The following is a 248,392-nucleotide window of genomic DNA, read 5'->3' as shown; positions in this document are numbered from 1 at the left end:
TCCCGTGTTTAAAAGTTATCAAAACCATCACACTGGGATAACACTCACGGCTCCAGTGATTGACAGCTATGTTGAGGAGCAACCACAAATGCATTAGGAATTCCCATATGTAAAGGTTGCCGGTTCAACCCAGTACCAGCAGGATTGAACATATGTGTAAAATATGGAATATACACTGAACAGCCATAGCATTAGCTGTCATGAAGCTTCTTCATGTTTTAAAAGCATGAACAGGAACAGGGGACAAACTGTGATAGCTAGACAACTGGGTCAGAGCATCTCCAAAACACCAGGCAAGTATTGTGGGGTGTTCCCAGTATGCAGTGGTCAGTACCTACCAAAAGTGTTCCAAGAAAGGACAACCATTGAACCAGTGACAGAATCAGGGGCGCCTGAAGCTCACTGATGCTCATGGAGGCCCTACCTCACAACTTACAGGTGCTAGATACCACAGGATGCCCTCAGAGGGCTTGTGAACTCCATGCCTTTGAATGGTCAAATGTGTTGTGGTGGACCAACTCAATATTACGCAGGTGGTGAAAATGTTATGGCTGATTTGGTGTGCAAATACTTCTGATTGATGGGTAAAAGGCATTGATGTAAAGTAAATCCATTCTAGTACAAATATGTATATGGAGCAGCAATTTTCTTCATATGTGTTTTTACAAATATATGTTTATATATCTTGATATACAACTAAAATATGTGTCCCATTTTTGAAAATGGCCAATTGCAAATAATGTGGCATATATCATATATTCAATATGTAGAAAGCAAGGAACAAAGGTTTGTATGGGATAGTGACGATATGTTGTATAAGAAGAAATGGCATATATTCTAATATATTTCATATATCTGACTTCTGTATAGGTAGCAAAAAGACACTGCAGCTGCTCTACTTCTCACAGGGTGCTGAAGCCCAGCCTTCGGTTTCAGTGTGAGGAGCTGCGTAAGACAAATTGCATGGCAGGAGAGCCGACTTTGACTGAAATTGAGGAAAGTATAAATTATTTACACGCTCACACTTTGATTAATGCAGCCTTAAACAATAAGCAGCAGCGAATTGATTTCTTCTTTTTTTTCTTTTTTTAATTATTTCTGTTTATGACCCAGAGAGCAAGAAACAATCAAAGAGCTGGCTCGGCTTTGATCTCAAAAAGTCGTACCATGATTCTCACTGGAGGATGTCTCTCTCCTAGTGATACGGTTAATTGCTCCAAAGAAAACAGATCGCAAATTTCAAATTGCGGCCCTGTTTATCTCTGACTGCAAATCATTTATATCTGCACTTAATGAGGAGGCAGATTTACTGAGAAATGCTGCCATCTTTATGTGCTTTTGGCATTGCCTTTATCTTCAGAGAAGCAGCTCAGACATCAAACCCATCAATCACCATTATTGAGCTTCCAGGGGTGTGTAATTATAGACCTGCTGTAACGCAGTTCTACATATCACAGAAGAGTGTTCTGGAAAAACATCTTAAAAAACAAAGGGCCTTATTAGTCCAAGAGACAGCTCTGGAAAAAATGAAGAGACCACCCTACATTATCAGTTTTTCTGGTTTTACTATTTATAGGTAATGTGTTTAGGAAAATGAACATCTGTGTTGTATTTCATAAACCATGGACAACATTTCTCCTAAATTCTTAAAATAAATATTGCTATTTAGAGAATTCATTTGCAGAAATAACAACTGGTCAATTCATGCAAATAAATGATTATAATAATTATAATGCAAAGACATTATTATTCAAATGTAAACAGCACAGTACTAATATTTGAACTTTGAGAGCATTCAAAAATCACTATGGTGAAATTACCTTGACTGCCAGTCACAGCTTTCATGTCTTGACAGGCTCTCCACTAGTCTTTCACATTGCTGCTAGGCGACTTTATGCCATTCATAGTCTGCAAATTCAGGTAACTCAGCTTTGTTTAATGAAATGCCTGAAATAAAGTGCATGTCATACACGTAGAGATGCAAATTTAATAAAAACTATTAAGTGGTCTCCTAATTTTTTCCAGAGCTGTATATTCAAGAAATATTCAAACTACATCTAATTTGATGGTGTTACATGAGGCATAATGCACTTTACCACAAACCTCTGGTCTAAAACTACTGAAATGAAAGGGACGTGTACTTGTTTTGGATCTGTTCTTGGAATGGATCTCTTTGAAAAGGCTGCATTACAACCCGAACAACACAGGCTGGTCTAAACAAACCAGCACAGCGGAGTGCCCAGTCCTGCTTTCCTCTGCATTTGTCCGTGCATGCGGAATCCTTGAAAGGAGCACTTAAGAGCAGGACCCAGGAAACTGAGTAAACAATTCTTAGAAGGCTGATTATTTGGAACTGTCTGCAAGCACATACAGCTTCTGTCCATGAACATGTGTTGAGCGAGAGGTCAATGTTTGCAGTAACGCATGGATTTGATATTTATTATGACGTTATCTGTTGTTTTCTGTTTAGATGTTTACTAAATTTGGACAGTAATAGTAAGCCAATTTACACAAATAATTAATACACTAGATGGACAAAAGTGTTGGGACACCTGCGCATTCGTTGTTTCTTCTAAAATCAAGGGTATTAAAAAAAAAGTTTATCCTGCGTTTGTTGGAGTAACTGTCTCTACTGTCCAGGCAAGGAGGCTTTTTACTACATTACATTCAGTTACATGAACATTAATGAGATCAGGTTGTTGGATGATCGCCACCCTACCTCATCATCCTCAACTCCCCAACTCATCCCAAAAGTAGTGGATGAAGCTCCATAACCACTATCCCAGAGAACACAGTTCCACTGCTCCACAGTTCAGTGCTGGGGGGCTTTATACCTCTCTAGCCCAGGCCTGACATTAGGCATAGTGCCATTAGCTTCATGTTTATCTGCTCCAGAGAGTCCTATTCTATTGGCTATACTTCTCTACAGGGACTAGACAAGCTGTGTGTGTATGTGTATTTGCATGTCTGTGTCTGCAATACGTGCAACTTAAGGTAGCTTATTGCATTCATTACAAAGGGAGTCCACAAACATTTGGACATAGAGTGTACTGTATCTGTAGAATTATTTCTGTAGGATATTAGTATGATTCACATTTAGGGGGTAAAATGTGGTTAAACCGGACCGAGTAGAACATGCCTTTGATTATTTTCTTATATTCTCATTGCAATATCATTCGTAAATTTTGATAATCAAGATTCACCCATGAAGACCATAAAAGTACTTGTTTTTGTACCATAAAAGTGACCTTCTGCATCCTAGGTGTAGGTAGGACTTTAAGTTGTATGTATAAGAAAGAGTGCATATCCCTGTGGAAGGTTATTTCATACACATCTTCTTCAGAAACATACAATATACACTGCTCAGCCATAACATTAGTACCAGGTTAGTGAAGTGAAAAACATTGATTTTCTTCATCTTCATCATTTCTTAAGCAGGAAAAAATGGGCAAGCATAAGAATTTGAGACGCTTTCACAAGAGCTTAATTGCGATGGCTAGACAACGGGGTCAAAGCATCTCCAAAACATCAGGCAGATCTTGTTGGGTTTTCCAGGATGCATCTGGCAATGACTGACAGAAAAAGGACAACTGGTGAACCAACGACAGGGTCATGGGCACCAAAGGCTCATTGATGTGATCCATGGAGGCCGCACTTCACAATTTACAGGACTTAAAGGATCTGCTGCTAACGTCTTGGTGCCAGATACCACAAGGACACCTTCAGAGGTCTTGTAGAGTCCATGCCTTGAATAGTCAGGTTTGTTGTAGCAGCACAACAAATCTACTTAATATTAGGCAGGTGGTGCTTATGTTATGGCTGATCATGTATGTCATACATTTAAATTTTATTTAGATGGCCTCTGTTCACTAATCATATTTATTTTGATGCAAGGATTTTTATATTTGACTTAGATTGGAAAACACAGCTGAGCCAAACAGCATACAACTCTGGCCATTTCATCTGTTACAGTTAAAGTGCCCTGCATGCTCTCCATTACCACATGTGAGTGTTACAAACCCTTAACCTATATTTCATTCCCTGATAGAAGTATAATTATCATAATTACCACTTGCACTAGCTTCTGACATTGGTGAATAATTTATAATGTGACAGTTCTTTGTTTTTTTTTTTTTTACCCAAATGAATACAAAGAACCATAGGATTTACAGAAGAAGAGCAGCACTACAATTCAATTTAGCCTCTGCATTTTGCCCATGGCAGTTAAAATACACTCTAGTCATTAGGGACAGTGAGTACACACAACCACACTTGGAGTGGTGGACAGCCCCATCAGCACCTGAAGAGCACTTGGAGGTCCCTCAGCCATGAGTGTTAAGGGCAGACTGAAGGGCAAGGTTGCTCTTAGTGATAAATCCAGTAAAGCAGGAGGAGTATGAGAAATCTAACAAAGAGGAGTTTGAACATAGTTGTGAGGAACAGGTTGCATTTAGCCACACATTCTGGAATAAAAATGATTAATAATCATAATCATAATCAATGATACTCTGTTTATCCAGAGTTGGGCAGCTTTACCCTGATCAGCCATAACATTATTGGCAGGTGAAGTGAATAACACTGATTGTGTGGTTTTAATGGAACCTGTCAAGGGGTAGGATCTACATATTGGGCAGCAAGTGAACAGTCAGTTCTTGAAGGTGATGGATGTGCTGGAATCAGAAACGCAATGCAGAAATGGTCAAGCATCAGAATCTGAGACAATTGCAAGAATGTGATGGCCAGACGACTGGGCCGGAACCGGTCTTGGGATTGGGACGGCCAGGGCCGGTCTTGTGTCTCCAGTATGTAAGAAGTGCCCTCAAGAAAGGGCAAATGGAACCAGCAACAGGATCATGGGTGCCCAAGGCTTATTGATATGATGCATGGAGGCCCCACCTCACAACTTACAGGATCTGAAGCAAAGGACATGGTGCCAGATACCACAGGATACCTTCAGAGGTCTTGAGGAGTCTGTGCCTTGAGTTATTTTGGCGGCACAAGGGGGACCTACACAATATAAATGATTGTAATGTTATGGCTGATTGGTGGATATATATCATTGTTGAACATGGGTATCCAACCTTTGGCTATGACTGCATGAGAGTTTTTCTGACTTTCCACCCTGATGTACCTTATCATTTGACTGCTAACAGCCACACAACAGGAGACCTGAGCTGGTACTTTGATTTTTGTGTTCCACCGACTCCCTCAGCATTTTGTCATTTTGATTAACACTGAGTCAGTGCTTACTTGAGAAAGCACAGATGGAGATTAAGTTTTGTATTCCATCACATATGCGCACAGGCAACAACACCCCTCGATGTCTGCAGTTCGCAAAGCACACTCTGTCATCTCGTGGTGCGTGCAGCTTGCTCTGAAATGACAACTAGAGAGATCTTGAGAAAACGGAGAGATAGATTCTTCTCCTTCATGCTTTGAGAGAAAATCCTGTAAAGCTCCCAAGAGAAATGTTGTGTCGTGAAACGCGGCTCTGGGCTACAACAAAGATTGAAGCTTCATCTCTAAATGAGTCAGACTTGTGTGACAGAGAATAGCATCAGGACTCTCCAGTGACTAGCGTTTCAGTGGCTGCGTTGGAGGAGTGTGGCAAGGAGGCTACTGACATTCTTTCTTAAATGTGCCCCCTGCCGCCAACCTCCAGCTGTCACCAGAACCCAGTCACAAACAGATAGCTTTGTTTTAAGGCCTTGGGGAACTCTTTGGTGGTGATGCAGTGTGCACAGACCAAAGACAATTTAATTCATTTACACTAGAAACACCATCTGATGATGGAACTACAGCCAGTGAAGCTCAAAGCACTGACTCATAACTTAAGATGTAGTGATAAAAATAGACGAAGAAATGACAAATCATTTTCTTTCTGTCACTGACTCAAATTCTGAAGAGGATGATGAGAATTTATGATGTAGCTCAAAGGTACAGATGGTCTGCTTTATCATTTTACTCATGGATACTAAGTTGGAGAAACTCGCATAACAACTAAACAATGCATAAATAATAAATAACTAGCAGGCGTGAAGGACTGGGAGTCCTAAAAGTCTCGAAGGATGCATGTGTTGAGCCCTTGGTTCTTTTCAGAAATGTATAATGCATTTCTTGGCTGCATTTGAAGGTCCCTACAAACAACAACAGTCTCTATAGAAAAGTATTGCTAATAGAATGGACACAATAAAGCAACTACACATGGGCCTAAATACCAGTATACAGTATAACCTGTAATAACCACCAAAACAACTCTGACCTCTGAAGGTGTCCTGTAGTATCTGGCATTAAGCAGTTAGCAGCCAATACATTAAGCCCTGTAAGTTGCAAGGTAGAGCCTCCATGGATCACATCAGTGAGCCTACCAGGTATACCAGGAACCAAGCCAGGAGCATACTGTTCATGTGCTGCCTAATATATAGATCCCACCCATTGACAGATGCCATTGTAACAAAGTACCCAGTGTAATTCACATCACCATGCAGGGGTTTTAATGTTATGGCTGATTGGTGTAAAGCCCCCCAACATTGGGCTGTGGAGCAGTGGAACTATCTCCACTGGAGAGATGGAGGATCATCAATTATCAGCATTATGAGCATTTACGATCCACAAGGTGTGGCCAAATGCAACCCGTTCCTCACAGCAATGTTCCTGTCAGATTTCTTGCATTTCTTACTGCCTTACTGCACTTGTCATTGACAACAACCTTGCCCTTTCAGTCTGAGGCATGTGCTATATTAGTGGTGTATGATGTAATGCAGGCTTGATGTCCTGGGGATGGGACATGTGATCGCTCGCCTCCATCAGCTGTGGACGTGAATGACTCAGAGACCTTCCAAAAGTTCATCCTCCGCCGGAGGCTGCAGACAGGGATCCACACACTAATTATCAGCAGAACTGGGTTAACCTTGTCCTGGTAGGATGCTGTGCTGACGCACTTTTACCTAGGCTGGCAGAGTGCCATGTTCACAAGCACCATTACCAAACTGCCTTGCAAAAGTGTGTGTGGCAATAGGAGGCGCATTCATGAGAATTCACCCTGCTTTCCAGCTTTGAGCAACTCTTTCATTGCTTCTAGCGTTCCTGAGTGGGTTTACATGGAAGCACAAAAGATGAAAGGTGCTTTTAAAAGCAATGCACCTTTGAAATCTCTAAGTTGTGAAGCCGTGAAGTTCCTCCTTATGTGCCAGGAAAGCTTGTAGATGCTGGGGAAATGCTTGTACCGGAACACAACCCTGTATCTCCTAAAGACTAACTTTTCAGGAGAAGGGAAAGAAAAAACACTCTCAACTTATAATAATGGAAGTCAATGTAGAAAGATTTGGTTCCAAGAAATTGTTGAGCATTTCTGTTGGTCTGTTGTCCAGCTTTTCAGAGCTCAAGCACTCTATTAGCTCGCCGTCTCTTGTTTCAATCAGACTGATTTCCAGTCAGAGTGAAGGGGTGGCCTGGAGTGGCTAATCAAATTTCAGAGCTGTCTATAATAACTACCCTAGGTCAATCTGCCCATGTTTTAAGGGATGATCTTCCAGTTGTGTGATAGCCCTGTATACATGCCTCGGTCAGACTGGCAATCAGTTTGGGCCCAGTTTCCCAAAAGCATTGTCTTAACTGGTAGAGAAAGTGTTCAGTCTAATGCTCGATCGGCCCTTCACGAGTCCACTTGACTCTATGATAGTTATGAGAAACACAACCCAGATTTTATGTGGGTTTGCAGAACAAATGCTGTTCATTCGCAATCTTACACCAATGTGCTGCCTGTTGGTTGACGAGTGTGTTCACACTTTGAGTGTCTTCTGTATGTATGTGGACTAGCCGTCTAAATATCCACCAGCAGGCTAGCAAACAAGATATTGTCTCTGCCTCTTTGTGAAGCAGCTGGCTAACTGCAAACATTTGAAAAGACCTACCTCACTTATTTACTGTCTTTCAGATGTCTATCCAATGCTGTTTGTCATTTTCCTTCATTCTAATAGAAGAAAAAGCTCAGTAACACCAAGGAAACTTTAGAAGAGCACAGAGGAGCATCTCTGAAACTATTCAGTGATTAAATTACACAGCCTGTGTTGATCATGTGTTGCCATTCATTAAAGGGAACCAGGGGCATTTCTATACCTCTTGTTGTACTGGGGCACATACAGAATTTAGAGGGGCACAGCTGCTTGCCCAAAAATATTACTACTACTAATAAGTTTATATTAAAAATATTTTCATAATAATGTTACTTATAATATGACTAGCTATTATTATTATGTTATGACTTTTATCTTTGCATCATGTTTAGCTAAAATGAGTAGTTTACTGTTATACCGGCGATATCACAACACTCATTTCGCAAAGCTGTGTTATCAATGCTCTGTTTACTAGCTAGCATAAATACAGCCTATACTAATGTAACTGACGCTAAAATGGTCTAATATGTATTTATGGTAGGTTATAAGGTTATAAGGGTCTATAACTAAAACATAGGTATGAGCTATCATTAGCTTGTCTGTTGCCTGGCTGACTTTCTTTAAAATATTTACAAATGTCCATGCATTCTCTGTGCAAAAAAAAAAAGAAAAAAAAAAGCTGTTACTGTTAAAAAGCTTTTGGAAAGACTCTGGGTGTTATATGTTGTGTCTGTAGTGAATTTGCATGGCCTGCCCTGTAGTTCTCCTCAGCAATCCAGGATCTTTTTGTACCGCTGTGATTTCAATGCGGCACAACACCATTTTACTGGGGCACTGGGTCTATTGACGCCCCTGAAGGGAACCCTGATTGTTAAGACTGCTAAGCATTAAAATATCACATTATCAGTAATACGCTATGCAGTGCAAGCCAGGCTTAATAACTGTGTCTTTGCTTGATGCCACTGTGGCATGTAACACCACATCTGGATCTGGATCATTTTTTTGCCCCAATCAAAGTCGCATATACTACATGGACAAAAGCATTGGGACACACCTCTTAATTATTGTTCCATTGCCACAGGTGTATAGAATCTAGCTATGAAGTCTACCTTTACACACATTAGTGAAAAAATGGGTGGTTCTGAAGAGCTCACTGAATTCCAGCGTAGTTCTGTAATAGTCTTCCCTCCTACATATTGCACCATCAACTGTCAGTGGGGTCTCCAAAGTTCTGCTGACTCAATGAACCTGCTGTTCCTAAACCTCTAAACCTGCTGTTAGAGCTGCTAAGGGGGGCAAACTCTATATTAATGCCTATGGATTTAGAATGGGATGTCATAAAAGCTCCTAAGTAGGTGTAATGTGTAAGTGTCCCAATACTATTGTCCATATAGTGTACCTTCTATATAAACATTAGAGAACAGTTATGAATACAATACTAATAAATGTATTCAATGGCATCTTTAAAAGTCAGGATTTGTTAAAGAAGGCTCATTAGGCCATGGCCACCCCACCCTAGCTGAGTGTTCCACCTTGTGCCACACCAGTCAAAATGTCCCTGAGGTGCCACTGCTGTAGTTATTTGCCTATGTTTATAAAGTAATATATGGGGCTGGTTTAAACTAAACTGCATTACCAACAGCGAATCCTCTTTGAAAACCCATTTTAGTGGAAGTTTAGATTCAATCCGGAAGTCTTGGAAAGAACCCGCAACATCACAACATCATCTGGCCTCAGAAATCTCTTAAGTGCGTATGTGCAAATGCGTTTTGAAGAGGCTGGCATGTAATGATGTCTTGCACAGTGTCTGAAGGCAGAAGACAAGGAGGTTTGCTTCAAGTGTTTCTGAAAAGAGGCTGTGCCTCCACACCTGGCTCCTGCTGAGCAGTGGAACACGAGTTATATATGGAGGGCAGAGTATTGAACATTGTGAATGGCGGGGCATGGAAGCCGCTCTGGGGTCTTAATTGGGAAGACCAGCAGAGTTCTACTTAAGCAAAGTCACGGCTGTCATTCTGCTGCAGTAGAGTGGCTCTTGTTCATCGTCATCAGAGAAAGGGCTTGGGAGGAGGCAGTACTAGAATAACAGACAAGTCACTGCAGAGCCTATTCATTACAGAAGGTCAAACTCTGAAGGGAGAAAAAGTGGCACCTGGGATATTTTCAGAATATCCAAGGTTATGAGAAGAGTAATGAAAATACTTGAGGAAGACAGGTTTCATTTTTAAGCCCAGTGATGGAGTGCTCGCAGAGGTAAGTAGGAAAGAGAATGACATCAGTGGAAACGTGTCATTGCCTTTTTATTTAAGGCCTAAATACTAGAAGCTGAGCCAGGTATGGCTGCAGAGCTTCACAAAGACACATAGTCCTGCCGCCGTCCTCCGTCCTTCATCACCGACTCGCTTCAGAGTGGAGTTAAATGTGAATGAGATTGTACACTCAGAGTCACGCGGTTTAGGGATCTTTTTTTAAATACTGAAAGAACAGGCTTTTACACCCATCAGTTAGGCCTGGCTTCTGCTATTTATCTAAGGAATGGAAAGCCTTTCATGTAGGACACGCTTGACAGAGTGCATATTCATCTTTGCAAGTTATTCAGTTATGACCATTTCTTCACCCCAGAAATAGTCGGACTGCATCAGGGTGCACTCACACACGTTTCTCAAATACTGTAGATCTGCACTTTCTATGCATTTTAATTTATACTCTCAAAGTTGCTGAAATGAGTTACAGTCACTATGCCTGCACACATTTTTTCAGGTGTTGTAATTTATTGTCATTTAGTTTTTTTTTTTTTTTTTACATTTTATAAAAAAAAAAAAAAGCTGGATACATTCAGTCCTGTTTAAATGAAACAGCAGATATTGTTTCTGCAATCAATATCAATAAGATTCAGCGGGCAGCCTTGTGTTTATTAGATAAAGGCTGCAACCAGGCATAGCGATCATTTTATGAATGAGTTCCCATATGGGAAAAAATTACATGGCTGCTGTCCAATGTAAAACATGTATCCTCATTTTTGTCAGTTTTTATTTTTCTCCATGGTTTGAACCCTGTAGCTGCTTCTGTACACTGTGTCAACAATTCTGGATGAACAGACCAACAGAAATGTTCTAAATGACAAAATAACATTTTGGCCTTCTCCTGTAAAGTGGAGGCTTGGGGAGAAGGACCACACCCTTAACCCCTCCTTCTTTATGTCTCCAACCCCTTTATATACCCACACCTCACAGTCTATAAACTTCACCGTCCACCTCCACCTCTTCTTTAGTCCTCCACTTTTTACGGGCCAAGCTTTACACACAGACCACAGAAAAGCCGACCCAGACTCCTAGCCAAAATATGCACGAGTCGGCCCTCTCGTTCCACCTCAGGGTGTGGTCTGAACTAGCAAAGTCACCATGTTGGACAGCGACGATATGGACATTGTATTTCAAATACAATGCATTTCATTCACACACTGAACTGCACTACAGAATATCTATATTTACGAATGTTTAAAAATGCATTTATATGAAAATATACAGGGAAGTATTAAATACAGATATATAGCATATCCTTGTAACAGGTGTCTCTTTCTTGTCCTTGTATTTTCTCGTCTTGCTATGTGTCTTTGTTGTGTTTTGGTTCCCCCATGTTCTCTTTAGCACATGACTCTGTTTTGTGTTGTTATCTCTGCCCCTAGCCCCGTCCATTTATTAGTGTTCCCACCTGTGTCTCCTTCCTAGCCCTGCCCTCTCGTCATGTCGTCTTATACCCAATCAAGAGTATTAAAAAACAGTATATCTTGCTTTTGTTGGAATAACTGTCTCTGCAGTCCAGAGAAAAAAGGTTTTCTAGTACATTTTGGACAAGCATTGCCATGAGGATTTGATTGCATTCAGCCACAAGAGCATTAGTGAGGCCAGGATGTTGGATGATCACCACCTCACCTCACCCCCCCAGTGCATCCCAAACGTATTAAATTGAACCAACCATCAATCCAGAGAACACAGCTCCACTGCTCCACAACTCAATGTTTGGGGGCTTCATACCCCTTTAGCTCAGGCCTGGCATTAGGCAGCATGGTGCCAATAGGTTCATGTTTATCTGCTTCAGAGAGACCTAGTCTGTTGGATATATTTTTTTCTCTACAGGGAATAGACAAGCTGTGTGTGTCAGCAGTGGGTGCAATTTAAAGTAGCTGAAAGCATTCATTAGAAGAGGTGACAGATGCCACTGTAGATGATGATAATCAACGTTTTTCACTTCAGCTGTCAGTGGTACTGATATTATGGGTCATGGATGTATATCCACCTGCTCAGCGTGCAACGGTTTAGCCCCTCTCTCTTTTTGAATGAGGCCAATAAGGCCATATGTCTTAATGGTACAGTAACAAAGTCAATGAGCTTAATTCTAAGACATAGAGGTTAGAAAATTGTCTTACAAATTGACTGTAATTGTCTGTACAAATGAACGATGACTGCTTTTGCCACATAAAAAGCGCAAAATTTGTTTGTGGACTAAATAAATGAAAACCGCATTAACCAAATGTAGAATATGGACCCTTTAACGTATTGATTAAGCTAGACTAGTAGGTACAGTGGTAATTAATATGTAAATCTTGTTTTGCTCTTTGGTTTATCTTGACACAGTTACAGCTTTACAGAAGCATATGCAGCTGTGAGGTAATTGCTTTTAAATAAGCTGGACCTCCTGCGCAATAAATGTGAACTATGAATCACAATGCAATTAAAGGTTTTCTGAGCTCCAGAATCTACAGCTGTGCTTTATATGTATTGTGACTGAACGAGTAAAAGTAAAACTTTTATTTAAGAAACTTAGTTTAGCTCCATTAATGCAGCCTGAAGCTCAGCGAACAAATAAGACATTCTATCAATCCCATTACTGATAAAAGCTCTCATTTTAAAAGTGCACTAACAGACACACATGCATTTGGCAATGTATCTGTCTAGATAAGCCAATAAACCGCCTATGATCTATTTAGTTCAAATCCATTAGAGTCCCACTCGTTACGGAGGAACTGCAAAAAGATACTTTGTGAAAACAAGCATGAAGGGGCTCCATTAGGTAAAGTTGATGGATCTATCTATCCACAGCACCGTCTCTCTGCAGAAGATGAAAGCTCTCTAGAGTTCTAAAAGTGTGCAAAGGATTCATATTCAAACCTTACAACATGATATTACTATTAATGCACTGTATTACAATATTTAAATGTGCCTCCTTATACCTCTACTGCTTTAATGCAAACATATAGCCCCTGGTTTAAAAAATCAGTTACTGTGAATAGCCAAGCAAGGAAAAAAGATGACCTGATTTCCATGTTTCTTTAATATTTTAAATACGATTACTTTTGTATCAAAATAACATAAAGGACTGAAACAAAGGTTTGGACACCCTGCATGATCAGTACTTAGTAAATCTTTATTATCGGTAAGTATCACAGCTCTTTCAGCTGTTGTGTGGATGATTTTTGCCCATTCTTCTTCTAGTTGTGTGAGATTCTCTGCACTGCCTTTTTGAGGTTTATCTACAGTTGGGGAACTTTGAAGGTTTTGGCATTTTTAAGGTGTGTTTAGGATTATTATCCTCCTCTCTAAGACATCCTCTTTTCATCTTCAGCTTCTTTACAGACAGTGTGATGTTTGCTGGTATTTAATTGAATCCATTTAGTCTTCTTCCATCTAAATGCTCCATGTGCCACTGGCTGCAACACAAGCTCAAAAATGGTTGACCCATCCTTGTAGTTGGAGAGATATTCTTTTCATGAAATGCATCCATTTCCTATTGTGCCCAAATCATTTTAACTTCATTAGTCCCTAGGAATTGCTTCCAAAATGCATCAGACTTGTTTAGATGTTTCTTTGAAAACATCTGATGCTGAACATTGTGGGGAGAATGCAGGAAATGTTTTCTTTCTTTCTAGCAATCTTACAAGTAGTTCTCTTGAAAAGCTTTCTTTTAAAGTCTACAAGATCTTTACTTAACCTCCACTATTCCTGTTGACTGGAATTCCTTAATTGCATTACAAACGGACAAAACAGCCACCTTAAAAAGATGGAAAACCGCTAACTAAAAATGTGTCAGTGCTAGAGGAGCCCATGGCTGCTGATTGTTGGCACAAGGTTTGAGGAGTCTGAGTAGTTCCAATTGCAAAATTAACATACAACGTCCTTCCGTCCTCAGGAGTTTGTACTCACAAGTCGAACTTGCCAGGTCAGTACTACTAATACTGGAGTACTTTGTATTGAGAATCCCTTAAGGTCTGAGATCTTAATAAAAGTTATCTGAGAGCTTAAAAGGACAACAAAACACAGGTCCTTGACTAATTTTCCCTAAAATGTTGAAAGAAAAGTTTGTTTTAATTTTTGGATCTTCTACGCACTTCTGACACGACTTTTGCTTGCCACTAGAGTTTACCTATCTTCAGAAAATGTTCAGATACCATAGTCTAATTGTCGAGGTGCAGTTTTCTAGCTTGCTATGCACTGAACCTGGTGTCAGCTGAATATTTCTGATGTTTATGCCTCTTGATAATGAAAACAAGGCAAATCCATCCAACAGCTGCTGTTTGCAGAGTGATTCTCACTCTTGTGGATTGAAATTCCTTTGTGAAATTGGCTCAGGTGGCTCGAAAGCCCACTCATTAATGCAGTATAGTGAGCACAGACCAGGTTAACTAGGCTGGAAACCCCACTGAACCTCAGATTTACCAGGCCCCTGACAGAGAACAGGGTCTGCTGGGTCCTACAGTCCTGTCAGGTGGGAAAATGAAAGGAGTTTACACTAATTAAACGTGCCATATGTCATCACTCTTCTCTCGCTCCCATAACAGATGCTCTGGGAAACAATTGTCCACGGACTGAAACGCATAAATATGCTCAGCGACGAGCCACTACAGGAACTGCTGGGTGTTTAGTTCAGATCATGTGTGTGCGCTTGTAGCTGGCTTCATAAGTGCCTGGGAAACGTTCAGTGGGGTGAATTGAGGAGTGAGCCGGGGCTTCATTTCTGTAAGGGTTTAATGAATCGTTGTGTGGAATATATTGTCACTGTCATAACAAAGCTCAACATTTTCGAAAAGGTTTCTTTTTACAAGAAGGAAATTGGGAATTCCACCAGTTTTTCAAATGTTCGGAGTTTGTCATGAAATGGGCTATTATAAGAAATTGTACCAAGTCAGAACTGTTCGTAATGGTGAGGATTAGAACCAAACATCTGAAGCATTTGATATGTATAAAACTCAAAAGGAAAGTTCACATGTTTTTCAATGCCTGAAACATTGTTTTACAAAAGTTTAGAGATACACTTTCTACAGTACACAGAAGCCTAACCTGAGTGCGCTGTGGAACAGCCTTATGAGCTAGAGCCGCAGGGGAGTATGAACTGGACGCTGCGTAAACGGAACTGCCTCGAGAACCAGACTTAAAGATAGCTTGACAACGTCAAGATGCCAGCTTACAGGACCACGCCACAGACACCTAGAGGTTCATTTCATTGCAACTACAAGCTGGAGCGAGGCTCCTTAAATGCTCCCAGTCCCAGGCGCAACACATAAACACGAAATGAACACAAACAAGGTGGATGTCCTTATATGGGCCTGTGGGCAACGACCCAGGATTGCCCCGGGGGAGGACGTGATAATGAGGGCATGACAGCTTGTATTAGAAACTCACAACAAGAAAACACATGACACACAATGTCACATAACACTTGCATTTGATCATGTCTCTGATTTCCCTGAAAAAAAAGCTTTTACAGATATAAATTGTACCCTAAATAAACACACACACAAGGAAAAAACACAGCGCATCAAACAAGAACAAATGCCTCATACATCTTTTATACAATGCTAAAACATGGCAGCACTCAGAATGATTTAATCATCTGGTAACAGATTTAAACCAGTAAATAAAATATCCATTCAGCCAATTTCCATTCCACTTGTGGAGACTGCCGCTAGAGGTTCTGTGGTAAGAGGCTACATTATGTGCAGAACATTAGCACTTTGTACTGTTGTTTTTTATCTGTTTTGTCATGATTTGAACCCTGTAGCTTCTCTATACACTGTGTAAATAATTCTGGATGAATGGACCATTAGAAATGCTGTAAATTACTTGTGAATTATGAATAAACTCACAATAAATTCACTTCCATTCAAAGTTATGACCATTTTTGCCATTTTTCAACATTTCTAAACATTTTGGAGACAGCAACAATATATTTGCAATGTGTTTGAGACCCCTGGTTCCTACCACCACCACTATACATTTTTATTTCACACTGAAATGACTTTCAAAAAGACACCAGATGTTCATGCTGGTGACGGAATAATGAAGTATGCAGAATTTTTATGAAAATCTATGAAAGTCCCCTTCAATGTATGTTAATGTAAGATGTTATTCCTGGTCATTCAAACTATTTTTATTAGTCTTTTCATCATGAAACTTTGCAGATGGAATTCTGAGAAATGAGATTTTGACATAACAATGACTTGCTGGCCTGTGCCTCTGCTAATAATGACTCAGAAAAGCTAGGATGAATTCATAGTCAGTGTTAATCAGCTGGGTGGACATGGCCTACATGTCATATTTCATGTTAACATCTGTCACAACAGTGCAAGGAGACACATCTTTTAATCAAATTCTTGCCAATCCCACTTGTTTTTCCCACTTATTTGTGTGAAGATATCCCTGCCAAAAACAAGGTCTCAGAGGTCTTCACTTATCTTTTACAGCGGCCTAATTAAACACCCTCCCTCAGTATCTCCACAGAACATCAGTGATGTCTTTGTTATGATCAAGCCCTCTCCCAGCACAGCGCTGGGCTTAAACCCCCTGAAGTTCTTGCTCCATTGAAGCCATGGTGCTGTGGTCGATTGTGTTCTCATGTACAAAAGCTGAGCTTCTCAGTCGATGAATCAGCCACCCCAGATCCATCAGCTGGGATTACCACTAGAAGGACTTTCAAGCCTGGGCCAGAGCACGGCCTAATTAGTAGCTGGTTTTTCTGAGGGGCAGGCTGATAGCTGAGGGTATCACAGTGGATATATTGTGTTATGGTCAGAGAAAGAACTAACTGAACTCATTCAGATGCTTTCTCTGACTTTTACACCACCATTGGTTATGAGAGCAATGCACAGTTCAGTTATCATGTGATTAAAACAATGGGCCAAAGATAAAAGGATATGTGCTGAGGACAAAATATTGCCCACAGAAAAGGAATGCAAGGCAAATAATGTAGATAATGTATTCTTATGTAAAATTGGAAAACTATTTGCCTTGGCATAGTAGAATAATGAGAGTTCGGTACATGAAAGTGCCATGCTGGGAACCTCAAACACTGTTGTATCCTATTTCAAAATCAAAACACACAACAGAGCTGAAAAACAGGCCAATTCCAGAACCCCAAAACTGTTACATAACAGTCCTGACTCTTTATAGTCACGCCCCTAAAATGTACATACACCCAGCACACTAACAAATACCTTTCAAAGCAAAATGCAACAGATACTTTAGGAGGATATGGCAATGAGGGTAAATTAGCTTATAGCGAATGCTAGTGGACCAGGTAAAGCCCCGTACTCAGGTGAGTCACATGTCTGATGGAATCTGATGGAGCCAGCTGTGTGCCAATTGTGGAGGCCGAGGCCTTGTGTGAGCAGCTTGGTAAGGGGTTGCTGGGTACTGACTGGATACAGTGTCTTCAGCTAGCTAACTGCACACCGTGCCAAGAGGACCCTGAGAGGACAGCAACACTATCCTGTAAGACTCAGGAATAAATACAAACAATTATTTGTGCCTGTTACAGTGCTAAGCTATGCTAGGCTAGGCAAGGCAAGGCTATGCAGCCTGAGCCATTACAGCGCTGTAAATAAGCCAATAAAAGCAGAGCTTTTTTCCCCACAAACCCCTGTTTCATTTTGAGACAAAATAACAGGGTTGTAAATAGGCTTGTAAATACAAAATATACTTAATATTTGCATCAAAGAGCAACATAAAATATGCAAGATATGCATTCTATGGTCTCTTTAACGTTTCTGTAACATTGGTGATATTAAGTCATATTTCTCTATTCACAAATACGGAAGCTTACGTCACTTACCAGCTCACTTCTGATATCAGTGATCTATCACTTGTTGTTGCGGTTAATGGAGCTGTAGTTGGATTGTCTGATACGTGGGCTCAGTAATCAGAGTCCTGTTCATTATCAGGCAGTAGGACAGTGATGTTCTTCGACAGCTTGACATCAGTCGCCTGCTTTTGCCTCGTAGCTCTCCGCTTTATCTGGATTGTACCAGACAAGTATCAGCCTATAAGAAACACACTTCCCAGAGGGGGATCATTCAGAGTCCATCACAACAGAGTGCTGTGATTATGTTTATGGAATTTGATTATTCTGACACAGACAGATGGACTGCTTGTTGTGGAGGAGGGTGTCGCTTATTAGCTTTACCAGTTTAGTCTGACTGAATGGCTGCTTGGACCAAGATCACACAGCTCGATCCAACAGCGAAACACACTGACCAGAGAGTCAAACCGTGAAATAGTGCTATGATTTCATTCCTGGTTGGGATTCACGCACCAAAACCTGTAACAGCAAATCTGAAGCCACTTTGAGAAGCGTGGGACAACAAAATGGGTTAGAAAGTGTGATCAGATCCATACAGAAAGCAGATTTATGGCATTACATTGTTGGCGTCGGATCAAAACCTTGTACTTCTGAAATGCCAGCTTCTTTTTACAGAAGTAAGTACAGTCAGTGTAAATATACTTAATTCCAAGTCATTTTAAAGCATTTCTATTGGTCCATTCATCATGTAAAAGGCAGTTGCGAGACTCAAATTCAGCAAAAATGGCCAAATTGAGATAAAAGCATTCATCAAAAAATGCATTCATCTACTTTAAGTTGCACCTATAGCGGACACACTGCTTTTCTGGTCCTTGCAGAGAAGTATTGCCAATAGAATAGGACGTTATGGAGTAGATAAACATGAAGCTATTGGCACCATGCCTAATCTCAGGGAAGGGCAAAAAGAGGGATGTAAAGAGCGATATAAAACAGAGGTATAAAGCTTCCCAGCATTGTGGAACTCTGTTCTCTGGAATGAAGGTTGGTGCTCCATCCGTTATTTTTGGGATCAGTTTCGGAGTTGGGGATAAGGTGGGGTGATGATCATCCAATATCCTGACCTCATGAAAGCTCACGTTGCTTAATGCAATCAAATCCTCACAGCAATGCTCCAGTAGTATCGGGTAGAAAGCCTTCTTCCCTGGACAGTTGGGACAGTTACTCCAATCAAAGCAGGATAAACTCTTTTTTTTATTGCACTTGATTTCGGAGGAAACAATAAATGAGCAGGTGTCCCAATACTTTTGTTTATGTGCACATTTATATTTTGAAATATATATCCTATTATATACAACCTATTATGATATATGAGCATATATATATATATATACACACACACACACACACACACACACATATATATTTCAGTATGTGATGAGGTGAGGTAGTATCTGAAAGGGTGGATTCAGGCAAGCTCTTCCAGCGATTAATTAATCCTTTACTCTTCTCATCGTGACTCATCTCATATCCATTTTTGGTATTGATTACACCTCTGGCAAGGTACCAAAATATGAGGGCAAACATCAAGTGCATGAATATAAAAACTAACTCCCTTATATTCATATCTCCGAAGACACTGTTTACCAGGAAAGTGGTTATTTGTCCTGTTTGTGTCTCGTCCAGAGGACTGCTTTAACCAGGCTGGGGTAAATGTGGTTGAAAGACTCCTCTGAGTTTACTCTGTGTGCTTAAACACAGTGGTTAAGTTTTATGAAAGTCTTCCTGAATGCTGAGAGCTGTACGTAATTCATTGTGCTACTGCTGACAGTTCTGGGGCATCTTAACTTGGGGTGGTGGACGTGGTGATGTTGTTAGCAGTGCTGTCATTTTCTGCTGTCCTCTCTTGTCACATTTCCAGGGTGGACTTTATTATACTTCTCTCAGTATAATCACTAGATTAAGGAGAAACACTTACGATTTTTTCTTTAAATAACAAATATCAATAAATGCCAGTTAAATGCTGATACACAAGGAAATACAACACTTTAGGTATATAAGTAAGATGTAATTAAATATGCTTCCAGTCATTCATGCAACTCCTTATCCACTTCTTCCGGTTTGTAGTGAGCTCTGGGCCTACCTGGAATTATTGGGCACAAGACAGGAATACCCCTTGGACAGTGCACCAGTCTATTGCAGACTCACACACCCATTCACTCACATCTAGAGACAATTTAGCATCTAGCCAATTCACCTGCTAGGTGAGATGAAGCCAGAGCAAACCCATGCTGAGAATGCACCAACCCCCTCACAGCCAGAGACTGGAGCAAGGATCGAAACCCACAAGCCAAGGCCCCTGGAGCTGAGCAGAACACACACTACCAGCTGTGTTGCACACTGTGCGATTTCATGGTAAAAACACACTCAAATTGTTTGATTTATTATTGTTTGATCAAGCAATTAAGTGCAATATTACTATAACCCTTTTTTCTAACAATATTATATCTTAACATTAGCAATATTTGAAGGAAAGCAGTCAGTTATGTCTTTAGGAATAAGATTCAAAATAAACATGTTGAATTTATTAAAGGTGTTTTAGAACTGGCCTCTGAGCTGAATTACCCAGCAAGACCTCAGAAAACACCTTTTGGAAATGCTGTCATACAGATCTAGTTGGATGTTGGATATTCTTGTAAGCCTTCATTAAAGTTGCAAACATTTGGAGAATATAGTTGGAGGCATGTGGGGATGAGCTGTGATCAACACACTGAAAAAGCAAAGGTCTGTTGGTGTATGATTTTTTATTTTACAGTTTATAAAAAGACATGCAAGGTCCAGTTTATCCAAAAACAGAAAAGATTCACAGGACCAATTATAACTATATATTACTCTGTGCTAGAAGAATGATGGTTATATATATATATACACACACACAATGTGAACATTATTTTTTTTTGGAAAGAATGTAAAGAACATCAGCCAGATTTACATTATATCAAAAAATAGCAAAAGTTTGAGATAGCAAAAACATTTAAGGTGTTAAAAATACAGCAACGTGTTTGTGTGTGTGTGTGTGTGTGTGTAAATTATGTATTATGAGTTACATTCATTTTACATTCTGACCTTTTCCATTTGTTTTCATAACAAGAAACTATTCAGTTTGTTGATACTATTTGTTTTGATACTAAAACCTAAAGGGTGTTTTTCTCTTTAGCATCAATAACCTTGAATCCATTTAAAATTATAATAACATCTCTCCTCTTCCGCATGTACATACAGATGGCATCGTTCGAATGTTTACAATCTGCTTTCTGACAAAATCCTCCACTTGATCAAAATTGGATTTGTAGGGCCTGGCTGACCCTGTCTAACTGTTCCATGCACACTCAAATGACTCAATTTCACCGTTTCCCTGATAGACAAAGTAAGCACTCAGCGCAGTCCTAAAGTGTCCAAACACACTAGGTGTGCTTTGTGATGTAAATCAGTGGAAAGTGCACATAAATGCCTGTTCGGGAGGGTTCTGTGTTTCATGCATAAACAATAAAGTCAGAAGATTAAAAGCATAGATAAAATGCAAATATAACTAGAGCTTAAAGTGTGTAAAACTGGTCTGCCCCTCAAAGTGACTCTTTTTATGTCAGATATCTCTTAGCACAGCATTGATTACGGTTCATGGCAGTTCACGCACATACTTGCTCTGCAAAGAAATGACATCCCTGTAGCAGATGGGCAGGTATAATCAAGACTATTCTGACAGAAGTGTCCGTGCCCCGGTTCCTTCCATATCTCCTCCTGTTCAGCTCTCTCTTTTGTTAGTGCTGAAGCACCTCACTCCTCTCCAGAAGCCCTGGGCCCATCAGGGTCTATAAAAAGCTTCCATCTCATGAAATATAGAAGGGAGTTCAGGATTCAATTTTATGATTCCTATTACTTCCTATTGTAATATGGCTAATTACTCCTTGCGGTGTCAGAGCGCTTTAGCAATCATCACATGCCCTCACCGAGCACAGCTTTAGCCAAATGGGCACCGGAGGGGGGGCAATCAAGCATTTCATTATTGTAATTATGTAGACTTGTGATTTACCTTCCAGAGGAGAACGGTCTGACTCCTACATGTCATTAGCCCCCTGGCACAGGAGTGAAAAAATGTAAAAAAAAAAAAAACAAATACGAGAAATTCTGAATAGGTATTACTAATGAAGTTCAGAGACGGGACAGAGGCCGATGCCGTTTTACAAGCCTATTTACAACCCTGTTATTTTGGCTTACAATGGAACACACCTTTTTGTTTTGATGGTGAACTCCGGAAACAACGATGAGCTCTGTTTTTATTGGGTTCACAGGAGCCATGTAGCATAGGGTAGCATACTATAGAATGATATAGCATAGCTTTGTTTTTGCCAACAGGGCTTGCATGGTTCTAACTTATGGTAGTACAAACTAACCCAAGACTAGCACAGGCTAACCTTAGCTATAATATTTTTATTTCAAACTAAGACAGGATTTACTGATAGTGTAATAGGCTACCCAGCTGTAGTGCAGCTGATTATGTTATAACTGCCTGAGAGTCTTCGGGGAGTGAAATCAGGATGTGGGTATGAGATCTGTGGAGGGCTTCACACCAACTGTGGCTGAATACTTTACTGGAATATCCATACCTAGATTCTGCCTACAGATCAGGCAGAATCACAGGAAGCAGACAGGAAAGGACATATCGGTACACTATTCGGATGCAGGCATAGATGGATACAAGCAGGTTCAAAGAGCATGAGTTTATGTGGATGTTGAGTTAATATGTTGGGTGGAGTGGAGCTTCAAACACGAATAAGTTGCTGGTTAAGACTATGTTTAATTCATATCTGGAACTGATACACATCCAATTATATCCATGCCAAAATTGCCAAAGCTGGAAGATGCCTTTAAACATCATTATTGCTCCAAACTTTGAATTTTCACATCCTTTAATTAGAGGCTTCAGTATTCAACCGCATTGACATTTCCTGTTATCTACTGCTTTAAGGATATTGTCACACTGAGTCCCCATGGCCACCATTGTAACAGGAATGTCAATATTTTTTTCCTCTCACAACACCTCTTACCTGACCTTTCCGAGATCAATTTTTTTTCCAAGAAAGGGGTAATTTGTGCTGTGGAGACAGCGAGGCAGCTTTCTCTTGTTTCTCACTTTGCTTCTATTAGCCAAAGGATGCATGCTATTCTACACTTGACTGGAACCTGCACTATAGTAAATTTGACATGTTATATGTAAACTGCAAAACATCAAGTTAGGCCACTAACATTAGTCCTTAGACCTTAGTAGTTAAGTATAATGTTATTGGTCAGTGAGTAAACCTTGTATATTAGCTGATCTTTAAATGCAGTTTTTTTTGCAACAAGCAATTTTAAAGGGCCCATAACCTGCATTTGTTTTGCATTGTATTTTTCACCCTGACGTCCACTTATAACATTACTCTGGTTTAAATTGGAATAAATAAGTTTTTGCATGAATATTGCTTATTCCCTCTTTAAACTTCAAAAGTGCCATTGAATTTGTAATTTGTTTATAGAGCACTTTACATTGTATATATATATATATATATATATATATATATATATATATATATATATATATATATATATATATATGAAATATGTACATATATATATAAAATACAAGTCTATTTATATATATATATATATATATATATATATATATATATACATAACCTGGCATTGTTTTTTTGTTTTAGCACTGTAACCAGACAGTATTGGTATTATTCCAGAGTCTAACAGGATAGTGTTTCTGTCCTCTCTGAATTCTCAGACGGTACAGTGTGCAGTTACCTAGCAGAAGAGATTATGACAACGTCTGGTAGGGTTAGCTTCTAGCCTAGCACCTGCCTCCTAATTTCCCACAAGGCTCTTACTCTGGTTGGCCCCTCTCCAAGCAATCAGTCAGTACTGTTACATAACAGCTTTGTTGTTTTGGAATTGAGTCACTTTGAGGTCTGTTTTACTAACAAGGAATTTACTTTTGAAGGAGGAAACAACAATATTTTAAGTGTTTAAGGGGGTCAGGGTTTGCTAATTCCATGTACTGAACACTCAGTATTCAACTATGCAGAGGTAAATACAGTTTTCCATTCTAGGCTACTGTTATGTTAAGGATGCTGTTTTTGTTACAGTTCCTGATATATGTAAATTAGCTCTGTTCTGACTGGCTGGTCTGTATTGCATCACAATTAACAAGCAGTCCAGATTGAGACACTCGCTATAACTGAGGCACATACTGCATAGATAAATGCAGTGACTTTTGTGACATCATAAAAACAGTGGATGTAACTGTATGGATTGAGCACATGATTAGAAATGGTGTATACATAATGTACATATCAAAATATCAATTTTACATTATATTAACTCTTTAAAATGCAGTTCCTAAAGTATGTGTTGTTTTTACTAATTAAAAGCCTGGCAGAAATGACAAAACAGACTGCCACACACATACACACACACACACGCACACACACTCTCTCTTACACAAACATGCACTACCACACACCCCCACACTCACCCACACACTCTCTCTGTTCTCAAAACTTGCTATCTCGGTGCTGCATCTGTTCTGAGCACTGACCACCACCGTCCTCCTCGGGTCTAAATTTGTCAGCAGGGTTAAAAGGAACAGAGGGGGCCGAAGCTGGGTGGGAAGAGATGGGCGATTAGTTGTGAGGCTGAGTCAGGCAACTCGGGGCTTTGTGTGTCAGAGCAGTATGGAGAAGCCAATGAAACACATCTCCGAGGGTGTCATAAACTCCGCTTTATTGCCAGTTTGTGTTGCCTTGCAGATTAAGTTCAAAGAGAGATGGCTTCTCTTCTCCCTCCATCTTAAATCCTGTTTCTATTGGGTTTCTTCTGTGGATATATTCTCAAGCCGCTGTGAAATATCCCCCGAGTCAGCAGCTGCAGGGGAAAGACTGATTGTATAGGGCAGAGAGGATTACTCCCTTAGGGCCTGCTTAACCCTTTGCGCTCTGTGGAGAAATAGTCAGAAGGAATGTTTGCATTGGTTTCCTTCAACTTTAATACCTTCAACAAGACAGAGTTTTCACCAGTTGACCAACTGCTCATTAGTTTGTGTCCCCTGAGTCACACCTTGGTCATTTGTCTTTTTATACCATCCTGTTTTACCATTAACAACCTGTGGGTTTTGTCTTTGTGGAACCAAAAGAACCAAATATTGTAAAAGGCCAGTAATCAATGTCAGACACAATTGTAGCCTACTGGACACATCAAAATGACAGCAAGTGTCTAGTGAAATGCTAAATGATTTATTACATTTTATTGGTATATAAAAAAAAGCTATATACAGGGAGGCAAAAGTAAAACTAATAATGTTCTATTATATTTAATATATGTCTCGGTAAATGGGTAAATATACTGACCCCTTAATCAGCCTATGGGAAAGTGTTGTTACAAACTTCTATTACCAGAGAATAGTTTGAACATAAGTCCCTGTAGTTACTGAATAATAAACCTGCATTAAGGGGTTAATGTTATTTTCATAGCTGCATGGTTTTAGAGGTGTTCTACATCTTCAGCCTTCTTGAAGCCCCTTGACCACAACATCCCAACCACAGCGGACACCTGTGTCCCCTCTGATTTTTTTAAAAACTAGCCAACAGTTCTTTTCAAACTGCTGCCAGTGAAACACCAGGTCAACACGCTTAGAGAAGAACACCAACCATCAGTTCTGTTTACAGATGTCTGCATTGGCTAGCATTGTGCTGAGCGATATGTAGAGTGGGACATCATGGATGACCCACCTCCCCACCCAAAAATGTAAGGCCCATCAATGGTTGTGGTCTCAGTGGGGATATCCTGATGATAGATTAGATACACACATCACTGGGGAGCCCAATTGTGCTGTCTTATAGACATATTGTAATGCAATACTCTGTACACAGTATATGTTAACTAGTTAAACTAGTGAGAATCCAGCTGGCCACCAACATTAATAGATGTTATCTGGATGAATGTAGGTTGTAATGCTGGGTGACCAACATTTAATGTTTTCTTTGACATCATATTGATATAAAATAAGAACATTTAGTGGAGAACCAACCAACAACTAAACAAACATCCACAACAACTGCTAAACTCATAATGTTAACATCCACACAATGTGAAATTATAACAATGTTAGATGTTGATATGTAGTTGGTTTTAAGTCATGGTGGTAGGTAACCAAAATTCAACATCTGTCTAAAGTTGAAGCTTAATGTCAACCTACCATTGTTTTTTGATGGTTTTGTGGCTTTGATTTCCGATTAAAATTCAACATCTGCACAACATCAGGTTTTGTGGACAGTCTGTAATTAATTGATTCAAATGAAGGCTGTCCTAATCCAATCCATATTTCAGTGGATCGGATATTGGCTATTTTAATTCCAATCCAGTTACGAGTGTCTTCAAGGCACCATTGATGGACATTATTGCCCAGCCGGCAGCAGTGTGGACGATCTCAGAAGAGTTTAGAGTCTGCAGTGTGGAGCTATTTTACAGTGGGACATGAAAACATTACACAACAGTACACACACAGGAAATGACCTGACTGCAGTGTTTTAAAGGAGCTGGGAGCTGATTGGTCAGTCAGGTGAGTCAGACTGGATTATAAGATAATAAACAGTCATTTTATGAAAAGTCTCTACTTAAGTAAATCAATCAGTCCAGAATGTCTCATTCCAGAAACTCCTACCAAAAACAAAGGGATTTTACTGACCGTCAGTAAATCAGCAGATCATCTTATCCAATACAAACCCAAAGATCGGATCAGATCGGTATCAGCTGATCGAATCTGAGGCAAAATAACCTGATGGGGACATCTCTGTTTAAAAAGAGTTTATCTGCTATTGTTAACCATCAATTTAATCATGCTTAATATTAGCAAAACATGTGAATGTGTTTTAGCTGCTGTGTTAAAGCAACCAAAGACTGTAAATGAAGACAGATTCTTAGTTGCCATGTTAATGCAGTCACAGCCATTAGCTGTTCTCCCCCGGACCGCCAAAGCTCAGTGACCACAGCACAATTAGACGAAACAGGCTGTATGAAGACACCCAACACGCAGCAACCCAAAAGCCTTTTAACCGCATGTCTATTACTGTTATCTGTGACTGTGGCAAACGGTCACCATTTTTCTCCTCAGAACCCAAAGCAACTGACAGGAGCTTCAAAAGGGTTGTGAGCTATAGACATTATCTCTCGCTAATCTCATTCTTTGATGCACATTTTTGTGCTGACGTCGGCCTTCTGCTGCACCGAAGTTGAAGTGATGGTCAGCACTTACCAATAGTTCCAGGCTCAGCATAACAACAGTGATGTGTCAAAAGCAAGGAGAGCAGAGCTTCCTCCCATGCCTGCATACTGCACAGGCGCTATAGAAACATACACCAAAACCTTCAAGATGAATATTTTACCATTTAATAGATATATATATTAAATATGCATGAATAAAAAAAACAAAACAATACTGTGCACAAATAACCCACTGTGTTTCTCTGTTGGATTGTTCCCAAGCAACCACAGTGTAGCAGTTACATTGAAGGCATGTTCCCCGTTCTTGAGACTTCATACCTGAGGCGAGGCACTGATCTTTTGGCAGCATTTAATTCCAGCATTATTGAAAAAGCAAGAGGGTGTGAGTCATACGTGGACGGTTATGAGTGTGATTCATACATTGTTATTGAATTCGTATATTTAACAGTGTAAGAGAGCTAACAGGTGCTTGCTGAGATAAAAACAGCAATGCATATCCAACTAGTTGGTTACTGTCGTTGTCTGAAGCACTGATGCATTTGAGGTCCTAAAATGGCAAGATAACATTGAACAGAAGTGTTTGCCTATGATCCTTACAAAGTTTAAGGTTAGCACTAGACTGTAATTACATGACTCAGTTGGGCATTAGTTCATTAGTTTCTGTTCGGAAAGTGACCATAACATGTTTAGGGGGGTCACCCTAGGATGAACTGCCGGCCTGTACAGGGGGTATTCCTGCCTTGTGACCAGTGGTTATAGGTAGGCTCTGGATGCACCACAACCTTGATCAGGAAGAAGCAGATAAGCAGATCTTCTTCTAAATCACCCAGTTTATTATTCATCCTCTAAGCCATGATACTGACTGAGAATATGGTGGTAAGGATGTAAAACAGACCCAGCTTACTTAAGGGGCTAGTATCTGGACTGTTTTCTGATAAGATTTTTTTAACTTTTACCTTGGGCAGTCATATGTGTCTGCAAATGGTAAGTCAGACTAAAATTTGACTGTTGTGTGGGACAGAATATGCAAATTCTCTCATTGTGCAGCAATTATTATTGGTGTTTGGGTTGTACTGGAAGGGGTTTTGGTTCTTGAATGCGTCTTCGAGAAACTGAAGTGTTTACACCGCTATAACCTGCGGAACAAATGCATCTCAGACCACCTCCTGAATTAGTTTGAGTGAGTCCTGGGTGTGTTTACTCTGGCATTTTTACATGTCTTGACCTCATACAGATATAATCCTGATACGCAAGATAGATGAAGTGACCAGGTGTAAATGTAGTGGGTGTAGGGTGTAGTGTGGGTGGGTCATTGATTATGCATGTGAAACGAAAAGTTTCTAAAATGTTCTGGGCTCTACTAAACTGTTTGTCATGTCTCTTAGCTCTGCCTCAGACTGTACCAGCTTGTACCCCAATAAGGCAAAGGTTGTGTTACATAGATTCTGCACTGTCTTCACAATGTCAAAGCCAAGCCGCAGTCTCCAGCTATGAGCTGTGGCTTTGGAGTCTCTACTGGTGGAATACTTGTAATTCCACTCCGAAGAGGATGGGGCAGTGGCATTTGTGTTTTGAGAAATCCATGTGAGGACTCTTTTGTCTATATCCAAACCCAGGAATCTGTAGATCTCCCTGGCCTTGTCTTCAGGATTGAGCGCCAGGTCCTCGTAGCGCACCAGCAGGTAACGTCCTCTCAGCCATGCTGGTCTCCGCAGACCGTTCTCTACAGAATACTCCATGTCTCGGCACGTTTTGGTGATCTGCGTCAAGTCCACATAACGTGGCTGGCGGTCGGTGGCGTTCCAGATCTTCCAGGCCCTGAACTGATCGGCAAAGGCAGTCATGCGGGAAGCCAAGATGGCTCTGGGGTCTCTCACTAGGTGGACAATCCTCAAATCTAGACGTGGGTCTTCTGACAGTGTGCGTAAATCTCCGATCAGAGGAATCCGTACTGTCTTTATAGCCACATGGCTTCGGGCCTGGCAAGCAATCGATGCCAAGGTAAGGTTCAAGGTCCGGCACTTTTTGGGACACCAGATCTCGTCCGGTTGCCCTCCCCGAATCTCCTCGCTACCCTCTTGGCAGACAGGTGGGAGGCACAGGGCCTGGCTGGAGCTCCGGCGGAAGAAGGAGGCCGTCATGTGATCCTGTGGCTCTGGCCGAATGTAGTTCTCCAGGAAGGTGAGGTCGCAGGTGTAGAGGTTGAGGAGGAGGTCTCTGTAGGCACCCAGCAGAGCCCGGCTGTCCAGGGCCCTCCGGAGACGGCTGCTAGAGTTGGTGAAGGTCTGCTGGACATGATAAAGTGGCTCGAACACATAGAAGATCTCAGGGTGTTGGTTAAACAGCTGGCCGGTGAAGGAGGAGCCGCTGCGGGTTTGTGCAAAAAGAAGTATGTGCTTCCGACGAGCAGAGGGCACGCTATGCTCTGCGGGTACAGAGTTGTCGTCGCAGGAGAATTTCCATCTGTGATCTGCCAACAGAAGGAGGTAGTCAGGATCTATGAATTTGGACTAAAAGCATGAACAACATCCAAGCACGTATTTTCTATACTTTTTAAATCAGTTATTCAGCTCTGATCTACAGAAACTCCATCCAAAAAGAAAAAAGGTTACCATCTGCTGTAAACTTGCCTACATTCCTAAAAAATAAAGATGCTATAAAGGGTTCTATGAGCAATGCCACTGAAGAACCACCTCTGGTTCCATAAAGAAGTGTGTTTGTAAAGGAGAGTGTGGCATCAAGTGACTTTAAAGCTTCTGTAAAGGATCTCTACACTCACAGATGTCTTAAACAACCCTTTTATTCACATTTTTTAAAGAGTGTAAATGTAAATGAGGCTTTCTAGAACACAGCTACACATTAGACATTCCAGAACACAGTTATATGAAAATAAGGTACTTTATCTGAACTAAATGCAGATGAGAAAGTCTAGTACACAAACACACACAAATTAGGCATCTAAAAACCCACATTTGTGCAAACTAGGCATTCTAGAACACAGCTACATAAGCAGGTGCCCTGCCAGAACACGGTTACATGTAACTAAGGCTCTCTAGAAATCTCTAGAACTGGACTACATGCAAATTAGACATTCTGATGCACAATGCATGCAAAGTAGCCATTCCAGAACACAGTTACATGCAAATAAGGTAATGTAGAGCTGAACTATGTGCAAATGAAAAAATCTAGAACAAACACTCACAGATTAGGTATCTGAGAACTCACATTTATGCAAATTAGGCATTCTAGAAATTCTAGCACATACTTCACACACGCACTCTAAACCTGAACGACATGCAGATTAGACATTCCAGATCACAACAACACAAAAAACTAGACAGTCCAGATGTTCCTCTCTTTTCTTTCTTATTGATACCAAAACTAATTCTCATATGGCATCACACAAAGAACCTACTGTAGAACCGATATTTTTAACCAGTGTATGTGCATCCCACAACAGTGTCCTACTAGTCTCAAGAGTGACATTTTCCAGTTTAAAGTTTATGACCCCTTTTAACAACTCCTTTTAGGCTGATTTTTGGGAGCAGGTTGATTATTTTTTTGTGATAGCCGATGAAAACAGAATCTGTTTAGCTAATATTGCTGCGAAGAATTTAAAGCTCATATGACAGCCCTATAAGCCAGATTACGTACAGGTTGGGTAACTGGCAGTCCAAAATGGGGGGAAATCTGATAAAAAAATCAAGTGAAATCATGAATTTCATCACCTATGATGAAAGGAGGGATATAATGCTGTGCTATAGAACACTGCAAACACGGCAAATTACAACTCAACTCTAATTTAAACCTGAACGCCCCTAAAAAACGACTCTGCAGCACAGACCTTTGCAAAAATATGCCCTCAAAAGTCCCTCAAGAAAAAAAATACCTTTTTCGCAGAAACAAATATGGCAAAATGTAAAAGCCTGGAATGTGCGGAACAGTTTCACCACTGAATGCCAAACACAAACAATTTTGGCTTGCAATTTGAAATTAATAATCACTAAATATAGCACAGAGAGCTAGAGTGATAACATGTAATTACAACTGATGAGGAGTTGATTGCGCATGGGACATTAGGGTGTGCGAGGAAGCGCTTGCTGAAAGTGCAAACAGCTGCTCGATGAGAGCAGATTACTGCAGATAAATTATGAGATGACTGTGAAATGAATTACTGATATTACATCTTTCCCACTCTTGTGTTCCCTGGGATGAGGAGGGAATCCCTTGCTGTATTTATCAGCTCTCTCCCAGCTGACTACTGTTAATTTCCTTCCTTATAAATAAACAAAGTGGAGATATCAGATGGGCAGAGCCTTGTGAGGATGCTTTGAGATCATCTCGAGCAGCATCTTCAAATGTTCTTCAGACTATGTTAAGGCAGAGTTAGGCTTGTATGCAAATCTGGCACTTGAGGAGCAGAAGTGATGATGACATTTTCGGCATTTAGGAGGAAATATGACTGCCCTCTACTGGTAGACACATTTTAAAATAGAAGGTAATGGTGATGATCTACAACAGAGGTGTTCTGAAGAGCCACCATCCTCCAGAGGTGTGTGTTTTTTTCTTAGTTATTAACGACTGAGTTGAATCAGGTGTGTTAAATGAGGTTGACTGGAAAACTGTAGTGTTGTGACCTTCCAGAACTGGAATTTATCTTTAAAAATGAATCTTTAAAAATGATGTAGCATGTTATTATGCTATATGTTATTATTCTCCATCATCATCATCATCATCATCATCACAACCATCAACCTCTCCATCATCATCATCATATAATTATTATTATTATTATTATTATTATTATTATTGCTATAGCCCATTTCCAAATGAAGCTGGTGTTACTCTTACTGGTGTTGGTTGTTCTGTGATTTTAGACTAAGGGCCATGATGATGATTAAGGACCAGATTAAGCCACCCCCCCCCTCAGTTAAAGCCTTGAAAGTATCGCAATGCATGTTAATAAGATGCCAAAACATTCCTTTTACCCGGTGTAGATGCAACTGTCTATTAATTTCATGCCTGTATATTAGAGGCTTATTATTATTTACCCCCTAGGGCCCGTCGGCAGACCGAATGTGTTATTATGAACTTCTGTTACCAAAGAATAGCCCTACCAGTTTGTACAGATGTCCCTGCAGTTACTAAATAATACACCCCAGTGTGTATTAAGCCTTTCTGTGTTAAGGGGCTAAGGATTATTAGAGGCTGACTACTTCGCTGTGGGCATAGATCAAAAAAAAAAAAAAAAAAAAAAAAGCTTACCTTTAACCAGGTGTCCTTGACATCGGCCAGAATCCTGGCAGGGCCCAGGGAACAAGTCCTGAAGGGAGCGGATGGCAGTGTACTGCACCCCCAAAGATGCACACACCAACAGCAGCACTGTCTTCCACGAGCACTCCATACTGGCCCGCCGCCCCTACCTCCACCAGTCTGTTAGAAGCACAAAGACACAGGACACTCAGTTTCCCTAACGTCTTCTGATTCTTATCAAGGAGTGGGCAACCTCTTCTTGGCTTGGAGTTTTGGACCGGCACAAACACCTCCCAAAAAGCATTGCAGCAACAATACCATTGTTCAATAGGTGAGAGAACATCACACTGAAATTCTCTCATTGGGAAACATGGCCGCTGTTAATTACCAGGTTCACTGGTGTGCTGGAGCAGGGAAATCATATAACGCTGCTGGTCTCCTGCCCTTCAGGACTGGAGTAGCCCACTGATGTTCTAACCTTTGTTCCTGCTATTCCATGCTGGTATCATAAAACATTTCGAAAAGGTTAAGATACACCTACACTGCTGTACTGACAGCTGTAATGGGTGGTCTTTTTAAAAAAATGTATGTCATTGTTTTTTTTCTCTCTCTCTTTTTTAAAACCCCTTTGCAGGCAATGATGGGTAAAGGCTGACATTAAAGGTCATCATCAGACCACTTTTTCAACCATCAAAAGGTCCTGGAGGAGGTGAGCAGGAGGGACAAGAGGCCTTTATCTCCGTCAGTTAGCAGACAGAAAACTCAGGAATGCTCTCTTTCCCACTTGACAAAATGGGCCGAACACATCGACCATAGCAATCAAGCACCAGACCTACAGCCAGGCTGTAAATGACTTGGATAGGATTGTTGTTTATTTTTCTTTTTTCCTATTTTTTCACTTTCATTCTGGATTTTTATCTTATCTGTAAATGTCTCGGCCTTTGACAAAACAGTGCTGTTTATTTCACAGGAGAACATCTTGTAAAACAATTGCGATGCACTACACATTAACCTTGTATGGATTTTACTCCTAAGAAAGTACATCATTTTGATGGGTAATCAGAAAGCACTCTATTGTCAGTGAGAAATACATAAAACATAAATACATAAAAAGGAGAAAAGGTGCATGATTTACTATAATTGCCTCTGAAAATATGGTGGTCCTTACAAAATATGGTAATAATATTTGTATTTGTGGAGTTGTGTGCTATGCATAAAATCAATGCATTTGCATGTCACCACATTCTTAACATTTCTATTACTTACAAAATACACTGCTATGTTGTAATTTATTGACAAGACATTAACAAATGTTTATTACGCATTTATACCTTAAATTTACCTTAAATACCTTAAAGCAGCTTTATGCAAAAACTGTCGCTTCCCGACTCCCCCTACAGTCGGGAGGTGGAATTCATGCTTTAAGCCACCACTAAAGGACAATGCTTTTCACGTGCATTTCACAAGCTGAGAGATACAGGACCACCACTGAAAGTGAAAGAAGCATTACAGGATCTTACACAAATATGACTTTCACAGTTGCCACAAGCATTTTCCTGCCAGTTTCTGGCATGCCGAGCCTGGAGTAGCAACGATAGCGGCCCACTTTTTATAGGTCAGTGAAGCATCACTGACCTATAAGGTAATGAAATGAAAGGAGATGATTTGGCTATATTAAAGCTATGTATTAGTCTTGGTAAATTAGTGCATGTTTATGTTTTAATGTTCATTAATATACTTATGATTTTAGAGATATTTAACTTCATCCTACCCTCACACATACACACTGCCACTGTCCTACAACCTAGGCCTACTTAAAGCCCCCCAGCCACAACATCCTAACCACGATGAATACCCGTGTCCCCCCAGTGTCCTCTTTTTTGTGAACCAAAATGTCATCCTATATTATATTATACACATATAGTATAGCGTAGTTACATCTTTATGGATAATATAGCTAGGATTAATGGGTTAACTCTGTTTAAACTGGGTGTGCTTTTTCAGTATGGCTCTGTTTTGTACCTACAGACCACCAGTGACAGTGCAGGACATAATGGATACTCCTTGTGCACCTGCACGGCGGTCAAGACCAGTACTTGTACCAGTAAAGTCAAGCAGCGACATGACATGTGACTCCACCAGTAATACAAATACCCTGCTTACACAGAAGATGTCCACAGCTGTGTCCCCAAGAACCCAGCCAGCCTCCAGCTGAGAGAGGTGGAGAGTTGACTTTCTCCTTTTCCACTGCACACACTACCACACTTCCTGGCCATCCCACCACTTCTACTGAAACCAATATTGCTTGTGACAGATTCACAGGGCTACAGGCCACAGTTTCACTGCTGGCCTCCAAAGCATATGGAGCACGAGGATTACACTTGTTACATTCTTCACAAGGGCCAGGCTCCTTTCCACAGCAGAGGCGCTACAGACCCCTAGTTCAGTTGACCAAACAAACAAAAATGGTCATAGGTATGTGTTGGTATATAGTGGCACTAGTTCTGGCCTGTGTCGTTCATCTTGCACCTGGTGGTGATCATTACTGGTACATCCCTGCTAGAAGAAGAGACTCAGATTAAATGGTATCTGCTAATATAACACTAAAACTCTTTCTGTTAGTGTCATGTGCTTGTGTCATGCACATATATGGACATTTTGGTATTGGGACACCTGTTTATTCATTGTTTTTTCCAAAAAAAAAAAGAGTATTAAAAAGAATTCATCCTGCTTTTGTTGGAGTTAATGGCTCTACTGTCCAGGGAAAAACAATTTTCTATTAGAATTAGGAACATTTCTGTGAGTATTTGATTGTGTTCAGCAACAAGAGCGTTAGAAAGGTCAGGATGTTGGATTATCACCACCCCATCTCATCCCCAACAGCTTATTCCAAAAGTATTGGGTGGAGCACCATCACCTTCATTCGAGGGAACACAGCTCCACTGCTTCATAGCTTACTGTTGGGGGGCTTCAGACCCCTCTGTCTGGCTTTAGGCATGGGCCAATAGATTCATGTTTATCTAAAAGTCCTATTTTCTATTCTATTCTAGTCTATTTTTTTACTCCTATTCCTATTGAGTCCTATTTTATTGGCAGTAATTCTCTATGTGTGTGTGTGTGTGTGTGTGTGTGTATGTGTGTGCATTTGAACATCTGTATCAGCAATGGGTGTAAATTAAAGTAGTTGAAAGCACACATTAGAAAGAGTGTCCACAAACATTTCAACCTAAAGTGTACTTGGATAATATGGCACATCAATGACAATGGGAATGGGGTAGTCTCCCTCTGCAATGCATACTGCCTCCTGACATGGACAATTGGGGTACTTTACTCTGAAAGATTGTCAAGGTTGTCCAGGTTATTTGTATTAGATATGCCATGGTTTCCATAGATGCATACACATGCTGGGACATGACTGTCTAGATTTCATCACATTTTCATCCTCTCTCTGTTTCTCACCTTGGTAATGCCAGAGTTTAGAATTGCAAACCCTGTTGCATAGTAGTAGCTTCACATTGGACATCGCTTGACAATGGATCCCAATACTGCTGTCCTGGCTGAGGGTTTGCCCTAGGAACTCAGAACAGGCTTTTAGCCCCAGATGAAGGAATTAAGTGTTACACCCACACCTGGATGACCTTCAGATATGAAAGTGGCCTTTGGGGTTGAGTGGCAGCTGATGGACTGTAAGCTTGCAGTCTGGGAAGCTATCCAGCATATGAGAGCTTTGTCAGCGGAGGCTGTATATGCCTGTTTTTGAACAAATAGGTGACTAGAGTGCAGATAATTGGTCCACCCCAGTACAGTATTGAGTCTCTGGATAAAGGCAGTTATCCAGCCACACTTAAAGCGTACATTGATGGGTGCACATGATTTTGTCTGTGCCTTCCTTAGGGGTTCACAACACCTTCAACCTCTGAGGTCACCAAGAAGTCTGCCAAGGAATTCGCCCTTGGTATTGAATGTTTTATGTGAACCATTGTGTGAGCCACTGTCTGAAGCAGGCCTCAAGTGGATTTCAAGTGGCGTAAAGCTATGGCTCATTCCTGGATTTCTCCCAAAGGTCTCGTCCTCTCAGTAAATCAGTGTATTGAATTGTCTTTCTTCATGAACAAGCAGGAATCCTGATGTTCCCACTTATTCCCAGTTCAGGCTTGGAAGTACTATGTGATTGTGGCCGTTGATATTCACCAGATAAAGCAAGTATTTGTTTACTTCAGTGAAAAAACAAAGGAGCTCCTGTATCAAAACAATGGCTTTCACACTGGGAGCTGACTGTGGTTTCCACGGTCCACAAGTCTACCAAACAGATGCAGCCAAATTTGATGTCTTGTCACCGTGTTTCAGATGGGTTTCTATGTGATGGAAAGTACTGAGAGGTGTCTACAACAGCTACTTGTTTATCACCCTGCACATTCTCCTTGATCTACAGAGTTAGGGTCCTTCAAGCAGTGAGCATGCTAGTGCTACCTGGTGTTACCTTAGTGTCAGTCTAGGTGAGCGCCATTGCTTGTGACTTTGGGTTCCTCACACCACCTCTAGCAGTCAGTGGGAATAAAACAGAAGGCAACAGTGGTTCCATGCCTCCCAGTTGCCTCCCATGTGAAAAAGGTATTTGTATCCCTGACCTCATCGCCTGTCATGTCTCTGTGTAACTTTGTTGATTTTAATGCTGAGCATTCACTGTGTTTTGCACCACTTCTAGCAGAAGGACGTCCAAATGTAAAGACACCATATGTCTCAATGTTTGTGGACACCCATTCTAATGAATGCATCGATTCAACAAGTTGCACCTATTGCTGATACAGAGTGAGCTGTGGAGCAGGGGAACGGTGTTCTCTGGAATAATGGTGGGTGCTCCATTCAATACTTTTGGGGTGAGGTGGTGATCATCAAATATCCCGACCTCACTAACACTCTTGTTATTAAATGCAATCAAATCCTCACAGCAAATCTAGAAAAAAGCCTTCCCTGGACATTAGAGATAGTTACTCAAACAAAAGTGGGATAAACTCTTCTTTAATTCCTTCTGATTTGTGAGGAAACAATGAATTAGCAGGTGTCCCAATACTTTTGTGTATATAGGGTAGTATATCAATGGCCAGGTCTTTGCAGAAGATTTTCTTCTTTAATGGGAGCAACGTTTCAAGTGACTGTGCAATTTTGACCTGATCTGCTGTCTGTCTATGCTTTACCTGTGCTGAGAAAGTCATTAATGATGGTCATTCTGATGGAAAGATCTTTTGGGGTCTTTTTATTAACCTGTCTACTGAATCTACTGATTTTGTCTATCAACACTGAACCTAGCCTGCAAGCTTTAACGCCTATAACCACTGTTACCACATTCATTTCCTACACCACAATCACCCAATACACAAAGTACTGCACACAGACATGTACAGAGCTAGATACTTGCTACTTTCAGACACACACAGAAAATGTACTGATATGAACAAATTACAAACCACTGAACTAAATCAGATTAGGGATGCACGTTTTTTAAGGTGCAGGGACAAATGTCTTTTCTGAGGTGGCTATTCTGAGGAACCGCTGTGCATTAAGTGGCGCTGACTATATCACTGACTTCTTTCCCTTAATACGCAGTTTGCTCTGACGTTATTGTCATGTTTGATGTTTATGTGGTGAAGATGAAATCACTTCTTTGTCTGATTGATGCAAGCCAGCAAGCCAGCCAGCATTTTGACGAGTCTCTCACTTTTGCATGAAAGGAAAGACAAAAACTTTCATTTTTCAGTGGTTTTAGTTCAGGTTACAGGTTAGTTCATGTGCTTGAAATGATCCTCATCAAATAAACACAAATAAGCCCACTGGGCCAGTCAATTCATCAGTGTTAGCAGGGCTAGACACATTGTTCTCCAGTAGGTTCAATGACTATCACCATTTCTCCATGTTATTATGTGTTTGCCTTAAATGCACTGTAATAACCACCCATTTTCAGCCTACTTCACATATATTCACATAGGTTGCTAGGCCATACCACCACATTTTAGTCATATTTCTTTAGATTTATTATTATTATTCTGTAAAGTCTCATTCTACAGCATGCTATCTACAAATACAAACAAATATAATTTATGCAAAAGCACCATGGGTCACCTGCTAAGTAGTTTCTGTCAGGTCTTCCCATTAACCTTGTAGACCCAGCTTTGCAGAAAACCTACAGCTCCTGTGTACTATTTTTTTAACTGTCCAGAGAAAACATTAAATATAAAAATATATTGAAAATATCAATGTTTTCATGTTTAACATGAACGCAAAGTGAAAAATAAAAGAAAACAAGGAGGTTTCTTACAGTGACCACTGCGCCTCAAACGGTTAATGACAAGATTTTCCTCCACACTGTTTGTTTACATTATCACGAGAGAACAGCACCAGAAAAGCCCACCATATCTACCACCAGCTGGAAATCTGTACTAATTTGTTTCTTCGTCAGGACCTCATCAAACATTCATAAAACTGCATGATTAAAACATGCCATGCTGAAAATGTGGGACTGTTATTATTGAGATGTGAGAGTTATTTCATGTCTTTTGTGAACACAGAAAAACACACAAGACAAATCTCAGTTAGAGGCTGAAGTGGAAAAGGTTCAAGAAGAAATGGACTGTGTGTGAAAAATATGTGAACTTAACCGCATGTTCACAGAGCATGAGACAATCTAGCAAAAAAATGAATGGAACCAATTTACCATGTACACATAATAATAGCCACTTGCTATAGCCATGCTTAGGGCCAGCTCTCAAAACACACCGAAACCTACAGTCATTCATAAGAATATGGGTCTGGGCTATGCTTTAACAGATGGGTAACCTACATCAACACAGTCTTCATCATCTTTAGCTTCTTACAGTATTCCTAGTTTTCCACTTGACCTGATCAGACAAACAAAAAACCTGAATACATCAACAGTGAAGTCCGTCTCATGCACTTCAATGATCTGTATGACTATGAATGCATTATAAATCATAACTCTCCTGAGTGAAGTTAGTTTTGAAAACCCTTTTTGTAAAAGAAGGCTTTGTATTCTGATTCTTACAGCAAATTCAGACAGTCACTACAGGATACTACATAACTGATTATTAACATTATTGGTTACTGTCAGCATCCTATTATAAGTAAAGCTGTAAGCTGTTTTTTTAAATATAAAATAATTATCTTATATTCAGCAAATAAACACCAATAATGCTGTAATGTCTGCAGAACATTCCCATCTTTCAGCTGAACCTCATTTGACATATTGAGAATAATAACAATAACAACACCAATACTACTACTAATTATTATTCGTTTACCTTTGCATACAACTGTATATCCCCATACAGAAAACTGATATATGGCAAATGTATATGTACACGTATATTTTGAAGTATATATATGTACATAATGTCGCTGTCACTCAAAAACAACAACTTTACAGCAGAAGCACACAACCTTCTTCATTATCAATGGAAGTCAAGATAAAACATATTTTAGTCCAAGTCCTTCTGGAGCATTCCTATTGGTCCATTCATCATAAACTTCTGGCACATTAGATAGATAGATAGATAGATAGATAGATAGGCAGGGAGGCAGGCAGACAGACAGATAGACAGGCAGACAGACAAACAGATAGATAGGTAGGTAGATAGACAGACACACAGACAGACCGACAGATTGATAGATAGACAGACAGACGCACAGACAGACAGACAGACACACACACACACACACAGACAGACAGACAGATAGATAGATAGACAGACACACAGACAGACAGATAGATAGATAGATAGATAGATAGACAGACAGACAGACAGATAGATAGACAGACAGACAGACAGATAGATAGATAGACAGACAGATAGGTAGATAGATAGACAGACAGACAGATAGGTAGATAGATAGGTAGATAGACAGACACACAGATAGACAGACAGACACACAGACAGACAGATAGATAGATAGATAGATAGATAGATAGACAGACAGACAGATAGGTAGATAGACAGACACACAGATAGACAGACAGACAGATAGATAGATAGATAGACAGATAGATAGATAGATACTACACATTTACATTTACATTTATGGCATTTATCTGACGCTCTTATCCAGAGCGACTTACAAGGTTACTCGTATTACAGAGGTGGGCCAGCGTAGTGTTAGGAGTCTTGCCCAAGGACTCTTATTGGTGTAGCGCAGCACAGTCACCCAGCCCGGGAATCGAACCCCAGTCTCCCACATGGTGTGGTAGCTCAGTAGCAGGTAGTGGGGTTATCTGTTGCGCCACACCAACCACCCTACACCTACTAAACACATATATGAACACATTTCTATACTGTATGTATATAAAACCTTATATTATATATGTGTATATCATAGACTGGACACATATGCATAATACATAAAACATACATATGTAGTATATCTATATATAAATATATATATAGTACATATTAATTATTATATTAACATTAAGTACATATTAATTAAAGTACACATATTTATAACACATGTTTGATATATATTGTCGCTGCCCAGTAAAAGAAAATGCATTTTTGCCTAGTTTAAATTAAAACTGCAATCTGAACTGCTTCCAAATTTCATGATGAATGAACCAATAGAAACGCTGCGAAATGACTGGAGTAAAAGCTTTTTACACTGAACTCCATTACAAGTTAGATATATGTGTTGATATACGTAGGTTGGCATATATGTCACATATATTTCAAGATGTGACAAATATATGATGCGAATAAAGTAGAAAGAAAAGTACACATATATTAATACATGTCATATATTTGTTATCTATACACTGCTATATAACAGAGATTCGTATGGGTCCTAATTATTACAGCTAACTGAGACTACAGGAATATTATGAAGGGGAAAATCGATTATAGTGCAGATCTCTGTTGGGTTGTAGTTAAACTACCTCCACAGTCCGGCGTGAAAGAGCCGCGTGTCCAGCAGAGAAGCAGTGGCCGGTTAATTAAAGCTCGCCTATTTAACCTCCACTGACCTGCCACTAACCAGCTAACTACCCTACAGGCTGGACTGAAGGGGAAGAAGGAGCAGAAGTTCCCACACGAGGAAACAACCCAGCGACCAAACACCCTGAACAGCCTGCTGATGCGCCTCCCTCCGCACAGCCATGGAGGGACGAGAGCGAGCTGCTGGAGGCTGAAAACGACCGAGAGCGACCCTTACCATGAACAGGTCTCGTGCAGCGGTCCTCGCTCAGGCTGGGCTTGCAGTAGGGATAAAGTTGCTGGAGGAGGCTCAGCTGGCGCTTTTCCTCCAGGTGCGAGTCGCATCCAGTCGTGAGGAGCTCGGAGCTGACAGGAGGCTGAAAGCTGGCTTTGTGTGGAGAGCGATGGGTGGGATTGGAGATGGGGGAGCGGAGACGCGTCTCGTGCTGCTGGTGTGCGCTTATGAGCCTCTCTAGCCTACCTGTACCCACTCAGCCAGCCCAGCTCCTCCGCCTCACTGCATCTCAGAGACGCAGGGAGATAATCTAATGCACTTGTGCGTGTGGACAATTACTCTACTACGTCCAAAAGTATCCAGACACCAATTTGAGTTACTCCTGGCTAGTATAATGATCTGCTGTGGCCACATGGCTCATACAACTATGCGGAGAAGCACTGGCAAAGGAATGGGACACTCTGGAGAAGGCAAATAGACTTCAGGCAAGTCAGACAGGGCAATGCTGGCAGCTTGTTTAAGGTGGTCTAAGCTGGTATTTGATGGCCAAGGTGGTTGAAAAACTGATCATCCGGAGGAAAACATACCCTGTGCCGGTTGACCAACTTAGCTCTTGACCGCAATAGCCTATGTTTTGAGTTTCGTGGACTAGCTGGTATGTCAGCATTGACCAGTTTGACCAAGCTGCTCATCTAGCTGGTAAAGCTGCTTGGTCATACTGACGGACCAAGCATGGATTGACCAGTTTGACCAAGCTGCTCATCTAGCTGGTAAAGCTGCTTGGTCATACTGACGGACCAAGCATGGCTGCTTATGCTGGTCAACCAGCCTGGTCTTACTGATTATGCTGATCATGGTCATACTGGTTATGCATACTACAGCCCAGCTATGTTGGTCAGGAGCTTAGCTAGAGCTGGCCGGGCATATTTTTTTCAGCAGGGTACCCAGTGCACCCAGAGTGGTGTCAAAGTGGTGCACCCCAGGAGTGGTGCTTGTGATCCAGAGCTAGTCACCCACCATCAGCACATGGTCTTACTAATGCTCTTAGGGTTGAATGCAATTAAATCCTTATAGCATCATCTGTTGGAAAGCCTTCCCAGAAGAGCAGAGGCTATTACTGCAGCAAAGGGGGGAGGGGGTGTCTACAGACTTTTGGACATACACTATAATCACATATATGTTCATATAGTCGTGCAAAAACTCATATATATGGCAGCTTCACTGGAGAAGCAAAAAGCCTTATTGACTTTTAAGGGAAGTCAATGTAAAAAGGTTTTATTCCAAGTCATTTCTATCATGAGATTTTGACACAATATAAAACATCAGCCGGATTCAAATGATGTCAAAACAGCAAAGATGGAGATACAGATTTTATACGTCACAGTGACAAAAAGTAAACAGTGCTGTAATTAAACACTGAAGTGATTAGGGTTGTAAGGTTACTTAAGTTATTTGCATTGGACCAGGCAGAGGTGTATAGTGAGGTCAGTGTTGGCCTATAATTAGCTTGAACCGTGTGTGTAAAGTATCCCATTACACAATTAGCTCCTCTGCCAGCAGTCATCCCTTTTCCCTTTATAGTGCCCACACTCCTCACTCCTTGAGGACAATGCAGACAGTCGATGATTGATTCTGATTCTCTCTTCAGGCAAACAGAGAGGGATCATGTCAGCACTGTATATGTGTGTGTGTGTGTGTCAGTTTGTGTTGCCGTGTACACACATGTTTCTCTGTCTCTGTGCGAGTGTGTGTATACATACGCATTAAGGATCAGCTGTGGTCGAGCTATTTCAGGGGTCATAGCCAGCTTATGACTGCACTGATGCTCATGGTTGGTTAACTTTGTTAATGTGCTGTTTTGATTTAATGCGCTGCCCGGCAAAGTCACATTGCCTCATGACACATTTTAGTGTCAGAGTGATAAACATATCTAGGAATGGATATTCCTGGAAATTCCTTATACATGGCCCTTATACTGGGGGGCAGAATGAAGGTTCTTGATGGGCCTGACTTGTCAGGAAGAAGAGCTCTGGTTGTTTGTCTTTTAGCGCCATATTCCAAAAAATATTGCATAAATGTACGCAGTATCTCACGCACGTTCATATTTGTAAACCTCAGAGGGCCCTGGCGTATTCTTTTCAAATGCATCATTCATGCTCGGCAGGATGACGGGTCGTCCATGATCTCCAGCACTTTCCGCTGTCACAGCCATTGTGATTCATTCACTGATGTGATCTCTTCATTCAGTGGATGCCTCCTAGTGGATAGTGCATTTCTTTACATGGTCAAAAGGATGCCTGATGTAACAAGCGCTGGTACAGTTTACGCTGCATGAGCAGCCATGTCAGCATTTCATTCAGGTTTTTTAGGTCTGAGGCAGTTTAAGGCAGTGATTCTCAAACTGGTCCTCAGGGACCTCCAGATGGTCCACACTTCTGCTCCAATCAAACCTGCAACACACAGGGATAGAGATAAAACGTGGACCAATGGGAATCTGAGAACTGGTTTGAGAACCCCTGATGTAAAGTATTGGGTGAGGTATTTTATGAGGCTTTTAATTGGCCTTGTCATGTTTTGCAGTGACAAGCGTTTTTCAGATGGGAACCTGTCCACACAGAATGTAAATCTAATGTAAATGTAACCAGTAATGCAGCCAACTGTCATTGTTTTTACACAGTCTTTTTAGAATATTATGACCACCTACCTAATAGTGGGAAAAAACGCCTCCAGATGATGTTCATTATGGAGGTTAACTGCTCCACAGTGGTGCGTCGTTCCCCTTGTGACTTCATTGGCCCGTGGGGTACCACTGTTATGCCGTTGGGAGGCACTCAATGTGCAAGTAGTCAATTCTCAGTACATCTTCCCTACGGCGGCTCTAGAACATCCCACAAAGTTAGTGGTTTCAGAGACGCCTGGTGTGGAATGAACTTGGCCCAGGACAAACATCTCAGGTGCCAAGTGAACGGGTTTGCTGTATGTATAATTAAGCTAGCACACCGGTCAGTTGTAGCAGAGTGCAAAATGATTGTCATGGGCAAATGACGCAATTTGACTGATGTCCAAAAGGGCATGATAATGGGTGGTAGTATCTCGGACAAGATATCAAAAGAAACAGTGAATGAGCAGGTGTCCCAATACTTTTGTCCATGTAGTGTAGATATAAAGTTTTTTACAGTACATACATTTGCTGAAGCTCATATACTACTACTACTAATAATACAACACATCGTATGATACTAATATTATCATTAATAATAATAACAGTAATACTCATAATAATCTTATTATAATAATATATTAAGTAATAATAATAATAATAGTAATAGTAGCACCTTCTCTGAAGTTAACAAACATTTGACAAAAACAAAAGAAGAAACTATGCCTTAATATAATCTTTTTATTATTGATAATAATTGTAAATGAAAGTGAGATAATAAAACATAATAAAGTAAGCCATAAGAAACCATCTAATAAAGACATGTAAAACTAATTAGCATAAAAATATATAAAGCAACGTATAAAAATTGCAAATGAAGGCACATTAGCAGTCGTACAAAGCCCTGAAAGAAGAGATTTAAAAGAGTTCGGGCTGGACACAGTGACCAAGGACATGATGACCCATATGAGACTAAGCCAAGAAGACAGTGATATCACGGAGCATTATCATTGTGAAAAATGTTGTGACTAACCCTTTTGTACCAGACAGACAGTTTACTCAGAATGAAAGTCTTTGAGTTGTTCCTGACTGGGTGCAGCTCAGAAGAGACTGTGCTGGCTGTCATTGATGTCAGTTGGAGTAATGACAAATTCCACAGCCAGCAAGTTCAGTGGGTCCCACCAAAAGCTCAGAGCTGAAAATGATTCCAAGGCTTTGAAGAAAAAACAGACATTACTCTGCTTTGAGCTTCAGAGATACATGAAGGCATGTCGAGCACAAACCCATGCAGTGTAAATTCATTTAAAGACACACAGACGTGCACAGCTACACACTGGTGTGCTGAATCCACTCTGATTCTTTTTTATTTGGATTAATGAACTGTGTAAGGATGATCTGTACACAAGAAAACCTGGTAATTTGAAACCTGAAGGGAGGACAAATAATGAACAAAAGCCAGGACTTCATAAGAATAGCACTAAAGCTGACCAAAGTCATACACACTTAAGGATACCTTGGGCTGTTAAATGAGATGACCAGTACTTGGGGGGTAGAGATGGGATGCCCTCCAGTACACAGCGAGTTAAACAGCAAGAAATCTTATAACTATACATCATTCTCGATCCTTTCATACCCAATACAACGTCATGCCTTAAGGTGGCCCATTCAACAATCTCTAAATCTAAAAAAAAAAAGGCCCAAAGGCAGTGTCTTACACTCATAAAAAAAAAATAAAACAACCTAGGACACAATAAACACAACTAGAAAGGTGCACTTCCTGCAGAAATGTTTCACTTAAGTGGTTCCCATTTGCAGGACATGGTCATTAGGGTGAAACTAGGTAGTGTTTTTATTTGGTGCTTGCTATAGTACACTGGGTGGTTACTACCGGGTTGCTAGGTGGTTGCTATGGTGTTGCTAGGTGGTTGTTATATTGTTTTGATAGGTCATTGCTATGATGTTGCTATGGTATCTCAGGGGCTTACTATGGTGTTCCCACGAAGTGGTTGTCAGATGGTTGCTATGGTGTTGCTAGGTGGCATCCCATGTGGTTGATAGGGTTTTGCCAGATGGTTGCTGTGGTAGCCTGTGTTGTTGGGTGCACAAACTGTTGCACTCCATTCATTCCTAAGGAAACAGTCACTCTGCAGTAACCACATGGAAATTGTACCTTCGTTTGAAAAGCCAGACAAGCTCGAATTGCAAAAACTGTGGAAATCTGACCAAAAATTAATGAGAAAATAAAAAAAGAAAAGAAATGGAATAGAAATAGAAACTATAATTGTACAGGTTTGGACCTTGGCTTTGCCTCATTTCTTCATGCTGTGTATATCACTGTAAAAGAACACATGGTTTGAGTAAGCTGTGCTGCACAGAATAGTGATAGTGAACATATAGGCCCTCACCGTCCTGAGACCTCTGGGAGGGACCTCAGAACTTTGATTAACTGTTTGATATAGCTTATCTCTCTTCATTGCTGTGCTTCTCCGTATCTGGAGAACTGAGAAATATCCCCACAGTATACAAATCCTCATATATACTCCATCTTTCTCAAGGTTTCTGAGATTACAGGTCTTGTCTCTTTCAGACAGTTCTTCAAAAAGCCCAGCTCTCGTGAGGCTCAGTTTGTAGACCTGATTCTGAAAGCTCTTCTCCAGTCAAGTATGTCTTGGCCTTTTCATAGAGGACAATAATGTCAAACTCACATTTTATAGCTAAATCTGGAGTAAGCTGTCTTCACAGCAAAGCCAAGACGTGGTTCCTGAATCTCCTCTCAGGCTTGGCCTTCAGATTTACATTAGAATTTACAGATGTTATACCCTGACAGGGCTGAAGTGGCCCTGATTTCCTTGATTTAGACAGGCTTACCTCAACCCCTTATTCTGTTAGCCAGCTGCTTTCCCTGCTACCTTTTAGCCCTTTCTTATCACTCTCGGTCCTCTTGATTTTGCTACTGTGGCTGCAGTAAAGTAGCCTGCTCTTGTGTCAACCAGCACCAACATTCATTACTCTCTGATAATGAATTTCCTAATCTTTACCTACTCTACAAAACCCTCGCTGATCAATTATAATGGGTGAAAACCAGAGCTGTACACTGGAACGCAGTTGATTCACCTCCCTCAAGTACTAGATATTGCTAAAGAAAGGTTTGGACAACTTGTTTATGGTCCTTTTTACTAGTTTGCTAGTAATATCCACCATCAACATAGATAATATGTTGACTGTAAGAGAAAGCGAACTCTGAGAACCTTGGGCTGAAGTTCAGACAACTTCTGCTTTGAGCTCAAAGGCTGAATCCCCCTTTGATAAGTGGAGATAAGACTGAGAGATATGACTGAGGTATGACAGGGTGGTGGTGGATAGTGAGAACTTTGTCATGAACACGGAAAATAGAGATGGGAATGGAGATTGAACATTAGATTGGGAGGAGGAGAGGCTTCAGACAGGAGAGTTTTCTTCTTCCGTTACTCCACATTATGGAAAGTCTGGAAGTCTGAAGTACGCTCCTAAAAGTTGAGGTGCTTCATATAATTGCTAGAGCGATGCCATAGAAGAACCACTTTTGGTTCCTTAAAGAATGTTTGAAATAGAGATGTGCGAGTGTGAAGAACCTTTAAACTGGTAAAGAACCTTTACATCAAGTGAAGGTTTTTAGACCTTCCTCACACTCATACGTCTTACGTAATACAAACATGGTTCTTTAAGGAACCAAAAGTGGTTCTACACTCAAATATGTTACCACACAGGTCCACTTACCAAATTTCCATAGACAAACGAGTGGTATAAATCCAATGAATCCCGCAAAGTACAAAATGAAGCTAATGCCTGAGGTACAGAACTACACTATATGGACAAAAGTATTGGGACACCTTCTCATTCATTGTTTCTTCTGAAATCAAGGGCGTTTCTCCTGCTTTTGTTGGAGAAACTGTCTTTACTGTCCAGGGAAGAAGGCGTTCTACTAGATTCTGGAGCATTGCTGTAAGGGTTTGATTGTATTCAGCAACAAGAGTGTTAGTGAGGTCAGGATGTTGGATGATAACCACCCCACCTCATCCCCAACTCCCCAACTAATCACAAAAGAATTGGGTGTAGCATCATCTCGAAGTGTTTTTTTAATAAAGGACAATACCGGGCTGCCAACCAAAACATTTATCTTATAGCCTCAGTGCTCATTTATTATAACTTACAGCTTTCTTAAAGGCAAAAGAACAGAAACAGCTGGTTTTATTCTAAAGGGAAAACCAGAGGTTGAAAATATAAAATACAAGAGAAATGTAATGTATGTGATCTTTAGGATTTGTGAATGCATTCTTGTGTTTAGATGTGGGAAACAAGGAGGGCAGTAAGGCCCTTTTTTTAAATGCACTGTTGTTAGTCTACAGTTATCAGTCCAAAACGTAAACGGTCCACCGGGATTTCTCCCAACCCTGCCAATTACCCACTCTGGCACAATACTGTACACTAAGGTGATGCAAACTGCTTTAACTTTCAGTGTCTCGATACACTTCTCCATACATGAGTGAGAAAGGAAAATAAGTGTTTAACACATTTCAGCCAATTTTCTCCTCTCCGAAACATGTCCACTGAACTGTAAAGCATTCCCCTTCACCCTGAAAAATCTAAACAAGATTTTCAGGTACTTTCAGTATATTGTCAATAGATGGCAGTAATGACAGTTTCCAGAAATTCACAGAATCCCTTCAGTGCTTTGGTCTTCTAGCTGAGATGCAGCTATACAGTCAAGCTGGAAAGTCTGCACCTTCTCCAATGCACACACTCATAAAATTGTTACATAGAATTGCCCACAGTGACAAAGGAAAAGCAGGACTTTAGACATTTGTGATCATTTATTGCAAATCAAAATATAAAAAATCATATGTACACAAGTGTGCACACCCTCTGACACCCAAAACTGAGCTGAGGGGCATTTCGTTTCCACTGATACTGCTTGAGATGTTTTCTACAACTTGATTGGAGTACACCTGTGATAAATTTTATCGATTGGACATAGGCAGGGGAATGCCAGCCTCCGCCAGTGACATATCAGAGCAAACTCCAAACCATGGGGTCAAAGGAATTATCTGCAGACCTCAGGAACAGGATTGTGTCAAAGCATAGCTCTGGAGAAGGGTACAGATTTTTACAGATCCCAAAAAGCACAGTGACCACCATTATTTATTAAGGGAGGTCAGCAGAAACCTGAGGGTCACTCTGACAGAGCCAGAACCTTTCAGAAGATCAACCATCCAGGCAGCACTCCAAAAATGGCTTTTATGGTAGAGTGGCCAGACGGAAGCCACTCCTGGATGGCTTTCTCCTAAAAGGCACATAAAGCCCTAAAAAAGCCAGCATGGAGTTTGCCAAAAAGCATCTAGAAGACTCTCAAACTATCCTCATGTCTGGAGGAAACCAGACACTGCTCATCACCTGGCTAATGCCATTCCTATAGTGAAGCATGGGGGTGGCAGCATCATGACGTAGGGATGTTTTTCAGAAGTGGGACCGAGACAACTAGTCCTGATAGAGGGAAAGCTGCTCCAGAGCGCTGAAGGTTTACATTCCAACATGACAACAACCCAAAGCACACAGCCAAGAGAACAAAGGAGTGGCTTCAGAGTAAGTCTGTGAATGTCCTTGAGTGACCCAGCCAGAACCCAGACATGAATCCAATCGAATATTTATGGTAGGAGCTGAAAATGGCTGTGTACCATTGCTCCCCATCCAATCTAAAGGACGTTGCAAGGATATGCCAAGATGAATTGGCAAAAATGTCCAGAAACAAGTGTGCTGTAATTGCTGCCAAAGGTGCATTAACCAAGTACTAGGCTGTGGGTGTGTACGACTATGTGTAGATGTTTGTAGATGTTTGTAGAGGCAAAAACAAACTCTACTGTAGAATTAACTAACATAATAAAATGTGGAGAAGGTGAATAGGATGTGCAGACTTTTCGACTCAACTGTAGCTAACCTGCTGACAACAACGCTGCATTTTTCAACAGTTTATTAGTCATTCTCAAATCAGTTCTCAGGGCCCCCCTCAGATGGTCTACATTTTTGCTCTATCCTTAAGTGTTGCTTGTTGGGTTGGATGAAGAATGTGAACTGTCTTGGGGGCCAGGAGGATGAGCTTGAGGACTAATTTAGATGCCTTGCACAAGGTCAAGGCCAAATAGTTGGCAGGTACAACGCTCTTTTTAACCAGTTTGAGTTTTTTAAAAAACACTGCTGTACTTCTACTTTAACTTCTGTAATGCTACATTAGCATATTTGGCATTTTGGCATTTGGCCTACCACCCTCACTGGCTTATATTTACATTTACATTTATGGCATTTAGCTGACGCTCTTATCCAGAGCGACTTACAAGGTAACTCATATTACAGAGGCCAGTGTAGTGTTAGGAGTCTTGCCCAAGGACTCTTATTGGTGTAGCACAGCATAGTCACCCAGACTGGGAATCGAACCCCAGTCTCCCACGTGGTATGGTAATTCACTGGCAGGTAGTGGTGTTATCTGTTGCGCCACACCAACCAATATTTGAATCATGTTATACAGGTGGAGGAATATAGAGCTAGGAGTCTTGTCTACTTGTGTACAGTTGTGGCCTTGTCTTGGCGTGGAAATCAAACCCTACCCTGCTACAAGGAAGCGTTTTTTGTTACCCACTCTTACTTTATGTTGTGTGCCACATCCAACTGGTTGGAATATTGAGAGCAGTACCTGTGCTGTAGCTGGGTAGCCATTTGGGGACATTGCTAGCTGACCGCTTTGACACGCTTGTCTGGACTCACCTTCACAAAAGGGAAGATACTTCATTAAAACGTGGACCAGGTAAGCAGTTTTTGTGACTGAAGCTCCTGCCATCTGTGCCCTAATAATTAACAGTCTTTGAAAGTCAATTACATCTTTTACTGTTGCTCTATTGATCCGAAACTGGGATAAACAGGGCCTGCAGCATGTTTCTACATGCCACAAAGCATTTTAGGAAGTTGTATCAGGCAGTACGCCTGTCTGGAAGCATCTGTACTAGTGATGTTCAAGTACTCATTCATTCTGATTTTTCCTTTCCTTTGATTTGTCATCATTTTTTGGAAATTCTGACCCCCACTTATCAAGTTCTGTCACATATTAAACCTGTAGTTCAAAGATTGTGCAGCAGTAGATTGAACTACGGACTAAAGCATATTTTCAGAGGGGAGAATGGGGTCATGGATTGTACCACTGAACAGCGTAAAGGTTTGTACATCCTACTGGAATTTTTGTGGGCCCCCTCCAGCTGTCAGCGCCAAGAATCATCACTACTTTTCACCCCACCGGTGATGGCAGATTCCTATATAAGAATCTCTGGAAATCTCTGGAGTCAAGTTCAGATTCCAAGTGATGGGACTAGATGAAGTCGATTTCAAGCAATGCAAAAGCACAGCATAGCCTATCACCAGGTGGTCTGGCTCAGTCAGAAACCACCACCCTCAGGGTTGCCACATTAACCTGTTTTTCTTTCAGTTAACTGGTTCAGTGAATCGAACCAAAGACATTGTCAAAAGACAAAGGACTTTGGATAGAGTTTGGCACAGAGTACAGTAATCAGACCCCCAGCTCAGAGCCTTAGCAGCCCTCTAAGCCTGTAAGACTGATGCTTCATGGCTTGACACACTTTGCAAAGGTCAGAAGTGGATATTCTGTGATCATCCAGAGATGATGGAGTAGTGTTTAAAATGATGATGCGTTTCTCATCCCATCTTTCTCTTATCCACATCAACATAGCATGAAAAAGGCCTTGTTGTTTTGTGGCCAAACTGCAATGTTTTCGGTAGGTTAGGCTCAATAATACAAAACAGTATAGGCTAGATTTTGTGTGTTAAAATATACTTTATGGTATTAGTATTGGCCATAACACCAGATGTTTAATATTAAGCCTTTCCTCTTCACTGGATGTCCTTTCTTGAAGCACTTTTGGTAAATACTAAATATGGACCACTGCATACCATTTTAGAGATGTTCTGACCCAGTAGTCAGTCATCACAGTTTGGCCCTTGTCAAGAGTGAGTGTCTGAGATCCTTTATCTTGCCCATTTATCCTGCTTTTAACAGTGTCCACTGTTCACTTGTGGCTCTCTCTCTCTCTCTCTCTCTCTATATATATATATATATATATATATATATATATATATATATACACACACACACTGATTTTCTACGGTTATCAGAATACTGTGTACATGGAAACACACTCACTGTTTTCATACTGTGTCAAGAAGTCGAGCAGGCGTGAGGGAAGATGACACTGAAGTGCGCAGCCCAGATTTGCTCTGCATCACAGGTGTCAGTTAAGAAATATGACTCTTGCCTGGAGGCTTAATTCCAAATGGCAGTTAGGGAGGATGATGGCCTTTTTGATGAGTGAAGACACAATGGGCTGTCCTAAAAAAAAAACTCGCCTGTCTACCTGGTCTGCATTTCTAACTGTCTCTTGATGAAGGTCCTGGTCATGACTCATGAGCATCCATAAAAAGAAAAGCAAACATTTGGCTGTTAGGTAAGCTACTGGTAAGTGGTGTGACAATAGCTACAATCACGCAATGGGAACCGGCGTGTAAATGATTATAATCTATAGAGTTTTCAAAGATAAACAGTATTACTGTCTGCTTCGTGGCCTTTGATAAATACAGAAGTCACTTTTATGTGTGTCATCTCTCAACAAGTGGTGGTGTTATGATTGAATACTGTCATAATGAAGAATAAGGAATATTTCTCAGGCCTAGGATAATCAGTCTGTGTGGCACAGCATTTATTAGAGTAACCTATGAGTCTGCATAAACAAAGCTATTATGGGAAGTGATTTATGCCTAGCGCAAGTGTTAGCATGCTTGCTGATTTGTGTTAATGTTTTTCAACCACCCCCTCGCTCTGACATAAAACGACCTTGAATACGTTTAGATGACAGCAAGGCCAACCGTGCAACTGTGTGCAGCCTACACTAGCACACACAAAGCTCTAGCACCTTTCCTTTACCTGAAGTTCTGTCTCCTAAAGGAGCCTGCTGCTGCAGATGCATTACGCTGCATAATTGGACCCATCAACACAGCACTCTGTTCTCCAGACATCATCAGCCGACTTCCATCCTCTTACCCACCGACTGCTGCTCACCGACCCAGTCGTTAGACATAGCTAGTTAGAGTCAGGGGAGTAATAGGCTCAAGTCTGCAATTTACAGAAACGTGCCGCTGGCACACTGAAGGACAGCAAAGAGAAATGGAAGCGGGGAAATTGTACAGGCGCTGATCAAGGAAGAGATGATAAGCAGAGCTGTTGTCTGTAATCTGCAGTTTATGATGAAGGTGACCAGTTCTGTACAGCAGTACAATTCCTGTAATGCTAAATATATCACTTTGAAGAATGTATAAATTTAGTAAAGATGTTTAGCTTCCTCTTTATTTATTTGTCGTTTTCGACTCTTTATTGCAATTCCTGCTAAAATGAAGCCATACTTTAAGATTTAATAACTACATTTTACTTCTATCTAATGATACAGAGCAGTGCTTCTGAAATATCACCTCTCTACACATTTGAATGTAAAGCCAATGGTTCTATATAAAACCGTGACAATAGAAACTGTGAATCCTGTAATGAAACTTTGCCTGGGAAATTGGTTATTCAAATAGAAGGAAAACCTCATTTATGGTTCTAGGGTACTTAAATGTGCCCTAGAATGAAAAACTGACTGTATTTTCCTTGGTATAGCTGAATAATAACAGTTCAGCCATGGATATGACATATAGTACCGGTCAAGTTCAGACAAACTAAAACTTTTATTTATCTAAAAAATGATTTGACCATATGAGTATCCACCGTAGTTAGGATGTCGTGGCTGCAGGTTGGGGTTTCAAGTATGCCTGAGCTGTAGGGCATGGCAGTGTGCATGTGTGAGGGTGGAAATACTTCTTAAGCAGTTACTCATTTAGCAAGATCAATACATAGCCTTAATAGCCTATATGACCAATCAGCTCCTTTTTGTACACATTCAGTTTAGCATGCATTCAAGCAGGTGTGCCCTTTTTGACTGGCAATGTACCATGCACCTCAAACAGTGTTGTTTTTCATTGAAGAGAAAATACAGCATAAAACGGCTTAAAGGCTTAAAGCTACCCTCCCAGCGTCAGACGTTATATGGACATTTTTTTGGGGAGAAGGGGGGGGGGGGGGGGCTAAATCTGTAAGGCCCATGAAGTCATTGACTTTATTTAGCCCAAAAAAAGACTGTCTGATTTGGTCCAAATTTATAGGGACATCTTTATCTAGACGCCAATTCAACAACCTGAAACAGACGGCTTTTGACTTTTCACTTGTCAATCAAATATCAGTGTCGTTAAAACGTTGTGAAAAAACATATTTTCACCGAGTTTTTGCTGGGTGGGTAACACCAGAGAAAAAAGAAAAAGACTGAAAGCTAACCCAGCTGACTGACTACAATTTCTTGTTTTACATGGCTACTGTGATCTGTGATCTGTTTCCAAGCCCTACATGTGCTAGGGCCTCTAACCACTAATATATGCAAGGCAGGGATACTCCAGAAGCAGGATTAAAAACTCTGATGGAAAACTGCCAAAAAAACAACAACAACCACAGTGTTAAAAAAGTTTTATACAGTAAAATGAAAGAAAAAATGCAGACATTCAAAACCCAAACAAAAACAGTGACACGTTCGCCTGGAATTTGGCTACCAGACCAAAGGAAAGTGGTGATGCCTGTGGTGTCAGTAGTTACTGAGCTTCTCCACAAAGCGTGATAAAATCAATGCACATGTGAAGGTTCATCCCCAATGTAGATGTTAAGACATCAGATAAGTCCCACATTGCTTTTGAAGAATGTTGACAGGTAAACTTTAACATCTGCTTTGGGCTGTTGGTTTAACAAATTCCATTAGTTTGAAGCGTGCAAATGTAGATGTGACAAGGAAGCAAACCAACTGGTCTTGTCCTCCCTGCACAAGGAAGTGTCACTTGGTGCCAACAGCAGTTTCGCATTACACTCAGGCCAGGCTTCAGGCTCCCTTTGGTCACCTTTTTTTTTTGTCTGCAGTTGAGAACTTCATGCTAACAGGCAGTTCAGCTATTCATAACCAGATCATACCTATGGACACCCACTAGTGTTTCCCCGTTCCATATAATTACATTATACTGTAATAGAGATATAATGCAAGGCATCAGCTGAACAGAACAGAGTTGGAAAACTGTGACTTGCACACTTGAAAGCCACACATACATGAGCCTTACACCTTTTACCTTCTGTAACATAAAGGACACATGGGGATATTGTGGAAAACATTGTGTAGATGATATACTGTATACTACCAAACAACACCACATGCATAGGCCTCTAAATGACAATTCCACCAATTTGTCAAAATTCCTAGTTAAGAGGTAAAGAACGTCTATTAGAGTGGTTTGATGATGTAAAATGGTTCATTATAGAGAAACGTACCTACTCAGGTTTCTTTACAATGATGGTGATAGGAACCAGGGGTATAAGCATTTATATATAAGCATTTTATTTGCTGCCCAAACTGACCAGGGAGTCCACATTTGTGTTTTGGCACATGCTTATTTATGTGTAATGCTGATGATTTTAAAATAGCAGTAAACCTGAAAGGAATCCATATTTTTCAGGGACTATTTTATCGTACATCTCCCTACATGTACCTCTCCACCTTGAATGGATTTTCAAAAATCCAATGTTATCTCAGAAAAGGTTGGTGTGGCCGTAGGTTTTCATTCCAAACATGCTGAAGTACACCTGTTTAGTCAGATTAAGCCACAACTGCTAAGTGTATTTGCAGATATTTAATGTGAGGGACCTCTCCAAAGCATTACAGCATTACTTCAGACATCTGGTTCCTATCACGACCACTGTGAACAATTTAGACCTTACATTACTCACCAAACCACCCAGTTTACAATAGCTTTGCGTACATCTTCATTAAGATGTGAGGGTGTGTATTTCCAGTGAAAGTATGGCTTGCATGTTAATTCCAATGTGATTTTTTTGCCTAGCGAATTTCCTGTCTGACTGTTTCCTCATAGATGCTATGAGGCTTCCTGGGCTGGCCACCCAAGCCACTATACATTCCACTGTGTCCTCTGGTCCTTAGGGTTTGCTCGTTAAATGCAAAAGTGGTTGAGATACAGGCGTCTCCTTTTGCTGTGCGGAAGCATCAACCCTGCTCTGATTGGCGGCTTTCCTCTTTGCTCTCAATTTCATCACTACGACACCTACAATCAGCGCTATCAGCAATACAGTCACGACACCCCCTCCAATCATTGCGTACTGAGGAGTACCAGACTCAGTGTCAGGTTTAGACTTAGACTCAGGCACAGATTTAGACTCTACCTCAGACTCGGGTACAGAACCTGATGTAACCTGTCCATTCGCATTACGTGGAGTTTTGGTAGTAAATCGATTGGTTTTAGACCGGATCTTTAACTGGATCACTTGCTTAAGGAGGCACTTGTCTGTGCTTTCTTCTTCACCCATCCAGTTAGAGTCATCATCGGTCTCCTCACTGTTCTCAGCTTCACCCTCTGGGATGTCAACAAAGCTGTCGTCAGGATAGTTACCCATGTCGTCCAGAAGAACCACGCACCGGTATTCTCCACTGTCCTCTTCAGTGAGCTCAGTGATTGTGAGGGCACTGTCTACAATATTCATATTGGCAGACATGTTTAGAGAAGGGTCTCCTGAGTCATAAATGAGCTGGTCATCCTCCAATCCTATCTGGCGATACCACTGGATGTTGACCAAATCGTCAGTGGGCGAAGTGCAACCCAGGGTAACTTTATCTCCCTCATACACCTGAATTTCGTCTGACACCAGCTCAGAGCAAACCGTCATAAAGTATTCTGCCGAATTGGTGGAACACTTGTATTCCCCAGAGTGATTGAGTGTTATGATGGGAATGACCAGTGAATAAACTCCCACCTCTTCACTCTTTGATATGTACATCTCGCTTGTGCTCGGTGAGGTTGAGTTGACTCTTCCGAAAGGGGTTGTCCAGTATATTTCATTTAAATGCTCAGAGAAACATGACAGGACTGCAGTCTCTTTCACACTGTAATAAACAGACTGTACATCTACATCATCGTTGTCTGACAAGTGTAGATTTTGGAAACTCCTGCACTGCTGTCCCTCCATGATGAGGCAGTAGAACTGGCGGTTGTCTTTCAGGCCTTCTCTCGAAATGTGGAGAGAAGAACCTTTATCCCGCACCTGGAGAACACCTTTCAGTTCCTCTGGTAGTGGCTCCAGGGACATCTCGGTATCTAAAAACAAAGACGTCTTGTATTCGGCTTCTGTGAACCATCTGATGGTTGCAGACTCCCACCAAGAATAATTGGTTCTACATACCAGATTGGCACCTCCATCGGGTTCCAAGAGAATATGCTCAGAACTGACCTCCTTATCACACACATTCAAGTACTGTTCAGTGTGGCTAACGAATTTGTTGTTGCGCCAGCACTCTAACAAATAGACACCTGAATCAGGGACAGTGAGTTTCTCAAGTTGCATCCCAAGAAGCTGACCGAGGAGGTTGGTAGAACTGATCCGACCCCTGTAAGCCTCAGGAGACACGGCTGCAATGTTGGACGAGTTGCCCAGCAGTTGCTTCCCTTCCACAGTTTGTTTGTACAACAGCATGTAGTCCGCTCCAAAGCAAAAACCTAGTTCCAGTTTTCCTCCTACTGGTTTGAAAATGGAATTCGGGTGCTCCTCAGCCAGAGCCTCAGCCAGCAGCAAAACCAGTAAAAATCCGGATTTGGACATTGTGTGCAGTGTTAGTTTTCCATGGGACTGCAGAGCTTTCTGGGGCAGTTTCTTCTTTCCACCCTGAGAACTGAGTAACCTGTTTCTGAGGTTTGGCATTAAGATCCGCCCATATCATGATGTGCTTCTTGCCTAACTCGGCTGTGCTTTCTCTTTAACTTTCCCTTCCTTTCATGATTTTTGTGTTGTAACCCAAAGCAGATATGTGGCTCATTTATCATCCATGCTAAGATCATGCACTTTAACCTGCATAAGTTGATTCAATTTGGGCTTCATAAATGAAAGAAGATGGTTCAGTGTGTGGTTGGACAGGTTTACTGTTTCTCACATGTATGTGTGTATGTGTGTGTGTTTATGTGCATGTGGGTGGGTGTGCAGGGTTCAGATGCCAGAAAGTACGTTTGAACAAGGGGAAAGTACACAACGGCATAGCCATGACATCTTGCACTGTGCAAAAAGGGTGATAAGCCTGGGATGTTTGTATCAATCCAGTTCACTAGAGCATTGAAGAAAAACGGCAGGGAGTTCAAAGCACAGGCCGTATATCTGTCACGCACTTCCAGACATTCACACTAACTGTTCTGTGTCCCACGACCTTTCAGAGCAGTACAGGTAGTAGAGGTTACGCTGCTATCGCAACATTGCATTTTTTCACTCATACTTGTGGCTTAGTAAAACATTCACAGGGCTTGCTGGGATTGTGTTGCTATGCAAAACTCAGTGTTTTGTTTTGGAGAAATCACTGCGCTCATATTAATCTATGTTTCATCAGCTGCACTTTAGGTAGTGCGTCCTATGCAAACATGCATTCTGATGATGCATTCTGAAACTATACAGCAGATGAATTATTAACTGATATGGAGGGGCTGTATTACAGTGTCTCTGTGCAGTCTGTGTTTCATGTGGTAGACTGCCTTGGTCTGCCTTCCTTTCTTGCACTTTTACAGACTTTCAGGATTCCATGCAGCTCTGAAAAAGTCTTCCGTTGCCAATGAATGCATTTACTAACGTAATAAAGATGTTCTTTGACGTGTAAATAGTGAGTATATGACTTTTGTTGGGGTACAAAACTGCCTAGATGCAGTTTTACAAGCCTGTTTACAGCCCTGTTATTTTACCTTAGAAGGAAACACACTTTTATGGTGGGTTTGTGAAGAAATTATGAGCTCTGCTCTAAATGGCTGGTTTATGTCACTGCATCTCCTCACACAACTCGTATGGCATAGCATAGCATAGCTTTGATTTGAGAGATTGTATCATTTGAAGAGATTGTATCATTTGACTGGGTTAGTTTTTATGCTTAGCACCCGCCACAAACCCGTTTACTTCCCTGTGCATCACCGCATTCCTCCAGCTTCCTTTCACGGATGCCAATAGCTTCCTCTGGCCAGCCCTTCTCCAAGTAGTGTTTCTCTTGCCTGGCTAGTGTTAGCTTTTAGCCTTGCTTCCATACTCCCCAAAATAAGCTGTTGCGTTTAGCCTTGAAAGGCTTTTGCTAATTGGAAGTGTTAAGTGATAAGTGTATGTAAAATTTGAGGGCGTGAGTCAAGACCAGCTGGCCACGTGGTTGAATGTAGGTTAAGTGTAGGTTGTGATATTGGCAAAATAATGGGGCCTTATGAGCAAAATTTGCACCTGCTGCAAACCATGTGTGAAGTATGCAGAGCATCCAAAAGATACTGAAATGGTCATTTCACATATCTGCACTTTGATTCAAGCAAGTACTAAAGAATGTAATAATCAATAACACATACAAAATTAAAAGCATAGGTTGAACCCCGGGTCATGCTTCTTGCCATCAGCAGCCGGAGTCAGAGAGAGCACAACTGGCCTTGCTGTCTCAGAGTTGGGTTGATGGCACTTCCTCCCAACATCACTCCTAGCGTAATGTTGGTCAGCACAGGCATCTGTTAGCTGGTATATCGGAGCTGGGGAGTGCCCTGGGTACCTAGCAATGCTGTATCAGCAGCAGTCTAAAAAGGCCATTGCTAGTGATAGGGGGAGTTCACATGAACGAGGGTTGGGTAATTGGCCTTCCAAATTGGGTGGGAAATGGGGAAAATTTTTTAAATCAATTATAAAACAATATAAATAAATCAAATTAAACTGCACTCAAGCAAACAATTGTTTTCATAATACATCCCAGCACAGGGTGAATTGCTTGCTAAAATATTTTGTCATACATGGTCAATTAGTTACTAATTAATGTAGATTATCCTATTCATTATTTTAGTATAAGCTTGGGTCTTAGGGTCTGTAATAGCCACCAGTGGATATGGCTGATCTTGCGCTGTTGCTGGATTTAGCAGATAGAACACATCTGAAGTCCAGCAGATCCCATGCTATTCCCATGCTATACTTGTAGAGGTGCTGTCCGTGCTTGGCTTCTAGGATACTGGAACCTTCCAGCAGGAAATTGTTGACAGATCACACATTTCTCACCCCTGAATCATCGCAACATCATCCCAAGTGTTTTTCGATGGCTTAATCTCTTAACACTCCTGTTATGTCTCTCCTGTTGTGTTCAGCTATAAGGAACAGCAATAATGTCAAATTAGCACAGTCCACATTCAACCATCCTGAAGTAGTTCACATATAGCTTAATTAATATTCATGTAATTAATATTTAGTGTACTTCAAAACAATTCCTCTTGCACATGGTGGGTTACTTATGATAATGTTTGGTTTATTTATTTAGACCTTTTATAATCTGTATCCATTCTCCAAAACCAGAGATCATCTGCTTCTCACTGTGTAAAGCTCACTGTGCACTCGCACCTGATTCCCTTCTCTTTCTTAATATAAAGCAAATGTTCACTGAGTTGCCAGATTGGTAAGAAGAGGCTGCCAAGGGTGGGCTGTGGGAACAGCTTGAAGAAGCAGTCATGATCCAGCATTGTGATTAAACTCCCACTGTGACTCACTCTCCTCCACTATTCAAACTAATTGTGCTGTGTGTTGATTATGGTGCTTACCGTCCCCGGTGCCGTTTTAGGCCAATCTGCTGTTTGGCACTTTGGCATTTTCTCCAACAGAAATGTTGTGGGGGGGGAAGGTTGAGGCAGATTTTTATAAGAACTTTAGAGGAATCATACCTACTTTGAAACTTTTCATGTAATTAATTATTTGTAATAAATAACTCTTATTATTATAAATTCTAAAGTAATTGTTGGACTTTTTCACCCCATGAAAAGTGACTAATTCAGGAATTCAGGGCTGGAAATGGCTAAAAAAGTAAAAATCCAGCCCCGGATTTTGTTCCAACTGCGGTGTGGCTCCGCTGCAGCCAGGCCGCCCTAGCAGTTGGAACAAAATCCTGGGGTGGATTTTTACTTTCTGGACCTGACTCTCCAAGCGGGGCGGTTTTCAGTGTTGCTCCTGTACTAATGGTGGCGGTATTGCGCCCATCATGCCGGTTACAGCGCTGAAAGGTGTAGAACAGCACGGTGCTGTGTTTTGTAACGATGTCTGACCGCTGCTGATTTTCGGAGGTATGAAGAAGACCTTTCTCATGGTTTCAGGCAGGCGGTTTTATCGTTGTGGCAAACTAAATCCTCTGTCAGAAGAGCTTTACTTCGACTGACTGACTTTACTAGCTAACCCGTTGCTCACCATATGCTGCAACGCTGTTTACAGTCGCACGCAAAAGTTTGGGCACCCCTGGTCTAATGACATTGGTTGAAAATAAGCTAAAAATGAACTAATCTTTTTTTCAATCTAATTTTTATTTTCTCAGTTTAACAACAACATTAATGGGACATTTTATTTGCATACACCTCATATGATGTTTTTCTAAAAGCGGCTAAACAGTAATTATGCCTTATTTACCTTAATTCAATATAGGTACCCAAACTTTTGCATTAGACTGTACTAGTCAGTTATCAGCTGTTTTTTTTAACAGTATCTGTATGGATATCCAAAGCCACACAATCTCTCAGGAAGGCTTTACACCAGATACTGGAACATGGATGTGATGCTGGGGGTTTTACACCCCTCTAACTGACCTCTAACTGTGAATGATGACCTTCAGCTCATGTACGGCTGCTCCAGAGTGTCTCGTTCTATGTGCGTTGCTTTTTTAAGGAGATCAGAAGAAAAATTGTGAGCTCTAATACTTTTTTGTTAGCACCTTAAAGTTGATTGGGTGTCTGGGACAGTGTATTTGAGCTTGTGGTGCATTACGAGTGTTGAAATGGTGTCTATATTTCCTTCAGGCATCTTTTGCTGACCTGTGATATGTCCAGTCATGTTGCGCTCACTAACCGAGCCCCTGTGCCAGCGGGCCCAACTGCTTTTTCGCCTCGCCATCAGGTCCAGCTCCTCCAGCCAGGTTGAGAACAGACTGACTGTGGATGCACTTTACAACCTGTCAGTGGACATCTCTAAGATCCGGAAGCTGAAGGGATGGGTGTTGCATCAGAGCCCTGCTTATGTGACGGAGGCGGCGACTCTGCTGAGGGACATGGGGGCCAGCGGGACGGTCATTGCTCGGGTCTTGGAACTCCACCCGGAGGCCGTCCTCTGCAGACCAGAACATTTGGAGGCTCAGAAAGAGCTGTGGATGTCCGTGTGTGCCAGCCAGAGCGACCTAGTGGGCATCATTGAAAAATTCCCTGCCTCTTTTTTCACCTCGCCCTGCCACCTTGACAGCCAGAGGGCCAATGTCCTGTTCTTCCGAGGCTTGGGCCTTAACAAGCGCATCGTTGCTAAGCTGATGGCCAGTGCACCGCAGAGCTTCAGCAGATCTGTGGAGCAGAATGAGGAGATGATTCAGACCCTTCAGAAGACCTACCTAGAGCTAGGAGGGAATATGACTAATATGAAAGTCTGGCTGCAGAAGTTGCTCAGCCAGAACCCGTACGTGCTCCTGAAGCCCCCGGCAGCCTTACGGAATAACCTGATGTTCCTGCAAGGCCGGGGCTTCACAAGCAGTGAGCTCCTCCAGCTGCTGTCCAAGCTCAAAGGCTTTGTGACGGAGGTCCAGCCAAAGTCGATGGACCTTGCTTTGGGTTACTCCCAGGAAATGCTAAGCTGCACTGACACTGAGCTCCGGCAAATCGTGCTTAAGTGCCCAGCCTTGCTCTACTACTCTGTGCCCATCTTGGCAGACAGGTTCAAAGGCCTCCTCAGTGCTGGAATCAGCCTGAAGCAGATCATGGAAACACCCACCGTCCTGGAGCTGACCACACAGATAGTTCAGTATCGTATTCAGAAACTGCACTCTCATGGCTATGATGTACGGACAGGCAGTCTGGAGGTCCTCAATGGCACCAAGAAGGACTTTGAGACGAGTTATGGGAAACTGCGACTGAGGCAAGAGAGGCCGCTTTTTAACCCCGTAGCCCCTCTCAGGACAGACGAGTGAGAATTCATGTTGTGACAAGGTACGACCTCCCTCTAGATCAGTGGTCTCCAACCCTTCTGGAGATCTACCTTTCTACAGGCTTGGCCTTTAACCCAAATCTAACTCCCAGCATTCAGCCTAAAGAATAGAATAGAAGTGGGTGGGTTAAGGGAGCAGCCAATGGCTTCTGAAGGCAGTGATCAAATGGCTCAGGTAGGGTTGATTAGGTGGATCGATTGCTAGGTGACGACTGCTCTAGACCTTAAACATCTCAAGCCCATGCAAGTTTACCCATTGCATTATGGGTACCTCCCTGTGTCACATGATTTACATAGTCTTTGATTTCATTTTGCACTTTGATGTCAGTATTATTTATATTACAATGCAGTGTGCCATTTTTTGCACATTTTGCATCGCAGTGCCTGCAACGATGTTTTGTTAACAAATTTATACAGCCTTCAAATTGCTCCATAACTCTCATCATGCTGTGTGATGTAGACCAGGGCAGGCATGAGGAGAATGCCTTCTGAGACTGTGTTTCAATAAATTAGCGTTCAGAATCAATAAACAGCCCCACCTTGACACGGTGCAGCCAGAATCTAATTTGAGAGTATTAGTATTTTTTCAGGCCTCTGGGCCGTGTTTTAAAGAAATGTGGTTCTTTTTAATGATTAAATACAAGCCCTTCTAAAGCTGCACCAACCTTGTTAATCAGGCTGCGTGACTTAATATTTCTAGCTGATGGCTGTTCATGTGGTGCACTTAGTTAACCCCTTAATGTCCGTATATATCTGGCCTTGCCTAAACACAAATCTAAAGAAGTTTCCAAACCATATTCTGTTGTCTTATTATCCACTTTCTTCAGTCTATTCATCATGATGTTTTGATACATAGATACATAGTGGTTGGTGTGGCGCAACAGATAACACCACCACCTGCCATTGCGTTACAATAACAGCATGTGGGAGACCAGGGTTCGATTCCCGGTCTGGGTGACTATGCTGCGCTACAGCAATATGAGTCCTTGGGCAAGACTCCTAACACTACATTAGCCCACCTCTGTAATACGAGTAACCTCGTAAGTCGCTCTGGATAAGAGCGTCTGCTAAATGCCATAAATGTAAATGTAGAAAAAATCTCCCAAAGGCATCAGACTTTAAAAACTACTATCCAAATACTCTCTAATACTTAGTACAGTGAGTTTAATTCAAAATTTGACTAAATCCAATTAAACAGGACTAATTATTCTCAAAATTATGATGTGTCTGTCTAGTACATGTCCAAATTAGCTAACTTATCTAAGCCTAGATAGCCGACTAGAAGTCTACTTATCAACACTTTTCAGGAGTTCAGCAGCTAAGCCTACAGCAGCTGCACTGAGCTTTCTGGTACTTGGAGCTGTAGCTGAGCTAGCTAAGCAAAGACTAACTTAGCAAGTGGGCTACAGATCCAAAACCATGGGGAAAAATGATTTTAGCGATCTTTTGAAGAGCCGTCAACCTAACCAAATCTTAATTTAGGTTGTCGGTGTGTCTTTGCTATTGTAATGATGGGAAAAGTACACCTTACGTGGCTTAAAACGTGCAAAAGGCATGTACTACGTCTTAATAAATCATTACATTTAAAATACAATATCGCCCGGCCCTACTTCAGGCCTCCTCATGGTGTTGATTGGAATTGGTATTTTGGTCATTTATTAAAGCGAAAGTTTGTAGGTTTTGGAGATTTGGGTATTTAGAGACCTCTCTGGACGGAATGTGCAATTGCATCGAGCAGGTAGAAGAGTACTGTTGAAATGTGCACTGCGGGTGAATCCAAACATTGCAAGTTTATATTTAGTCCGTTTCTTTGGTTTGACCGAGGGTGAATGAGCAGGTCAAGACTGAGTTTGCTGTTATGATATTTAGGATAGCTGTTCAGTTTTATCTGCGCCATTAGAAGAGCCTTGAATGCTCAGGTAACCAGCAAACAGTGCTGGATCCTCTTTTAGAGGCTGGGTTAGGGTTAACTCCCATGAAAACCTACCAGACCACTCTGTTTTTAAAATGAATATATTAGGCTGTGCAGGGATGGGCTTGCAGCACACTGAGACCATTGATTACAACAGTTTTGCCCTTCCCCAATCAGAAAGACTACTGCTTTTAATTGTAATAAAAAAATCTTAAGGACTGCTGCTTTAAATAAACAGAAATTCCAGTATCTAAAATTACAATTTGACAATCTAACTCTGAGTACTGTTTTTTTTATGTCACTACAGACATTTTGTATTTTGTATTGATTACAAAAATAACAGAAAAGTTCATTAGGATGTCAAATCTAATATACACCAGAAGCTGGTTCTGTTTGCCCAGATTAAGGCTAGGCCTAGAGATTTATGGTAGTGGTTTATCATTCACACTGCAGTTTATTCCAGCACTGGGCTTAATCGATATCCAGAAAATCTTAAAATTCGGAAATCACTTTGATTTCAGTATCAAATTGTGATTGTGTTGATTGTAAAATTGTGATTGGTATTGGAATCTAAATTACTATTAAGTACTGTTGTGACAGGCGTACATGGAACTCCTGGTTTGTAGTGAGAAAATTTGATTGTGAATAAAATTGCTGATTTTTTCAAACGATTCAGATGCTAACAAAAAATACTAATTTAGTTTCTGGACATGAATGGGTTCATAGTGATATTTAATATCACAATCTGTGCCTTCAAGCACCAGCATTAAACATTTCATTGTTTTTGCATCTAATAAAAAATACATTCATGTAATATATTGGATGTAATTGATGGGCAGTTTGTATATAAGCACCTCATAATTGGCAATTACCAGATTTACTCATTCTGTGATATTATTTTTTTCTAATTTTTCCTCCAGTCTTGTGTTAGCCTATTGTTCTCTACACTTTGTCCTCATTTCTCGGTCAGTGCATGCTGAGCTTCTCTGGCCCCTGCCTGCCTTCTCCTTCCTGCTAATGACACAGTGAGTTATACCCAAAAGCATAGGAGGTTAATAAGAGGGGATATAAATAGTTCTTTTTCATTTAAAACGTGACACTGGGTATTATTAGCCAGTGTTATACATTGGTTTTATGGGACATAACTCAAGGAAAATATGAAAATAGATGACACATGCAATTAAAACCTCTCATTTCCTGCTCTGGCCCCAGTATGGTGGGATATTAAGGTGGTAAATATTCCATGGTCATGCAGATGAGGCTGAACTGATGTGAGCTCGGAGACGAGCCCTCTGCGGCTCCCTGCTCTCCTCTGCAATTCATCTGCTAGCTCCTAATCGCAGTGACTGTGGAGTGTATTCAGCACCTTCAGGAATTGCCCCTCAACATCAAAGATGGAAAGCAAACTGCGAGGAGAGATAAATAAGAGCATGTGAAGGAGGTTCTTTAGATTCCTGAGAACTGTTTTCCCCCCCTAAATTACAGTATTTAACATATTGATTTGTTTTGTATTTGTACACAATAACTGCATACAAACACACAGGAGTCGCAGGTCAGACTAGAAACCAAACCATTCTATTCCAAACACAAGTCTGAACCAGGGTATTTAAGTATCCATTACTGTGTGTGTGTGTGTGTGTGTGTGTGTGTGTGTATATGTATGTGTGTATATATATATATATATATATATATTTTTTTTTTTTTTTTTTTTTGAGGGGCGTGTAACATTATGAGCATGTATAACAATGTATAATGGACAAATTATATATATATATATATATATATATATATATATAAATTAATTAGTATAAAAGTAAAAAATAAAAAAGTATATACCTAAAATTTGTCTGTTATACGCTATGTTATACATGCTCATAATGTTACACGTCCCTCAAAAACCTTGGTTCTCCATTTTTGCCTGGTATCACCATATTGTGTCCAAATTCTGTGAAGAATGGACCAGTAGAAATGCTCCAAATAGACTTGGATTGAAATGTTTTCCATTTAATTCAGTTTTTTGCTTCTCCTGTAAAGTTACTGTTTGGGAGATATGAGATATTTGGGGTTTTTTTTTCTGTGACCGTGACCAGTGACCGCCTGGGACAGTCGGATGCAGTACCTTTGAATATTCATATTCTAATAAGAACACATGGAGTTATTTCTGGTTTTGGCAAAGCAACATTTGTCCACCACATCTTAAACACACTGGTACTGTGGTCCATTGCCCTGGCTGATGGCTCCATCTAGTGGAGGAACTTTAGTATACTGCACAAACACACTTGACTGAAGTCATCATATATTCATATATACATAAATATTCCAATATGCAGTTTCAATCTGCTATAACATTAAAACAGCACTGACCCGTACTTTAATACCAACACCTCTGAAGCCATCCTGTGGTATCTGGCACCAAGACGTTAGCAGTAGATTGTTTAAGTCCCGTAAGCCTGTAAGTTGTGAGGTGGGGCCTCCATGGATCGCATCAATGAGCCTTGGGTACTCATGGTCCTGTTACTGGTTCACCGGTCCTGGTTGTCCTTCCTTACCGCCTGATACTGCATACGGGTAATATCCCACAGGTCCTGCCTGACGTTTGGAAGATGCTCTGACCCAGTGGTCTAGCCATCATAATTTGGCTCTTGTCAGAGTCTCTCAAGCTCCTTATGCTTGCCAATTGTCCCTGCTTAGTTCATATTACCTTCAGGAACAGACTGTATTTGACAGATGCCATTGTTATCAGATGTTTTTTACTTCACCTGTCAGTGGTTTGGATGTTACGGCTGATTGGTTTATACTCTACACATTTATTAAATCCAAATATTTTACCACTGTATAAATGGACCTCGAAATACTGGTGTTTTAAAGCAATTTTCTTCCAGTACAAATCTGATTCTGATATCACTGTGCACAGTAACTCTTTCAGTAATAAGCTCATATTTTTTAATCATCTGAAGGTCAGCATATGGATATCCGGTGAAACCACGAATCCTTGCATTCAATCACATCTAATCAATACACATTGTAAGCGAGGATCCGTTTATGAATAGCCTGGGCTTTTCAGAAACCAGAGAAGAATAGCTTTTTATTTTAAATTCAATAAAGGCTTTGGGGGGTTGAGAGGAGAAATGGCACAGATCTCCTGCCTCCACACAGCAGATGGTATATTAATACAATTCATGCGTTCTTGGTCCAGGAAGGCAGGACTCCCACTGTCACTTGTCCCTCTGCTGGTCCGATTTATCTTTGTTGTGTAACCATGGTGACGCGGTGGGATGAGTAACCGTGGGGCTGGTGAGTGGTCACAAACTGTTATATCTTTCATTGTGAGAGATGACACGCTCGTCGTTGGCCCTCGCTCCTGTTTGCCCATCTGCTGCCTCCTGACATGTGGACTGTGATTATGTTATGCAATAAATCTACTTCTGAAATTTCAGTGCTGGAATCAAGAAGTCAGGATAAGAAGCCTTTATATATGTTTCAAGATCTGATTTAATGATCATACAAAAAACATACAAAGCAGATATAAAACCTCATATAAAAATAATAATCTCGTTGTTGCTTATTGGTCAATTGGTCTTCTTAAAGACTTGAAACTGGAATTTAATGCCATTTTCTTCTTGAATCTCGTCTGGGACACCAGGGAACCTGTGCAAAATCAGGAAGAAAGGCTGGGTTCAGAAAGAGCTGAGCTATTTTAAATATGCCTTTGGATCTATTTTAACCACATCATTATAACATAAGGGCCACAGGGCATGATGTGGTCCAGCAGCTCATGTAAAAAAGCCTTACAACATCCAAATTCAGTCAAGCAGACAGACACAGCACACCTACTGAGAAACACACACAGCTGGATAGAATAGAAGATACCCAAAAACTACTTGGGTAGAAGTATAGTAAAGTAGTGACTGACCTACTGTGGGGCAGTGGTGGCTCAGCGATTAGAGTGCCGGGCTATTGACAACAGGGTTGTGGGTTCGATTCCTGGGCTTGGCAAGCTGCCACTGTTGGGCCCTTGAGCAAAGCCCTTTACCCTCTCTGCTCCCCGGGTGCTGGAGTTGGCTGCCCACCACTCTGGGTGTTTGTGTACTCACTGCCCCTAGTTCACTAGTGTGTGTGTTTACTAACACAGATGGGTTAAATGCGGGGGACACATTTCACTGTACAGTGACAAATACGTGCACCTTTACCTTTGACCTCTAGACCTGCACTGGAATTTCTTAGTACATCCTGCATCTATCAGTACAAAAGGTCTGAGGTTTGGTGCCCAGGGGGCTGGGACGATTCTAAGGGCCTGTAACTGACAGGTGCCCTTTCTCAGGAGTATTTTTTTGCACTGTTAAAGAGCTTCTTTTTGTTGTTGGGTCTTTTTCGTTCAAAATAACATGACAAGCCTCAAAATTCTGCAGTGTGACCAGTCACAGACAGGAGAGATGCTGTGTCACCAACATAATATACTGAAATGAAACATGTACGGGAATGAATAGCCTAATTAATCGACAAACTGCTGAAGTATAGCAGATGTTTATATAAAAGCAGATTTACTGATAAACTCCACACCTCTGCTGAGAAACGTGGTTCACTGGAACACAGAGATTTCCTACCTGCTTTGTTTCCTATAAATATTCCGGTCGAAATCTGGGAAGAAAACGTCACAGTCGAAGTCCGCCATGATGTCAGTAAGGTAGATTAGATCACACCATGGATGCTGCATAGCTTCCTGTTAGAAACAAAGCATTTTGAGTGGAAAACACTCAGCTCAGTGCTCAGTGCTTTATTTGACAGGGATTTCTGGGTGGACATTCAGAGCTGATTTGACTGAAAAATAGGGTTAAAAGCCTCACCCTGTAGACTTCGGTTCCTCCTATCACCCAGATGGTCTCTATTAGGTCAGTGAGAGGGGGTTGCGAGGCCAAGCGAATCATCTCATCAAAGTCCTCACACACATAGTGGGCGAGCTTTGGAGGAGACCTGATCAGAATACAGTATTAAGTGTATGGTTTGAATGTATGAAGCACTCTGCCTCAGGTTCTCTACCTCAAGATTTGATTGTACTTTGGAAACAATATGAAAGTATTACGGATATTAATTTAACCATAACTTCATTCTTGGCCTTTTCTGTTAGTGTACGCTAAAAATAGAACTAATAATTTTGTAATAGGAAATATTTTTTGCTAATATAAAGTATTGTTTTACTTATTTCAATAGTCTTTACATAACTAAATAGTTTTGGGTGATTAGACCCTTTTCTTCTAGTGTAGAATCATGTGCCGCTACCATCTAACCGTTTAATAGAGTCTCCAAGCAATCTCTGAAGGTGCTCCAGACTCGTACATCTGGAATCATGTATGACTAAATATATTTGGTGTTACTGAAAACAGTAATGTTCCCTACCAGCTCGTGTTGTGCTGACTAACTATTCACTGCCTAATTACACCTCCACGCCCAAAGACTGCAAGATTGATTTCTACCCATATGCTGGGTTGAGCCTGTTGGGTCACTTTGCCGGGTCATTTCTAGGATGCTGGGTAGTTTCACTGCTTCCAATTATGTAAAACTAACCATCATGTCTTCAAGTAAAAGAGTTTGATGAACAACATTTTCTGAGCTTTTTTGTGGGACCGACAGGATTAGCTAAGGTTGGGATTAACAAGGTAGGACATCATCATGCTTGTTTGTATTGCCTTACTGGAAGGTCTACGGGTAGTTGCAGCTCTTTTGAATGACATTTGCCTGAATATCAAAACTGAACATTAGGTTCATTTCAGGAGATATTAACATTATGTTTGTAATAATAACACTAACCTGGCTAACCTAGCTAGCTAGTTAACTAAACAAAGCTGGTTAGACTAGACTTTATATCACTATCTTTCTTTTAATGTTTGGTTACTCTAGATAATGTGTTTTTTGAAAATGAAGGGCAAAATGTTTTAAATATTTTGTTGTGAGTCTTAAAAAAGTAATTTCTAACTTTGTTTATGTTCACTTCACAGGTTGGAACAAAGATTCCAGAACATCTGCGGCTAAAAAGAAGCTTAAATTTAAAGATGAATAAAGATGTGATTTTAATTGAACAGTGTGTCATTTTTCAGCAGTATTTCTGCATTAGTTTCAATCATAACTTTTTATTCTTTAATTATTAAATACTTACTGTACTTACTATACTATTCTTTAATAATATTAAATACTTAATTATATATATTTATTTATTTTTTACTTTTTTTTTGAGGGTTCAATTGGAAAGAGGAGGAGTGATGTCACCACTGTTTATCTGTTTTCTGTTCACACATATTGTTCTCCCTTTATTTCCCCAAACTATTGAATTTGCTTACCTCAGCTGTTTGCTCAGAATCACATGGAGAGTATTGGCCAGGGGCAAAACACCCTCTGGGCAGGAAAACCAGGTATATCTGCCCCATACCAGCAGGTTCTTCTTCCCTGTGTCGGAACAGCACATGTATTTACATATAAGAATGTGTCATATTAAGTACATATAAAACCATTACAACAGTAGTACACTTCCTTTTCTCTGTGTGCCTGGAATGTCTGTATGCATGTTAACCCTGGAGTTTGGTGATTTCCTGCACACTCACTAAACCTGGCGATTAACAGATAAGTTGAACCAGGTGTGTTTGACATGCAGAGCTAACTTCAAGTATGCAGAGAAGGTCAGCAGTTTAGAGTTATATGATATAAGGGGGTTAAAATAGCCTTACATTCAATTAAATCATATTCAAGTAAAAGGACCATTCCTGTGGTGAAATAAAGACTTTTCTAAATAACATCTTGAGTAGAAATTCAAACGTATTCAATCAGAAAACTATATAAGTAACTCATCTAATAGCAGGGAAAAGCTGTATCTAATCACAAAAGCTATTCATGTGTGTTCAAAGGTGACAGCAGTGTGTGTGTGCCAGGGGCCAACTCCTGACCGCTGTATCTCACTGTGTTGATACTGCACCACATAATAGGCCTGTGTACGGGCAAGCTGTTCCATCACTGTGGAAGATCTTTCCAGTGTCCTCAAGCATGTGTCTGATCCCACACTCAACGTGTGAGTGAAAACTGGTGTACGGATGGACTGCTTACCTGGTTTGCTCACGGCTGTGATTTTATCCAAGAAGAACTGAAACTCTGACCTGTTGAATGCAGAAAGAGCTTTAAGCGTGACACTGCAGTCTGAAAAATAAAGGTGCTTTAAGTTCTTCTATGCTGTTTAAGAACCACTTCTGATTCCATAAAGAACCACATTTTTTAACATCTAAGTTTAAAAAACCTTTTGAACCTTTTGAAGGTTTAAAGTTCTTCTATGGCATCTCTCAAACCCATGCAGAAATCTGATATATGAATTTTAAGTATATAAAAAATATATTAGAAGATACATATTTCCCTTATAGGCAACTTTTATTTGTCTCATATGGAAATATTTGACATTTATACAAACTTATTTAAAATGAGCCATTTAAACAATTAAAAATGTAATCAATTTGACTAATTTACAAGGTATAGATAGGGATATATAGATGTACTATTTTGAATTATCCGGAAAATATATTCTGAAAAAATAAATAAATACTATACATATAAATATAGATGGCCTATAGTACATATGTGGTTGGTCTGGTGCAACACCACAGAACATCACTACCCCCGCCCCCCCTCAGAATAGGAGTAACTTTGAAGTCGCTCTGGATAAGAGCATCAGCTAAATGCCATAAATGTAAATATCTCACCTTATTTTTTAATCAAATGCATGTATTTATTGTATATGTATTTATTCACCAAAAACATACATATGATCCACACACATATATAAGTACACGTATCATGTTTGTACTGTATATCTACCATATATACCCACCCATTGGGTATATCTGTGTATATATATATATATATATATATATATATATATATATATATATATATATATTGAGCAAAACACTGCCGAAGGGAGATGCCCACCTGATGACCCCTGTGAAGAGCCAGCAATTCAATCTGTCTTTAGATTATGGATGATGGGGATGGGCTGTAGGTCAGACTACTTGCCGATTGAGACAGCGGACCATGAACATAGAGGTATACTGGATTCTTCTGGATCCTTGCCAAGCCAGTCTCAGAGCGACCCAGCAAAGCACTGACAGAGGCTGTAATGTAGTGGGTGATTAAAATAGGGGTGTAGGGAACAGGCTGAGCCCATGTGTAACCCCAAGTATAAGGGGCAGGTTTTTCATGCTGTCCTGCGGTGATTCACATATATATATATATATATATACATGCATATACATATACATACTACATATATCCCAATAATTTATAATATGATGCATTAATGCATTATATATCAGATCCCTTTGCAGGTTTTCTCATGTGTTTCTCACACACACCCACACAGAACAGCCCCAACCAGCCAAACGAGCATCTTCAGCAGAGAAACGAGATCTTACGAAACTCCAGCTGTTGCGAAACGCTGCATTTTTAATGAGACCTAAGCAAACTCAGTAGGCTGCTGACAGCCTGGCACACCCCGGAGGTTAACGGAGGTTACGTAAACCGCGATGTGCCACACGGCCACGTCAGCCCGGGGTCAGTAAACGGTTAACGGTGTCTTACGGAATGCTCCACGGAAGGCGGCCGTCCTTGCCTATGCCCATGTTATTACACGCAGCCGCGATGAGGCGGATCGGCTTCTCCTGAGCTCCATCTGCTCCATCCAGCCTGCTGCTCATGACCGCGCGTGCCTCAGAGCTGCGCTCCTCACGCGCCGACGATGCTGCTCACGTGAGCCCCTCTGGAGGCAGCCGAGGGGGTGTATCCTCACACACGGCGGTTGGTAGGTGGAGGCGCGTGGTTGCAGCCCGGACATTGAACCTATTGATCGGTTTGCTGTGATTTATAATTAAAGGGCCCGCGGACATTTTTTTTTATCAGTGTGTGTGTGAGTGTGTGTGTGAGTGTGTGAGTGTGTGTCAAAAACATGAGGCATGAATTTTGCATCGTGCCCATTTTATCAGCCTCACTTTATCCAGGCTGCTTTAGTTAAACTGCTATATTTAAATAAACTCTGTTCTGATTGGCTGTCTTGTATTCCATCTGAGTGAGTGGGTGGAGCTAAATTAAGGGAAACAATGAACACAAATGGCTTAGCTTAAAGCAAAATTGCAGCTTCAGAGTAATATTGATGCTCCACTGACTGGAACAGGGAGAATGGCGTCTCTGTCGGTGCCACTCTGGGCCAAAACCCTGTTACTGCACTCTGAAACTTTGGTGGAGCTGCAGAAGACCTCTCACGAAAACGGCCGTGACATGTTTGTGTAAAATCCTGTAAAAAAAAAAAAAAAAAAAAACTCCCACAGTCTTAATCCACACACTTCTTTCACATCAGAGGCTGTGTCTGTATCTCTCAGCTTGTAAAATGCACATTCAGAACTGTTCAATGGGGGGAGCTTGAAGTGGGATTTGCTTTTACTGCAGTGGTGTAAACGTAAAATACAGTCCACAACTATAGGGGGAGCCCAGGAGCTAGAAATACCAATTCCTGCATAATACTGGCCTGAGCCTTAAAGCCTAGCTATACATTTTCATTTTCTACAGCAAACTATGATTTCAGGCACTATGTTTTTCCATTATGGCACAATAACTACTAATTATATTGCTAACATTATTATTAACATAAAATTATTATTATTATTAATACCATATAAATTATTATTAATACTCGTGCCCCAGTACAAGTAGTTGTTTAGAAACACCCCTGCCAGGAGAGTTGAGGCTGCAGCAATAGGGGGCAATTTCCAAAAGTATACATTTGATTTCATATGAAATATTAGTGCTCAACACTATGGTCTTTGGGGTGTATGCATATCACAATGTTCTGAGAACATCCCTAGTGAATATACTCATACCCTGTAGGTAAAACAGCACACTGAAAGATTCCTCCCATCAAAAACTCCTAAGAAGGTCATTTCGAGTTGCAGCCAATGGCAAGAGACAAATCTAATCCAAGTCAAATCTAATCACTGAAGCCATTGTGGTGTTCAAAGGTGACACCAATCATTCATTTATGATCAGCTCCCCACATTTCAACGAACATGGCTTTCAACATTTTAAAAAAAGAGCCTCACAGCGACTGAACAACAGGTCTAATGTTTATGATTTAATGGAGATTTATAAAGAGCACATACCAATAATCCAAAAACAAACTGGTATCGCTTTCCATATAAAAAAATAACAGTAGGTCTGTAACTAAGCAAGAAAGAAAAGTCATATATACAGAGGTATGCTGACTGCAGTACTTACAGTACATGCATATTTATATTTATATATATATATACACACACACAGCAGGCTGTACTGTCCCTGTAGTTGTACAAAAACCGACTATAATGGGCTCTTAAGCCATGCACTTCTTTGATAAACATCATCTTTGCTTTGTATAAAAATAAGGAGTGGGGTCACTTTCGTCACATGATTCAGTTCTAATTCTAATGAGCGCATAAAACATTACACAAAACGTCAGCTTTGAGTTTCAGATTTTTAGAAATTCAAGTTTAACATCAAATTGTCAGAAATTTTGCCATTTTTATAAATTTGCATTATAGCTTCGTATTCAAATGCGACTTGAATAAAACCCTGCTGACTTGGCACATGACCACCATTTACTTTTCCAGTTGGAAAATTTGAGCTCTACCTCATTGTGCTATTTTTACACTCAAAACAGGACTCTCATAAATGGGGCAGATACAGAAACATGAAAAAAGACGGCGTATGCAGAACTCTCAGATTTGCATACAAACAAGGAGACAAATATGCATGAAATATCGGAGTGCATGAATGCCAACATGAGCTGCTGAACGATCCATAAACCTTGCAAACACAAACAGACATCGTCTTGGACAGTTGAAACAAACACGAATCAAACACTGTACATACTTACAGTGCTGTAAATACACACAGTAGGTCACTGTGCACAGCTTATGAACTGGTTTAGTTTCCATGTCACATGTACCAAAGCATAAGCTTAATAAGCACTACATGTGGAACAGCACTATGGCCTAGCATAGAGGAGAAACTTTGAGGTGGACGAAGTGATGGGAGCAAGAAAGATTGAGGGGTACTTTTAAGGAACTTCAGTCGTGTCCGGTTGCTGGCCTGAGGAGAGATGGGCAAGGAGACATCTCTGTAAGGGTGACTAGTTACTGTTCTGTCTCTGAATCTTGCACCCATTGCTTGACGCTGGGTCCTCACTGTGTCGCTTCATAGCGCCTGTTCCTCTCCCTGAAAAAAGACAGATAAATAAAATTAAATAAATACATACAGTAATATGCAACAAGCTAATTTATGCAACAAGATCATTCCAGCTTATAAGTGTTGGGAAGCACACTATATGGACACGGCTATGCATGGTTTTTACTTCTCTACAGGAACTAGACAAGCTGTGTGTGTATGCCCACTTGCATTCATTATTAGAAGGGGTGTCCACAAACATTTGGACATTGTGTTTGCAGTGTTTGGCTCACCTCGTGTTTGCTTGGAGTCTTGTCTGTAAGATCCAGCTCTAGCAGGTCCTGAGAAACCTTTAATAGGAGAGAAATAGCAGTGATTCAGTCTCATCTTCTCCTTGCTAGTTCTCGGTTGGACAGTTTAATGCTGCTGCTGTCATGGATGACAAATTAAATATTTATTATTATTATTATTATTAAAATAAATAAAAATAGCAAACAACCCCTTGTTCTACTGTGCATAAACTATACAGAGCAGCTTCGGTACTCACCTATGTGTGGCTGGGCACTAGTGCCAGGTTGTTGGTCACTATGGGAACAAGACCGTGTACTTGCTGACAAATCTTCTCCAGGGTTGGCTGGGGTCAAGTGTCCTGGAAGACAGGGGGAGACAAACACACTTAAAGCCAGACAGGATATGAACCAGTTTAAATAGACACAACAAACTCCTTTCAGCTAAACAGCACCATGTCTGGCTTGCTCATTCACACTACGTCATTCACGCTTCATGAATGCAGGATATGGAAGGAACACACAAGCGTGCGGAGTCAGAATGTCTGAGCAGCTGCGGAGGATTCAGATTTTAATGGGTTTTTGAAGTTGACTGGTTTATGATGATCCCTGCAGATCGCAGGTCAATTCCATTCAGAACCCAGGCTTGAGCTCTTTTACTGCAACTAAACACAATCTAGCAGTCTGCTATTTTATAACCCCCCTCAGTGACATCATTCACCTCCCTGTGTAGTGGTGGAGGAACAGCTTTGAGCAGTGAAAGTACCTGCAGCACTGCTCTCCTGTGCACGGTCTCCAGAACCTGCTCCTCCACCATCGCAGTTGCCACTGGAGTTAGACGGCACAGTAGCCAGAAGCCCTGGGATAAAGAAAGGTTTATGATTAAAATAAGATTTATGATGAAAAACAATGTCAAAATTAGATCCATAACATGTTCTATTTATGCAGATGAAGGTCAACTTCGAGGTGCTCAGTTCACACTTGAAGTTATTCCAGTATGTATGCGCTACATGCTATGCGCTATGCATGCGGCTACGTCCCTAAGCAACTTCCATATCGGAGTATCTTTGTGCTAAGGTGCTTAAGAAACTAGTCTTATATACATACAGTTAAAGTTAAACATACACTATACTGACACAAGTATTGGGACACCTGCTCATGAACATTTTTTTCTGAAATCAAGGGTATCAAGGGTTTATCCTGTTTGTTTTGGAGTACATATCTCTACTGGCCAGGGAAGAAGGCTTTTTACTTTATTTTAAACATTGCAGTGAGAATTTCATTGCAATTAGTGACAGCGTTAGTGAGGTCAGGATGTTGGATGATCACCACCACACCTCATCCCAAACTCGTCCCAGAAGTATTGGCTGGAGCACTGTTATTCCAGGTAACAGACTTTATACCCTTCTAGCCCACACCAGGCAATTTATCTGCTCCAGAGAGTCCTAGTCCTACTTAAATGTTCTTCAAACATAAATCACTTTTACCAAAATGGTTCTTTATAAAACCACAAGTGGTTCTTCTATGGCATCACTCACAAAGAACCTTTAGTGGCGCCTTTATTTGTAAGAGTGTAAATGAACTGATATAGATTATAATGCCTTTAACTCTTAATATGACTTTGTTACTTATGTTTAACTGTTCAACTATATGCTTGATGCTTACCAAGCCCCCTGTAGCAGGACAGCTGCTGGTAGATCTGTTTCATGCGCTCAATGTTTATTCTGCTGGCCTCAGCATGGTTGACCATGGGCTTGGGGTAGTGCACCCCGATGATGCACTTGGCGAGCTTCTGCACACCCTCTGGTGCGTTCCAAGGATCATAAATGTATTTGGCAGGAAAGCCCCTCAATACGGGTAGGTATCGACTGTAAACAGGGGAACAAAGATCAGATGAATATTAACATCTTGCTCTGCACTTTCATTAAGTTATGAACCACAGATTTCAAACATAGCTAATGCAAAGTGACTAATGGCTAATGGTAAATACAACCAATCAGGGCCCAGTTTCCCAAAAACATCTTTGTATTAAGAGGGTGCTCAGTGTGATGCTCGCTTGACCATTTAACAAACCATCTTTTTACTAAGGTGCTTTTGGGAAATATAGTCTTCACAAACACAGTTAAACATACACTATATGGACAAAAGTATTGGGACACCTGCTCCTTGACTGTTTCTTCTAAAATCAAGGACATTAAAACAAGACTTATGTTGGAGTGTCTCTACTGTCCAGGGAATGTTTTCTACTAGATTTTGGTGCATTGCTGTGAGATTTGATTGCATTCAACAACAAGAGCGTTAGGATGAGGTCAGGATGTTGGATGATCACCACCCCACCTCATCCCTAACTGCCCATCTCATCCCAAAAGCGTTGGATAATTTCAGAGAACACTGCTCCACAGCTCAATGCTGGGGGCTTTATACCCTTCTAGCCCATGTCTGGCATTAGGCATGGTGCTATTAGGTTCACATTCATTAGGATCTAGTCTAAGACCTCTCCAAGGGGACTAGGCAAGTTGTGTGTGTGCATATGAAAAGCTTGCACATGTGTGTCAGCAATTGGTCCAACTTAAGTAGCTGAATGAAGTCATTAGAAGGGGTGTCCACAAACATTTGAAAATATGGTGTAAATAAGGTAATAATGCTGGTAGAGAGCTGCTACCGTATGTAGTCTCCATTGGGGTCGGTGCGGCGGCCAAAACCCACTGGGCAGTAGCAGTGGAAGAACTGCTGGAAAAACGAACTACAGGAGAGCCACATCCAGCTGCCTGCATTCACACTCCAGTCTGCATCCAACAACAGCTCCTCAAACACCTGAATCATACACACATACACACAAGATTAGTACCCACAACCGAGATCAAATTATAGAATTTCCCACAATACAGCGTTGTGTAGCATTTTTACCCTAAAATAACAGCTTCACAATCATTATGATGCTCTACTGCATGTAATAGAGAGTATAGCATCTTTATCTTTTCCAACTGAACTACGTAACTTGCAAAGAGAACTGTGTAACCCCAGTCATATGTGTAATATCTCTCAGCTTGTCCAGAAAATGTATCCTTTAGGGAAAATACAGCAGGAAATACCAATTCTCCATAATGCTAATTTAACTGTCTTCAAAACCTCTACTGACAAATAGTCATGAACATGCCAAATAAATCTCTTTCTACCTTCATGCCCTCCTCCCAGCTGATCCACAGGTCTCCTCTGGTGAGAAAACAGGCGATAGCATGCCGGGCCAGGTGGTGAATCCAACCCTCTTGCCTCAGCTGGGTCATGATGGCATCGATCCAGGGGAAGCCCGTCCTGCCCTCCGCCCACTTGGCCAATGCCTCTGGGTTCCGGTCCCAGGGAATCTGCACGCAGATTGGATTGCCCTCCATCTTGTCAAAGCATGGGTTGTTGGTGGCAGCTGTGTAGAAAAACTCTCGCCACAGTAGCTGGCCGTAGAGCGACAGTGGAGGTAAACTGTTTTTCTTCACCTGAAATGAAGAGAAGCACGTAGACAGAGCCTGAGATGTTGTCTACTAAAACAATACTGACAGTCTAATTTGGCAACTTGTGTCCTGAGGCATTAGCAAGATTAGCCCTACAGCGGCATCTTTTTTAAGTACCCTTCAAATAATAAATGAACCTGAGTCTGTTCTTCTACTCACCTTTCTGTAGAGGTCTGTGAGTTTGAAGTAAAAGTGTCTGCAGGAGAGGCAGCCGAAGCGAAGGTAAGGGCTCAGGCCTGTGGGGCTGGCCAGTAAGGAGTTGGCATTCATCCTGGGACGCTCAAAGTTAGCCACCCATGCCTGCACAAAATCAGATGTAACAAAATAAAGTGGCTACACAGAGTGAGGCTAATTATCTTGATTTGAAACTCTCTGTACACCAATGCTCAGATAAAGTGGCAGGTCTAGCTTGTACGACACCCTGGGCAAACCCCTCTTTAGTACCCTGATGGTTAGAGGTGCGCTTCCTTGAAGACGTGGGGATATGGTACACAACAGGCACATGAGCACAAGACTTGACAAAGACTGATCAAAACAAAGAGCTACAGAGTCTGTACAACCTGGCAACAATAACAAGAGGGGCGGGGCTAGAAACTGATCATACCTAAGCCGTTCAGAAAATGTCTGGAGAATCAGGTCCGGACATTAACCGGAGTTGTCATTTCACAAATGTAGCGTACAGCAAGATATTCTGTGTGTGTACTACAGAAATTGTTCCATGTGGTTTAGGCAAAGAGGCATGGCAGAATGCAAAAAAGGATACTGCAGAAATAGCAGTGATAATGCTGTCAACAACACGCCTACTGTGAATTCTCCAGAAAATGACCTGCTCTATTCACACACAGCCTTACTCGGACATTACCCAGACTTTGTGCTAGGTGGCTGGCAGGATTAAGTCTGAGTAATGTCCAGTACAACTGATTCAGACATTACCTCTGGGCAAACTTCTAGGTTACAGTGCATGTCTGAAAGGGGCTTTAGACTACTAAGCATTTTCAATGCACTCAAAACACTACTCTATATAATCTGAGTGAAACACAGATCATTGTGATCTAATGTCTCTATAAACCCGCTGTTATACACTCTGAAAGCTAGAATTATTTGAGTCTAAACTCCTCCTCACCTTCCTCTCCAAGTGTCTCTCCAGACGAGTCAGAGCCTCTGTCTCTCCTCCAGGCCACACGGCAGACGACAGACCCTCCGTCTCAAAGCCTACAACACAATGACAAAGATCAAACAATCGAATACCAACTACAAGCACTCTTAGACAGGCTTTTCCACACAGACAGCACACAGTCTTACCAAGCTCCTCCAGTGAGGGCACACCAAACTTCTCATCATGGTCATCACCGATAGGTGTAGCACACCTGCCCATAATCTCAGCAGTAATGGTCTCTGCTGGGGTTTCCACAGCATCCATTCTGCTGATGAGCGTCTGGTACCGTTTGTAGGTGAGCGGAGACTGTCCTCCATTCAGCTCAATGATCCTAATATATACACATGAGAGGGAGAGAGAGGGAGACACACTATGTCATATAACCCTGTTAAGGTCTTTCTGCAGCAGAACAATGGAAAGGACAACAAGGACCATCACTGGCTACAAACAGGCTGGAATTCTGCTTGCGGAGGGGAACCTAAACAGAGCTAATGAGTGGAATCTGATTTTAGAATTCAGCCATGGTGAAATGCCCCACACTGAGGACACAACCCACTGACAGTGTCTCAACTCTGCAGGACCTCCTGGATAGTCCCAGATCAATGAGGCATTTGAGAATAATTAAGCAATTACTGAGGCATCTGTATTACCAAGGCCCTCCAGTGCCTCAATCTGCCTTCATTTAGGCAATAAATGTTTTGAGAAAGTGTGATTGTTAATCAAATAGTTCTGGTAAGCCACCATAAACTGATCAAATTAAATGTCTCAAGTCAAACTTTATGTGAAGACCTTTGGGAGGCTTGGTAAGGAAGCTTCAGGACCTCCATCAGTTTGTTGAAAGCAGTAACAGAAGAGGACGGTAGCTGATGTCTTCCTGTCCTTCATCTACTACATGCATCGATAGACAGATGTACTTAATGGACCCCCAAGGAAAACGTCCGGTGCCACAGCAGCTCAGAAGTGCATATTTTCAGTGACACTACTAAGCTACTGTGTATTATGCAACTCAATATTGTTAAGTGGCTTCCATCCCTTTATGAGAGTCTTCAATACCTTTGGGAAGGTCATATGAATATTACACACTGTTCCTTGCTGTGTCACATTCATTAAGCACCAAGCTCCAGGCTCAGCACCAGCTCTGGCAGAAATCAGAGTGTGTGAGTCAAGCCATATGGCACTGCAAAGCACGCTTACTTGTCCAGATCGTAGAGTGTGTGGGATATTCTGACGGTGACCTCCACCCCTGCTTCACTGGCCAGCTTCTTAATGGCCGTGTCCCGCTCCTTTCCAAAGGGTTCGGAGTCATACTCGTACGACAGACGGGTGATCTTCCACTCCTGCGGCGAGAGAGAATGAGGGAGTCAAACATTAGGCAGAGTCTCTGCCACCCACACATCTTTGCTAAGGACCTGCAGCTTTTCTCATACAGAATCAATCACTCACTAGTTTATCCTGCAGCACTGACAAGTAAGGTCAGCGTTAGTGAAGTCAGGATGTTAGATGATCACCATCGCACCTCAACCACAACTTATCCCAAAAGTACTGGTGGAGCACCATCATTCCACAGAACATAGCTCCACTGCTCCACAGCTCAATGCTGGGGGGCTTTATACCCCTCTAACCCAGATGACAGGCAGCATGACAAGATTTGAGGATTTAACATGATAACTTTGTGCCTTATATCCATAGATCTCAAATGAGCAATGAACTGTAAATATATGGACACGTTTCCAGTTACCTTGAATAGCCTGGGAAAGACATCAGTGGGCTGACCTCTGATGACAAACAAGCGGGAGTTGAGTTTGCGTAGGCTGGCATCCAGGTCCTCCAGACATTGCAGTAAAAACCTGCAAAAGGAGAAGGCCAAAAGACATTAGCACTCATGGACTCATGTTTGTCCATTAGATTTTTCCATGTACTAATAAAAATGACCCAAAAATATTACATTGTGTTGCGAAACACAGTTCTAACAGCATCATAAAGTTCGCCGATGATACAACTGTGCTGGGTCTCATCAGCAAAGGCGACGAGTCAGCATACAGAGAGGAGGTGCAGCAGCTGACAGACTGGTGTACAGTCAACAACCTTCACTGGAATGTAGAGAAGACCAAGGAAATGGTTGACTTCAGGAAATCAAGACCGGACCACTCTCCGCTTAACATCAACGGCTCCTCTGTGGAGATCGTTAAGAGCACCAAGTTCCTTGGTGTCCACCTAGCGGAGAACCTCACCTGGTCCCTGAACACCAGCTCTACAGCCAAGAAAGCCCAACAGCGTCTCTACTCCCTCCGGAAGCTGAGAAAGGCCCGTCTCCCTCCACCCATCCTCACCCTCTTCTATAGGGGAACCATAGAGAGCATCCTAAGCAGCTGCATCACTGCCTGGTTTGGGACCTGCACAGCCTCTGACCGCAAGTCCCTCCAACGCATTGTGAGGACACCTGAGAAGATCATCGGAGTCTCTCTCCCCTCCGTCATGGACATTTACACCACCCGCTGCATCCGCAAAGCAACCAGCATTGTGGATGACTCCACCCACCCTTCACACAGTCTGTTCTCCCTCCTGCCATCAGGAAGAAGGTACCGCAGCATCCGGTCCAACACGACCAGACTCTGCAATAGCTTCTTCCCCCAAGCCATCAGACTCCTCAACACAACTCAACTCCTGAACTGATATCTTACACTCTCCCTCTCTCTCTCTCTCTCTCTCTCTCTCTCTCTCTCTCTCTCTCTCTCTCTCTTTCCAACCATTTATCCCAGGTAACATGGGAAGCATTTTTTGCACAAGCATTTGCACTGATAACGTTACTACCTCACTGGACTTTATTTATCGCACATTGCACAACTTGCACACTACAGTCATTATTTATTATCCTCTGTCTGTACCGTGTTGTCTGTCCGCACTTGTTTGTTTGTGTTGCACTTGTGTTTTGTATGCACTGTCTATGTTGCACCATGGTCCGGGAGGAACGTTGTTTCGTTTCACTGTGTACTCTGTATGTAGTTGAAATGACAATAAACCCACTTGACTTGACATGATTCATTTTGTCTTGACTAATGTCATTCAAACAAATATCTGATGGGTTTAGTAATGCGCCAGCACAATGTGCAACAGGTTCTGAATAGGTTAAGACCACCAGAGTGGTCCAGCGGAATAAGGCACTGTCACTACGACCAGAGGATCGCTAGTTCAACTCCTGGTCATGCTGCTAGCCATCAGCAGCCGGGGCCAGTGTGTCTGCTGGCTGGTGCATCGGAACTGGGTACACGGCCACAGTTGCCATGTGGCGTTGCATCAGCGGCAGTTCGGAAAAGGCGCCGATGACTGGCTGTGTGCATGTCGGAGGAGGCATGTGTCGGTCTTCACTTTTCCAGTGTCAGGAACATTGCATGTGATGGGTGGGATTTCAATTCCTCCCAGAGTAGTTATTAATTATGTATTACCTTAATAATAATAATAATAAAAAATGTGACTAAATATTAAGATTGCAGTTTAAGTGTTTAATCACATCAATGTGGCATTTGCAAAACAATGCAACGACTGAAGCCATCTAACACACAAGCTGCCTTAATTTAGGAGACAAATCTCTCAAATCCCCCCAAACGAAAGTGAACTACAGTCAGCATATGGTTCTGGCAAGCCACCAAAAAAACCCCATAAAGATTATTATGTACTTAATATTAATGTTGATTCAAATTTCAAGTGAACCTCCGAGGTGACCTTCACTGTGTAGAACGACCCGGAATGACTTTCCTTCAAGCTAGACTCAGATATCGGGCACAATTAGACCCATAAGGTCTAAATCCTGTCTGAGCTGGAGCTGTTACTCTCCCGGCCTATCAGAGGCATCAGAACGAGACTGGGTCAGCAGGACAGAATCCAGTCCAGTCTGTCTGAAGCCTTTCCACAGACGTCTGATCCACTCTAACCTGACTCGGCTAGGACACACAGTGGCATAGGGCATATTTACTATGACTCACTGGGTGTTACGCATTACTATGGCCTTCTTTCTGGATTCAGGTGTGCCGTACACCTCATAGATCCTTAACTCATGACTTTAACCTGAACAACCTAAAAAAGGAGGACCAATCTAGGCCAGATTTTGTAACCTGTACAACTCAAAGATGATTCAGTACCCCACACAAAGAGATGAACTTGTCAGATTTCCAGGAGGGCCGCCCCATTTCATTCAATACAAAGCCGTTACGCCCACACATTCGAGGAACCAGCAGCACTGTTTCATACAGTAGCTTCAGGGATCCATCATATCAGGTGAGGAGAACCTGATAGCACTTTGAATAGGACACTCTGAAGCTTGACCTACTGTAGTACAGTGTGTGTGTGCTCTGCACAAAGTTTCTGAGGGAGTGGTGTCTTTGAGCACAGCTGCCTCGTAACTCTGGCTACCATAAGAGCCACAGCAGCAGCAGCAGCACTGTTCAGAGGAGGAGGGAAAGTAGGTCAGAGCTGACAGGGGAATGTGATAACTGCCTCTGCTGACACACTGACCCAGATCCGGCCGCCCTGCGCCAAGGCGGGAGATGTGGGGACGCTTGACGTTACATCATCACAAAGCTACCAAGCCAAGCCTCCCACGAGGATCTACCATCATGCAGGCAGACTATTCTTAAACAAGGACATGTCTTTGCAACTGAGCGTGCACTGACCTGCTGTTGGGTCACACAGAATTGAAGTGTGCTTTCATAATGTGCTTAATAACACACCTATCCGCAACCAAAGGTTAACCTGGGATAGAGGTGGTGGAGTTTCTTTAGTAATAGAGGCCTAGGTCACCCCAAAAGCCCATGTATTGTCTGATCAGCTACATCTGAAGGTGGCAAACAGTGGAAATTACATTTAGCAGACCTGTCCCTGCCATCCACATAAAGGAAGCTCAGGCACAATCCAAGATCCAAGGCCAATTTGACAGTATGAGCTTGGTATGATAACCTAACCTCAACAGTCTGTTCAGAGGCTTGACTGCTAAGATAGATACAACAAGCCTTGTCCAGGGGTGACACATCTACAATTACAGAGAGTAGCAGGCCATGCTGGCCCCACCAGTTACAGCCACTACTCTACACCTTGCAACCCCCATACTTTCCCCTTATGTCTCTTCCTAATTTGGCAGAGAAGAGCACGTGCTAGCTGGCTGAGACCAACTTACTCACCTCCATCTATTGATCCCAACGTTGGACGAGCCTGCAAACCAGGGGTCCAGTATGTAAACGCAGCGCAGGGTGTCCGCCCCCGCCATGGAGTCCAGGAGTGATGGGTTGTCATGCAGCCGCAAGCCTTTCCTGAACCAGTGGACCGTGTTTACCACCATTACTCCCAGTTATCGCTGTGCAGTGCAGTAAATTGGCTGGCTGTGAAAACAGCAACAATTCACCAGGATCCCCCGCGTTGGATTTGGAGTATCTAATAAGCAGTCAGAAGGTCAACAGGTCGACTCAATTCAACCCGGATTCAATCCGGATTCAACCTGATTCAATTCGGATTCAATTCGGATTCAACCCGGATTCAACCCGGATTCAACCCTGCTCAAGAAACACTTTTCCCATGTTGATGTTTGTAAGACCAAATCCCCTTAAAAATAAAAGTCAGAAGTCCAAACTTCATCCAATAGTGAAAACTACTAAACGTCTTCCTCGTCGTTTCTTCAAAACACAGGAACGGTTGCCAGGCTACAGCGCAGGGTAACGCGCAGATAGCTAGCGCTAGCTAGGTTAACGAAACGTCTTAACCAGACAGCGTTAAAAGCCCATATAAGCACGTATAACATATAGAGGTCGTCGAAATCGGCTCCAAGTGGTTGCTTTGGTTCGGTTCGTCCAGCTGAGCCCGGTCTCTAACCCTCCGTGCTCCGTCCCGGCCGCTCTCAGTTGCCCTTTTGTGAATGTCAGCGTTAATTCAGCCCCTCACTGGCTCCGCCCACACCACCGACTCGCCGAAGCTGATTGGTCCGGATCACTCACATACGCAACGCGCGGTCACGTTTTCATGGTGTGGACAGTGTGCTGACATAATACACCCACAAACGGCATTGAGTAACGTTTCATTTAATGGACGAAACAAAGGTATATTAATTATTAGACACTTTAATAATTTACTTTTAATAATTAACTGATCAGCGCGTAAATAAACAATACGTGTAGGCAGGCTTATTTAGGCGTGTTAGTCGATTCTGCAGTTTGATTGGACGGAGATAGAGTACCCGGATGGACACATGAACTAAGGTAAGAGGGTGGATGGCCATGCTCAGACTCGTGTTTGTTGGGACAGAGAGGGTACACGCTGTCTTTGTGGGGGAAATATAATTTTCATAAGGGCTTTTTAATAAATCAGAAGACATCAGCTGACTGATATTACCACAGGGTTCATTTTAAGTGCTTCATTATTATTAGTAATATGGGGTGTATACATTGGCATAAAGGGGTAATACACTGGTTATAACGACCATTCATTATCTTACACTGAGTAAAACAACTACAGAGGGGTGGTGGTTCCCTCTTTTTCAGTTGCATTGATTATAGCAATAATGAAATCAAGAATTCTGAACCACAGTGAAATTAAACCACCATGAATTAATGTTTTTCATATGAGCTGTAATACCATTGTCTCTAAAAATTGTTAATGTTTAAGAATTAAAAACATAACTTTACTCAGAACATCAGCATTCACCCATACAGCACAGCAACCTCACTTCCAGATCAGCACAGTCTCTCTCTCTTTCCCATTCCTCTGTTATGTCTCTTGACCAATTTAAAGCCATGTCCACCTTTCTTCCACTAAAACAAACAAACAAACAAACAAAAAAAAATCCCCATTCAGTTTATTGATCAGCAATGCAAAACAATCTTAAATGAAGCACTTGTCAACAGGTCCATTTTTCTAAGAGGGGTGTCAATGGTGTCTTGGGGCCCTTAAGCCACTAGAGGGCCCCACAAATATGTAGTTTCGTTTCTGCATGGTTTTGAAATTCCTTTCTGATCAAAATGAATTAGGCCTTTAAAGCCTAATGTTCCGAAACTGTCCTGCTCATAATCAGAAACTGCAAACATGGAAACCTGTAACATGCACAATGACTTGCCAAAACATTAAATTCTGATTGCCTCTCTAAAACATTGGGCTGGTCTTCCTTGTGGGGTTTTGCTTGTATGCAGTGGTCAGTACTTACCAAAAATTGAAAAAAAAGACAGGACATAAAGGATTCTGCAAGATACCACAAGAAGCCTTCAGAGGTCTTGTGGAGTCAGTGCCTCGAATGGTCAGATCTGTTGTGTCGGCTCTCAGTATTAGTCAGGTGGTACTAATGTTATGGCTGATTGGTGTAGTTTGCAAATTGTATGTTACTGCATTAAAGCTCTGTAAGCTGGCTGGATGCACTCAACACTGCTGGGCTAAAACCAACCCATTTTAAGTCTTTCCCAAAATCCAGCACTGTTTATAGCAACCCAGATTACTAAAAACAGGACACACACTGGTCAATCTGACCCAGACATGTAGGGTTTCATAAATGCTGGGTCATAAGAGAGCTAACCAAGTATATGGTTACTGTGAGCCAGCACTGGGTTGTTTTTAACTACTAATGTTTTTTATTTTTATTATAAAAAGGTCTTTATTTTTTAATTGAATTAAGTATTTATTAGTCTAACAAGATGCTTAACAGAAATACTGCTTAATAACGACACACTTAAAACTGATAATTTATATAAAGTCTAGTCTAACCAAGTTCGTTTGGCTAGCTAGCACGCTAGATTAGATGACAAAGACAACCATGTCCCTACTCACTCATTAGTGTTGGACATGGAGTTTGGGCCTCCGCCTATAACCCATTCGTGTAGTGAACACACACTGAGTAACAATGAGCACACATTCTTGGAGCAGTGGGCAGCTATCTCTGCAGTGCCTGGGGAGCCATGCTCAAGGGCCCAACAGTGGCAGCATGCCGTACCCGGGTATCGAACCCACAACCCTGTCATCAATAGCCCGGAGCTCTAACCGCTGAGCCACCACTGCCCACCTTTATTTTAAGCTGCCTAGGTAACTCAGCTGGTAGGCCATAATATTAGTCAACTGCAATACAATTATTACACAGATCTGATATACTGATATTAGTGTTTTATATACATTTTCAGCTATGAATGGATAAATATTGTAAAACGGGTTGCAACTAGCAGAGATGGACAATGAGTAGGACAATGTAAACAACAACAGGCTAGCTAACTTCCTAGCAAGCCAACATTAGCTGATCCTGTCAGTCCTACATTAGCAGCTCAGTAATATAGAGTTTATAATGTTGTTTTATTTGAAATAAAACACACGTTTATTAGTTTTAATAGTTTTAGTATAAAAGCATGGTAAAATCAAGCTGCTAATTATTTTGAAGAAGTTCTTTAGGTGCTGTTACTATACGATACGATACTTTTATTGTCATTGCACAATGTACAACGAAATTGAGCAGCAATCCTTAAGGTGCTTAAACATACAATATATAACACAACTAAAAAAACAAAAATATACACACAAATTTACACAGTGGATGTTGAAAATATATACAATATAATTACAGATATTGCACAATGCTGACCAGTAATCCATTGGCTGGGTTATGGCTGTGCCTCATTCAGTAACGCAGCATCTGGGCTCAGTGGCAGTCTCTAGACCATTTTAAAGGGGGGGGGGGGCATAGGGGGTCCAAGCGTGTTCTGAGAGGGGCACTACCCCCCAGAACTGCCACTGTCTGGGCTACACAAATATTACCCAGAAACAACCCAGAAAAATGACCCAACAGGTTTAACCCAGGTGAGTCTGGTTAAGCCTTCATGTCTACTAACCTATGCTTACACTGTATAACCGTATAACTGGGGCAGTGGTGGACTGGGGCAGTGGTGGCTCAGCGGTTAGAGCGCCGGGATATCGATAACAGGGTTGTGGGTTCGATTCCCGGGCTCGGCAAGCTGCCACTGTTGGGCCCTTGAGCAAGGCCCTTTACCCTCTCTGCTCCCCGGGCGCTGGAGTTGGCTGCCCACCGCTCTGGGTGTGTGTGTGTACTCACTGCCCCTAACACGTGTGTGTGTGTGTGTGAGTGTGTTCACTACCAGATGGGTTAAATGTGGAGGACACATTTCGCTGTACAGTCCACACTGTACAGTGACGAATACGTGCACCTTTATCCTTTATCCTTTAACCAAATGAACAAGCCACTGTAAAGGCAGCTGTAACTATGTAGGGCATGCCAGTGAACACTAGATGGCAGACTACTATCAAAAACTGAATCCTGTGTGCAACCCATGTTATGTAAAGAAGGAAAAGGCACATAAAGCATTAATAAATCATGCATTATATGAGAAAGTGTAATAACTAGGTTAAGCAGGCTGTCTAAGTTCATTATCATTCATTGTTGCATATTAATGCTCGACTAAGCAGCTACTTTTGAGTGGAATTCACTGAAAACTTCTTCAAACAAACATCTTCAATAGGATAAAAAAAAAAAAACTTTCCCAAGTCCAGTTTGGGATGTGAGCACTCCTGCATGATACACTGCATTCTCCACAGACTGAAACCATCAGAAGACCCTGATAATAGCCTGAACACTGCATGCCTTTTAACGCTTCAGGCTGTCTCCAACAGCTTAACATCTGAATACTTAGTTCTGATCTTTAGCTCCATCCAAGAGACATGAATGACCTTCACAGGCATGAATCCCCCATTCAGGGCAGTGCTACATTATGCATGCCATTCATTATTAATGAGCAGGTGTCTTGTTTCCTACAGCTCCATTTCTGGACAAGACAGGTGTTCATGTGATCCCTGCTATTTCTCTGCAAACATATGCTGCTCTCCGTGGGCCAGTGGATTTAGAGCATATAGATCCAGCTTATATTCCTCCCCATACAAATTCACTTACAGTGGAAGTATAGACCATCCCTGCCCAAGCCTCTCTTGACTTCTCTGCAGTCCGTTCGGCAAGACTTCACACAGTCTCCCTGGACAAATGTATGGTAATTGAAGAGAACGTGTTCTCTTCAGTTCACTGAAACAGATATTCGCATGTCGATGTTATGAATATTTCCAAAAAAGTGCAAATTCAGAAAGAATTCTGACTCCAGGGTGCCAGTGGAAGTAGGTCGGTGGGAGGTCTGAGCTGAGCTTTTAAAGATCTCCAACTGAATGGAGGTAATAAAACATCATTCAGAGCTGTTTCACTTTTCCCCAAGTCGACTGATTCAGATGTGCACTCCTGTCTCAGGATCTGTGAGATGGATGTGTGCAGCACTGCCCAGATGGGCTCTGTTTTTTTTTTTTTTTTTTTTTTGATCCACCCGTATTCAGCATAACCCCACCTCCTACGCGAGGATTGGCCTAGTGGTATCCTGCCTCCTGCACAATGTACGCAAAACAACAGTGGAGGTATTTTAAAAACAATCATGTCTCATTCATGTCTCATTTACAATACAGCAAACTGTCAATACGGTAAAAATGAACTGTAGTAATACTAGAATATTGATATTTTAAATATATATATATATATATATACGTTTGTAATTTATTGACTTTTTGACTATTAACCTGTAGTAAGCTAGTAATTCAAGGAATTTGCTGTAAGAATCCTCTCCTGAAGTAATGACAAAAGTATTGGGACGTCTGCTCATTCATTGTTTCTTTTAAAATCAAGGTTTATCCTGCTTTTGTTGGAGTAACGGTCTAAATAACTAAATTAACTAAATTCTGGACCATTGCTGTGAAGATCTGATTGAATTCAGCAACAAGAGCGTTAGTGGGTTCAGGATGTTGGACAAAGGTATTGCATGGAGCACCAACCATCATTCCAGAGAACACAGTTCCACTGCTCCACAGCTCAATGCTGGCATTAGGCCCGGTGCCAGGGAGTCCTATTGTATTGGCAACACTTCTCTAGAGGAGGTCCACAAACTGTAAGGGGAAACGCATTTGCAGATCTGTGCCAGCAACAGGTGCAACTTAAAGCAGCTGAATGCATTCATTACAAAGGGTGTCCACAAACATTTGGACACGTAGTTTATCAGGTCAAAATCCAGAATGCTGCCCAGGCTTTCTGTAGCTGCCCACATCAGGTACACGACTCTGACACTGGCTGGCAATGGCAATGGTCAACGGTGCTCGGCTTGACCCATCATCTCTCAGGACGCATGGAGACCACACATCCAGACCGCTCCCTGTCCCGGCTCAGAGGTGGTGGAACAAGCCCCTCCTGAGTGTCTGAACAGTGGAGACTTGCCACACTTGCCATCATCTGAGAATGTAGGAGTAGGTTCACTGTGGGAGGGGTGGGGGTGTTGGGGGGTGTGTGTTGCTCCCCTGCACCTGAAATGATGCCCTATACAGCTCGGGTCTGAGCAACGGTAACTAAGAGTGGGCGGAGTTGCCTGCCATTGTGGGCGTGGCTGGTCTGAATACGGGTGGAACAGAAACCGACGCGGCCCCTCCTCCTTCAGCTGCTTTACTACAGCGCGTTTGCTGCGGTGCAGTGAGTGAGCCACACACACACACACACACACACACACACACACACACAAACAGACACACACACACGTATACACACAGACACTCGCCGCTGCTCTCTCGAAGTTGCAGGCGATCAACACAAACACTTCGGGGGTTTCCTTCACTTTCCTGCAGCCCGCAGGAGGATTTCCTCTTCCTCTCTTTACTGGGCTGAACTTTCCTCCTCGCGGCGGATGAGCTCGTGGGCAGCATGAAGCCGCGCTATGGCGAAGCGGGGTAAATCCGTGGCGAGGACGCTGGAGGATCTCACGCTCGACTCGGGCTACGGCGGAGCCGCCGACTCGTTCAGGTCGTCCAACTTGTCCCTGTGCTGCTCGGAGGCGCACGCGCCCCACGCGCACGGCTGCAGTAGCAGCAGCGGCAGCGGCGGCGGCGGCGGCGGCGGCGGCGGCGGCGACGACTGCTGTTGGCACGTGACCGGCGGCGCGCGCGGCAGCCTGGAGGACGGGGCGCCGCGCGGTGCGCTGGCCGTCGCCGACGACGACGCTGCCGCCGCCGCCGCCGCCGAGACGCTGGAGTGCTGCGGCCACTGCGCGCGGCTTCCGGAGCTCGAGGACGTGCCCTGGAGCCTCGGCGACGTGGAGCGCGCGCTGCAGCGCGACGAGGCGTGGAGGCATGCGTACGCGAACGCGAGCGCGCCCCCGGCGCTCCTCGCCAGGCTCTCGGCGCTGGTGAGCCGCGCGCTGGCGCGGATCGCGCGGGAGGCGCGCCGCCTGAGCGCGCGCTACGCCAAATGCACGCGCTACGAGGTGCAGAGCGCCGCGCGCATCGTGCTCTCGTGGACGCTGTCGGCTAGGTGCGCGGCCGCGGCGCTCGGCGCGCTCTCGCTCTACAGCATGAGCACGGAGGACGGGCACAGCCGCGGCAAGTCCGAGCGCTGCGGGCTCGCGCTCTCCGTGGGCCACTTCTTCCGCTGGATGGTGGAGAGCAGCGTGGCCGTGAGGGTCCACGAGCACGCGGCCATCTACCTGACCGCGTGCGTGGAGAGGCTCTTCTGCGAGGTGTTCAGCCGCGCGCTCCGGGACGTGGGGAAAGACAACGGGGTGCCCGCGTTCACGCTGGAGGCCTTCGAGCAGGCCATTAACAATGACTCGGAGTTATACGGCCTGATGCAGCCCTACCAGCACCTCATCTGTGGGAAGAATGCCAGCGGTAAGTCACCTACTCAGAGAGGGGGACTCTCCTACTCTCCTACTGCAGCAACAGGTTGCACCGAGCACACTCTGTTGACCCCTAGTGAATGGGTTAGTATGCCAGCAGTCACCATGAGGGCAGTAGAAAAAGAGCTGCGAGGTCCCAAACATCACCTAACAGCGACAACAACATGAATAAAGGCCCCCAGTAAAGCTGAAGGTGAAGGACAGCACACACACCTGTAGGAAGCACAGCTCCAGCTCCAGCTCCAGCATGTGTGCTGATTTCTCCAGTCAAACACATCTATAAACCTGCAGTTAACAGATATCAGTAGAATCAGGTTCTTCAAAGGTTCCTTAAACCTTGTATCTCCAAAATGTAAACATGGACGTCAGTGTAAAACGATTGAAAGTTGAAAGTCTGTTTATCATAAAATTTGGATGATGCCAAACTGGAGATACAGCAGAGCCATAAAAGCTCAAAGAACCATTTGAACAAATAAACACTTGATGGTTCTTATCTTAGGTTGGAAAACCTGTTGCACAGTCCTTTAAAGAACCTTTGCAAATGGCTCTGAATAGCCCTTATAGCTTACACACCCATTCAAGGGCGCTGCCAGGGACTTTGGCCCCCAGGAAAGATATTACACTGGGCTCCAAAACTCAGAACAATCCTGCTAAAATACCCAGTCAATACATTTTTAGGGGCTCTGTCAGTCACAGGCCCTTAGAATTGCCCTAACCTCCGCCCCCTATACGGCACCTCTGCACCCATACAGCTATATTCACATTCTAGGCCTATGTGAGCATACTGTCAATTCCCCAACAAAAACATGCAGCTTCCATACAACTTTACAGGAGGTAAAATATGAGTTTCCCTTATTGCAAATTAACAAAGCAAACATATAAATATAAGAACCTTAAGATCACTTCTATTGGCCCATTCCTTTGGAAACGTTCTCACAGTGTAGGGTAAGGTGGAGCAGGTGTGAAAACAAGACCAGGCAAGCCTAGTTTTCCCGACCTGCCATCAGCTGCAAAGCGTTTGTCACACAGGCGTCACTGATACTTCAGTAATGGGAAAGCAGGCGATCATGTGCTTCCATAATATACAGTCCTCTCACTAGAAGACCTCATTTAGACTTGAAAAATGGCATAAAATGTGACATCTATTTCGTATCATACAAACCAATGCAGTCAGCTTACAGCACAGACTGTGAAATACCCATACACACACACCTCTGCACTTTGTCATCACCATACCTCATCACATTCCGTACTGAGCGCTGCACCAGCACTACAAAATGAAGGCCTTACCGGAGAAGGCAAAAATGATCATAACTGTGAATGGAAGTCAATGTAGAATAAGAGTTTAGGTTCAAACCATGGAGAAAACTGGTTTGACAAAATTGGAGATATGTGTTTTTCATTGGACAGCAGTGATGTGCTCCATGTTTGCATGTTTACACCATGCATAGTCAATGCAATCTGCATAATCTTGTGTCTTGTGCTGCACCACGGGCGAGGAAGAGTGTAATTCTGCTGTAATTCTGTGGAGTCTAGTTCTAGTCATTCCACCTTGCCTAAAAATGGACACCAGGTTTTTCCTCAGGGCCCAAAAATATAAACCATAGATTAAAATCACAGGATCAAACAAACATGATGTATTTTCTGAAGTCATTGTATTTATTTTTTTTTGGTTTAAGTGGTGTGAAACAAGGCAGGGCAAAAGAAAGTAGCAGTGACATCAGAGGAAAAAAACACCTGCATGTTTCACCCACACTGTTTCCGCAGGCCTCCTCTCACTACCAGTAAACCAGTTTTGAAAGTTGCTGTGTTTTGCATGAATTTTAAGGATGCACTATGTGTTGTGGGCGATCTAATGAACTGTTACTGATTTCTGTATCAGCATTAGAAGTTGACCCAAAGTTGGCTGTGTATGGCAGGTAGATACAGTAGATGCAATACTGCCCTTGTGTTCAGTCAGTCAGACCAAAGGGTAAAGGGCTCTTCTTGGAAAAGAAAAGATATATACAGCGCTGTACAAAACCTCAAAGCTGTTCACTGAGGGTGTCTAATCCACTTGTACCATCAGCACAACACACACTACTAACACACCATGTCAGTATCACTGCAGTTCTGAGAACGACCTGCCGCCCAAATAATAGCTGCTCAATACTGGTCAGTCTTGTAAGGTCCTGATCATTGAAGAACAGGATAAAAGGAGACTAACAGCAGGCTACAGTCTGTGATTCTAGAACTACACAGTGCTCCTGTATGGTAAGTGGAGCCGATATAATGGACAAAGTGTGTAGAAATAAGGAGGTGGTGTTAATGTTATGGCTGATCAGTATATATACAAAGTCTCAAGTATGCTCCTGTACCCCTCCTGTTTGTTCATGCATGCTGCCTGTATGTAGGACACAATCTGCATCGCGCCAAAGTGTTGACGGACCTTGCAAGTAACCCTGCTATTACGTTTATCCAACTAAATGATCTTTCAGGCCGATCGCCCAGGCACTGACATCATCTGTGTACATTACTTCAGCCCGCATGAGGATGTTTGGGCCAAAGTCCAAGGAGGCAGAGGCTCAAGCTTCTGGGATACCACAGACTCTCCCAGTTTTGCCGTCAGCGATGGAATTTGAGTTTGTGGGACTCTACCACATGGTTTGAGTGCTTAAGCGATTATGTGCCTATTGTTATGATTGTCTCATTTCAGTGGAGTGACCGCAGAGGATGGTTTGTGGAGCTGTTTTTTAAATCACCAAGCGCAGCTGAGCACTGGTAATGTTCACAAACGTGACGTCGGGGCTTCAGAGCGCATTTCAAGCAGACCTCAATCTTTCATTTGGTGCTTGGTCTGACATACCATGGAAATGCCAGTGACTCAGTGTCCGCAAGGATTATGGCTCACATCTCTGTGTCAAGAGGCCTGTGGTTTTCCCTCTTGTGGAGGATGACATAATCGAGTGATGCTCCCTCCAGTCAAGCACCCATTCTTGGCTAACCTTCCTGCTAATCTTGCGCAACACTCATGTCTGCTAACATAATGTGATCTTGGGGACGCAGCTGATGCCATAGTATTTATATATCTCCAGGCTAGCAGTGACGACTGCTGATGAGACCTTTTTATTTTTCTACTGACATCTGACTTTGCATCAGCGGCAGGGCTATTGGGGGTGTGTGCTAGTCTTACATTTGCATCAGTGCTTGAGAATATGCACACAAATATAACGTCAGTGTCATACAGTATGTTTTATTAATTTACTGGGTTGAATTTCTTGAGACGCTCCGGACAGCCAGCTCCTTCTTATATGGTTGGATATATTTTATAAGGTCTAGATCAATAGAAATGGCCTAAAATGGAATGAACTGCAGTCTCAGTACATCATCATTCATTTTAATTATCAATTATCAATGTCCTTATTTCCTCATATAAAGTTATTTAGTTATGAGGGTGACAATAATATAAAAATGACCTTGCTTTATATGGATAATCACCAATACCGAACCTACAGAGGCATCTAGTGAAACCCATTGATTGTCAATAGGGTCTGGCTTGGAGAAAACCTAAGGTGAATTTTAGCTGGATACATATTCAGGCCTATTTACCACCCTGTTATTTTGCCTCAGGATGAAACATGCTCAGCTTTTATTGGTTTGTTTACCGCTCTACGAAGAGCTCACAGAGCCCACATTTTATAGCACACGCCTTATAGCATATGTCTTACCAGACAGTGTAGCTGTCCTCTTGTTGTGTCCTCCTACTACACTGTAAGCAAGCTTAAGAGATTGTAGGCAGGTTAGCTTTAAGCCTTGCCCTCACTCGCCTCCCTGGGTTTTGCTTTCTCGAGTCTTACTGGTGAAAAAAATAAGCCAATGCTTTCCCCACTGATGTGGGTTCACCTGAGGTTCAGCCCAGTTTGTTTTTAAGGGAGCGGATGATGGAGAGATGAGATGGTAAATAGCAAGTGCTAGCTTTTAGCCTAGCAAAAGGTTTGCCACCGCTGCTTACGCTTTGTTGCGAGCCACGTTTGAGCTCCGACTTCTGTGGACACAGGAAAAATGGTCAGTGGTTCCTGTAGCAACCCATATTCCCATATCTAGCAGAGCCTGGAGGTGATTACTGCTCTGCATTACCAATAAACACCATATTCTCCTGAAGTCACCCTCACGTTTGACAGTTTTCCCAGCTTTGACAAGCTTTGGCTCTGTCTAGTCTAGTTCTTGTAGATAAGTATTGCCAATATAATAGGACTCTCTGGAGCAGATAAACATGAATCCATTGGCACCGTGCCTAATGCCAGGCGTGAGCTAGAGGAGTACAAAGCCCAGCAGAATTGAGGTGCGGAGCAGTGGAAGTGTGTTCTCTGGAATGATGGATGATGCTCTATTCAATACTTTTGGGATCAGTTGGGGAGTTGGGAATAAATGAGGTGGGGTGATGATTGTCCAACATCCCTTCTTCCAAAATCTAATAGAAAGCCTTCATCCCTGGACAGTAGAGACAGTTACTTAACAAAATCAGGGTAAACTCTTTTCAATACCCTTTAATTTGAAATGGAACAACAAATGAGCAGGTGTCCCAATACTTTTGTCCATTTTAAGGCAAACAAAAATGCTTCTTCTTTGGAAGCTTTGTTCATTAGATCTACATCAGAGATGTACAGTATAAAATAGGCGTTACCAAGAAGAGCCACAGAGCTTATCACAGATTTAGTGCAATGCAGTGGTGGCTGCTAACCCAGGCATTTCAAATGTGCTCTGACATTCCTCCAAGTAGAAGTTAAACTGATTACAGCTTCAGCCACTCTTTACTGCGCTGATGGATGGAACCACTGCTGCACACTTCCAGTGGCCAAGGATTTACATACTGTAATAAACAAGTTATGCAGAGATTCTCCCTAAGGACCACTGGAGGATGGTGGTGGGGGGTGGTTATGACCCTCACTTCTCTTTTTGCTTCTGAAATCAGATCATATTTGAAATCGTTGGACGCAGATACCCACAGTGCAATGAGCTCATAGCTTTGTGTGAATGAGTGTTACTGTGTTCAGCAGCTGAAATGAATATGCATTGATGTTTAAAATGTGGCCTGTAATGGAACATGTAGGCTTCCTCCACCTCGCTGCAGTGTATGTGGGGGCTGAGGTGCAGCTGCAGAGGTAGGCAGCTTAGTGTAACAGGTCTATTGTGGAGCTGTGTCTGCTCTGTGCCAAGCACTGAAGGGTGTGTGTGTATATGTGTGTGTGTGTGCGTCCAGGCATGATACAGCCCTGTGGTCGTACCAGGCTGCCCCAGCACATTATAGAGTCAGTAAGAACTGTTGATGTCAGTGAAAGCATGTGGCCATAAGTGTCTACATATCCAGCAATTTACAGGAAACTCATTTTACAGATATGCAGCTGAGAGCAGCGCACATATCCAAGTACAGTCTTGTATTCTCAATAAAGGCGTAGCTACAATGGGGTGGGGGTGCCTGCTGGGCCAAGGCAATCCCCCAGATATCTGACTTCTAAAAAGAAATGAAAATCAATGAAAATGTTACCAAATATAATTTGCAGTGAATTTTGGTGAATATATTGGATGAGAGGGCTAACAAACACCTATACCAGTAATTATACCAATTGGCTCTGAAACAATTGAAGCCCCTCCCTAGCTACAGCAATGGAACTGGGAAGTGAGCTGTTGCACTTTTGTATAATTTAAAATTTGTTCAAAGTTCAAATCATTACAAAAATGTTGTATCTCCAAAATAGCAACTTTACAGGAGAAGGAAGAAAACTTTATAACTTTCAATGGAATGTAAAATGTTTTTAATCCAAGTAATTTTGGAGCATTTATGTTGGCCCATCCATATTGAAATCGGGATACAATGTAAAGAACAACTGCCACATTCAAATGATATCAAAACCTAAAAAACTGGAGTATTATGTGAGAATTAGCATTTCTTGCTCCTGTGCTCCACCGGAATTGAAATTCATGCTTTGATCCATGACTAATGGACATGCTTTTCACGTGCATTTTACTAGCGGGAACGTACAAAACCGCCACTGAAAGTAAAATAAGTATGTGGACTGAGGCGGTGGTGTAATATCACTATCAGTATTCTACAAAAGTATGACACGGACTGTTCTTGCAAACTATATCATGCCCGCTTTACCAAAGTTACCTAATGCAGTTAACGGCATGCTGAGCCTGGAGTAGCAACGATAGCGGCGCTGTGCTACTCTCCCTAATCTCCCTAAAAGTCAGTGGAGCATTAACATGATTCTGAAGGCCTGCATATCGGCCATCTTGATTTTTTAAAATCAGCTCTGCAGTGAGACACAGAACAAAGCTTTAGCTAGTTGAATACTAGGGAAAAGACATCGAGAAAACTGACTGCTGCCGTTTGACCTAGGAGTCTACTTCTAGTGCTGTAAAAGCTGTCTGTCTACTTATGGACACTACAGTGAAGTAATCTAGTTGGCTAGTTGGTGGTTGTCATTCTCACTAAGGCCATGTTTCTGGGACGTAATGCTCTCTAAATGATGACTGTGTCACTGAGTCACACTCACAAAAAATGTGCCATAAAGAGTTTTAGCGCCGCAGTAGAACCACATTTGGCCCTAAAAAAGCATGTGTGAAAAACAGTTGCTTAAAAGTGAGTCATTGGACAGAGATTTACATTTGGCTGATATTTCACCCTGATATTTCAGTAGGGCTACAAATGCAGCAAAATTATTATATCCCAACATTATAATTGCGAAATGAGGCAAATCTTTTGAGGAAACAAAATTGGTTCCTCTGTGGCAGAGGATTCCAAACTTAGTCCGGGAAAACTTCATGCCTTATAGATTTTTGTGTTTTCCTCCTCTAAAATGGCCACTTTAGCCCCAACGGGGCTTGTTAATAAGCTGATTATTTGAATAAGGAGTGCTGGGAGCAGGGAAAACAGTCAAATGTGCAGGACAGGGGGAACTCCAGGGCCAGAGTTGGGAACCGTTGTTCTATGACAGCGCACAAAGAAATAGTCATTTTTTAAAGAGTGTATATGTCCTGTGTCTAATTACTGTGTTAGTGAGTTGGACTTCTTTGTGGATTTTGTAAAGCACTTTGCTAAGTCATTAGCGAATACACTGGCAGAATTACTGTATCCAGTAGTATTTAATTCTCTGAATAGGGCTTAGCCCCTGATGTTGGTAGACTTTGCCTTTGCCAAGAACCATGTAGGAGCTTTTATTTTAAAAGGGTCTATATAATTGAAAACCCAACTTTTCTTCATCAGTGATTAGCAAATCAGGCCTGAGGCAAGCCAACAATTGAAATAAGGAAATGTCAGCTGAATCCAATTTCCAAGCTTTATACATTGTCTGATTTTTCAAAGCTTGTACTAACACCCAGCAACCATGGGCTCCTCTAGGCAACTGTCTAAAGATAAAAAAAAAGTAATCCATGCCCACAATGCTGAGGAAGGCTTTAAGAAGATTGTCAAGCGTTTATATGTTGCAGTTTCTACGGTTCGAAATTATGAAATGGCAGTTCAGGGGATCTGTGGTCATCAAGATGAGACCTGGAAGACCAAGAAAGCTCTCAAAGAGAACTGTTTATAAGCTTGCAAATCAGACAGGCAAATCAAAACCCCAGTATAACTCCAAAAAACCTGCATTAAAGTTGACCTTAGACTCAAGGGTGGTGCACTGTTCCACTGTTCATCATGTTCATATGACTGACCCAGTCAAAAAACTCAACATTAACAATATGCAACAGAACATCTAGACAAGCCAGGTGAGATTTGGAAACAGGTTTTTGGCCACAATCAACTAATGCATGTTTGGAGAAAAAGATAACTGTATTACATGAAAGGAATACCTTTCCAGAACCAGAAATGTAGAGTTGTGTTGCTGCCAGAGACATTGGCAGTATTGCATGGATGGTGGAAAAATGGATTCCATAAAATACCAGCAAATCCTGGATGCAAATGTCAAACCATCTTTGAAAAGGGTGAAGCTGAAAAGAGGAAAAGAGGATGGCTTCTACAATAAGAAAAGGATCCAAGATATACCTCAGAATCCATCACTTACTACCAGGAGAGACACAAACTAAAGCTTTTATGGCCCTCACAGTCACCTGACCTAAACATCATAGTCAATTTGTGGATAGGCCTTAAACAAGCATGCACACATGAATACCTCAGAACTAAAGGCCTTTTCACATATATAAATTCATTTAAACTACAAGAAAGACTTTTTCTTATCCTTTCTTATTTCTTAGAGAGCTCTGACTCTATAAAGTGTCCAAAAAGGCCAAGGCTGAGGGTGCCAAAAGTTTTGCATAACACTGTGATCTTGATCGTCGTCAGTAGTTTTAATAGTAATTACTTAACAATTCATAGTCAACAATTCATAGTGGACGCTGAATGATTCATAGTGGACGCTGAATAAATCATAGTAGACATTAAATAATTCATAGTGGATATTGATAATTATAGATAATCCATAGTGGATATTAAATGTGTAATATTATATCCAAATTAATTCATAGTGGGTATTAAAATTACTAGTTGATACTGAATAATTCATAGTGAATAGTGAATAATACATAGTAGATCCTGATGAATTAATAGTGGATATTGAATAATTCATTGTAGTTACTTACTGAATAATTCATAGCAGATACTAAATATTTCATAGTAGATGAAAAGTAAAAAAAAAAACAAAGCAAGTTGAATACTTAGTGGATACTGAATAATACAATTGAAATATAGATAAAAAATTAAACCATTAATTAAATGATTAACAGTTAATAAATAGGTCTTAAACTTAAACTAGTCTCAAGAATAAGCTTGTAATTCAGGATTTTCCTTGAGACATTGTAAAAGCAACGCTTTTGTGTGATAGCATCTCTACAGGGATAGCACTGAAGCCGTACAGCAGTGAGATACATGATTCTAGTGAGAAAGCAGAGTGATTGCTTTGTGCAGTTGTAGCTTTAACTTTTCTAAAGTCAAACCCTGCCAGACCTGACTGCCTGTGAGCACCGTTTGGGAAGTATCATGTACTCAACATGTTGAAACATATGAGGTTCCTCAGTCAACAGTGGTATCATACTGTAGGGACATTCCAGCATTAGCTGTGGCTGACAACCACGGGTATCAGAGGAACTAAGCACTACTCGGACAGGGATTGTAAGAAACACCTTGCATAATTCTCACCCCACACAGACATTGTGCAGCCTTGTTATTGCATGGTCACAAGATTTGGCACAGTAGCATGTGAGCTGTACAGTAGATTCTCCCCTGCAGACATCTGGTGGCATTTGTGAGAATGCTCCGGAGCCGAGCAACAGAAGGTTCCCAGCGTGAAGTGGCAGGTCCTGACAGAGGGGAATGCATTATTACTGTACTGTGAAAAACAATGAGCTGTGCGTTACACACTGTCTCGCTCACGCGTTTAGAGTAAGCAGGCCCGTATAGCTGTTGTCATGTAAATTTGCAAAGACTTGCACCATGGACCTTACATACACGTCATAATATGGACAGTAGGCTGTGGTGTAATTCTGGGGACTGGTAGTGTGATGGGATTAAAAACATAGAAATGTCCTTTTGCTGAGTTAGAGTTACAGTAGAGCTGTCAGCTTGACTCATGAATGAAATTTTAATTTTCACTTTGTTTGTCAAGTTTGTAAATATAATTGAGTTTTAAAGAGCTTGTTTTTAGGAAGACCACATTACTGCAAATTCATAAGCGGGTGCTTATAAATATTGAGCATCCCTAATAGCTCACCGTGTTAGAAACTAGGTATTTTCAGCCTGGCAGCAAGAGATGGTTGTCTTTAAAAAAAGGTTTATGGGCTTATTTTGACATATTCTATAAAATACCCCAGGCAAACCATACCATGCTCCAGGCCAGCGAAAGGCCAGGGGGTTGGTGTATCATAGTGGGCGATGATACTGCCTTCCCTGTGGCAGACTAGAGTTTGATTCCCCCCGGGTTGGGCAATCACCTCATGCTTGGGCTGGGCGATATGGTAAAAATACTATATCACGATATTTAAAGTTCTTTTTCACTGTAGTTATGATACATGCGATATAACAGACAAAAAACATCAGTAATGACAGATTTTAATGAACTAATATTCAAATACTCTCCTGTACTGAATACAGTGATTTGTATACAATATCTGCGGCTCTTCATCTAATTAACCCAGTCTAATTACACTGTTTGTAATGAAACCTGCAGCTGATCAGTGTTATCAATAGTTAGGCATGAACAGTCTCCTCGATACGCTTAAAAAAGCATATTATCATGATAACAAAATTGATCACAATACAATAAAATATTGTCTCTACCTCATGCACTGTAAAGAAATGTAAAAGCAACTGAATACCGAGTGTTTTTTGAGTGTTCTCCCAAATCTCATCTTTACTTTATCGACTCAGTCTGATCAACAATGCATTTCATGTTGAGCCTCAAAACATTAGTAAATGAGCTGCAGATGAAAATGCTTAGTATGATTTTTAGTGTGTGACCCTTCTTCTCAATTTGTTTACTGTTTATTTCCGCCTATTACATGATGGGAGGCCTTCCTATTCTTATACTCCTGAGCATGGAGCACTGAGGCCTTGCTGGGATTTGAACTTTTGACCTTCTTTTGGATCAACAAGCAGGCAATTAGACAGTTGTGCTAATTTAAAACTGCTAAACCATGTACATTACGGAGAGGTAATTGTGCTCTGTGTTTTTATGTAGTGTAGTTTCACAGCTCTGGACCGGCCCTACTGCCTAACTGCCTGCTTATCAAGTGTGAGGAGATCAGAAGTTCAATTCCCAGCAAGGCCTTAGTGCACCTTTGCCAAAAGTTTCCCAGTCTGTGTACACCATCAGAGATAAATTGGGAGGGAGGAGGTACAGACTAAACATCTTCTACAATATTTATTACATTTCAGCTGCAGCTCATTTACTAATATTTTAGAGGCTCAACTCAGTATATATTGTTGACCAAACTGAGTCGCAGAAGTAAGAAATGTGAGTTAGAAGAACTTTTGACCAAACTGAATATATATATATGTGATTAATATCTGGCTAGTCTCTCGAATGTCTGCATCTTGGAGTGTTTACTGTGAAATAAAGTCTGAAGCAGACCTCTAAAAGACCCAGGAAAGGTATCTCTGTCTGTTGCCATTAAAAGTAAACACATTGCATCGCTCCAAATTGCTGACTTGCCAAAGAACTTTAGTACTTGCATTTAAATACCTAATTAAAAGATTTAGCATTGAGCTGAGGAGCAGTGTAGCTGAGTGCTCTGAAGTGGAGCTCCAGCCAATACTTCTGGAATGAGCTGGAGTGGTGTTTGTGATCCAGAACTGATCATCCAACTCCAGCACCTCACTTCACGAATGCTCTTGCGGATTACTACAGTTAAATCCTCACAGCAATGTTTCAGCAAGTGTAAAGCCTATCCCCAAAAAGGAGAGACAGTTCCTGAAGCAGAGGAGGGACAGACTTACAGTTCTCAGATTTTAGAAGAAGCGTTGGATAAGCAAGTGTCTCCAAAAGTTTGGCCATGAAGTGTTACTTTAAAGGCCTGAATGGAATTAGACATTTTTTCTTTTTTTGTTGACATCTGGAACTCTGATGGGTCAAGGTGCTCACGGCATTGTGAAAACAGTGTGTTTGAGGTCTTCTGCATACTGCAGGAATGCAAGGCCAATACTGCGATAAGGACTAACAAACAATATTCTGTGCACCCCTTTGTCACGCCCAGTGAGTAAGCGTTTTTCTAAGCACTTGCTGTAAGCCTGTTTGCATTCACTGACTTACAACAGATAATACGTTTGCAAGCTGTTTTGCTATCAGCAGTCGTAAAAACCTCCCTTGTGTTTGGCCACAGGCTGCATGGAGATTACCAGCAATCTTCGCTGCAGCAAATCCACCACACGGGCCACGACATGTCACATAAATCACACCGCTGACAAGCGAGTTTGAGCTGGAGGAGAGAGAGCACATTCTCTCGCAGCAAAGGCTCAAATGCAAAGGTTATCTTGGGTCAGCAGTGATAACAGATCAATGGAGGATGAGTCTATTGGAAAGATTCGGCGGCACTGCTGTGAGTGATAATGTCAGCGGTGGACTGTGCCAGCTAGCGACAGTGATTGCATCAGCATGTTAATCCCTAAACATAGTTTACACCAAGTACCCAGCAACAAGCTGACTGATTAAGGTCAACAAGAGGTTAAACAGCCAAATTCAACACTTCAACACCAATCATGCCCATGCAGCCTTTCTGCACTAAATGATTATGCTACAATGGCCATGCAGTGCAGTGAGTTTACTGCGGTTAAGTGGTGTTAGGCCTCTCCAAGTGGAGTAAACAAGTGGGCACTTTTTCTACTAGGCAGCATAGCCTAGGATCAGTGAGCTACGGCCCAAAATTATTCCAGAACCAGTACAGTGTGTATCTAATAACTACATTTAAGATGCCAAAGAATGCATATATGGAATGTATATTGAATAACTTATATGTTGAATAACATATATAGTTAGTTTTGATGTATACATGATGTGTATGTGTCTCTGGTTGCTCAGCTGTTGTTTAACAGGCCTTTTTACAACCCTGTTATTTTCCCTCAGGATGAAACACGCAGATCTTTCTTTTACAGAGGGCTCATGAACAAAACAATGATGAGATCTACTTTTATAGGCTTTTAATTGGCTAGAATAGTTTTAACACTGTAAAGAAAACACTGCAATTATTGCAGAGTCTTACTACATAGTGTTGCTGTTTGCTCGTGGTGTCATCTCGATGCGATGTGCTGTTTGAAAGCTGGAGAGATTATAGCTGGGTTAGCTTTTAGCCTTGCCTCCACTTGTTTCCACTGTTTTTCCCAGGTTCAGCTGAGGTAGTTCAGTTTGTTTTTGAGGGAGGAGACCATGGGGAGGAGAATTTGTAAAATCTAGCGTCTGCTAGCTTTAGCCTTTAGTCTAGCACGGATCCCTGTTTGCTCCCCCAGGCTTTTGCGTCATTGTGTGCTGAGTTTGAGGAACCCCGTAGGAAGCCATATTCCCATAGCTAGCAGAGTCTTGTGGTATTAGAAACGCTTATATCCTTTGTCATTGGGTTTTACTGTGACTACTTTGACGATGGCTTTTGCTAGTGGACTGGGTTTATGTAAATATGGCAACTGGTATGGACTGGTATGTAACAGTTTTGGGGGTTTAAAATTGGTCTGCTTTTCTGCTCTGTTTTTTTTTTGGGGGGGGGGTTGTTGGATTTTCTTTTAGATGAGGACTCTAGATAACAGTCTCTTGTCACTTCAGGACTTCATTACTGGAACCTTCTGGCTGCTCTCCCTTTGCGCACTATCAGGCCCCTGCAATTGATCCAGAATGCAGTGGCATGGGTTGTCTTTAATGCTCCTAAGTTCAGCCATGTAACTCCTCCGCTGCGTTCTCCTCACTGTCTTCCTGTTGCTGCTGCCTACATCAGATTCGAAACCCTGACGCTGGCCTACAAAGCCAAGAATAGACTAGCCCCTTTGTATTTGATGGAAATGGTCAAAAGTCGATCAGTACCAAGAGTCCTTCCAGCTTCAAGCATGGCTCGGCTTGACCATCTACCTCTTAAGATCCATGGGAAGACAAGCACCCAGACTTCTTCCAAGAGTACTTGGGTGAAGTGTAGTGTTGAGTATTGTGGTCTTCATACTGACATCTGTATTTAGTGGTATCTAGGCTTAGAGGAATCTTTTGGATCCTAGTCTTTACAAACTAGCTAAAGGTATTTTCTGAGTGGACAATGAAACACTTTTGTAAGTCGCTCTGGAGAAGAGCGTCTGCTAAATGCCTTCAACGTAAATGTGTTTGAGGTTCATGGAATTTCAGTCCCATGTACCCAACTCTCATTATTCAACTATCCCAAAGAAAAGACAGTTTGACGTTGATATTCCACTGATATTTTTTTAATTCTGAATTGTATTAATATGTATTACAATATAATATCACATGTAGGTTCACTGATAATTGTGGAATAAATTGAATGTATGTAATGGCTGTATTTTTATTGTGGTCACCACAACCCCTGGTTGCTATTACCACTCTGAATAATTCATTTTACATCTCAATCATTGAATTTTGCAGAAACTTCTGAAGACATTGGACTCCAGATAATATGTGCATGTCATGTATGTGTATATTTTACTGCAGCTTTGACCGTGACTTTAAAACTATATAATGTGGCAAATCCAATAATACAGTCAACTCTAAAAACAGTGCTCAGTTGTTTTGCTTGTGTTGGCAGTTGTATGTGGTTTGGCAGTGTGTCACCAAATTTATTTGAGTCAGCGTGGCAAATTCCTATTCATTCAGCTCAACAAGATAACCTTCCTTCATCTCGTGATGGAAGAGGAGCTGAAGCTGAGTGAGTGCTGGATGAGTTCTGTTCTGTCTGGGACTTACACACAACTGAACAAACAACCAGAAAAGCAGACAAGGTGAAGTAGACCATCCAATTATTACACCTTTATACCGGAGCACTATCTGTGCCGTCTGTGTCTGCGCCTTGTGTACACAGGAGGATGGAATTACTGTTTTCATGCTGCTGATATCACCTTCCCCTCTGTGAGAGAGAACTGAGAGAGGTCATCCTGAGAAAGAGAAAGAGAGACAGAATCCTAGTTTCACTTCCATTTAACATAGCCTTGTCATGATATCGAAGTGTGTAGCCTCTTTTCAGCAGATACACCCCCCCACCCACCCCCGGCAAAAGTAGCGTCATTGAGATATCTGCGTTTGGAGATATCTGCTCTTTGAGGATGAGCTCTGTTGAACATTGACCCCCCTTTTTGGCTTTGTTTGGTTGTTGCTAACTATGTAGGCCTTAGCATGCAAGCTCTAACAGATGGAGGTGTTGGCTAAATGAAGCCCAGTTTGAACACAGCAGTAGAATGCTTTGAAATATTAAAGGTTTTGGTATTGGTCTGATTTAACAAATTTTACCAGGTTTGAAAGGGAAATGATGTCACTTTGCAATAAAGGTCAGCTGCTAAAGTTCATAGCTATGCTAACATGAGCTCCTCCGAGGGCAAATTGTGTTTGAGATACACCTTGAAAAAGGTCAAGGTTTCTCCAGTGCAGGCAGTGGTTCTAGCAGTTAGTCCTCTAACAATGGCCGCCCCCAATATCAGCCCCAATACGCGTAGTATGCATTTCCACTCTAGATGCACAAGATTGCAACGTTGTTAGCAATGTTAAAATATTGTGTTCTGATTGAATTTTTTTCAAGAATTAAATTTAAATGCTTATGTTTTTTTTTATTATTTCATCCAAGTGATTGGAAAAGAGAGAGAGCGGAAATGCACACTATGTGGAAATGGCCTATATGGGGACGGCCCTTTTTATGGGACTAACTGCTATAAATACCACTCTGAATCCATTTTTAATTAGATTGGAAACAGTAGCACTACTATTTTTGGTGCTTGTAAAGCTTTTTTTTTTTTTTAAATATATACTATTGTTTAAATACTATAATACTATAAATACACTATATATTATATTAGGTAAAGAACCAAGTATTTTAAAAGCTTCTTTGAGTTGACGTACGTATACAACTATTGTGTTTACTAAAACCCCTTGAGAAACCCCCCTTTATAAGCTGGAATTGTGTTTAAGATGGTATCAGGAATTCTCCCCAAGGGGAAATAGCGACAAAGGCATGTTAGAAATGGTATAGAAATTACCTTGTGTCTCCTTCACACAGGTGGTAAACAACTGTGTCTGGAGAGAGCACACATGTGAGTGTGTGTATCTTTAAGGTGTGTTGGTGTGTTTGATTTAGTTGTGGTCTGCCATTCTGCACCATTTGTCTTACTGACCCTGCTTTTCTTCTCTCTGCCTGTGCTGTAATAAAGCTATCAACACTGACATATCGGCTCTTGCTGCAGTACTGCTGGGTTTAAATTTTACTCTTCAAGGCAGTGCATAGATGTGTGTGTGTGTGTGTGTGTGTGCATGCTGTCACAAGCAGTTTGCATGAGAAGCAGTCTTGCGTGTGTGATGCAATGTAGGATCATGCACACAGACTGATCCCTCAGACACTATGTCCTGCATTACCATATTCCTCCTGCTATAGAAAAGCAAGTAAAGCCTGTATCCTAGAGCCCCCCCTCCCCGCAATGCATGTTTGAGTCTTTTCCATGCCCTGGCATTTGCATCATAAACTCAGTCAGTCCTTGCTAATTAGGTGATGAGTTGAGTCAGATGTGTCGAGAACCAGGCAAACTCAAAAATGTGCTCAGGATCAACATACACCAGAGGAACACTGCTTTAGATTGACTGAACTTCAACTTACACAGCTGGCATATGGGATGCATTATTTCAAGGTGTGTGTCTGCTTTTTCTTTCTGTTTTCATGACACTCTTATTGCAAACACATGCTCTTTCCTGCCTAGATCTTATTTCAGGCAAGACCTTCATTCCTTCTTATTATATCCAAGAAGTGGACCAGAGGTTGGGAATGCTTATGGATAGGTTATAAAAGACCTCACCTGGCTCTGGAATGGCGAGTGACATGCTGGTTTATTGCACGTTACGCCCAAAACACACCCAATATTAATTAAAAGACTTAGAACATGCCTTTTGTACGCTTCGAGCCGTGCAAGACTCAGAGGTAATTGACATATATCATCCCAGCTGGCCATGAACGTCAACAGATGTTGATATCTGTTTTAATGTAGGTGACTAAAATTTGATGTCTGGACAATGTCTAATGTCAATGTCAAATAAAGTAATCAAAATCTAACATCTTCCAAACGTCTTCCTAACGTGAATCTGACATAGAATATCTGCATTTAGCTTAGTTGTAAGGTATGGTGACCAAAACTCAACCTCTACTAAAGGCATAATGTCCTTAACGTCCATAACGTCCACACGACGTGAATTTCTAATGTTGTTAGATGTCAACATACTCTGTAGGTTTTAAGTCATGGTGTTATGCTGACTTGTATTCATGGAGTATGGTGACCAATGGTCAACAGTCTACGTCATGATACTAACGTCTGCTTGACACGATATTCTAGCATCATTAGACATTTCGTTGGTTTTAAGTCGTGGTATCAGGAAACCAAAATCCAACATCTTCCAAACGTTTTACGGTAATGACGTATTAATGTAGAATATCGACGTTTAATAGAGGTATGGTGACCAAAACGCAACATCAGCAAGTGTGTCATATTACCATAGAATATCGACATTTAGTCATGAGGTATGGCGACCAACGTCTGGTCAACATCTGCTCATAATCTCACTGTACATTTGACCTGACATTCTAACATCATTGTGGTTTCAGGTACCCAATATTCAACGTCTATCAAACGTTGGAGCTTGATGTCAACCCAAAGCTGTTTTCTGACGTCAGTCTGATTTTCATTTCCGACTAAAATGCAATGTCCAGTATCTTTCTGACATCATATTGACATTGATGTCTGCTGGCATAGCAACAAAAGCTGCCTGTTGCATTCTGAGGGATAAAGAGAGGTTGGACAATTGTCAAATTTGAAAGGAAAAAACAAATGTCACGTGAAAAATGAAAGACAAATACAGCATTATACCCTTTTAATACCTTTTGAAAAATTTGACGTGAAAAAGACCTCCTTTCACACATCACAGAATCTGAGCCTTGCAGCAGTTAGCCTGCCTGTCTGCAGTGGAGTGCATTTTTAAACTTGGCAGCGTGTCTCTGTAAACTCTTTGCTTTTCTCTCCTGCAGAGATCATTATTTGGCAGCGTTTCCCCATAAGTTCACTGCTTCTCCCTTATCACTGGTGGCAAAAAGGCACTGAATGGAAATCAACCTCTTTTAATGCCTCAGCATCATACTCCCCGTGGACTCGTGTGTGCGGGCCTGTGTGTGTATACACATGGAATTTAGCCATAGGGAGTGTTCCCTAACTGAATAATTAGAATTTTTATATTGTGTCCCATGGCGACAGAGGTGGTAGCACGCCTGGCTGGATGTCTGTGATTAAGCTGATGGATGGCCGACCACAAGACGTATGCGAGCAGTGAATTCATTAGGGCCTAAGATGCTAATGAGCTGCTGTTTCTGAAGCTCGGCCCAGTTGAACACACCTGGATCCTGGTTTTGTGTTCTGGAAGGTGGTACGCCGGGTGGGTTCACCTCTTTTAGGGGAAAGAGAGAGAGCTTGCCAGAGCGTGGCTGCTCTCTTCCCTTTTTTAGCGTGCCATTTTCTGGGGAGATTATAAAGACAGCACGACAGGAAGAGATGAAACATGACTAATACCATTCCAGTCATTTCTTTGTAGTTGTTACAAAAGGACAGCGTGCTTTCAGTTCTTTACTGAGCCTAGGAGACCCCCCCCCCTCTCATTTCCAGTGCAACTTTAATGCTGTGTTTAGTGCAGGCTCTTGGTTTTGCACAATGTGAGTGGTCCCGAAGTCTTGAGTCTTGAATGTCTTATGTAATTTGAGTGGTTCAGGTGCTTTTGGACTAATAGGGGAATTAGAGGAAGTGACCTACAGGCAGATGGTCAGAAATCATATTGTGGCCATTAATCATGTGCATTTGAGCATCTAAAAGCTAATGCGGTTCCAGCCTCACTATTCAGATGTAAATAATGGTGTTGCATGTGGGTACCAGCTTTCTTCTACTTTGCGTGCCTCTGCTCATAAAGCAGTTTCTATGTTTACGGATAACTTTCAGGACATCCACAGAGAGATGCTGGAGAATAAGAGCTCAAGTGTCTGAACCCCGAGCAGATACAAGGAACAGCATCGTCTGATTAGCACATGCTCGGACATTTGTGCTGCTGAGGACCTTCTGTATCCCAGCCAATTCGATTCAACAGAAAAGAGCAAACAAGCAAAGTCACCTTGACAAGATATATACATGTGCCAAAGTCTTAACCCAGCAGTGGACCTCAAATGAAAACAACATTTCACCATGAAATGTCAATTTTTTGGTCACAGATTGAGTTTGTGTGGTGTAGTGTGTGGTGGCTTCTGATCAGAACTCCTAATCTGGGACCTCCCCCTAACTGTGATTGGTCCTAATCACGGTATTATTTATTCAGAGACCTCCCCCTAATTTAACCCAGCAGTGTTCAGCAACCCCCCTTGGTTGGTTCTAACCATTGCATCATTTGTTTTGAGACCTCCCCCTTGCTGTAATTGGTTGTAATCACTGCACAGGTTGGTCTGAGACTTTCCCCTGACTGTGATTGGTTCTATTCATTGCATGATTTGTTCTGAGACCTCCCCCTGACTTTGACTAGTCCTAATTACTAGTCTCATCTGTGATTGGTTTTAATCACTGCCTGATTTGCTCTGAGGTTTTCGTCTGGCTAATTGGTCCTAATCACAGTCTCATCTGTGATTGGTTCTAATCAGTACACAGCTTGGTCTGAGACCTCCCCCTGACTGTGATTGGTTCTAATCAGTACACAGTTATAATCACTATATAATCTGTCTGATTGTGATTTGTTTTAATCACTGGAAGACTTCCTGTGCCTGTGATTAATTCAGATCACCAAATATTTTGATCTGAGACCTCCCCTGACTGTGATTGGTTCTAATCACTGCATCATTTTTCTGAGAGAACATCTAATTATACAACAGCTGGTTCAGTAATAGTTCACTGGGCGTCACTAATAGGCATTAGCTCATTAACATGTTCATTTTGATTGGCTGTTACTGAGGTCAAATGTAAAAATACCACAATATGATGATGCACACTTTTTTTACCCATACCCATAAGTTTTATGAACTGGGTTCATATCTAACCTTTCATTTTCTTTGATGACAGATGCCCCTAGGAGCCTAGGAGTGAAGGAAACAAGGGTCTTGTGTTGACACTGCCATTCAGAAAAACTCTTATCTCACATTCAGGTTAATCTCATTTACTGCTACACTGAGTCAATAAGGCATCGACGGTATCTCAATTGACTGCCTCTCTCATTGCTGTTCAGCTCTAAAAATAGAGGCTTCCTACTCTTGTCAATACACCAGCACCGACCAGCCACTTTCTCTACTTTGCTCCTGAACTGTACCACATGTGCTTCCCCAGGATGATGCTGTAGTAAGAGGTTCCCAATAGCAGGAAAAAAGGCCTGTCTGACCTTCCAGAAAGACTTGAGGTGAGGAACACTAGCCTGCCTGCACGGTTGAAAAGCGTTTGAAAGCGTTTCCATTCCAATTGAGTCAGTTTTCACTTGTAGCCGAAAGTAGGCCAGCCAACGTCTAAACACAGATTCGCCAAGCCACCCGCACATGTCTTCGTTTGACAGTTAGGATGAAGTTGAGGCTGGCAGTCACTTTGGACCAGACAGGACAGAGCCATAGAGTCAATGACAGAGAATACAGCGCACTTAGATCAGACGGAGCATTTAGTCTGGTCTCACAGAGCAGCAGACCACATTCTTAACACGACTGTCAAATTAAGAGGCGGTGACCTCTTGGAAGGCAAAGTCCTGGACTGTACAGCATCTGTCACTAAATGTTTAAACATTCCCTTTTCCGCCACAGTTTAATAGCCCACTCTCCAGCTGTGTTTGTCTTCACGGCAGACGTAGATGGACGCTTCCCAGGCTTATTATAAGGTACTTCACAACTACACACAAGATTTTCAAGCCTAATTCCTCCAAGTAAGTTCTGAGGAATATGTATTCATAAAAACGAGAAACGCAGAGCACCTGCAGTTGATTGTACGGTTCAAACCATCTTGCAGTGACTCAGACTTACCCTGCTTGTCCTCCCACATACCTCTAAGAGTTAGTATGAATATTGGTCAATCTGGGGAAGTGACAAATTTGTTTTGCTGTTTCCTGCACTTGCCTACCATTGTAACTCCCTTTATTGTAAAACACAGACACAAGATCTGTCATCAGATCCTGACATCTTTGATGCTGACCTACTTTTAAACAGGACCTAGTGATTGGTTGATTTTTCCCGTGTGATTAAGGGATTGTGAATGGAGCAAAAACCAAAACGAATGAACCGGCTGCCCTTTCGACACCGGTTTGCACATGCTTCATTTGATGTGGAAATCAGCTTGAGTTGATAAATGCTGCGTCTTTCAGCACAAGCCGGTTTCCACATCAAACGTGGGTGTACAAACTTTGTCAAAAGGACAGTTCTTTCATCCAAGAAACCATTAGCCAGCACAGCTCCATTTAAAGGAAAAAGGAGACGTTTTACAGGCATTACAGTAAGGAGGAAGCGCCAATGATTCGCCTTTTATGGGCTGAAGAAGACAGTTTTGGGGTTCCCCTCTGAAGCCGAAATAAAACTGAAACACCACGGGGGTTTCGTGACTGATGCCATGGCTGTCCACAATGAGTCACATCACAAGTCAACTGAGAGTGGGCTGAGAATCTGTCACTTGACCTGAGCAGATACATTGAGATTCAGAGCCAAGTTCTGCATCCTGTCAGAAGCACCAGAAAGAGGGAGAAGCTCACTTGGAAATGGTTATAGGGAGTTAAACTTCATGTTGTATTCATGTTGTGTCTCGACACTGACGCTTTTTGCATAAGAATGGAGATTTTTCATGCTAAGCAAGTATTACGATACCTTTATAAGCAATGTGTTACAATAGAACCTACAATAGTATAGACAGACAGACAGATAGATAGATAGATAGATAGATAGATAGATAGATAGACAGACAGACAGACAGACAGATAGATAGATAGATAGATAGATAGATAGATAGACAGATAGATAGATAGATAGATAGATAGATAGATAGATAGATCTCGCACTGGATGTTGGTGTTGATGTCCTGAAGAGATTGTCATCCAGTTCCCCTGTTGATGTGTGCTTAGCTTTAGTCTGAGATAGTCTAGTCTGTTGTTTGTTCCTATACCTGCTTGCTTCCCTGGCTGTAGCCTCCTCACTCCCAGAGTCTGAGATATTATTCTGCAGACCCTTACACAGGAAAAGCCTGCAGGGTCTGGTTCATGTAGCAACCTGTTTTAGAATATCTAGCAGAGTCTGGTGGTGATGTGCTGCTTGACTAAAAGAAGCAGCTTTAACTGCCAAAAAGCTTCTGCTAGTCGACTGGGTAAGTGTACATTTCAGAGACGTAAATAAAATGAGGGATTCACAAAAGTCTTGTAATTAAAAAATGTAGGGGTGCACCGATACCATTTTTTTCCTTTCCGATACCAGATTTTTAAATATCTGCCGATACTGAATACCGATACCAACTTAAATACTCGATAGATATTCGATAGATAAAAAAACAGCATGTACTGGTTGAGTAACTGCACATTTGAAAAGTTTCAGAGCTATAGAACAATGACAATCGCCACAATGCAGTAAGCAAGTAGGGAAGCATAATCTTGCTAAGCTCGACAAAACAGCTTTTTATTTGGTGTTTAAAATTTACATTTCATTACCAGTACACGTCTCTGTGTAAAAAGATACAAAACTTAAATGGGGTGTGGCCTTAAAACATAATAACAAACATAATAATAAAACGTAATAACTATTTGTGACTTGCTGTTTACTGGTTGTTTAAATGTTGGGTTTCATTAAGTATGCAAACCAAAATTTAGTAAGCTTTATGGTATCGTTGCTCTTTATTGCCGATACAATTTTATGTGTAAGTGCCAGTATCGGTATCGGTGCCAATACTGGCACTTACACACGGTATGCAACACTAAAAAAATGCTAACAATGTTGTCAGAGAACACGTGGAGATGCTTTATATATGCTATGTATGCTAAAGCTAACGTCGTCCCACATTTTAAGCACATGTCTGGTGAAAGCTTTGATTTCAGATGAATATCACCCCTGAACACTATTAGGCTCAGTTTGCTTGAATGAGTACTGTGGTCATTCTAATCATTTCAATTATGCCAGCGGCCAAATACTTCATTACTAGTCCAGATCCAGCATGGGCAAAGCTGTCCAGCTTTAGAAGGGAGGTTTATAAAAGGTCATTGCTTCGGGATATGACTGTCACCTCAGTACTGCCCTGTGATAATGCCTGCTTTCTCCCCTTAGATGCTTCTCTCTGCATTTTTTGGTGCCTGTATTGCGAGAATTGCAAAACATGCTTATATGAAAAATATCAGGCCATGCTAAGGGGCCCATGTCAAAAGACATCAGTGAACAATAAGCCAGTGCCCCCTGCCAATCCCTCTGGCTTTTGTTCAGAACTCATGCAACCATCCCATCTGTCCTGAGATGCTCCATCAGAAGCGCTCCTGTCTGGCTGCCCTTATATTTATCTCCCTGCCAACACCACATTCCCCCACGGTCAAGCTGTACTGCAGATGGGAAAAATGTGTTGTGCCTGTGATTATGGTAGATGGCACACAGACTTCTGTTGCGTATCCTACCCATCTCTGGAGGGAGGATTAAAATCATTCATTTATTTTCAGCAGTGTTGGCTGATTGAAGCCTGTCTACTTAAAAGCGGCACGATATTTGCACAGCTACGCTTCTGAGTGTTCGTGCTTGGCGGGAGACGGAGGATTGAGTGGTATTCTTTACAACACAACCACGTAAGATTATGATAATTGAAAAGTGGGCGCTCATTCATGCTGAGACTGTAGTAACATGGATTACTCTGTGGGACAGATAGATTATTTGTTGAACAGGCTTTGCATGACACACATGTTGACTAGGTATAATGGACAGCATTGTAGTGTACAATTCAGTCAGGTGTTTCGCAGTCACAGTGGTTAGAGCAGCTGGCAATTGATGACAGGATTGTGGGTTTGATACTCAGGCTCAGCAAGCTGCCACTGTTGGGTAGCTCTTTACTGTTGAGCAAATGGCTGCCCACCACTCCGGGCATGTGTGCTCACTGTGACTGTGTGTGCTTGTTAACTATTGTGTGGTCATTCTCATCATTTCACTTACGCCAGCAGCCAAATGCTTCATTGGTAGCCCAGTTCCAGCATGAGCAAAGCTGTATAGGTGTAGAAGGGAGGTTTATAAAAGTGCATGGGCCCCTGAGCATGTGCGTTCACTGCACGGATGGTTTAAAAGTGGGGGCTACGTTCTGTCTGTGTCCAACACTAATGGTGATTATAGTTGTCTTGTCTTGTCTTAGATCATGTGTCTTTAGAAGGTCCAGTCTTGTTTGGGATTTTAGGCATCTTAATGACTTATGGCTTGATTGGATCCATCCACCATGTTGCCTCTTCCTCTTTTACTCTCAATCGTTCCAATCATAATTGTCTTTCCAATTATTTGCTTCTTCTCGTTATATGTCCAAAATAAGAGCTTCAGTTTGGTTACCTGTGGTCACCTTGGCTTTGAGTGAAAAATCAGTTGTGATCTAGTCCAGCATCCCTTTGTTCGTTTCCTTTACCATCCAGGTTCCCCTAACACTCCTCATCAGTACCACAGTTCAAAGGCATCACTGCTTTTCCTCTAACACCTTTTTTATTGTCCAGCTTTCACCTTAATATACAAACACAGAAGTGACCAAAGCTTGGACAATTTTGAGGAATGTCATTACCTTTGAAGATGTTTTCAAGCTCCTTCATCAATCTGTGTCATATTTATTGACTGCTGGATACTTTGTTGTTAATGATTGGTTCTACATCCTTATCGTCAATGGTAAAGTGAGGCGCCTGTCTTGTCGAGCTGAATCCCATCTTTCCACTCTATTCTTTAATGTTCCTCGTAAAGGCTAGTGTCACGTCACAAGAATAAAGGCTAAAATAAAAATGTAGAGCTGTAATAAAATATCTAGCATAAAAAAAGGGAAAATGAAGACATGAATACTAAATGAAAGGAGGGTAAGGAAAATAAAAAAGGAAATTCTGCTACTTAAGCAAAATTACAGTACAGGATCAGTACATGAATACATGATGTGCGGGGGGAGGGCACCCATCCTGACACCACACAGTTGGATATAGCAGTTGTACACTTATGCAAATTGAATGTAAATGACACAAGCTGTGTTTGCAGGTGCTCATTCATTGTTATGGAGCAAAATCTGCTGTAATGGCGACTTGGACCGGTAACATACACTAGGCACAGTGTCACTGGTGAAGCTCAGTCAGCAACAATGATGTCCATGTGAGTCTATGATGTACATCCCAGTGGCATGTCCAACAGGCACTGACAATTAGTTTTTTTAAGAATCTATGCAGTATTGCAAAACACAACATTGTGATATGTTAATATATCAATATTTTCGTACACCTCTACACAGCACCCAGTTATTTACATGCATTTTTTCATATCCACGTGGCTCCTGGACTTCGGCAGCCGATATGAGGCTGGGAGTCAGTGCTTCCTGACCTAGGTCATCATCTGCGGCACTGTAGATTGATCCCTGTTTATTTGCCTATGCAGCTTTGGCCCAGTGCTCTAAAAATAAACCTCTGGCAGCCTGCTTCCGCCCAGCGGGTCGGCTTTGTGCGGCTCAGGCTCATGATACTGGGCTCCCCAGTGCTCCCTAGAGCAGCCGGCCTGCCTGCCATTGACACAATTCACACCTCTCGTCTAATAAAGGAGCTGCTGTTACCATCCTGATACTTGAGCTTAGACCGTGCACCCCATCCATGAGGTGTAGTCTTTAGATTGTGAATCATTAAAAGAGACTCTTTTCAGTATAAACAGGGTTCAGTATAAACAGGCTAATTGGCTAATATAGAGGCATGACTCAGACTCAGGCTAGTCTCCATTAGTTGATATGAGACAATGAGGGCATGCTTGAGCAGTTCATTCATTTCATTTATTTCTCATTCGGTTGGATGATGTTAGTCATTCATTGCCAGCAGCATGGCTTGGGAAAATATTTAAGCATGGTTTCAGGAGCCATTAAGGAAGCCCCCTCGTTTGATCATAATTACTTCATTTGCAGTTGAAAAGCTGATTTACTTGGTGGTCAGAGACCACACGGATTCTTGATCTGGGTGTTTGGTTCGGCCTTTGAATTAATGGGTTTGTTTGAAGGCACCAGGTTTTGAGATTGTCCAACCACGTTTAAAGATATCTGCTAAGATAGATGAACGGGGCGATGTGTGAGGCAGGCTCTATTTCAGTAGGTTATGCCACTCTGACTTTGAACAGGCTCTTGCCGTGGAGTCGGCTCCGTTTATCCCTTCTGTTGGGAAACACTGCATGGAACATTCCACCTCTGCGGTCTCAGACACTGCATCACTGGAAATCATTATAGGAATCTCTTGCTAACACCCAGCAAGCTGACATCACCCTTCAGATATCCCCAGTAAACAAGTGAGAGCTCCTCTTTGCCACAGCAGGCTGTTGTTTGCATTTCAGTGTGGAGTGCATCTGTGTATTTTGCCATAATATAGTTTCTGGACATTGTATGATTGTATTGATGTTGGTTCAGTAAAGGAATTAACTAATGAGTTTTAGAGAAATGTAGGCCCTCCCATTTGTTTACAGCGGTAGTGATACAAACCAGGGTTTGCAATGTCCACAGTATACATTTAGCCTTTTTAAGGGCACCATACTGTCTTCTGCATGCAGTTCTCATACCATAACTTTTTGCAAAGGAACATTTTAGAGGCATTAAATGCTTCTGACATCTAATTCCATTTACCACCAAGTCTGACATGCTGTCCTGGAATGGTGCATTTCTGTGTATTTTCACAGTGTATTTACTGTCCGGTAGTTCTTAGTAATGATTTCCCATAAGTTTCTCAGTCACTACCTCTGTTAGTGGTTAGCATCATTAACTGCACTTAGCAGTATTACATACATTTATCTAAAGAAAGCAACGCAGGATGGTTAGCTGCTTTGCTGCGTCCCCCATGTTGTTCAAGCCAAACAGACGTAGATGGAGGTGGGGTTAGGGTGAGATAAGGGTGGAGTAATGGGGTGCTGATGAGTTTCTTATAAGGTGACTGAGAAGAGGTCAGTGTTAACACAGAGGGCCCAGGATTATGTCTGGATGAGGCATAGTGTACTTACACCTGATTTTCACACCTGACCCTGATTATCACTCACAGATCTGTAAAATTACATCATTTCGCTCAATAAATAAATGACCATGTCACTGTGAAATCTGAATGTGAGCTGATCACCAACAACGCATGTTAATGCCAGGTGTAAACTGCCTAATGTTCTCTCAGCTCTCAAATGGAAGAAACCAGGCCTAGAAGGGTTCATCAGAAGCCAAACTTTCACCAAAAGTGTGGCAATAAGAAAATACAAGACAAGCTCTTTATAACTTAAAGCTCAGTGGATGAGTCCAGCACAACTGCTGTTCATGGATAAGCTCAGGACACCAAAACATAAACCCTAACTACGTCTCTGTCCGAGTCCAAATGAGACACGTGAGAGGCTCCAGGCCTCATGTGAGCTGCAGGTACGCAGGTGTGGAGTAGTTGAACAGCAGGAAGTCCATGTTGTACAGGTCATACAGCTTCTTCTGGTACTCTGGGCTGATGCTTCTAATATTTAATATTTACTCTCATTTGTTTGATTTTAGGATCTTATGTGGAGAGATTATACTTTATTGATCCCAAATGAAATGTAGCAATTCCTAGTAAATTTAGCATGTTATAGGTCAAATTTATGCAAAAATATAGAAAATTCTTAAGGGTTTACAAACTTTTATGTTATTGGTAAGAGTGTGTGTTCCTCTGTTGTTGGATTTCTGACTGATAGTTTTATCGCAGACACTTCAGTAATCCAGTAACACTGGCTTGTCACTTCTCAAAACTGCTGTTTATACAGTGTAGCACACATGCTGCATGGATGGATTTTTGGAAAACATGATGTCCCTCAGCCTGTTTACTATCGATTCAGTTGGTGCTAGGCCTGATGGGTGTTAAGGGTTTTTGCTGAGTTCGAAAAACAGCGGGAACTAATTTACATGGAAGTTATTGATTGACGTATTCCAGCAAAATTCTCAGAAAGAGATGCAGTGTCAGATAGAGAGAGAGAGAGCAAGAGAGAGAGAGAGAGAGAGAGCAGATGGGGAGACAGCAACGGCACAGAGGGGCTCACAGAGTCAGAATCACGTGGATCAGCTGCATTTCTGGTTGGGAAAATAATCCGAACACATGGTCAGGCACATAATATGGATCCGATCCACATTCAGGCGAAAGGAGAAATGTGGTTTGCTGCCACTCAGCAAACCTAAGCTAGAGGGGAATTAGATTTAATCTCTACCTCCTTCAGAACTTCAAGCACAACCCTTCCTGCTACCTTCCTGTGTGTACTGTCGTGCCATGTAAGACTCTGTCTTATCAGAACATCTGTTTTCTTCGCCTGGCACAGAGGAAGCAAACAAATCAATAGGAGGCTCTTGATCTTGGCTGATTTCATCAGCAGGCACACCTGCCAGGTTCACTTGATTCAGCTGAGGAACTGGAGGTGGCTGGATATTAGAGTTATCTAACATGGTGCTTTTCTGTAGTGTTGTTTTGGTCTGTGCCCTCTTACAGGTTGTAAATAGAGTCAGTAGCTCTGCAGATGTTACTTGGCAAAGTCGTTGTGGAGTTGTAATTTGCTTCTTCGCTGATGGATTAGTGCTGGCAGAAGTGGCTGTACCTGTAACTTCTGGGAAAGTTGGGGTTTTCAGTTAGCAGGAAATGCAAGTACATGTCTAGATGGTACTTTTACTTTTGCTTCTCAAAAACTGATACAAAATATTTCATTATTTATTTGTCAGGTGAACAAAACTAAAAGCTGTAAGATGGTATTACATAACCCTAAAAAATGCACCAATATTTTTCCACTGTAAATCTAATGAATGCATTCAGCTGCTTTGTTGCACCCATTGCTGACACCACTGTGCAAATGTACACATGCACAGCTTGTCTAGTCCCTGTAGGAAATGAAGTTTGGCAATAGACTAGACTCTCTCGAGCAGATAAATGTGAACCTATTGGCACCATGGCTAATGCCAGGCCTGGGCTAGAGAGGTTTAAACCCTCCTCTGGGATGAGCTAGGAAGTTGGGGGATAAAGGTGGGTTGATGATCATCCAATATCCTCACTAACAGTCTTGTCACTGCAGAATCTAGTAGAAGGCCTTCTTTAATATCCTTGATTTCAGTAGAAACAGGGAATGAGCAGGTGTCCGAACCTCAACTTCCCCAACTTCCTGAAAGTATTGGATGGAGCACCAGCTATTATTCCAGAGAAAACAGCTCCACTGCTCCACAAATGTATACCCCTCTAGCCTATGACTGGAATCGGGCATAGTCCCAATAGGTTGGTGAATCCTTTCAATTGGTAGTACTTCTCTACAGGCACTAGACAAGTTATGTGTGGCTGTACAGTATATACATTCATTCATTAGAAGAGGTGTCCACAAACTTTTGGACAGAGTGTACCAAGTGTAGTAACACTAAATGATGCAGTAGTGCAGTTAATTTTATCAATAAGCAATACATTACAAATTGTAAAAATCAAGGTGCTATAACGGGTTCTTTGAACGATGCCGTAGCAGAAACACTTTTGGGTGCATGAAGAACCATGCATGTATAAGAGACGTGTGAGAACATCAGGTGAACGTTCTTTAGACCTTTAAAAATATATTCACTCTTTCACATCTCTTATGGAAACAGGATTCTTTATGGAACCAGAAGTGGAACCCAACCCCTTTGTAGCAGCTTTATTGTAATTAGAGCGTGATTAGCCTTTTTTATATGTAATAAAGTTCATGAAGGTCGTTTGTTTTGGGTTGAGGGTTTCTGTATTTTGTGTCTGTAAAAGCTGCTGAGGGAGGCGGCTCTGGAGCTGACAAAGGAGTGATTATATTTCATACTGCCTGCAACAAATCTCTGCCTTTCCTGTGCAGGCAGGCCGGCCTACTTCATTTAAAGGACAGCCGTTCTGCTAGCCAGCCTTTCAGCTGAAACCTGCCCATCATAGCTGTCCGTCCTGTCTCGAGTCCTTGTCTGTAAGGCTGTGCTATCATCATAGACATTACCCAGGATTAAAGAATTACTGCCAATTTCAAACAGCCTTTTGTGAGAAAATATCACAGTACTATTTTAACTCTCTCAGTAAACATTGACTTTGACTGCCATGAAGACTAGCATGGGATTAGCAGACATGCCCTGTCTTTCGTATTCTAGTTTCTTCCGTAAGCTCTTTGTGTGTTTAAGGTGGTTGTAACGTCATGCTCCTGCAAATGGCGTTGCATGAGGATGATCAGGCTATAAATACCTGCGGGATGTGTGACGGGATTCATGGAATGAGAAGTGGAGGTACAGGGCAGCGAGTGTTTTGTTGGATGTGTGGAAAATGGGTCGCCAAGCAGATGTTGATGATTGGTAAAATTGATTCAAAATTGAGATGTGGATGATGGGAATGATTACATTTGAGCATGCTAAAGGCCATAGTGTAAAGGAAGCAGCTGATTCTGCTAGTGTATGGAAGCGTATGGTCATACGCATGGTGATGGACCTGCTCTGACTCCTAGAAGCAATTCATGTCTGGAAGCGAACATGTCCCTTTCGGCCACAATTCTGATGAGAATTTCCTGCAGACTGGGATTTCTGCCACTGCTGGTAGACCCATATGACCGTATGCTTTCATACATCTGCAAATTCAGCTACTTCCTTAACACTATGGCCTTTATGACCCAATTTTCACACATCAGACAAGACATTTACTGCACTGTACCTCCTCTTCTCGATCTATGGATCCTGTCGCACACATTTAGAGCCAGATCATCCCTATTCAGCACCATCTGCATAACCCTGAGATTACTACCACAGGGGTTTTCAGCCTAATTTATTATAAAACTAAGCTTAATATTTCTCAGGAAAGCTCTCTGTCATCATAACCATAATTTCAGTACCTTTAATTGCAGTCTTTTATTTATCAGCTGTAATTAATGCCATTAGCAATTAGAGGACTAATTACACTGTCTAAAAAAAATCATGATGGTGGTTAATATACAATTAGCTGCACATCCCAAGGACCATCCATCCACTATTGACAGGCTCCTATTAGCTTAGTGTTTCTCATTGCCTTGAGATATGAACAAACAAGAGCAGTAATCAGAAGAGATGAGCTATTGATTGTCTGAAAGGTGCCTCCAATGCAGTCCAAAGGCCTCATTCTTGCCAATTCAGGCTCCAATAAGAGAGAGTGCTGAAGTATAAATGTTTTGATTTAACCAAAGGCTTTATTCTCTGGGCCTGTTTCTGTCCAATTTCTACATCTCAGGAGAAGCTTACTGAAGCCTTGTCCAAGCCTGTAAGCCCATCTTCTAGAATTAGCCTTTCATAAATGTTAGTCTGTCCTTAAGCATTGCGCATTTTAGGGTCTCACACTGTAATTTCAGTGTGAACTTTTCCCCAAGCCTGCTCTATTCAGCGCTTTCATCATTTGTAATTGCTGTAATCATTTTTTGGGTCGTGAAAAGTAGTAGGGCCTGCACTGCCACTCGCGTGTGCTGCTGGTGGTGGGTGGAGGACATGACGGGCAGGATGAGACATGTGGAGACATGTGAGGGATGACGGTGATGAATGGTGGAAGAAGATTGCCTGTCACACTGGCAGGATCTGCTGTTTTCGTCGCAACACGGCGCTCTCATATGCTAAGCCATGCGAGGTGTTTCTGTTAGATGTGTGGGCAACATCAGAACGCCATGAGGCCCACACAGAAAATGACAAAGCATTATGGAGCGTGGAGACAAAGTATGTTGTCAGATTAGATTTTGTGCAGCTATTTGTTATGCAGTTTTTAGGAAACTCTGCTTTTAAGTATTTCTACACTCTTAAAAATAAATGCACCATAAAATGTTATTTGAGTAAAGCCATACATTCTTAAAAGTGAGGGTTCTTTTAGTGAAGGCAGTAGTTATTATATACGTAGAACCACAACAACTTCAAAGCACTTTGGGACTTTCTTCGGTAATGGTTCTGCAAGCATTTTTAACCTCTTAAACTACACTGAACCATCCATGGATCCTGTTGATTTCCCCCCACTGGTGTAAATTAGGAACAACTCAGTCAGTTTGCATAGCTTTGCATGTATTTACTGATTGGCAATTCTTAGTGTGTAATACAGGCCATGGAGCATAATGGGTTAACTTGTGTGCCCGTAAAAAAGAAGTTCTTCAGTGGTTCTAAGACTAAGTAACCCTTTAAAGTGGCTCTACATGGCACTAAAAGGCTTCCACCATTGTTAATATTTTTCAATAATTATAATTATAATTGTAATAAAAGTTATAATTTGTTTTTTTGTTAAAATAGGACTAAATGGAACCCACATTAACAAGAGTGTAAGAGCATAGAGAAAAACTCTATAGAGAAAGAAATGGGTTCCAAAAGATTTTAGAAGTTATTTTTTAAAGAACTGTCCACTGTAAAGGTGGATGGCATAGTGGACAACACCACCACCTTCAGTGTGGGAGACCGGGGTTCGTTAATCCCTGACCAGGCAAACTCCACACACACTTCACCAAAGACTCCGAACACTACCTTCTCCTACCTGTGGAACATGTTAATAAGTATAAAAAGGGACTTTTGGTGGTTCTTCACAGTTTGAAAATTTGGAGAAGCCTCTTAAGTTTAGTTTCATTTTAAAAGAAAAAGGTTCCTCGAAGGTTCCTCAAAGCACCTCAAGACTTTCTGCCACAGTTTCAAATTGAAGAACCTCCAAACGTTCCTCAAGGATCTTATACTTTCAACAGTGTGGTTCGTCTGAGGCATTACTTTCAACTAGTAAATGTTCTGTACATTATATTGAGGTTCAATCACATCGCAACTCATTACAAATATAGTTCTACTGCACGGTTCTTCAGGAAGCCAGAAAGTGATACTTCAATGGCATCGCTCCAAAGGACCCATTCTGGCATCTTTTTTAGCAGTATAATGCTGGACTGAAAAGGAGTCTTACTGTATAACGGATAACTTCTACTTAGAGTGTAAGACAGTTGAAGATTATGCTTAATCCCTCTCCAAATAAGCAGACTTAAATGTCCTTCATGCTTAGCCAAGAGAGAACAGCTTCTTCTGTGTTCATTAGTTTGCTTCAGAACACATAGTTGTACCGTTGGGTGAGGGTGTATGAAAGGAACTTCATGAGGGCCCGTTTTTCGGCATACAGCTGTGTTATCTAATATCTTTCTTTCTGTGTACTGTCCTTCAGACATTGCTGAATGCTCGTCTGAAACAGCTATTTCTGTCTATAGTCAGACAGCAGTATCCTACTCTCCTAACGTTTGTACCCCTCCTACAGTCTTACTGTAGTTAGTAATGTGCCTCTGTGTCCACCGAGACTTACTCCCCCTCCACCTCTCAGATGCGAGGAGGGTTACATTGGGAATTAGGCATGGATAACCTTCTACTAGCTTACCGCTAACCTAGCAGAGAAGGGCTTCTTTACAACTGTGTTCTTTACAAATTAAGATGAGATGATGTTTGGGGGGGCATATAGATTTTCAGACAGAGTGATGTTTTTTATGTAGCTGCATTCATGGACATGAGTATTGTGGCAACACTGGGCTTCCGGTGATTTCTTTGAAGGGTCTACAACATACATCTTTAATAGAAAATTGACAAGAAGGTTTTCACAGAGTCAAAAATTGCATGCATCAACTTCGTCTCTTAACTTCTTGTTAGTGATCATGATTGGCTACAGCTGGTCCTGTGGTCAGCTAGTGTCGGGGACACCTGCTCATCCATAGTTTCTTTTGAAATCGAGGGTATCTTACTTTTGTTGGAGGAACAGTCCAGGGACAAAGGCTTTCTACTAGATTTTGAAGCACTGCTATGAGGATTTGATTGTATTCAGCGATAGTGGGGTCAGGATGTTGGATGCTCACCATCTTACTTCATCCCCAACTCCCCAGCTCATCCCAGAAGTATCGGATGGAGCACCATCACCATCATTCCAGAGAACACAGCTCCACTGCTCCACAGCTCAATGCTGAGAGGCTTTATACCCCTCTAGCCCACGCCTGGTATTATGGTGCCAACAGGTTTATGTTGATTATGTGCTCCAGAGAGTCCTATTCTATTGACAGTACTTCTCTACAGGGACTAGACAAGCTGTGTGCGTGTATGTGTGCATTTGCACGTCTGTGTTAACAATGGGTGTAACCTAAAGTGGCTGAATCTGTTCATTAGGAGAGATGTAGTGTATGTCATGAGCTATTACCTTCCTTTGAAAGTGATGGGCTGAGGCATGTTTTTAATTCAGTTGAACACTCAGTTGTCCTCCCTCTCTCTCCCTTTCTCTCTCTCTCTTTCTCTTTCTCTCTCTGCATGTAATGTATGCCCCCTTCAAAACCTTCTATGAACGCCTTGCCATTTAATCACAGAACCCCATTGAACACCATGAGGCCTCTAGTATTATTAAAACAGCATAATCTGTGATGCCTACGCCAAAACAAACAATTCTCTTGATCCACCCATGCTTGGACTGGGATGCAACTTTGGAAAAGCCTCTTGGAGACTTTGGAGAGTGATTTTCTTAACGGGCGTCCACCCTCTTTTCCAAAACACAGCCCTCATCAAGAGCTTGGCTGTAATTTCTCTGGCAGTCCGTTCAGCATTATGTAACGCATGTGAATGTGCCTATTGTGGACAACGCAGAAAAATATGATATTAATGGAAATGACTGTGATGTGTAGCTTAAAAACTGTACAGAGGAATCACTTATAGTTACATTAGCATGGTTAATAGAGTGGAACCTTACGAGCCGAAGACCACATCCTGCATGCAAGGCCCAGGACAGGCACGAATGAGGCTGCTTTGCTCTTGTCTAATCTCTGATCACTTATTCCTCATGTTCCTGCTGTCTAAAACCTCCCTCAGGTTCTTGGAGATCTTGCTGGATATGAGGGAATGAGGCAATCCATGCATTTGGAAAACAAGTTAACACTTCATCTATGTGGGTTTCTGGTCTGGAGCTGATTTTGTTTCTTGACAGCGAGCCGGGCTTGAGCTCAACCCTCTGAGTCAGAGTGATCCAAGTGGGGTTCCACCTCCGTGGCCTCCATGCCAGACAGAATAACACTTACCCTTCAGTTCTATAAACACCTCTTTGTTGTTCTAAATGGCACAAAAACGGAATGTGTTTAAACTTTAACCCCAATCGCTTGTCGCAGAGCAGCGCGCCAGCTGTTGCCGTGCATGCTCAGCTGTCTTAGCGTGGTTTGTTTATAAAGGTCAGCAAGCATGGTATTTGTGAATTCACTGTAGCTGGCTGATTCATGTCATTAGTCATAAAGTCGTTAAACTACCAAGATGTGTGCCAGCGGACCAGAAAAAACAGCAGCGCTGGCCTGTGAGCACGAGGCTTGGAGCAGCTCTGCTCTTGGGCCTTAGCCACCCTTAATGGGATCTGATCAGTTGAGCATGAAGTGCCTCATGGCTCTCTGCTCCATGTGGATCCGCAGTGGAGGCTGAACGAGAACTCCACTGATGTCTGAGCTGTGTGAGAGCAGAAATTCTCTCTTCTGAGGGCCCACAGTCGCAGCCCTTTGATAGCAGAGTCTGGGGACATGGAGGTTTCCAAAATGTTAAAAGAGCATATTTTTCTCAGGGGCAGATTTACCAAAAGTGGCACTAATTACTGGCAATCTACAGACACTTTGCACTGGTATAAAAATAAGTAACTTTTCACTTTCTGGTGGTTGGAGCGGAACTTGAGATCCATGCCGAGTGCATTTGGAAAGCACGTGTGTTTAAAGTTAACTGAGCGCATCCCAGTAGTCTGGGAACTTTATGATTTTGAACTGGCAGAGACTTTTTTTGGTGCACTTAGCTACAGGGCATCAAACCATGGCTGTGATATTTCAATAGAAAGTAATTAGGCAGGGAATTGCTTTGGTAATGCAGGGAATCATTATCCAAAGACACTTTGATGATTTTTGCTTATATAAGTATAGACTAATTATTAAATCTAACATTTTAAAGGGTGAATTTTATTCCATTTATTGATTGTTTAAAGGTATTGATTGATTGATTGAAGTTGTTCATTGATGCATAAATAAGTATGTAACTTAGGGCAAGAAATTATGGGCTTTCTATAGGCCGAGGCGTTAGCTCACAAGCGCTGCATAACATAGTAGTAATTATTTTTTGTAATTATTCTGCGTCTTAGCGGGTAGCGTGGCTGTACTGTCAGTGTGGTGTGTGGTTAGCTAGCTGAAAAGTATTTATCTTGCCAGCTAGTGTTTATTTGCTTAAATACTCCTTCGCTTCCCTGGTTTTGGCTTTGTTGAATTTGAATTCCTCTTATAAAGTGTGTATTGCTCTAATCTTGGGCCGTACAGTTTGTTTTCGAGGGAACGGAAAAGAAGAAATGGTAAAAAAAAAAAAAAAAAAACAGTCAGGTAGCATTAGCTTTTAGTCTAGCACAGATAGTTATTCTTTTTTAGACACAAGGCACAGAGAAAGCCATGGTCATGAGACTCTGTGACAACTTTAAGAGTTTGGACTTTATTTTCTGTCAATTTTCTTTGCAAAGCTGAAGGGAAAACTGGCAAAGTGCTACCATGAGGAAAATGTTAAAGGCCATACTTTTTATCCCCTTGTTGTGAAATCAGCCCTGAAATGGAGACTGAAAGATAGTCAGTTATGACACAACCTGTTCTTCATGGCAAGGAAAACTCTTTGATAAAGATAAAGCTGAAGACTGTGAATACAATACGAATTTTTACAATAAAAATAGATCTTTTTCACTGCTAAACTGAATAAAAGAATTTTAGAAGCACAAGGCAGTGATTGTAGTGTGGCGGTAGTGTTATGACTGTGTGTAATTTCAGCATTCTCAGGTCCCCCTCTATAAAATCCATCACACACTTCATCTGCTGTTACAGTGTACATGTGCTACACACCTCCCAGAGGACGGAGGCAAAGGATATTAAACAATGACTGCTTTTTGACGTCTCTTCTCTTAGTGAGTAATATGAAGCAATGTCGGGAAATGGGAGGGGTGGGGGGATTTTTGCTGAGGTGGCTTGTTTTGGTTTTAACGAGAGAACCCTCTCTATGGCAGTTTTCTTTTCTCCACATTCCTATATATATTTGGCCTACAGCCTGTGGGGGTTTGTGAGTGCGTGAGTGTGACTGAGAGAGAGATTGAGAAAGAGAGAGAGAGAGCATGTAACAAAACAATAATGCTTTAAGGCCTGGAGGAGAGTCTGAGAAACCAAGCTGGAGCTTAATGTGTGTGTCCACCTGTTCTAGCACGCTATTAAATATGGTGCTTTCTGTGTTTCATCTGAGACATGAGAGGAATTATACTGGCTTGGAAAAGGCATTTTAATGAGTGTAGTTGTCTGAAGAGACCCACACACTCCTCAGTGTGGTTTTTTAATTTCTGCTGTGATATTTTTAACAATATTCATTTGATTCATTTGGGTTTTTTTCCCCCACAGTCAGGTTACAGCTGGGTACGAGGCCTGAAATCCTTACCTCATGGTGGATTGCCCTCGTATTTTGTACCCTTACTGCCATGTGCTTTAGTACCAGTTGATCCAGTGTGGGTTTGTTGCCAAGGTATTGCTGTTGTCATGGTTTGGACAAATGGTCTATATTCATAAAAATGAAGGTGTTTCAAAGGGTTCTTTGAGCAATACCATAGAAGAACCAGTTTTGGTTCCATAAAGAACCATATTTGTAACAGAGAACATCAGAATTTCACATTTACGTATGTCAGATTCATGATGTTTTTATATTTGTATTTGTAGCCCATTTTCTACCCATTTACCCATTCCTCATGTGTTGTTGTGAACTCCCTCTATCACTAGCAATGCTCCCATCAATAGACTAGGCACAGGTCTCCTCCAACACAAGTGAAGCCAGCCACTGCCTCCTTTTTTTCGAACTGCTGCTAGGTAGCCAGTACACTCAGAAAAAAGCTCTGGCTCCGATACAACAGCTAACAGAAACCTGTGCTGATAATGGGACAATAGGAGTGATGTGGGGAGGAACCTTCCCCTGAGAGAGCATGGCCCATTGCTCTCTCCAGAACTCCAGGCTGCATGTAAGGGAGTCGAACCAGCGATCCTTTGATCATAGTGGCAGCACCTTACTTCTCTGGACCACTTAGGGCCCTGCATGATGTGTTTCTTCAAGCTGTTCCTGTAATGATGGATTTTATTGTCCTCATAAAAGGAACAAATAAGAAAACATCTGTAAATGAAAACTGTGTAAGTGGGTTTTAGGAAGGACTCTGAATAAAGGTTGCTGAATAAAGCACAAGAGGGCTTCTTTTATGGCATCACTCAAAGATCCACTTGAAGCATCTTTATTTGTAAGAGTGTGTAAGACTGTAGTAGGATGTGTAACTGCACACTGTCAGTACTGTTTGTTTTTTTTAATTTCACACATTATCAGCTTTAGCAAGAGACCACATGCTTCTGAAGCTTTCAGAAAATGTGCTCTTACATGCCGTCCTTCACAGGCTTTCGATAGTAAATGTCACTGTATTTGATTACTACATTCAGCTTGAGTGCAGAGCCTCAGGCTCAGAATCCGAACCAGAATCAGATTTTTTTTTTTGTCATTAACAAAGAATTTGTTGTGGCAGCGGCCCTCATTGAAGCAGGGGGTGGGAAATACTTGAGTAATTCTGAAAGGTATTATTTTGGATGTATTATTTTTTTACCTTAGCCAATCATTTGAGTAACTTTATATTTTTTTCAGATTAAAACCAACCAATCGTGAATGAGAGCTAATACTGAATGCTAATTAGTAAATCTATTAATTGGTATTAACAGGCTCAAAGTGTGCCAAGAAGCCTTTCCCACATTATTACACCACCTCTCTCTAGTCTGGACTGTTGGGTCTATGGTTTCATGCTGTTAACGGCAAATTATGACCCTAGTATCAATGAGCCTCAGCAAAAAATCCACCAGACCAGGCTAAATATTTCCAGTTTGGTGATTTCCCTGCTTCTACACACCTGCTAAACCAGCCAATTTACAGGTGAGTTGAATCAGGTGCCATCCGGGACTGAAGTTCCCTATCCCTGCTTTGGAGACTGGCACCAACTATCATACCACACTCAAAATCATTGAGATCGTTTCCCATTCTGTTGTCCCATATATGTATGATTTTATGCATTGTACAGCTAAACCCTGATTGGCTGATTAGATAACTGCATTAATGATTAAGTGCACAAGTGTTCCTAACAAACTACTTTTTTGACTCCATACTCCCACTTTTATCTTTGATATTGACACAGTGCCAACACTTTCACTTAAGTAGAGTTGAAAGGAGAAAGTTACATTTTTTATGACGAAGGTGGGGTTATGGCTTGGGAACAAATGTTCTGTCATTCACAGCACCAACTTCTCTTCCTCCATGGAGAGGCGTCTTGCTGTGAGGGGTCTCCAGCAGGCCTCAGTCTCATCAGTCACCGCCTGCGTGTGCAGCCTACGGTAAAGCTCCAATAACATGGAGCGCCCCTCCGCCAAGTCAAGATGATGAATCGCGCGGGGCCAGTTAAGCAATTATGGCGCAATTTGAAGTTCAGTCGCTTGCAAATTACCGCTGCACTCAGGGAAGAATGTGAAGAGTAATGAGAGTGGACTCCGAAAGAAAATAAAGGTCCCGAATATGAATGAGTCAGAGGAGAAGCCTCTCGGGAATGCACTGTAATCTGCTGGACTTTCTGACCCACATCAGCGTCCGGGTGGACGAGAGGCAGAGCTTATCCCTCATGGGCATCTTCGCTAGAGCGTCCAACAATGGCCTCTTCTCTGTGAAATGCGAATAGTGTGTGTGTGTGGGTTGGTAGATAGCTCTACTGTGTGTCCCAGATTGCTGATAAGTGGAGGACCATGGTTGATGATAGTGTGGGCCATCATCAGACACAGCAGGCCAGAGAGAATCCTGTTTGGGTGGATGGGGGATGCGTCTGGAGGGGGGGTCGCTGCATGAGGCAGTGATTTTCATTACAGGTCCTGCCGGAGTTTTTTCGGAAAGAGGGGCTGCGGGGCTCCCAAGGCTGGCTATGACACGGACATTTAGCTCAATATCATACTGGCACACACAGCAGGCGCAAACGGCACAGTCATTACCCAGCAGCCACTGGGAGGACATGTTTCTGCATGACAACGTGACTGTGTGTGTGTCTCACACATCTAGCTTAGTGAATTTACTGGATTCAGATGTGCATAAAATACCCTTTGAAAGTCCCTGGATTTCTGCATTGATTGTGTCTGATGAAGTCACAATTATAGACAAACATAATCTAAATAAACAACAACAATAAACAAACAGTTTATGTTGTTAATGAACAGGACTGTTCATGTTGTTTATTGGGCACATTAAGTAAAGATCCACAGTGCAGGCTAGAAAAAGTAAGTGAACCCCTCTGTTATTGCCAACTGGCAAGGGGCGTTCCAATTAATGCGATAGGATTGGCAGTAGAGGGGGTTTGGTAAAAATATTATATCATTATATATATATTTAAAGACAATTTCATGATACATAATATTTAATGCAGTATTTTGACAAGCAGACAAATGCGTGAAAACAGTTTTGAGTAATATTGAGTAAAGGGTGAGAAAGTATTCAAAATCTGCTGTACTTCATCTAAATAGCACTAATTACAGTCTCGGTAACGAAATGTGCAGTTGGTCAGTGGAGTTCTTTAAGCACTGACAATATCCATGATACGCTCACTTATATTACGGTATAATTTATTCAAATTCATAATTCATCACGTGACACACGATTCATTGTGATTTTGATTAAATATTGTCATATTGCCCGTCCCTGATTGAAAAAAATGGGTTCCACAGGTGCTTTGTCCATTACGGAAGCTGTTGCCATCAAAAAAGCAGCTTGTCTCCAGTTTGTGTTAAATACAATGTGCTCAATAAAAGAGACAAAGACGTGTTTGTGTGTTATTAGTTCAGTTAGATTGTGTTTGTCTTTATATCTTACGTAGATAACCACCAGGACACATTTTTATAGTAAGCAAAGCAGAAATCCAAGACAGTCCAATTGATTTACTTACTTTTTCTTGCAACTGCGCATCAGTACAAAGTTTTTTAGTTTTCTTACGTTTGGCAAAAATAGTGTTGATGTAAACGTCATATTTTATTTAGATTCTTTTAGCAAGTGTTGTTTCCGCTCATAATTTCTAGTCATTATTCACAACCTTAACATCTAGTCCCCTGTTGCTGCAGCTGTTTATTTGGTGGTGAGTCAGCCTTAGTTGAACATGACGCTTTGTCAATAATGGAAAAGCTCTCCAGCTTAATACTTCAGTAGGAAATCCAGTGGGCTTTCTGACCAGAAAATAATGAGACCTGAATTATCCTCCCATTTGAGATGATAATGCTTGCTCTCTGGCCATCTTGAGAGAGAGATTTGAAGGAAAACTGAAGTAGATGGTTATTCTGAAAGACAAAGGTTAAGCTTTTCGTTCATAGCCGTTCATTCAAAACAAGCAACCTATTGCTCTTACAAGCTGCTGAGGAAGAAGCAGATATTCCTATGGAGTTACATGGTTAGTATGATATAGTTGTATAGGCTAGTGGGGTGTAAAGCCTCCCAGTGTTGAGCTGTGAAGCAGTGGAACTGTGTTCTCTGCTCCACCCAACACATCCATATAGTGTACATTTGCATAGGGGAATGGTTCAAAATTCCTCCTAGATGTTGTGCAAATTGTATTTGCTGCTACAAGAAACATTTGGTGGAGCTGCTTAAAGGGGGGGTGTAATGATATTTTGACATAAAGAGTACACTTACTTTTTCTAGCCTGCAATGTAGATGTTTATTAAGTGTGCTCAGCAGTACAACTGTCTGTGTGTATTTGGTTCAGTTAGATGTTTGTCTATAATTATGAAGATCAATCAGACACATTTCGTTAGTTAAACCCTGGAGTTCATTATTGAGATTTTTCCTGTGTTTCCACTCTTCCTTCTTCGTCATTAATTCAGTGTTTGGTTTGTCCATTGCTGAGAGCGGTGTGTACATTCTGAGCACTCAGAGGCCTGCATGTCAGGGTGTGTGTTTGTTTCTATTAGACTTGTGGGAATGTTGAGGCTTTTCCGAGCTGACTGTTTCTCACCATCATTCATGACTTAATTCAGCCAGACTTGTGGAAACACAGTCAACAGAGAGCTTCTAGACATGTCCAGCCTTCTGATCACCAAGCAGCTCGCAGCAAATCCTCCTGGCGAAAGCCAATAAATGACTGCGGTTGGCCATTTTCTGGGATTCATTGTAGTCAATCATACAGTGGATCCAGACACGGCTGAACCCCTCGTACTCTCCCCACCCCTCTGTCTCCCTCTCTCCCTCCTAGCACAGGCTTCCTGAGCCTCATTGCTGTACATATGGTCTCCATCTGCTGTGGGCGCTGTGTGTGATAGCAGTTTCTAGAGATGGTTGGCTCTGCGAGCATGTGCGATTTAACCCATTAGAAAAACACACCCATCAGGGCTCGACGCTGTAGTAGAGAGCTACACGCTACACGACTGAACTGATTTTGGCTGAGTGTGCTGAAAACTGGAGGGCGTTTTGAAATGTGGCGTAGGAAAAGACCACCACCACAGCGCAGCTATTGCTCAAGTCCCACAAGTGTCACTAAAATACCAGCTTCTGCAGCCAAGACATATTAGCGATTATTCTTCTGGTGTGTGGGTTTAGCCGAGCGTAGCGCTGGTGAAGCAGCTGATCGAGCCCATCGCCATGAGTGCAGGAGGTTGCTGTGGGTGGACGTTCTACATGCTGCAGATGAAATTACAAATGGAGCGAGGTCGTACAGTGCCCGGCGCAGGGACTCTGTGCTTGGTGAGAAAGCCTGGGAGGTGTTTTTCAGAGAGAGAGAGCGAATGTCTGTGTGGAATGGGCTTGGCTTCACTTCCCTTCAAAATAGATTTAAATACAGAGTGTGAACCGCAGCGAGGTCAGTGGCTGATCCACACTTGGCGGCCAGGCCTGGGAATGCTGGGGAAAAAATCCTGTCTTGCCTAGCAGCTCCTCTCCTGCATGCTACAGGGTTGCATGGAGCCGTGTCGGGCAGGAGGTGAAGTAGAGCTTGAAATGGGAACCTGTGATTCGCATCAGGTTCTGACATTGTTTCTCAAATGTTTCTCGAGCTCAGAAGAAACATCCTTGATGGCAGTGGTCAAAAGCCGATCTGCACCAAGAGCCCTCCGAGCTTCAAGTACTGCTCGGCTCGATCCGCCATCCCTCAAAATCCACGGAAGACAAGCGTCCAGGCTTTTTTCTGTCCTGGCACCAAAGTGGTGGAACGAACTTCCCCTGGGTGTCCGAACGGCAGAGTCGCTCGCTGTCTTCAAGCAGACTGAAGACCCACCTCTTCCAAGAGTACACTTACTTTTTCTAGCCTGCACTGTAGATGTTTATTCAGTGTGCTCAACAAAAGACTGGAGCAGTACAACTGTTTGCATGTAATTGGTTCAGTTAGATGTTTGGCCATAATTATGAATTAGATCAATCAGACCACATTTCATTAGTAATCAATGCAGAAATCCAAGTGACTCCATGAGGTTCATTTACGTTTCCTTGCAACTGTCTATATTTTAGTGAGAAAGACCAAACCCTGGAGTTCATTATTGAGTGTCTTCTTGTGTTTCCACTTTCCCTTCTTCCTCATTAATTCAGTGTTTGGTTTGTCCATTGCTGAGAGCGGTGTGTACATTCTGAGCACTCAGAGGCCTGCATGTCAGGGTGTGTGTTTGTTTCTGTTAGACTTGTGGGAATGTTGAGGCTTCCGAGCTGACTGTTTCACCAAGAGCCCTTCGAGCATCAAGTATGGCTTTGCTTGTGTTTTGTGTTTTGTTTTTTTTTTGTTCTCCGTATCCCCTTGACCCTTCTGAGCACTGCTCAGTTACCTTGGTTTTACCTACCCTGTTTAGTTCCTAGCACCCTGTACCAAGCTCTGTATTCATCCCAGTTCTCTGGTTTGTTGTTTTGCATAGTCCTGTTTCAGTTGTCACCTTCTAGTTGGTTTATTGTTCTGTCCAGTAGATTGCTGTATCCCGGTATTGTCCCATCTTGTTTATATAGCCTGTTTTGTGTTTTCTTCATCATTCCATCCCTGCAAGTGTTTCTGGTTAACTGCCACGTCAAGCCAGCATGACAGAATAATACATTTGTAAGGTGGAAATTTAATATCAAATTGTTTTACTTTTTACTTAAAGTTCCAATTACAGCTGGTATTGTTGCTACAGGAACTATCATTTAGGAAAGTGTAGAATGTGGAAGTTGGGTTCAGGTCAGGTTTGGACAGATTTTTTTTTACTTAAAAAGGGCACAGAAAGATGGTGGAGTAATACCATGGAAGAACCATCTTTAATACTCTAAAGAAACTTTTCGAAGGGTGGTTCTTGGAAAATGAAAAGTGCGAATACTGTTTTTGATGTTTGAAGAACCTCTGCTTGATGCCATTGTACTAATTTTCTATCACTTATACATTGTAATGCTATATTACTGTATATTACTATTGAAGTATTTCCTTAGAGCTGTACATCCAAGCCAAGAACCATTTAGGAACTTTTTTAGGAACATTTTTGAGAGTATGCAGTTGGATCTGCAGTTGAAACATGGTGTTGTTCTCGGCTGTGTTGAAGTTTCAACAGAATGTCAGGCAAAGATTAAGGCTCTAATCTGAACAGCCAGGTACACCCCCTCCCCACACACTCTAAGAAATCATGTAAATCATGTTCTTAAAGGGTAAAGTCAAAGCCAACAGATTTGCAGCTGGAGGCTCTGGTGACATATCCGTCCTGCTGCACTCCTGCCAAAACCAGCCCCTCAGGCCTTGGCACGGACACTACTCAGTATATCGCCAGTCTCTGTTACTTCGTCTTTGACTTCATCGTTGTTGTGGGGCACAGGACTGTGTGCAAACACACAATCCACTCAAGCCTCTTGCTGGCTCAGATGTGTTTCTGCATGTGATCGCAGCCCCATGCCTTTGTGTAGCCTACATCAAATGAACCGCGCCAACCTGAACATTAAGGCTTGATTTATTGGTGTTTGTCCGCTGTAATGTGGAGTTCCCTATAAACGTGGATGGTCTGGACTCTAGGAGCTGGGGTTTCGGCTGGTGTTTTGATAAGGTCAGTGGTTATCTCACACATATCCTGTGCAGTTTCACGGCGCATTTGAGGTTGACCGAGAAGTTTATGTAAAAAGCAAACTCCAGCTCATTATTATTGCTTATCGCTGTTAGGAAAACACACTTGCTTGTAATGTGGGCTCCAGACCACAGGCCCTGGCAGAGCACAGCAGAGCAGAGCGTTGCAGATCTTTTGTGTGAGAACGTCTTTTTGTATGAATCTCTCCCTGACCTGCAGGCCTTTGCCTGGGAAAATAGGGCGCATGTGCATGGGAGCTTTACAATGTACTTTCCCGATCATCTCTCCTTCCGCTGCGGGGACTTCTGCCTCTGTCTCTTTCTGACAGCACACGCCATGAGACTGCGCAGCTCTGTAGACCTGTTTACTCAGTGGAAGCAGCACTCTGGACCTCCTCCGAATAAGTGCCCAGAGCCAGCGTGCTGGGAGAAAGCTGGAGATGGAACAGGCTTAATGCACTATGGCGGTGCTGGTACAGTCAGCACGCCTAAATGAGGAGCTGGAGGAACATCAGTCTGTGATGGATGCTGCATTAGCTTGATTTCATTATTAATGCTCTGTGTAAAAATTTTGGAGACATTTTCTTCCAATGCCTCAGCAGTAGAAACTCGTGGTGATAGAACATGCACCAGCAGCATTTAGTTATTAATGTATTATGCAAATGTTTTTCTTGGACTTTTAGCACTTCCATGCAAAGTGTTGAATTGTCCAGGTAATGGAAGCTGTTGTTGTCCTCATTATGCAGATCCATTAAACAGACTCTTTCTTCATCACCTTGATCCCTAACTGTAAATGTGAAGACAAATGTGGTCTCTTTTCCTCACCCTGGCTATCAGACTTGTCAACCAGGCACCCCCCCTTCACCCACACTGTCACCCTTTTTAAAAAGGCTTCTCTAGTAAAGGCAAATGTTCTGTTTAGCACCATGGCAGCTGAAAGAAAAAAAAAAGCCTGGTAAATTGAACGCCTCTTGTATGTGGTTCTTTGTATAACCCTCTAAAATGCTTCTATATAGCACCAAGAAACCTTTTTCAGTACTGTAGCCTATAGCAGTGTTCCCAACCCTGGTCCTGGAGGACCCCCTGCCCTACACATTTTAGTGCCCAGGGTATGAAATCTGGACCTTGTATCCAGTTTGCAGTCTTGGATTTTGTATTTATTGGAATTAAGAAAGAGCTGATGTAATTGTATGGCCATTGTAAGATTGTAATTGTAAGATCCTTGCACCTTCCAAGGATCTCAAAGTCCAGGATGGGAAACTGGAATTCTCTGTTTTAGTGGTTTCTTGCTCTAACTCACCACCTTCAGCTTAACTGGTATGGCTTGTTAATTAGCTGAATAGCTGGATCAGGTGTTTTGAGAGCAGGGTAAAAATAAGACGTTTTCACACTTGTCCTGAATACGTAAGCCGATTCTGGGCTCGTTTTGGGGGAAGAGCTCATCATCCCCAGTTTGCTTTACACAGAATTGTGTGTCGAATTCCAGCTGAACCTTGGATTGATTGATTGGTTTGATTTTTGCTACATGATAGAATCTAAGTTCATGCAGGAACACCTGAAAATGAGGATCTGTTCTGGTAGGAGATATTTTTTTAGCAATACAAGCAGTAAGTTGAAGCAGTGACGTTACAAAATAAACCAATCACGTAACCCCACACATGGCACCAGAAGTGAATAGCTTCCACACCTGCACCTGCTCCAGAGACTACGGAGGGTCAGAGATTGGTGCTCTGGGCTGGTCCCAGGCTTGAAAACTCCCTAAAATATATGGGGTAGGAGGTCCAGGGTTGGGAACCACTGGTCTATAGAACCCTTATTTTAGGGTGTACATGTAACCATACTCACACCCTATTTAATAAACAGAGTTTAAACTGTCCTATTAGTCACGTAGTTACCTGATTGCAGGACAGTCCTTTTCTCTGGACTGTCAACATCTAGCACTCAAGAACCGTTCATTAGATTTCTGGTCTAATATATTATTATGCTGCTATCTGTAATGGTCTATCTGTCATATTGCTATGCTGCTATTACACTTAACACATAATTACAGATAGAACATGCACACTCCATCTGCTCTGAACTCTATGAAACCCTCATTCTGTACAGTCTAGACATCTGTCTCATTCTGTCTTGTCCTGCATGTTTACTGTACTGTATTCACTGTTGGGCTTTGGGACCCACAATAAAGGTGCTTCCAGTGGCAAATGGTAAAAAAAAAACATATGTCATAGAAGCACCTCTTTTGGTTCCATACAGAACCACGTTTGTACCAGAGAGAATTATTTACAGGTCCGAAGAACTTTTATTTGATGTAAAGGTTCTTTACCAGTTAAAAGGTTCTTGGGTAAAATCTCTATTATAGATGGGGTTCTTTATGGAACCAAAAGTGGTTCTTCTATAGCAGGGATGGCGCCGGATTCTTTTCCTTCTCAAGCACACCTGATTTAACATACCAGTTAATTTAGAGGTTTAGTAGATCTGTTAGAGCTGGGAAATTAGTCAACTGTGCTGGACTCTGGCCCCCATTGCCCACCCTGTTCTATAGCATCTCTCAAAGAGCCAGTGTAATTACAGGCTATACCGGACTCTCTTGTTTAATTGCACAGTTGGAGACTACACTTGTTCTCTTAAACAGTGTGGTCCTGTAAACACAGGCCATGTAGTGTAATTTGCACTCAGGGCTGTGGGAAAACATTGGACCTTATTCACAGACCATTGAAAAAAGTTTGGCATTTAACAGTGCTTTTTTATTAGAGTTTCTTAGTATTTTTCTCAAGGACACATTTAAATAAATTCTTAGGAAGATATTAACGAAAGAGGCCCATTATTTCATTTTTATAGTATATCAGTATACGCTGACCAGCCACTTCATTAAAACCACCTCCTTGTTTCTACACTCATTGTCCATTTTATCAGCTCCATTTACTGTATAGGACTGTAGACTGTAGTCCATCTGATTCTCTGCATACTCTATTAGCCTCCATTCAGCCTGTTCTTTAATGCTCAGGACCCCGCAGGACTGACCACCACAGAGCAGGTAGGTATTATTTATTTGGGTGATGGCTCATTCTCAGCACTGCAGTTACACTGACATGGTGTGTTCATAGTGTCTGTTGAGCTGGTGGCAGTGCTGCTGGAGTTCTTAAACACTGTGTCTGTCCACTCACTGTCCACTTTATAAGACACTCCTACCTAGTTGATTCACTTTGTAGACGTAATGTCAGAGACATTTTGTTGGTCACCGTCTACTCCTTTATCAGTGCTCACAGGACGCTGCCCTCAAGATTCTGTTTGTTGCTGGATATATTTCTAGTGGGTGGACTGTTCTCAGTCCAGCAGCGACGCTAAGGTGTTTAAGAACTCCAGCAGCACTGCTGTGTCTCATCCACATATAGAACACACCACCACCACGCCAATGTCACTGCAGTGCTGAGAATGATCCACCATCCAAATAATACCTACCTGCTCTGTGGTGGTCAGTCCTGTGGGGTCCCAAGCATTAAAGAACATGGTGAAAGGTGACTAACGAAGTATGCAGAGAAACAGATGGATGGGTAATTAGAGTAGAACCAAGGAGGTGGGTTTAATGAAGTGGCTGGTTGGTGTTAAGTTGTGATGAAGGCTATATTCACCATGATCTTCGTCTTTTTCTGGTCACAGTGGTTCTGTATGAACCCATGAGACCGGTGAAACCGGTAAAATGTGGGATTGAGCAAGCTGTTAAAAACAAAACCTGATTGAAAAATAAACCCCGTTTGACCAAGCCGCTGTTCAGCTTTTCATCACATTTTCACTGGTAAACAAATTCCCTTCTCTCAGTTGACAGGGAGTGGGCTAAATGTCAGAAGAGAGAAGAAATAAAGAAGAAATATACAGATGATCTTCATCGCTCCACAGAAGGAGCTTGCCAGACACACTCTGCCTCGCTACTCTTACTCTCGCCTTCAGTAAAGGAGAGATCAGAGGCAGGCAGGCAGGCCGTCATGCCGGGCATTTTACACGCACAGCACATTAAAGGTGTGTGTGTGTGTGTGCATGTGCAGTCTTTGCAGCCTGCTAGTAATTTCAATCTTTTACCTCAGAAGTAAAAAAGATATCGGAGTGGTGAAAGTGAGCACACGAAATGCCAGCCTCCACCACCCGCTGCTTTAAGTGTTTCAGGCTGGCTGAACCAGAGCCTGGCACCCTCGTTTGCCATGTAGAACTGTTCAGAGCACACTGAGCTGTTCACTTGGCTCTGGAGTCACTGGGTGGAGGAGGTACAAGCAGTAAGGTCTCTTGCCAGGTCCTCCTTACACACTCAGCTGTTCCTTTTGGTGGGTTGGTGCAGTAGCAGATAGGGTAAGGTTAAAAAAAGGGTTCTTTGACCTACTGGAGGTTTTAAGAACCATTATTTTATGTAAAGGTTCTTTAACAGTTTAGAGGTTCTTCACACTCTCTCTCTCTCACACACACACACCAGACGCTATGCCTCATTCATGATGTGTTTTTAAGGTGCAGAGTTGATCACAGCTCTGCTCTTATAATGATGGATCCCACTATTCTCTTAAACTGAACGAAACCCAAGTAAGAAAACACTGATGAATGTCAGAATCTTCGGCAGGATATTTCTGGTTGGCGGCGTTTAAACACTCCAGCAGCACTGCTGTATCTGATCCACTCGTACCACCAACACACTAACTAACACTACTAACACCCCACCACCATGTCAGTGTCACTGCAGTGCTGAGAATGACCCACCACCCAAATAATAGCCGTCCTGTGGTGGTCCTGTGAGGTCCTGACTTCTATATGGTTAGTGGAGCTGATATAATGGGTAATGAGGGTAATAGCAAGGAGGTAGTTGAATGAAGTGGGTGGTAGTTGTTATGATGTTATGATGAAGGCTATGTTCCCCATGATTTTAGTATTTTTTGGTCACAGTACTCCTGTAGGAACCTGTCTCCTTGCTTTTATATATATATATATATATATATATATATATATATATATATATATATATATATATATATATATATATATATATATAATGCTATAACTATTATGTTAGCATTGCTACAGCACCGGCTGCCGGCCTCATGCCTTGTTCACAGGGTACTGGACCCTTCACCTCTAAAAAGTAGTAAATGATGAAATGGTACAAAAGTCATTATTTTAAAATATTAAATCAAAATCGTCATCTCAGATTTGGCTAGGTTCATCTAGATGTTCCACATCACTACTGGAGCACTGTTCTGTGACTAGATTAGGTTATGAGAAGGTTGCATGATGTTATGTTTGTACAGCAGAAGATCAGGCCAGGCCTTGCCAGGGAAATAAAACACCAAAAAGATTTGATTTATGGCGTTTTAATAAGAATCAAAAACACAAGAATAAATCATCAACAAAGTACATCTTTAGTCAGTGTCCTAACCTCCACAGCACAGAAATGCTATGGTATGATCTGAAGCAGTCCGTTCAAGCAAGACATTCCATTGTATACATGAACTGAAAAAGAGAACGGGCCAAATTACCTCCAGGACCCCTCAGCAGTTACAGAAAGCATTGGGTTAGATTACTGTCAAGAAAGGAGGTTTAACTAGCTTCAGATTTAAGGGCTTGTGTAGTTTTCCACCAATGGCTGTGATTGTTTACACCCTTTTATGTTCTGTGGTATTCTGAAAAAGAGTCTTTTAACTCAGATGAAGGTTGCATATTAGGAGCCATTCTAAGCTAATCTAAGCCACTCTGATCATGCCTGGGAGCAGGGGTGGCTCAGTGGTTAGCGTGCTGGGTTTTTGATCACAAGGTTCAGGGTTCAGTGCTTGGATCCACTAAGCTTCCACTATTGGGCCCTTGAGTAAGGTCATTACTCTCTACTCCAGGGGTGCTGTAGCATGGCTGACCCTGTGCACTGACCCAAGTCCATAATCATACTGACTAGAGCTGTGTTACAAAACCTAGGCCGCGATTCTCGGCCTCTGTGTGGTATAGAGCTGATTTAAAGTGAAGGGCTTTTTGTATACAGCCTAGAAATGCAGCCTATTTTTGGAGCGTCTTTGAAGATGTATCCTTCTTAGCCATCGCTTACCCACAGTTCTCTGCGCACCTAAAAAGCGAAATGAAAAAATCAGCACCATGAAAATGTTTCGCACCACAACTGCAGGGGTTTTCTGGTGATTTCACTACATAGCCTGTTACTAGCCTGTCAGCTACTGAGAAGGAGTTTTCATAGGACAGTCATAGGACAGTCATAGGACTACTTTGGCTGTGGCCTAGGCTTTGTATATCGTTTTAATCACGCAAAACCAAGTACATCCAAAGCGGCTAAGGAGGTGGAAAAAAATGAAATAACTTTCATTGGATGTCCAAGTTATTTTGTAGCATTTCTATTGGCCCATTTGTCCTAATATTTTAATATTTAAATTATATCAGAAAGCAAGAAAGTCTAAAATGGATACACAAGCTTTTTGCACAATGGTGATAATATAGGGGATTCCATTGCTTGTTGGGTTACTTGAGTGTACAGTATGGCCTCCAGTGTCCTGGGATGATTTGTCCTGCATTAAAAGCCAGACATATCTCTTGTTTGCATACACACTCCAGGCCTGGCATATAGTCTCTGTGGAGTACACACACATGTGCACACACACGCGCACATACACACACACACACACAAGTACAGCAGACCATGGCTATTGAGCAGTGAGGTGTGGTTCTGCATCTCTAAACACCTGATATCCCTCCCCTGCCGCAGGCAAGCAACCCACCCCTGCGCCCCTGCCCTGTCTCCATGGCAACCCAGGGGTGAATTTTTCAAGGATGTATTTTCCCTCACCAAGCAAAACATGCTGACTGTAAAAGAGGCTTTTATGACTTTCTGATCCGTATCAGAGCCGCACTGTATGTGTAGTAATGCCGTAATTTAAATAAACTCATCTGATAAGAGCTGTAATGAGCTTTTTCAAAGTGTACGTTTCCAGTGGAGGCCCAGTTCTTCCCTGTAATGGGGAAATGTTGAGGGAAGGAGGGGGGTGGGGGCTGGTGTAGCAGAGTGGGTTGATCAATGTCAGCCTCTGACTTCCCTTGAAATTGTGTTTACCTCACAACTGTAAATGAAACAGTTCAAACAAAGGGCTCCCTTGTTGACTGCAGGAAGGGAGTCATCGTTTTATGTCACATCATAATTTAACACACTGCTGGTTCCAGCCCCGCTCATCGGCAGGGGGAGTGAAGGGAACACAACAATGGGGGTGAATCCAATTTTCCGACAGCGTCATCTATATGAGATGGTTTAGCTGTGTTAAATGCACTATATGTCCAAATGTTTGTGGACATCCCTTCTAATGAGTGTATTCAGCTACTTTAAGTCTACTTTAACTACTTTATGTGCACACACACATACACACACAGCTTGTCTAGGGCCTGTAGAGAAATATCAGCAATAGAATAGGACTCTCTGGAGCACATAAACAACATGGACCTACTGGCGCCATGCCTAATGCCAGGTGTGAGCTAGAGGGGTATAAAGCCCTCCAGCATTGAACTGTGTTCTCTGAATGATGCTTCTCCATCCAATATTCTTGTGGGGTGGGGTGGTGCTCATCCAACATCCTGACCTCAACAATGCTCTTGTCGCTGAATGCAGTCAAATCCTCACAGCAATTGTCCTCAAAAATCTAATAGAAAGCCATCTTCCCTGGACAGTAGAGACAGTTACTTCAGCAAAAGCAGGGTAAACTCTTTTTTTGTTACCCTTGATTTTGGAAGAAAGGGTGAATGAGCAGGTGTCCCAATACTTTTGTCCATATATTGTAGGTTAGTTAATGGGGGAACTAGGATTCATATAACTGACTTATATGAATATGATAATATAAGATTATTAAGTAATGCCATAATCAGGACTTTTCACCTTGGATTGAAGTAAAGTGAATCCATTGGCCAATCAGGTTGTGAACTCATTGACCTGAACACTGTATTACCAGCAGGTGCTGTGTTTATCGCCAATGACAGGAACATGTTGTTCCCTACTGTAATTGCTGCGTGTCCAGAAACATAATAGCCTCCGACAGTCGCCTTGTCAGAGAGTGTGGATAGAGAGCAGTTAGCCAAGTCTTTCACCTTATACTGTCTTGGATCAGAAGCCTGTCTGCCTGACTGCAAGACGTTCAGGAAGGTCAAGGCTATTGTACCGTGTGGACTTAGAGTACTGATTAACAACACAAAAAGACAGGGAGAGAAGAAGCAGAGCACCAGAAAATGTTTATTCTTAGTGTTTATCCTCTAAGCCTTCTCCTGCTTTGAGGACATCAGTAATTTTAGCCTCTGGCTGCTGATTTTTGGGACAGTGAGTATGTCTACATGCACATGCAGTTTTCTGATTGGTCATGTGAACAGCATACTCTGATTTCAGAGCAATATCTAGAAATTCAATTAGGAAATCCAATAAAGAGAGCTGGATTTTAGCTAAATAATGTCTCAGGATTTCTCAGGGCATGTACTCTCTTTTACCGGACTTATCTCAGATTTCTTAGTCTGCAGGTAAAAAAGCAAGCAGCGATCCTACAGAGAACCTGTGGGACAGTGTACATTTAAGTACAAAGTATAAGTGCAAAGCTGGCCTTCTCATGTAGACCCGGATATTTCCTATTATTTGATTACTCAAGTGCATGTAAACACATTGATTAGATTACTGACACAATCTGATCTTCTGCAGTTATCGGATTATGGAGTACATTCAAACACAGAGTCCAAGTTTTTAGAAAGCTTTGATATTTGCATCACCTGCCGTTTTCTAGCTACAAACAAGTCCTAACTCTAACCAGCTAATTACAGCCTAAGACGTTATGTCTAAGTTATGTGAAGGTCAAATCTTTTGGGGTGCCCAAACTTTTGCATGATGCTTTGTGAATTTTTTTGTGTAAAATAGTACGAAAACAAAAACAAATACACTTGATTAAAACCTTTATCAAAGCCTGTGCCTGTACATCAGCTGTTCCTGATAAATCATGCCCTCCTAGCTTAAGAACACACTTTGAGTGGTGTTGAGGGTCTGTAGTATGACTAATGAAAAGTGAGCGCAGGCCGCCTGCAGCCAGGTTTGTGGTATGGAGGCCATGGGAAAGTGTAAAGTGTGCTGTGTTGGACGTTCTACAGCTTCAGCAGTGGGCAGTCCCTCTTGGCTGTGCTTCAGGGAATAATGGAGCTGAAACATATTAGCATCTCCTGATGCCAAGTGTTTTCCCATTAAGTCAGCGTTTCCTTAGTACCTCTAACTCTCTCTCTCTCTCTTTCTCTCTCTCAGGAATCCTCAGTCTGCCCGACTGTTTGAGCCTGCACAGAGAGCAGCAACAGCGGTCAGGAAAGGCAGGTGATGGTCAGGCCTACAGTCAAGCTGAGCTGCGCACAATAGAGCAGTGTCTACTGGCCACGCGTGTGGGAAGCATCGCTGAGCTCAGTGAGTAAACACACTGTTCTCCTGGATCGGCATCTCTTCACATGGCGTTTGGAAAAAACTGTGTGTGATTATGTTTGATAAAACCAGAACAGCATGAAAATTAGTCACTGGAGCAGATTCTATCAGCTGATATATTTGAATATGGTCAGAATGAACCTGTTTCTGCAGGGTCACGAGTGGCAGCCATTACTTTTCTGTGTTAATAAGGAGCCGCTTTGTTGATGTTGTTGCATTTACTTGATGTAACAAACAAAGCCCAAAGTACATTGAATTTTATTTTTTGTTAGCATCCGAAAATTGCATTTGTATCAAGAAAATATTAATAGTAATATAAGTCGCATATCACTTGTGTTTTGTGACTCTGTTTAAAACAAAAACAGTAAAAAACACTTACCGATCTAAACTGTGCTTTGAATCTGCTCTGGAGAAAACATAGTGTATCCAACAAGAACAAAATCCACATGCATCTCTTATATAGCAAAAGACTCTTATTGTTATTTTTTTTATTACTACTATTATTACTATTATTTTTAGCTGAACAGTGCTATGCTAGTTGATTTCATTGCCCATTTTGAACTTGCAGAATTCCCAGAGCTTTCCAGTATTCAACATTTCTTTCTTACTAGTGGTGTCTGTTTATATTTCATTAGCGAGATTTTGCAAAATTTGGGACTGCTAAATCAACTGTTAATAAAAGGCTCTAATCCAGTCCTGTGTATCGGGATTAAGGCCAAACCATGCATATTTTAATAGATCAGGTATCAGTTATTTTAAGCATGATCCAGTTCCGGTCCTTTGTTTTTACCACTGTGTTCCAGCAGAACTCCCTCTGGTGTCCTCTCCTCTAGGCACATTTAACAGATGTTATTCAAAGCCCATTCTCGAGAGGCTGCAGTGAAGTGATTGTTAAAGGAACTGGGGGCTGAATGATAAGGGAGGTCAGCAAGACTGGATTATAAGATATTAAACTAAACACTATATGAAATATAAAAAAAACATGATACAATAAATCATTTCAAAATGTCTCATAATATGATCTGTGGTTTTACACACAGTGATTTTACTTCAGTGTTACACAGCAGCATATCTGTATCATGGCTGTGTTATTTAAAGAAACACAAAGATCAGACCAGTATCAGCATTTTGCATGGGATCGGGTGGTATAAAAGCTGGATTAGAATGACCCTACTCACTGATATATTTTTTGGGCTCTAGTGTCTAGTGTCGCATAAGGACTGTGTTTACTCAACAAAATCAAATCTGCCTCTTTCTATCTATCTCTCTCTCTCACACATGCACACACATTCCCCATCACCTCTGCATATTTAAACTCATGACCTTATTATAAGCCTCCCAGTCCCACTACCGCTTCCCTCCTTATGTTTTACGAGTGACTGTAAGGCCACAGTTAGTTCTAGCCTGAGAAGCAGCAGCAGTTTTTAAGAAGTCATTTGAGTCCAACAGTCTGCTGAGATTGGAGTTAGAAGCATTAGAGATTCAAGTCACACACTGCTGTTTTTCTCGCTCATGGAAGTAGCTGGAAAAGATTAAAGCTAATGTTTGAAGTACTCATCAGTAATGGGATTTGGAATGTGAAAGAATCCATCTCTGAAGAAGCCAGTGACCTTTCTGTGTAGTTCAGCTGCTTTTATAGCAGTAAATCTGCTCTGGTCACCATCAATATCACAGGTAATAATAATATAAATTTAAAATTAGTTTTACACACAGATTGGACTCATGAGCTGAAAACTCTGGTGGAACAAGCTTTAAAAAGGTGCTTTAAAAGGACCTATGAGTGATACCATCGAAGATTTGGAACATTTGGTTCAATAAAGAACTATTTTTGTGAACCTTTAAACCCTTTTAACCCTACAGGCCTATATGTGTTACATTCCATTCTTTATATTCTTATAAACTGTACTTTACTGAATTATTTCTAGCAGTTACTGAATCATTTCTAGCAGTTACTGAATCATTTTTAGCAGTTACTGAATCATTATAGCATGTACTGAATCATTAATAGCAGTTACTGAATCATTTCCCGAAGATACTGAATCCTTTATAGCAGTTACTAGATCACTATTAGTAGACACTAAACAGTTTATAGCAGAGTGAATTCTAGTAGAATTAGAGTAGATACTGATTCATTTAAAAGAGTCACTGAATCATTAATAGTAGATACTGAATGATTTATAGTAGTTACTAAATGTATGTATGTAGTTACGGAATCATTTATAGTTAATACTGAATCATACATAGTAGATACTGAATTGTTTAGGTAGGGCTGGGAAATATGATGATATTTTATCGTATTGTGATAACTATGCTTTTCTAAGCAGTTCTTAACTGATCAGCTGCAGGTTTCACTACAAACAGTGTAATTGACTGGGTTAATTAGATTAAGAGCAGCAGATGTTGAATAAAAATAACCGTACTCAGTATGGGAGATAATCTGTACAGTAGTTTATAAGAATCTGTTGCTACTGATGTTTTTAGTCTGTGATTACATGGTGATAAATTATCGCAAAAAAGAATTCAAATATCGTGATATAGCATTTTTACCGAATCGCTCAGCCCTATATATAGCACATACTGAACTATTTATGAGTTACTGAATGATTTTATTAGATACTGAATCATTTGAAGTCGCCACCAAAACATTTATAGTAGATGCTAAATAATTGATAGCAGTTACTGAATCATTTATAGTACATACTGAATCATATATTCTATATACTGAATCATTTAAAGCAGCCGCTGAATCATTTATAGTACATACTGAATCATATATACTATATACTGAATCATTTAAAGCAGCCACTGAATCATTTATAGTACATACTGAATCATATATACTATATACTGAATCATTTAAAGCAGCCGCTGAATCATTTATAGTACATACTGAATCATATATACTATATACTGAATCATTTAAAGCAGCCGCTGAATCATTTATAGTACATACTGAATCATATATACTATATACTGAATCATTTAAAGCAGCCGCTAAATCATTTATAGCAATTACTGAATAATTTATGGTAGATACTAAACCATTTATAGTATATAGTAGATACCGAAATATTTAAAGCAGCATCTGGTTTATTTATAGCAATTATTGAATGCTAGGTCTTAAAAACAAAATAAGCCTAGGGTTCTGGGGGCCTTCTCTTGATGTAAAGATTCTTCACCAATTTAAAGGTTCTTCACACTCACAGATCCCCTATAAAATGCTTCTTTATGGAACCAAAACGGGTTCTTCTACAGCATCACTGAAAGAACCTTGTGTCTGGCACTGAATGAATGTCTTCATAGTTCACGACTGGAAGAAAGGCAGTGCAGTCAGCCTCTGTCCAGTGTTTGTTTTACAGCTGTATTGCTCTGGAAAGAAGCTGACCTGTTAGTGGAAGGAGATAAAAGCAGACAGTTCTGCCCACTTCCTCCAAAACACTCTTGCAAGCCCACTTTTATACTTTTATACTGTATCCATGGAGACTTCAGTACGGCATTTCCTTCAGCTTCACCTTTATCTCACTCTCTATATTATACTTTCTCTTTCTGCCGTAGCCTCTCTCACTTTCTCTCTGTCACACACTCTGTCTCGTAGCCTCTCTCTCTCTCTCTCTCTCTCTCTCTCTCTTTCTCTGTGTACTGCTTGTTGTCCTCAGTAACCCTGAGGGAGAAGTTGAGGACATTTTGACCTCTGTTTGGGGACGTCACCCCTCCCCCACGCTGTACACGTCCGGCAGGCTGCCCGCAGTAAGAGCGAGATCAGGGCCTGTCACACTGAAACTCGCTCTGTGTGTTTGGACGGTCATCACAGAACACACTTAAAGGGCAGAGTGTATTTTAAGAGATGCTTGTACTTAAGAGACGTGAGTTTAATTACATGGCTCTTGCAGAGTACAGTGGACATGGATGTGTTTCTGAAGCTCCCAGAAGGAGCATGTGCTGTACATACTGTAGTACTATATTGTGAATATTGTGTAAAGCTGCACTGTATATTGTATGCTTTCAGCTGTTTCAGGTTACAGCCATTGCTGACACAGATGTGAAAATGCACATACACAGCTTGGCTAGCCCCTGTAGAAAAGATAAACATGAACCTATTGGCACCATGCTGCCTAATGCCAGGCTATATAGGCACTTTGTTCTCTGGAATGATGGATGGTGCTCCATTCAATACTTTTGGGAGTTGGGAGTTGGGAGTTGGGGATGATGAGGTGGGGTGGTGAAGTCTTTACAGCAATGTTCCTCCAAAATCTAATAGAAAGCCTTCTTCCCTGGACCGTAGAGACAGTTATTATTAATGCCCTTGATTTCAAAAGAAACAAAGGATGAGCAAGTGTCCCAATACTTTTGTCCATATAGTGTATTTTATCTTGTTTGCTATAGGTCAACTGTGTCTCTTTCAGTAAAGAGTCCTTGAGTCCTATTTCTTTTCTAAAAACTGAATGAATCCTATTGGGCTACCACTTACATTCACACTCAGGGATGTGTGTAGGACTTCCGGAAGGCCTAGAGTGGCCTAATATGTTTTTTTCAAACAAAACTCATTACATACTTTACAAAACAGGAATGTGATTGGTTGATTCAGCAATCAGTTTACATTGGGGGTTTATCTGACGCATTAGGCCTTCAGTTCTACTAGTGAAGTCCCAACCTATGAGTGCGCATGTTTAGCTCTATCTACAGTTCCTAGATCCAGCTGTGTAAAACGTCCTGATTGGATCATTTTCAGAGAGTTCATAAGTTAGCCTTTATGATACCAACTAAAACTTAAAGCAGCATTATGCAAGAAATTGGTATGTTTTGCGCTTGGGCTCCCCCTACAGTCAGGGAGTGTAATTCCCTTTTACACCACTGCTGTAAATACAAATCATGCTTTGAGCACCGCCTCATGGACAGCTGGACAAATGCATTTCTGGACAAGCTGAGAGATACTGAGCGGTTGGTTGCGCAACAGATAATGCCGCTACCTACCAGTGAGCTGCCACTCGATAAGAGTCCTTGGGCAAGACTCCTAACACTACATTGGCCCACCTCTGTAATACAATTAACCTTGTCAGCTAAACGACATAAATGTAAATACAGAACCATCAATTAAAGTGAAAGAAGCATGTGGACTGAGGCTGCTATGAGCAGCTCCACCAAATTAACATAGTGGCATAGTAGTGTTCCTGCCCAGAGTGAGAATGACAGAGATGCTAATTTACCTATTACCGTCTGTGCAGCATCCACTAACATTCATATTTACATTAAAGGCATTTAGCAGACGCTCCTATTCAGAGCAACTTACAAAAGTGCTTCACTGTTCACTCAGAAAATACTCTTAGCTACTTTGTAAAGACTAGGATCCAAAGGATCCCTCTAAGCCTAGATACGACTAAATACAGAAGTCAGTATGAACACCACAATACTCAACAAGACAAGTCTGGATTCTGGAGCTGCAATCGTAAAATACATTTAGTGCATAATGTTGCTTTAACAATGAAATAAGACTAGTACTAGTATTTGTAGATCTTTAACAACAAGCATGATTATAATGAATAAAAAGTAGCTAAAATTATGCAAATGTGTATAATTGAATTCATAGAAATCAACCAGCCTTCTCTGAAGTCCTAGAAGGTTCCTCAGGGTTCCCTCAATGCATACTACTTTTCATGATCATGTAACATGAAACTGATCTTGTTTATTGTTTTATAGTTTGTGTTTCCTCCATGCTTCTGGCTTGTAGTATGTAGCCATGTGGCTTATACACAGGACCATGCCCTTTGTGTGTGTGTGTGTGTGTGTGTGCGCACACTTGCATAAAAAAATTCATTGATCTGCTTTGCCTTTGTACTTAGTCTAGCCTGCCAGCTGGTAGCAGTGGAGTCACTCCACTCCCCTCTTGCTGAGGCTACCCCTTTCTCCACCAGCATGCATTAAACTCACAGGGAAAGTGCTCTCTTTGCTAGTGCAGTCTTATTTCTATTACATGTCTACCAATGAATGAGAGAGTAGCAGCTTAGAAGATATACATTTCATATTTGGTTCCAGACATTCTTCTGCTGTCTATGCTGATGTCCTGCAGGATATATGAGCAGAAAATGAAAGCCTGGGTGCCATTGCAGTCAAACGTCGAACTCCTGCAAGGTCACTCTCAGAGCCTCTGTCCCAAGGGAAGCTCGAAATTCATTTCGGGCTCACATTAGCCACGAACATCCGAGGCATTATGCTTAAAAAATTGAACAACTGAGGAGTACCATATGTAACTCCTTCCCTTTACTTGAGCTTGGAATTTTCCTCTGTCCTTAAGGTCCAGTGAACCAAATATAACTGTAAGTAAGTGATATCTCCTTCTGCAGAGCCACCGCAGTTCAAAGAGTCTGCCTGTTATGGTCAGCATTAGGCAAGTCTACGTCCCTTCAGAACGCATTTCATCATTTAAGTTAAGTTGAGTTAAGTTAGGTCGCTTGATTTAATGAGACCTTTCCGTTCCAGACTTTGCATTGGCTTGCTATGAATTAACAGAAGAACTCAGTGAAGGTGAGAGACAGCGCATGAGAGTTAGAGACAGACTATGTCAAATGTAATCAAACTATTAGGGAAAACTGCTTGACATGAAGGCATATCACACTCCCTCTGTGCTGCAGGGAAAGCAGTAGGTTATGCATGGAGCACAGAGGCAGTTTTATGTTCGGTGACCTGAGTCCAGAACCTCATTCCATCTCATCAGGCTGAGGACGAAAGAGACAAACTGATGAAAAAAGGGCCATTCTGTTGCATTCGAATAGATTTTCTCAGTCCTTGCGTGATTTGGTTCATCTAGATGGCTTATTGGGTTCGAACAAGCCTAATTCACTGCTATTTATTGCGGAGTTGAATCTGTTTGAAGAGGGGGGGTGTTTGTTGGTGTCTGTGACACTTACAATACATTACCAATAAAGAAATTAACAGCGCATGCCTTTATGTGAGTGGGTGCGTTAGCTTAACCGTTTCCAAGTACCTCCTTGTGGAATTCCAATTAGAGCTGAGTACCGTTCACGTTCCAGCTGACATCAGTACTGGTATCAGTACCTGTAATACAGTACTGGTACCTAACGGTACTTTACTCTCTTTACTCTGTATTAACATATGTAATGTGGTCATATGCGCCTTTGAAAAGCACTCTGAATGTGGTTTGAATGCATCTGCACTTTGTGTTGGCCACTTATGATCACATCACCCAGGATGCTTGTTAATGCTGGGTGTGAGTGGTTTATGTGAACTGATAGCAGAATATAATAGCAGCATAAAATGTTCTGTGTTTTGAAGGAGTGCTGATTTTTCTGTTTCTCCACTTAAGTCATTATTGTCTGTGGATGATTCTGTAAACTTCTTCAACACTGGCTGCAGGCATGCTGCTAATGTTAGCAGTACTTGTTGACTGACATGATACACCATTACGTTTTTAGTTGTATAAGTTTAGTTGAAATACAGTTGAAACCAGAAGTTTACATACACTTTATAAAAAGACATATGCATTTTTCTCACTGTCTGACATGGATTTAGAATAAACTTTTCGCGTTTTAGGCCAATTAGGATTACCAAAATTATTAAAATTTTATTACTTTCTTCAAAGTCAAATGTTTAAATACACTAAGATTACTATTCCTTTAAACAATTTGGGACAGCCCATATGATGATGTAATGTCTTTGGAAGCTTCTGATAGGTTTATTGGCGATGTTTTCGCAGCTTCATGGCCTGGGAGACTTGCTACAATTCAAGAAACCATGAATTCTGCTCTTAATCAGAATATCATGATTCTGTGATCTGAAAGCACAGTTGGGTAATGCAACAAGACAATGATCCAAAGGAGAAGACGCAAAACACATAAAATGTAAATAAAATACAGATAGAGTTTATGCTAAGTGCAGTGTCAGACATATTGACGTAATTTGGAATGATCTATGTGTGCAAGAAATACGAGAAGTTAATGCCGGCATTGGCAGGTCCACGGCCATTAAGCTCTAGCTGTCGATTTTACACACTTGATAATAGTGGTTTTAGCATTAATCTTCACTAATTCCACCAGCAGCCCTAGAGGAACTACAGTCCTCACTTTTTAAAGAAACAAGCAGGCCCAGCTAGCTGCCGTGTCAGATAGAAACCTGTTCCGCATTAAAGAATGGTCATTTGGTTTGGCCAGAAGGGGGCCATTAAAATGTCATGGGTGGGTGGCTATCAATGAGCTTTTCTATGTTTCCAGTGTGCTTTTTCCTATGTTTTCATGAGAGATTCTGTTTCCTCTCATAACTATAATATAATGACCCTATTCCCTCTGTCCTAAGAAAGCTTTCATTACACATCATGGCTTTAGGAGTTATTGGCACCGCTGCTGGTGACTAATGGCCAGGCCACCACTTACTATTTAATATCCACTCTACACAGTTCCTACATGAAATAATACCTTTCTGTTAATAAAACATTTCAGGCTTTCAGTCTGTAGTAATTTTGTTGTTTTTCCTGCTGAAAACCAGAAATGGAAGAAATTGAATTACACAATAAATGAATGTGCATTAAAAAGTAATTCATTAAACTGACCTGAGTCAAACATGTCTCACATTTGCAAAAACACCCCAAGTCTTTTAGATTAATGTTCTGTGAACCAATGAGTTAAAAGTGGAGCTTTTTTGGAGGACATTGGTCCTGTTACATCTGCTATAAAGCTAACACATTTATTCCACACTAATGCCAGCTTCACACTACATGATTTCAGCCCTGTCACTGGCTGGTTTTGGAGGCAAATCGGCATTCGTTCTGCACTGGCTTTGAGTAAACTGCTGAACGATGCGATCCAAGAGCTGTCTGAGTGATCGCCAGTGCCTTGCAAGATCCTGACATATATCTAGCAGGTTTAATATCTGGGCCCGTCGCTCTCACCCTTGGTCCGGTTCGTTTGGGCAGGTGTGAATACAGTAATCACCCTCAGATGTGGACCAATACAACCGCACTCAGAACCTTGAGAGGAGGTGGTCTCAGTGGTCTCGGTCTGGATACAATTCTCCAAGTTTACAAACTGGTTAACTGGACCAGAGCAAGCCTACTGTAGGTGTGAAAACACACTAAATCTGGTAGTGTGAAAAGTGTTGTGACTGGAAGTTAGCACAGCGACTAGCTATAGCCAATGAGATCGTCAGACACGGGGTGAAGAGAAAGCGGGTTTCTCATCCTTATTCTGTTCTTTGTCTTCTGTGGGTTCCTCCTGGTGAAACACCTTGTGAGTAGTACGCAAACCACAACGACTAAATGATTCCCGATTTCAAGTCGAGTTGTGTACACTCTTAAAAATAAAGGTGATTCAGATCCATCCATAGATCAGTTCCATAGAGAACCATGTCTGTAATAGTGACGTTAGTCTGAAGAATCTTTAAAGTAAGAACCTCTTCATTCAAGTGACCTTTAAAAGGTTCTCCAGTCTCATCTCTATCTCTATTACAAACATGGCTCCTTAAATAGTCGTCCATGGCTTTACACCATTTTAAAGAACCTCAGTTTAAGGATATAGTGTGCAGTACAGTGATCGACTCTGAAAGTCCTGTAGTGTGAACCTGACATATGGACATCTAACCAACAGTCAATAATTGTGTGACAGTGTGGGGATGCTTTCCTGCATCAGGGCCAGGGCCTTTATGCTAATCTTTTTTTTTTAAGGTCCTATGAACCACCAGGCCAGCAGGGAGGGAACACTAGTCTAACATACCTATCTACATTTTTTAAGCCAAAAGAAGTCAGTGTAGGGGTGTATGGCGTCTTTACCATACTCATCTGGCCACGGTACTTCTCTGAGCCATTCCATATGACCAATAGCAGATCCCACAATGTAGTACATTGATGTAGACATGACGTAAACATTCAAATACAACAAATTTAACATTTTTTATGTTTTTATGTATCTGATTTTGAAAAAAAAACTATTCTAATGAGTGAAACAAACTTCTGCTACAATGCAGACAACCTACTTTTTTAGCTCTAAAAGCACTTCATGCTCATTTTGAGCCTCAGCTTCATTAGAATAGGTAAGATGGAAGAAAATACTTGTTTGACAAGCTTGTTGTGTACTCTTGTGACAGAGTAAAGTAGGCCTCGCACCTGCTGCCTATCACACCGCTCATTCCTTATTCATGTTGGAGAGGAGGGAGGATGAACAACCTATTCAGCTCAGTTTTCACAGTTAACCCTTAGAAGACACAGTTATCACTGATGATAACAAAAGTTGGGCTTCATTTTAGACGGGTTTTGTCTCATTTGTAGCTCATTAAAAGAAATTGAAAGATTCTGTTCTGTTCTTAACTTGATTCTTAACTTTGAAATGAGACCACATTTGTCATATATATGTTATAAGCTCCCTGGACAAGTAGTCACCTTCCGCGTTTAAGGTGGTAATAACCATATTATGATCAGGCCATAAATACCTGCGGTGTTTAATGGGATTCATAGATTGAGAAGAGGAGGTGCGGTGCAGTGAATGTCTTGTTGGATGTGTGGAAAATGGGTCTCAAAGCAGATGGTAATGGTTGGCAAAAAGGAGAGACTGCATTTGAGCGTGCCAACGGCTGTAGTGTAAAGGGAGTAGCTGTATCTGCAGGTGTATCAATGCATATGGTCATACAGGTCTACCAGCAGTGGCAGAAATCCCAGTCTATTGTAAATTCTTCCTCTAATATCTGCTTTGCGACCCATTTTCTAACATTACCGTAAAGCATGCACGGTATATAAGGGTTATGTGAGATTTATATGTGTATGTACAAATACAGATTTTGCTATTGTCTCACACAAAACCTTGTATCTCCTTTTCAACATGATTTGGAGATGACAGTTGTCCTTTACAATAGAAATGCTCCAAAATGACTTTGAATAAAGTACATTTTTACACTGACTTCCATTGAAAGCTAAGAAGTTTTTCCCTACTCCGGTAAATTGGCCATTTTGGAGGATTTTTTCGTGTGACAGCAACCATGTATTAATTGTAAGCACAGTGCATTTATTAGTATGGCAAAACCACAGTAAGAGCTCAAGGCTAAACATCATCTTCACTGTATTGCTGGATTCCCACCATGTGCTCTCAATCTTGGAATGAAGGTCACCTTCATGACCATTAAGGAGCAGGATATTATGGCCTTCTCAAGACAGAGGGGGGAAAAGTGCAAGAAGGGCTCCCCGCTGATTAATCTAGAGTGGATATCACTCTCAGTCAGCTCCGGCTGCCCCTCGGACTCGCGGGAAATGTCACAGGCCATCATGAATAAGAGATGAGAGCGCTGGCCATAGAAGCGCCCTGCAGGAGAAGACTCCAGTCTCCTTTTCACATCTCTGAGGCCTCTCATCACCATTTCTACCTGCTCGTGCTGGGGGCATTCGGTGTCTGCTGTGTGTCTGTGACTGTCTGTGTTTGTCTTTTAGTCTTAGTATAGTGTCTGCAGGTGTCAGCTTTGCTGCTGTTGTTTCTTTTTTGGTGAAGCTGAACATAATACTTAACTTCTGTCTGACCTTTTAATGCTTTCTGAAACACGAATATCAAGTAGCTCCTTGTAATCCTGCCATTCTTGTGTAATTGACCTTTCCATGCTCCGCCCACCAATGTTTTTATAGCAATTGTGGCAAGGTTGGTCAAGCTTTACAGGATGTTTAAAACTTCCATTCAATTTAATTAGGAGAATGTGTAGCACACTATGCTACACTACATTATCATACCACACATACTACACAACATTACTAGCTATGGAACCTTTTACAAGCTTGACTAGGATGAAAGACATTTTAATGCTATGAGACGACTACTCTTGCTGTTATTAGACATTTTTAATCATAAAGGAGTAGTAGAACCCACTATTAGCAGGTTCTACTACGTAAATATCTAGTAATAGTAATTCTAAACTAGTATCAGCAATAACTAATAATAAAATACTTAATAATGTCTAATAACCAAATATGTGGCAAATCAATTGACTGTACAGGGTTTTGAGTTGTGGGTCTGGATTCCCTGATTTGCTAAGCTGCCACGGTTGGGCCCTTGGCCAAGACCCTTAACCTTGTGCAGGGGTGCTGTAGCATGACAAAAATGGCATGTTAGTATTATTTTTGTTATTATTATTATATTTAAAAAATGTATTTATGTATTTATTAACTGGTTGAAACCTTTTCATTCGATATTCTTTGAAAAAATCTTTCAAAATATCTCTAAATGTAGATATTTGGGCAAAACCTAGCTGTGCTCTTAAAGCCTCAGAACCATAGCTATAATAACATGTATTTGTGGGTCAATGGCTGTCTCTATCCCTGGTAAGTCTACAATACTTCTACAATACTCCCTCCATCATATTGTTCACAGAATTCTGTAGTCTCGGCTTGGAAAGAAGCGCAATTGTAGCAGTTAAATGAACTGTTTACCTCTCTCAGTGACTAGGCCTGTAGGGCCCATCACACACTGGCTGTGGGGTTTTTAATTCATTTAGACAAAGGGATATGTGAAATGCACTCCAGAGAACAGCTGAGGCTGCAGCACTCTGATTGCAGTGTAATAGACAGAGGCTGTTTCTCAGTAGGTCTCGCAGCGTGGCACTGTTTGTTAGCTGCTCTGTTCGGTGGGAAGAGCTGTTGTGTTCCTCTGAATGGTTTCAAAAGTGCCAGCGTTCATAGATTCATAAGATCATGTGGGGAGATCTGAAGGCTTGTAATGTGTAGTAGTCAGTGGAGAGAGAGAGAGAGAGGGAGACAATGAGAGAGAGGGGGGTGGTGGTTGAATAGACACTGAACTCTGTTTGACCCTTTGTCTTTTGCATTGTGTTCTGAAGGAGTTCATGGCTCTGTTTATTATATATATCATATATATTATATATATTATATAACATTGTTTTATCATGTATTAATCATACCTATGTTTTGGTAGGTAATATAACCTTATGTTAGAGAATTTGAAGGTAGGCAGCATTCATGGGTAGTATATGCCATCCATCTATCGGGCAATATAATAATAATAATAATAATAATAATAATAATAATAATAATGATAACAACAACAATAGATTATTATATTGTTTTACATATGTTTACATATGGGTCCAATATTTTTTAATTGGAAAATTTCAAATACATATATTTCCATATGTGATGTTGGATAATATATATTCTAATATTCGTGAAATTATTGAAATATGTATTGCCATATATGAGATTTCCTTGTGAGAAGCGCTCTATTTCTTCAGTTTGTAATGTTCTTCCAGGATCCATTCTATTCTTATCTAATTTACCTCATGGGGAATGTTGAGAGACCCTTGTGTGTCTTCAAAGCAACTGTGGTAATATGATCACATGACAAGTGCAGCCCATACCTTTAGGGTTAAATGACAGGTGGCGATGACAGATGACTTGAGTCAACAGTTGCATCACCTTAAGACATTGAGACAGAACAGCTCTGGCCAAAAGACCAAAGAACAGTTCTCAGTAGGACACCGATGCATTAATGAACAGTGCAATGCAGTCATGGCTCTTTTAGTCCTCACAGCTGCCACCAGCTGAGCATGACTGCCCCCTCCCCTGTTTGCAGGTGACCTGGTGTCCAGAGCTATGCATCACCTGCAGCCGCTGAGCGTAAAGAACCACAGTAACAGCACTCCTGTACACCAGAAGAGCGGCCTGACGCACTGGGAGCCCGAGGCCCTCTACACTCTCTGCTACTTCATGCACTGCCCTCAGATGGAATGGGAGAACCCCAACATAGAGCCATCCAAAATTACTCTACACACAGAAAGGTGAGGCTGGGCCCAGAGCCGCTGTCGTACTACAACTACAAATAGTGTTATTACATTAACCTCTTAAATCCGAGGGGGAAATTAGCTGGTGTCAGGGACGCAGGACTGTGTTTTTTCTGATGAATTTTTTTGCAGCATATGATGACAAACATTTAAGCGTTACCGTAAAACAAGCAGATTTAGGTCTTTTCTGGATGCTTTAATTACTTTTAGCAGTTGTAGTTAAACACTCCTGAAATCAGGGGGTGCTAACCGCCCCCTCAGGACACCTGTGTCCCACGTCCCACGGCTTTTTAATCTAGTCTTTGTCTTCTTTTTCTCAGTTTATTCTGATATAGGCAAATTAAAAATAAGCAGAAAATGTATAGTTAGTATCGCAAACTACCATTTTGAGTAAGTAAACAACCATGAATACCTCTCATAATTGAAGAGGTGTCTTACTGTTACTTATCTACTTAACTCGGAAATCTTAATATACTCACTCAAAAACCTAAAAAAAGGATTTTGCATCCAAAAATAAAGGAAACATGATATACATACATTTACACACATATATATAAAACCACCCTTGGCTTAAATGACACTAGTGAGAAGTTGTGGCATGGGCTGTATTTGGTGATGAAAGGTGTTCATTATAGAGGTTAATATCGATCCCAGTGGTATGTAATCTATTCATATAAATAAATTCCAGTTTATTTATTCAGTATAATAATTTATTCATATGGAGGTTCACATTTGAATCTAGTCAATACAAGCCTCTAGTTGTCAGAGTGTTGTTACCTCACTGTTGAAATTGCTGTTACCTGTAGGGAAATGACTAGAAAAACGGAAGCGTTTTATAAGGTGAGTTGTAATACAAGCAATGCAAATGAGCACGTCTAGCACAACCACAGGGGAATACACACACCTTTAGCATAAGCAAGGATTTGTGCTTGGAAGCTACTTAAATACATATATTTAGATTAAGCTTTTACCAGTATTAAATAACTGGAACAGGAAGTTGGTGGTAGCAGTTAATTAGGTAATAGCAGTTTTAAATTCAGAGTCTCAGGTTTACACTCCCACGTGAACGTGATAGCTGTCAGGTTTCTTCAGTTTCAGCTGTGCAACCTCTCTTCGTTTCTCACCACAGCCTCAAGGGCTTGTACATGATGAGCTGCCGGGAACTGAATAAGATGAATTATAAAATCAGAGTCTGCTCCTTGTCTCCCCCTGCAGGCCGTTCATGGTGCTGCCTCCACTCATGGAGTGGATCCGAGTGGCCGTGGCCCATGCCGAGCACCGCCGGAGCTTCTCAGTGGACAGTGACGATGTCCGGCAGGCGGCCAGACTCTTACTGCCCGGGGTGGACTGCGAACCTCGGCAACTGAAGTATGAGGCTGTGTTTAAAACCCGTACAGAACTACATAATACCAGTGAACTGCAACAATAAACTCTGTCTTTAGAGCTAATGAAGCCAGCACACAGTCTGCTGCACATATGGGTACTCCTATCTCCACTGTCAGACTGTCTAATGGAATAGGCCATTAACACAGAACTGCACTCAGCATTAAGTTTCAATTGCTTTCGAAATGCATCCATCTAATCCAGTGGTCTTCAGCCTTTCTCCTGAAGAGCTAAAGGAAGCTACAGACCTTAGAGTCTTACAGTGTTCAGGAAGGTGTGTCTCTAGGAGCAGGCTTGATGAGCACTGCTGGATGGCAGTATACTACAATAGAGCATTCATTTTATATAACATTACGTTTGGTTCCAGATAAATACACTATTTGTCCAAAAGTTTGTGGACAACCCTTCTAATGAATGCATTCAGCTACTTTAAGTTGCACCCATTGCTGACACAGGTGTGCACATGCACATACACACACACAGAGCTTGTCTGTTCAATGTAGAGAAGTAAACCTATTGGGGTAGAGGGGTATAAAGCCCCCCAGTGTTGAGCGTGTTTTTTTTTCAGAATGATGGTTGGTGATCCATCTTATACTTTTGGGATGAGTTGGGGATGAGGAGGGCTGGTAATCATCATCCTCCAACATCCTGACCTCACTAAGGCTCTTGTCTCTGAGTGCATTCAAATCCTCATGACAATTCTCCACAATCCAGAAGAAGGACTTCACAGAGCAATAGAGACAGTTACTCCAACAAAAGCGGGATCAGCTCTTTTAATAAACCCCTTGATTGCAGAAGAAACGATTATTAAGAGCAGGTGTCCCAATACTTTTGTCTATATATAGTGCATCTGAATAATTGTAAACACTAAACATGTGACCAAATGTAATTCATTTTGAGACACTTAATTGATTCAAACAGACTGAAGCCTTGATCACAGTGGTCTTTCTTTTTCTGTTCCTCAGGACGGATGATTGTTTCTGTGTGTCACGGAAGCTGGACGCCGCCTCCACTGAGGCCAGGTTCCTGCAGGACCTGGGCTTCCGCATGCTCAATTGCGGCCGCACAGACCTGGTCAAGCAGGCCATCAATCTGTTGGGGCCTGACGGCATCAATAGCAGGAGTGAGCAAGTAAGACGCACACCCAACCAACACCGCGTTGATACACCTGGGGCGACACAGGACATGCTAATCATTCCTCATTTGTAGAAAACTGTCCATCTAATTGAGACACGCCCACTTTCAGGAGTTTGTTGTGTTAGAATCTCCAGTCATTTAGTTTGAAATGGTTCCCAGTCTGAAGTGGGCTACTGCCGTGGACATTGATCATAAAGTAGATAGGTATGCTAGCCCAAAATTTCAACAGGCTGTTTAACGTTATTTATAGCTATTTAGAGCAAAGCTAACTAGATCGGAGTGCTGTTGGGCACCATATATAAAGATGAAGGGGACACCCACCCAAACGCCCTTACGTCTGCTCTTACCGTTTTGTGGAGGGGAAAGTTCTGGTGAAGTGGACACATCAGGTTACTTTTAGTGTTGTCACTTTTTTAAAAGAGTGATCTTAATAATACAGAAAAAAATCTGTTCATTAATGAAATGTATTGTTTTTCCACTAAAATTGAATTAGGATTTTTACAGCGTTCACATCAATAGAAAACTAAACATTTACCCTAAAATAGATCCTAAAAATGTCCCTTACAAAGAAAAAAACTTATAATAATTGTAAGTATGGACATAAACCTTTATATTATTTTTTTATGTTTAATTACAGATAACTTTACATACATTTGATTGTACTTTAAGAAGCAGAAAAATAAAGTATTATAAATAAAACAATTCTGTAAAAAAACTATTATTGGCATACTACTCAAAATAATAGTTGGGTTCTTAATATATAGGACATTTCTGCAATTTTACAAGGTTTTGTATACAATAAAAAAAGTTTTTCTTTAAAAGGTTATTTTGTTACAGGATATAGTTTGTTTATTATGGCCGTGTAACACAAAGTAAACAATGATAGTCACCTCCACTGTTTAATGGAAAATAAGGTGGGTACGAATGTATGGAGTGAAAATAGCTGTTTATTTATTGCATCCCAAATGATGTGTTCATGTTTCACAGCAGAAAGCAGACATGTTTGTCTCATGGCAACCTCCACTCCTAACAGATTCCTCTCAACACATCGGCACACTCGCGCAGTGCTCTCAGACTCTCACAGTATTTTATGCTTGGCCGTGTCAGCGTGACGGAGCTTGCAGGCCACGTGTCACCACTCTCTCCATCATTCTGCTAGCTTGGCTGCACTGCTGAACTCTGGCAGGGAAATGTAAGCCGTTTCCAGCCTTTCTCACAGAAGCTCGGATATTGCTAGATTTTCCATGCCTGTGTTCCTGTGCTGGATTCCATGGGGTCTCTTTTTCTGCACAGATTTACATGGCGCTCCTTTAAAAGGGCTCTTAAATGGTTCTTGGCTCTAGGAAGAAACTTTAATCGGTGGAGAACCTTTCAGCTATGTTTAAACGTTAAGAATATGTTCCTCATACCTTAAAAAACACCTATTAAAAGGTTCATTAGATGAAGAAAAGTGGTTAATAATGTGCCTTTATTGTCATATATATGACAAAAGTATTGGGACACCTCACTTTCAAAGGATATTAAAAAAGAGTTAATTCTGCTTTTGTTGGAGTAACTGTCTCTACCGTCCAGGGAAGAAGGCGTTCTACTAGATTTTGGAGCACTGCTGTGAGGATCTGATTGTGTTCAGTGGCAGTGTTAGGGAGGTCAAGATGTTGGATTAGCACCACTCAACCTCATTATCCCCAAATCCCCAACCGATCTTAAAAGTATTGAATGGATCACCATCCATCTGTCCAGAGAACACAGTTCCACTGCTCCACACCTCAGTGCCGGGAGGCTTTATACACACTAGCCCACACCTGGCATTAGGCAGCATGGTGCCAATAGGTTCATGTTGATTATCTGCTCCACAGAGTCCTATTCTATTGGCAATGCCCCCCAAACCTTTCCTCACAGTGAGCTAATGCCATTTTTTTCCGCTTACCATCTAAAAGCATCATACAGTAAGTGTGTAATATGACGTTGTATGTGTGTGTGTGCGTTGTTAAGGGTATGACTCCACTTATGTATGCCTGTGCACGAGGGGACGAGGCCATGGTTCAGATGCTGCTGGACGCCGGAGCCGACATCAACAGCGAGGTCAGTGACAATGGACATCTTAATGCTCCACACACTCATCAAAGCCATACGTCGATTGTGTCCCATGCAGTTTCATATGTGATGTTTGTGAGCTGTGTCGTGATGTGGAAGGAGAAAACCCAGAATTCCCAGTGAAAGGAATTCTTGTTTGAGTCATGACCGGGCCTGAGCGATTATTAGAGCTATAGGTATAAGTATAGGAACACTCAGACTGGAGCTCCAAACGGGGGATGATGATAAGGAAAGATTTAGCAGTAACACTCACACACTCGTGTATTAGTCACTTTTTGACGGCGCATGACTTGCTGGTGTGACCTGAATAAGTCATGCGTTAATAGCAGGGAGGATTTGGTCGGCTTTCGTGTACCAGGTCGCAGTCAGGGAGGGAGGCTTTTTAAGAAACAGGTTTGGCACTACACCCTTCTGCTAGTCTAGTGCTGAACCCTTACAAAAACAGGTCGAGACTTTTACACAGACTATTACAGTAATGACGTTAATGAGTCATATGGACTTTTGGAGCAACTTCATTTTTGTCAGATTTCATGTTTGAATTTGAAGCTGGAAGTTGTGTCAAAACTAATCCTGATGAATGGAAAAATATAAATGCTTAAAAAAAATTCTATTAAATTAAATTATATAAAGTAAAATTAAATAAAATTAAAAGTTGAAAGTTAAACCGTTTAAAAGGTACAGGAGATTTTACTTTACAGAAACATTATATAATATATATAAAAAAACATAAATAAATACAAATAATAATAATCATAGAAATGCTGGTAATGGTGGTTATTATTGGTATTATTATTATGATTAATATTATTATTATTATTATTATTATTATTATTTAGCACCTTGGTATTACTTAAAGCAAATTCAGGTTTAAAAATGGAGAAAGAAACAAATATAAAACAGCACAATACAAGTACAAGAATAGACAAGAATAGTAAATAAAAAAAAGTTAACAGAAATGGAAAATAAAAAGCAATTCAGTATGTAATTAATACAAATGAATACAAATTCATTAGAACATGTGTTAATAATTATGGTATTAAAGTAATGATATAATTAATGATAGTAATATGAATGTCCACATTACAATCATTAACAACAAAAAATATGCAATCCTTTTAAAATAATTAATTACTTGATTTTACTATAATTTAGCTTTAAAAATACAGCAACAAACAACACAAGAAAAGAAAAGAATTTAAAGAAAGTAAAAGATTGAACATAATTAAAATGTAATAAGTAATTCAATGTGTAATATATATAATTGGCAAGTTTTAGATCAACAGAAAAACTAAAAGCTAAAAAATGAATAACAGTAAAAAATAATGTTATTGATTTAAATTATTTAAAATATTTCAAGCAATGAATTACTTTATATACACATATATAGTCTTATGCAAACATTTTGTTGTTGTATTTTTTCCAAGGAACTGGGCTCTAAAAACAGAAAGCTATAAATGCCATATTTAGTAAAAAGGAGTGTTTTAAGTAATGTTTTCAAGCTACACTGTAAATCTCAGTCAGTCATGTGTGAGATCTGAAACCGGACCACAGTTACTTACAACTCATAACTCTCAGCAGTCGGAGGCACGGCCACTCCAGTGATTTATTAGCTCCCAGACCTCCAGCGCTAAAAGTGACTGAAGTCCTCCAGTTTTTTATTTAGCTGACCACTGCTGTACGGTTTTCCTCAGGCCAGCACTTTTCCCTGCTATGTGTGTGTGTGTGTGTGTGTGTGTGTGTGGTGTGTGTGTGGTGTGTGTTGTGCCCTGACTATCCCCTGTACCTCCCCTCAGGTGCCCAACACAGTGCACCAGCACCCCTCAGTCTACCCCGAGACCCGGCAGGCCACGGCGCTCACCTTCGCCGTGCTCCACCAACACGTTCCCGTGCTGCAGGTTTGACCCCTAACACCCACTCTGACCACACACTGACCACACACTGACCACACACACCTGTCTCAGCGCTCTGTAGCACACACCGTAGTCCCGCTGCAGTGTTATTGGAATGTTATGCGCCGTGCATAATAATTCCTGTGTTCTCTCCTGACACACACTGTGTGTGTCCGTGTGTGTGTGTGTGTGTGTATGTGGGTGTATAAAGCTCTTCTCAGAGTCTTTGCCTAGCGGTCGCGCTACACCCCATTTACCATGTTTCTCATTATCACTCATTTCCAGTGTGTTTTGCATAGTTAGTGTGGATTCAGCTGCTGAGGCCGGGTGTGTTTCTCACTCAGCACAATTTGTGTCAGATAAGCAGTTTAGTTTACAGTCTAGATCACATTACATCAAAGCTGTCCACGCTGGTCAAGTTTGAGCTAACTCTCTCTCTCTCTCTCTCTCACTTTCTCTCTGTTTCCCTCTCTCATTTCTCTTTAATCTCTCTCTGACTTCCTCTCTGTTCGAGTCTCTCTTTCATCTCTCACTCCCTGTCTGTCTTCAAAATTTCTCTCTCTCCCTCTCTCTCTCTCTCTCTCTCTCTATCCTCTCTTTCTCTCTCTCGCTTTCGTTCTCTCTCCTCTCTGTCTACCCACTGTCCTGTCCTGCCTTTCCTTCTGTCTTTTTCTGTCTTTCTTTATTTCTTTCTCTCAACATCTCCATCCTCCACCTCTTCTCCTGTCCTTCTCTCTTAACTCTTTTTTTCCTTCTCTCTCTCTCTCTCTCTCACTCTCTCACTCACTCACTCACTCACTCACTCACTCTACCATCTCTTTCTACTGCTCCCTTTCTACCCTCTACTGTTTTACTTCTTTCTCTATCTGATTCTTATGTGTCCTACTTCTCTCTCTCTCTCCTTCTATCTTTCTATCGACCTCACTATCCTCTCTCTCTCTCTCTCTCTCTCTCTCTCTCTCTCACTCTCTCTATCCCTGTCTCTCTCTCTGTGTCACTTATTTGCCTCTGTTCCCTCCCTTGTTCCACATTCCTTTTCTTCTCTCTCTCTCTCTCTGTCACTCACTCTCTATCTGTTTATCTTTCTCTCTCTGTATCTCTCACTCTTACTTTCTTTCTACATCATTCCTTTTTTTCCTTTCCTGTTCTCTGTTTCAACATCTCCCATCTCTCCCTCTGTCCATCTGTCTCTCTTTATTTCCTCTTATTCTCTCTCTCTCTCTCTCTCTCGCTCTCCCTCTCTGTCACTTACTTTCCCATCTCTTTCCACTTCTCCCTTTTACCCTCAACTGTTTCTTACTTCCATTCTCTCTGTCTCTCTGATTGTTCCTCTCTACCACTTTCTGTCTTTCTTTCTTTCAACCTCTCTTCATCTTCATCTGCATCTCTCTCTCTCTCTCTCTCTGTGTTACTTTGTATATGTATTGTTTTTTTGCATTTACTCTCTTTGTACTTCTGTCTGTCTTTCTATCAACCTCATTATCCGTCTCTTACCTCTCTCTCTCTCTCTCTCTCTCTCTCTCTCTCTCTCTCTCTCTCTCAGTTGCTACTGGATGCCAGAGCGAATGTAGAGGGCTCTCTGCAGGACGGTATGGAGAACTACACTGAGACGCCTCTGCAGTTAGCCACCGCTGCAGGTAAGCTTACCCAGCTAACCCAGCTAGCAGCACTCACTGCTCCACAGCTGCACTGACAGAAGTACTGCACTGACCGACAAGACTGATGTGATACATTTGATTTCTGTGGAAATGAAAATCCAGGGAACTTCGAGCTCGTCGGTCTGCTGCTGGAGAGAGGAGCTGACCCCATGGTGGGAACCATGTACCGCAATGGCATCTCCACGACCCCAACAGGGGAAATGAACTCCTTCAGCCTGGCTGCAGCACATGGGCACAGGTGAAAAAAAAAACAACAACAACAACACACACACAAGTACACACACACAGTCTGAGTCTCATACCACAGTCACATGATCTGTGGGATACTGTTCTACAGTAGCCTTTTTTTAGGTTTTATTACGGCATTCAGCTGACCTTCATACTGTGAGAGGATTTAATGATGAGTATTCCAGCAGCAGCTACATTAATAGATGTTAAGTTAAAAACAGCATCTCTTTATCCAGTGAAGTTACAGTGTCAGACATACCAGGTATTTTTCTTATGACAGGTGATGGTATTCCTTTTTGTCCCGTTCAGGAATGTGTTTCACCAGCTGCTAACTCAGTCTGAGAAGGGGAAGGGGGACGTGCTGTCTCTGGAGGAGATCCTGGCTGAGGGCTCAGATGTGGGAGAGAGAAGCTCTCTGCAGATTGAGGCCACTCGCACCGGGAAGGCCAAGCTCAAAGCTTTGAGAGAGGCCATGTACCACAGCTCCGAGCACGGCTATGTGGACATCACACTGGACATACGCAGCTTAGGTTAGTACCGTCACGCTTACCCATATACATTATATACATTATAGCATATTGCAAATAAACACAGCACTACAGTAAGTCATTGCTTCTGTGTTGATTTAGGTTGATCTGTGGAACCTTGTTTTTTACAGAATATAAATATTGTACTGAATAGGACTGTCCAGAATAGACTGTCCAGAGCAGATAAACAAGGGTTATAGAAGGGGTATTGTAGCCCCCAGCATTGAGCTGTGGAGCACTTTAAGAACTGTGTTCTCTGGAATGATGGTTACGGTTCTCCACCCAATACTTTTGGGATGAGTTGGGGAGTTGGGGATGAGGTGGGGTGGTGATCATCCAACACCATAGTCTCACTAACGCTCTTATCGCTGAATCCTCACAGCAATTCTCCAAAATCTATTAGAAAGCCGCCTTCCCTGAACAGTAGAAACAGTCACTCCAACACAAGCAATATAAACTCTTTTTAATGCCCTTTGATTTAAGAAGAAACTATGAATAAGCAGGAGTCTCAATACTTTTGTCCACATAGTGCAATATTGTAAAGATATCACAACCTTACTCAAAACAGTGGTCCAGCGGACTAAGACGCTGCCACTATGATCAGAGAATCTCTGATTGGAATCCCAATCATGCTGCTAGGAATTGGCCCCAGAGGCCCAGAGAGAACACAATTGGCCTTGCTCTCTCCATGGTGGGTAGATGACGCGCTCTCACCACATCACTTTGCTGCGGTGCTGACCGTCTGTGGCGTCTGGTGGTGCGTTGGAGCAGGGTATGCAGTGCTTCCCTCCAGGCGCATTGGTTGCCAGTTGATGTTTCATCGATGGCAATTTGAAAAATGAGTGGCTTGACTGTGCACACATTGGAGGGACGGTGTGTTGGTCCGCCCTCACTGGTGTCTGGGGAAAGAGTACGTATGAGTTGGGTAATTGGCAATGATTAAAAAAAAAATCCACTGCGGTCAAAAATACCAGCCCCATTTGGATTAATATTGTACGAGTGTGAGAGACTTTGTTTGTATACATAGACTTGTAGCTGTAATTAATAATTCACACAGGATTCCAATTCCACTTTATTATAAAGTCTGATTATTTCTTTGTTAGAGAACTTATAAATAAACTGAATAAATGAGCAGCCAGTGTCATTCTAGGACAAGAACAGCAGAGCAGGAGAGGACAAGAAATTTCTGGAAAAGCTTGTTTTTATGAGATAAAAAGAATAAAGTTCATAACTGCTCGCCGTCATCTGAACCCTCCATGCCCTTAAAAAAAGGATTTACTGGTTAATGATCCAAACAACAGAGCGGGTGATGCATCACTAATACAGCCTATGAGTAAAACCAGTAATTTGTGTGTGTGTGTGTGTGTGTGTGTGTGTGTGTGTGTATGTTTGTTTCTGTGTGAGTTAGGAGTACCATGGACGCTGCACACCTGGCTGGAGTCTTTGCGGACGTGTTTCCTGCAGCACCGACGGCCGCTGATCCAGGGCCTGCTGAAGGAGTTCAGCTGCATCGATGAGGAGGAGTACACAGAGGAGCTCATCACGCACGGCCTGCCCCTCATGTTCCAGATCCTCAGAGCCAGCAAGGTCCGCCCCAACCTGCACTATCCACACAAACACACAGAGCCCACGCAGCCCGCTCAGCCCACACACAACACGCTGATGCAGATTTCTTGTAACTTGGAGTTAGGGACAGTAGTACAGCCAGTATGGAGAAGATTTCACGGCAAATATTAAAGCAACATTATGCAGCAAATGCACCATAACAGCTTCAGAATCCTGCTGATGCTCCACTGACTGTAACAGGGAGAGTGCCGTCTCTGTCATTGCCACTCCAGGCCGGGAGCGCTGCACTATGGAGCTTATGTGGAGCTGCACGAGACCTCTCTCCAGAACTGCATATTGCTGTGTAGCCCGAGTCATATTTGTGTAAAATCCGGTAATATTACTGGCTCTGTATCCTTCAGCTTGTCAACGAATGCATGTGAACAGCGTTCCATGAGGGGGAGCTTAAAGTTAATTACACTCCCCAAGTGTAGGAAGAGCCCAGGAGCAAAAATGAGAGACATCTGGTTTCTGTGGATCAACACAAGTGTCTTTGAAGGCCTCCACACTCTGTCAATATCACAGAAATAACCATAGAAATTGGACTTAAAGGGGGGTTCTGGGTGGAGCAGCTGTCTAAGCGTTGGACCTATCATCAGGAGACTGCAGTTTCAATTACTGGCCTTTCATTCATGGCTTGGAGTCCCAGAGAGCATTATTGGCCTCATTCTCTGGGACTCCCAGCCATGAATGGCCATGGATTGAACTTGCAATCAAACCGAAACCATGCATTATGTGATAGGGGCGATTTTAACTGGTGGGTGGGAACTGGTAATGCTGAATTGGAGGGAAGATATGGGAAAAAAACAAGGAAGCTACACCTGAAAATAGCTCATGTTTGTTTTTATGCTCTGAGAAATGTAAGCAAAGTTACTTGTTTATTCACAACAAATATGAAATATCATGTTATTTACTTTACATTTTTAATTCTTTTGAATTTACATTATCATAAAGGCAGTCATGCCTATGACTGTAGTTATGTCCTCTATCTGCTTTGGGCCTTGTGGCCCAGAATCTTCTCCATCAGCCAGTGATCCATTAGAATTTTTAATGGCGATTTTGCTTGAATGCAGTGCTGCATTATGTAACACTCTGAGCTTTGCTTTGACATTGAGTGGATCTCTCTGTCTCTCTCTCTCTCTCTCTCTCTCACACACACACACACACATGCGCGCTCTTCCACCTGTCTCTCGGCCCATTCCTCCTGCCAGCTCTGGCTGTGTGTACAGGAGATGAGATGCAAGGCAGGGAGCGGAGACACGTTCACTTCTCTCTGTCCTCCAGCGGAGAAACTCTGAGAAACTCCTCATCAAGCTGACGTTCCAATCACCCTGACCGCCAGCCTGAGCCTCTACAAATCACCTGCTGTCAGAAACACAGCTGCTCTCCCTCTCTTTCTCTTTCTCTCCAGCTCTCTCACTCAGTCAACTGGCAGCAAAGACTTGTGTGGTTGAGTGTGCACTTTTGAGTGTTTGTGTGTGTGTGTGTGTGTGTGTGTGTGCGCGTGTGTGTGTTTCTGTCAGAAGTGATGTATGGTAAAGCCACTGAACCTTATTCTGAGTTCTGCAGCAATGACTGATGGCCTCTACGCTCTGCCATACCTTCACTAATGATGTGTGTCGGAGAGCCGTACCTATAACCAGAGAGAGGGAGACGTGTGTGTGTGTTTTTGTGAATTTTTGGACCCTGGTTGCTGCTTCCATATATATTTTAGAAAATGAGTCAGATGGTGGTTCTGTACCAAGTAAAGATTACATTTTTCTAGAACCATGTGGCCAAGCTAGGAACCACCAAATAAGCTCTTCCTTTATGAGTGTATATGATAACCCTGCTAAAAAGAAACAACCTGGCCAGCTCAATGTTTGTGGACACCTCTTGAAAATGCATTCAGCTATTTTAATTTACCCCCATTGCTAACACTGATGTGCAACTGCACACAGACACATACAGCTTGCCTAGTCTCTGTAGAGAAGTATTGCCAATAGAATAGGACTCTCTGGAGCAAATAAACGTGATCCTATTGCCATCATGCCTAATGCCAGGTGTGGGCTAGTGAGCACTGAGCTGTGGAGCAGTGGAACTGTGTTCTCTGGAATTATGGATGGTGCTCCATCCAATACTTTTGGGATGAGGTGGGGTGGTGATCATCCAACTTCCTGACCTCACTAACACTCTTGTCACTGAATGCAATCAAATCCTCACATCAATGCTCCAAGCAGACAGTTACTCCAGAAAAGCAGGATAACCTCTTTTTTAATAACATTTTTTTCCTAAGTAACAATGAATGAGCAGGTGTCCCAGTACTTTTGTCTTCATAGTGTTTGTTTCATTTCAGTTTGATGGTTAGCCAATCTAACATCATGACCAACCTGATCCAGCTAGCCAAGCAGTATGACCAAGCTGGTCCACCAGCATTCCCAAGCTGGTCCACCAGTATGACCAGCATGGTGGCTAGTTTGGTCCAGATGGCTAAGATAAAAAAAGCTTGTCCATCAACTCCATAAGTAGAGCTAAGCTAGTTAACAACCTAACCAGCTGTTTTTAGCTTCATGACCAGCTTTCTACCACCTTGACCATCAAAGACCAGCTCAGTCCATCTGAAACCAGCTAGTCTTGAGCTGGATAGCTCAGCAGGGAGCAAATTTGGGACCTGACCCCCACATCCTAAAAAGGTATAAAAAAAAAACCCACAAAGGTGAGTGAGAGAGGGGGTGGAGAGCAGGAGAGGCACTCAGGGTGAGAGAAACGTCATGTTGATAAGGAGCACCTCAAAGCTTCTCTGATGAGTCACACTACAGAATTACACTTCATAGAGAGGAGAGAGCAAGAGAGATATAGCGAAAGAGAGAGAGTGTAATTCAGCAGAGGATTTGGCCTACCCATGTTCCACCCACCCATACAAAAGAGAGCTGCTCCAGAAGGCACATCATCAATCAAAATAACATTAAATTCCCCTCTCCTCTGCATTCAGACTCGCCGCTGAGTTCACACACACTCCCGCCCCTGCAGCACTTGTGTGTGCTGCAGCACTTGTGAGCAGGATTTGTGACGTTCATCTCTGTGCCGTTCGTTTGTTTACTTTACAGAACGAGGTGATCAGTCAGCAGTTGGCCGTGATCTTCACACAGTGCTACGGACCCTACCCCATTCCTAAACTGACGGAGATCAAGAGGAAACAGATCTCCAGGCTGGGTGTGTAGCACCAATTACACACATGTTTTGTGAGCTTTTAGTCTCTTTATACGGACTTACCAGCACATGACGTACACCTACCTTATGCTTATATCCTACGCCGGTCCAAAATAGGTGCCCTTTGTAGGGATACAGCTACTGACCGTAGCCCATTTGTTGATGCACAGTTTATCAGCCCTTCTCTGCTTCGTCCATCAGTGGAATGACCATGAGCTATCACTGCACATATATCATTTGGGAGATGGGCCATTTTCAGCACAACAATGACAATAGGAGTTTTTTAAGGAATAGCAGAACACCTCAATACCACTGCTAGGTTGAGAACAGTCCACCAACCAAAAATATCCTGCCCACAGTGGTCCTGTGGGCAGAAACTGACCACTGATGAATGGCTAGAGGATGACTAAGACAAACTGTGCTCTAGCTGTAGAGATGGATCAATTACTGTAGTTAGGTGTGCCTAATAAAGTGGCTACAAAGTGCATTGTGGTAATTTACCATTTGATTTCCTTTACTTTTGTTGAGCTCAGTGAGGTGAGCATAGCAAATAATGGGTATTCATCAGTGTAAACACTCCTCAGGAGTCTCATGCAGCTAAAGCAAGCACATCCATGCTGTTCTCTTTGCTTTGGATGAAGAAGCAAAGCCACATCTCTCAGACTAGACCTTCTCTGCCATCTAGTGTATAACGGTAGTGTTTTCAGCACAGCATTTTGCTGCATTTTGCTGCAGTTTGCACATTTTGATCTGTGGAATTAGCTGCTTTCAAATCATTCCTTTGGTGTGTGTGTGTGTATGTGTTGTATGTATTAGACCCCCATTTCTTGAACAATAAGGAGATGTCAGATGTGACGTTCCTGGTGGAGGGAAAGCCCTTCTACGCTCACAAAGTTCTGCTCTTCACCGCCTCCAACAGGTGAGACAATGTACTGCAGTCACAGTTGGAGTTGCTTTGCAATCAGATGCAATCAGGTCTGCAATTGAATGTTTCAAAGGTTACCGTTTCTTGGTTCTCAGTATTTGACAGAGTGTCTGTTTGTCTGTCTTTCCCTGAAGGTTTAAATCTCTGCTAGCAAACAGACCTCCCTCTGAGAACACCTGTATTGAAATCAGCAACGTGAAGTATAACGTATTTCAGGTATGTAGACTCTGTTCCTCACAGACAAGGAACAAAAAACATAAAATCATAAAAACACACCAAACCAGATGCATGTGACTTTAAATGTGATGTATAGTAAGAGCTAAATCATTGGTGAGGTGATGCTACCTCTGGTTTTGTCACAGCTGGTGATGCAGTATCTGTATTATGGTGGAACCGACGCACTGCACATCAGGAACACAGAGGTTATGGATGTAAGACCTGTTTACCTGCTTTTGGTTCCTAACAAAGCACAATATCAGTAGAAGCTGAGAAAGGTGAGCCCGTACCCATGTGTGCCTTTTTCTTCTACAGCTGTTGTCTGCTGCAAAGTTCTTTCAGCTGGAGGCCTTACAGAGGCACTGCGAGATCATCTGCTCCAAGAACATCAACACTGAGACCTGCGTGGAGATCTACAACCATGCCAAAGTAACAGTAGTTCTTTCTACAGGCTTTTCATATTTAGGGTGCATTAATGGCAACACTGATTCGCTGGTTTATGGGGTACATTTACCATGGAGTTTCACCCTCTTCCAGGGGTTTACAGCTCCAGTCCTGAAGGGCCAGTCTCCAGCAAAGTTAGTTTTTTGGCCTTCTCAACCATACCCGAATCAGCTCATCAGTTAATTAGCTGGAAATGTGAGTGTGTTTGAGTAGGGAAACCAGCAAACTTTGCTGGAGACAGTCCCTGCACCCCTGCTGTTACCCTATTTTATAATTGGAAAGAGACTACCCTAGGATCGCTGCTGACCAGATATTACTTGGGTGGTTGACCGTTTTTGGCACATCTGTGTTTTGCATAGGTATGAATGGATCGGAATCAGCAGCCTCAGATGGCTGATATGTTGTGAAGCAATACATAAAATAGTCTGTAACTGTAATCTGACGAAGTGTACATGTATGGTAGATGTATGTGATAAAATGGCCAATAAATGCAGGTACAAGGTAGGTGTACCCTGAGCCCAGTTTGGTGAGTGGGGGGCGTGATTGTCTTCCTGGACAAAAATGACAAGAAATCTCCCTGCAAATATTGTTATAAATGGGTCTTACAGTTGAATAGTTGAGCAGTGTACCTAACAAACTGTGCTGAACTATGTCCCCTTCGCCTATAAATACTGTTTCCAACATGTTTCCATCCCTTCCGTTTCTCTTCAGTTCCTGGAGGCACCTGAACTCTCATCCTACATAGAAGGCTACTTCCTGAAGAACATGGTGGTGCTGATTGAGTTGGAGCCATTCAAGCAGCTGCTGTATGACACCCCCGTGGACAGTGCGGGCGGCGATGTCCTGCAGGACCTGGAGAAGACTTTGGCCACGCGCATTCACTCCATCCACTTGTCCTCCTCTAAAGGATCCATTGTTTGAGACTGTCATGCAGCCGCTTCGAAGCATCTGAAGTTTGCGGCCTGACAGTGCGCCTTTCGTCCAGTGCTAGAGCAGCGCAGGCAAAGTGTGCGCTCCATCCAGTAGCGTAGCAGTACTTGCTAAGTGCACTTCATCTAAAAGAGCAGCTCTGTTAGGCTTTTTCAAAGGGAGCGTTTCAGCAGGAGGTCAACACAAGTGCAGCGCAAGAAAGCCATAAAGGAGAGAGCATCATCGATTTTTGCCATTGTTTATTTCAGGTCTAGTCACAATGGATAAAGCCTCTGTGACAGCTTATGGTAGATACAGTCCATTTACAGATGGTGTTGGATTATGTTAAAAGTGAAATGCTGAGCTAGGAGCAGTGTGTAGAGAAATATTTGTGATGTATGATAGAAAATAAGTTTAAGCACTAGTTTTTCTTTCGAAGCGGCAGCTGCAAGCAAGAGAGGACACAGTGGTTAGCGTCAAAGTGCCACACACTGCAAAAATAAGTGATGCACTGAATTAACTTGATTTAAATGTGAGTATCATTTACAGGTGCATAAAATATTCTACCAACATATTTAGTTCCAAAAGAAAGAAGAATAGAAAACACATGGGTGTTGATCAAAGCCTCATAACTCATTAAAAATATAGATAATTTTCTTTCACTGTAAAACAATTAAGTCAGGCCAACTTAAAGTGATAAGGTAACTGATTACAGAGGGGTTTTGGAGTCAGCTCAGCTTCGTTTAGTTTCTTGACAAGCAGGCAGTTAGACTGTAGGGCCACTCTAGAGCTGTGAAATTACTCTTCATAAAAACACAGTTCAGAATACATTTACCTTCCCGTTCTTTCGTGAACACAAAAACATATGTACATGGTTTCACAGCTTGCTTAAGAGTGGTGCAACTGTCTAACTGCCAGCAATTTCCTTCCCTCATGTGAATTTCAGCTGCAGGTCATTTATTAATGTTTATGCGGGTCATTATAAAATGTTTTGTTGACCAAACCTCTGTTGAGATGCAGAAGTAAAAAAAAATCAAGTTAATGATATACACCCCTGCGATGGACTGGTGCCCTGTCCGAAGTATTGTAGTATTCTGGGTAGGCTCTAGACCCGCCATGACCCTGACCATGACAAAGTGTGAGTGCTGTATAATCATCACTAAGTGTATGATTGCTTTTATTAAAAAATAAAGAATCCAAATCAAATAAGCCCTGAATTTCATACTGAGTGTGTTTTAAACTGTCAGATCCTTCCGCCAAAAAAGTAGTTCCACAACAAATGAGTTGTCGCTACACCTCAGTAACAATTTCAAAACAAAAGGATCGGCTAAGCGGAGGTTCGTTAAGGTACCTGAGCCAAACGCGATAAATTATTTAGGTTTTTGTCAGTCTTTAGTGATTCAAAATCTGGTTTTGAAACGGTAAACTGTTCTTTAGTTTTGAGTAGTTTGGTCTCTCCCCCTTCATAGAAATCGGAGCCTGGAAATAACTGCCTGGCGGCATTGCACAGATGGCTGAAGAGTGAGCAAATTTGTCTATAAGGACTTTGGTTCAGCTCAGCCTTTTCAGTTGTTGTCAGCACATCAGCGGAGTGATACAGTTTTAGTGTAAAAAGGACTTTTAGTGTTAAAATGCTTCTCAACCAAATCAGATTGTGAGGTCGGAGCAGACTCCTGTATAAACACATTTAAATCAAGCAAATTGATTACATCACTTTTTGTTTACCAGCCACAAGGACGCTGCAGAAACAGCAAATACAGTTTAATAACAGGCTATCCAGCTCTGGTAGATTCATTTATGGCCAATAGACTGTATAGTGGCTATCCTGCAAGATAATCTACTGCAGATGTGTCGTGGCATGCCTAACTCACACGCTTGCTTTGACTCAGCCATAAGTTGTGAAAATGGCACAGATACTGCCTTTATCATCACACACTGTATAGCAGGAAAAGGGAGAATATTATATATGTCCATTCATGTAAATACGCAGTGTAAATCTCCACCTGTAATTATATGTACATAACACAGATGTTCACTTAAGGCCCCTCTCACAGTGTATTTACAAATGTGTTCTTTAAATCAGCTAACAGTTGTGAATGTGCAGATGCATGGAACTATTTTTTTTTTGTTATTTGATTTTTTTTGTTATTTGATATTGATTTAAAGCTCTTATATGTGCACTGAATAAGTAATGCAGTAGATTTGATTTGATTCAAACAGTCACATCATCATCGCATCAGTCAAAAATACTGTATGTCCTTAGTTTTGTAGACAGCCCTACAAATTGGTGAATTCAGCTGCTCTTACATGAACCCATTGCTGAGACAGGGGTTCAGTTCTCCACTCACAGCATTGCCATTACAAAGGGATGCTCTGGACCAGCCGCACATGAGCCTAAGGTCACTGTGCCCTGTGCCAAGCATCAGCAAGAGATGTATAAGCCCCTTAGTGGAACTGTGTTCTGTGGAACGATGGAGTTGGAGTGGTGTTTGGGTTCCAGGACTAATGATCCAGCATCTGTACCTGACCGAACTAATGCTCTCATGGCTGAATGCAATCAGATCTTCACAGCAGTGTTCTAAAATGTACTGTAAGGCCTTCCTAGAATAGTGCAGCAAAGCTCCATGTTAGTACCCTTGATTTCTTGATTTCAGAAAAGGCATTGGATGAGTAGATGTCTACAAACCTTTGACCATATAGGGTCAGGATCCTGGATTATGGAGGACTGTGAATGGATATTCAGAATGCTGTGTAGTCCAGGACTCCTGGACAGGTTTAAACAGATTTCTGGTTTTAGGAATAGATTCTGAATGGATATTCAGAATGCTGTCTAGTCCAGGAATCTTGGACAGGATTAAACAAGAGCCCTGGACTATGGAGGACTCTGAATGGATATTCAGAATTCTGTCTAGTCCAGGAGTCTTGGACAGGATTAAACAGAGTCCTGGATTATTGATGACTCAATGGATATTCAGAATTCTGTGTAGTCCAGGAATCTTGACCAGGACTAAACAAGAGTCCTGGACTATGGAAGGCTCCTAATGGATATTCAGAATTCTGTGTAGTCCAGGAATCTTGACCAGGATTAAACAAGATCCCTGGACTATGATGGACTCAGAATGGATATTTAGAATTCTGTGTAGTCCGTGACCTCTGGACCCCTGGACTTTGGTTGAACAAAGTACTAGATTATGGAGGACTCTTAAGGTATATTCAGAATGCCATGCAGTCCACGACTCTGAGTCCTGTATTATGGAAGATTTTAGATGGATATTCTGAACACTGTGTAGTCCAGGACCAGGCTAAATCCCTCTCCAGGAAAGCAATTTATAGTGTATATTACATCAACACAGTTCTAAAAGTACTGACATGCAAAATTGTGTTACTGTTCTTTACTCTGTGTAAATTATCTACACATTTGAATCAAGTGATCTGATTGTGTTACCTTTTTCAGTGCGGGACTGTATTTGTGCTAGAGGGTGAAAAAAAGAGAAAGAATACTATTATGAGCATGGGGTTGAAGAGTCATAGCTGTAAATGTCTGTGCTCCTGATGAGAGTTGATGAGGATGACTGATTCAGTATGTGCCTGCAGTACGTTCTGATGTGTTCTGACGTGTCTCTTATCATGCCATTTGTGCAACTATGTGTAAATCCCTCTGGGACTAAATATGTTTTCTTTATAAAGATTAATACAAAAGTTGTTGTCCTTTATGTTATTTTCTACAGAAACTTATTTTAGTACCTGAAAAGTACAGTAACTTCCTCTGCAGGGTTGTCCTCCTTTTTTTTTCTTTCTCAAAAGACGAATGAAGCCAGCGCCCTGAATTGCTTTGCTGAATGTCTCTTTTTGTTTGCTTTCTGGGAAATGGCTGGTTGTGATAGTTGAGTGCACCTTGCCTGCAGTACTTTCATGGGCAGGCCAGGTTTAATCTCGCCAAACCAGACATTCATGGCAAGGACATTTCTCAGCACCCGGCCCAATTTCAAACATCGCTTTTATTTTAGTATCACTTTGCACAAAATTCACTTCATCTATTGTTATGACGAATGGCGCCCCCAGCAGCAATTACGATGAATACAACACATTTCTGATATCCTTTATAAAAGTGCAAGTACAAACTTACTGTTTGTGTCACTGTCAAAAATTACAAGGTACACTTAAAAATGAAGGAGTTGTCTTTAAATGTGTTTTCTTTAAAGAACAATTGTCCATTCAAAGGTTCTTTAGAAAACCAAAGTGCCATTGCGTCCAAGAACCCTTTTCTGGCACATTCATTGTGTAGACATAAAGGCCATCTCCCAGATAACATACTCCAATATTGGGGTCTTCATTTGTGACTACTTATAAGGAATATAAGTAATACCACTTATAAGGGTATAATGGTTCTAGGCACCGTTAATGTGAGTCTTGGCAAAAGACCTTCAGATTCAGACCAGACAACCAATCAGAGCAAATACTCACCGATGCTTTAGCAGAAGATAGATACCTAGGTGTGAGTTAATTGACCTTGATGGCTTCAACAGGTATGGCATTCTATACATTGCATAAGTCTCTCTCTTTTCAACCTCTTAGCCTAGACAGTTGCACACAATAGGTTTGGGCACCTCTGAGGGCAAGATCTGAAAGACAAAAAGAAACTCAGAGCTCCATATGACAGCAGAGAGACAGCTGACAGTGTGGCAGTGCACTATTCGACTGTGCAGCATTGCTTGTACCAACAGTATCTGCTTGGAAAAATCAATCAGATGTGTACCTTCCTGCGACTCAGCACAAAAGTCAACGTCTGAAGTACACAAATGCATTGGACAAGAGAGGTATTTTTTTTCTATTCTATGGACAAAAGTATTTGGACACCTGCTTGTTCATTTCTTCTTCCAAAATCAAAGGTATTAAAAAAGAGTTTATCCTGCTTTCGTTGGAGTAACTGTCTCTACTGTGCAGGCAAGGTTTTCTGCTAGACTTTGGAGAAGCATTGATGTGAGGGTTTAATTGTATTAAGCGACAAGAGCATTAAGGAGGTCAGTGAGGTCACCACCCCACCTTATCCCCAACTCCCTAATCATCCAAAAGTATTGGGTGGAGCACCAACCATCATTCCAGTGAACACAGTTCCACTGCTCCACAGTTCAATACTGGGGTGCTTTATACCCCTTTAGCCCACACCTGGCAAGATTACTAAACACTAACTTATAAAGATCAAACAATCAAATCTAAAGTGCTGACTTTAAGGAAGGCATTTAAGACAAGCCTTAAAACAAAGTGGACTGAGGTGAGGAGGCATGAAAGATGGAAAGATGAAAGTGTGTGTAGAAAGGGTGAAACAGAGAGAGCATCTGTGGTAGTCATGAAGGAGAACAAGGAGAGACATTGTTTCCTGCATTGCTGGTACTGAGGACGCAGGGTTAATCCACTCCACATCAGTGAGGGCCACGATCCTACAACACACTCTTCTTACATCATCTCTCTGCTGGCAACTTCAAGAGGAACTGCAGCAGCAGACAAAGGCTAGAATGAGCTTTGTTGTTTTTTCAGGCGGGTTGTCGGGAGTTCTAGTGCAAACACGAGCGCTAATTAGCAGCAAGCTGGTGTTGTTTTTTTTCACTTGTTTTTAACATATTTAGTGTCAGGGCACAAGAAAACAGCATCATTAGGGTCACCAAATCCTAATGCTCGGTTACTTTGTCATTCACAACATAAAAATACACTGATCAGCCATAACATTAACACCACTGACGAAGTGAAGAGGAAAACATTGCCAAGCTTCATTTACTGTGGCTTCTGTTAACGGGAGGGATATATTAGGCATATATTAGAAAGCAAGAACATAAGCAACTCTTACATAGGTCAAACTGTAATGGCTGGATGACTGGGTCAGAGCTGTTTTAAAATATCAGGCTGGTCATGTGGGGTGTTTCTGGTACGCAGTGATTTACATTTATGGCATTTAGCTGATGCTCTTATCCAGAGCGACTTACATTACAGAGGTGAGCTAATGTAGTGTTAGGAGTCTTGCCCAAGGATTCTTATTGGTGTAGCACAGCATAGTCACCCAGACCAGGAATTGAACCCCAGTCTCCCACAAGGTATGGTAGCTACCTGGCAGGTAGTGGTGTTATCTGTTGCGCCACGCCAACCAACCACCAACCTACAGGCTCACTGATGCTATCCATGGAGGCCCCACCTCACAACTTACAGGACTGAAAACCTACATGTCTTGTGGAGTGCATGCCTCAAATGCTTATATCTGTTGCGTTAACCAATGCAATATTAGTAATGGTATTAATGTTATGGCTTATCTGTGGATTCTGAGGTATGTTTGTAGAAGCCAAGTTGTAGCTCGGTTCTAGAACCCGACCTCTTTTCAGCTTCATCCTTTTTGTTTGACATTGGTTGGCATTTGCATGGTAGTGCAGCATTTTGTCTTTCCTCCCACAGGTACAGTATTTCCAATGCCACTGGCAGCAACACATGTTTCACAGTTGGCAGAGGGTTCTTTTAGTGAAATGCAGCTCCTTTTTTTTCCTTCAATATACCTTTTCTGATTGTGGCCTAAGAGTTCTGCTTTGACACTCGTCTAGCTTTTACTCCACTACGACATCAGAATCTCTCTTTCTATCTCTTTCTTTCTCTCTCTCTCTCTCTCTCTCTCTCTCTCTCTCTCTCTCTCTCTCTCTCTTCTTTTCTGTGAGTGTGAGCAGAGGAATGTGGCAGGGGGAGAAAGAGGGAGTTGTTTCAAAGGTAACCATGGTAACCACCATTCAAGGACAATACTGGACTGGAACTGTACTGCTGTGTAAAGCTTGTGAGTGGATGACACTGAAACTCAAAAGTCTTTGAAACAGCATAACCAGACCGAACTTTGAGCCGAGACAGAACCAGCCGCATGAACACAGGCCTACAACCGAATCTGCTGAGGAAGCCTGTTTGATGTGGTCCCTGCTGTCGGTGAAGTCACGTGAAATGCGGCGTGACAGCGAAGGAACATGTGAGTGAGCTTACTGCCACTGCTCAGGACATTTCTAAAGCGCTGTAGGACAGCCGACTATACTGGGCTGTTTGTTCTCAACTGTGTGGCCAGTAAAATGGGGGAGAAGGAGGGGAGTGTGGGAGGTGGTGAAGGGGGGGCAGGGGGACACCCCTTTGGATTTTTCTGCTGGAATTTACCATTGCAGTCTAGTAATTATAATAATAGCCTTTATATTAAACTTTATATAGAACTAATTTTTTTCTCATTGTTTTTTTTATTTTTTCTAGTTCTTCACACCAGAACATCAGCAGGACCTTGGAGAGATGAGACCTGACAGGTTAAATGATGTAGCTACACAATTACAAACTCTGGTGGAAAAGAGGAGGAGACCCAGTAGAAGCTGGATGTGTGTTCATGCGTACAGGCTTACGTTTCCTGGGTGTGCTCCCACATGTAGGCCTACTCGAATGCACATGACTGTGGCTAGATGTTTGTTGTACATTTGGCAGCAGGAGGAGCTGATTTATGTGTCTGTGAGTCGCACAGGACGATCCGAGGCTTTGGGCCCCTGCTTTGAGCCCCATCCCTCTTTTCTCTCTCTCCTCCCTCTCTCTCTATCTTGCTTTCTCCCTCGCTTTCTCTTCATTGACATTCACAGCCTGTCTCTTCCCTGGCACTCAAATTGCCTGGCACAGCAACACGCACTCAACTTTTTTGTTCTCCTCTTTCAACTGCTCCAAAACTTTCAGGGAGGACAGTGAGTGAGAGAGAGAGAGAGAGAGAGAGAGAGAGAGAGAGAGAGAGAGAGGGAGATTTTCTCTCTGACAAACTACAAACAAGTCTGAATGCCATGAGCGCGTCTGAAGCTGAACTGGTGGGCTGATCTAAATTGTCTGGAAGAAGAACTACGTGAAGCTGAACAGGTGAGTGTGGGAGAGGAAGAAAGACGGGAATAAATAGATCAGACAGCTGAGAGATATGAGGGAAGTGGGGCAGACAATAAAAAAAAGCAAACCCGTACGAGAACAGCAGGGGAGGAGGAAGGGCTTGTTGTTTTTGTGCACTTTAATGAGTCCGTGCCCTCATGTGTTCCTTTCCAGCCTCAGTGTCTCACCATGTTTCTGTCACTTTTCTTCGATCAACATGCTAATCGGAGGGAGCATTTGAGATGTGACAGGGTGGTTAGTTTTTATTTTGTCTTTGTTACGTGTTGAAAAGACTGGCTCATAATCAAGCCGTCAAAAGGCAGAGCTGGCACTGCTGTTTAGGTATTTATTGTAGAGAGTTAAAATAGTGATGCATTGGACTGTATATTGTACAATGCACACATTGCAATAATGCTACGGACAAATGCTTCCTTCCTCAATCTTGAAAATGCAGTATTGCTGTATTGTCAATATTGTCACTGTCCAGGAAAAAACATGTATGTTCATTTTTGCAGTTTTTCAACTCCATAATTTGAGCCTGGTCATTGTTTATATTGGGTCAGAATTTAATGATGAATAGACCAATAGAAATGCTCCAAATTTACTTGGAGTTAATTTTTTTTACGCTTAATTCCTTTGAAAGTTAAGAAGGTATTTTTCTTCTCCTGTGACATTTTGGAGATACAGGGTTTTTTTGTGTGACAGTGATAAATACTATATGTCACATTTTAAGACACGTACATATTCCCTGTCTATTTCAATGTAAAATGGCTTTTTTTAACCAAACAGACCACGAGTGACGGATCAGGGAGGCAATTAAGCCTCGTTAATGTTTACAGTCAAAGGATGTGGTTTATTGATCTACTTAACACACATACTTGAACACTCGGGCATGCATGGTGCAAAACCAGTACAGACTGACTGATTCAGTATTGATTATTCAAATTCAGATCTTTGCACTAAGACTGCAGTAAACATGCACAGTAAGAAAGTGATCGATTCAGTTTGTCTGATTTAAATGTGGACTCAAAAACATTGGGTTAAAAACAACCCAATTTGGGTCATTTTCACAAGCCAGCTATGGGTTACTATAAACAGAACCCACACTGATCAATCTGACCCAGAGCTGTTGGGTTATATGAATGACCAAACACACTGGACCATATGAGAGAAACCTAAATGTATGGCTTATTTGACCCGGCACTGTTTTTGATTATTATTATTTTTTTATTTAAAAAAACAAAAAAACAATATTAGTATAATATAATGATGATGATGACTATTTTTATGGTGTTTTCTTTTCAGAATACAAAATTACTCTATTATTAGTATTATAAGTAAATAACACATTGCTAATAAGATGCCTAACAAGAAAAACTGCTAAAATAATCTGACAATTAAAATCATATCTTTACCATTTCTGTTTCTTCTCAGCTGCAGTTCTGTCATGTTTGTCTCAACCTGTAAAGATCAGATGAATAAAGTTAGAAAAAAACCTTTTACAGACATTCTTCACATAGAAACATCTAATCCAGAGTAATGTACCAAACATTACAGGAAGAAAGGGGATTTAAAGTCTAGTCTAACAAAGTTTGTTTGGTTAGCTAGCTAGCTAGCTAGTTAGCTTAGCTACGTAACTCTACTGGTAGACTAACTTTAGTTTACTATAATTACATTATTACACAGAATATGTTAATGTCTACTTTAAAATGACCTCAGTTTCCTTCAGGTTTTAGCCACATAAACTGGCAAATAATCATATAATGGGCTCCAACAACCACAGACCTTCCAGTAGGACAGGGGAAACACACCTTAGCTTCTTAACCAGCTAACACTAGCTAATGTAATCCTGTCCCTCATCTACAGCTCAACAAATACCATTTATAATACTGTTTTACTTGAAATAAAAATACATATTGATTCATTTCACTTAATAAATGTCTATATTTTTAAATAGATGTCTATATTTTAGGGAACATTACTCACCAATGAACTCAGAAAGTTCATAGTCCATAAATTCCATGTTGGCCCCACATATGGATGCCCACCAAGGTCAGTGATGGGACCAGAAGGGCACCATCTGTGTACACTGCACAAGAGGCCCATTTAGAAAGTCCAACTGGTTCTAACTAACAACACATGTACAAACCCACTCAGAACCCATGGCCACCTAGAACCCACCTAGCCCATATTCCACCCCTGTGAGTCCTACATGAGCATGTTGACTGGGAGAATACCTATTGTATTCAATTTCATCCATCAGGAGTTTCACTGAATTAAAAAGGACAGCTTATGTACATCTGGCAACCAGCTCTTTACCCCACTTTAAAAACATGGGGTGGGCGTGGAGGCTGAAGGTCAATGCATTAGCGTTCTCAGTGTAGATGTAGTGACATTTCCTCTTTTTCCTACAGCACTGACCCTTCCTCCTTACCTGAGCCTCCAGAAGGTCAAATTAGCGGACCATGATGCAGAGGGAGGAGGTGGTGTCGGCGCGGGATGAGTTCAGCTATACCCACATCCCCACCCTGGAGCGAGTGAGCGGGGGTGGGACGCTGAGTCGGCGAATGGAGCGAGAGAGAGAGCGAATGGAGAGGGACAGCTACACAGTGGACGTGAGGGCCAGTGACCTGGAGCTTGACCAAGCCGAGCCACTTCATCCCTGCTTCAGCTACAGAGCCTGGCTCTACAGCATTCTAATAGGGGTGAGAGCTCACAGTATTTGGGCGGAAACCCAATCACTCTAGACATCCTATTTAGCCCAATATTTGTAAAAGATATCAAAAGTGTTCCATGATAATATAAGTTTCTAACCCAAATTAACCATTTAATTCATGAACATTTATATTTATTTTGAACAAGGAAGCTGTATAAATATATCTAGTTACTATAAATATATAGTTATAGTTGAATGTGCTCAATGTGTAATAAAAGCTGCTGTTTTACAGACATTTTTCACACAGAAACATCTTATACAGAGTACCAAACATTACAGGAAGAAAAGTGATTTACAGCCTAGTCTAACAAAGTTTATTTGGTTAGATAGCTAGCTAGGCTTTTTACTATAGCTTAGCTTGCTTTTTACTATAGCAAAGACACACTGACACACCCTAAATCAAGCTAGCTATCTTAGCTATCTCTAATCTAAACATCCTAGAAATTCTCACTTTTCTCTACCGTTTCCACTAATCAGTAAGGGGTCCGTTCTTCTAGCTCAAAGCGGAAGCCGTCTGAATTTGCCTTTTTTGCAATTTAGGTGTTTTGACAGAGCCTAGTTCTACAGTCTGTCACGATCCTGAATGTGTAATGCTTACCCAAGCAGGCAACGTTTGCTAAAAACAAACACATTGATTTTTGACTGTTTGAACTGTTTCTTTAAACCCACACTCTCATCACTACATACACAATATGGACAAAAGTATTGTGCCACCTGCTCATTCATTGTCAAATCAAGGGTATTAAAACCTGTTTAATCCTGCTTTTGTTGGGCTACTGTCCAGAGAAGACCTTCTCATAGACTTTGGACCATTACTATGAGGATTTGATTGTATTCAGTGACAAGAGTGTTAGTGAAGATAAGATGTTGGACAATAACCACCCTAATCTCATCCCCATACTCCCCAAATTTCATTAGACTGGCGTGTCAACAAACATTTGGATATATAGTGTAACCTGCGTATTAGTTTCATAGCAGGTACAGTTCAATTTAATAAGCCAAAATAATGGTTTGTAAGATTAATACTTTCTTCTGCATGTGGCTGTAATTCTCAGTGTAGCCTCCTGATCACAGCCGGCTTCTCGCTCTACCTGGGTAATGTGTTCCCCGTTGCGATGGACTACCTGCGCTGTGCTGCTGGATCGGTAAGTGTGTTCAATAGGTAGCATAACCAAAACAACCCTCCTCCCTGCTTTCTGTAACCAACACTGCAGTCAGAACCAATCAGCTCTCCTGCTCCTGCTCTCCACACCAATGCCTGTTCACACTGGCTGTGTTTGTTCTGCAGAGTATCCCGGCTGCAGTGGTGAGCTTTGCCATCGCCATGAACTGGCGAGTTGCAGTAAGTTAATGGGCTTCACCCTGAATTATATGACCGGCAATGTTCCCTTAGCTGTTTGTTATGTTACACATCACGAGTGACCCGAGTGACCTGGTGTAAATGTAATACCTCCTAGGTGTCAGACTTCCAGCTGGTGTATGTTTCCACATTTGCTGTGACCACCACATGCCTGGTGTGGTTCGGCTGCAAGCTGGTAATCAGCCCCTCGGCCATCAATGTGAGCATGCCGCAGTGTCCCGTTCTTCCAAGTGATGATCCTTATTGATTAACACATGTTAAACAGATCTATCCAAGACACTGACACAGTAACAGTTTCTGTCCTTGTGGCCAGATCAACTTCAACTTGATCCTGCTCATTCTGCTGGAGGTCCTCATGGCTAGCACTGTGATCCTGTCGGCTCGCTCTGTGGAAGACTGCTGCAGCCACAGCAAGGTCTGTGTGTGTGTGTTTACTATTTTTTCTTGTGATTTTTTTTTACTGACTATGTAGGACAATAAGAGAGAACACAGGGCTCTCTTGTCTCTCTCTGATTTATGTAGGGTGTTTTTTTAACAACAGGTTCAGTGGTGTGCAAACGTCTGGGCCAAATTTTCAGATAATAGGAATAGCAAGAAACTGGTATTAAAGGACCTGTGTTGAGTTCAATAAGCACTTTTTGCCTGGATTGTCATTCACAAGCTATGAAACCCGGCAGTGGTCCCTGTTTACCGTTTTCTTTTGCCATTGCTGGTAGACCCATATGACCGCACACTCTGCTTTGCAACCCATTTTCCACACATCCAACAAGACACTCACTGCACTGTACCACCTCTTCTCAATCTATGAATTGACAACGCACACCCTGGGGGTATTTATAGCCCGATGAACCTTGTGCAACGCAATCTGCAGGAGCCTGAAGTTACTACCACCTTAAACATGCATGGTGACAAGTGACTTGAGGCCCCTGCCCATAAGGAATGGGCTAGGATTCCTCAGGACCACTGCCAGAAGCTGGTGTCTGGCAATGCGTCATGTTTGCAGCAGGTCATAACAGCTAAAACATGCTCAACTAGGTACTAAAGATGCTTGTCATGAAGGGGTTGAATAATTCGGAGACTGCAGTTGTCATTAAAAGTGCCATTGTTCGTTGAGCTACTTAAATTTTATTTGCTTCATTTTCTTAGTCTTTATATTAAGATGCTTTTGTCAGCTTATAAAAGTCATTTGTTTTAGATGTAATTGTTCATTTTGTCTTCTCTTTCCCTTTGATTTTTACATTATCTATTACCCTCTCTCTTCCTGCATTTCTCTCTCTCTGTCTCTCTTTCTCTCAAAACGCTGCTCTTTTTCCTTAGCCAGTGTACGATGGCCCTGTGGCTGTGACCTCTGCTACATTCCCTACACGTCTTCTCAAGGCCTATGCTGTGAGTAACATACCAATGAGAGTAGGGGAGAGAGAGAGAGAGAGAGAGAGAGAGCTTGGCTCACTGTAGTCAGTCTGATGCTATGTGATCTGGACTGTAATCTAAAGTGCTCATCAGCGTCTCAAGCTTCTGCCAAACGCGATAACGCACTGTATCAGCTACTGAATCCAGAGGAGGAACAGGAACACTGAAATGATCCCCTCTGAGAAGCATGGCAAATGGGGTGTAAATAGCCACAAGGCTGGTTCTTTAGAGAGCACTTACTTCCACAGTCACACAGACTGCAAGGTCATAAGGAAGCTTTAATTATCGTACACTGCACCTTGGATTTCAGAGCCAGCTCTGCCATATGCAGTCTTTTTAATGGGTGCAGGAACATTGCGCTTGATTTTGCATGTTCTGCTCTGCAGGTGATTGAGGTGATAATTGGGATTTCTGCAGTTTTTGGGGGAATTATCGCCCTCAACATGGACGCTCTGATGCCAGGCCCTTACCTCTCCGTGACATTCTTCTGGATTCTGGTGGCTGTGAGTGCACTGAGCATTGCAATAGTACTTACTCTGTAACTACAGGGGCTTCTGTACAAACTGGTGGGGCTATTCTTTGGTACTAGAAGTTTGTAATAATACATTAAGCCCGCCAGCAGGCCATAGGCTGTTAAAGGGGTTAAAAAGGGTAGCAAGGTCTGATATGAGTGCCAATCGTTTCTGTAAAGCTTATGAAAGCATCCAGGGCTTATGCCTCTTGAGGTAGTCCATTGTGCCTTTGAGGTGTATCTAGAATCTTTATCCTTCCGTAGAAGCCAACGTCTTTTCCTCTTTAGCTTTTGTACAGATGGTGTGAGGTTCGCTTAAAGAATTATCTGTTATGTTCCTTGTGCCACTGGCTGCAACACAAACCCAAGGTGTAATCAATCCACTCCCTGTGCTTAACAGTTGGAAAGGTGTTCTTCTCATTCAATTCTACATCCTCTTTCTCCAAGCATACCTTTGCCGATTTTGGCTAAAACAGGTTTATGTTAACTTCACCAGTCCACAAGATAGTTTAGATGTTCCTTTGAGCACTTTGAATTCTGTGGTGAGGACTAGGGGTGTGCTGATCCGATACTCAGTATCATTGTTGGTTAGATACTGGCCAAACTCGATCAGATATTGAAAAGAAAAAGTACAATCCAATCCATTACCCTAATTTATCACATAAACACATGGTTCAAGCATACACTTCATAACTCAGGATCAGTGTTACTTACAGACAGATATACATACTGTAACAAGGAGCCATTCTTACCCTATCCACCCATGTTAATGCAGTCTTTATAAGCAACACCTCCAAATAAAGTACATTTATGATTAAATTGTGGTCAAATTTGTACAAATGTCTAAATTCTGTGTTATATTTACATCTAACATTCAGACATGTATAAGCAGCCTAGAATCTCCTGAATGTAGCATGGCATGTGTGATTGTCTCATATAAATTCAATGGAATGTTTAGGCGAATAAAGTTACGTCAAATTATTACAAAAATATACAAAAGGGATCATTTATAGGGGAAAACATCTGATGTCTATCGGTGTTGACAGATACTTAGGAATCGGTTGCAGGATTTTGTGTATTGTGCCACCCCTAGTGAGAACACAGGAATGGTTTTCTTCTGAGTCTTTCATGAAGGTCATATTTGTGCAGGTGTGTCTGCACAGTAGAACAGTGCACCACTACTCCAGAATTTGCTGAATCATGATTTGGTGTTTTGAGTTGTATTTCTAGGAGCAGTTCTACGAGCAGTTCTCTCAGAAAGTTTTTGTGATCTTCTAGACCTCAGCATGACCTTTATAATTCTGTAATTAGCTGGTCTTCATTAAATTAGAAACCAAGGAAATTGAGCTTATGAAAACATCTAAAGCTATCACAGTTACTCCATTAATCTGAATGAATCTAACACTCTCACAGTAATGAAGAGAACCCAGTAGATCCACCCATTTCATGCATTTCCTGGTGTATTTATGTCTTATATAATAAGTCTTTTTAAAGGCTTCTTGTTCAGTTTTTTTAAAGCACAATATTTAGCCAGGCTCATCCAAGGCCTCTTCCAAAACCAAGAGTATTAACAGAGGATGTGTCCTCCTTTTTGCTGCAGTAACTGTCTACGTTCTTTTGGAAAGGCTTTCCACTACACGTTGTCACCTTGCTTTGAGAATGTAACTGCATGCAGCCACAAGAGCATTAGTGAGGTCAGGTACTGATATTGGATGATTAGTTCTGGCACTCCAACTCATCCCAGAGGTATTGGATGAAGCACAGTCACTCCAGAGAACAGTTTGTCTGCGCCACAGTCCAGTGCTGGTCCTATACCCCTTTAGTTGATGCTTGGCACTGGGTATGGTGAACTCTGTGTGTGTCATTGAACATCTGTGTCATCCAGGAGTTCACCTTAACCTTTTGAACTCTTATTATTTATTCATGATTTATTATTTTATTATTAATCATAATGCAGAAACTACTCTAAATTAGTTTAGCATTTCCTGTGGAGTCCCACAGGGTTCTATTTAAGGGTATATGAAACTGATGTTAATTATGATAGTATTGGAATTATGAGGGTAAAAACTGAAGGGTGGGCCTATGTACAAGGTTGAAGGAATTAAAGACCTAAATGCAACTGAATTAACTGATAAGGTGCCATTTCTACAGTCTTTTGGCCATATAGTGTATTTTGGAATTCTGTGACGTTTGTTAAGTCAGTGATAACCAATACTAACAACATAATCCTTAACAGATGTAGCTCAGGAGACCTCACAATCTGTTCTTTTCCTTCATATTCCCCTGTAGTGTTTCCCGAGTGCCATAGCCAGCCATGTGGTGTCGGAATACCCCAGCAAGTGCCTGGTAAGTCATTTCTGCCTGAGTTAATACAGGGCAGACAAATGTCCCAGTGGGAATCCAATATTCCCATTACTTTAGTCTACCTGTATGTCTGCTCAACAGGGAGAAACTTCAGGGACTTACTCTTTTGTTTCGGTTCTGTCTGTCTCTCTCTCCTCTTCACCCCCCGGTGCAGGTGGAGATGTTAATTGCCATCAGCAGTGTGACCTCACCCCTGCTGTTCTCTGCCTCTGGCTTCTTATCTAATAGTGTGCTGAGCTTTATTGAGATCTTCTTGCATGAAGTGCCCATTGAGAAGGTAAGTGAGTTTCAAGGTAAGTCTCCAAACATCAGTTTTAAGTAAGTGTTGATGTTAAAAAGGAGCAACAGCCACATCGCCTTGAATCTCATCGTAGCTCAATTGGATGGCTTGTGGTCTTCAACAGTGCTTTGTAAAGGTACTCAGAACTCCCAAATACTTAACTGGATAGTCAGTTAGCTCTGATATGTTTGGTGTCCAAACTGCACAGCTTTAGTCTGTAAAGCTAATGAGGTAACGAGAAACCCACAGCCACCAGTTCAGTATTTTGTTTTCTGACAGTAAGACAGACACAAATCAAGCCTCAGGGTGGACAAACTGCTGTTTTTTTTATAGCTCTGCAACACACTTGTGTACATTTAGAACTGTATTTGCTATGTGTGCAGCAATCATATGACATCCTGCTGCTCATCCTGATGGCACTGTTGCTGGCCCAGGCTGGAATGACTCTGGCCACTGTGGTACACTGTGCCTCCTACAAGAGCCAGCTGCGTATGGGAGCAGGCGAGTGGGAGAACAGTCTGCAACGCGGGTCACGCCGATGCGAGGTACACACATCCGTACACACGAGGTCACATGCAAGTCTCATTTATGATACAGAGTGCCATGCACAAGTTGAACAATTGCATCACTGTGAAAAAGTTTCCAAATAGCAAAAGAGGAAAAGGACACCCTAGTTTGGGCACCCTACATGGTCAGGACAGTAACACCCTGTCTGGCAAGTATTACAGCCTGCTTTATTAAATGCTTTTTGCAGCAGCTTAGAATCGTTCTGTTCTTGTCACTTCTAGCTCTGAAAGCTTCTTGGGCCGCCCTGCTGCACAGCTCTTTTGAGGACTATCCAGCCACTTTAAAATAGACAAGAGTTTTGATCAATCTTTCCAGCAATCCTATGAGCAGTTCTCAGAAGATTTTCGAGCTCTTCCAGACAGGGGTGCTGCTATGGATTTTGGGCCCCATGAAGGGATATGACACTAGGCCCCACAACTCTAACAATTCTGCCAAAACACTCAATTAAGCCCTTACACAGCCAATGGCCCGCCGATGGGCTGAAGGTGTTATTACAAACTTCTATTATCAAAGAATAGCCCCACCAGTATGTACAGAAGACCCTGTAATTACTAAGTAACAAGTCTTTCTGCATTAACTACATTTTTAGAGCCTCTGTCAGTTACAGGCCCTGATGACGATAAATGTTCAAAAAGGTCTGCGACAAGATTTTACAAAAATCTCCAAAATAGTTGCTTTACAGCAGGAGGCAAAAATGTTCTGAACTGTGAACAGAAGTTAAGGTAAAATGCAAGTTTATTCTAAGTAATTTGGAGCATTTCTATTGGTCCATTCATTCTGCATTACTTACACAGTGCACAGAAGCAGTTGCTGGTTTTAAACCATGGAGGCAAAAATGAGGTTTTTCATGGCTGTTTTTAAAAAATAATGTAACCCATTTGACATGTGGTAGCTATGTTGTTTCTTTTTCAGCCATAATTTAACACCTCTACTGAAATCAGTAATATTGTTAAGGCCTGTGTAATAACTCTACCACAGCACTGTTGTCTGGAGACATACTCAAATGCTCATAACCATAACCCTAATTTACTGAAACAATACAGACCTTCCCATGTATATTTACACCATTCATTAACATGTTAAAGATTAAACATCGCTTTACAAAGTCAGGACCATGTTGTTGGTCCAGACAATGCAGGCTAATTCTGCTTTTTTACAGTCTACAGAAACCGCACAGCTGCAGGCCCAGGACATAATCAAGCCCACACAGAATGACACAGTCAGAAACATACACATGCGATCACTGATTGCTCCTATGACTCACGTGACTCGTGTACTATACTATGTGTGACAGGGGGATTCATCAGTCTCTCGGGCGACAGTGGCTGAGGGTTACTGTTATTACACATAGGGCATTAATGTATAATATGACATGAACTGGACACTGCCTGCAGTCCAGGCTCCACTACCACAAGGCCTAACACAGAATGACTCAGTCAAGCAGTAAGGGCAGCATTCTCTCCAGCAAAAACACAACATACGAAGGGGGCGTGTTTGATTGACACAATAAATGCTACACACTGACATACACTCACACACATTACAGTTCCTCTCTGCCCTTTCTTTCTCTTTCCTAGCAACAGGGATCCAATGGCACACTGCGAGATTTTGACAAAGAGAAGGCCTGGAAGGCAGTCGTAGTCCAAATGGCCAAATGAGAACATGCGTCGTGATGGAGAGGAAGGTAGAAGAAAGGGAGAAACAGGTGTCTGTGGAGGAGGAGGAGGAGGAAAACGTGAAAGATGGGCATAAAGGAAGGAAGAACGGATTAACAAATGGTGCAGATGACTGATTTCGAGTGGAGAACAAGAAAGGGCCTTACAAAGGAAAGGTTGTTGAAGGTTGTCGAAGGTTTGTGATTTGGTGAATTCTGAATCTTAAGAGTTGCTGCCTTAGATCAAGGAGAATCAATCATAAACTCTACAACTGCATTGAATATATCACCTGACACTGGTCATAAATATATACTGTGTGTCTGATCTTAACCTTCTGAAAGAATGAATGAGGTTTGCTCGGGAAAAATTGAAAGGCAGGCCAACTTAAAACTGATACAGTAATGGATCACAGAGCGTTTTTCTTTTTTAGTTAACTCAACTTACTTTAGTCTAAAGTTCTCCTAACTCACATTTCTTACATCTGCATCTCAGTTTGGTCAACTATACATTTTGAGCTTCAAAAACATCAGAAAATTAGCTGATGTGTAAGATTTTGTCTAAGATGTGTAGCCTGTAGCTCTTCCCCCTCAATTTGTTAGAAGGCTAGAACTTACAATTCTCAGAATCCTGGTAATGAAGGCCTGTCATGTTGATGGCTTTTGAACCTAGGACCCCCCTATCGCTTGATAAGCAGGCAGTTAGATAGTTATGCCACTCAAGAGCTGTGAAATCATGTATTTGTATCATGTAATTGGTAAATTTACTCAGAATTGCATTTCTATATAGTGTAAGTTCACAGCTCTAGACCGGCCCTACGGTCTAACTGCCTGTTCATTGTGAGGAGATCATATGTTCAAATCCTAGCCACCTATAACCTGCAGATGGGAAATAACAGTAAACAAATTGAGGGGGAGGAGCCACAGATTAAACATCTTAAACAATATTTATTCAGTTTCAGCTGCAGCTCATTAAAAATTATTTGATGCTCAACTCAGTTTGTATTGTTGACCAAACTGAGACACAGATGTAAGAAATGTGAGTTAAATGAACTTTATACTAAATTAAGCTTATAATAGTTATAAAAATGCTCTGTAAGCCGTTACTTTATCATTTTCGTTGAAGAGACAATTTAGCACTTCATGTAAAGAAGTCATGTTTATATGTACAGTAAAGGTTGGGCTCATAACTGCAAGAGAAATGTGAGTGAACTCAATGCTGTCATAATGCATGTACATGTAATCTTTAAACTACATTAGGAAGGAGATTAACATGAACTCTTGGATAGCACAACTGATGCCAGATCACATTCAGGTATTAGAGAAGATATAAAAGCACAAATGTTATTTTTTACTACATGTAATACATGTATTACACTGTGTTTAATCACATGTAAGTTGTTTCTTGTATCAAAGTTTTTTTAGATAAATAAAAACAGTAGACTGCATGTGTGTGTGTGTGTGTGTGTGTGTAAATCGACTAACAGCCTTTTCTTCTTTCAGCATATTGGAATATTGTTCATTAGCAATAATTTCATCTATACATCAGCAGCCGGAGCCTGAGAAAGCACAACTAGTTCATCACTTTGTTGAAACTTGCAATGGTTGCCTGGCGATGTAGCAAAATGGGGGGGGGGGGGGTTAATGTATTATTATTATTATTATTAATATTATTATTATTTAATAATATAATTATTATTTTATAATAATAATAATAACAATAATAATACTTAGTATTATTATTACTATTATTGTTGTTGTTGTTGTCATTATTATTATTATTATTATTATTATTATTTTATCTTTGGATCTGAAATAAACAAACAGTGACGATGCTTTAATTCTGGTGGATTTGCATCTATAACCGTTAAAATCAGAGCCCTCCCACACACAATTTCTCCATTTCACGGGACCACTGGCATTGGGACAGTTGACAGCACAGATGTGTAGCTGTAAGTCACTGCATCATATGGTCATGCAGAGATCAAACAAAAGGTCTGGAGCTGATTTTAAATGAGGCATTTGCATCAAAAGTCTGCCATTGTTGCCTCTTGACATGAGGAGCAAAAGAAGTGTTCATGCCAGTTGAAGAGGCAATCATGAAGCTGACAAATGGGAATGAATCAATCAGAGACAAAGCCAAAACATTTGGAGTATCAAAATCAACACTTTGGCTCTGAATGCACTGGAATACCACCAAACAGTAGTAAATGATGAGGTAACCTTTAGTAATCGATAAAAAGGAAGATTGAAGAACATTCTCTTTGATGTGGAGACAGATGTCGCAGAGGTTGCCAAAGGGACGAGTATTCTGTATAGACCTGCATGAGAGTTTTAAGATCAGAAAGTCCAGGTGATAGTTTGCTTATGTGTCACCAAGCACTTTATTGGGAACACCTGTACACCAACTCATTCATGCAATTATTTAATCGGTCAATCATGTGGCATCATTGCTCTGCACAACATCATGCAGATACACTCCAGATTTTGAGTGTGGCATTACTGGCTGGTTTAGGTATTTCCAGAACTGCTGATCTCCTGGAATTTTTTAGAACAATAGTCTCTATAGTTTATTAAATAAAAGACATCCAGTCAGCAGCAGTTGAGGCTCAGATTGAGGCTCAAACAGAGAGTGTCCAGATTAGTCAGCGCTGACAGAAAGGCTACAGTAACTCAGATGGTCACTCTGCACAACACCACGTCCACAACACCCTGAGGCAGATTGGCTACAACAGCAGAAGACCCTGTCGGGTTCCACTTCTGTCTGCCAGGAACAGAAAGCTGAGGCTGCAGCTCCAGACTGGGTCTGATCAGTCTTAATTTTTGCTGAGACACACAGACAGTAGGGGCAGAATTTTCATGGCACTCACAGCATGAATTTATGGAGCCAACCTGCCTTGTGTCACCAGTACAGGCTGGCGGAGGTGATGCAAAGGCGTGGGGAAGGTTTTCTTGGCACACTTTGGGTCTGATTGCACCAATCAACCATGGCTTAAATGCCACAGCCTATCTGAGTACTGATGCTAACCATGTGCATCCCTACGGCCCAAAAAGAAAAACCTCCCCAAAAGAGCAGAACCCCTGAAATCCAATATGGCCCATTAAATATAGATGTAAACATTGATAAATGATGCTGACATCCTTTCTAATCCAGCTTTCCAGAACTACTTCACACTTTTATGGCTCAAAACTTGCTTCTGATTTCTGCCAGTAGTCGGACAGCTGCAGCCCTCCCTCTGCTGGAGACTGATCCAGGTTACAGATTCCTTACAGAACGCCATAACAAGCCCGGTTGATGAACGCAGCCAAGCTACCAGCACATCCAGCTGCAGTAGAGGCTTGCCTAGACTATATTTGGAAGCAGTCTTGCAAAGCTTCGCTCTAACCGGTGCAAACTGGCTTTGGGGGGGGGAGTAAGGGGGGGGGGGGGCTGACATTATCGTGCTGAAGTCGTTTGTAGGTGCGACACTCCCTTGTAGTGTTAAGACGATCCAGAAACGAGAGGTAATCAACTCCCTGCTCACCTGAAATACGGGGCTGAACCTTAACATGTGGTCGTGGTTGTGGGGGACCCCCGAAAGGCTGGAGGTGGCTAATTGTAGACACTGGAAGGCTGAGTCAGCAGTGCTGTCCCTGGATTAACCGCAGGAGTGCCTTATTATTATTAGTGTGTGTGTGTGTGTGTTCAGCGTACATCTGTGGTAAGGCAGACTGGACTAACGCAAGGCTGGGAGGACCCGTGTCGTTATCTGTCGCCATGTCGATCGATTCTTGATTTTTGGATGGATGGTGACGCTTTCTTGTGAGGGAGCAAAACCAAGCGCGTGCCGCAAACGGCTCTCCTTGAGGGCTCTGAGGATAAAGGAGAGAAGGAGTGATGAGGGAATGGAGGGAGGGGTAAAACAGGGGGGAAGGCGGACCAAACCGGTGTGCCCGGATACACGCTATAACGGCTCGCCCGCACTGCAGATTAACCCTTGAGTCGCCGGGGGATGCTCACGTATTGGTGAGTACACCGTATCCCATATTAAGTCTCTATTAGCTTATACCAGCGAGAAGGGTGGGCTGGTTGCATGCATAGACAGGCAGCAGGGTGGTCGTCGTTTCTCCATGTACCCTTCTGAGAGCGCTGTCAGGTGGACCGCTGGTTCAGGTATGTGCCATTGCCATATCATAGGTGAGAGTCTGGCAGCTACAACTCTCTCTCTCTCTCTCTCTCTCTCTCTCTCTCTCTCTCTCTCGCTCTCTCTCTCTCTCGAGGCTGGTATATGCCAACATCCCAAGCAGTCTATAATCTATGTCAGTTCCAGTCGTCAGGACAGCTGTGGTGCACCGCTGTATCGCTGCTAAATCCCCGAGTGTTGTGTTTCCACTTCAGCACCACAGCGTGGACAGCTCCTCTTATTCAATCAGGCAGGCTTTATGCACAGTCAGCGATCAGGTGAACATCTAGTTCCCTGTCCTTTGGTTTATCAGCCGGTCTAGACAGTACAGTTTGCAGACGGTTGGCTTTCTTTAAAAGCTAGGCAGTCTGCATCTGGGATATTGCATGGTAAGTTTTCAAGTTCTGGCGCACTGTAGGACTGGTAACACTGATGGATGCTGAACATTAACCCAGCCAAACTTCTCAGTGGGTGAAAACTGATGTAGACTCTTATCATAAAGGGCAGCACTATATTACAACGGCTGAACAAGCACAGCGGAGTCCCACCGGAGAGAGCCTTCCTTCTGGTTCAGGTGATTTGTCTATTGTCATTATGCAACTTCTCAGCAAACCCCCCCAGGGTGAAGACCTACAGTGCTGTATTAACTCTTGCAGTGATGAATAAATACACACAGTGGTGCATTTTTTTTCTTACAGTGTTCATTTGTGTTCAGCCGGACTGTGTATAAACACTATGGGTGTGAATTGGACACTAGGGGGTTTGCGGTAAGTTTGAGTGTGGGGAAAGAGCTTACTGTGAGTATGTTTAAGTGAGCCATTAGATGACATATGAAGAGGGGTTTGATGAAGTTTACTCTAATGCAAATAGAAATTCTATTATATGTAATAGGGAATTTCACAATTAGCCAAAGATTTCACTATAGCAGTTTAGTTGCAAGAGCCTAAGGCTTCAAGAAGTAGACTTGTCATGGATTGCAGCTCATTTTTGAGATCACTATACCTAAGGTTAGTCTAAAGTTGTCCTAACTCACATTTCTTACTTCTGCATCTCAGTTTGGTCAACAATACATTAGTTAATAAGCTGCAGCTGAAATTGAATAAATACTGTATACGATGTTTAGTCTGTGGCTCCTCCCCCTCAGCTTGTTTACGGTTTATTCCCATCTGCAGGTTAGAGCGCCCCCTATGACCGCAAGGAGCTGTGGTGTTGATGGGATTCCAACTTATGTTCTCCTCATGTCTCTTAACAAGCAGGCAGTTAGACAGTTGCCCCACCCTAGAGCTGTGAAGCCATGTACAGTTCTGTGCCCAAGAAAGAAGGGAAAGGTAGATTCACTCACAACTGTGTAGCTTCTCAGCTCTAGAGTGGCCCTACAGTCTAACTGCTGCTTATCAAGTGTGTGGAGATTATACGTTGAAATTCCAGCGAGGGCTTATTGCTCCATTGTCAAAAGCGTTCCAGTCTGGAGACGACATGTGATGGGGGAGTTCTAACTTGCAGATGGGAATAAACAGTACACAAACTGAGGGGGCGGAGCCACAGACTAAACAGCTTACACAATATTTCAGTGCTCAGTGTTGTTGAGCAAACAAACACTTAAAATGTTAAATTTAGTTGCTTTAATGACAATTTATTAACATGTTCAGGGATCTATTTTAGTCACATTTTGCACATAATACTTTTATGTTAATGGAGGATCATGAGAGGGTAGGTAAATCAGCTCATATTTGTATATCTAAAGAAAGTATGGAAAGGCAATTTGCTGATAGTTGGTGTGCTGCAGTTTAAATACCCTTTGGGGTCGTTTGCTGTTTGTGTGTGGGGCTTTGTCTTAAAATTACTGGGTTGCTGCACAGAATGAAATCAGTGTAATTAGCAGTGCCACATGACATCATGAAAACTAGGCTACAGAAGGACCCAAAAAGATTCATTTACATCTTAGGAATTACATTTCTGTAATTGTTATTATATCATAAAACAGTACCATTTCAGATGGGAAACACTCCAGTATAATAAGAGATGCACACATAAAAAAAGTTATTAATTATAGTTTATTAATCATATCACTGCAGTGTATGATTCCAGTATACCTTGCAATATATTAACACGCCCGAATGAACCCCTAATTATAAACACAGTTCAAGACTCTTACAGATTATCTAAGGATAAGTCTGGACGCTCACTGCACACAATAAACAATTTTCAGATTCATTAGAGGCTCATTTGCATATTGTGGCCTTCTGCAGTATCAGCATTGCAAAGGCCAGGACTGCTGCAACAAACAACAAACAGCGTGTTAATTGCATAGAAATCTCAAAGGCCGTTCATGTAACCTTTCTGTGATGTCACTCCATCCCTATTTACACAAACTTAGGGTGTATGCAACAGTATAATTCTTCAAATCACATCTATACACTCTTAACACTGAAGGTAATGCAAATGGTTTTATGAGCAATGCCATAGAAGAACCACCTTCAGTCAAAGGAAACCGTGTTTGTAGGACCTTTTAAAGGTCTAAAGAACCTTCTCTTAAAGTAAACATTCTTCACTGATTTATTGGTTCTTCACATGAACACAAACATCTCTGTACAAATCTGGTTCTTTATGGAAATAAAAGTGGTTCTTCTAGATATCCCTCAAAGAACCATTGCTAGCAACTTCATTTGGTGCTACAAATGTGGATATTCGCAACTCTGGTTTTAATCATTATGCATTGTACATGCAGTAAAAGGGAGATTCAGATAAGCCTTTACAGACAAACATGGACAAAAGTATTGGGACACCTGCTCATTCATTTTCTGAAATCAAGGGTATTAAAAGAGTTTATCCTGCTTTTGTTGGAGGAGGCGTTCTACTAGATTTTGGGCATTGCTGTAAGGATTTGATTTGCATTCAGCAATCACCACCCCAACTCATCCCAAAAGTACTGGATGGAGCACCATTATTTTAGAGAACACAGTTCCACTGTTCCACATTTCAGTCCTAGTCTATTGGCAATACTTCTCTCTAGGGATTAGACAAGCTGTGTGTGTGCATTTACACATTTGTGTCAGCAATGGGTGCAGTTTAAAGTAGCTGAATGTATTTATTAGAAGGGGTGTCCACTTATATAAGGACATATAGTGGATATATTATGTTTTCTGCAATCTACTGACATTTATATTGATCTGTATTGATAAGCCCACATCAAGGTCAACAGGAAAAAATGTACATACGTTTTTCTTTCATTGCTGACAAGGATAGTTTTACACACGTCTACATTTGTCCAGTGTCTCCAAATGTACATTTTCCATGAAAGCTTTATATACCACTGTATATTTTCCAAGGGTTTGCTAAAGTGACTCAGTGTATGAAATAGGGAGCTCATTTTGCCCTTGGCCAGTAAATGTTATGCTCCCTGTGGACTGCCCACACAGGAACACTTCAGTAGAGTTAAAGGAACACAGTGTTAAAGAGAGTCTGAGTGCATGGAGGTGTGACAAGGACAGCGTATTGCGAGAAGGACCATACTACTAAATAATGTAGATGAGGATGACTAAGCCACAGCTGCTAGGACAGCATTTTAGTATAAATAAAGGGCAAAGTGTTTGTTCTTAGAGATACGTTGACATTAACATTGTTCTGTCTTTTGTTTGTAGGGCTAGTGTGGGAAGAAGGTCCCATCGATGACTTCATTTGTCGTCAGAGAGTAGACGTGGTCCAGCTTTCCACAGAATTCAAATACAGCCAAAGAAACAAGGCAATCCTCAGGACCAGCCAAAATGCCAAAAGTCCTACTGTGACTGTCTCTTTCTTCATCTCTCAGCACTCAGCATCCTCTATATAACATCACTGACGGCGCTTTGACGCACAAGAACCCTCAGCCAAAACATTGGCTGGTGGGATTGAGAACGGAGAGAGCCAGCCCATTGAGTCAGGAGCATTGACAGTGGTGGGATAGTTGTGGGTGGGCCCCAGGTGCCGGATGCAGAACCTCTTCGAGCAGAACTTGGACATGGCCACGGCTCTGCTTGCGGGGGAGAAGCTGAAGGAGCTGATCCTGCCTGGCTCCTCTCAAGATGAGAAGGGCGGTGCCCTCGCCGGGCTAATGGTGCAGCTCAAACTGGAGCTGCCCTTTGACCGTGTTGTCACCATCGGAACTGTCATTATCCCCATCCTGTTAGTCACTCTGGTCTTCACACGGAACTTTGCAGGTTGGTGCTTTCAGAAGAGTTCTCCTGTGTGTCACAGTCAAATGATGTACATCACTCTGTACACAGTGTCTGATTCGGCTGTTCACCGTCTAAATCAGGGGTCATCAGTGACCAGTTAAACATCCATGTATAATCACTTGATTTGAAGACTGACACCAATTGATTGAACAAGTAAAATGAGATACTTGATTGGAATGGAAACCTGCAGCCACACTGACCCTTTGTGGATATGCGACTGGTGACCCCTGATAATTTTTTTTAACCCCCTTGAAAGTTATCAGCAGTAGTGCCAGAAATCTCAATGGGATTGAGGTCAAGACTTCAAAGTCACTGACTGGGACACTGCAAGGCATTCACCTTGGAGTTTGTGAGGCACTCCAAGATTGCCTTGGTCTCTGTGTTTTTGGGAACATTAAACACTCTTAAAATAAAGGTGTTATCAAGGTTCTTTGAGCAATGCCATAGACGAATCACCTCTGGTTCCATAAAGGTGCGTTTCCTGATAATCTCTGTCAATTACGCCAGTTTCCCAGAAGCCTTTTTTCATTCTCCAAAGTTTTTCCCCCCAGTACTTTCCCCAATTTAACCCACCCACTCACTACGACTCCCCCTATCACTTGCTATGCTCCCAACACTAGGAGGGTGAGAACAAGCACATGCCTCCTCCAATTTATGTGAAGTCAGCCACCACCTTTTTTCAAACTGCCACCAGTGCAGCATTACTAGGCAGGAAATGGGCTTAGAGGAAAGAGTCAGATTACCAGCTCTAATAAATCGGCCACCGGACACCTGTGCCAGCCAGCATCAGTGATGAGGATAGAGAGCGCCAACTACCACCCAGAGAGAGCATGGCCAATTGTGCTCTCTCAGGCTCTGGCTGCTGATGGCGAAGCAGCAATCCTCGGGTCATAGATCCTTGGGCCATAGTTTCAGTATCTTAGTCTGATGAGCCCCACAATTGTCGTTCTTTGTTGACTCCGCGTTCTTTGTTGACTGATCAATCCAGACACACATAAGAATTTTCTTATTGTTGCCACAAAAGTATCATTAGGCAAATATGTATTATTTGACTAAAACTGATACACAATAAGTCTTTAAATTGCTGGTATAAAAACATGCAATTCCCATCCATGTGACGCTGCTAGTTAGTTATTTAAATGTGGCATTTAAAACGAGGGGTAAGTGCACAGTGCTGAATTTTGCAGTGGAGATGAGTGGAAAGATTAAGGCAGGGTAAAGGACTGGGAGTATGAGAGAAGGCTAAGAGGGAAAGATAAAGGGGATTTAGGTTGAACGCTGAGTCAGTTTGACTGCATAGCAGCATGAACCAGGCTGCAACCCTTGTACCAAGCCAAAAGAAACTCGAGGGCAGGGGTAGACAACAAGGGCCAGAGTCCAGAACAGTCTTCCCTGATTACTGGATTTCCCAGATTTCCCTGCTCTCAGACCTACTAACCCTGGCAATTACCAGGTGAGTTGAATCAGGTGTACTTAAGCAGGAGATTGGCCTCCCCTGGGTTTGTTTTTCTCAGAGAAGTCAAAAATGTGTTTTGCAGTTTGGATTGCAGTCAGTAGAAGAAGGCCACCACAGTAATTTTTGGAATGAGAATGAGTCCAGTATCATTTGGATATACTCTAATGGACCGAAGTATGCGCTGTCCACTTGCCATAGTGTTACTAATGTACCATTTGCATCTATTAAATTAGGATTGCTAGCGTTCCTCTGGGTCGTATTGGCTCTTGTACTCTCTGATGCTCTGTAGCACAGTTTAATTAACACAATATTGATGACAGACTATTCCCAAGAAGATACTTCTGTCGCTGACACCAGCCGGCTGCTTTTGCCTCAAGATGGTTTTGTCATGGTTTTCTAAGATAACGCTTAGTATTTGTTACAATACTTATCATCTTATAAAAGTAGAAGCCTGATAAAAGAAGTCTCTAATGCCTTTTTTCACGTCTCAATCTTTTTTAGAGGAGTCAATATACTGCTACACCCCGCACAACTTCACTCGTGACCAGGCCCTCTATGCCAGAGGCTACTGCTGGACAGAACTACGGGATGCCGTACCTGGCGTGGAGCCTGAACAAAGGCCCTCGCTGTTTGAGCACAAGTTTTTACCCTATGCCTTGCTGGCGTTTGCAGGGATCATGTACATCCCAGCCCTGGGCTGGGAGTTTCTCGCCTCCACTCGTCTTACCTCTGAACTCAACTTCCTTCTCCAAGAGATTGACAACTGCTACCATCGTGCAGCCGAGGGCCGAGCCCCCAAGATCGAGAAGCAGATCCAGTCCAAAGGTCCAGGGATCAGTGAGCGGGAGCGGCGCGAGATCATTGAGAACGCTGAGAAGGAGAAGAGCCCAGAACAGAACCTCTTTGAGAAGTATCTAGAGCGGCGAGGGCAAAGTAACTTTTTAGCCAAGCTATATTTAGCGAGACATTTGGCCATCATCTGCCTCAGTTCCATTCCCATCACCTATTTGAGCACATACTACGCCTGGCAGCGGCAGAACGAGTTCACCTGCGCGCTGGGTGAGCCACCGGACATCAGCAGCATCCCAGAGCTGCGGTTAATTGTGAACTGCAAGCTGCCAGCCGTGCAGCTCCAGCGCATAATGGCCGCAGTGGACATTGCGCTGCTCTGCACCATGAACCTTATCATTTTAGTGAACCTACTACATCTGTTTGTGGTGCGCAAGTCCAATTTTGTCTTCGACAAGCTGCACAAAGTCGGCATCAAGACGCGGCGGCGTTGGCAGAAGTCGCAGTTCTGTGACATCAACATCCTGGCCATGTTCTGTAACGAGAACAGAGACCACATCAAGTCTCTCAACAGGCTGGACTTCATCACTAACGAGAGTGACCTGATGTATGACAATGTGGTGCGCCAGTTGTTGGCCGCTTTAGCACAGTCCAACCATGATGCCACACCGACTGTTCGAGACTCTGGAAACCAGACAGTTGACCCAAGCATGGACCCCTCTGTACTGGGGGTGGGAGAGCTGGGAGTAGAGGCTGTTATCAAAAGACCCAGGAAGAAGATGAAGTGGATCCCCACATCTAACCCTCTGCCACAGCCCTTTAAGGTAAGAATCATCCAGAGTTGCGACAGCATCATAATCCCCAAACTGTTTTAAAAAGGAGAAGCAGTAGAGCTAGACTCACTAGTCACTAATCAAACATAAACCACAGTATTTTCAGCAAATCCTAACGTCTTTCATAACATTAAAAAAGGCTCAGCTTAGCAAATCAAGCCTGAGGCATGTCTCCAATTGTAATTAGGAACTGTCAGCTAAATTAAATTTCCTAGTTTTGTACATTTTCTGACTCTCTTTAGACTTTGCAGTTATTCAACATGGGCTCAAACATGGGTTTTCAGCTTGTGGTTTCAGAAATAAATATTTCTATTAAGAAATGACAGTTCAGGGGAACTGTAGAGGTCAATATAGAGAGATCTGGAAGACCAGGAAAACCCTGCTCATATGCTGGTAAGACAGGCAAAGCAAAACCACAGAAAAACAAATAGTCAGAATATTCCAAAATGTGACAAGATCGAATAATACCACTACCTACCAGTGAGCTACCTCACCATGTGGGAGACATGTGGGGTTTGATTCCCGGTCTGGGTGACTATCCTGCACCACACTAATTAGAGTCCTTGGGCAAGACTCCTAACACTGCATTGGCCCACCACTGTAATATGAGTAACCTTGTAAGTCGCTTCGGATAGGATAGGCTAGGCTGTTCAAACTTGTTAAAGAGGCTAGTGTATTACGGCTGAAAGGATTCACAAGTGGGGTTAAACAAACATTAAGGATTTCCATTCTATGTGGGACTGGGTAAGATCACACATCGGTTTTGGAATGCAGCTAGCTATTAAAGCTGTATAAGCTAGCTAGGTTGACAAATTACCTGACAATGACAGCTAAGAGTAGGGTGTTACTGTATGTCTCACCCTGTGAAACTAGGCTAGTTAAACTGGTGATGGTTAGCTAACTGGCTAAATTAAGCTGGTGATTATAAAAATTTTAACTGGTACTCTGTAGTAACCCTTACAAAGGAGCTGTCTGATAAACATCCCATCCCATTTCCGCGTATTTCAGGTGCATTAAGCAAAATCCATGTATGTCTTAATAATTGTGCAGGAACCTCTAACTTTGACTCGACTGGAGAACAGCATGAAAGCAGAGAAACCTAAACCCTTGCGGCGGAAGACTGTAACAGATAACTTCATTGCCCCTCTAGTGGACACCAAGAGCACACAACACCCTCCCAGAGGTAAATGACAAATAGTTAGACATCTTCAGACACGTAGGGCAGTGATGATCATATTGATTTTTTTCACTTGAACAGAACCCTCTGGCAAGATTAGCTTTTTAAAACCTTTATCAGAAATCAGTGCAACTGAGAGACCAGGGTCTAGTGCTGTAACAAACAAGGCCGTCAAATAACGACATTGTACACCACGACACTCTTTTTAATAAGTGAACTCTGAACCAGTTCTGGTGTGGCTTTAACACATTCTCAGCAATTCCTTTAAATAAGTTTCTCTCAATTATGTCATTAAATCCATTCAGTGTTTGACTCCTGTTGTTTTTTGTGTGACTTTTTCACAGCTGCAGAAACAAACAGTGCCATGGAGAAGAAGCACACACGCAATTTCTCCCTGGATGTCCATCCGTATATGACGAACATTCAGAAGCCCAAAACAGAAATGACCAATCCAGAGCCGCCAGCTGCTGAAAACACTCTGGACACTGTGTACATCGAGGGCACACACTCTGTAGTCCACGTCTCCTCCACGCTTACTGGTAATCCTGCACTTTCTTTCAAAGGATAACACTAACTGATCCACTCAGACTTCGGTCCATTCTGAATAACACTGCACTCACATTAAAGCAGTGGGAGCAGACTGTTTAGTTATCTGATAACTGACCCCCTAAACACAATGACCAGTGCTTTTTCTGGATTAGGGCACAGCAGGGTAAGACCAAAACTTACATCCTCTTCATACAACTACTGCAGAACCTGTATGAAAACACTGTGGTGTGTTACTGTGCTCAGTCACTAAACTACTAAGTTTGTAGTTGTCATTCATTCCCCGGTGAGAAAAAGTGAAAGTGGATTAAATCTTGGAAAACCACAGAAATCACGTAAACAGAACTAAACTGAGGAGGCCATGTTTTGGAGCAGCAATCTGCAGGTTTACTACAGAGCAGTCTCAGTTGCCTAATGTAAAGCATGCCAGTGCTTTCTTGAATTACAGTGTTTTTAAAAAGAAAGCAGAATTTGTGTGTGTGTATTGTAAATTTGATAGATTTACACTAGCAACGCTAGCTAAAAGCCACTGCAATATTCCCCAACAAGCTATCATTTATTACCTAGCTAACAAAAATCAGCTTTCTGTGACACATGTGCCAGAAATTGTAATATTTACATTAAAAAAGAGAACAAAAATAACTTTACATGTCCCTTTATGTAGTTAACTGGTAGCTTGGTAGCTATGCTAGGCTACAGGTGCTAAACCGCTGTGTATTTTTTACATTAGCTTAATAACTGTGTATGAATTAGGTCAGTGATCATACAGCTTGGTTCCCTGACACCACCAACATCTGTATGCCCCAGGGCCCAAACACTGGGGCAGGGGTGGCTCAGAGGTTAGAGCTCCGGGCTATTGATAACAGAGTTGTGGGTTTGATACCCGGGCTCGGCAAGCTGCCACTGTTGGGCCCTTGAGCAGATAGACTCTTACCCCTAAACCGCTAGTCTAGCATTTTAGCCACCAGAAAGCTAAATAGTCTGGCAGAGGTCTATGAAACCCACACATGCAGTTTAATTTTTTCTAAAATCTGAATGTAAAAACAGCTGCCGTTTGATTATGAAGTACCAGCTGATACTTAATGCTAGCTCTCTTTTTGGGATTTTTTTTCTAGTTACTCCTCTCTTGTGTGTGTTTAATCAATGAGATTCACAGTTGCAGATGTAGAAAACTTTTATCTTTGTGATATTCATCTGGAGGTTATTTTGGTGGAGAATAAGGGGCCATTAAGGTGTACAAGAAATGGCAAGTGAGAATGTGAGATTAGGGCCAACTGCGAGAGATTCACAGCCAATGTGTGAGAGTCGTCAGCCTTGTTGACCCAGTTTCTGCAGTAGTTGTATGAAGCAGAAATCTTAGAGTCTCACCCTGCTGTTGCCTTAATCGGAAGAAAGCACGGGTCATTGTGAAAAGGGTCAGTGGTGGCTCTCCATTAAAACTGCAGTCACAGTATTGCATGTTGACTATACTGAATCAGTGGTTCTCAAATCAGTCATCAGGCTTCCCAAACGGTCCAGATTTCTGCCCCAACCTAATTAGCAACGCATTGGGACAGAGCAAAAATTTGGACAATCCATTAGGACCGCTTTGAAAACCACTGGTCTCTGTACTGTTATAAACGTTGCATAAATTTTAATCAGATTAACATTTTGGCCCCATCTTTAATCCTTTAGAAAAGAATGACCCTCCTCCTCAGTCCACCACCGCTGCCTTTTCCACAGTGACCCTCCCCACCACCTCCTACATGAACGGAGGGACCGCTACCTTGCCTCCCCCCGATTCCCCTAAGACCAAGGAACCTCTGAAACAGAGCGCAGAGCCTGAGAGTCAGCCAGTATCCTACAGCCGCAACCCCTCACACCCGCTCCTCAGCATCCACCACACACTGTACGAGGAGGAGGAAGAGGAGCAAGGCCACAGAGACAAACTGGTGGAGAGGCCTGCTGAACTCATCGCTGCTGGAGAGTGCTAAAGACGCACACATATATATACACACACACACACAGACACAGACAATATAGATATATAGATATATATATATTCACACCTCAGAGTTTGCACATATTTCACTTCTTTCATCTCTTAGCACCAAGTCCTTAGGAGGGTAAACTGTGTGCCAGCACTGCACTGACCACCTCATCTCGATAGATTCACCCCTCACGGTGCAGCACACTACACCCGATCACCTACTGTGCTTTAGGTGGAACCAGTGAGGTCAGTCCACCGGGGAGCTTGTGGTGTACAACGGACAGCTCTGTGAGAACGGTGGGGCGCGCACATACAGGTAACTCCAAAATGTTCCTCTGAAGACACTGATTACTTATAGTGAAACATATCAATGAGGAACGAGAGTCCGTTCCCACGACTAAGCGCAAACCTTGGTGCTCACTTGAATGGAATGTTTTCCTGTGACATTCCAAAGGTTTCGGAGGGGATATAAAAGGATATAAGGGTTCTAACGGAAACTTCGTCCTCTTTTATAAACCTCACAATATGTGTCCCAAGTCAAACACCATGTTCCTCGCGACTTCACCTTATTTTACTGTGTGTCCTTTGGTTGGCAACGTTCCGTAGATTTCAACAGGTATCCGACGCAATATATTTATTCCTAAATTATGCAAAATGTTGTTGCAATAATATGCATTTTGAAATACTGTATATATACAGAACACAGACATATCTCAGCTCGCCATTCACATCACGTGATTCTACAGCCCAAGGACAAGATCGTTGTTGTTGTGAGCTTCTTCTTCATTTTATCTGGCTTCCATTCGTGCACGCGTTCACTGATTGTGGTCATCCCAGCTGGAATCAAGGAATTTCTTGGGTACAAAAAAACATGTTTTATGAAATGTGTATGTATGAGGGCATCAGCAAATACACAAGGCTGCTTGTCAGCTAGAGCAGAAATCAGACACCTAGAACAACTGGTGCCACCCAAAACTCCAGCTGACTCTTTACACAGAAGGCCATTCAAATGCACCTTCTACTCTAATATCTATATCTATCTATCTATCTATCTATATCTATCTATATATATATATATATATATATATATATATATATATATATATATATATATATATATATATATATGAACAAACTCATGGATATGTGTTAAATGTCACACCACCTTGCAGAGCCTACTAACAGCATTGAACTCCACTGATGCACCTCATCTTACTCATTCACAAAATACTTCCTAGTTATAGGAATTCTGCTACATTAAGTTGCACCCATTGCTGAAATAGATGTGCAAATGCATACACACACACACACAAAGAGCTCGTTTGGTCCCTGTAGAGAAGTACTGGCAATAGAATAGCAGATACTGTATATCTGGAGCAGATAGTTAAAGCAGAAGCTGTTAGCACCATGCTGCCTAATGCCAGGTGTGGGCTAGAGGGGTATAAAGCCCCCCAGCATTGAGCTGTGGAGCAGTAAAGCTGTGTTCTCTGGTGGTCAATCTAATACTTTTGAGATGGGTTGGAGAGTTGGGGATGAGGTGGACATTCTGACCTCATTAACGCTCTTGCCACTCAATTCAATCAAACGCTCACAGCAATGCTCCAAGATCTAGTAGAAAGCCTTCTTCCCTAAACAGTAGAGACAGTTACTCCAACAAAAGCAGGATCAGCTCTTTTTAATTCCTTTGATTTCGGCAGAAACAATGAATAAGGTGTCCCAATACTTTTGTCCATATAGTGTATCAAAAGGCATAGCATTGTAGGATATACCTGCTATTAGCAATTTGCTTCTGCTTAAAAAAAAGCTTTAAACAATAACTCTCTTTTACAAATATGGCTCTTTATGGAACCAAAAGTGGTTCTTCTTTGGCATTGGTCAAAGAACCATTTGAAGAGCCTTGATTTTTAAGACTGTAGACTGGCACAATACATTGATCTCTTCTGTAGAGAGAACTTCATAGCACCAACATGCGAAATGAGAGTGCTGTAGTAGTAATTGTGTACTCCAGATATTATTCCCTGTCCTGTTCTTGATATGTACGGTTTTATACGACGGTGTAATTGCTATTTCAGTTCTAGATAACTAGATAAATCAAACTGCCAATTCCCCCAGACCAGAGAGACGCTGGATATCAAGCACAACACTGCTGATCGATGCACTCCTACTCTTTTTATATCTTAACCACAAGAGGTGACGTCTGGCTTAAATATGACATTTCCATTTCCCTTGTCATACCCATATAATTCAGCCTTTTATGGAGCCTTTTAAGGCTCTTTGTGCTATCGACCGACTTCAAGCTGGATGCCTATTCCTGCAGAAAACCAACAGCATTACAAGCAAACCTAAATGATCACAACAGTTATCAGGCATATATGCTGCATGTCATGTGGATCATACTCAGTTACATTACCGAGACGTAGGACTGATGAATGTCATCTAGTTTGTCTTGCACAAGTCAACCCTTAGGCGTGTTTGAATGAAGCGCAGGGACACATTCAAATACATTTAGAATAGAACTGTAGCTTAGATGGGTCTAATAGTTGTTTTTCAGGCAGGTCAGTGGTACTTCACTACTAGTGTTGTGTGAACAGTTAGAGCTTAGTGTTGTTAGGCTTGTCCTTGGGTTAGTGATCAATCACACTTTGTTGGGACAAGTTATCACCAGGAACTGTTCTGAATGTATGTAGTTACAGAACAAATACAGATACGTTTTTAAAAAGAAAATAAAAATGAACCAAACCTAAACTGCAGTGTGTTGATCTATCACAGACCATATTTTTCTCTTAATTAACTAACTCACACCAAGGGGGCAATTTAGCAGAGCCAGTTCACCTACCATTGCCCCCTAGGGGTGAGTGTGTGAGTGAATGGGAGTGCTTGTTACCCAGCGATGGACTGGCGCCCTGTCCAGAGGGTATTCCTGCCCTGCAGCCAAAGGTTTCGGGTTAGCTCCGGGACCACTGCGACCAGGATGAAGCGGATAAGAAAATGATTGAATTAATAAATTAATCAATGGGTTAATTAACATCTGATTGGCTAGTCATTTTTCAGAATATACATACATTCTTACATTAAATACAATAGAGATCATTCTGTTTATACTTATATGCTTTATAATGCATTATAATCAGTGCTGTTATCTGTTCAAGAACATAGCATTTTAACTTGTGATTAATCAGAATTATTCACAGAATATTGCATGAAAAATAATATATTATATTATAATAATATATATATATTATATTATATATATATATTATATTATATAATATTAAGAAAAATAAACAGATCCCTCTAGACAGTTAATTTTAATTGTTGAATTAAATTATGATTAATCACAGAATTAATTTTTTAATAGATTATAATACATCATAACTGTTTGAGGTTGGGGTTTATAATGCTTTTATGATTGCACCTAATTGTCAACAACCTCGTACATGGTACACGACACAATATTATTTTGCTAAAGATTAAGCTTTTTCGTTGACCTACACAGAGAGATACATGGACTGTACACTAGGTGGCAGGATCAGAATCACTAGGCCAGAATAAGCAATGAGATTGCAGGGTTAGCAAACCTTCCTGCTCTGCATATCATATATTTACACATAATCCATTGATATTTCTGTGGGTCTATAGAACAACATAGACTGAAATCCAAATAGCATATTTATCTTTTTTACAGATAAAATAATTGAGCTCCAGGTTGTCCTCTATGCTTTCCCTATTTAGACCCTTGTTCTAAGGATTGAGCTGACTTTTGGGCAGCAAAACCCCTAGTACATATTATGTAGTAGCTTCTAGTATATGGACACTTTATGGACAGAAGTATTGGGACACCTGCTTATCCACTGTTTCATCTGAAATCAAGGATATTTAAAAATAAAGACGATATATATTTTTTAGAGAGTCTCTACTGTTCTACAATTTTGGAGTTTGCATTGCTGTGAGGATTCGATTGCATTCAGCAACAAGAACATTAGTGAGGTCAGGATGTTGGATGATCACCACCCAACTCCCTAACTCCCCCAACTCATCCCAAAGGTACAGGATGGAGCACCAACCATCATTCCAGAGAACACAGTTCTTCCACTGCTCCTCAGCTCAATGCTGGGGGGCTGTATACCCCTCTAGCCCACGCCTGGCATTAGACAGGGTGATGCCAATAGGTTCATGTTTATCTGCTCCAGAGAGTCCCATTCAATCGCCAGTACTTCTCTACAGGGACTAGACAAGCCCTGTGTGTATGTGTACATTTGCACATCTGTGTCAGCAACGGGTGCAACTTATTCAGAAGGGGTGTCCACAAACATTTGGACAGATGGTGTAACTGGTGGCAGTGGCGGCTCCAGGCTATTGATAACAGGGTTGTGGGTTCAATTCCCGGGCTCGGCAAGCTGCCACTGTTGGGCCCTTGAGCAAGGCCCAACTTTACCCTCTCTGCTCCCCGGGCGCTGGAGTTGGCTGCCCACTGCTCTGGGTGTGTGTGTGTACTCACTGCCCCTAACACATGTGTGTGTGTGTGAGTGTGTGTTCACTACCAGATGGGTTAAATGCGGAGGACACATTTCGCTGTACACTGTACAGTGACAAATACGTGCACCTTTACCTTTACCTTTAACTGTGTAACGATTGAGGAGCTCATGCAGGAAACTACAATACCCAGAACCCCCCGCGGGGTGGGCGGTGATAAGACCTACTAGGAGCGAACTGTCTCACCGATGTCTGCTGTAAGTTTGCTCGTTTCTTCTCTTGCTCGCGGGTTTAATCGCCTCCTAAACTCGGTTTTCGGTTCATTTGTCTTTCTGTAGTTCGCGTACTGGTGTAATCCTGGACTGACAAGCTCTGTCAGCAACATGAGAAACTTTGGGCAAACTCGGCAGCGGCTCTCCGCTTACCAGACAGCCGGAGTGACAATGCTAACGTTAGCTGTGTGCGGCTTTAGTGCTAGCTTGCTAGCTAGCTAACTATGCTAGCTAGCTACATCTGTTAATCGGCGAGCTGCCTGACTGACAGCTGCTCGTCCTTCTAGGGGATGATTTCTACATCTAATAAAGCCGACACTGGCGGAGCAGTTTGCCAGACTAGTGAGGCCAGCTGATTAGACGACAAACACGTTAAAAAAGGGGGTGTTGGATGGTTACGGAGATTGTAGCTAGCTAGCTAGCTACCTGGCTAACGTTAGCTAGCTAGTTAGCTGGCTGGCTGACTCCACGTATCAGCTAGCGCCAGCTAGCATTAGCACGCGTCTGTGTCTGAGCACGGCAGCTCTGCTTACTGCTTACTAATGTCTTGCTTGTCCTCATGTCTGCCGCAGCTTTGACGTTACATCGTGGATTGATCACCTAGCTGTTTAGTAAGGTGTTTTGTTAAAGCGTTGGATAATATCTACATCAGTGAACTAGCTAGCTAGCTCCGGTAATGATTAGTTAGCCAGCGTCAGCTCCTTACTGAACACCGTGTTGTAGTAGAGGTGTTGACAGGTGGGTATCTAGCACTAGGTCAGTTTAATGCATTTTGTCAAGTTGTTCCTGCATTGATTTACATTTTTACATGATTTAATTTAATCGTCCTTTCCCTCAGTTTCACAACGGGTCCCCTCAATCCTTTCCCTCAGTTTCACAACGGGTCCCCTCAATCCTTTCCCTCAGTTTCACAACGGGCTCCCTCAATCCTTTCCCTCAGTTTCACAACGGGTTCCCTCAATCCTTTCCCTCAGTTTCACAACGGGTCCCCTCAATCCTTTCCCTCAGTTTCACAACGGGTCCCCTCAATCCTTTCCCTCAGTTTCACAACGGGTCCCCTCAATCCTTTCCCTCAGTTTCACAACGGGTCCCCTCAATCCTTTCCCTCAGTTTCACAACGGGTCCCCTCAATCCTTTCCCTCAGTTTCACAACGGGTCCCCTCAATCCTTTCCCTCAGTTTCAAACCGGGTTCCCTCAACCCTTTCCCTCAGTTTCACAACGGGTCCCCTCAACCCTTTCCCTCAGTTTCAAACCGGGTTCCCTCAACCCTTTCCCTCAGTTTCAAACCGGGTTCCCTCAACCCTTTCCCTCAGTTTCAAACCGGGTTCCCTCAACCCTTTCCCTCAGTTTCACAACGAGTTCCCTCAACCCTTTCCCTCAGTTTCACAACGAGTTCCCTCAATCCTTTCCCTCAGTTTAAAAACGGGTTCCTCAATCCTTTCCCTCAGTTTAAAAACGGGTTCCCTCAATCCTTTCCCTCAGTTTCACAACGGGTTCCCTCAATCCTTTCCTCAGTTTCACAACGGGTTCCCTCAATCCTTTCCCTCAGTTTCACAACGGGTTCCCTCAATCCTTTCCCTCAGTTTCACAACGGGTTCCCTCAATCCTTTCCCTCAGTTTCACAACGGGTTCCCTCAATCCTTTCCCTCAGTTTCACAACGGGTTCCCTCAATCCTTTCCCTCAGTTTCAAACCGGGTTCCCTCAATCCTTTCCCTCAGTTTCAAAAAGGGGTTCCTCAATCCTTTCCCTCAGTTTCAAACCGGGTTCCCTCAATCCTTTCCCTCAGTTTCAAAACGGGTTCCCTCAATCCTTTTTCCTCAGTTTAACAAATCGGGTCTTAATTTTTAGAGTCAGTTTCCTCAGATGAATAAATAATGTCCTCAGTTTAGAGGGCTGCTTTAGGGAACAGTGACTGAGAATACTATTTTTCTACAGTGATCTGTCTAAAGCTGGAGAAGAAACATCACTAATGTTCACAATAGATACCACGCAGACTCCATACGTTTCAACCGTGAGAATAAACTTGTCACATTACTTACTGTAGAAACGAGTAGACGCATGCAAACTGCCTACATTTACTTTTAGTCCTTGCTGACTTGACTTGAATCTTCTCTCTTGACAGAGAACGGAGAGTTAATCTTACTTGACGTTGTACCATGGACCAGGACAACAATTCAGAGGTAAGACTTTGTCAGCAATGGGCTAGGAAATGTAATTACGGTTCCCTCACAGTGGGGCAGGGATGGGGCCACTCAGCACTCTTTAAGCTTCATATGTGGCTGGTAAAGTGTCAGTTAGCTAATATTAAGTAATATGCTGTACTGTTGAACACTCACCTTCCCCTGAATCACTGAGTTAGTGAGTGGTTCACTCAAACAAAAATGATTGGGAATCGCAGCAGGTCTGTGGCATTTCTGACTAGTCCTTTACTTTTTCTGTGGGGGCAAGTGTGGACCTTCCATTACCAATCTTGAAACTTGTACTGAGCATTTAGCCTGAGCTGACTGATAATAGTATCAGGACTTGGCAGCGAAGGTGACTGAAGTGTTGCCAGTAAATAATCAGTCCTGTAAGCCGGGTTTCTGAACGGGGATTAAGTCTAATAGTGGACTATATTTTTTCTTGCTGTGGAAAATCTGTGTGTAGTCCAGGACTAAACCTAATCTCTGTCTGGGAAACCAGATCTTAATCTTTGTGGGTATGTCAGTATGTTGTCTGGTGGTATGTTCTGTGGTGGCATGTGGCAGCCCTTGGTCTTTTGCTTATTGTGTGCTAAACAGATTAAGCCATGCTGCAGCCCTCCACGCACTGAGCTTGTGTTTCCATCCGAAACACAAACATAGACTTTATTTATTTATTTATTTATTTATTTAATGCGTTGTGATTACAAAGTTAGAACTTCCTATAGGTTAGAATGAGCCACTTTTTACCGCACCCTCCTTTGCGAAACAGTCAGTCAGTATTAGCTAGGAGGTGTGATCAGAGGATGCTGTATTTGCACATTATGTCGGGGATGGCCTGATCACTCAAACCCATTTCTCAAAAAAACTAATTATAGTCCTGTGGCCCATCCTGACCTGTGTTTGTGGCCATTTACATTTGTGAATGCAAAAAAAGACATTGACCTGTGGTAATGTTATGTCTGGGTCCATATTCCTAAAGCTTTTCAGTGGAAATTCTGAAACGGGATAAGATTTCACTTATTTGTGATGACATTACTGACAAGAATGGACTCTAGATCAACACTCCTCTCACAAGCTTTCACAACACAGGCCTGCTATTAATAATGAGTGAGGTCACAGTCTTTTGTGATTAGGTGGCATTTGCTTATGTGGGAAGTGCGTAGCAACAGTGTGGACTTTAGACGTGATTAACTTTGGAAACACTTTTTAAACACGCTTGCTTACAATGAAAGTGAAGAGATATATTTTTTTCTGTTGTCTTAATTGTGGTTTATGTTTTCTGTGTGTAGGATGAGTCAGTTGGCCCGTCAGAAGATGACGCACAACCTCCGTTTCCTCTCGGACTATGTGAGTTTTTGCTGTTTTACTGGTGAAGCCGTTAAGTTTGTGGTAGGCACTTGTGCCTGACCTAAATAACTGGGTTTCGTGAGAAACAATGCTATTTCTAAGGACCATATCAACAATTAGGGTTCAAGTACACTTTAAATACAAGTTGCAGTGAGTTTAACATGAAATTAACATAAACGCAGTAGTGTAAAGGATTGCTGGTTTTCTTTTTATAGCGGACTCTGAGGCGGTGGAGGTATTGTGGCAGGTGCGGGCTCAGCGCAGGCAGGCCAATCCTGATCTACCTGACACCGTAACTCGGCTCACTACTCCGGAGGGCAGTGTGGTCTATCTGGTGGGAACCGCACACTTCAGTGACAGCAGTAAAAAAGATGTAGCTACGGTAAGAGCACATCACTCGGATGACATGAGAAATGAATCCTGTATCCCAAATTGCAGAGCATTGAGCAACACTGCAGTAATACAGACTCACTGTAAATAAATGATTCAAATTATGTACTGACTTAATTATGTTATGGAGTCTACAGCAATGCACACCCGTTATCAGATTAATCATGATCTAACTTATGAAGTTTGGGCATTTCGCTGAAGTGTTTTTTTCTTTATTGAAGCAAAACAGAATTGTCAAATAGTTACATATTTATTAGGATTTATCTCTAAAGTAGACATTTATATTGCCAATATTTTACATTGGGGTGAACAAAAACTATTTTGTCATCATAAAAATTCCATCATATATTATTTTCCACCCTTAACCTAATGTATATTACGTGTGTCCATTTGTGACATTTGTATTTGCCGAAACCAGTTATAATTAATTTCTGTTTTCTTCATCATTAAAATATGTGGGTGTTTGTGCAACGTCATCACAGAGATGCAGTTGGCTAACTTTATAATGTAGTAAAGTAATTATATTTCTGTACTTGAGACTTAATGCTATTGATGCATCTTTATCCTGATATCACAATATTATACTGTATTTATTTGGCCCAGCTCTATTAAATAATATGAACACACACCACTTAATTGGTAATGGTCAGATTACTTGGATTTAATGTTTCCATTTGAAATAAGTTGTGGTTTAGTTAAATTTACTGTTTTGCAATTATTTAAATATCAGCAGAGGAAATAACACATCAGCACTGTAGCATTATCTACTGAACCTGTTTATAAAACCTGCACTTTGCTTCTTTGTACTGCAGTCATCCCTAAAGTCTTGCATTAATGAGAGAAGATATTGTGTTGCAATGCATCAGCTTGTCAAACTGATTTAGTCCCTTTAAGGGCCTTTCCCCCCTCCTAATATGAAAGGGCAATACATTTCCAAGTGATTTGTTTACTTGGAAAGCCTGTCTGGAAGGCTGTCTGGGCGCCATCCCCACTGTTAGCACAGTGCTTGATGTGGGGATTTTTTTTTTATTTCTCTTGTCTGCGGTTTATCAGACGATCCGTGCCGTGCAGCCAGACGTGGTGGTGGTCGAGTTGTGCCAATACAGAGTGTCCATGCTGAAGATGGATGAGAAAACCTTGCTGAAGGAGGCCAAAGACATCAACCTGGAAAAGGTCCAGCAGGCCATCAAACAGGTGAGCTACATGGCAGATTGTGTGATGTAATGCATCAGTAAACATCATTTTTACTTAACGTGTCTCTTTCCTGTGTTGTCCCATGCCAGAATGGTGTGATGTCCGGCCTTATGCAGATCCTGCTGCTTAAAGTCTCTGCTCACATCACAGAGCAGCTAGGCATGGCCCCAGGAGGAGAGTTTAGAGAAGCTTTCAAAGAGGTTGGTACAGACACAAGCATGCATGCACTCACCACTCACTTATTTCTGGTGATGCATGAGTGTGCTGTTTCTTTTACAATATCTTTTGCAATCTGATTCTCTCCCATAGGCAGGTAAAGTGCCCTTCTGTAAGTTTCACCTTGGGGACCGACCAATCCCAGTGACGTTTAAGCGTGCCATTGCTGCTCTAAGCTTGTGGCAGAAAGCACGGTTAGCCTGGGGCTTGTGCTTCCTTTCTGACCCTATCAGGTACCTTCAGACACTCCTCACTCAAACATGCCCTTCATATACAGACATGGATAGACGGGGTTACGTTTTATTGGATAAGGGAAATGTGATTGTGATACATCTTGGATATGTATGAGATATGATGGGTATATGTTATGCATCAAATCTACATTTTTGTATTTGTTTTTTTTTTAAGGCAATGGTCTGATGATACTTATTTGATTCTGGCATCATTGTCCATAGCTAAAGAACAAATATGATGTACTTCTTTTATTTGTCAGCAAAGAGGATGTAGAGAAGTGTAAACAGAAGGATCTGCTGGAGCAGACTATGTCAGAGATGATTGGCGAGTTTCCTGCATTGCACCGCACTATCGTGGCAGAACGAGACATCTACCTCACGCACACACTCAGACAGGCTGCCCGCTGTGTGGAGGCACCTCATAATGCTCAGAGTAAGTAATGTACAATGCCAGCTGTCCAAAATCGCAAATTTAAACAACTGTCCAAAAGTGCATCTTTAGCTTCTACAATTTATCAATGTATCTTTGTACAAGAGAACTAAAAGGTTTTACATAACATTCATAACATTCAAATATTGACTCCCATTCATATTTTAGCTACATTAGCCTTGTAGTGCCATTACAAAACTTAAGAAGCAACTTTTAGATGCAACACTATTGTGACAAAAGTTCTGGGACACCTAAACTTTTCTTTAGACGTCAATGATATTAAAAAGCAGGTCTTTGTCACACCTGGTTGGAGTAACTGTCTCTATTGTCCAGGAGAGGCTTTCTGCTATATTTTGGAGCGTTGCTGTGAGGACTGCATACAGCGTTAGTAGAGTGTTAGTGTGGTCAGGATGTTGGATGATCACCATTGCACCTCACTCCCAACTCCTCCCAAAACCATCATTCCAGAGAATACCGTTCCACTGCTCCACAGCTTGCTGGGGGTCTAGGCATTGTTCTGACAGATTGGGTTTATGTTTATCTGCTCCAGAGAGTCCTATTGTATTGGCAGTACTTCTCTTTAGTGACTAGACAAGCTGTGTGTGTGCGCATTTGCACATCTGTATCAGCGATATGTGCAACTTAAAGTAGCTGAATGCATTCAGTGTTTGTGAACCATTCCTACAGTGCTCAGCAGTAAGCAGTGTAATCTAGCTTTCATTTGTGTAGAAAAGATCCTGGAACAGACCCCTGCTTTCTTTTTAGACAGACGTGGGGATGTACAGTACTGTGAAGGCTAGTCTAGGCTTAAGAACTGTTAAACAGATGAACGAGACCTGTTTGATCAGTGTATCATTGTTACATATGCAAATGTTTTCTCTCACAGAAGTGCCTGCTGTGGTGGTGGGAGTGGTTGGAATGGGCCATGTTCCTGGTATTGAGAAAAACTGGGACAAAGAGCTCAATATTCATGAGATCATGAGGTGTGTAGTTGTGTGGGGTTTTATTTTTTTGTGTGTGTGTGTGGGGGGGGGGGATTCTGTGAATGACCAAACCAGGTTTTGACCGATGTTCTGCATTTGATTGCTCTTTCCACTCAGTGTGGCGCCACCATCTCGAGTTGGCTGGGTGTTGCGGACTGTGTTGAAGGGGGCAGTGCTGGGCGCCCTGGGCTATGCCTGCTACCGTGCTGGAGGAGGTGTGGGAAGGGCGTTGCTCTCTCTACCTGCTGTCCAATCGCTGCTGGAGAATTTACGACCGCCCCCTGCCTGACCTCTAGTATTTCAGTGGACCTTCATGAGGAGGATGTTACGCTAAACACCAGTGGCCTTAAGTACAGCTGAGGGGTAGGGTAGACCTGGTCGATACCCTTCTTAACACAACTGGAATTTGAGGTGTTGTTGGCTTGGAGCAGCCCTCCGTCATCTACCCGCACTCTCTACCATGCTCTGTGTTCCATCAGACACAGAGCTGTACTGCCAAAGAACTCGGACAGTACTTCTCTATCTTTTTTTTTTTCTTGTTTTCCCACTTTCTTACAATTCAATACATAACAATACAAACCATTTGAGAACTGTTACAGTACAGAACAGCACATCTTCTCCCTTTGGTTTATATGTTCTTCTCTTTGGAGAACTGTATTCGGTTGTGCTGACTGGTTTTTGACATCATTCTAGGTAGCAGGGAATCAAACAGAATATGCAACATATCCCGCCATTCTTCTGTCCTTCAAGGTTTTTAGTTTTAAGTCTAGTAAGGACCTGACAGTGCTGCAGTAAGCACTTTTTAAAAAAAAAAAAACAAACGCTACACCAAATTTCTTTCTTTTCTTTTTTTTTGGTAAGAGTGTATGATGTGTTACTTAGGTTTTAATTTTTATCACAAATGATTATCATCGCTGTCATGACCATAACTTGCATCTCCAAAATGACAACTTTACAGGAGAAGGAAAAAACCCTATTACAAGTCATTTTTTAAGCTCTTCTATTGGCCAATTAATCAATTTGGAGCCGATGTACTGAATAACTGCCAGATTCACATTATTACGAAAAGCAAGAAAACACAAGAATGGAGATGCATGGTTTTTGCGTGACAGCAACGTTATATTAACATGGTCATGTGATGCACATTCGAATATGATTTTGACCAAAGTAATTTTTATGCTTTTCAGAATTTTGTGGAGAGAAATGAGTCAAGACCCTTTCAGATTACACCTACTTAAGTTGGGTTTGTCTGAGTGCAGATGTATGTGCAGTTTAAGGGGGGGAAGGGGGGGGGGGCAAATACTAAGTAGTTACTTGTAGGATCACCCCAGACAATGTCCATAGGTCCGGTTAAGAGAAAGTGTCAATAGCCCGTTTTTAGAGAAAGTTCGCAGTAGCGAATAAACCTGGCAGCCTTGCTCAAGTGCTAGCTGCATGGGTCTTTGACTTGTCCTATATAAAGCAGACAGTGCATTACTTTGAAAATGACAACTGAATGTCTGTGCATTATTAACTCTTCTAATGCTGAAAGTCCTTGGCATGGTGAGAAGTGAGTAAGATCTTCATGTTTCAGAATTGACCTTGAGATGTTGAACTATGCCCATGTGAACTTGACAAGTGCCTCCCACCCGAGTTACCTGAAAAAGGGCTAATAGACAAAAAGGTGATCTTTACCATCTGATTATAATAAACAGGTAGTATTAACAGTACATTCTTTCTTTTCTTCATGTATGCTAATTTCAGTTTCAGTCGTCTTAAGTTTCTATTTACTTACTTGACTGGACTTGAATGTGAAACCTCATGCTCTGTCTTGAGAATGAGGGCTTGACTGCAGTTCAGTGGAGTAACAGCCCAAGGAGGCTAGATGTATTGTGTCTGGTGCAGTTTTAAAAAATAAAGGTTTCGTGAAGTGTTCTTGGAGGGAGACCACTTTATAAAGGTGCTGTGAGTGTGAAGAACGTGTGAAAACTTCTTTGTTTTAAATCTTTTTAAAAGCTTTACACACACACACATCCCTCTCTTATAAAAATGGTTCTTCTGTGGCATCGCTCAAAGAACCCCTTGTAGAACCTTTATTTTTTGGGAGTGCGCTGTAATAGACTCACTATGTCAGTTATATTTTATGTTATATAAATATTAGAAATGGTTACCTGTCTTTCTGCACTTGTAATCCGGAAAGCGTACAGACTGTACTTTCAATGTTTCTAAACTGAACCGTTAAATGTTTCCTATTTGGCTCTACCTCTTTAATAAACACTGCTTATCAGTTATTCTCACCTGAACGAGAGCTTTGTCGGATGATGATCTTACACAGTCTGGCATTTTTACATCCAAGGAATGCATTGGTTGACTTTGATTGTAACACCCCCCCCCCCCCCCCCCCCCAGCCTTGTTTAAGTTAAATTAATGATTTTATTATTTACCATTATAGCTGTTCTCTGAAACAAATGGTATGAGCCATGTGCACATTGAGGTGCGGTACTTTGTAAGAGAATTCATGACTTTTATATATGAGCAGTGAGACCAGACACGAGTCATCTAATTGGGGGTTTATGGAGATGCAGGGGTGAAACTGGTATTGGGATCTGCTGCTGCTGCTGTTCTTGGGTTTGGGTGTTCAAGCCTTACTCTTTTCTCAATGCTGCCTTTTATCTGTCTCATTCTGGGCACACTTTTCTGTCTTTTTGTTAGCTTAAAGCTCTAGATATCCTAACACAATTACAGATGGCCTCTCTTAAGTTTGTAAAAACTCCCAACTTTTATGTTGGTAAAATAAAGAAGTCTCAAGACTATGTTCTTGCATATCATGAGGTCTGGTGAATGGAGAATACTATGCATGTTGAGCCATATGGGTTCCTCCTACTGGAGTATGAATGGTAGCTTGCATGTTTTCCCTATTTGTTAAGCAATAATTCCTAATGTATGTGATAGTTGTGTTCAGTTTCAGAGAAAAATGAAGGTGCCACAGCGTGTTTCATTCTTTTCTCTTTTTTTTATTTTTTATTTTTTTTTTTTTATTGACATGCGCATAACCCATTTTACAATTTCTCTAATTCTAGTACTTACCAGTGTTTACTGTATTGTTTTCCTAATGACTGTCCTTCAGATGACCACACAGTGTTTTTCCTTTGTGGTGTTATTAACAACCCTAAAAAAATGCCCAATTGAAACACCATTATACAACTAAAATCCTCTTAAACTCTTAAATAAAGATATTCAAACATATTCTGTGGTGTTTTTGAGTCTTTTTGTTTTTACTCTCATCTACAGAGCCCCTTAAATATCATACTAGAATATAATCTGTAGAGACAAAAAATTATTTACCAATATGTTCCCTAGATTTAACAGTACGTTCCATTTAATTTCATACATAATTCCTCAGTTTAAATGAAAGCTTTCCCTCTAAACTGTGGAAACTGATTTTATTAAATTCTGGAAATCATTTATTAATCATGTATTAAATTGAGCAAAAAAGTCCAAATATTTTAATAAATGTTTCAATAAAGATTTCTACCTTGATCCTTCGGGACCCACATCAGGTCAATCAACGAGTCAAGCCAGTTTTACAATTCCCCCCCAACAAGTACCCATGGGACAGTGAAGCGCTGTAAGTGTGGTAAAGCGCTGAGGATGGACCTCATTATGCGCACTGTACCAAATACAGTTAATTTCATCAGTTTCAGTCACACATCCTTATTTCATTCCAGCAACAATGCCAGAACTCTGCCTACAGGCCGCTTCTGTGCTATCTAGGTTTGGTAGCAGTTGAAGCAGTGATGAAGATAAACAAGACAACTATATTAACCATTAGTGTTGGACACAGGTGAAATTTGGCCTTTAACCCATCCGTGCAGTGGGCACACACAGTGACCGTGAGCACACATGCAAGCAGAGGGTGAAGGGCCTTGCTCAGAGGCCCAACGGTGGCAGCTTGCCGAGCCCGGGGAACCCACAACCCTGTCATCAATAGCCTAGAGCTCTGACCGCAACACTTTACCATTGAAACTAATCATCTGACAGGCACTGCATGTCTCAGAAGCTCATAGATTGATCCTCTAGAATTAGCTGAGAAACTTACATAAAAGAAAATATGCTGAGTGACTGGTTTAAGCAAATAGGTGGTGGGTGAGCATGATGTTTAAAAGACCTAGGGACCTACCACCTAACACATTAGCTAGGTCTGTAGGTGAACAGTTAGCTATCTGTAACTAATGTAGTCTTTTGTTATAGACAAATGTTTTGATTAATTTCATATTTCAAGGTCTACTTCAAGTGAGTGTATTTTGCTGTTGCAGGCATATTGCATATTTTCAATAATCAATTAACACTGGGTTATATAGAAAAATGTTTTAAATCAATTATATTGATTTTTAAAATTAAAGTAAATTAAATTGAATTAAAATTGAATTAAATAAATAAAAACATTAATAAAGTGGTTGATCTGGACAGCCCTGCTTTAGGTGCTCTGTACTTGCCAACTGGTTCACCGAAGTCAGACACAAACATTGGTTCCGGCCTGCGCTGTGTGCAGGGGGAACAAAAACAAAGGAGGACCGGATTTCTTCAGCACGCTAAGAAAAGTTACGTAAAGATGACAGCAGCTCTTCTTACATAATGAGCTTTATAAGGGGACAGGCAGTTTGTGAATGGCTGCCAGCACATTTCGTCTGACCCGGCCCTGTCTTCTGTATCCCAGCGCTGTTTGGTGCAGGTCTTCCTGCTCGGGAATGGACGGTATGGGAATGGGGTCGAGTCGTTCTCCTCTGGAGCGGCTGCACTTCGACAACGTCGCGCTGAGGAAGCTCCCCCTGGACCCGTCCGAAGCTCCGGGTGTTAGGGCCGTCCGGGGAGCTTGTTTCTCCAGAGTCCAGCCGCAGCCGCTGCACAACCCGAGGTTCGTGGCCGTGTCCAGCGGGGCTCTGGGGCTGCTGGGCCTCAGCGCGGAGCAGGTGGAGGAGGACCCGCTGGGGGCCGAGTATCTGAGCGGCTCCAAAGTGATGCCAGGCTCCGAGCCTGCTGCTCACTGCTACTGCGGACACCAGTTCGGCCAGTTTGCCGGGCAGCTGGGAGACGGAGCTGCCTGCTACCTCGGGGAGGTGAAGGCTCCGGCTGACCAGAGCCCTGAGCTGCTGAAGGAAAACCCCAGTGGACGCTGGGAGATCCAGGTGAAGGGTGCTGGATTGACCCCATATTCCAGGTAACGTAGCTATGTCTGTCTTGCTATAATAATAATGATCCTAGTATAATAGATATTGATGGTTTAGCAGGAGAGATTTATACTTAATAATGTTTATTGACTGTTTTCTTCATTATTTGGTGGTGATCTGTCAAACGGGGCAATACAGGAGTGTGGACGTCTATTAGGAATACAGAGCAGGGTCACCCTTTGCCCTCAAAATAGCCTCAGTTCATCGTTGGAAGGATTCCACAGGATGTTGGAACCATTCATTGAGATTCTTGTCTATATTGACATGGTCGTGCCAAGCAGTTCCTGCTGATTTCAAGAGCACCTTCTTTGCTTTGTGACTTTGGTGCATCGTCATGCTGGAGGTACCCATTAGAAGGGTATGTTGTGGTCATTAAGGCATGCACATGGTCAGCTACTATGCGTAAATAAGCTGTGGTTTTCAAGTGCCGATTGATTCATTGGTATTAAGAGGCCCAAACGGTGCCTCCACCAGCCTGGACTGTTGACACAAGGCAGGTTTGGTTCATGGATTCATGCTGTTGATGACAGGTTCTGACCCTACCATCCCAAGTCTTCACTTGTCCAAATCTGGCGAGCCTGTGCCCACTGCAGCCTTTGGTCTGTGGACAGCGAAGAAAAATGTTAGATCAGTGATCTCCACAAAAAACAACGGTCAAGCAACTTTTTTTTTTGACAGCGAGGTTAAAAAAGCAAGCTGAAAAAGTTATTTATACAAAAAAAAAAAAGACAATTGCAGTCAGGAAGGCAAGGAAGTGTTGTAGCAGTTCTATTCTCCTCTCTGTTTTGAGCTGTGTCACTTTCTTATAACAAATGGTTAAACAAACATGCGTCCTTTTCCTCCCTCTGTCTGTTTAGGCAAGCCGATGGGCGTAAAGTGTTGCGCTCCAGCATCCGCGAGTTTCTGTGCAGTGAAGCCGTCTTCGCCCTTGGTGTGCCCACCACTCGAGCTGGCTCTGTAGTGACCTCAGACTCACGGGTCATGAGAGATGTGTTTTATAACGGCAGTCCCCAAATGGAGAGGTGCTCTGTGGTGCTGCGTATTGCTCCCACCTTTATCAGGTAAGGTTTTTCAGTTTTGTTTACAAAACACAGTGGCGAACAAATCATATAGACAATAATCAAAATTAAAAAATGTAACTCATTCCTGGCCACTTGGCCGTCACGCTTTTTTGGCTATGTGCAGGTTTGGTTCTTTTGAGATCTTCAAACAGGCGGATGAGTTTACAGGGCGGCAGGGCCCCAGCTATGGACATGATGAGATCAGAACTCAGATGTTGGATTATGTCATCGAAACCTTCTACCCAGAGATACAACAGAGCCACTCAGACCCAGTGGAGAGGAACACCGCTTTCTTTAGAGAGGTAGAATAAAGCCAGTAGACGTTATCTAATTCACCTGTAATGAGTTGAAGGTAGGGCTGAAAGATGAATCATTTTGCAGTTTGAGTGGATGCAATTTTCTAATTGCAGGAGCTGCAATTTGCATAAGCCACTAGCTTGCAAGTTGTTGAGCATTGATTGTAACCTCACAAGGCAATGCCACAACTGTCAATTAACATTAAGATCAGGCTCTGTGACACAGGTGTTTATAATTATAGATGTGTGAACCACTAATACAGGTTTCTAATTGACGTCATTTAAAAATAATTAGCAGTGTAGATCATAATGGCAATATTGTGCCAATATTACATAATTTCCTCAAATAATGTAGCCCTAGATGAAGGTATGTTGGAGAAGAGGGACACATCTGGGCCTGAAATTCTAATACATTAAAAATAGAATCCTTTTGAGTCAACCAAGTGGCTATAGAAAATTAACATACCCTGATATTAAAGTCATTATTATTACTACGATTTTCCAGCTTTATTTGCACATTTTTGTCTTACTTGTATTCAGATAGTGAGAGGCAACAATTCTTAAACTGTAGTTAAAAAATAATATAAACTAGAATAACAGGGTCGGGGAAAGTGATGAATCCTCAGATTTAAAGCTGTGGTGGATCCATGTTTCCTTTAAATACAGCTATCTGTCTTTCTGGATATAAGCTTTGCACACCTAGAGTGGAATTGTTCAAGACCAGTCACTTTTCATGGGGATCGGCAATAGATTGCTTTCTTCTATACGCTGTCTATACACAGATTAGCTGCAGAGTGAACTTCCTGCCCAGCTTCAGCTGTCCAGCAGAGGGCCACATGGTTTCCTCAAGGTGTTGTTTTTAGTACGTTTGATTGAATGTTTTTGCATTATTTCAATTCAATCCTGACCGGTTAGTAGGTATGTGTTTGGGTTTTTGTCAAAAATGGCTTTTGAAATTGAGTGTAAAAAATGCCATACAAGCCCAGCGTGCCATAAAAGATATTGCCACCACCCCTGATATTGAAGTCAAAACACAAAACCAGTACAGTTAATTTCATGGGGATGGGGGTTGGGGCTGTGGGTGTGTTGGCAGTTATTCTGGTGAGTGATCTAGAAGGTAATCGTTGTACCTGGGCAAGTTTTATAATGTTTACTCTAAGGGGTTGATCCATTATCCAGGCTCGGTATTTCACTGATTAATTTGTAATACTTTTGTTATTTTCAGGTAATGCTGAGAACAGCCAGGCTGGTGGCCCAGTGGCAGTGTGTGGGTTTCTGTCATGGAGTCCTAAATACTGATAATATGAGTATTCTTGGGCTCACACTGGACTATGGACCCTTTGGTTTCATGGACCGGTAAGGCCTTACACACAGTTTACTGCTGTTTCTCTCAGTGATTGCTTTAATGTAGTAGCGGTGGACTTATGTAACAAAAATTTTGGCAGAAGGACCACGCTCAAACTCCTCCTCTTTATTACTATGCACACTATAAAACTCCTCCTCTCCCCTCTCCTTCTCCTGTCAAAATTTGCATCCCACCACCTGCTCCTCCTGATGGTCCAAATTATGCTCAACCTCTGCCTGATGGGACTCTGGGTCCCATCAGCTCGAAGCCCACAGATCTCCAGCCTGAACTTCCCGTGTTCCCCTTGCTTGCCTCAGCCTTCAGCACTTTGCAGAATGACTGTTAAATGGACCGTATCCCAGTTTTCTTGTATTGTGCTTGCTCAGTTAGAATCTCTTAATATCTGCATTAATAAACCAGCATGAATATCAAAATCCACATTAACTTCATTAAACTTGCCCTGATAGTCTAGCATGTTTATTGTTGTGGTAAAAACCCAAGAAGGCTACTGTACATTAATGGAAATCTTCATGCTCTTTCTCCCACTGAAGTTTTGACCCGGACTTCATCTGTAATGCTTCCGATAATTCTGGCCGTTACTCTTACAAAGCCCAGCCAGCCATTTGCCGCTGGAATCTGGCTCGCCTGGCAGAAGCCCTGAGCCCGGACTTGCCCTCAGAACGGGCTCAGACTGTGCTGGATGAGTACCTGCCTCTATTCAACACTTTCTACCTGCAGAACATGAGGAGAAAGCTGGGCCTGCTGAAGAAGGAAGAACCAGAGGATGAGACCCTCATCACAGACTTTATGCAGACTATGCACAACACTGGTAGGACGTGGAGGCGGAGCTTCAATTCATGGCTTTTTAGGAGCACTACAAAATTCTAGTGAATTTATATATTCTATGACCGTATGACCATCCTATACCTTTCTCTGCATATTTAGGTGCTGACTTCACCAACACCTTCCGCAGTTTGAGCCAGATCTCCTGTCCTGCAGAGGGAGAGGCAGTGGATGATCCTGAGGCTATCAAGCAGGCCACAGAGCTGCTCCTGCAGCAATGCGCCTCTCTACAAGAGTTGAAAGCTGGCAGTAGACCTACTATGGACCCTCGGTAACAATGTTTTTTTACTTCATTTCTTTGCACATGGGCTGTAGGTGTAGAATGGTTCTGCAAATTTCATCACTTAGGAAACCAGCGTATTGTAACACATCCTGTGGTTGGTTGTGTTTATCAGTTCTGGAGCTCTCTGGTAGAGTAGTCGCTAATCTTTGAATGGCATATGTGAATGTCATATATCATATATAACTGAACAAATAGTGCCATACGTCTTGAATGTTCTGTTCCTTTCTTGCTTAAAAGGTTTTGTTGATTGAAATCTTCACTAGATCTGCCCAGAGGAAGTGAAACGCTCTGTTTGTTTGGTCTTGTTTCTTTATTACAAACCAACTTTTTTGAACGCCCCTCGTTCTCCCACAGGGAGTTAGCAATGCTGCTATCAATGGCCCAGAGCAACCCTGCCCTCTTCAATATTTTATCGGATCGGACGACGGTAGCTCAGCAGCTGCAGAAACTCTCCAGGCTGAAGGAACTTATGGAAACCTCAGAGGAAGAGCTGAAGACCAAGCAGACAGAGGACTGGGCCTGCTGGATCCAACAGTACAGGTGCAGTCTGAGAGGATGCACTTTACCGAGGGTCATCTAGAGCAAAGTTGGTGCTAGGCAACAGCCAGTTGCTTCGAAGCCCAAGTGATAAAAGACTCGGGGGCTTCATTAATTGTAACAGATGGTACAAAGCCAGAACAAACATGTTAAAGGGGTTGTGATCCCTTGAGAATGTCTGGAGCAGTGTCTAACATGTCTTTTTGTAACAGAGAGAAATATAATAATAATAATAATAATAATAATATTAATACTGTTTTGTGCAAATGTTTAGGCACCCTTGGTGAAATTGCAGATTTTTGATTTTCTAAGTATAAATAAGTTCTAACCCTCTCTACAGAAAACACACTTCTCCACACTTCTGCATATTCTAAAGCATAATTGGTGTTGGCTTATCATAAATAAAATAGTACATTTTATAAAATATGACAAAAAAAATATTTTAAATTCAGTAAACAAATAGGAACGGTCTCTAAAATGTTCAAATGTTTAGACTGAACTTAGTTTCCTGTAGAGGAATATTTACTTATTAATACTCTATAGTTACTTAATAGTTTATTTAAATCAATAAACTGTGCCAGGAGAACCCACATTTCCACACAACATTGCATGTATTTATTTGTACATCTTCACATTCTACTTGTGCTTGTCTCCAGACAGCGTCTTGCTCGCGAGTGTGAGGGAGCGAGTGACGTGAAGGTGGTGCAGGAGGAGAGAATAAGTGTAATGAACAGTAATAATCCACGTGTGGTGCTCCGGAACTACATTGCCCAGAATGCAATCGAGGCAGCAGAGAATGGGGACTTCTCTGAGGTTAAGCTTTTTGCATTATTGAATAACTGTATTGAATCAATTGATGGATAAAAAATAGTGTTATAGAGAAACGTACCAGTACTGATTCCTTAACAATGGCTCTGATAGGAACAGCTATTCAGAATGACCAGTCCACATACACACACCTGATACACCTGTCTATAAGAAAATGTTTTCTCTTTAGGTACTATTTTGCCTTACAATGCCCTACATGTGGCTCTCTGCCTTAAAATAATTCTAAAAATGTCTCTGATGTCAAGCAGCATAGTATTTATGTAGTGTTTTATGTAATGGCTTTCTAAATGGTGGCTTGTAGAGATATTAAGTGCTTGGGACATCTGGTTTCTACCATCACCATCATGAAAAATTTGCACTCCCATTTCGCACAATTTACATTGAATCCATTCTGAAATACTTTGTTTTTATTAAAAGTTCAGTTACTTTTAAATGCTATAAAAATATGACATTTAAATTAAATGAAATAAAAATGAATTGAAATGTTTTTTAACACTTCTATTCATTGATGTTCAACATAAATACATTCTTAGTCATATTTACTAAATAATAATTTTGGTTTAGTACTCATTTATTAATCACAGTTTTCTCTTGAACAGGTTCAGAGAGTTCTGAAAGTGCTGGAGAAGCCATTCTGTGCCCAGGAAGGCTTGGAGCAGCCAGGCTGGGTGGGGAGAGGAGGATCGGCAGAGCCAGGAGAGAGGGACGAAGGCGAGCAGGGAGAGGCCCGAGAGGAAGGTGGAGGAGCCGAGAGCCGAGTGTTTGTCCCTTATGATAGCAAGCCCCCAGCCTGGGCCAATGAAATCTGTGTTACATGATCATCATAGAGCCTTCAGGACACACATCTGGCCCATATTCACAGGAGAAAGAGAGGGATTCTCGTCTCTGTGGGCTGGAGAGATGTTGCTGAAGGCTAGTGAGGTACTAAACTCCTGTCAACCAGTTTAAAATATACAGAATGTATAATCGATGCTAATTGATATTTTAATTTAATGAATACTTTGAGGGATGATTGCTTACGATGACCTGAGCTGATTATTTACATCTGTGTATATTAGACTGGTTATAAATGATGCCTTGGACCACCAGTCTTAAAAAGGCAGGTCTCAGTCTGAAGGATGGGAGTTGTGGTACAGAATAAACCAAAGATAGTGTGTGTGAGAGTGTGTGTGTGAGAGTGTGTGAGAGTGTGTATCTTAACGTCGCAACGCACAAACTAGTGAGCAGCAATGCTCCAAAACGTTAGCGCACAATTAGTTTTTCTGAAGATCTTAATCTTGTATGCTACAACAGTAGTGTCTTTATGCAATGATTTATTACTAATGTCTTACAACAGTACGCATATGAGCTTATCCTGGAATACGTACAAGGCTTTTGCAACTTTCCCACACAAATGGAACACTTGCCAGAATAGAGACGTTTAGGAGAACTTAAGATAGATTGAAGAGAACCATGGTAAAGCTCTGCAACGAAAGAATCACAGTGATCATAAAGTTTTTTTAGAAATAAAAGTCTGCCTAAAAGTTAGCTGTCAGTGTGTTTTGGCTCTGTTATTATACATTAAGGCTTCCCACACATCCTGATAAACGTAAACTAGTTTTACAATCATGGAAAACCCTTAAAAATGTTCTAGAAGTTCTAAAACGTGGAAATGTGAGTAAAGTCCAGGGAAAGTTGATATTAGGCTATTAGGCTGCTGGGATTGCATGTTGTAGCTGCTGATGCTCATCTGTTGAAGCTTATAATGTTATATAAGCCAGTAGTGTCTTTTTAGGGCAGCAATTTTAGAGCAAACATTCCTTGGTGAATGAGAAATGTACAAATGTTCACTGTCTAGATCCTTCATATTTATTTTAATCAAAGAAAAAATTAATCCCACCCCACCCCACCCCATTTGAAAGGGTCTATGGGGAACCACAATGAAAGCCATTATATGGAGAATAAAGTGAACCCCCAAAATTCCTTTGACCCCACATGAACATCTAAGGAAGTTTAACCCTTGTTCACCTCAGAAAAGGTCAATGTTTACGATTCTATCATTAGAAAGAGCCTGGGCAAAAATGGTATCTATGGGAAAGATGAGACAGACTGATAGTTATGGGTAATGTAAACACCTCCACTAACCTTTTGGAATGTCCCGGGGACTGATGCTGTATATCAAAGGTGGGCATTTGGGAAGATTGTCATCTCATTAGATTGGGTGCAAAGCTTTGACAACTCATCCAAGACGTCCCAGAAGAATCCACATTTTAACCCTTGTTCACCTCAGATAAATGGTATTTATAGGAAAGTTGTGAGGCAAAATTAACTGCTAGTCAAGGGGAACATAAAGCCAAAAAAGCACCTGGAACAAAACTGAAACACAAATTTTCTGATCCTGTTCGATTGGATGCAAAGATAAAGCAGCACTCCACAATATGTACAATGTTGATGGTGTAGGGGTGCTTTGATGCTTCTGGCCCTGGGCAGCTTTGCAGTAAGTGATCGAACCATGAATTCTGCTCTCTACTAGAAACCTCTGCAGGAGAATGTCCTCCACAGTAGTCTCCAGTTACAAGGAGTGTTTGGTTGTAGTTGCTGCTGCTAAAGGTGACGCAACCAGTTATTAAGTATGGGGGTAAATTTATTTTTCCACACAGGTGATGAGCTGCCAGACTTTTTTGTCAATAAATGAGAATCAGTTACCAGCTGTGTTTGCATTTCTTCTCGTATTATATCACATTATGAATGAGGACCGGAACACGACAAATCCACAGAAATAGGGGAAATTGGCACTGGGCTAAATACTTCCATTCATGGTACTCTACATGTCCTGGAATAGGATTTCCTACTAAGAGTGGGAACCCTGAGTATCTTAATAAGACTTTGGAATTAGTTATATGGAATAAGGTAGCACAGTGACTCTATATGTCCACTGTTGCTTTTTAGGGGTGGAAAGGTCAACTTTTGGATAAGACCAAGTAAATCTCTGAATGAAAGAAAAGCCTTTAAAATGCTGGAAAAGCACTTTGGCGAAGCCTCAGTATTAAAAAAAAGTCCTCAGTGAAGGTAGCTTTCATTTGACATAGAAAGGAATGTCTGTGCCTGGAGGCCTGTGTGTTCGAGACATGTTACTGCACGCCTCCTGGAGCTCAGTGTGGGTTTCAGAAAGGCTGAAAATAGAGCAACTTCATCAAATGGACAGATAATATTGCCACAATCTTTAGTCGGATCAAAAGATCTTGACGGGCAGGGAAAGGTGGATCGATGCTTAAGCACTGACCTTATATTTATTAGGAAATCTGTGCTAATTCTGGGTGTGGTCTCCTTTTGCTCTCAAAACAACTACAATTCGTCACAGAATGGCCAACATCCTCAAGATTTTGGGAACATTCCTTTGAGATTCTAGTCCATGTTGACATGGTTGATTTCCCTAAAGCGCTCCGCTGGATTCAGACCCCTCACTATTACACCACCTTCTCAATCCTGCACTGTTGTCACAAGGCAGGCTGGGTCCATGGATTCATGCTGTTGGTCCCAAACTCTGACCCTACCATCTGTGTACCTCAGCAGAAATGCAGATTTATCACAACATGCTGTGCTGTTGTGTCTCCCACTAGTCTGCCACTAGAAGAGTGACCTGGTGTGGTCTTCTTGGCTGGGATACTTTTCTGCTCATTGCAATTGTACAGTGTTTAAGTGATTATCTGAGCTACTGTAGCCTTTCTGTCAGCTCGAACCAGTCTGGCCATTCACAGCTGACCTCTTGTAATCAACAGGGTGCTCTAACCTCTAACTGGATGTTTCTTTTTTATGTCAAACCAAAAAAGTAAACTAATGGAGACTGTTGTGCAGAAAACCCAGGTTGTCAGATCAGAAGCACTAAAAAAAAACACTGGCACCAACATTCATGATTCACCCAATATCAGGTAGGCATAATTCTGAGCTGCATGAGTTTATGCACCGCACTGCTACCACACGACTGGTTGATTAGGTTAGATTAGATTAGGTTTGGTTGAACACAGCCATTGACAAGACATAGAGTGATAGGCCTAATCTTATGTTATTTTATACCCCCACATGTGCAATTAAGAATAATTTGCAATTACCTGAAATTATCTGTAAATAATATTGTTTTTGCTTTTTACTTATGTTATTTATTTGTGTATATAATGGTAATTGAACTACATTTTTGCATCTGAGTGTCTTGCTATCCCTTTTCTGCTGTGACACTGAGAATTTCCCCACTGTGGGACTAATAAAGGATTATCTTATCTTATCGCTCTAATAAATAATCACATATAAATTGAACAGCTAAGGTCATACAAACACTAACACTTTTATTGATTTATGAATGTACAAATCCAAAGACTCAAAGTAAGATCACATACATACATTTGTATAAAAAAAAAAAAAAAAAAAAAAAAAAATATATATATATATATATATATATATATATATATATATATATATAATGGATATATATATAATAATAAATATTTAAATGAAGAGGTCTCGCCCACCCCTACTGAGTGGGGAAAGTCTCTGCCCTTAAGCCACAGTGACGTGTAAGCCCTGTCTGTCTGACTGTGCAGTGCTGCTGCTGGGAGCGGCTTCATAGCTGCTCAGGTACGCTCGACTAGAAGGTGTGTTTCCACCCTGTCCTGCAAATCACGGCTTCTGTGACTGACACGAGGACTTTTTTTGGAGGTAGCATTCTGGCAAAACGATGACCAGCCCCTCAAGACCTGGGTACTATCGGCAGGAGGTGAATAAAACAATATGGGAAGTACGTGATCGCTACAGAGACTTGAGGCAGGTGGGGACGGGGGCGTATGGTACAGTGTGGTGAGTATGGTGTTTTCTCCTCGGTAGGACATTAGCCCACAGGTCGCAGCAGCAGTAGCAGCAGCAGCAGCAGCAGCAGCCAGACGCTTCGTGTATTAACGTTTACAGCTGCAGAGAAGGCTCCCGGTCGAGCTCTAGAGGATGTTGCCTATATGTTAAAGCAGTCGACCCACATGTGGCATGTCTAACGTGCTATTTATGGCTTTTCAGCGCGCTGTGCAGCTCCCTCCACTTATTTCCTGTTTCGATTCAATGAGGTTTAGGCGAGGTCACGAAAACCCAGCTGATAGGCCAGGCTGGAAGGTAAACAAGGCAGAGAACATAGTGCATCAGGGTTGCCAGGTCTTACCTGGGTTGAATCCTGCTCATCGACCAGTCCAAAGAATTTCTTGTGAATCTGTATAAAACTAAACATTGACTGCAGTGCAATGTAAGCACTAAGAGCTCAAGCTGCTGAGAAACCTCAAAAGGCCTGCACACTGTGAACAGGTTTCCCAGACCTGAGTTTTAAACCTAATCCCTGACTACTACACCATATGACTGGACATTCTCCACTGGCCCCCAGTCATCTAGAAGTGCCACTGGTGGTTTTTAGTTTGACCGGGCACCTTGTTGGACCTTGCGCCAGATCACTCTTTCCTGGACATTCTCCACTGAAAGGAAAATGTAGCTCAGAACTAAGTTTAATCCTTCTCCGGGAAAACGGCCCGATATGTCCAAACATTTGTAAACATTGTGCTCATCCAATGTTTCTTTCCGAAATTAGGACAGGGTGTTGTCCCCTTTGCTGCAGTAACAATGTCCAGTCTACTGGAAAGAAAGAAAGCTCTCCAAGACTTTAGGAGACTGATCTCACTTCAGGTGATGGTCTTAGTCTTAGTCCAATTTAAATTATTCTGGATCAGCATACTGACTGCTATGATCCCAGGGTTAGTGATTGGACCAGGAGGGGTTAAACATGGGACACATCTGTGTTGTACGCTGCATATGGGGCCTAGATTGGAACCCACGTGAAATCAAGGTGGGCTGTAACGATGGGGCCTATTTGTGAAGACCAGTTGAGTCCCAGAAAAAACGCAAGTACAAACCCACTCAAATCCCATGCCCACCAGGTACCCACCTAGCCGACATTCCACCCATGTGAGCCCCACATGAGCTTGATGGTGGGGTTTGTAAACACTCTGGATCACAAACGTCACTTGTACAATCTGGTCCATCGTCGCCGGCCTTGATGGCAAGCTGCACATTTCTTGATCTGTTTGGGTTTTCCACAGAGCCCCTGTTTTACAAATAATGAGTTAAGACTGCCTTTTTATCTGTTTTACGAAACTGCAGAGATATGTTTAATATGTAATGAAAAAAGGTTTATTGTTTGCATAATTATTTTTAATAACGCATGCAACTTTTATGATGTAATGAAATGCTCTTTCTTTAGTTATGCGCTGGACAGCAGGACTAGGTCAAAGGTGGCCATCAAGAAACTCCATCGTCCATTCCAGTCAGAACTTTTTGCCAAGAGGGCCTTCAGAGAGCTCCGATTGCTCAAACACATGAAGCATGACAACGTAAATGGCACAAAACACCACCTCATGCACAGCATGCCTTATCTTTGTGTTTTCCTTTAATAGCTGAGGGTTTGGGCCCCTATAAACTCCTCTCTCTTTGCTCTGCTGGCTATAGGTTATTGGACTCTTGGATGTTTTCACTGCAGACCTGTCGCTGGACCGATTCCAGGACTTGTAAGCTTTAACCTGCTTTCTCTGTTGCATTTTCATGATCCTTCTTGTTGTTTCTTGTTTAGCTTGTCTTGCATAGTCTGAAGGTCCAAAGTAACTCACACATTATAAGTATTATACTACAGTACCATACTGCTTGTGTCTCATTTTACTGGTCTACAAATAAATATTAGTGGTTAGTGTAGCATAGTGGGTAACACCACCTCTTTCCCCGGGGCAGACTAGTGTTTGATTCCTTGGCTGGGCAAGCCCACCTCACTACACCAATAATTCTATTCAAATCAAGTCAGATTTATTTGAATAGAGCTGTTACTGGAATTGGTCCAGTAACAGGTCAAAAGATCAATAAATCATAAAACATGAGAACAACCCCCTCTCACACCCCCGGTATGAAAGCTAAATGTGACTGTGACAAAGAAAAACTCCCTCAGAGCTGGAGGAAGAAGCCTAGGGAGAAACCAAGACTCACAAGGGGGGACCCATCCTCCTCTGGGTCAAAACCTCTTATAAATTATTGATAAAAAGTCACTGGACCACCAGTGCTGTTCTGCTGTTCTCAGGTGTGCTGATAAAGTCATAATAGGGCTGGGCATATGACGATATTTTATCGTATCGTGATAAACTGTTATCGCGACACACAATATGCTTGAAGAGCACTAATCAACTGCAACCTTCCATTACAAACTGTGTAATTAGTCTAGTGTAGGTGAATGAATTGCAGCACATTTAGAATATGAATTACTGTTCATTATGGTAGAATAATTAAATAGTAGTTTTTAAGAATGTGGCTACTGATGCTATTTGTCTGCGATCATGTATGGTGCAGTTAATATTGTGTATCATGAAAATGTCTTTAAATATTGTGATATAATACTTTTACCATATCGCCCACCGCTAAATTATAATATAATCATAGTAGTGATGGTAAGAATAATGAAAGTAATGAAGGTTTATGGTGTTAATAATAATAATAATAATAATAGTGGCAGATCGTTAAGAGTCCATGTGAACTTCAACATAGTCTGTAGCAGCTAACAGCAGCAGCAGGAGGTTGGGCAGCTGGTCTGACATGGGTAGCAGGGGAGCCCAGCGGTCAGTCTTGTGGGTGGGCAGCTGGTCTGATGCGGGAAGCAGCTTCCAGCAAAGTCAGGCCAGACATATGGGTAGTCATTAACTCTGAGAAGTTAATGAAATAGAATACAGAGTACAGAGAATGTGAATAATCCTTGAGACTCCCAACCCTACCTTTGTCTAGCTGTGTACCATGATTTAAACGAATGGTACTCCATACAAGATCGTCAGACAAATGCCATAAATGTAAATATGCATATATTATATATTTTTAACGCTGATCCATGTGGATGTGGCCTCAGTTTCTGCACGTTTATAAATGTCTATGTATCTGTATGGGGTGAAAGATTTTTGGTTTGTGAAAAATATTGGATATCTGCATTGGCTTAGAATCTCCAAATAGATACATTCTTAATTTTATTAATGGTTATTTCACAATTATTGTCAATTATTGTAAGATTTCTGGGTAATAAGGTTTAGTCTATTACTAATCATACAAAGCCATTCATAAGAAATATTCTGACTAATATACAGAGATGTAAATATTGTACTGTTTTAAGTGTTTGAATCCTCATGCCTATCTCTCTTTCTTTCATAGTTACCTGGTGATGCCCTTTATGGGTACTGACCTGGGCAAACTGATGAAGATGGAGAAGCTATCAGAGGACAGAATTCAGTATCTGGTTTATCAAATGTTGAGAGGCCTTAAGGTACATGTCTCATGTTTATATGTACATGTATTTACAATCTTGAACACTTCAAACACACACACTTATGTGTCATATCTCCTCGTGTTCACAGTATATCCATGCAGCTGGTATCATTCACAGGGTGAGCTGCTTATTTTTAGCTAATCTGATACATATAATTGAATAGATTATACCAAAAATAGATTTTTTTGCTCATTGCCCATTGTTTTTTCTCACAGGACCTCAAGCCAGGCAATCTCGCCATCAATGAGGAATGTGAGCTCAAGGTAGCTCTGCCTGTGTCATACTGCAGTTATATCTGCTTTGTGTTTGACCTGTATTAAACCATGAATTGCTAATTAGATGTTCTGTCTCCAAGATCCTGGATTTTGGTCTGGCTCGACAGGCAGATAGTGAGATGACTGGGTATGTGGTCACCCGCTGGTACAGAGCCCCTGAGGTCATCCTGAACTGGATGCACTACACACAGACCGGTGAGTCACGTGGTTGTAGTTGTGAAGATAATGGGCTTTGGCCTCCTCCGGAACTGATCTGATACTCTGATTGTAATGTGTAAGATGGGGCTTTGCTTAGGACCTTTAGACTGACGTCAGAGCAGGAGTTCAGACGAGACATGAATCACAAGGGCCTGCTTAAACCCCTATAACTCAATTTTGAGGCAGCATAGATTTCTCATTTTATTTATTGCCTGTGTATTGACTCTAATAAGCAGTAGTTACAAGCTTTCCATCTACTCTTTTATGTGAATTTGAAAAAGATCAGGATGTGAATATATCTCCAGGGTAGGTTGTTATGTTTGAATAAGGTGGAATAGTTTCTTTTTTTACAGATTTTTCAAGTGATGGCATAGCAGGTACCAAAAAAAAAACAACAAAAAACAAACAAACAAACAAAAAAAAACATATATATATATATATATATATATATATATATATATATATATATATATATATATATATATACATACATACATACATACATACATACATAGGACATCTAATAAAGGTTCAGATTATTCTCTTAGGGGTGCTAGATTAATACGTCAGAGTATTGCAGTATTATCCGCTATGGCTGAATATGTCAAACATGGTGAGAGAGGCACTTTAGCTTATGCCATATGGCTCCAGAGGGTCACGTTATCTTTAGGATTTCTGAAGAATAAAGTTTTGGACATTGTGTCAGGTCTAAAAGGTTTTCCATGTCTGTCTTTTGTCTTCTCAGTGGACATCTGGTCTGTTGGCTGTATCATGGCAGAGATGCTGATGGGAAAACCACTGTTCAAAGGGAACGATCGTATCCTACTGTTTAACAGATTTTAATAGCAGAGATAATACTGAATCTTCCACCATTGTCTGGTATCTCTGTGAATAATGAAAACCTGCTGCTTTGCAATATGCCCAGTATTTACTATAGTCACATGATGCTGCACCACAGGACCATTTCTTGTATCTCTTGACCCTTGACCTGTTTTACTCAGACCTGGATCAGCTGACAGAAATTATGAAGATCACAGGAACACCCACACAGGAGTTTATCTCCAAACTGCAATCTCAGGAGGTGAGACACTCAATATTCCATTCGCTAGACCCATGCATGAGCGCCAGATACAGCCTTAAAGGGCCTTTTCATAAAAAATAAATTTCTGTTACTTTTTTTATTTAAAATGTTTGATCATGTATATAAACTTATTATTATTATTATTATTATTGTTATTATTATTGTTGTTGTTACATTTTAAACATATCAACATCTATATGCTAAATAATTGCACTTTATTGAATTAATTAATCTGTTAATTAACCAAAAGCAAGTTTGGCCCCTCCCTTTCACACTGTGGTCATAAGAAATTTCAGCATGGACTTCTTTTTGAAAAAGACACAATGCAAGGCAGCCAATTGGAGCTTATTTACACTAAGAGTCAAAGGTTTGGATGCACCTGGTTGAATGTGTGCTGATTAACAGCCTCAAAACATTTGACCCAAATGCAAGGGTGACTATTTTGTTTATTGGTTTTCAAAATAGGACACTGGGGACACATGGGTAGTTAGGCCTAACTGAAACACCTCAGCCAAAACATCCTAAGTTGTACATTGACCTGAGAGGGGATTCTTTGGTCATATAGACTATTAATGTATTGGTCTTGCTAAATGATGATGAATAAAGTTGCATGGTTTGAGAGGATTATCAACCCTCAAGCTTACACACTTAACACTTAACACTTAACACTTAAACCCCCCCAGGCCATGAAATTCTGACTATAGTGAAAAAAAAATGTATCCACATATTGTTTCCAGTTAAAAAAAAACTAGAGAAATGTATTTCTTTACATTTAATTCATTGTTTAATGTAATAATTAATTGGGGAATTAAAACAATTATAAAAAAAGCCAACAGGGTTTGTTTGAAAGGATTTTTGATTTGATGTAAAATTAGTGTAGACGTACACCTAATGGAGGTTTACAGCAAGTTTTTTCCCAGAACTGGACGTCTAAACCAGGAAGAATTAAGGTGGTTTTATTTTTATCCATGCAGGGACTTTTATCCTCATCATCACTGTTTATGGTTCTCCTTCAGTGTCATTTTCCTAAACTAATTCCGCTACTTCCAGGCTAAAAATTACATCCAGCGGATGCCGAAGCTTAAAAAGAAAGATCTTCAGGCTTTGATGCCAGGTGTCAATCCTCAAGGTAAAAGCACCAGCATAAGTGTGATAAACACTGCTTCTCCACACATTAGAGATCAATACTCTGAGCACTTCAAATGCATAGTGAGTCATGGTCTCAAAAGTAATACTTCTAAAAGGGACTTCTGTTTTAAAGCCCTGCTATTTTAAGAGAACGAGAGCTATGCTAAGTGTGTGTGCTGTGTTGCTTGCAGCAATCACTGTGCTGGAATCGATGCTGCTGCTGGACCCAGACAGCAGGATAAGGGCAGCTGAAGGCTTGGCTCTGCCGTACTTTGCTGAGTTCCGTGAACCAGAGGAGGAGACCGAGGCCCTGCCTTATGATCACACCCTGGACAACGCGGAGCAGTCGCTGACTCTATGGAAACGTATGAAAAATAACGTAGAAGTAGTTTAAAGAAAAAGTAAAAAATCTCATTTGTAGAGTTGATCAGCTAAGATGCTTTTGGTGTCTGAAGATTGTATATTTTGTTTCACACTGGGGGCTTATGTGGCTTATGTAACTTCAGACTGAAGGGACCTTCTCAGTTAACACTGTTCAACATCATTACATAATTACCAAAAAATATGACGAGTTGTGAACTAGTTAAATTGGACCAAATCAGTTGGACAATTTTTATTGATTTATTGGCTTTTCAGTTGGTTTTCAATTGGTTTTCAGTTGGTTTTCAGTTGGTTCCTCTCATTGTGTCCTCAGCATGATGTGCTGTTAGCAAGCTGAAGGGCTTGTCGCCATACAGCTTTTAGCCTTGACTTTACATTATTTGGATATTTTCACAAGTCTTAGTGCTAAAACAAAAATAAGCCGTCCCTGTTGGTTCAGTGGTTCAGAGTAGTCTAGTTTGTTTTCGAGGAAGCAGACAATGGAGAGCTTTTGCTTCAGCATGTGCTGAGTTTGAGCTTGCTCTATATTGTGTCCAAATTTCATGAATAGACCAATAGAAATACGTCTAAAGTACTTAAAACATTACATTGACTTTCATTGAAAGTTAAGAAGGTCTTATCTTTCTCCTGTGCAGTTAATCATTTGGAGATACGGGTCTTAAAAGTATAAGTCCCTTGACAAACTTTTGGATGTTCCTAAGTTTAAAACTGTGGCAGAACCTTAAAGAAAGGGTTTTATTCTCCTAGAAGGTTCCTCAAAGCACCTTAAGACATTCTTCCACAGTTTCAAACTGAGGAACCTCCAAGAGGTGCATGACAGCTGTGATATGCTCCACTCCCAAGTGTCAGAGTCTGCATATGCAAGCTCAAAACTAAAGAAGTAGACTTTGGACACCAAACATGGGCTGATCAACTATAGGTTTGACGTCATTTTTGATGTTTTGTGCTTTTCCTTCAGTGCACAAGAGTCTTCTCTTGACAATAAGACCTGCAGGCAGACTGATGAATGTTTAGCATGTATAGTTATTAAGTTTCTGTGGTCCTTATCTCGGTTGCAGATAAGAGATGTAAGACTCTGCTGGAGCATTTAGTTGGTCAGCATGTACTTAGTGATTACATTGTAATCCTCTCTCCCTTCCCCCTTTCTTTTTCCACCTTTCCCTCCCACTCTCTCTCTCTCTTTCTTTCCAGGATGCACATTCAGCGAGATTCTTGCCTTCACGCGTCCACCACTGGGGCCTGAGCCGAAGGAGACGTCGCTCTAAGCAGAACTGTTGCACCTGTAACTCCTCCACGTCTTCAACCGAATGTGCCTTTGCACTCTCTGTGTGCTACTGTATGTGTGCATGTAAGGAATAAGCCATATGTGCGGTGTCTTCTGTTGTCCAGCATGGTCTGCTGTTGTGGTTGACATACATGATCAAGAACATCCCTACATGCCTTTATTCCTCAGGTGCAGGTAACTAATACGAATGTAAGGACCTTGGTGAAGTGGTACAGCTGGTCAGCTTATATCTCTATGTCAAACATAGTTCCTTATGAGGAACGTGGTTCTTCTATGGCATCGCTCAGCTGTAGCTCCAGTTAAAAAAGGCTTGAGACATGAGGCAAGGCTTGATTTTAATACCTGGTATTACTGGAACACTGTGGCATAAATTCATGTATGTCTTTGACCATATGTTTGTGTGTGTGTGTGTCTTTGGTTGTCCTCATAAAGTACATAGTTTACAAATAGTTACAGATAAGACTCAAAAGTCATATCAGGCATGTCCTACCCATGAAGCTCTGATACACCAGTTCTTTTTTTAAGTGTTTTAAAATTAGATTTTCCCGGATGTGACAAAGTACCTGCTGTATGTTTATTAAAACAGTTTGCTCTATTAAGAGATATATTTTTCATGGCTATTTTTACAACTTTAAAACTGCGAATATTATTACTTCTGGGCAGATGGTACTTAGTAATAGTTCTAAGTACTCGTTTCCTCCCAACTTCCCCCCCAAAAAAAACCCAATATGTTGGGTGAACTTAACTTGACAAAGCTGCCCCTAGGTGAGAGTGTGGGAGTGAGTGGGTTGTGGGTGGTGTCCTGCAATAGCGTCCCTGTATTGCGAGTTGGCTCCAGACCCACTCTGACCCTGATTCGGAAAAAGTGGATAAGAAGATGGATTGA

The 248,392-nt window shown here is 41.8% G+C and overlaps 10 protein-coding genes across 14 annotated transcripts; 7 read left to right on the top strand and 3 right to left on the bottom strand.

Annotated features, from left to right (window-relative positions):
* Positions 1-27,438: 27,438 nt before the first annotated feature.
* Positions 27,439-42,038, bottom strand: LOC140575195 (carbohydrate sulfotransferase 1). Its single transcript, XM_072695407.1, has 3 exons — positions 41,754-42,038; positions 32,553-32,720; positions 27,439-29,757 (listed from the first exon to the last, which is right to left on the bottom strand). The coding sequence occupies exons 2-3, from the start codon at positions 32,689-32,691 to the stop codon at positions 28,628-28,630; spliced, it is 1,269 nt and encodes a 422-aa protein (XP_072551508.1). The 5' UTR covers positions 32,692-32,720; positions 41,754-42,038; the 3' UTR covers positions 27,439-28,627.
* A 19,618-nt stretch (positions 42,039-61,656) lies between these two features.
* On the top strand, positions 61,657-71,602 carry mterf2 (mitochondrial transcription termination factor 2). Of its 3 annotated transcripts, none has more exons than XM_072695241.1 (3): positions 61,657-61,719; positions 62,443-63,612; positions 71,516-71,602. In XM_072695241.1, the coding sequence occupies exon 2, from the start codon at positions 62,475-62,477 to the stop codon at positions 63,591-63,593; it is 1,119 nt and encodes a 372-aa protein (XP_072551342.1). In that variant the 5' UTR covers positions 61,657-61,719; positions 62,443-62,474; the 3' UTR covers positions 63,594-63,612; positions 71,516-71,602. The 3 variants fall into 3 exon arrangements, with proteins under 3 accessions (XP_072551342.1, XP_072551344.1, XP_072551343.1); XM_072695243.1 differs by having other exon boundaries at positions 61,669-62,293; XM_072695242.1 differs by having other exon boundaries at positions 61,669-62,329.
* LOC140575091 (dihydrofolate reductase) lies at positions 68,991-74,363 on the bottom strand. Its single transcript, XM_072695244.1, has 6 exons — positions 74,133-74,363; positions 72,612-72,661; positions 71,855-71,960; positions 70,367-70,493; positions 70,127-70,242; positions 68,991-69,170 (listed from the first exon to the last, which is right to left on the bottom strand). The coding sequence occupies exons 1-6, from the start codon at positions 74,246-74,248 to the stop codon at positions 69,092-69,094; spliced, it is 594 nt and encodes a 197-aa protein (XP_072551345.1). The 5' UTR covers positions 74,249-74,363; the 3' UTR covers positions 68,991-69,091.
* Positions 74,364-75,649: 1,286 nt separating this feature from the next.
* On the bottom strand, positions 75,650-87,584 carry cry1b (cryptochrome circadian regulator 1b). Its single transcript, XM_072694546.1, has 13 exons — positions 86,863-87,584; positions 83,430-83,538; positions 82,886-83,028; positions 81,838-82,022; positions 81,659-81,747; positions 80,695-80,835; positions 80,209-80,520; positions 79,695-79,846; positions 78,698-78,900; positions 77,799-77,891; positions 77,293-77,394; positions 77,039-77,095; positions 75,650-76,796 (listed from the first exon to the last, which is right to left on the bottom strand). The coding sequence occupies exons 1-13, from the start codon at positions 87,018-87,020 to the stop codon at positions 76,711-76,713; spliced, it is 1,830 nt and encodes a 609-aa protein (XP_072550647.1). The 5' UTR covers positions 87,021-87,584; the 3' UTR covers positions 75,650-76,710.
* A 5,699-nt stretch (positions 87,585-93,283) lies between these two features.
* On the top strand, positions 93,284-182,479 carry btbd11b (BTB (POZ) domain containing 11b). The gene is made up of 17 exons (XM_072695545.1): positions 93,284-94,393; positions 148,648-148,800; positions 162,375-162,579; positions 163,798-163,950; positions 164,931-165,096; positions 167,095-167,184; positions 168,990-169,091; positions 170,629-170,722; positions 170,846-170,981; positions 171,281-171,501; positions 172,907-173,085; positions 176,190-176,295; positions 177,109-177,211; positions 177,352-177,433; positions 177,580-177,648; positions 177,749-177,862; positions 178,589-182,479. The coding sequence occupies exons 1-17, from the start codon at positions 93,445-93,447 to the stop codon at positions 178,796-178,798; spliced, it is 3,132 nt and encodes a 1,043-aa protein (XP_072551646.1). The 5' UTR covers positions 93,284-93,444; the 3' UTR covers positions 178,799-182,479.
* Positions 182,480-185,568: 3,089 nt separating this feature from the next.
* mlc1 (modulator of VRAC current 1) lies at positions 185,569-198,989 on the top strand. Its single transcript, XM_072695678.1, has 13 exons — positions 185,569-185,774; positions 186,044-186,679; positions 189,097-189,387; positions 190,454-190,543; positions 190,687-190,740; positions 190,856-190,957; positions 191,072-191,173; positions 192,076-192,144; positions 192,555-192,671; positions 194,969-195,025; positions 195,198-195,320; positions 195,707-195,868; positions 197,468-198,989. Exons 3-13 carry the CDS (start codon positions 189,148-189,150, stop codon positions 197,546-197,548), a joined length of 1,197 nt encoding a protein of 398 aa, XP_072551779.1. The 5' UTR covers positions 185,569-185,774; positions 186,044-186,679; positions 189,097-189,147; the 3' UTR covers positions 197,549-198,989.
* A 2,469-nt stretch (positions 198,990-201,458) lies between these two features.
* On the top strand, positions 201,459-219,597 carry panx2 (pannexin 2). 2 transcript variants are annotated; one of them, XR_011980803.1, is made up of 7 exons: positions 201,459-201,547; positions 205,346-205,900; positions 207,876-208,987; positions 210,047-210,179; positions 210,518-210,712; positions 212,394-213,004; positions 219,558-219,597. XR_011980803.1 is itself a non-coding variant. In XM_072695497.1 (6 exons), the coding sequence occupies exons 2-6, from the start codon at positions 205,672-205,674 to the stop codon at positions 212,690-212,692; spliced, it is 1,968 nt and encodes a 655-aa protein (XP_072551598.1). In that variant the 5' UTR covers positions 201,459-201,547; positions 205,346-205,671; the 3' UTR covers positions 212,693-213,733. The 2 variants fall into 2 exon arrangements, 1 of the variants encoding a protein (XP_072551598.1); XM_072695497.1 differs by lacking the exon at positions 219,558-219,597 and having other exon boundaries at positions 212,394-213,733.
* Positions 217,376-227,636, top strand: trabd (TraB domain containing). Of its 2 annotated transcripts, none has more exons than XM_072695499.1 (10): positions 217,376-217,418; positions 219,558-219,615; positions 220,908-220,965; positions 221,181-221,347; positions 222,409-222,549; positions 222,639-222,749; positions 222,859-222,998; positions 223,259-223,431; positions 224,315-224,411; positions 224,529-227,636. In XM_072695499.1, exons 2-10 carry the CDS (start codon positions 219,592-219,594, stop codon positions 224,698-224,700), a joined length of 1,083 nt encoding a protein of 360 aa, XP_072551600.1. In that variant the 5' UTR covers positions 217,376-217,418; positions 219,558-219,591; the 3' UTR covers positions 224,701-227,636. The 2 variants fall into 2 exon arrangements, with proteins under 2 accessions (XP_072551600.1, XP_072551601.1); XM_072695500.1 differs by lacking the exon at positions 217,376-217,418 and adding an exon at positions 218,012-218,171.
* Positions 227,637-228,947: 1,311 nt separating this feature from the next.
* On the top strand, positions 228,948-237,495 carry selenoo1 (selenoprotein O1). The gene is made up of 9 exons (XM_072695568.1): positions 228,948-229,608; positions 230,476-230,679; positions 230,804-230,981; positions 232,201-232,331; positions 232,872-233,149; positions 233,266-233,434; positions 233,801-233,986; positions 234,640-234,796; positions 235,411-237,495. The coding sequence occupies exons 1-9, from the start codon at positions 229,058-229,060 to the stop codon at positions 235,636-235,638; spliced, it is 2,082 nt and encodes a 693-aa protein (XP_072551669.1). The 5' UTR covers positions 228,948-229,057; the 3' UTR covers positions 235,639-237,495.
* Positions 237,496-239,394: 1,899 nt separating this feature from the next.
* mapk12a (mitogen-activated protein kinase 12a) lies at positions 239,395-248,069 on the top strand. The gene is made up of 12 exons (XM_072694680.1): positions 239,395-239,638; positions 241,074-241,203; positions 241,319-241,377; positions 243,044-243,155; positions 243,247-243,276; positions 243,374-243,421; positions 243,514-243,628; positions 244,377-244,448; positions 244,633-244,712; positions 245,763-245,841; positions 246,032-246,205; positions 247,413-248,069. Exons 1-12 carry the CDS (start codon positions 239,520-239,522, stop codon positions 247,484-247,486), a joined length of 1,092 nt encoding a protein of 363 aa, XP_072550781.1. The 5' UTR covers positions 239,395-239,519; the 3' UTR covers positions 247,487-248,069.
* The last annotated feature ends 323 nt before the right edge of the window (positions 248,070-248,392 follow it).

Source organism: Salminus brasiliensis, chromosome 13 (genome assembly GCF_030463535.1).
Source record: "Salminus brasiliensis chromosome 13, fSalBra1.hap2, whole genome shotgun sequence".
Classification (NCBI taxonomy): domain Eukaryota; kingdom Metazoa; phylum Chordata; class Actinopteri; order Characiformes; family Bryconidae; genus Salminus; species Salminus brasiliensis.
Note: the sequence above shows the minus strand (reverse complement) of the source record. Positions and strands in the feature narration are given on the sequence as shown.

What these genes read in the sequence shown, in the direction of transcription:
- mlc1 (XM_072695678.1), top strand. Translation starts at nt 189,148, where the DNA reads ATGATGCAGAGGGAGGAGGTGGTGTCGGCGCGGGATGAGTTCAGCTAT. An exon ending in TGCGCTGTGCTGCTGGATCG is followed by an intron (nt 190,544 to 190,686) that starts GTAAGTGTGTTC and finishes TTTGTTCTGCAG; the next exon opens with AGTATCCCGGCTGCAGTGGT. An exon ending in TCAGCCCCTCGGCCATCAAT is followed by an intron (nt 190,958 to 191,071) that starts GTGAGCATGCCG and finishes CCTTGTGGCCAG; the next exon opens with ATCAACTTCAACTTGATCCT.
- trabd (XM_072695499.1), top strand. Translation starts at nt 219,592, where the DNA reads ATGGACCAGGACAACAATTCAGAG. An exon ending in GGCACCTCATAATGCTCAGA is followed by an intron (nt 223,432 to 224,314) that starts GTAAGTAATGTA and finishes TTTCTCTCACAG; the next exon opens with AAGTGCCTGCTGTGGTGGTG. An exon ending in AATATTCATGAGATCATGAG is followed by an intron (nt 224,412 to 224,528) that starts GTGTGTAGTTGT and finishes CTTTCCACTCAG; the next exon opens with TGTGGCGCCACCATCTCGAG.
- cry1b (XM_072694546.1), bottom strand. Translation starts at nt 87,020, where the DNA reads ATGGTGGTAAACACGGTCCACTGGTTCAGGAAAGGCTTGCGGCTGCAT. An exon ending in GCTGGGAGGAGGGCATGAAG is followed by an intron (nt 79,847 to 80,208) that starts GTAGAAAGAGAT and finishes TGTATGATTCAG; the next exon opens with GTGTTTGAGGAGCTGTTGTT. An exon ending in AGACTCCAAGCAAACACGAG is followed by an intron (nt 76,797 to 77,038) that starts GTGAGCCAAACA and finishes GTCTTTTTTCAG; the next exon opens with GGAGAGGAACAGGCGCTATG.
- LOC140575091 (XM_072695244.1), bottom strand. Translation starts at nt 74,248, where the DNA reads ATGAGCAGCAGGCTGGATGGAGCAGATGGAGCTCAGGAGAAGCCGATC. An exon ending in CGCCTTCCGTGGAGCATTCC is followed by an intron (nt 72,662 to 74,132) that starts GTAAGACACCGT and finishes TGCATTCAACAG; the next exon opens with GTCAGAGTTTCAGTTCTTCT. An exon ending in ATTTATAGGAAACAAAGCAG is followed by an intron (nt 69,171 to 70,126) that starts GTAGGAAATCTC and finishes GATTTTGCACAG; the next exon opens with GTTCCCTGGTGTCCCAGACG.
- LOC140575195 (XM_072695407.1), bottom strand. Translation starts at nt 32,691, where the DNA reads ATGGAGTGCTCGTGGAAGACAGTGCTGCTGTTGGTGTGTGCATCTTTG. An exon ending in TCAAGGACACCTGGTTAAAG is followed by an intron (nt 29,758 to 32,552) that starts GTAAGCTTTTTT and finishes TTCTGTTGGCAG; the next exon opens with ATCACAGATGGAAATTCTCC.
- mapk12a (XM_072694680.1), top strand. Translation starts at nt 239,520, where the DNA reads ATGACCAGCCCCTCAAGACCTGGGTACTATCGGCAGGAGGTGAATAAA. An exon ending in ACTGTTCAAAGGGAACGATC is followed by an intron (nt 244,449 to 244,632) that starts GTATCCTACTGT and finishes TGTTTTACTCAG; the next exon opens with ACCTGGATCAGCTGACAGAA. An exon ending in GTCGCTGACTCTATGGAAAC is followed by an intron (nt 246,206 to 247,412) that starts GTATGAAAAATA and finishes CTTTCTTTCCAG; the next exon opens with GATGCACATTCAGCGAGATT.
- panx2 (XM_072695497.1), top strand. Translation starts at nt 205,672, where the DNA reads ATGCAGAACCTCTTCGAGCAGAACTTGGACATGGCCACGGCTCTGCTT. An exon ending in CTTCACACGGAACTTTGCAG is followed by an intron (nt 205,901 to 207,875) that starts GTTGGTGCTTTC and finishes AATCTTTTTTAG; the next exon opens with AGGAGTCAATATACTGCTAC. An exon ending in CACACAACACCCTCCCAGAG is followed by an intron (nt 210,180 to 210,517) that starts GTAAATGACAAA and finishes ACTTTTTCACAG; the next exon opens with CTGCAGAAACAAACAGTGCC.
- mterf2 (XM_072695241.1), top strand. Translation starts at nt 62,475, where the DNA reads ATGTTGCGCTCACTAACCGAGCCCCTGTGCCAGCGGGCCCAACTGCTT.
- btbd11b (XM_072695545.1), top strand. Translation starts at nt 93,445, where the DNA reads ATGGCGAAGCGGGGTAAATCCGTGGCGAGGACGCTGGAGGATCTCACG. An exon ending in TGAAGTATAACGTATTTCAG is followed by an intron (nt 177,434 to 177,579) that starts GTATGTAGACTC and finishes GTTTTGTCACAG; the next exon opens with CTGGTGATGCAGTATCTGTA. An exon ending in AGATCTACAACCATGCCAAA is followed by an intron (nt 177,863 to 178,588) that starts GTAACAGTAGTT and finishes GTTTCTCTTCAG; the next exon opens with TTCCTGGAGGCACCTGAACT.